At 41.3% G+C, this 276,540-nt stretch overlaps 4 protein-coding genes and 1 long non-coding RNA gene across 7 annotated transcripts; 3 read left to right on the top strand and 2 right to left on the bottom strand.

The window, feature by feature from the left end:
• Positions 1–24,822: 24,822 nt before the first annotated feature.
• Positions 24,823–44,191, top strand: PLK3 (polo like kinase 3). Its single transcript, XM_089515039.1, has 15 exons — positions 24,823–25,097; positions 32,603–32,710; positions 32,914–33,030; positions 34,795–34,924; positions 35,223–35,310; positions 35,860–35,955; positions 37,571–37,769; positions 38,304–38,430; positions 38,895–39,004; positions 39,146–39,263; positions 39,869–39,952; positions 40,779–40,941; positions 41,399–41,528; positions 42,044–42,154; positions 42,656–44,191. Exons 1-15 carry the CDS (start codon positions 24,906–24,908, stop codon positions 42,848–42,850), a joined length of 1,968 nt encoding a protein of 655 aa, XP_089371165.1. The 5' UTR covers positions 24,823–24,905; the 3' UTR covers positions 42,851–44,191.
• Positions 44,192–44,299: 108 nt separating this feature from the next.
• Positions 44,300–66,029, bottom strand: DYNLT4 (dynein light chain Tctex-type 4). Of its 3 annotated transcripts, none has more exons than XM_089515040.1 (2): positions 65,873–66,029; positions 44,300–45,706 (listed from the first exon to the last, which is right to left on the bottom strand). In XM_089515040.1, the coding sequence occupies exon 2, from the start codon at positions 45,702–45,704 to the stop codon at positions 44,997–44,999; it is 708 nt and encodes a 235-aa protein (XP_089371166.1). In that variant the 5' UTR covers positions 45,705–45,706; positions 65,873–66,029; the 3' UTR covers positions 44,300–44,996. The 3 variants fall into 3 exon arrangements, 2 of the variants coding, with proteins under 2 accessions (XP_089371166.1, XP_089371167.1); XM_089515041.1 differs by lacking the exon at positions 65,873–66,029 and adding an exon at positions 50,187–50,201; XR_016280446.1 differs by lacking the exon at positions 44,300–45,706 and adding an exon at positions 62,851–62,906.
• Positions 66,030–76,667: 10,638 nt separating this feature from the next.
• Positions 76,668–83,935, bottom strand: LOC149316210 (uncharacterized). Its single transcript, XR_016280447.1, has 3 exons — positions 83,918–83,935; positions 81,666–81,724; positions 76,668–76,712 (listed from the first exon to the last, which is right to left on the bottom strand). It is a non-coding gene; the product is annotated as an uncharacterized LOC149316210 (long non-coding RNA).
• An 18,328-nt stretch (positions 83,936–102,263) lies between these two features.
• BTBD19 (BTB domain containing 19) lies at positions 102,264–125,115 on the top strand. Its single transcript, XM_089518296.1, has 7 exons — positions 102,264–102,297; positions 103,325–103,416; positions 107,231–107,290; positions 118,380–118,448; positions 121,315–121,446; positions 121,768–121,893; positions 123,436–125,115. Exons 1-7 carry the CDS (start codon positions 102,264–102,266, stop codon positions 123,568–123,570), a joined length of 648 nt encoding a protein of 215 aa, XP_089374422.1. The 3' UTR covers positions 123,571–125,115.
• A 36,738-nt stretch (positions 125,116–161,853) lies between these two features.
• On the top strand, positions 161,854–270,163 carry EIF2B3 (eukaryotic translation initiation factor 2B subunit gamma). Its single transcript, XM_089518637.1, has 12 exons — positions 161,854–161,966; positions 170,888–171,044; positions 174,827–174,966; positions 189,469–189,628; positions 190,767–190,878; positions 208,100–208,189; positions 229,909–230,039; positions 231,121–231,311; positions 233,883–233,960; positions 236,302–236,450; positions 263,252–263,355; positions 269,966–270,163. The coding sequence occupies exons 2-12, from the start codon at positions 170,897–170,899 to the stop codon at positions 270,016–270,018; spliced, it is 1,356 nt and encodes a 451-aa protein (XP_089374763.1). The 5' UTR covers positions 161,854–161,966; positions 170,888–170,896; the 3' UTR covers positions 270,019–270,163.
• The last annotated feature ends 6,377 nt before the right edge of the window (positions 270,164–276,540 follow it).

Here is a 276,540-nt window from a genome sequence, read left to right as displayed (position 1 = left end):
GCCCAGATGTCCTTTATTAACTGCAAATGAGAATTTCTCTTGCACTTTGGCCATGCAGATCTTTGGATTAAACAAACCTTTAAATAAAATCAGGTTATTACAAGGGCAACCTGACAGCCCAGATGAAGCTGGAAGAGGTAAGGCATGCCAGCTTGGGGTCACAACCCCAAGGAGCATGCAATTTATTCCTTATGCAAAGCGATCTTGCAGCACTTTTGAGATTAAGACAGAAGCTAGTAGAATAATAGAATCATGACTCGGAAGAGACCCCAAGGGCCATCCAGTTCAACCCTATTCTGCCATGCAGGAACTCTGAATCAAAGCTCATGCTACTAGCTTCTTTATTAATCTCATAGATACTACAAGATTCCTTTGCATATGGAATAAATTGCATGCTCCTTGTGGTTGTGAACTGTAGCTGACCAGCCTCAGCTCTTTCAGCTTCTTGGCTGTTAGGTTACCCTTGTAATAAACTCCTGGTGACTTTATTACAAGGTCTGTATAATCCAAAAATCTGTATAGCCATATTCCAAGAGAAACTAATCTAAACATTCAACAGACGAATTCAATAATTCATGTTCTCCCATTTTGGGTCCATGCCCAGTGCTTCAGCTAATATATGCAGCATCTTCCTGTTTAAAACTTCTATTGTCGAGACATAGTTCTTATGTGTGTGGGTGCCATCTTCAGCCTTAGTAATTACAGTACATTTGCATCCCCACTATCCAGTTCTCCCCTTGCTGAGATGGCATTTTCTCCAACTCTAGTGCATTGCCTCCACCTTCAGCAGCCATTAATACAAAGCTAGTTATGTACAAATGCTCATGTCATTCAGCAAGTAGGGAACATTGCGAAGCAAAGTTACCGTGCACAGACCCCACTGGAATAAATGAAGCACAATAGGAGCATTAATTCCAGAACTTCCTGTTAGATCCTTTGTCTCTAGAAGGAGCCTGAAGGTGTGGAACAGAACACCTCCATAGAGGAATTTCTGCAGATTATTACAAGGGTCCTTGCTCAGTTAAAAAAAAAAAAAAATCTTAGCTGGTTACTTAAGTGAGTTTTACAAGTGAGTGATTAAAAAGCAAACCAATATCACTTCTCCCAAGTTTGTTCTGGATCCCAGAAGGATGCAGTTAATTATTAATATATATGCCATTGCTGTGTACCTTAAAATCGTTTCCAACTTATGGTGACCCTAAGATGAACCTATCATGCGATTTTCTGGGCCTGGAGTGTGTGACTTATTCAACATCACCCAGTGGGTTTCCATGTCTGAGCAGGAAACTGAATCAAGGTTCTCACGGTTGTAGTCCAACACTCAGCACTATGTGTATGTAATCTGTCCATGGATGCTCAAATCCCACTAAATATGATGGCACAGTAAAATGGTGTGCTTTATATAAAATGTTAAAATCAAAGTTTACTTTGTGTTTTATATTTATAAACAATTATATTTTTTGGAATATTTTCAAGCCATGGAACTACAGACCTTTTGGAATCAGTTCACCAACACAGAGTGAAGACGAATCACAAACCAGTTTAAATGTAAGTGGGAATGGGGCCTTGTATTCCTGAAGCATATATGTAGGTCTGTGATTATTTTCTTCACATACTGCAGATGACATGTTGTATGCATTTGATCATATAATAAGATTGCAGGAATGGTAGGTGACATGTTATTTAACATAGTAGGCCCTGCTAGTCACTGTGCTCCTTTGGAGACTGGTGAGAGCATGAGCAGAGGGCGGGAAGAGGCCTGACTCAGTGGCTGCAGAGGCTGTATACTTGCTCAGATGCCACACCTTACTGCAAGGGGAACAGAGTTTATGATTCTGGAGGGGTGTGCCATACAAATCCATCTGGAGTTACTAATGTTGTACTTAGCTTGCCTTTAGAATCTCATTAGTTTCTGAATCCTCTGTTAATCTAGGAGAAGCATTTGTGTTCCAGTTTAGTTTCTTGGTTTAAACCTATCCTATGTCCTGTACCTCTTGCACATGATCTTAGGACCTTATCACACTTGTGGAATCCTGAACAGAAATGGGATTTAATAATAATAATAACTTTATTACAGCCATTTGGCCAGCACAAAAAATGGGATTTAAATTAGAATTAAATTAGAAAAAACCCACAACCTGGGTAGTTTATCACACAACGTTACTGCCAAAGTGAAATAATGCGAAGATAAAGCAAAGGCAAAAGAGACAAAAATTGCAGCTTTTTATTTTCGGGAAGTTCTGAAAGTAAAACCCATCCTATGTCCTGTCCCTTTTGCCTTCGCTTCATCTTCACATTATTTTTGGTCGTGTGAAATGTCATGTGATAAACTTCCTGCATTTGCAGCTTTTTTTCCAATTTAATTCTAATTTAAATCCTGTTTCTTGCTAGCGTGATAAGGTCCCCATCTAGTCTCTGTGTTAGCCCTCCATCATTTTCACTTTACAGTTCTAGCATATACACACAACCACCTTCTCTCTCTTCACCCAAGATCCCAGGCACTCTTTTTGTGCTGCCACAGATCCATGTTTCTGTCCCAGTATTTATCTATCTCCCCCATCCACAAATCTTACTCCACCCTATTTCTCACCTGCTTCTTCTCTCTCTTTCTTTTTTCACCCCATAATGTACTCCCTGCCCACTTCTCTGTGCCCAATAACACAACAGCAGACAATCCCACCTTGGTTATGCCATGTTCCTTTTTTCCCATCCAAGAAATTTGTCTATACTACAGCTGAAGCTTGGAAAATTATGTTTGTAGACAATAGTTACAAGAATCTCATGGGCACTCTGGAAACTTTACAGCAGTTCAAAAAGTGATTTCTCCATGCTTTCACATAAAAGATAGATAAGTAGCTGAGAACCAGTACCAATTTCAAATTTTTTCACCTCTTTTTCCTGTTTCTCTCACTTTCTGGCCCTCTCTTTGTCATCAAAGATTCCTCCATCCCTTATCTAAATCCTAGAAGCAGGCACGTGAGCACAGTTTAATATATGAACTTCCAAAGTGTTGCTTTCCAGTGAGTAACTGTTTTGGGAACAGGGCTCTTGCTGGCTGCAGAATGATTCTCCCACACTTTCCTCTGCTGTATATATTTCATGAAACATGTTTCTCCTTTCTATGGTTTCTCCAGCAATTTTTCCTGTTGGGACTTGTTTTTGATACTGCAGAAATGATCAGCTTCAGTGTCTTCTTCCACTGCAGTTTATTCACACTCTTCTTAAAGTATTGCACCCAGAAACTGGATGCAGTATACTGGATAAGGTCCCATTACTGTAAAATAAAGGTGATTTGTGTCATCCATCAATTTGATAAAGATTTCCTCCAGCCCTTTCAATTAGCTGAGCTCTGTTTTGCAAATGGGGAGAGCTCAATTTTATGAAACAATTTTCTGGCCTTTAAATATCCTTGAATCATTTATTTTGACCCATGATTCCTTTACTCTGTTGTCATCCTTCTTGATCTGTCTGCAGCCTTTGACACTGTTGATCACTCTCTTCTAGTTGATATACTTTCTGACCTTGGGTTCTCAGACTCTGTTCTCGACTGGTTTAGATCTTACTTGTCTGGCAGATCTTTTGCAGTAGTTGCAGGTGGTCAGACTTCATCTCCTGTTCCCTTATCTGTTGGAGTTCCCCAGGGCTCTGTTCTGGGTCCCCTTCTGTTTTCTCTCTACACACTGTCCTTAGGAAAACTCATTAGCTCTTTTGGTTTTTCCTACCATCTGTATGCCGATGACACCCAGTTGTATCTTTCCACCCCTGACCTTTCTCCAAGGCTTGAACAGCAAGTCTCGTCTTGCCTCACAGCTGTCTCGCAGTGGATGCACCATCGGCGTTTGAAGCTCAACATGTCCAAGATGGAGCTTCTTGTCTTTCCTCCTAAGCCCACCCTTCAACACTCCTTTTCTGTCTCTGTGGACAACATTTCTGTTCAACCAGTCCAGCAAGCCCGCAGTCTTGGTTTCATCTTTGATTCTTCTCTGTCGTGTATCCCTCAGATCCAGACCACAGCCAAGGCTTGTTGATGCTTTTTGTACAATATTGCTAAAATCCGACCATATCTCTCCGCCTCTACTGCCAAGATCCTAGTTCATGCCCTAGTGATCTCACGACTTGATTACTGTAACGTCCTCCTGGCTGGGCTTCCTCTTTCTCACCTCCGTCCTTTAATCTCTATTCAGCATTCAGCTGCACGCATGATCACTTCCACCCACCGCTCTGACCACATCTCTCCTGTGTTGGCATCCCTTCACTGGTTCCCCCTCCCTTTCCGTATTCAGTACAAGCTCCTGCTGTCAATGTTTAAAGCCCTCCATGGACTGGCCCCTCCTTACTTATCAGACCTTCTTTCTCCTTACCTTCCCACTAGGGCCGTCCATTCTGGTAGTCAAGGTCTGCTGTCCCAGCCCAGGATTTCCTCTGCCGCATCTCGGATTCGCCCCTTTTCACTTGCTGCCCCTCACTCCTGGAACCTTCTTCCCTCGCGAGCAAGGGCCATCACTTCTTTAACCAGCTTCAAAACAGAGTTGAAGACCATCCTGTTCAGAGAAGCGTTCCCAGGCATTGCATAATTGTCGCTTGCTATTTGATGTTCTTTTGATGCCTGTTTTATCGAACCATTTCCTGTATTGCTATGTACTTTATATGTATTAGCCTACTAGCCCCATCACCTTTCCCTTCTCCTTTTATGTCATGTCTTTTTAGATTGTAAGCCTGAGGGCAGAGAACTGTCTAATTAAAAAGATTGTATGTACAGCGCTGTGTAAATTTACAGTGCTTTATAAATAAAGGTTAATAATAATAATAATAATAATAATAATAATGATTCCCCATCCATGATCTGATCTAATTGACTGAAATTTTGAAAAGTACTGGAAATGTAAAATGTCCCTACAGTTTCATGATGAGCTACTGATTAATACTCTGAGCTTGTTTTCCAACCAGTTGTAAATCTATCTGATAAAGATTTACCTTTATTGTGGCTTAAATGTGTTGTGCAGGCTAAACTGAGGCCATAATAAAGGTAAATCTATATCAGGTAGACCTACAGCTGGTTATGTAGTTTAAATTTAGAGAGCCAGAGTGGTGTAATGGTTTGAGTGTTGGACTATGACTCTGGAGACCAGGGTTCAAGTACTCGCTTGGCCATGAAACTCAATGGGTGACCTTGGACATGTCACATGCTCTCAGCCTCAGAGGAAGGTAATGGTAAACCGCCTCTGAACAAATCTTGCCAAGAAAACCCCATGATAGGGTTTCCATAAATTGGAAATTACTTGAAGGCACATAACAACAACAAAGTTAAATTTAACCAGTTTGTAAATGAAAATACAGTCATCCCTCCATATTTGCGGATTTGATATTTGCAGCTTTGTTTTTTCACGGATTTCATTAATATGTTCTCTCTAGGACTGTCTGGGTCCTCCAGTGCAACTCTGTGGTCAGCTTTAACTAAAAGTTGCACTGAAAGACCATTTATAGCTACTCCAGTGCTATTCTATGGTCAGTGTATGTTGGACATTGACCACAGAGTTGCACTGGAGGACCTAGAGATTCCTAGAGAGGTGTCCTCTCAGGTAAAAACAGTGTTTTTGTTATTTGCGGTTTTTCCATATTCACGGGGGTCTTGTTCCCCTAACCCTAGAGAATATGGAGGGACAACTGTATAGTAGGGAACTTTGCCCAATGCCTCTCTGAAATCGTGATATCCATAGCTTTCCCAGGATCCACTAAACTTGTAATCTCCTTTTAAAGAAAATTTAAAAGTTAATTTTTTCTTCAGGATATATATTAATAAAGAAGCAACTCTTCTGTTTTCTCTAACATTGGCCATTTGGTTGGTTTGATCCCACAATGAGCAATAGCCAATATTAAACTACTGTATATACTCGACTATAAGTTGACCTCCTGTATAAGTCGAGGGCAGGTTTTGGGACCAAAATTATGGATTTTGATATGACTCATGGATAAGTCAAGGATAAAACTTAGGCACATGTAACAAAGGATTTTAAGGATAAAGCATAGGAAAACAATGGCAAAGAATTCCAACAGGCATAACTGCTCCAGTTAAAAGCTGGATGGATGAGAGAGCAGAAGGGGGGGGGGGTTCAGTGGTTCCATGACAAATTACACTCTTGCCTTTCACCAGGGAATGGTCCCTTTTTGATAAGTCAAAATACAGTACTTACATTGACCTGTGGATAGATCGACTAGGTTTTTTGAGTAAATTTTTTTACTAAACTTTCTAGACATATCATGAGTATATACAGCATATAAGAATATACAGCATCAAGTAACACATGTCAGAGTGGATGAAATGTGGTCTTCTAGATTTTGTTAGACAGCAACTTCCACCTTTTCTCACCACTGGCTATCTTGGCGAGAGCTGATTGGAACTACTGTATAATCCAACATCTGGAAGCATATATTTTGCCCGCACCTGGTATAAACAAACTAACACTGGAGTGTTATACTCTTGCTCATCCAACAGAGGTGGAAATGATCCTCTGTGGACACACTGATGTTGGGCAACTAGTAGTACCTAAGGACAAACCTTTGTTAGTGGATTACTGTGAAACATCCAGGTACCAAGGGAACACTAATGTAGACTGTTTAATTGGCCACTTGGGCATACTAGGAGCTCTACCTATGCATCACTATGAAGGTCAGAATGCTTATGCTTTTCTAATGAAACCTTTGCTATAAAATAACAAAAGCAATGTCTGACTATCCTCCCCCTTCCCACCTTATATTGGTGTACTTGCCCCACTCACAAGATTCTAGCTGGTTTCACTGTGGCTGAATAGCTCTTTGTTGTTTCAGTGTGGCTGAGAAGCTTTCTTGTGCAGGGGCTTTCACACAGGAGTGAGAATAGGAAATTATGATTTATTGTGAGGTTATAAAGCCTCAGTAGAATCTGGGTGAAAGCTGTTAGGGGGACAGAGTAGCAACAGTACCTGAAAATAGTCTGTCTCTATTCTGAGGAACTTTGCTTACTTTTTGATGAGATTGTATCCTTTGCAAGAAATAGACAGACTTCACTTAACAAAGCTTCCAGTAGTGAAGCTCCTTTTTACAAAACCTTTGTATACTCTCACAGCCCCCACTTTTCTTCCTCATTCTTTATCCATCTGAAAGATTTTTAGTAGCATCAGTGCTAGGTAGATGAGAAGGAGGGTGGGAGAAACACAGGCTTCTGGTGCTGAGTAACAGCAACATGTTTGGCATAAACTATACAATAAAGCTTGAGCTAGGAAAGCATTGGAGTCTGTTGTAGCTGATCCTACTGTACATTTATGTGCCTACCTACAAGCATCCCTTTCTGAGCACGTTTGAACAGCAAAACATTAAAGGGGAGAGCAGAAAAGCCTGCCTCACCAGCTGTGCCAACATGTTAAAAAAAAGTATACAGTCCTCCCTCCAAATTTGTGGGGGATCCGTTCTGAACACCCTCCCCCCCCCCCGGTGAATTCGGAAATTCACATATATTCAAGCCCCGTAGCTTTGAATGGCTGTGTGCTCCTGCGTGTGGCCGTGTACATATGTCATTGGCATGTGCACCATTAACTTTAATGGAGGTCGCCCCTCCGTAAATAATCAAAACGCAGATCTCAAGTCCATGAAAATGGAGGGGTGACTGTACTTCTTTAAGTTTGGCCATCAAAATTGAAATCATAAGAAAAATGGAGGCTGGTGAAACAAAGACATCATCCCTGGATGCATTTTGGAAGAAGCATACAAGTGATCTCTGAAAGAATCAAAATGTTTTCGTTCATTTACACAAACCTGACTTGACCTGATTGTTTTACAGATGCATATTGTTAAGTGTTGAATAAAATTTTGCTAAAACATATTGATCTGCTCTTTTTTTCTGGTGCAGAAACCTATCCCTATTCTTTCTGTGTATTTCTGCCTCTGGTACCAAATTTTATGTTAAAGAAGTAGAGCCCAGGAATACATCTACTTCATCAACTAAATTATATCTGTAGTTTTCATCCAGTAAATCTCTTGCTTTTGGATTTATGACCAGGAAATTGATCAGATGGGTCAATTATAATGAGAATTGTAGTCCATCGTATCTGAGCAGGGAGAACCAGGATGGAGAACACCGAATGGTTCCCACTCATCCTAGCCAGCTGAATTGGAAATGGAGGTGGAGATTCTGCAGCTGTTCAGGCATTATTGAGCTGTAAGCATGAGAAGGACTAGCCAGCATTGTCAATAGTGAGGAGTGCTGGAAAACTGGATGATTCTTACTCCTGGTATAGAGCAGTTATCATGCAGTTTCAATAAAACCAGCCAAATCTAAAAGTCTCTCGTTCCATCAATCAGTTTTAAGTAAGCTACTTAGTAGATCATAATTGTTTCTTCCACCACATACAACACTGGCCACAGGAAGGTGTATGGATTGAGTAATGGGATCCGCCTATGATTCATGAGGAAGACTTAATAGCCTCCTGGTTCCTCAGCAACCAGTGGACAAACAAAGCCTCATAGCAACTTATACAGCAGATCTGTTCTGGTCTCAGGGGCTTTTCAAACAAAGGTGTGTGTGGGCAATAAAAAAAAAGAGAATCTAGAATTTGGATTCTAGATGGAAGAATTGTTGCATTCTAAGGGGTTATTTGTACACAGAGCATCATTCTTATCTTCTGGCAATTGAGCAGATTATTATTATTATTATTATTATTATTATTATTATTAACCTTTATTTATGAAGCGCTGTAAATTTACACAGCGCTGTACATGCAATCTTTTTAGTTAGACGGTTCCCTGCCCTCAGGCTTACAATCTAAAAAGACATGACACAGAAGGAGAAGGGAGTGGTGGAGGGAAAGGGTAAGAGGTCCAGCAGTTCCTCTCAACCTCCGAGGCCTGGACCAAGGCAGATGGACTGGAGGGAGGGCTTAGCTTCATAATGGATGGTTAATCATTTTCCAGGGAAAATACATACTCACAAGTAGGATAATACATATACAGTACATAGCAATACAGGAAATGGATCGATAAACAGTCAACAACAGAACATCAGATAGTAAGCGACAATTATGCGATGCCTGGGAAGGCTTCTCTGAACAGGATGGTTTCTTCAGGCTTTCTTCAGCCTTGTTTCCTGACATCAACCATATTTTTTCATGCCACAGTAAACACAACAATTTATAACAATATGGGTTGATGAAATACTACTCAGACTTTTTACCCCTGCCCCCACCTTTAAGTCTTGGACCCCCTTTTACATCTACATGTGGATGTCATCCCCCCTCCACTCAATGTAGTATATTAATAAAAACATTTCATTTAGTATATATATTTTCATTCACACATTCATGTATAGTCCTATTTTAACATTTTATAAGGAAACAACATTGTTCAAATTAGAACAATTTAAGTGAATTCAATATTTAACTCCATGCATGTGTATAATTTACACACAAAAAAGTTTGGGAAGGGGATGTGGAGGAGGATCAGGGCTTCCAAGTCTTGCACCCCCACCCCTTTGAGCAATGCTCACTCCCCCAGGGGTCCCAGTGTTTGAGAACTACTTGGTTGATGTGATGCTATTCATCAGAGTGTTTTTCTGTACTTGTGAATATAACTTTCAGGGTATGTGTGGGATGCCATGTGAGGTGATGAGGTAACTATGGTTGTCTCCTTCATCATTCTTTTTCCTCCACCCCATTATATGTCCAGTTCAAGGCATCACAATTCAAAAAGGACATTGAGAAACTGGAGCGTGTCCAAAAGAGGGCGACTAAAACGGTGAAGGGTCTGGAAACCATGCCCTATGAGGAACACCTAAGGGAGCTGGGGATGTTTAACCTGGAGAAGAGAAGGTTAAGAGGTGATATGATAGCCCTGTTTAAATATTTGAAGGGATGTCATATTGAGGAGGGAGCTAAGTTGTTTTTTGCTGTTCCAGAGAACAGAACCCAGAAAAATGGATGTAAGCTCCAGGAAAAGAGATTCCAGCTCAACATTAGGAGGAACTTCCTGACAGTAAGGGCTGATCGACTGTGGAACACACTCCCTCAGAGTGCAGTGGAGTCTCCTTCCTTGGAGGTCTTTAAACAGAGGCTGGATGGCCATCTGTTGGGGATGCTTTGATGCATGGCAGGGGGTTGGACTGGAAGACCCTTGTGGTATCTTCCAACTGTATGATTCTATGAGTCTATGATTTGTGCTTCTTTGTGTTTATCCTTCTAGCATGAATCAGGACCAGGGGCTTTTTCATACTACATAATTGTAGCACTATGAATCCACTCTATCTGCTATGACAACATGTTGTGGAATCCTGGGGTTTGTAGTCTAGTGAAGCATGAGAACTCTCTGCCTGAGAATGTTAATTGCCCCTTAAACTGCAAATCTCGGGATATTGCCATGGCTTTTAAAGTAGAGTTGTACTGTTATAACTGTATAGTGTAGAAGGGCCCAAGATTTCTCACTTTGGAAATAAGTACAGTTGAGCCTCCTTATCCATGGACTTTCTATCCATGGGTCCATGCATCTGTGGCTTGAAAATATTTTTTAAAAGTATACACTCCAATGAGCAAACCTTGATTTTTCCATTTTATATAGGGGACACCATTTTGCTATGTCATTGTATGTATGTATGTATGTATGTATGTATGTATTTATTTATTTATTTATTTTGTAAAAAAAATATTATGTTAAAATTTGATAGTTACAGAAAATAAAGAAAGCACACAAAAGAAAACAGACAAAATACAAAACATTCCACAATACTGTACATACATTTCTAAACATCTATACTAACCTTTCCTAATTAAACTACTTACTAGTTCCATCTAAACTCCCCCCCCCCCCCCTCTATTATCTCCTTCTCTTCTCTTCTAAACCTCTTCTGGCACTGAAAAACATAAAACATAGAACAAAAGTAAAGAATAAAAATAAAAATAACCTTCCTTTCCTTTGAACTGAAGAAATTAAGTATTTTTAAATGACTTTCCTTTAAATATCTTTAAACATAGTCTCATCATCTTTCAAATAAATTCCTATATATTTCTAAATTTTGAACTAAATTACATGAATACTAGTATATCAGTTCATTGTTTCAATTTTCTTCTATTTTACATACTTTTACATATTTCTCGTTGTATTCCTTTATATATGTATTCACCATTATATTGATAACATTATTATTTCTTAGATCTTTATTTGACCTTATCTAAACTATGCAGTAGATTCTTTTTTAATCTCCCTTCTTCTTTTTCTCAATATATTTCATAACCAAAATCCACTGTATTTCAGACTCATTGTTGTCTCCATCTTTTAACAAACATGTCAACTTATCAGCATTCATGGATTTTGTTATCCATGGGGGGTGGGTGGGAGTGGAGCCAAAGCCCAGTGGATAAGAAGGACCCACTTTAATGGTGCAGGTTAGGAGGTCTCATCCTGTAAGTGAGTTTGCTAGCTTCTAATAGAAACCTGCTCTTTCCATCCTGTGTCTCCCCCTAGCTGTCCTAGAGGTTATTCAGACAGTGGAAATAATCGAGGTAGAATGGGAGGGGTGTGTGAATCTTTGTTGTTTACATGCTTTTTGAATGCACCCAAGTAAGTGGGGAAGGGCTGCCAAAAAAACCATGTAACCCAATCATGTTTTGTCCTGGGTTTTTCTACAAGTTTTGCATTATTGACTGAATAACTGATGCGAATAGGCCCAGGATAAACTGGGATAAAACTCTGCATGCCTTGAATGTGTTTTGAATACATCCGCATCATCGACATCATCTTTATTTGAGTGCTGACATGTGTGAGCAACACAACTCGCAGAGATGCACAGAGATCCATTAAAAAAATAGTGTGAACAACTAAGGGGCCATTCACACTATCTTTTGTACTGAATTGTAACCCGGATTAAAAGTTGGAAGTTCCCATTGACACCAGTTTAAGCACATCAGAATTAGGGTCTTGCACACCCGATCCAGGGCAAATCCCCCTTAGAACAGTTTTTCCTAAAGTGGATTATTTCCTGTGTCTTTTAGGAAAACCCGTTTCTTCCCTGCTGCCAGCAAATGTGAACTTGGCCCCGGTTATGATCGGGTCAAGTTCAGGGGAGGGATTTAGGTCAGAGGGAGGGCAGAGGGTGGAACACACAACACACACACACACACACCTGGAGGTTTTAAAATTTGACAAGTTGACAGAATATGCACACACTGCCACCAGGGTTTTTTTTAAAAAGGAGGGGGGAAAGAACCAATTCTGTTGGCCAATGGTTGTAGGATATGTCACCTTTGACAAAAGTGGAAGTGAATTTCATTGACAACAAAGGAGGCTCCATTTTAAAGCGGTACTGCAAATGTGAACTTCAGAGGGGCAAACTGCATTGATCGAGGTAAAAGGTAGTACAAACTTCTTTCTGGGCAGATTCAGTATGGGGGCAACCGGATCTGCCCAGTTCTATCCAGAGTAAATGGGCTAGTGAGATTGGGGCCTAAATCGGAATGTGTGAGTGACATTATTCAAATAATAGACTAACAAAAACAACATCTGAATAACCCCTTAATTACTCTGGCCTCTTCTCACAGCCCAGCTGATGTGCTAAGATGGAGGTTGAGAGATTTTCTGTATTCTTTGTATTGTATTGTATTGTATTGCTTGACCAAAAGGGAACTTTTACGGCAAACCGTGATTGTGAAAGAGTCTTAGAGTAGGTGGATAGGGACATGTGATTTAGAAACTAACAAGGGGAACAAGAGTCTAGTCAGTTTATGAAACAGGTCTTTCCAGGCAGGCAGAGGCAAAGTCCAGTTTCTGATCGTAACTGGTATCTCCCATGAAGAAGTTGTCTATGTGTCATTATTGCTGGGTCTCTCATAAAGGTCAGGGCAACCCCATTGCCTCCTGCAGATTTGTCTCTTTATGCCTCTTCAGTTGATCCTAGAGAGCTGTGCTCATTTGGATATAGAAGCCATCCATATCAAGCCCTATTCTTGAGCTTTCCAGAGGTGTCAGACCTCACCTAGCAGCTTCAAGGTGGGGAATGGGAAGCCAAAAGCCCTGTTTTCACCCACTGTACTATTTCACTAAAAGATCTCACTATTATCAAAATCCAATTTGTGTATTCAAGCAAGGGTTGCCCAGAGTGATCTAACTTCACATAGCATAGCTTTTAATAGGCAGCATCTGTCTATAGTCCCTTCCTCAGAGGTACCTTTTCCAGGAATTTTGCCATGATCTGCTACTGGATTAGCTGCAATTCTATTTTCAGTTTGGTGAGGAAGACAGAGGTGGCATGCAGCCATCTGAGACTCTCCATTTATTATAACGTTTTTGATTACCATATATACCCAACTACAAGTCGACCTCATGTATAAGTGGAGAGCAGGTTTTGGGATCAAAATTATAGATTTTGATTACCTGTGGATAACTTGAGGGTAAAACTTAGGGGCGTGTAAAAAAACCTCTAAGGGATGAAGCAAAGAAAAACAATGCCAAATAAGTTACAAAATTATAGCAGGCATAACTGTTCTCACACTAAAGGCTGGATGAATGAGAGAGTAGCGGAGGGTCAGATCACACTCTTGCCTTTCGTCAAGGGATGGTTCCTTTTTTAATAAGAGTTAAAGTACAGAACTTACATTGACCCACGGATAAGTCGATTCAGGTTTTTTGGGCCACATTTTAAACTAAAATTTCTACACTTATACATGAGTGTGTGTGTATACACACACACACACTCTCTCTCTCTCTCTCTCTCTCTCTCTCTCTCTCTCTCTCTCTCTCTCTCTATGTTGATTTTGTAGTCACACCAGAAAAAGGACTCATGTGGGTCCTTAGTGAGCAAATTTTCTCATTTATCCCCTTCATTCCCATACTGTCTCAAATATAACAATCTCAGCTTAGTTATTTTAGCTTCCATTAACTGCAATATACCTTGATTTTACCTGTCAACGTAAAACAACTCTTGGTATAGCTGAAGAAGTAGACTGCCTTCCATTAACATTTTTCCAGTAATAAATTTGTTTGTCTTTTAAGATGCCACATGAACAAAATGGAGGGAACTGCTATTGCTCTGGACATCAAGTCACTATTAAAAGTAAAGCTATAAATGTCTGTTGAAAAGCTGGCAACCCTAATCAAATGTGAGATATCATCGCAGAGAAGCTAACACCCTCCACCCCCATTCCCACCCAGCTTTATTTGCTTTAAAAACAAAGATCCAAGGAACTTCATCCATTCCCAGGATATCAAAAGACAGGGAACCCAGTTGAGCACCATTTGTCTTCTACATCCTGATTCCTTCCCATCATGTAATATCTGTGGTCAGCTGTGGCACAGATTTCATGGAAGTGTGATTTTACTTTGTTGTTGTTGTTGTTGTGTGTGCCGACTTATGGCACCCTAAGGCGAACCTATCATAAGGTTTTCTTGGCAAGATTTATTGGCTCTTATTACTTTACTAGCTTTGTTCAAAATGCTATCTTGCTGTTAAGATAGCATGGCCATGCAAAGTTATTGTTTTAAAAAATCATATGCTACATATATATTTTTAAAATAAAAATAAAAATTCATTGTCATTGCCTTACTTGTTATGTGGGGACAAACGTAATTACCAGTCATATTTGGCCTTGAGGTATACAATTTGAGGTATAAGATATTGTCAGTTTTTGTTATACTGTAGATCTGGGGTAGAGAGTAAAGAACAACAACAGCCAAAATCCACCAAATAGTGACATCTTTATTGGCCAACCAAATACACAAAATACATGTATTTTGTGCATTTTGGTTGTTACAGGTTATGTAACAATCTAGTAAATTTATACTTCTTAGCACTGTGGTATCCATGTTGTTCTCTGTACTATTCGCATACTCAGATGAGACCAACCTGCATCAAATCTGTTGTCTTTTCTTTTTGTTTGCTTGTTTAATTTGATAACTCCTCTACTAGAGCTGAATTCCAAACTTGGTTAATACCAGTTATTTAAACGTCTAGAATTTCCTTTCCAATTGCTGGCAATAAACTGGATGATGAGAAAACTGGCTTTGGAAGCTAAGTGTGCAACCCTTTGTTTGGTCAATAGAGGGCAGCACCTTCATACTATGAAAACTTCAATTGCAGAATGGAAATTTTATATGTGTGAATGGGAAGGTTGATCTTTGCAACTTCTACTTCTGTAAAACGTAGTTCATTAGGAGTGTTTTAGGGGGAAATTTGTCATCAATGGAACCTCCCGAATTTATTTACTTATTTTATTTATGTATTTATGGACTGTATTTATTTATTTATTTATTTATTTTTGCATGCATTTATTGACATAATGGCAATAAACATGAAATATCCCTCCAGGTGACATTTAAAACTATTTTTAGATACCTATATCATGGCAAGTTCTCAAACACTGTTTTTTTTTAAAAAAACTGTAAGAACACACTTCCAAACTTGATAGTTCTCAAATGTTGATCAATGAAAGGTATTTTCACATGTCTTGGAGGAAAAACCAAACCATAGCAAACCTATGGAAACCTCCTGGTAGCTGTAGTTTGAAATTCTGGAGCCACAACCCAAAAAGGCCAACCCCTTGCAGAACTTAATTTCAGCTCCGGAAAAGGAAGCATTGGAGCAATAGAAATCATGAAGCCTTCTCCATGGAGTTCAAACAGGGGTGGGTTTTTTTGGGGGGGGTGGGGGGGACGACATTGCTGCAAAAAGCCTTAACTCCTGCAAATGATGTGTGGCAGGATCACATTCTGCTCAAATGAAATTAGGAGTATTTTAAATATGTACACCAGAATGGCTGTCATCGTGCTGACTGGGTGGATTTGGAAGTTGTAGTCCAAAAAATAACTTCCAAGCACTAATAAAGCTACATTTGTAAACAGCACACTAAGACTTTATCTCCTAAATCGTGGGTGGGGGCCTACTGTCCCTGCTATGCGAGGATTCAGTCAGAATTACTGCTTAGAGATAAATGACTCTACCATGGGACTGGGTTCTTTGGGAAATTATCTAACTGCAAGCAGCTAAGGCTAAGGTCAGGTAGTGGTCTTTAGACAGCCTTCCTTCTGTTTACACCAAACACAGGATCAAATGGCTGACAAAAATTTGCTTTCCTAAGGGGATGGTTTGTTCTGGCCTGGCAAGGGTGGCACAGACAGTGACTTTTCAGATTTTTCCTTGCTCTTTCTAGCTGGTGCAGTGTTACATAAAGCGCAAGCAAAGCCAAACCTGTTCTCTTGAAGGCAAGACAGTGGCACCCTGAGGGTGACTAGAGGCAAAGGAGGCCAGGGTTTCTGTACTTAATTGTGGTGTAGACGGAGGGATGCTGGCAAATGCAATCCGTAAAGCCTGAGTCTTAATGTGCCTACTGACGTGCCCTTTTCATTTGCTGTCTTCTCATCAGATTACTGTGACATTATTGGTGGCACTTTGGAGTTAGGGTTTTTCATGAATGACTGGAAATGCAGGAAGAATCCCTAGAAGATACAAATCTGTTTTCTCCTGGGATACCTCCCTCTGCTGCACTGATACTGAGAAGCTGGTTGTGCAGACAGAACAACCCACACTACTTCCAGCCATCTAGGTGGGATAAGTGAGTGGAGACCCAGCCAGAGCTTGGAAAAGTTACTTTTTTATACTAAAGTTCCCAGAATCTCCTGTCCGGCATCACCAATGGCCAGTTTTCTGAGATTTTCCCACCATACACTTAAGATCTAGTTATCATTTGTAACACAAAATACCTTGATCATAGCAAGTCTTCTACTCCATGACATGACTTCACAATATATTGCTGGACAGTAGTACCATCAACTTGGTTCAGCTGTAAGGTTTATCTTTCTTATGATTCAGGCATGCTACCCAATAAAGTGACTTGTGTAGGTTCATTTATTTTATATGTTAAGCCTTCATATTATTTTAAGAAGCTGAAAAATTGCATTGGTGACTGGAGCGTGTTGATGAGATCACAGAAAGCTACCCAATTGACACACCTCACAACCTGGTTTGAGTGTTGGACCACAACTGTGGAGATCAGGGTTCGAGTCCCTGCTCAGGGGATAATCTCTGGATAATCTTAGGTAAGTCATGTTCTCTCAGCCTCAGAGGAAGGCAACAGCAAACATTCTCTGAACAAATCTTGCAGAGAAAACCTTTTGATGGGTTCACCTTAGGAGCGCCATAAGTCAGAAATGACTTGAAAGCATGACAGTCACCTGATCTTCCAAGTTCTGACTCAGTTCATACTGCAAATATGCAGAAGTAGGTTTTCAGAGTTAGCCTCGGAGAAGGAAAGTTGTATTTCTATGGAATATGGTAAATTGGCCCCATTGCCTTAAATATTGTCTGTTTTCATTACCAGAAACCTGATGACAATATATGCAATTTGTATCTTTCCGTCTCCCTTTACATTCTGATCCCACTCCTACAGCTATGTAACTGTATTTAAATACCTAGGCTAAAATATTATTCTTATCAATGCATCTGAAGAAGTGGATTAATACAAATGAAAGCTTATGTTGAAATGAACCAATTTAGTCTCAAGGATACTACTAGATTCCTTCTTCCCAGCCTCCCATTTCAATTTTTCTGCTGTGACTAACACAGCTATTTCTTTGGAATGTAACCATACCTAACCTCATCCCATCGGTGTCCTTGGTAACAGAGACTGGTGCTGCATAAAAGCTGTTTGCATTTTAAATAAACCTGCAAAACCTTTCTTAAACCATTTCTAGTTTTCTAAAAATATGATTGCCTGCTCCCATCCTACAATGAACATCTAAGGACAAGTGATTTCATGTAGTATAGGAGACCACAAAAATGTAGTATATGAGACCATGAAGGCAAATATATATAACTTGTATGAATATGGGAAGTAGGCCCTGAAGACATAACTGTTTATTTAAAAGCCTGAGAGCACAGGTTACATTATTATCTGGCATCCTTTCACACTACGCAGTTATAGCTCCGTGATTCCACTTTAATTGCAATGACTTCATCTTATAAAATCCTGGTATTTGTAGTTTGGCAAGGAACCAGAGCTCTTTGAGAATTCTAAATAACCCCTCCCTAAGTGTAAAACCCACAAGATGTTGCCATTGTAGTTAAAGAAATAATGTGTGTGCGTGTGCCCCCAGGTCGCCTGTCAACTTATGGTGACTCCATCAATTTCATAGGGTTTTCTTAGGCAAGGAATACCCAACAGGTTGTTGTGCCAGTTCCTTCCTGTGTAATACAGCTAACAGTACCTGGTCTTTATTGGTGGTCTCCAATCCAAGTATTAACCTGGTTTGACCCTACTTAGCTTTCTAGATCAGTTGCGATCTGTTGCTTTTAGAGTATTTGGGCCCCTATAAGAGGAATGAATGGTAGTGCTATAAATGAATAGTGAGAATGTTCATTCCAATCTCCTATTCTCCACTGTGTAAAATAACCCCAGGAAGGTTAATAAATCCAGCAGGTTTAAAATTATATACACACATAGGTATACTTATGGTCCTTCATCTATGGGACAACCATCTCCAATAGGGTGTGTGTGGTTGCTCCTTGGCTGGCTTAGTTTGCTTTCGGTTTATGAATTGATTTCCCCTAAAACTGAAAAAAAAAAAAGTTTAAAAAATACATATTTTAATACATACTTTTAAAACTGATTTTAGCTGTCCTGTTTTAACTTGTCAAATTGTTTAATAAGCTTTTAGCCTATTTAAATTATTTCTTACTGTTTATAAACTGCTGAAATTGTTTATAATATAAACTGGTGAAACTGATTTTATTGAATGCCACCCTCATATTGTATACCACCCACATGCAATAGGAGGGTGGCATGCATCTTTCCCTGTATGAGGGTGGCATATACAGGGAAAGATGTAAATATTTTTGAAATGAATATTAATAATAGCATTATTCCTCTTGAAATGATTTTATCATTTGCAGAGTGAAACAAACAGAAGACAAGGAGTTACTGGGACCACTCTGCCTCATGTTGTATGTTAGTATTTAATTTTTGCACTGCATCTTGTTCAGTATACTTTAGGATATGTTTCCTCAGTGTGTGGTTTTGCTCTGGAGAGCCAGATGCCACAAAAGAATCTTGGACCTCCACAGACCACCATTATTGTTGTTGTCATTTTTGTGTACCTTCAAGTCGTTTCCAACTAATGGAGACCTTATGCAGAACCTATCATGGGGTTTTCTTGGCAAGATTTGTTCAGAGGAGGTTTGCCATTGCCTTTCCTTGAGGCTGAGAGCGTGTGACTTGCCCAAGGTCACCCAGTGGGTTTCATGGCCAAGCTGGGAATTGAACCCTGGTCTTCAGAATTATAGTCCAAAACTCAAACCACTACACAACACTGTCTCACTACCACTGGTAGTAGCACTGTTAGACCTTACAGGTTGAGTCTCCCTTTTACAGAATTCCAAAATCCAAAACTGTCCACATGGGTGGCTGAGACAGTGACACCTTTGCTTTCTGATGGTTCAGTGTACACAGACTTGTTCCGCGTACAAAATTATTAAAAATACTGTGTATTGAATTACCTTCAGGCTATGTGTATATAAGGTGGGCATGAAATACAGGGGCTCCCCACATTCACTGGGATTAGGTGTGCAGGACCCCTATGAATGTGGGAAAACCCCAAATAAAAACAACCACTACTTTTTTCCCCTAAGAGAAACCTCTCTAGGAATCTTCATGTCCTCCAACGCTTATCTATGGTTAACATCTGGCAGAAGCTGACCATAGAATCGCATTGGAGGACCTACAAATATCTAGAGAAGTGGTTTATCTAGGAATCTCTAGGTCCTCCGTTGTGATTTTATGGTCAACCTCTGGCAGAATAGGGCTGGAGGACCTAGAGATTCTTAGAGATAATATATTAATCAAATCCATGAATAATCAAATCTGCAAAAGTCAAAGCCACAAATGTGGGGGGTTAACTGTATAAATGCATCTCGTGTTTAGACTTTGTTCCCATCTCTAAGATATCTCGTTATGTAGAGGCAAGTATTCCAAAATCCAAAATCCAAAACCATTCTGGTCCCAAACATTTTGGATAAGGGAGACCCAACCTATTAGCATTGAGAGCCAATGTGGTGTGGTGATTGAGACCAGCATTCGAACCCTGCTCAGCCATGAAACCCACTGGTGACCTCGGGCAAGTCAGATGCTCTCAGCTTCTGAGGATGGAAAAAGCAAACCTCCTCTGAACAAATCTTGCCAAGAAAGCCCCATGATAGGGTTGCCATAAGTCAGAAATGACTTGTAGGCATGCAACACACGCACACACATCCTACTGGCCTGTGTTTAAAAGCTTTCCCTCACAATGAGGAACCTCCTCCCTTTCTTTCTTTTTGTGCCACAGTTCTGCTGTCATAGCAACTTGTGTTGTTGCTGCTTTATGAAAGGCACACCAAGGAATGGAAAAATGGGGGTGGGGGAATACCATGAAAATCTGGAAACTCCTCCAACAGCCCCACCTGAATTCCTAAGTAACTCATACTGAAAATAACCCTGGGACAATGAAGACACAGGAGGAGAAACAGCAACTACATTTTCCTTTCAAAAATAAAAATGAACTAAACCCACACAGATTTGTTTTGTTTTTTTTTAAATCCAAGTAGTGGATGGCGGGTTAGTTTGATGTGGAAAGAACAGCAATCTTCAGTAAATGCTTTCCAAATGGGGTTGGAGGGGACAATTCCAGATGAATGAAAACACCTTGCAGCCCTAGTCACCATAGTGGATATTCAGGGGATCATGGGCGATGCAGTGCGGAAACAGTGACTCACCCCTGGCCTAGCACAAGACTAGGAACGGTGTGTTAAATGTATGTTCTGCCTTCCCTCCAAGGATCTCAAAGGGATGCACATTTTATCTTCACAACAAATCTGAACAAATCTTGCCAAGAAAACCCCATGATAGCTTTGCTTTAGGCCCCGGATCATTGAATGAGCTTCTTGGATACATAGAATTCAAACTGTGGTCTCTTGTACTCCACTATAGTTTTGGGTCTAAAACTCACATCATTCCTAACAACGCAGCTTAACTTTCAGGCTTTTAAAAACAGAGTTGCCCACTAATGAGTCTTTAAAATAAAATAAAAAACTCTGACCTGATCCTGTGTTTTACCAGCAACTTGCTTTACAGCAATGATCAGGTGAAACTTTTCACAGCAAGAGAAATGAACATAATGACCAACAGGCATATCTCCCTATAAACCTGTCTTAAAGACATTGTGTATGTATGTACCTTCAAGTTGCCTGTCAATTTGTGGCAACCCCATGAATTTCATAAGGGTTTTCTTAAGCAAAGGACACTCAGAGTGGTTTTGCCAGTTCCTTCCTCTGAAACATGGTATTCATTGGCAACCTCCCATCCAAGTCCTAACCAGGGCTGACCCTGCTTAGCTTCCAACATCAGACAGGTTCTGGTGCCTTTAGGGTTACTGCTGGGTTATTCTAAAAGTTAAACCCTATTTAAAAGTAGTAGTTGTACTGACAATGATACCACTTTTGGATTTGAAACAGGCATCTATCTGTCAGTTTGTTGCCTACAGATATTCCATAAATTTAGCTTCTTATTAGGGTCACTAGCTTTTTAACCAGTCACTGCAAATGTGATTTTTATGGAAACTCAGTATGCAGATCATAGCAGGTAATAATGTTTTTCTTCATGATGCAAAGATAATTCCCCCCCCCAATTTTTTTTTAAACCCAATTAGATTTCAGTTCTTTGCTTTTGATATCCATAAGGAGAAAACACTGAGATCAGCCTACATGGCTTCTGTGTTCCTGAATTCACTGTGGTCTGCTTTAATTTTTGGACTGTCAATGATCATGATGGTTGAAGGATTTTGCACTCCAAAAAAGCAACCTTTCTTACATCGTGTCAAATCTCTTCTCAGTCATGATTCATCATGGAACTTTAGATCAGTATCTGCCTCTCAGCGCAACTAAGAGTACATCCGTGTCACACAATTATTCCATTGTGATACCACTTTAACTATAATGGCTCCATCCTGTGGAACCCTGGAATGTGGAGTTTGGTGAAGTACTGAGAATTTTCTACTAGAAAGCACTAGTGCTATACAGGAATCCTAAGTACCTCACCAAATTACAAATCCCAGAATTCCATAGTGATGAAGGTGCTGCCAAACTACTTGTACAGTGCGGATACACCCCAGTGTATGAAAAGATGATAGGTTTCTTCAGTCCAAAACACACTGCAGAAATAATCCAGTCTGAGACTGCTATAAATGCCCTGGCTCAGTACTAGGGAATCCTGGGAATTGTAGTTTGTTGTGGCACTAGATCTTTCTTAGAGAGTAGGCTAAATGTCTAATAAAACTACAGTTCCCAGAATTCCCTAGCATTGAGCCAGGGCAGTTAAAGCAGTCTCAGACTGGATTATTTCTGCAGTGTGTTTTGGACCTTCCTCTTCAGTGCCAGGTGAAAGGAGCCCTTTAATCTGCAGCAGTAACTGCAACTACAGATTGGAAGCAGTGTGTGATATTTAATCCTGGTTAACCTGTAACATGAAAGTCCATAGTGCTGTTTATGAGGCTGCTTCCAAATAAAGATTTAAGTTGCGATTGTCATGATTCAGTCACATACTTTTTACATAGCATCATCCAGGTCTAATCCTCTCTGTTTTCTCAGGGCTGCTCCTGTTTCCTTCCAGAGAAAAGTGACTAGGGAATAAACCAGGGTAGACGGAGGCTGCATCTACACTGGAGAAATAATCTGGTTTGACCCCGCTTTCACTGTCCTGGCTCCATGTGATGGGATTTTGGGAATTGTAGCTCCGCTCTGGTGCCACAACAAACTACAATTCCCAGACTTCCATCACATGGAGCCTGGGCAGTGAAAGCGGGGTCAAACCGGATTATTTTTCCAGTGTGGATGGGGACTGAAAATTGTAATTTAGAGGAGTGGCTTTAAAGCCATGCTTCTGATGTGGGGACCAGCAATCCTGCCTCCATCCACTGATCCATGGGCCACCATTTTGGGTAGCACAGCCTTAGAGCTTTCTAGCAGACAATTTTAAATAGTTCATGAAACTACAGTGGTAGAATTCAAAGATATAGCCGTGTTAACCTGTAAAATCAGTATGTAGAGAGATTTTGGAGCACCTTTGAGACTCACCGGAAGAAAGAAGTTGGCAGCATGCCCTTTCGTAGACTTAAGCCAACTTCCTCAGATGGATTTCTGAAGACGTATACTTAAGTCTAGGAAAGCGCATGCTGCCAACTTCATTCTTTCAGTGAGTCTCAAAGGTGCTCCAAGATCTCTTCACATACTCATGAACTACAAATATCAGGAATGCATAGGGCAGACAGTTAAACTATGAATCCCAGGAATCCTTAGGACAGGCAGTTAAAGTGTATTGAGCTGCATAACACATATGCAGCAAGCGCTCAAATTCGAAAAGAGGGATGATCACCTCCATATTATTGGATTGCAGCTAGCCAGCATAGCTAATGATGATGATCCTTAAGAGCTGCATGTTAACAATCTCTAGAGGCCCACAAGTTGTTTGCATTTATTAATGTAAACCACAATATGAATCCACTGAGGTGACAAATCAATGTCAATGACTTTTATTATTTATTATACACATCCTAACCACCCAGAAATTGCTCCCATGCTGTCTTAAAGGAGTAGCTGTCTTTTGCACATTGAAGTATGGGAATCATCTTGGACAATTATCAAACAGTAGGAACTAGCTCCTGAATTCAAAACCAAGGCAGGCTGGGCTGGAGTTTTCTTGGCAGGTTTCTTCAGTGTGTTGGGTGGGTTGTCATGGCCTACTTCTGAGGCTGAGAGAGTGTGACTCACCCAAGGTCACCCAGTGGGTTTCATGGCTCGGGATTCGAACCCTCGTCTCTGGTGTCATAGGTCAAGGCTCAAATCACTACACCTTGCTGTCTCCTCTGTATGTGCATCCTTCAGATAGAGAGCGTTTATATGTGTGTGTGTTCCCTTATAATATATATACATATATATCTTAATTTGATATGTAATTACATATATTATATTATATAGTATATATAATATATATGTAATGTATATGTTCCCTTACAATATATATGTACATATATCTTAATTATATATATATATATATGTTACATAATATTATATTATACATTATATATGTAATATATATGCAATATAAATGAATATATGTGTTTGTATTTAAACATATATATATATTTCCCTTATATCTTAATGACACACACATATATATATATACACACACACTGTATATTACATATTATATTATATATATGTAATATAAATGAATATATATATATATACACACATATTCCCTTATAATATATATATATCTTAATTTTATATATATTATATATTATATAATACATTATATATATATATATATATATATATAATATACATGTTAATTTTATATATATATTACATATTATATTATACATTATATATAGAATATATATGTAATATATATAAAGATGTGTATGTGTATATATGTATATATATGCTCCCTTATAATATATATATATATATATATATATATATATATACACATATATATTAATTTATATATTACATATTATATTATAAACTGGAGGACTATTTTGAGCAGGACTAAGAAGCACGAATTTATATTTATTATTATTATTATATGTCTAGCTATCCATCCATCCATTCCCAGAGTCAGTCTGTCTATTTCGGAGCCGGGTCCCCTTTAAGAAGTAGCCCCGCCCCCAAGGTGTAGGGCGGGGGCTTCCCCCTCCGGTGACGTCAGGTACCCCCATTGATAAAACCACCGGGATTCCCTCGCCGCCGGTCGAGGAAGAGAGCGCGCGCTGGAGGAGAGGAGGCTCCTTGGCTGCTGGGCGCCACGTGTCTCCGGCAGCAGGGAAGGAGAAAGGCGGCAGCGGCAGCGGCAGCGTGGGAAGGCGAGAGCATGGAGCCGGCTTGCTTCCTCTCGGCCCATCCCTTCCAGGAGCCCGGCATCATGGCTCCGGACCTCTACCGCCAGCCTCCTCCTCCTCCGCCTTCGCCCCAGGGCCAGCCAGCCAAAGCCCCCGAAGGAGCCCGCATCATCCGAGACCCTGTCTCTGGCCGGACCTACAGCAAAGGCCGCCTCCTGGGGAAGGTGCGTGGGGTGCCTCTCTCTCTCTCTCTCTCTCTCTCTCTGTGGTTGTGATGGTGTGTCTTCCAGCCGTTCCTGGGGCTGAGAGGGTGTGACTCCCCCAAGGTCACCCAGTAGGCTTCAGGATTCGAACCCAGGACTCTATAGGCTTTTAGAGCCTGCAGGGCTGGCCAGATGCCTTTCACCGTGAAGGAGGAGGGCAAGACAACACAAAATGGAGGGCGTCACCAAATAAGCGCCAGGAGAAGGGTGACCAGGCGTCCTCCTTTTCCAGCCCGTGTCCTCTATTTCAGCCTCCTGTCCAGGAAGAGCGGGGGTTCCAAAGTGTTCTCCATTTTGAGCAAGACTGATTATATAGACAGTATAGACTCTGGGATGGATAGGAAGGAAGGAAGGAAGGAAGGAAGGAAGGATAGCTAGATAGCTAGAAAGGAAAGATAGACTCTGGAATAGATAGATAGATAGATAGATAGGAAGGATAGACTCTGGGACAGATAGATAAGATAGATTCTGGGATGGACTGATAGCCAGCCATATAAATATAAATTTGTGCTTCTTAGTTCTGCTCAAAATGGAGGACATTTTGAAAAAGTTAGGTTTCTATTAGCGTTTTTGAGCTTTTTTGTTTGGTGGTGTCCTACATTTGTTCTTCACCGTCCTACATTTTGCGGGGCTTCCTCCTCCTCTGCTGTTATGGCAACTGTCACCCTGCCCCTAAAGTTACCCTATCACACGGCTTTTGGGGGCTGAGAGGATGTGACTTCACCCCCCCTCAAGGTCACCCAGAGGATGTCCATGGCTGGGCAGAGGGATTCGAACCCAGGTCTCCAAGCTCAAAGTCCAACAGCACCTTGTTGTGGATCCTGGCTAGAGTAGACCCATTCAGTCACTGGGATTTACACATGCTTTGATCAGATGTCCTTACGGCAAGGGAGGAAGAGGCACCGCAAAATGGAGGACTGTCAAGAAAAAGGGAGGACCGAAGAACAGCTCAAGACACTACTATGAATACAAATGAATGCTTCATAGTGATGCTGCAAATGGAGGACATTTTGGAAACACCTCCTGGACAGAAGATGGAAATGGAGGACGTGTCATGGAAAAGGAGGATGCCTAATCACTCTGATGAAAATGGGTAGCCAAATAGTAGGTAGCCCAGGTCTTCATTGTAATGGGAGATGGGACAGTGTGTTGTGGATACTGGCCAGAGTAGACCCATTCACTCACCAAGATTTACCTTGGCTCTGCATTCAACCATGGACTGAATAGGTTTGCCTTGGATGATGCCAACTAAGAGGATGCCAAGCTGTAGGTTTGAAGGACAAGGTTTACTCCCATCAACAAAGAAGATGGCTTTGGGTCACAGTAGGTAACCTCAAGAGGTGCCACAAAAAACTACAGTTCCCGGGAATCCATAACATGGAGCCATGGCAGTTAAAGTGGTGTCAATCTGGATTATTTCTGCAGTGCGGATGCAGCCAATGGCTCTCCCCATAAGGGCTTCTCCTCTCAGTCAGTGTGCCTCCTTTCCTCGTCCTCCTCTTCCTCAGAATGCGTGCCCAGAATAGCCGCAGACCTAACCGGGAGGACAGTGGATCTGTTGCCATCTCTTCCTGGTGTCTGACTTCAGGGTGAACGGGTGTCCTCGTCGCAAAGGAGGACAAGGCACTGCAAAATGGAGGACATGCCTGAAGAATATGCATTACAAAAGAAAAAGCTCAAAACACTCCCTAGAAATGTGAATCCCTGCTGCAGAAAAAGGACATTTTGGAATTCCTCCTGGACAGAAGGTGGAAATGAAGGACCTGTCCTGGAAAAGGAGGACCTGTGGTCACCCTGGCTAACAGGGGCCCTGAAGGGATCGCCATACTTGTGTCTGTGTCTTCCTATCAAGTTAGGGCGACCCCATGCATGTCATAGGTTTTTCTTAGGCAAGGGATCCTGAGAGGTGGTTTGCCACTTTCTTCCTCTGAGATACAGCCTGCAGCAACTGGGATTCCTTCTTGTTAATGATGATGTTGATGTTGTGAGCTTTCAAAGCCTTTCTGACTTGGCAGCCCGAAGGTGAACCTAGCATGGGGTTGTCTTTGCAAGTTTCTTCCAAGGCAGGGTGAGCAGAGGTCCTCTGTTTCCAGGACCTGTCCTCCTTTTCAACCTTCTGTCTGGGAGTCATTCCAAAACACCCTCCTAAGAAGTATGGATTGATCTTTATATGAGAGGGGTTTTTTTTAGCATTTATTAGGTCATGTCCTAATTTTTTTTTCTTGAACGCTTGTTGCCTTGTCCTCCTTTGTGGTTATGACATCTGATCTCCCTGTTCAGAGGGGGCTTGCCATTGCCATCCTCTCAGGCTGAGAGAGTATGAGTTCCCCAAGGTCACCAGCGGGTTTCCATGGCTGAGTGGGGATTAGAACTGATCTTCAGGATCATAGTCCAATGCTCAAACCATTGCACTGCACTGGCTCCCTAGGCAAGCCAAAAACATGTTATTGTCCCTGTGAAATTTCTTTCCAAGCAGCTTCTTCCCTTTCCCTGTCCTTATCTGATGGCTGCCTCAATGGTACTTGTCCTTCCCCGCTCCTCCAGTTTCGATCCACCCGAGGCAGGAGGCATGTCTGGACACGATTCTTTCCCTCCCAGTGTATATGGGACCAGTTACAGATGTGACACTAAAACACCATTGCCCAGAAGCTATTCCATCTTTTCGGTTCTCACTGATTTGCTTAAACATTGCACCTGATTCCTTTCTTCCTGCACCAGTCCTTCTTTAAATTAGGAGCCCCTTTCACTTGGTATGATTTCCATCTTACTTAATCAGGTTTTTCTTTACTTAAAGGAGAGGAGAGTCTTTAAAATAAGATGGAAATGCTGGCAAGATAAGAGTGATGCTACTCAGTGGTGTGGGCAATGGCTGGGGTTGCAAGTGTGAAATAAAATTTTCTGTCTTTTCAAAGTACCAGTACCACAAACTAGGTTCTGTTTCCCAATATTTTCCCAAGTCGGTTGTTGCTCCATGGAACATAGCACTGAAATACTGGCAGTATTAATCAACCAAATATTGATGATATTAATTAATATCATAAATAATACGTTCCCCATGGTTGTGTAACAGGATGCTTAAGTCCTTGTCTTTCATGCTCTTTCGTTGTCATTGCTAAGCTTATAGCACAATTTTACTCCAAGAACTCAAGACAGTTTCCATGGTTCTTTTTCTCAATATATCATCACAAATAACCTTTAAGGGAGGTCAGACGGCTCAAGTTCATGGGGTAAATTTTACAGCCCAGTGTGAACTAGAATCTAGGTTTCCCAGGCCCAAATCCAACACAGTAACTATCCTACAGTGTTCAGTGTATGACGGCTATCCTTCAGGGAAGATTTCACTTTTTTACCATTGTCCAGGTTTTGGTAGATTAACTTGGAGCCAAGCTGCTTGTGTATGTTCAATGGAATGGGCCTTAGACTTGTGTAATAATGCATTGACCTTCAGGAATGCCTTATTGTGCATATAACTTATGCCTTAGCTGGCATAAGATCATTCATGCCCACTCTTGCTTTGACAACATGAAACACAGTCTGTGAGTCAGAGATTTTTGGAGAGTGAGGTGGCAAACCTATAAAATTGGAAACTTGTCTGCTTCATATAGAACCGTAGGCTCAATCCAAATTTGTTTAGATCCCTTTGTTGCAGGGATGGGCAAAATGCAGCCTTCCAGATGTTGGACTGCAACTCCCATTCCTCACCTTTAGTCTTGCAGGCTAAAGCAATTAGGACTGCCTTTGTGTAGTCCTAATACCAAAGTAGGTTTTGGCGCAAGAAGAAAAACCAAGTGACTATTCCTCAAAATTTCCATCTGTTTGCAAAGAACTAGTATAATGCAACTGTTGGACTTGGATCTGCATGGCTGTGTTTTACGTCCAGCTTGGATGAAGCTTTTTGAGCAATCTTATTGAATGGCCACAAATTCAGCCAGACTTTCTTCACAGGGTTGTAAGGACAGGGGTATCCTTGCATATGATGATACTAAGATGAGACACATAAAGGAAACAGAAGTTTAACAATGTTCATTCAGAAGTGGCAAATTACTTGTTTAATCATGGTCTGAGTCCTTTGTATTTGTAGTATTTATTTATGGTGTAAAACTTTTGGTTTTGAAACTGACATACATCATATGCCTTGAGAAGCATATTTAGAAGGAGCTTGAAGCCCCATGAATTTGCTAGAACTGGAGAACTGGAAGGGGATCATGGCCTTTTTCTAGTGAGTAGCAAAGGAGCCTTCTGTATTCTTTCCCCTTCAGCGGCCAAGTGCTTCAGTAATCATTCCATGGAATCTGTATTACATTTTACAGCATTGTTCTTGGGCAAATGCGAATTTTGAAAACATAAACAAACCCTGCAAAGGCCTGCTTGGGTTTGTTTTATTTTAATAACCCTGGTTTTGTTTTTTTGGGAAGGTCATAACTGCACATCCAAAAAAGCCAACATATGTTGGATTATATATTGCATGAAATGCTGATCATATGTGAGTTCTAGTTTCCCAGAATGTTCATGTGCATTGTTGCCTTGGGGGCCTCTCCTAATTCAAATGCCCGTTTTTTGACTTCTAAAACATCCATGCTCATTGAGCAATCTGTATAATCAGATTTCAGAATGGGTGGGAAAAACCATGGTATCATTTCCCCTGGAAGCCTCTGTATTCTCCATGAGCAAAGCTGGCATTGTTCCAGATATCATGCCTCGAGGGAGGGAAGGAGTGCGTCCCTTGGTTGCTTTTGCCCTACATCAAACAATGTGATGTGTCATATGGAAAATCTGCTCATTGTGTTTGGCAATATGTTGGCACTTCTAAACCCAGTTGTGTTAATGTCAAGTTTACAATAAATTTGGCAGTATCTGGAGTTCTTACAGTACTTACTGCTTTTTTACAAGACCTTTTTGAAATAAATAGTCAGAACTGTTTCTATGATGATGTCCAAACAAAGTAGGATTCTCTGCTGTAGAGAAACTGGTTCTTCTGTGTTAAAAATGTGGTATAGGTGTCAGGCTTGTTTCGAGTAAGGTGTATCCTGCAACCAAGGATATACTTTCTTCTTGGCTAGAAAAACCTGTATCTACAGTCATTTCATTATTGGTTGTCCTACAGTATTTGTAGGGCTTAACTACACGCTGCTGAAAACACCTGGGTGTGGGGAAGTCCAAAGATGGAAGTACAAATTCTAGGACTATGGGAAGTGTGGTGTGAAATGAAATTACACTTTGGCTACATTTTAAAAACTGGATGCAAAAAAAAAAATGATCTCAGAGGAAAGGCTAAATATATATTTCTGTATGAAATGTTCTTCAGATGTGTGGCCAGATGGCATGATCCACATTTTGATTTGTGTGACTTTTCTTTTAGACTTATGAGCAAGAGTTGGAAGGTGCTTCAGAGGTCAACTCTCTGCTCAGATGGTTCTCCTACTTTTATTTGAATAAGTTCATCAAAGAAGAGCCCATTGCAGCTGTCAAAAAGCTTGTCCTTGTGAAGTTTTCCTAATGTTCAATTGAAATGGGCTGCCTTACAAATTCTACACAACAGTTCTAATTTTTCTGTAATAGAATAATTCTGAAATATTAACTTTCTATCTATCTGGTCAGTCATTTGGATATTTCATGGCTGCTGTCATGTCCCCTTAATCTTCTCCAAACTATGTATGGGCTAAACACATACAACTTTAAATAATTTCTTGTAGGATACCAGACTTCTTACTATCCTAATTTCCCTAAATTAGTTATGGAAGGCTGCATCCACACTACAGATGCAATGCAGTTTGACACTGCTTTAACTGCTGTGGTTCCATGTTACAGAATTCTGGGATTTGTAGTTCTGTGAGACTTTTAGCCTTTTTTCAGATCTAGTGCCACAACAAACTACAACACCCAGGAGTCCATAGTATAAAGCCATGTGAGTTAAAGCAGTGTCAGACTGCAATATTGTTGCAGTGTAGATCTTGACTACCCAGGTGGACAGGAAGCAATGAACTCCTCACTATCCATATAGCTTACATTTTCTCAGATTGGATAGAATTTTAATTCTATTTAGTTATGCTGTTGGCTGAGGTTGTGTGTCTTCAAGTCATCTGTTGACTTATGGTGACCCTGTGAATTTTATAATGTTTTCTTAAGCAAGGAATACACTCAGAGGTAGTTTGCCATTTCCTTCCAGGGTTGCAACTCAAATATAATACAATGCTGAAAGACTGAAATGAGATGAAAGTACTACTCATGTTTGTAAAAGTTGACCTTGTGTGGATATTTATTGTGATTGTAAACCGCCTCAATCCTATGGGAAGAGGTGGAATATAAATTAAAATTTATTATTGTACACCACACTCTTCTTTCCTCTGACAACAGAGTGCTGAAAAGGGGCATGGTGTTATAACCAATGTCTGTTCTTTATGACTTGTAGTAAAAGCAGTAGTTGTGCTGAAGCTGTCTTCCTGCCCGCCCTCCCCTACAAAAGGACTAAGGGTGAACTCATGATTAGTTATGAATAGTCTTGGCTCCCATTTTGTTATACTTTGCCTTAGGCAATGAGCCTGTAATTTCAGGCATATGCTAGATGTTTCCCACACTCAAAATACAGGATGATATCAGTCATGGGGCAGTTATATTCATGTGAACTCATCCTTCCTGAGGCTGAATTCCATCGAATCCTAATTGTGTTTGCTTGGTGTTTGTGGGCTACAGCTTTTTGACAAACGTACCTATTTCTGGTTTTCATCTCTGCTTCCTGGCATTCATTTGTTGTGACGAAAAATATATGGACTGAGAAAATGCAGATTAGCAGGCATATGTTTGACAAATTATGAGTCTTTGTTCATCTAGGCTGGTGGTTCTCATCCTTTGCTCCTTCAGCTGCTTAGGACTTCATTTCTCTGAAACACTAGCCAGCATAGGCCATAAGGGATTCTAGGATCAGGAATCCAAAACATCTGGAGAATCAAGTTGAAAATCCCTAGTAGACCAGTGTTGTCTGCACAACATTGTACCATCAGTTCTCCAGGCAAATGACCATTCCCACCACTCTTAGTAATCAGACTTGGAATTGCCTGCATACTAAGCATCTGCTCTATAACCAAGTTAGCCCTTCCAAATCGGGGAGTTCCTATTTTGTTACCTATTAAACTTTCAATGAATCATTCCGTCTCTACAGTAACTTGTTGAAAGTTTTCTCATGTTTTGTTCAATCATTAGTTCTAACATCTGTCATTAAAAGTTTGAAGCTTCTTCATTAATACTTGTAAGTTAGGATATGATATGTGGAGGAACAATACTTGAGTTAAATTTCCTCAGGATTGCCATGGCTACTATGTTGTATTCAAAATGTCCAATGAATGATGAAGGTGCCTAGGAAAAAAATGAGTTATTCTAAGACACCCTTCACAGGAGTGGCTGTGTCTCAAGGGACAATAAACAGCACATTTCTGTGATTGTCTTCTAATGGTTGCTTCCTTTGTTTATAGGGTGGATTTGCAAGGTGTTATGAAGTGACAGACCTCTCAAGCAACAAGACCTATGCAGTGAAGGTCATTCCTCACAGTAGAGTGGCCAAGCCACACCAACGGGAGAAGGTAAGTGACCTTAAGGCTTGAATATAGAGTAAATAATTAAAGTGATGGACTAAACCAGCTTCATCTGACTTGATGTATTGGACTGTGAGTTTCATAATTCCCCAGTATAGCTGGTTGGGAGGTAGGTGCTGTAAGTTGCAGTACAACACATCTGGAGGTCCCTGAATGGAACAAACTTGTTGATTTTTTATTGCTTCTTCCAGATCATAAATGAAATTGAGCTGCACAGAGAGCTGCATCATAAACACATTGTGAAGTTCTCACATCACTTTGAAGATTCCGAGAACATTTATATCTTCCTCGAACATTGCAGTAGAAAAGTGAGTCCCAATATGACACACACAATCTCTGTCTCTCTATGAGGACTCTGTGTCTCCCTGAAGCACATTTGATCTCACTTGTATCTGGTTGGTTCGATGCTGTGCCCAGTGGCCTTTAACACAACCTTAGCTTCACCCAAGTCATAGGATTATGTGGTCCTTTAACCACCTTACTCAGTAGGGCTGTGACCCATGGGTAGTTGTGGCAAAAAAGTGGTCGACATGCAGCAACAGAAATGAAACTTGTGGTACAGTTGCATTTAATTATTACTCCAGGTTGGGCTCAGTGTGTTATTTTATAATTGTGTATTTTATATTCCACTGAAGATATCTTCCACTCCATATGAGAGTTTAAAGGACACTTTTCTATTATGTCTAGAAATATTAGGAAAAGGTGGTATTGATTACTGCAGTATGGGCAACTGTGGGTCTAGGTTGTTTTTCATGGAGTCAAAGCAGCATAGTCGACACTGCTGCTGGCAAGCATTGTCCAGAAGCACTCAGAAATATGTAGGTCAGCCTTACCCTTCACTGCACCCTTACAAACTGATGTAGAAATGTTTACTTCCAAGTTCCTTATGGATACTTGATTTGCTTATTAGTAGTTGATATTCTGCCTTCTTGTTTGTCTTGCTCACTTATTTCTTTGTTGCATACGTGGGATGGTGGCAAAATTCTGTACACACAACCCATATATAATAATCTGTCACACATGCCCTCTTGGTATGGGAGTTGAGGTTGTCCTGCCTAACAGTTAGGTTGTTTTAGGTATTGCTTCAATATTTGTAGTTCAACACTTTGTAAACAATAAGTCAGGCACTGGCATTTTAATAGTTTTAGCTACTCTGGGGTAGATCAAAGCTGGTATTAAACTGTCCAGCAAGGATTTGGTTGTTGGAACAGTGCTTATATAGATAACATCAAGGATCATTTCCAGTACTTAGCATGGCAACTGCTTTTGTTAAAGGGAGTTTAGACGTTAAAGGGAGCTTAGACAGTTGAGATCTGACAAGATTCTCAGTGCATCTCAACATTTAACTTCAGCTTGCTTCCTTCCTTTCCCTGCCATGTGCTTATCAATTTTGCATATCTAATCCCATATGCAGGCCTCTCACCAGGTTTGTGTGATAACTTGATTCCCTTTCATTGTGGTGTAACTGGTCTAATATGGTTTCAGAAATTGCCTTGAACTTCTGAACACCCACATGTGTAAAGGGCATATTGATGAAAATCAGTGGTATGCACAATTAGAACTGGAAAAGACTTATTTTGGTAAAAGCAGCAAAACAGGGTGACATATTCATAACTCAGTTTAGAAGTTCTATGTACATGTGGAAAGATGCCAGTTGCGGACAAAGACCGAGAGAGATAAAATTCCCCTCCACTTATCCGAGCTACCATTATGAATGGGAGCATCTTTTGCATCAGTTCTGAATAGGAGCTTGACTAAATGGCTTCATGTTAAATGCTAAAGAGAAGCCATTTATACTTGATCTTCTCTTTGGTTTTAGTTATATCTGCTCTTTACTCTGAGCAGTTGAAACTGGTATACATGGTTCTTCCATCAACTATCCTCACTACAATACTGAGCAAATCCAGTGGCTGTCTGGAGCTCTGAACCTGAATTTCTCCACCTGTTAACAGTTTTACTCACTAGACTTCACTGCTCTTGCATGTAATTCACTAGGACAATTAGCCACCCCTGAATAAGAAGTTGGCTGCAAAATAACTTCTCAGTAATAAAATCTTTCTTTCCCTTTCTAGTCTTTGGCACATATTTGGAAATCCCGCCATACCCTTCTGGAACCAGAGGTTCGTTATTACCTCAAACAAATAATCTCTGCCTTGAAATATCTCCACCTCAAAGGAATCCTTCACAGGGATCTTAAACTGGGTAAGTAAAACATGGCTGAATTAATGCTCAAGTAGTGGAGTAAAATTCACCCAAACTCTCTCATGTAATGTAATTTTTGTCCCTGTAGAAGTTTTGAGACCTGAGCAGCTGCCACTAATCTCTTGTATCTGGGTTCCTAGATGTTAGGACTTGAATTTCTGAATTCAACTGAATTGAAATTCTGGAATGCACAGAACGTTGGTGGCTTCTGGGTGTAGAAGCAGGAAAGGAAGTGTATTAGAGATTGTTTTATAATCAAGTTTAATCAACAGGACTGTGATATTTTTTCTGTTGGCAGGTAATTTTTTCATCAATGAAAACATGGAACTGAAAGTTGGAGACTTTGGGTTGGCTGCCCGGCAAGAACCTGCAGACCAAAGAAAAAAGTAGGTGGATCAGTATTCTTTGCATTCTCTAAAAAGATTAGAGGAGTAGTAGTAGTGAAGAACATTCTCTTACAGTGCTTCCTTGTCCTGTTGCTCCATTTCTTTGCAGCTGTGTGATTTGTTCTCCCCTCCCCCACTATCGGACTGCATCAGGGACAGTGGGACTTGCAATAGACTCCATTGCTTCAGCTTAGAATTTGGTGTCCAGATAAACAATGTAGTTACTGTATGAGCAGTTGTGTCTAAACCAGAGGCTTTATGTTTGCACAGGGCAGGGAAACAAAGGCAAATTTATCTTGGGTTGTGTTTCATGCAAACATTAGCTGCTGTAGTTGCTGGAATAGGCAACCATACTGTGTGGAAAGGAGCTGGGGAATGGGGCAGGGAAGGCAAGTTTTGCTTTGGTTTGCTGTTTCTGCAGTGTGGCAGTAGGACTGTGAACCTCTTGTTCTGATATATTAAAGTTGGAGGTGGGAGGGAAAGTCTGAGAAAAACCCTAGTGCAACCAAGGTAACTCACAATGTGTATTTGTTTTGCTTTGCACCCCAGGACTATTTGTGGTACCCCCAACTACCTTGCCCCAGAAGTGCTACTGCGACAAGGACATGGGCCAGAGTCAGATGTGTGGTCTTTGGGCTGTGTCATGTAAGTCCAAAAGTCAAACTTCACAGGAATGGATATTTGTCTCTACAGTAGGCTTGCAAGTAGTCTTTAAGTCTGTTTCTCTTGGAAAGCTCCTTTTTTTTTTTTGTACTGTTAAAAGAAGTTACTGTATTCTGTGACAGTGTAACAGCAAACTTAAGTTCTGGCATTTGAAATACTGGATCTACACTACATCAAAAACTTAGGGTGGGCAAGATGTTCAAGAAGCTAAATTCAGGCTCAATTGAAATTAAATTAGTGAAAGTCCAAGAGTCCAAATTCCAGCCACAAAATCCAGTTCCAAACAAAGGCTTTCAGTGTTGCCAAATAAGATAATCAGCATTTGCAGTTTCATGGGGGTGTTGTCAGGTAGACACAGACTAGTACTGTATGGGACTGTTGACGGGTGGAGAGTAACTGAGTAATGTCTGCTAGCCTCGAATTTCTGAAAAGGATATAGAAAGAGGAAGGCATCTTTCTCAAGTACTTTGGGCTGCAGAGGATCTTGCACAACCTTATATTAACTCCCTGTTGCTTTCTTTGAATGTTGGAGCTACATTGACAGTGTGGCAGGAGCATGGCTTGAATATAGCCTGCACCAGATTTTTAACCAGAACAGTTTATCAAAAATCCTTATAGAAGGCAGTGTGTGTTGGCGGGAGATAGCCGTTACCTGATGGAAAAACTGATGAGTGTCTCCAGTTGATCCCATGATGGCCTTTAGTCACCATGGATAATTCTGGAATTCAAAGTTATGAACCTGTTTGAATAGGCAAGACTGGAGCCTGGGAGAAGCAGGTGTCCTGATCTGCAAAATGGATGCAAACTATTTGTGTCCTAGACATACATTGCTAGCATGACTTACTTGTCCTTGGAGGTCCAAACTAACCTTTGAAAATAGCTTGGTTGTCTTTCTGGGACTTATATAGGCAGATAGATTAAGAACAAAGCAGTATACCTACTGGAACTCAAAACATTGCATGGTTACTATGGGTTTTTCATAATCTATTTGTAATTTCTTCAGAACAAATGGAAAAGGAGGTTGGCTCTGTGGCGTGCGAGTGATTACTAAATGCAGGTGTTTCTTAGCAGCTTTTCAGAGCATCTCTTTAAAAAATAAAAATGATTTAAGCTGTCAGTTCTCTCTACCTTGGTTAGCCACAGCTTCCTGCTAGCTTTCACAAGGCAGGAAATGGAAAATTTGTCTCGAAGGCAAGAGTTGGGGAGGAGATTGAGAGTGGTTTTGAATGAGGATCTGCTTAACGAGAGATGTTGCTATCCTCACCTTTCCAATCCTTGAGAAGACCCAGAACCTTTCCAGAAAGTGGTTCCTAAAAAAGACATTTAACACTGATCATATTGGAAAGGCAATCACTTGCTCGCTGGACATGCCCCTAGTCTGCAGTACATGCAGCAGCAGCATTGCTTCATAAAGTCTAGTACAGGGAACACTTAATGCAGGGTGTTGCCTCACATCAGCTTCCACTATAGTTGCTGCTGAGTCATGTGCCAATAAAGAGCTAGTCAGTGTTGACAGCTGGGAACTGGTATCCTTGATTCTCCTCGTGGTATCACTCACAACCTCCTCTTCCCCCACCCCACCCCTGCTTCTTCATAGGTATACCTTGCTATGTGGAAATCCCCCTTTCGAAACTTCTGATCTCAAGGAGACCTATAAGTGTATCAAGCATGTCACATATACACTCCCAGCATTCCTTTCCATGCCAGCCAAGAACCTGCTTATGGGCATCTTGAAACGGAACCCCCAAGAACGTTTCACCCTGGAGGAAATCTTGGACCATGACTTTTTCACTAAGGTAAACAACTGTCTTCCTTTTACATTTTGGGGCACTTTAGCTTCTGATCTGGCCAGGGTCTGACTAGAAACATGAGTTGCTACAAAACATGGCCTGCCATGGGGTGTGCCTACATCCTTTATTTGGTATGCTGTCCTTCTAGAGGCAAAGTCATCAGGTGAAGCCTATTGTTGGGCTCCAGCAGGATAGAGATGGCAGCATTCCTCCTAACAAGGAGGTTGGTTGCTGGATTGCAATTTAGATAATTACATCCTGTTTCTAATTAATACTTATCCACATATATCATTATTCTTTGCTCTGGCCTGTGTTGCTGGGCAGTTTAACTGTTAGGGCTTTGTCAGAAGTGCTTCTCATTTAGAGAATTTCTTCAGCGTCTCTTGTAAAACACCCCAGTGTTGAAACCTGGGTGAAAATGACCCAATCTTGTCAAGCTGTAGCAGGGATGTGAAAGAATTGCTGGTGGGCTGTCCAAAAGTTTATGTACAATCTGTTCTGTTTTTAATCTGAATGTTGCTATCTGTTTACACTTTCTAGGGTTACACACCTGATAAGCTCCCACCCAGCAGCTGTGTGATGGTGCCAGAACTGAACCCTCCCAATCCTGCCAAGAGCTTGTTTGTAAAGGTCACAAAGACACTCTTTGGGAAAAGGAAATCCAAAGGTAGGTTGTGTACTGTGCTCCTGCTCTAGAGGCCAGCTGATGTTCCTAACAATACTTTCTAGTATCTGCTTGCCTTCCATTTATTTAGATCTAGGGTAGTAATCATGCAATCCTCCAGATTTTGGACTGCAGTTCCCACTAGCCCTAGCCAGCATGAAGAATGCTGGGAGATACAGTCCAATAATGATTCCCACATTTGGTTTAGATGTGGCCTGGGGATTGAGGGCTTGGCAACAGAGTAGACATTGCCAGATCTTTTGTCACCAGAACTTCAAAAGGTGAAGGAAGGAGGATGTAAAAGAGATCCCTAAATGGACTATGGCCAAGTCAGAGCTCCTTGCTACAGCTTTTCTGTTTGACCCAGCATAGCTGTCATTGCTACATAAGACCTTTGATTTACTTAATAGGATAGCATAAAGAGGTTTCACTGTAAAAAAGATTAAGTCCCTCTTTTCCTTTTCTAGTTAAGAAAACTCCTTCTGAAGAAAGAGATGACATCTCCAGGTTGGTCACAGGCCTTGTGAAGACCTCTATCTGTAGGCAACTGAGCCACAAAACGGTGGAAGGGAATGAGGTAAAATCAACTGCAGGAATTTGACTGGGTTGTTGGTCTCTTTTGGGGGTGGAAAGAATGCCAAGGGAATTTAGCAATTTGACAGTTGCTAAAACTGTCAGTCAATAGGATGCCACAAGACATCTTTTCGTTTCACCTTAGGTTACTCCACTGAGCGGTCAGGGCCCCAGCTCTAGCCCAGTAGACACCTTAGCTGAGGAGGGCTCACAGAAGTCCATCTCCCGGTCCATTCGTGGGACAATGGCCAGCAGCTGTGAAGGTAAGGAGCAGCAATGTCTCAAATAAAAGCACACCCTTATATTGGTATCTGTGGTCTGAAATAATTATTCTTTTGGAAATTGATGTAGGGTGGGAAATTGGCTTAAAGAAGAAAAGCAAAAAGAAGCATGTCTGTGTGGAAAATAGGGGTCTGTGGCCAGTATGCTTTCTAGAATTGTAGCTCAAGCAAACTATTTGGGAATGACTGGAGGAGCATAGCTTCTTCCTCTTAGTGGGTACTATTAGCCAGGATGTACCTACCATTCTTAGAGGCAAGGACACCAGTTGGTGCAGACAAGCAGGAATGGCTTTGTAGCTTACACCTGGCTCAGTAATTATGGACTAAATGGACTTTTGGCTTGATCCAGCAGGTCTTACGGCTAGGCTAGGCTAGAAGCAGCTTAGCTGCTCAGCATGGCAGATTTGGGTAAGCCAAATCCAGCAAACCAATTTTGATGGCAATTTTCCATTAGTAAGGGTCTATCTTCCTGCTGCTGTTAAGTGACCCTTGGCAAGAAAGGATTGTGTTGTAATATAAATAAATCATATTATTGAAACCCTGAGTAATTGGATCTTTTGTCAAATATGTTTCTGCTTCCTTTTTAGTATTTGAAGACTGTGCAACAGCATCAGGTGTCATTGAATCTGCGATTGGGCTCCTGAAGAATTGTCTCTCTGTCATGCCACCAGGTAATTTCTCGGGGTTCACAAGCCTTGGGGGTGGGGATGGAAGAGAGGCTGCCATATCACTTAATATTATGAAGAGATGGGCCAGAAGAAGGAACTCACAGCTTATCTCACTTGCTTACGAAGTTTTAAGTTAAGCTTCAATGCCTTGAGATACAATACTACAAGAGATAATGGAAACAAGAACATAAATTGGGCAGTTAGCTTTGGCCTGTACACTCTTATTGACTGGCTAAAATGGTCATTTGCATCAGTGTTTGAATTGTAAAGGGTCAGAGAACATTTCATCCCCACCCCTGAGCCTACTGTTTTTAGAAAGTGACAGGTTTGTGTGTGTCAAGATTTTGCTAAAATAGGAGTGTCAGGTGGGGCTTCTGGGTTTAACTTAACTAGTGATCTGCAGTAAGGTCTTAGAAGAGGCAGAAGACTTGTCATGTCATAAAATTTGTGATGTCAAAGCAAACTTGACACTTATTCTAATCTATCATAAAAGAAACAACTGCTTTTACAGAGCACCCGGAAAGGGAGGAGCATATAAAATCAAAAAATGACCAAAAGACACACATTTTTGTCCTTGAATTTACCACTAGAATGTTTGCTTCTTACCATGTAGATTTAGGATCCTAGAATGAGAGCAACCTGCAGCCCTGGATATGGTGCTGCAAGAGACAAGATGGGCCAGGTTCATATTCCAAGTATGACCTCTTCCCTCTCATCCCCATATTAGTAATATTTTAGGAATAACCTGTAGTACTTCAGTCTCAAATACAAGCATATTAAATCTTTCCCCCCTACCTTCACTTAAACAGTATCTTTGTTCACTATCCAGCTGAGAGGAATCCTGCCTCCCTAGCCTGCCATGAACATTTCGTCTGGGTGAGCAAGTGGGTGGACTATTCAAACAAATATGGCTTCGGCTACCAGCTCTCCGATCGTAGCATTGGTGTCCTCTTCAATGATGGAACTCACATGACACTCTCTGCCAGTTGGAAGTGAGTGAAAGAACCATATTGCTTGGCAGGGGTTTGGTGGACTTGGGGGTTTGAGACAGTGGACACATGACACCCAGTCAATGCAGCTCCAGGCCTACTAGTCATCTTCTGGTGTGGTGAAGCAAAGAGTGAGATAGGAAAAACAGAACAGATCCATGTGGCTGAAACAAACTCAGGTTTTTCTGCATTTGGTTTTTTGCCTTGGGCAAAGGCAGAACTTAAGAACCCTCCCATCAGAGGATAGCTCTCTTCCATGAGCTTCAGCTCCAGATTTGTTCAGGCTGCTTAGTACAGCAGGTGACTTGTTGCTGCCAATCATGATTGTGACTAGAAGGTGTTATTTTCAGGTTCTCCAAAATGAATTGTGTTCACCTATCCATCTGATGTTGCCAGATAGCATGAGATGTCTGTCTAGTACAGTCATGGCTGTGTAGCTAACTGAATTCTTGCCTTTCAGGAAAGTACGTTACAACCTGACAAACAGTAAACATTTCTCCTTCCTGGCTTCAGCAGTTCCTGAACAGCTGCAGGGACAGATGAGTGTCCTGCAGTACTTTGTGTCTTACATGGAACAGCATCTAATGAAGGTGAATAGCTTGGCATAGTGTATATTTAGTTACAAATATATATTTGTTTACTGATAGCAAACCTGGATGTAAATTGACTGGCTGGCTCTTTAAACTGCCTCCTAAAGTATTTTAGATCTTGCATTAAGTGATGCAGCTAGAAACATTTAGATCATTATTCTTGGTTTGCCAGGCAGTGGTTAGAGTCTGTCCAAATATTAATCATGCATGCAGTAACTATGTTGCCTGTTCCTATTTGCTCTCAGATGCTTTGCTGTGCTCATATAAAAAAGCTGTGGCTTTTTCATACAGTTAAGGAAGTCTCATCTGTGGGATAAGCATGCTAATCCTCATGACAGGCAGTTGGCCTGTATCACCTGCCCCTTGTCTCCTAGTGCAAGAAAAAGAGTTGTTTGTTCCTTGCATTCACTGAGTGCTGAGAATGGTCTTTATTTACAACTGCCTTGAACTGCTGAGGCTGGTTCAGACCAGTCATTTGTTGACAGGTGTTCTAACTTCACTGTCTCTCATTAAAGGGAGGAGACTTGCCTAGCATAGATGAAACTGGACAGGTGCCACTTCTACTTTTACAGTGGGTGAAGACTAACCAGGCCTTATTGATGTTGTTCAGCAATGGAACCTTGCAGGTAAGTAAAGTCCCCAAGTCCTTCATGCCAACAACTGGACCTGCATCCTGCCTTCTAATCCAGCTCTCTTTAGAGAATCTGTATAAACTAGCTTCTCAACTTCAGCACCTCTAAACCTGGTACTGCTTCACCACAGAGAGGCCTACTTACAGTTTTTGAGTGTGTTCTGTTCTCTTCCTGTCTTTGTTCAAGTTCTGAAAGATGCTTTCTGTGGAACGCTTCCGAACTTGGCTTCATGCCTGGCAGTATGCCTTGGCTTCCTCTGCAGTTCTAAGTGGAAGCTGGAGATTCAAATTAAAATCCATGCTTAGCCATCAAGATCACTGGGTGACCTTGGGGGCAGTCACTTTCTCTGAGCTTAAACTCTGAAGAGAGAGTGAGCATGAGCTAGCAACTGATAGTAAAATCAATTGTGATTTCCAATGGGTACGGCTTGCCTGCTAGGTGCTAATAGACATTAGCAGTGAGCATTAAAGAGTGTGTCTTATGCATTTTTTCTAGGTGAACTTCTACAATGATCATACCAAGGTGATATTCAGCAAACCTGACCACTCCTGCCTCCTTACCTACATAAACCGTGACAGGAATTCCTACACCTACAAGCTTAGCAGCATCGCAGAATTTGGATGCTCACCAGAGCTTCAGCATCGGCTCAAGTATATCCTCAGACTGCTACAACAGCGAACAGATGCTTAAAGCTATAGAGAAAGACTCTCGGTCTCCTTGGAACTTTTTAGTTCTTCCAGAAACTGTTAATGGTTTAAGAGAGGGCAAGTCTAGATCCCAGTGGATTCTTCTTCAGTGGATGCTTAACTCCTCTGGAAGAGAAAACTGTCAAAACCAAAACTGCACATGTGCAGCTCTGAGCCACTCTTTTGGACCCATCAACTTCTAGATGCCTACCACCAACTGCCTCTTCTTTTGTTTCCCCCTCTTTTATGAAGTCGGGGTGTGTGTGTGTTTCCCACTTACTTTGATGTGACTGCTCCAGTCCACAGTGGAGAGAAGGTATAGCAGCAGATGCCTTAAGCTTTATTCCTGTGTAGTCAGTGCACAGTTGGTTGTACACATAGTGTTACAGGGTGAAAAAGGGAGAGGGGCAGATAACTGTGCTCCATACACGATATGGGGAATGACATAGGGTAAATAGGGAGGGAAATGACAAGTGTTCATTTAAAATGGCTTCTAGGGTTTCTGTGTGGTGCCTAATGCCAAATATCTGGTGTGGAATATGGCATCTTTTCAGAGCCTGATGGGTAGAAAGGCTTGAATTCCAGATTGAGTGACTGTTCAATTGTGAGCTGTTCCAGGCCCTGGCAACACTACCACTATGTCCTCTGGACTACATTGTGCTGCTTGGAGTTGCATCACTTGCCAGTTCTCACTTGGCTATGACTCATGGACCAAACAAGAAGGCTGTGAATTTGGGAGTGGCTACCAGGGGAGGAAGTATAGCCTGTGCTACAGGGTGGCTGTAACGGGTGATGTTTTCTTACCAGGGAGCCAGGCAAATGGCTTCCTTGCTCTAGCTGTAATGAAGTTACAAACTTCAGGTGTTAGTTGGCTATTGTGCCAACTCTCTGCAGGAATTGGCAGGGAGGAGCTGCTACAACTCAAAATTTGGGAAGATGGAGTGTGGTTAAATCGGGAAGTTCAGGCTTCTAGTGCTTCCTTGAAACATTTGAGGCTGTGATGGTAATAGAATAGTAATTGCTGTTAGGTAATGAAACTGTTACACTAATTAGGCAAATGGGACTCCCTTTTTTGCTGAAACTGTGAATGCCCTATTTGCCTCAGTTTCTCAGCTGCTTTCATCCCAAGATACAGCAGAGGGATACCGTTAATTGCCATGGTGCAAACTTGAACAGCTTCAGTAAAAGCTGCTCACTTGGTGTTTTGAACTTGACAAGACTGTTGAGCTGTGGAACCTAAATGACTTAAGATTTATTTATGTATTTATAAACTATTTATTTTGCACCTGTTTCCTGTCAATCATGCATACCAGATCTCCTGAAACCCAGCAGTTTTGATGACAATAAAACTCATTTTTATTAAAAAGCAAAGAGAAAGTACTATTCCAAGTTGTGATGGTATTTTGTTGGTGAACAGCTGCCTAAATGAAGCTTGTGTGAACCTCAGAAAGCCCTTAGAGCTGTGAAGGGCATGTTACTGCTCCACAAAGAACTACACAGTATCCTGCTCTGAAAAGACATCCATCCATGTTAGCATAGTAAAGATGGGGAGATATGTTTACGTATGCAATGAATATACAGCATATCTTTTTTCCAGGTGCAATTAACATCTATATGTTCTCCATAAAGACTACAGATATACTGTTCATGTAAGCAGTTGTGTAACCTCTTGCACAAATGGAAGTGTAAAAACTATAATTTACCTATTTTAGTATGAGGTGAACTCATGTTTGGATAACAGTGTAGGTGGGTTATTTATCTTTTACATGTTTCTTGCATCCAAACCATAGCCTTTTGGGAATTAGTTGGTATGGCACTAAAAAAAATATGACTTAAACATAATAAATACATATTATTTAGATGCCAATAAATGAATATAAGCTATTGGAAGGAGAGGAAGATGTCTAATGGGTTATTACAGCTAACAAATCAGTGGGGTAGTCTTCCTCATATCATCTGTGTGCTATTCAACCATTCTGTTAATACAGTATAAAATATTTTGTCTGGAAAGTAGTGGAGGTGATATGTATTTCTTGCACCACTTAGTGGCAGTTTAAATTAGATATGGGCAAAAATTGAAGTCAAATTGAAATTATTTCAGTTTAGATAGCAGTAAGGGAATGGGCATCTTCAGATCTGTACAATATGGTTCATTCAAAATATAGCCCATGCACTGTGGCCACAGCAAATATTGATGAGTTGGTGAAAGTGGCAGAGGCAAAGTTGTCATTTTCCACATCCCAGAGAGACCGACTGGCAATGTGCAGACCTTGGTTAGCCTGCTGGCCCAGAAAAACATTACATACCAGCTTGTAGCGAGGTGGGGTAACGTCTTTGACTTTGCTTCGGATGAGATCTGACATGTTCTGGGCCAATTGCCCACCCTTTGCTGGGTTGAACTTGGCATCCCCAAAGTAGCTGACCAGAACAGATTCAAGAATCCGCTGCGTTTGAGAGGAATTAAACTTGCAGCCTTCATCTGGCTGGATCTTGTAGGTGTTTTCATAAAGGGTCTCCCGAACAGGTTCAAAGAGGGGTAGCCCAGAGAAGCTCACTCTGCCACAGTGCATCCAGGGCCCAATGGACAGACGCCTTCCCCCAGCAGCCAGTGAGTTCCTCCTGCTGGCAAAGGGGGCATTGAAGACACTCATGATGGAGCTTCTTCGAGACAATGGGAAGTGGGCTTTCCCTTCTTCAATACTTTGCAGCCTTAGGAGTGTCCTAGGTATCATATCTGTAGACTGAGAGTTCTGACGAAGAAATAATGAGCCTGCCTTTGGACAGGTGGAATTTTTATCTTCTGAGGCCATCGGCTGATTGGGAGTCTGCTGGAATGGGGCCAGAGACCAATCTGCCATGCCTAAATAGTCAGATAATGGAAAAAGATAAACAAAATCATATTGATCCACTATTACTGGCTGAGATTGCTATTCTCCCAAAAGCCCACCTTGAAACTTCCTTTAGCAGCTGTGGCATTTGTTGAGGCATTGTATTTCTGATCTAGACATTTTTGCCTTACCAATCATCACAAGAGGGAATCAGTTAAATGACTGTATTGGCTAGCTGAGAGCTCATGTGGTATAGTGGTTTCAGTATTGGACTATGACTCTGGAGATCAGGGTTCGATTCCCCGTTTGACCATAAAAGCCCACTGGGTGTCTTTGGGTGAGTTGCATTCTCAGCCCCAAAAAACTTTGTGATTGGTTTCCTTTAGGGTCACCATAAGTTGGAAATGACTTGAAGACATACAATAACAAGAATGGCTAGCTTGGTCTCTGCAGTGTATTTCCTTTTTTCAAGGGATTTTAAAGGGTGCCATCTTGTACTGAATTATGTAGCCTCTGGAAACTGGGAGAAGGAAAGAACAAAAGAGACAAAACACAAATATCCCTAATTATCTCAAATGCAGCAGACTTCTTTCTGCAGAATTGTTTGCTGAATGTTAATTGTTTATTAAGTGAATCAAAGGGCCCATTATAGTCACCTGTAAAAGCTTTAATTGAGGCATACATTTTTAAAACAGTGTCCAAGAGCTGTGAATATCCAGGCCATTAGAACAAAAAATCCTATTGATTTCAGTGTGTCCCATCTATCAATAACATAGCTTGAGTTTGAATTGATTAACCTCATTCCACATCAATTTGTTCACGTGCTTTTGTCTTCTGCAATGTAAATTAATATAAATTCTTCTCTGAGACAGGTCTGATAGTTTTCAGACAAAATGACAATCTGACTGATCAAATGTCATTTTAAAGGTTGTTCCACTCTATCTTATGTTGCTTTCCAAGCTTTAAAGCTAATGCTTGTTACTTGTTAATGTCCATGTTTCTCGGTGTCTGGGCATTAATTTTTATCCTGCTCCATCTCAGTTTCCTTTCTACTTTATGACTTTTTCTTTCGTATTTACCTTCTACAACAGCCTTTTGCATTCCAGAGGGTTGCAAAGGTCTCTGGAGAAATGGCTGCAAAAACCTGGGCCAAGAGTATTTCACAGCTGTTCCACCTAACTTTAAAGGCATTTTCAGTTCCTTTTTTTAAAAAAGACTGTCTCTATTCCTGTCCTGTTTTTAGAGGACCCTTTACCAATATACCCACCCGCCATTCATCAAGATGGTGTGGGAACTTGAGCAGCACAGTTTCATACGGTGCCCAGAGCATGAACACAGTCATTGGGGATAAGAAGGTTCTATTAATACCAAATCTCTGAACCATTTAGAGCTTCAAATGTCAGAAGACAGAACACCAGTTCTCTTTTCTTTTGTTTAAGGTCAAGGGATGTTAAATACTTTTTATACTATGAACACAGTACATACAGAAATTGAAAACATTATTACCAGGTTCTTGTGTTTGAAATCACGTTATAAAATACTAAAATATGTGTGTTTGCCGGCTTTCCTTTAGGAAAGGAAACCACAGGTTATCTTTCTTTTCCAGCTACCATAGGATTTTACATTTTACCTAAGAGTTGTCTGGACTTTATGTTATAGCAGTGTTATTGTATGTTAGAACATGAATCCCACTGAAATGCTGGCTTGAATCCAGCATTTGTTAGTTCTGACTAGAATAGAGGCATTGAATCAATTGGAATTTGGATTGTTGATTCATCATTCAACAACTGATTAAATTAGTCTGTTTTAGCTGGTCCTAAGTAATAGGATTCCAGCTACAAAGAGAAGTTAATCTGACATCTACTTTAAAATGTACATGTGTGTATGTGTGTACCTAGTGACTCTAAATTTGTTTCTGAACACAGTTCAAAATGATGATTCTAACATTTGAAGCCCTAAATGGTTCAGAGCTTTGGTTTTAATGGAACTTATCTCAAATGACTCTGCTTTCATGTACTGGGCATATTACAAGACTGTGCTGCCAATAAAATCCCATGATAGGGCTGTTTTAGGGTTGCCATAAGTCAGAAACAAAGCCATGTAGCACTCTGCTTTATGTCCCAACACCATCTTGAGGTGGGAGGGGTTATAGGTAAGAGCCTTCTCAGTAGCAATGCCCTTGCTAATATGTTTGTTGTTGCTGCTGTGTACCTTCAAGTCATTTTCAATTTATGTTAACCCTAAGTAGCACCTGCCAAACTTTTTTTCAGAGTTTTCCCGTTGCCTTTCTCTTAGGCTTAAATGGCATGGCTTGTCCAAGGTCAACCAGTGGGTTTCCATGACTGAGCAGACATTCAAGCCCTGGTTTTCCAGAAACCAAGTCCAATACTCTAACCCCTACATCAACTGGCTCTTTATAATCAGTTTCTTATCCTGACTAAATATCTGGAACATCTGGGGCTGCTTATTCAAGTAGCTGCATGATTTTATCTGTCTACTGTATTGCAGTTGTGACGCATGCATTTTCAGATGGACTTGCTTTGGTGTTTTCAAGTTTCTGTGCATTTACTAAAATGTATTTAAATATTTTGTTAGCTCCCTTGGGAAGCACATTATGGGAAATAAGATAAACTATTTTAAAGAAAAGAAAGGAAATGTCTTTACTCACTGATTCTAATTCTCCTGCCCCAAGCATCTATTAGTTGACTTTTTCCCAGTCAGTCTCTGACATCCATAAAGGTGGCGGGGGGAATGCAGATGGATGAAGAATTTGTGGGAGATGGTGAGGGATGAAGTAGTAGGTTGTGATCACTTGCTGTCTTGTAAAAATTATGCCCCCCACATCTGTGTGCTTTATAGCAGTGCTTCTTAAGCTATGTGATGTGGGTGCCCAGCAATCTTTTCTCTCTGATGTGCTAGCAACTGGTACTATACCTTTGTCCATTGGGTATAATGATTCTTTCTTTCCTGTAAACATTTCAGGGACTAGTAGCTGATGGCATCAGACTGGCATTAGTTCACACAAACCACCATGTTGAGTAACAATGTTTTATAGTATTTCAGTATCATCCAAGTTCAAGTTTGTTACTATGGTGTGTATACGTGCAGGGGTAGCTGTGTTGGCCATTTAACAAATCCAAACAAAAACCCATCAGTGATATCTTTATTGGCCAACTGAAATGGACAATATATTTGTTGCAAGCTTTCGAAGCTCCACGGAGCTTCGAAAACTTGCAACAAGTATATTGTCCATTTCAGTTGGCCAATAAAGGTATCACTGATGGACTATGATGTGTAGTTAGACAGTTATCCCAAAAGACTCAGAGGTAATTTTACTATTTTTAAAAAAATTATGCATGAAATGTGAGAATCTACCATGAGGCCACAACTGCAGGTGCTAAGAGGAGAAAAATTAAGATAGGAAAAAGTAGAACAAATGGGTTATAACCAAAGACATTAAGCCAGTGAGAGAGAAGAGCTGAAAATTTATTTCTGAACCTGCTTTAATTCTTTTCAACTGAGATTTTGAACAACAGAAACAAACTACATGAGAGGGGGAAAGTGCACCCCAGAGATTACTTCTGTGATAATAAAATCCCACTGCTGGGTGTGTGTATATGTGTTTGTGTATGTATTTGAGCCTTCTAGTCTCCTGTTGACTTATGATGACCTCATGGATTTCATAGGGTTTTCATAGGCAAGGAAATACTCAGAGATGGTTTGCCTTTTTGGCTTCCTCTGAAATATAGCCCACACCACCTGGTATTCCTCAGCAATCTCCCATCCAAGTACTAACCAGGACTGATCCTGCTTAGTTTCCAAGATCGAATGGGCTATAGTGCCTTCAGTGTATTTAGTGATATCTTAATAGTTAATTTTTAGTAATATTTTAAAACTTCAATTGTAATAATTATTTAATGTGTGTAAATTACCTCAGTCATTTCAAATATTTGAAAATAAAGTTTTTAGGTACCTTGAACTGTTGCAGACAAAGCATTTTAGGATCATAAATAAATATTATTGTCAATTGAGATGCAAGCAGGTATTCTACATTTTAGAGCACTCTATGTCACCTAATCAGTTATCTTTGATTTCAGCTCCCTCATATTCAAACAATCATGATTGACAATATATAGCAAAGAGATTATTTATTCCCTTGTCTTGCAATCCAAATTTACAGTAGCATTTTCACACACCTGCATTCTCTTGTGTGTTTTAGTCCAGATTTAATTAAATTGGACTTTCTTTTCTTATTCTCAACATGGAACATGTATCTCCCACCATCATTTCCCAACACCCTTTGAATTCACTCCTTAATAGGTGAGCGCAAGGATGACTAAAACATGTTCAGAGGTAATGCATGCATGTGTAGTAATCTTGTAGGTATGCACTGTCTGAGTTCCAGAGCAAGTAAGAAAACCAACTAAAAGCAACAAGAAGATGCTGTGCAGTGTTCAGTCAGCAAGAGGTGTACTTGAAATCTCAGTGGCATTGCACCCCGGCCCTCCTTACCTGAAACCCTCAAACAGAGGCCAGTGGGCTTGCTGGAAGCTGAGCTCTGTCAGATCTGTGGGCTTGAAATAAGTGGTGGAAGCACTTTAATATCCATTATCTTTATCCAACTCAAGCTTGCTTGGACTTGTTGCGAGGGCCAATCAAGGGCCTTCTTTCCCCTACCTCTGAGCCTTAATAAGCTTCCTCCCTTGCCATAGTAAATCATTGGCTGTTTGACGTGACAGTTCAATGGGAGAGCTATCAAAGGCACTGCAGCAGCAGGAGGACTGGGCAGCCTGCCACCTGAAATATATGGTCTCCATGGAGACTGTCATCACTCACATTATTTTTTGCACTGCCTGGAGTTTGTGTGTCTCTCTTGTCTTTCAGTCTGTCTTATAACTCTGGCACAGCTTAAGAAAGTTAACTCTTTTCATGATATATCCCAGAATCAGTGGCACCACTAGGGTTGGCATCAACTGGGGTGGGAACTCATGGTGTCACCTGCACCCCACTGACCTCCTTCCATACCAGATCCTCTCGAACCTGCAATGTTTTTGTACTAATGTTATTCAGAAATCCCATATCTTGCTGAATGTACAGTTGTCCTCTACATTTGTGGCTTTGACTTTTGTGGATTGATTATTTACAGTTTTGACTAATATGTCCTTTCTAGGTCCTCCAGCACAACTCTGCCAGAAGTTGACCATAGAGTTGTGCTGGAGAACAGTTCCTAGAGAAAACATTTCTCTAGCCATTTGTAGGTCCTCCAGTGTGATTCTATGATCCGCTTCTGGCAGATGCTGCCCATAGAGTTGCACTGGAGAACTTGGAGATTCCCAGAGTGGTATTCTGCTAGGTAAAAAGAATAATGTTCTTTTGTTTGCAGTTTTCCCACATTCACAGGGGTCCTTTATCCCTAACTCCAGCAAATGTGGAGGGACCACTGTAGTGGCAATAGCTGTGACATCAAAATTATACCTTTAAATTACAATTACAAAAGGTAGATGTTCAGGGAGTAGTAGTATCATCTCCCCCTTACAGTGTCACCTGGTACAACATGCCCCTCTGCACCCCCTAGTGAAGCCCCAGCCAGTGCCCATGCTGACTGGAAGGTCCTGGGAATTGTACTTCCCAAATTAACTTTCCCCAGCTCTTGTCTATGCCTTATATTAGATTTGGGGATACAGGAATGTTTGGGTTTTGGACAAATGACTCTTGAAGCCATTAAAGCTCTAGGGCAACCTAACAGAGCCCTGCTCTCAACCAGGGGATTGTCTTGATTTCGTATCCTTTGCTCTCAAAACTTGCTTTCCTAATTTATGTATGTGGTTGGTATCTGAAAAACTGTTTATGGGCTAAGCTAAATTATGTGATTACTATGTAAATAAGATTCATATGCACATTTTAAAACACAGGTAAATAGATGGGGGGAAACCCTGAAGCAATCTTGGAACAGTGAAGGGTGATGAGGGAGAATTAAACTTTTTAATTTGCACTTCAAGGGAAGACTCTGTTGCCATCTACCCTTGAAATGAAACCAGCAGCTTCCCAGAAGGGCCTTTTGTGAGGCCTGTGACAGAAAGAAAAAGCATCTAACTGTAAATTCCACCTCAGTTCTGAATTTTGCTCAGATTTCCTTTCAGCTGCCATTTGATATTCTGAAAACTGTATGCATTAATTGGGTTTCAGTTAATTACAGTTACCATCCTGGCCTGTTTGATCCTCAGTCTGACTGCAGGTCCCAATCCTGCTAAGTAAGCGCTATCCCCACACAGTTGGAGCCATCATGAGTTTACCACAAAGCTTAGAAAGTTACTTTTAAAAAGTAAAGTATTTCATTATTTTTTGCAGTGTTTATAAAATTAACCAGCCACTGCCATACATTAGGGCCATGAAAAAAGTAGCTTGTTGCGTTACTTGTTCCACTGCTTGTTGCATTACTTTCTGCTATTTTTTGAGGAAAAAGAGCTTTGGTATAGATATGAAAACGGCATAAAACTTGGGGAGAAAAAACCAAGTCAACCTGCCTTTAAAACCCTTAAAAGTGACTTTTGAAAATAATTAGAAGCTGTTATGGGTTATGCTAGTACAATAATGTAACATTGTTTTTAGTTGCTGGATTGTTTTTAAAATGTAACTTTGTTGCAGGCTCTTCATCAAAAAAGTAACTAGTAAGAGGCTCACAATTTTAGTTGTTACTCTTTAGCTTCCAAATAGTAGTTTATCTCTGACAACTAAAACTATAGTTTATATACTTTCCAACATTTCATGGATGAAAACCAGGGCAGATGCAGCCAATGTGTGTCGTCCTGGCAAAAATTATCAATAAGAAAGAACACATAGTCTAGAAGGAGCAGCAGCAGTTTGCTTTTGCCCACATCTACAAGGAAGAACAAGATTCTTCCCTTTCCTATCTTCTTACTCTGCTGAGCTGCTTGCATGCAGACTACTTTTGCACTTCGAATTCAGTTTGCAGCAACTAAGGTCAACTGAGGACAAAGGAGGGAAATGGGGGAGAAGAGAGAAACTGAGACATTTTAAAAGCAGCTTAAAAATGGACCAGCATGGTGTAGTGGTCTGAGCGTTGAACTATGACTCTGGAGACCACGGTTCAAATCCCAGCTCAGCTGTGGAAACCCATTGGGTCACCTTAGGTGAGTCATATTCTTTCAGATTCAGAGGATGGCAATGGCAAACCCCCTCTGATGAAACTTGCCAAGAAAACCCCATGACAGGTTTGCCTTAGGGACACCATAAATTGGAAACTATTTGAAGGCACACAACAACTACAGCTACAAAGAAGTGGAACAGAGGATTGATCAGGACTGTCCCAGCCAAATTAGAACACTTGGGAAGGTCAGGGAGTTCAATTTATAACAACCAAATTAGAACAGCCTTTTCATGGCCAGAAGGCTGCTAGTGACATACATGTGTGCAATGCAGGTGCAGGCCGTTTTTTTGAATGGGGAGCAAGAGGTTATTCTCTAGCCTCTGCATCTCATCCAAAACATCCTCTCCCCTTGCAGCTGTCAAACCCCATGGGGACTGTGGCCTTTTAATAACAGCAGCAGTGGTCCTACAGGGTTTGGCTGCCGTGGTGGGGAGTAGAGTCGGAGGAGGCCTGAAATAGTTATCCTCCATGCAGAATCTTGGCCAATTTCTTTCTACAGCTAATAAAGAGAGCTAAGGAACAAGCCTACTGGGTGGTTCCTTATGTTTCAAGGCTTGTCACTGGTTCCAGAACATTATAGACCTACAGAACTTTGTAGATACCTCATGACCCATGAATGTTATGAAGCAAATTCAGAAATGCCTTTTTTATCTTTAAAATATGTTCTAGTAAATTGATTGGGAAAAGGTATGCAATGTTTCTTGCGGGTTTTTCAGGCTATGTGGCCATGTTTGAGAAGAGTTTATTCCTGACGTTTTGCCAGCATCTGTGGCTGGCATCTTCAGAGAATGCTTTCCTGGAAGAGAGTGTACTCTCTTCCACCCTCTTCCAGGTTAGCATTCTCTGAAGATGCCAGCCACAGATGCTAGTGAAACATCAGGAAGAAACTCTTCTCCAACGTGGCCACATAGCCCGACACCCCCCCCCCCAAAAAAAAAAAAAAACCTATTGATGCCGGCCATGAAAGCCTTTGACTTCATGGTATGCAATGTGTTCAGTTGGGTTAAGGGTGCCACTACTCCCCAAATTTGGATCCTTCTTATCTATCTAATGGCTGCATAATTTAGTGTAATTTAGTAAGGCTTGGCCACAGAACCCCACTAGATGAGTTGGACAAGTCATACTCTCTCAGCCTCAGGCAAAAGCAAACCCCATCTGAATGAATCTTGACAAGATAACTCTATGATAGTTCTGCCTTCGGGTCACCATAGATTAGAAATGACTTGAAGGCACACAGCAACAACCATTATAATATCTCTTTTTAAAGTTGAGGGCTCCTGTTGCAGGTATAGGTTTACATGCCTTGCAAACTGAGGAAGTAGAGGAGCCTGACTCTTTGCAGTGCTTGGAAGAGTTACTTTTAGGATGACCACTTCTAGAATCAAGTTAAGATGTTGTAAATTTGCTGGCTGAAGGATTCTTGGAATTGTTGTTAACAAAAAAAGTAAAATTACCAAGCTCTACCAGTGTGTAGATTAATTTGTGTGAAGAGCTTTTTTTCGGTACCAGGACTTTCCTCTGAGGAAGTGTTGCTGATTGACTACAACACACTGAAGACTGTGGATAAGGTTTTCTAGGAGAGTTTCAGTCACAGCATTTCTCTTTTTCCCCACAAAAGAGATATTTTGTTGTGTACCTCCAGATGCATTCCCAGGTCTGTCAGTCACCTGATAATGACACCTCACCTCAATCTTACTCATTGAGTCATATCCTTCCTATGGTTTTAATCATTTACTCCTTGGTTACCCTGATTCCTTTTATGGCCTTTTTGGTATGCCAAAGCTAACTTAATGGATTTACATACTTCAGTTTGTCTTTCCTTTTGACATCTGAATCCAGTTCCAAGCTGCCTGCCACACTGTCAAAACCTCTGATGAGCAAAACACTGTCTTTCTTGTCTTGACATGTACTTCTTAATCTCACTCCTCTCTTCATTCCCTTGCATTGTCAAAATAACTTCCCTCCACTCTTGTTTCTGGTGAACTTTCACTCCTTGTCCTTGATTATCCTCATATGTAAATTCTCCTACTAATCTGGCAAACTTGATAACTTATACTTAGTATTTCCTGACTATATATATATCTCACTCATCAGTAACCTAAACTTCTTGTTGCATCCCCCACCTGACTAATATCGCCCCCCCCCCCAAACCTACAAACTTTGCCAAGAAAACCCCATGATAAAGGTTCGCCTTAGGGTTGTCAAACGTCAGAAATGACTTAAAGGCACACAACAACACACACAACTTCTTTACTCTTCCGTTTAAAGTTATTTTTACTATTTCAGCCATATATTTCTTTGGATCGTTTGACTTCACTGCATTTTACTATAAGTTTGGAAACCACCCACGCAAGAGGCGAAAGTGCTGAAGGCATTGTGTGTTTCTTTTGTATGAAATCTTTTTGTTGCTATGTATCACAGATGTTAGTCAAGCAAGGCATTCTCCTTTAACTCTTTGAAGTCATTACTTATTACATTAGTGGACAAATGGTATCTAAGATCTTTTGACAAGGCTAAAGATCTGATAATTTTGATTGACATCTGTTTCATAAATGATAAGCCTCCAGCCTTATCTGGGGTGGACATGTGTGCTGCAAGAGCAGGTGGAAGTGAAGCTGCCATTTTATTTGACACAGCATCTTCTTCCCATGTTCACCTGTGGCATTTTGTAGTGCTGGAAAGAAACAGTTACATTGGGGAGGGTGCTCCTCAGATACTAGATTTTGAAGCCAAAGTCAGATCTACCTGGGAAGTATACATTTAGGAGAGCTCTGCTATGCAAGGTATGCCTGCTTGAGCAGTTTTCACTTCCATACACCCTATCACTTTTGGTTTTGTTGGTATTTAGTTTTTTTGGTTGCAGTCTTGTTTTTCATTAATGTCATCATCACTTGTCATGAGTCAAGATCGAGTCAAGGATTCAACAGGCCTTGAATCCTTCCTTCCCCACTGGAGGAAGTCCCTTTGGGGGGATTTGGTGGGGGGAAGGACAGAGGGTAATGCCCAGCTTGGGTGTGTGACCACCTTCACCCAAATGACAAGGAACTACACAGCAGCAGTGTTCTTGAGTTGCTTCCTCTGTTGCTGTTCCCTTGACTGCCTCCTGTTTTGGGCAGGAGACTGGGTTGCATCAAATACTTTTGGTCATGCAATCTTTAGGTTCAGTCTTAGGATCTACATCTCATGCTGTGCCAGGCTAAACAGCTGTAATGACAATAAAGTTGCGGACAGTTTGCCTCCAAGCAAGTTAAATGTTTATGTGCTTAGTTCCTTCCCAAACTACTGCTGCTAGTCTTGCAACAAATTCCCATAGAATAGACTCCGTTGGTTGTTGCTGCCCCCAGCTCAACCTTGATCTAAAATAGCAAGGGGCACAAGACTTAGTCTGGCTGATATGGGAAAAAATATTACCCCTACCTTAGTTCTGTCTGTAATTAGACAAATCTAAGTGAGAGAGCTTCTGTTTGGTGCATCTTTGGTCTGAAAGAGCCAAGCTAAAGACACTGTAGATTTGCACCACAATCTAGGCAATGCTTGGCCACCTTTTCACATATACCTGTGGTGGTGTGGAAACAATTTCCTGGAATATGTGTGAATAAAGTAAATACAGGTTGAGCATTCCCATCACACAATACTTTTATAGCACTATTATTCCTGTTTAACTGCTAGGGTTGCCTCCTGTGGAATCCTGGGATTTACAGTTTAGGAAGGGGCACTTAGCATTCTCAGCCAGAGAGCTCTTAGGCCTCACTAAGCTCTTAGGCCTCACAAACCCCAGTATTCCACAGGAAGCTGCCATAGCAGTTAAAGTGGAATAATAGTGCTATAACTGTGTACTGTGATATTGTCCTGAAAATCCAAAACCTGAAATACTCCAAAATCCCAAATTGTCCACATGGGTGACTGAGATAGTGACACCTGATAGTTCAAGGTACATAAACTTTGTTTCATGTACAAAATTATTCAAACTATTGTCTAAAATTACCTCCAGGCTATGAAGTGTATATAAAATATAAATGAATTTTGTGTTTGGACTTAGGTCCTATCTTCAAGATATCTCATTATTTATATGCAGATATTAGAATAAATAAATAACAAATAAAAATAAAATCCCAAACGGTTCTGGTCCCAAGCCTGCATGTCAATTGTGTGGCTCTCCCATAATTTTGGATTGTTCTGGTTTTCCTTAGGTACAACACAGCTGAATGGTAATTACCATGTTAGTTTTGATGAAAGTATTGGAGTGACAAAAACAAAATGTTGACTTTCCAGGGAGATATAAGAGGATTTAGTGAAATAGCATTTGTTAGATAATAATAATTATAGGTGCACAAACATCCTTTCAAAATGAAACAAAAGTATTTTTGCCAAACAAATGTGCTGAAAACTGGATGAGATTTGGCAAAAAGCCATCACCTTCAGATCTAGCTACCAGTTACATATGAATGCATGTAATGAAAACCCAGTGGCTGCTTCCTTGTTGCAAAGTGACACTGGAAGGGGGTGATTTGAAACAAAAAGAAATGCTGTGTAGTGCCCAAGACCTGGTTGCTATTTTATTGCTGCAGCTTTCAGACTACTTTCCAGCTTGCAGAGTCCTTGACGTTTGTTGCCTCTGCAAATATCCATCCAGCACTTGTCAGGGAGGATAGCTGTAGGCCACAAAAGGATTAAGCACCTGATCCACATATAAGTTCTCTGCTCCAAAGTTCATCTTCCCAGTGCTGTTTTGCAGCAAGAAGGAGACCATGCTCATTAGAAATGTACGTATGTATGAACATGTAGGGATGTAAAATGTAAAATGTGGGGCCTGTTTCTATATTACCAGGTAGCTACTCCTCTATGGTTCCCCCTGTTTTGGTATTAGCTGTGGATTCCTCCCCTGCCCCCAGCACTATCCATTTGGAACAAAAAGCTAAGTGTCCTTTCACACTATGGTTTCACGTACGCTGCATCCAGACTGCAGAAATAATCCATTTTGACACTTTTAACTACCCTGGTTCAATGCTATGGAATTCTGGTTTTGTGAGACATTCAGCCTTCTCTGTCAGAGAGTTCTGGTACCACAACAAACTATAATTCCCAGGATTCCATAGCATTGAGCCATGGGAGTTAAAGTGGTGTCAAACTGGATTATTTCTGCAGTCTGGATGCAGCCTTTATCTTCCATAGTTCCATCCTATGGATTCCTGGGATTTGCAGTTTAGGGTGGGCTACAGTATTTAGAATTCTCAGCCAGAGAGCTGAGAATTTCATAGCACATAGCCATGGCAGATAAACATCATAATTCTATAATTGTATACTGTAAAAAAGCCCCAGGCTTGACCTGTTCTCTTGTCAGCTGTTTTCAGAGATCCAGGATCAAGTTTGACATTGAAAAATAAAACAAAAACTATTTCCTTCATATCATTTTGTGGGTGTAGGCGAGAGGGAAGGAAGGAGAAAGGGGAAGGTCTGTCTGTGGTCAGGCAATTCTTGACTAATCTGGGTTTGGTTTTTTTTTTAACAGATATAATAATCCCTTCTTGCCAAGAACAGTGCTTAATTACCAGGTAGAAAGTTACACAAATGGAAGTGCATCATAGGCTTTGTTTCTGGGGAGAATTGGCCTTTACTTGGGCTTTCATTAGTTGTCAGCAAGATGGGCTGGAATGTTCATGGTGTTTGATTAAGGAGGTGCTTGTATGGAGACAGAGAGTCTCCCCAGGTGGAGAGCCTTACAGTTTTATGGAGCCCACGTGTGAGTATGACAGCTTCTCAATTATAAGTAAGTATTTCCTTCTAAGTAAGGAGCGGTTTTGTATACTTTGAAGCAAACTATCTGTGTGGTAGCAAAGTAGTAATATATATTTTGTCCTCATAAGACATCCATCCAGATATGGGATGTTCTCAGAAAATCAACTTAGCTCTGTAAGTGGGGCAACAGAAGATACTTTCTAGTAGCCCAGCAGGGATGGAAAGAGACTGACGGTCTTCTGGCACTTCAGAACATTATATATGGGTCAGTTACATAAACTGGAGCATTTGGCTTTCAATAGAAGCCTGAGGCAAATACCAAATGTGGGATAACCCTGGAGATGGCAGGTGCAGTTCTTTGGGCCTCAGAAATCAAAAGGAGGCACTTTCTGTCTGCAAATGGACAAGAAAATTTTAATTTACTTCTTTTGTTCCCTGTCATCCCATGGTCACAGTGGGTACGTTTTAACATTTTTTGTCTGCGTGAACCCTCTATTACAATGGTTCTCAAAGTTTTTACCCCTGTGACCCCCTTTATATCTACATGTGGCTGTTGTGCCCCCCTGCTTGACTTAATATATGAATAAATAACCCCCAACTTTAATAAAGCATTGAAACATAGGGACGAAACAGACTGCCCACTTGGAGTGATGTCCCGCTGCCCCTTTCAGCACTGGATCAGGGCTTCAGCAACTACACACCACGGCCCCAATCTGGCAGTTTGCCAGTGCTAAATAGAATGGCAAAATGCTGCTCCTTTTAGTAGTGGCAAAAAGGTACTCTTGCTGTGGATGGCTTTTCAGCGCTCCTTTAGTGCAGCACATTTAAACACTGCACCAAAGACAAGCCATGATATTCCCTGCCATGCAGTCGGGTGAACAGTGTGATGCCAGCATCAGGGCAGCATTGGGGCATGCGACATGTGGATGCCACACCCCCACTCTGCCCTGAGACCAACGTTAAATGCTGTTCAGCCCCTAATCTCCAATTGTATTTGTGTTGCTAAGCAGTTCCAAAATACTATTATAGCTTTTCTCCAAGGACAAAACCACCCAATTTGCCAAGATAAATTCAGGGAGGCTGAGCAAGAAACCCAGAGTTCAGAAGAAGTATGCTCAGCTCCCCCATTCACTCCCTCCCCAGCAACTCACTGTTCTTGGGTGCCAGGCCCCGGGTCCAGTAGGGGTGTGCAGAGGATGAGGAGGAGAAGGAGAAGGAGCAGGGCCTGGGCTGACCCTACAGCCAAGGGAGTGGTTGTGAAGACAGTGGTGTCCCTCTCACAGCCCCCTCCAAGCTTGGCTCCAGTTTCCAGTCTCCTCATTTTCCTCTTCCTCCTAACTGTGGCATCGGCAACCATCTCCTCCACCTAGCAAGAGGAGCTTCCTTCCTTCCGTTTTTATGATTGGGGGGAGGGTTGGGGTATTAGGGGTTTTAAATTGTAATTTTAAATTGTTTGTTTTAATTATACTATTGGAATCCGCTTTGATTCCTTTGTGAAAAAGCGGAATACAAATACATATTATTATTATTCCTTCCTTCCTTCCTTCCTTCCTTCCTTCCTTCCTTCCTTCCTTGCTTCCAAGAGCAAGTGAGCAGTGAGGCCTTGCTAGGCAACAGCACTGCAGCAGAGATAAATGCAGTAATGTCAGGCTGCATTGAAGTGATGCAGGATGCTCTTGTACGCCTGGGGCTGCTTTGAATGACGGTTGGGGGGAAAATCTGAATGAGGATCCAAAAAAGCTAGGCTCCACTTTGCAATCCGAAAAATGAGGGTCCAAAATAAATTCTTGTGCACCACGCCATCTTGAGCAATTATTGCACCACCCTGAGGGTCATGCCTCATACTGTGAGAATGACTGCTCTATTAGTTTTTCTTCTTGTTGTTAACAGCTATTAGGTTGACTTTGATTTATGACAACCCTATGAATGAGAGACTTTCAAGTCACCTTGTTATCAACAGCCCCACTCAGTCTTACAAATTCTGGGCTGTGGCTCCTTTGAAAGAGTCTATCCACCTGTAATGCGGTCTTCCTTTTTTCCTGCAGCCTTCTACCTTGTTAAATACCATTGTCTTTTCTAGTGAGTTCTGTCTTATCATGTTTTGTCCAAAGCAAGACCAGCTTATCTTGACTTCTAGAGAGTTCATAGAATCATAGAATCGTAGAGTTGGAAGAGACCACAAGGACCATCCAGTCCAACTCCCTGCCATGCAGGAACTCCCAGTCAAAGCATCCCTGACAGATGGCCATCCAGCCTCTGTTTAAAGACTTCCAAGGAGGGAGACTCCACCACACTCTGAGGAAGTGTGTTCCACTGTTGAACAGCCCTTACTGTCAGAAAGTTCCTGCTAATGTTAGGGTGGAATCTCTTTTCCTGTAGCTTGCATCCATTGTTCCGGGTCCTATTCTCTGGAGCAGCAGAAAACAAGCTTGCTCCCTCCTCAATATGACATCCTTTCAAATATTTTAACAGGGCTATCATATCACCTCTTAACCTTCTTTTCTCCAGGCTAAACATCCCCAGCTCCCTAAGTCGTTCCTCATAGGACATGTTTTCCAGACCCTTCACCATTTTAGTCACCCTCCTTTGGACATGCTCCAGTTCAGGTTTGATTTTCTCTAAGACACGTTTATTTATCCTTCTGGAAATGTATGGTATCCACAGAACTTTCCTCCAGAACCATGGCGGGTTATAGACCGCCCATTTGGGACGGTCTGCACCCGCCCCTTTCCCCGGAGTATCGGGGCCTCAACGACCAGAACGACAGCTGCTGAGGCCCCGATCCGCCGCTTTTCAGGCTGCGGGGAAGCAGCAAAACGCCGCTTCCCCGCAGCCTGAAAAGGGGTGTCCCTGGGGCTTCAAGCCCCAAGGACACCCCGCAGTGGCGGGGAGAAGAGAAAGGGGCCGCTTGGCCCCTTTCTCTTTTAGTCCGCTGGGCGCAGCCGTCTGCAGGCTGCGCCCAGCGGATTAAACCAGGAAGGAGCTCCGAAACGGAGCTCCTTCCTGCTCCGTGTTCAGGGTGCACTAAGTCTAGAGGCGGCGCGGCCGTGACGTCCTCACGGCGGCAGCCGTATGGAAGGGCCGCCGCCGTTTAGTGCATGACGAGAACGCACTAGGGTTAGGGCGGTGCGGAAGCACCACCCTTTTGTAACCCTAGTGCGTGCTCGTCACGCACTAAAGTGCCGGTTTGTAACCGGCCCAAGTTTCTAATTATTTGAGTCTCTCCCTATTTACTTTCTTCGCTATCCAGTTTTCACAACCATTCATAGAAATTGGAAACACAATGACATGGACAACCCTAACTTTGGTATGTACTTATATATCTTTACATTTGAAGATCTTGTCTAGTTCCTTCATAGCTGCCTTTCCTAGGGCTTTATCACATGAAGCTAAAAAGCATAATTTTAACAAGATAAAATTGACATTGGCTGGTACTTATTGCATGATGTTGTATACATCCTACTGCTGCTTTGCATTCAGTTCCTTATTGTGGTGCACTTTTTCATTAATGGACAAAACCCATCAATAGCTCTCAGTCTCACTGTTATTCCATTATTGCCTTAGTGTGATAGGTCCCTTCCACTGCAGTTCCACTTCTCATACAGTTATGTGGTGTAGGTGGCTATGATCTTGTTCCTCTCCCCACTCCCCCTTGCAGCAATTATGGCAGCCAACAGCTTCCCAAACCTTGTAGCTATATGCACATTCACCCAGCAGTTGGCTTTGGGAGGTTGTTGGCAGTCACAATCATTCATTCTTCCCTTCTTCCTGGAAGGCGACATTTGGCAGTGTGAAAAACAGATGACACAGCTATGGATGACTGTGGGGAAAGTGTAATAAGAAATGATGCCAAACTGGTATGTTTCCATTTTTAAACTAGTACAATTGTGGTGGAACAGCAGGCTGATGTGATATAGTCCTTTGTGGTTCCATCTTATGGAATTCTGGGGTTTATAGTTTTATGAGGCACTGGAGCTCTCTGGCCAAGAATCCTAATGTCCCTCCCTAAACTGTCAACCCCAGGATTTCATAGGATGGAACCATAGCAGTTAAAGTACAATCACAGCTTGGAACTAAAGAGTATGAAGAATCCTGTGATGGCACAGTGTGGAGCATGATGAAACAGAGGCAGGAATCATGCTGATTAGGTAGCACAAGAATTTGATCTTAGAGAAACAGAGTGTATGATAGATGCCAAGGAGCTTTGGGCTATCAGAATGTCTGGCCAGCTATCTGTTCAGAAGATATTCTGATGACGAAAGACATGTCCCCCTCTGATCTCACTTTATTATCTTTCCTCATCTGCATCAATTCTGTATTGGCAGGAGCTAGTATAGATGGAAAGGTGGTGACAGAGTCTGTTATATATGAATGCCATGTGACCTCATCATTCTACAGGCTGTCTGTCTGTATCTGGTCCCCTTCTCTCACACACGTTAATTCATATTCTCCTGCTTGCTCACTACACACACACACACACACACACACACACACACAGAGTGACACACATACAGACTGTGACACTGAAGTAATTGTTTATATATGGCTTCAGGAAATTATGCAAAAGGCCATGGCAACTCTGTCCCAGGCAAAGCAGAAGCCCAGGGGATACCAGGCACAGTGATGTGTCATTTTAATTTTGCTGACATGGGAGCTGGCAATCAGATGACCTCTGAATGCCAGGGCTGAGCTCTTTCTTGCTCACCAAGTACTGAGGTCGTTCTGAAACCCCTGCACAGGGAAGTTTCTTATCTAGGGGTTTTGCATGCCTGCCACATTATGTCAACTCTCTGAATGTCCTATTCCCCCCTTTTTAATCTTGTTTCACCTCCCCCACTACCTGATCTAGCCCTGTCTTTGGTCTGTTAGGCAAGCTTGCTTCTTGCATTTGCAAAAGCCCTCTTCCCTTCACCATTTCTTATGATCCCTCCCACAGCATCTGGATTTTAGGGCCTGGGCAGCTGCCTGTTGCTTGGCAATAAGCGGTGTTGCTTCCCCCTTCCTTGGCTTTTCTTTGCATTCCTGCCTTGCAGCTGAACTTCTAGCCAGCCGTGACTTCTCTCAAATATATCTTTATTGCAGACAGGCAGCTCTTGCTCAGCTGCGTGAACTTGGCTGAATCCCAATAGAGAGCCCATTCTCAGCCTATGGCCTCCTCCTGTTCAGCCCTTTTGCTAGGTGATTCTGCTACTTTTGCTGCTGCTCTCAGGACTCTCATCAACAGCGCACAGTTCAGGTGAGCCAGCTGGGAAAGCCAGCTAAGAAAGACTGGGGATCATTGTGTGGCTATGGGAGAAGGCCGTGGGAGGAAATCTGAGAAGAAACTTTCCAAATTGGCTCCACTGATTTGCTGAGCTGGAAGTATTTTTAGTGCGAGGAAAGGAGGAACGAACCATGCCTTATCCTAATGCTACTACAGTACTTTAAGTAGGAAGATAGAGGCCCCATACAGACAGGCCAAAATAAAACTGCTTTGGGTCACTTTGGAGGTATGCTGTTTCAACAATCCATGTGTATTAAGAGGCCAGAAGCTGTGCCAAAGCTGCGCTCTAGTCCTTAGCACTGGATTGTGGCTTTGTCACGGCTTCTGGACTCTTAGTACGCATGCATCATTGAAACAGCATGCCTCCAAAGTGACCTTAAGCAGCTTTATTTTGGCCTGTCTGTATGGGGCCAGAGATACCCAACTCAGCCCTGTGTACATATTATAGGTGACTTTTTGAACCTTACCCACTGCTGTTTTATATGACTCTACCTGGTAGATACATGGCTCCAGTTTATTAGAAAACTGTTAGGTTGGGGTGGGAATCATGTGCTTCCTCCAATGTTTATGGAGTGAAACTCCCAGCAGCCCTAGCCAGCTTAGGTAGTGGTGAGTTGCTGGAAACTGCAATCCTAAAAAATCATCAGGAGGGTCACATGATTCCCATCCCTGTTTTATAGGTTCGTACCATTCATTACCTAAGAAAATCTTATGAAATTCACAGATTCACCATAAGTAAACAGGTAGCCTGAAGGAACATGCCCCCCCCCACACACACACACTAACACACAAATTCATGTGATTGCTGACTGATTCCAAACAGAGTGGTTTTACCTTTTAGCCATCTGAAAAAGCTGTAAAATTAGGAAAGAAAGGCCAGTTCTCTCTCCCCAGTGTTTTGTTTAAGTTGTCAAGTCAAAAGGAGCCTAACAGATAGTAACATTGAACACAGCTGCTTTCTGTCCCCCTCCCCCCACATCAAATTTTTGGCTTGTCTGTAGATCCCACGCTATCACATCCATTGAGTACATGACATGTTTAGATTGGAACCAAGTTTCGATCAAAGGAGCTTGAGCCCTGTTTCCTGTTTGCCAATTTGGTAACGCTTACAACATGAGACATGCATACAAGCTGTGCAATCCAGCAGAAGGGTGGAGTTCCAGCCTCTGTCAACATCAAAGCCCTATTCCTGTGAATATGGGATGACTAAACGCTTGGTGATCAAGGCATCTGTTTACTTCAAATATCCCCAAGAAAGATGATTAATTTTGCCTTTAACCAATTAAACATTTGATTCAGTTAAGAGCGCAACAGAGTCTTTAGTGCAGATCTTGCCCTTAACCATCCACTCCTTTACCCACTGAGGATTTTCTTCCTTTCTTGAGGTATATAGATGTGTTTTCCTTTTTTGGTGATGGTCACTGAAGAAAACATGTATTACATGCTTCTGCTCCAGGTGTGAAATGTTACTTTTTGCATTGCATCTCCCAGAATCCCCAAGCCGGCCAAGCCACTGGGAATTCGAGTGCCAAAACACCCCAAACAAAAGTGCACTTTCTTTGAAAAAATCTTCATTGGTAATATTTTCTGACTTCATATAATTGGGAAATTTGGCAAGTGAACAAACAAGCTATCATGACATGAACAATTCCAGGTTCTCTTCCTGTGGAGAACTAGCACTGGGCACATATTACTGGAGGGGCTGGGGGCTGCATGTTACTTACTCCTGTTATAGAGGACTAGCCCTATAATGCTTGTGTAGTAAGCATTACAAAACTGGAAAATAGGAAATAATTATTCACTTGTGGTCAAGAGACTATCTGAAGGCTCACTTAGGTCCCTTTCAAACTGATGGGAGTTTTTCACATTGTTGCTCATTTGTTCTAGGAGGATATACATGCATTTACTGAAGAGGTATTTACTTAAGAGTGGTCAAATTGAAGTGTATTTTCAGTTATTTAGCAAATGAGCTTTTCTCTCCCAGATAGTAACTCCAAACAAGAGCAGGGCTGTAGTGCCATGGTTCCCAACCTGTGGATTCCCAGATATTGTTGGACTGCAGCTTTCAGAATCCTTTACCACTGGGCAGGTTGCTGGAGCTTCTGGTAGTCAAAATCCTACTTCATCTGGGGGTCCAAGTTTTAAAACACTGCTGAATATAATGTGCTTATGTGAGCATAATAATAATAATAATAATAATAATAATAATAATAATAATAATATTTCCCGCCTCTCCCTTCGGATCGAGGCGGAATTACATCAGTTAAAACAACAATACAAATTATAGTTATTCAGTAAAATCACAACAGTTATTACATTATTACTAAAATAGTGACTTGCCACCTGTTTACCATTCTGTTTTCATCTAGAGTAGGGGTCATTCTGGGATTATTCATAGGAGGTCGGGTGGGTAGGCCTGCTGGAAGAGTTCCATCTTAAGTGCTTTCTTAAAAGCATCTAAGGTGGTAATAAAACGGATCTCTTCTGGAAGGTTGTTCCATAAATTGGGGGCCGCGGCAGTGAATGCCTTATGGGAAGTTGTTGAGTACTCTAATAAATTCTTCCCTGATGTGTAGGTTGTTGTCTATCGGGGCGGATTGTGTAGGGAGAGGTGTTTCTTTAAGTAACTCGGGCCCAAGCCATGTAGGGCTTTAAAGGTAATAACCAACACTTTGTATTGCGCCCAGAAGCTAATAGGCAGCCTGTATGCCATGGCATCCTTAGTAGCAAGTGACCACCTAGAAGATAATATTTAATATTAAATTAACAACTGGGCGCTCCTCACTGTAAAAAAGTGACAGTTAGTAAAGTTACCTCTTTCGTTGCATGGTAGTGTGCCCTTTTACAATACTTCAGTTTTTCTATATTTAGTGTACTCTTCATATTGAATATTGAATCACTTATGTCCCCTATTTCAGTTACAATTATAATTAACAACTATTTTAAAGTAACAAAAAAGCTCAGCTGTCCTTCCTCATTACTTCTGCTAAAAAAACTTCCCCCTCTTATAAACAGCGACATAATATTATATCATTGCTATTTTGGAAAGGCCCTGAAAAAGTGCAGGTATTTGGTGACTGATAAGCTCTACTTAAGTTATTATGGCTATATGCATTGATGTAACTAGCAGCTGTGATAATTATTTTGTTTCAGAGCAAGTGACATTTCACTGTGAAATCTGAATAAAAGAGACAGATCAATTTTCTGGCCTGTAGAAGCAAGGAAGTCATTTTTACAATGGAAAATGAAGTGCTGAATCAGTTACTGAACAGGAACTGATGTGGGTATCTAGGTTTATACACCTATACAAGCTGTTAGTGTGGTAGGAAAATCCTCCCACCTCTCCTCTTTAACCCAGTGCAACTCTAGTGGGTCTTTCTAATAAGTCTGATAACCTTGCAAATATATAATTGGGCAATCTAGGACACAGTTTGAAATGCTGAAGTGAGCATAATGAGGTTATGCTCATGACTACTTAAACCCATGCTGGTTTCCCAATAATCTATGCTCAGTGATCACATGGATCCTGTGCCATGTGATGAATTTATCTTTTGGCATGCTGTTGCAGAGTTTGGAAAAGTTACATTCTGAATTACCACTCCTATAATCCAGCAGTGATGTAGGGAGCCCTGGTGGCAGTGGTTAAATGCCGGTACTTCAGCCACAACGTTGTGAATTCGATCCCTGCAGGGCTCCAAGTTGATTCAGCCTTCCATCCTTTTGTAAGTAGGTAAAATGAGTATCCAGCTTGTTGGGGGCAATTAGCTTACATACTGTAAACTGCTTAGACAATGCTTAGTTTACTATGAAACGGTATAGATATGTAAAGTGCTATTGCTATAATCCACCCCCTCGCTAGTGGCCATAGTCTCTCTCATACATACATACATACATATCACACACACACACACACACACACACACACACACACACACACACACACGAGAGACTAACAATTAGTTTCTCCCAACTTTCCTGGAAACACTACCAGACTTCACCAACCAGGGACTGCACCATTGCCATACAATCAATGGGGCACATGCAACCAACAACCCTTGCATTTCCATAAACACAACATAGTGGCCCAGCTAGCAGTGGCCCAACAAGCAGTCACTTCTCTGCTGCCATGCCCCAGGCATTCCTACAGGGGTTTGATTTTCCCTTAAAATCTTCACAATCACAATTTTGGAGCAGAACAGAAAAATGTAAAGAAGGAGAACCCAAAAGCCCTAGCATTCTTCTTCCTCCCTAGGTAAAGGCCCTGTAGATAGTGAGCCATAGCCTTCCTGGGACAAAGATTCAATAGTCATCCTGGGGAATATTTTGCCAAGCTGCCAAAGCTGAGGCTCCAGGAAATACAACAGGGAAACACTTACAGCAGCAGTTTTGAGTGACTCAATGCACACTGCATGCCTGGTGGTGCGAGGCCAGTCATGTAGAGGGCAAAAATGAATGTGCTGCTTGGTCTTGAACCCTGACTATTCAGTTGCACCAATAGACTTTTAGCACAGATGTCATCATGACCTTTGCTTTCCTGAAGTCGCAAAACCCAGCCATAGATGCTAGCAGCAAGGTGTTACAGAAGGATCTGAGTTCAGTGGAATTTCAGTTTGTGTTTTACATGTTGGAGGTTCAGAGCCAGATTAGGAATAGAGGAAAGGGCATAAGCCTTCCCATAGGCACACCTGAACCAGTCAGTTGGAGCACAGCACGTGGCCCAACTGTAGTTCATTCCTTAGAAATCCCATATGACCTCCTCCCTGTAGATTGATATAAGCTCCTTAACAGGTGGCAACCCACTGGGTCTGATTGCCCTTGCCCGTCACAACTGACTCCCTCATACAGACTGGTAGCAGTACTCATCCTTCTTGTAGACCCTGTAATAAAGTACATAATCCAGAGAACCCATAGGATCAGAAAGAGATGCAGAGATGTGTCTGACTCCCCCAGTTTTCCTGCTTCCATAAACCTCTTCCTGAAGCCAGCTCATACTAGGCTGAGGAAATTGGTTCCTAACTGCTGCTCACACCCACATATTAACAAGTCAAAGGCCTGTTACAGACTGCCAAAATGAAGCTGCTTCGGGTATCTTTGGAAGTATGCTGTTTAAATGATGCATGGGTCCTAAGAGTCTGGTGGTCGCGCCAAAGCCACACTCCATTCCTAAGCACTGGAGTGCAGCTTTGGTGCAGCTTCCGGATTCTTAGAACCCATGCATCATTTAAACAGCATACCTCCAAAGAGACCCAAAGCAGCTTTATTTTGGCAGTCTGTAACAGGCCAATGATTTTCTTATACAATGTTTGGCATAGAGGAGATTGTGAAAAGGAGAGACATAGGCAGAGATGTCAACCATTCACTACAGTAGGGTTTCTGTTCCTTGGTTCAATAGTCAACAAGGCCTTAGGTGCAGTGTTTCTTTCAGAATCAGCTCTATGCTTAGATTACTCCTATCTGTTGCATAGCAATTGGGCATGTAGTTTGCAAGAAGCCTAGCTAGACTAAGTAGAACAGCTACTATGGGCAAACAGGACCTGCTGAAATTCCATTTTCCACATAACTGTTGAAAGCAGAATTGTATTCCAACTGTTGCTACTGGGATGCATTTTATATGGTGGATTTAAGGATCTGATGCTCTCTGAACAGGTATGCTTTCTCACTTAACCTCCATTTCCCATAAGACAACAGAACATTTCAGGAGATACATTCTTCCTAGATTAGAACACAGTTTTCAGTTTGAGCTGTACATTGGTGATATTTCTTTTTGCCGGGTGGGGGGCATTTAAACACACTTCAAAAATTCTCACACTAGCTTGGGTAGCACCTTAATCTCCAGAAGACAAAACAGCACATGTCTAAAAACAAACTCTTTAGGGATATCATATATCCATGCACCTGAGGAAGCAAGCTCAAGGCCATGAAAGCTCATAATACCAACTCCTTTCTTTCATTTAGTCTCAAATGTGCTACCAGATCCTTTTGCATACTGATTTTCCAGACTAACATGGCTATGTCTTTGAATATATCAATGTGTGAGCACATGGACTTGTAGTCCTTAGTGTGAAAATGAGTGGGGGATAGGGTTACAGAATGTGTTGACATAAGTTATTTCAAGCATTTTAATTTTTAAAGCACTCTATAGAGAATTAAAGCATAAGCACTTTAGATACTAGCATGCCTCTGTTATAATTTGCATTAGAACACCTGCCAAGTTTATCCCAAGTTGAAATAATGAATGATATACATGACTGAGTATTTAGTGAGTCGTTCAGCAATGGAAGCAGCCTTAGACTGAGTCAGCCCATTGGTCCCATTAGCTCAGTATTCCTGACATTGATTGGCAGAGACATTTTGAATTTCAGGCAAATTTTTCTCCTAGTCTTATCTGAAGATTGAACCCAGGACTTTCTGCCACACAAAGCATGCACTCTACTACTGCACTTATAGCCTCAAACTCTGTAGTGAATCCATTGTTTTTCTTCAGGTTCTGCATTATTTTAAATTCTAAACATTTTTTGATTCTGATGTTAAAGGCTTCCACTTATAGCAGGAGTGCAGAACCTTTGGTCTTCCAGATATTTTGGCCACTGGCCATGCTGAATGGGGCTTATGAGAGTTGTATGCCAAGCCATTTGGAAAACCAAAAGTTCTCCACTTCTGTTTTAGGATGTAAAATCAAATGTCAAAAACAAAGCGGTAAGCCACACTACTACAATAAATTGTTCTCTACAAAATAGTCACAGTTCATCACAGAATCAAACACAAGTCTATGACAGAGGCTTCTCTAACTGCCTCTGTTGGAATATTTTAATGGTAGCAGACCCATGCCTTAGAATGCAGGTCAGTGCTCAACAGCTGGAATACAGTGATTGCCAACACAAATGTGATGTCCCAGGCTCATGTAGAAAAAACAACTTTGGAACCTTTTTTTAGAAAGAAAGGAGGAGGTAGGGCCAGTCCTTCCTTCCTCTTTCTAATGATTAGAAAGGGTGAGACAGTATAATAGTAATAATAATAATAATAATAATAATAATAATAATTTACTTATTTCTTACCCACCTCTTCCCATGACTTGAGATGGGGAACAACAACAATTAACAAATACATGAGTTAAAAACACATCAGATAAAATACACATAAATTTAAATGAACAAATAAGATATACACATATTAAAACAATCCACATTTTAAATTCATCACTTAAAATTCACAAGCTCAAGGGTCATATAACTGTGTTGCTGTGGGACAGTAGTTACAATGTCCTGGTTGTTTTTCCAGGACTCCATAGATGTTCCCTCCGCCACACAAATTATTGTAGGCTCCCTAATTTAGCCTAATACTTCATCTGTATTTAAGACACTCTTGCCATTGTTGAAATAAAGCTGAATTGCCAGTCTGAATGGCTTCTGTAATGGGATGGGGAGGAGGCATTCATCTTGTCTTGGGTCAGCCCTGAGGTAGGAGAGGCTTGTGACAGAAAAGTGTTATACCAAGGGGGTTTCAGTACCCTCCCTACTGTCCACAGTTGATGAAAGACAACCCATATGCTAAGTAAACAGAGGGCCACTGAACTTGTAGTTTGGGCCATTGTAAATTTGCTGGCCTTCAAAATAGCTGAATTCTACCAGACACTCAGAACATAAGAATGAGGCCCTGCTGGATCAGACTGAATGCCTCTCTAGTCCAGCATTCTGATATCACAGTTTCCTAACATCTGCCTATGGGAAGCTCATAAGCAGGACACATGTACAACAACATGGTCCCCTCCTAAAGCTGTTGAGGTTGGCAGCCATCACTGCATTTTATGGGAGCATATTCCACACTTTAGCTGTGTGAAGATGTATTTCATTTTATCTGTCCGGAATCTGTCTTGCTTCTCTATGGAAGGAAGATGGTAGGGCAGGGGATTAAAAATATGTCTGGTAATCCCTGATAAAGGTAAAGGTTTTTCCTTTGATATGATTGTCTAGTTGTGTCCAAGTATATGGGGTGGTGCTAATCTCCATTACTAAGCTGAGGGAGCCAGCTTTGTCAAAGATGACACTGTGATCATGTGGTCAGCATGACTGCACGTAATGCTGTTACCTTTTTACTAAAGTGGTACCTATTTATCTACTTGCATTTTTACATGCTTTCAAACTGCTAGGTTAGCAGAAGCTGGGACTAGTGGGACTAGTAACAGAAGCTCGCTCCAGCACTTTGGTCTTGAACTGCTGACCTTGCAGTCTTCAGAGTCAGTGTCTTAACCACTGAGCCACCATGTCTTGATAACTATACTGAAATCTCAATTGCCTCTCTTTCTACAGCGATGTGACATTTCTGGTTGGCAGAGAGCAGCAGGAAGTCTTTGCCCATCGCTGCCTCCTGTCCTCCCGCTGCCAGGCATTCCATGCAATGCTGAGCCAGCCCCAGGAGGTACAAGCCCCATTGATCCTGAGCCAGGTGCAGCCAGAAGTGTTCCTTGCGGTCATTGAGTACTTGTACACCAATTGTGTTACTCTCAACAATCTCATCGTAAGTATGACTTCTGTCATTAATGCTTGGCCATTCAAGGAAGTGGCTATTGGTACAAAAACTTTATGAGACCTACCAAATATTTTTAGAGATGGGTCAAAATCTAGATTTTCTCCCATCCTTTGTATTTTAGTTGATTTTAAAACTGCTGCTACTGTCCTGAGTTGGTTTTGCTATTTTTTATTGCATCTTATCTGTATTTCTATTGCGAGTCACCTTGAGCAGCTTTTTATAGGAAAACAACCTCTTCCTCTTCCTCCCTCTTGTTCCTCCAATTATTTCCCCTATTAAATGCTTTGGGAGGACTAGTGAAATTCTTATGATGATACTGCTGGTACTCCCTGATCTCCTCCTCCTCCTGCCCATTTACTATGGCAGTGATGTACCTAGAAGGAATCATTAAGCATCATGGCTGAGTCACATGACTGAATGACCATGAATCACAAAACCACAAAAATGCCAGCAACTTGTTACCAGAATTGTAGTGTAGCTGCTGCTTAGCTGAATGTACTAAGATTCTGTTCAAATAGCTTAGTAGTGATATTTGTAAGCTAAATAACACTAATGTTTTTGTATCAGCTTTCATAGAATCATAGAATAATAGAGTTGGAAGAGACCACAAGGGCCATCCAGTCCAACCTCCTGCCATGCAGGAAATCTAAATCAAAGCGTCCCCGTCAGATGGCCATCCAGCCTCTGTTTAAAGACCTCCAAGGAAGGAGATTCCACTACACTCCGAGAGAGTGTGTTTGACTGTTGAACAGCCCTTACTGTCAGGAAGTTCCTCCTAATGTTGAGGCGGAATCTCCTTTCCTTTACCCATTGCTCTGGGTCCTAGTCTCTGGAGCAGCAGAAAACAAGCTAGCTCCTTCCTCAATATGACATCCCTTCATATAGCCCTGTTTAAATATTTGAAGGGATGTCATATTGAGGAGGATTTGTTGCACAAATCCTCACATTTGAATTTGCTTTTCTGTGAGCCTTGTATCATGAACTCTCTGCTCTGAGTTTTGAAATCCTGCCTCTTTTCATAGCAGCAGAGTTAGACATGAGAGTAGGAGGATGGGAAGGAAGGGGACTGGGCATTTGTGCAAGAATATTAAGCAACTGCCATCACCAGCTTCTAGATAATAAGACAGCTGCTTAGCTTTTTGCTTTTTGCTAATTTAAAGCACTTGGCTGCAATTCCTAAATGACTGGCACCGGCCTGATTCAAAAACGGCAATGAAATTACTTGTGAGTCAGTGGTTTTAAGATCATGCTCAGCACACAAAATTTCAAGCCCTTTTTAATTGTAGGGAAGGAAAAATTCTAATATAGAAACCTGAGATTTATAAAGCAAATTAACTTCAGTCTGATGGCACATGTTGCTTCCCTATTTTATATTTTATTTTAGATTACTGTTGAGATTGAGGAGATTATCGTACACACTTTCTCTCATCTCTTTTCCAACAGGATAAATATGCATTTGTCAATAATGGATCTTACCACATTCTCCTATGTCTGGGCATATGCAGCCCATATGCAACCTGGGCTTATCCCATGGTTTTTCAAGCCACGGAATAAGCCCAGGTTGAATATGGGCTATATACAGTCTGCATATGCCTGGCCACAGAAGAATGTGGTAAAAGCTGTTATTGACAGTTAAACGTGTGGTGTACTGCATTGGGGAAAAGATGGGATAAAGTATGCACGATAATCTCTTATGAAATCTCCACTTCGCTTGTGGAGTGTGAATGGAGAACAGAGACTATTGCATCTTCTCTACCCTATGTTAGGGGTCATTCCCACTGGCCTATAACGCGGGCCTGGATGCAAAACATGGGTGCATCGTTTCCATTTGAGCACGAATCCGAACCACATTGCTCTGATATCGTTCCCATTGAGATTCGAATCTGATTCGATTTATCTTGGAAAACCCGAATTATAGGTCGATAAATCGGTTTTAAAAAACAGTGGTTTTAAAGCGAGTTTTCTTGTGCCTCCTGAGTCTGATTTGGGGCAAATGAATGGGAACGAAAGGGTGTCTGGGAACTTGGAGATGGGAGGAGCAGCACTCAAGGGGCTGGCCTTGGGGTGTCACCCTCTTTGTTCTATTTCTGCATCGCCGCCGGCGCCATTTTCTTCCGTTCGCATAACCTTTCCCCCAGTGGATTGGGAAGCAGGGTAAGGCGATCGTGCTACATTGAGCTCCAGATGCAGTAAACACATTATTCCCACCGCAGCCTCCCCTCTGCTCCACATTCATAGACTGATGTGTGAGGAGAGCCATTGAATACCATTTTTAACTATTATTATTATTTCTTTTTTTTGCCTCTGCCTGAGCGCCTGAGCAGCAGATGGGCTTTGCAGTACATGCCTGTGTGATCGCCCCCCAGACAGCCCAGGGAGCGATGGAGGAGGCAAAGGGATTTGGGGGGGGGGGGAATTAGAGGCTCCTTCTCTCTTCCAGAGGAATTATGGGAAGACAGAATAGCTTTGGATGCAAAGGGGTTTAGGACGAATAGTGGCTCTTTCTCTCTTCCAGAGAGAGTCTGGGGAGACACAGAATAGCCTTGGATGCAGAGGGCTTTAGGAGGAATAGTGGCTACTTCTCTCTTTCAGAGAGAGTCTGGGGAGACACAGAATAGCCTTGGATGCAGAGGGCTTTAGGAGGAATAGTGGCTACTTCTCTCTTCCAGAGAATAGATTTGAGGGGAATAGAGGCTCCTTCTTCCTTTCCCAGAGAGGAAAAACGCCTCAGCGACTGATTGGCTTGACGTCAAGCACTTAAGCGCTTGATTGACAGCTGCTTTTAACAAAAAGAGGTTCCGGAAGGGTAATGGGAACGGGGAGCAAAATAACCCACTTCAAATTACCACAGGGAAAATACCAATGGGAACAAAAACAGGAATCTGTACTTTGTTGCTTTTGCTGTTGTTAATTGCCCTTGAGTGGAGCCCAACTTATGGCAACCCTGTGGATGAAATATCTCCAATACTTCTACTGCTCTGCTTAGGTACTGTAAATTCAGGCTTGTGACCTCCCTGTAAATCTGTCCATATGCCATGGGATCTTCCTCTCTTTCTACTGATATGCTTTATTGGTGGGAAATAATGCAGCAAATGGTCTAAAACAGGGGCAACAGTAGAGTCCTTGAGCTAATGGGTTACAATAACCCCTCTCAGCAAGTCGTAGAACAGAGTCCCTAAGCAACCAATTTTATCGAAACTGTCCCATGGCTGAGACACCAATTCCACTTGTGCAAGGCTAATGGCAGATGTACTCCCAAAGTTTATACTGTGCAAAAGCAAACAAAGAAATCAAAGTGTGCAGGCATGAGACATCTCCCATCCTAATATGAGAACTGTGTAAGCAGGTTGGTTACAGGAAATTTACGCACCTGGTTCATTCTCAGCTACTGAACTTTAGCCAACCTTGAAATGCCAGCCTAAAGTGAAAATAAGGCCTATTAAATACAAATTATCATTTTCAGAGCCACTGAATAATTGTTTACATTTGATCATGATGCTTATAAGGACTCTAAAAACCATCTTTCTGGTGCCAGAAGGAACACTCACTGCAAGACATAAACATGTGAATTCCCTCCAGGTTTTACATCTAATATAACATCAAGGAAACCATTATCTCTATGTGCTGTTTATAAGAAAAGTAGTGTAAATGTTGGTAAACATTGAAAACTGAACAAAATCACATAGACGCAATCATGGCGGAGTCACGTACAATGGCCTTGGGTAAGTATTATCTCTCACTGACCAAAGAGCACCAACTATAATCTAATGATACATCCTTTCTTCTTTCCCATGTAGGCCTTAGACGTTCTGACATCATCCATGGAGTATGGGCTGGATGACCTGAGAAGGGTAAGGACTGTGGCATTTTTGTTCAGGGTCCCTCTCAAAATGATGTCTGGAAGTGACATTATGTCATGCCCTATCATAATTTTGAGATAGGCTCAGAGGGAAACAGAGGTATTTTGGAGTTGTGAGGTGTTTTGAGTATTGTGGATATTTCCATGTATTTTTACATGTTTGGATGGGTAGGTGGCTTTCTACATGGTTTTTAAGCAAAAATTACCTGAAAATCATGCCAGAGTTGGGCTTTGGTGGACTGGTGGGAGCCTCAGGGACAGAAAAAGTGGGATCCAGAACTGTATGCAACTGTTCTTTCTCCATCCCTAGACTATGTTCTGTTGCCAACATTGATTGTTCATGGGATGTACAATATATTTATTCCACATTTATGTATGTACAGCAAAAGATATGCAAAGTGGATAGTTTGATGTGATGGTTGTAGATGTTCCTATTTGTTTGTACAGTCTTGGAGCATAGTAGATGAAGGACCAATGTCCTGACAACTTAAATCAGAATTTGGGAAAGTTACTTTTTGGGTGATGCTCAACCACCACACTTATGCAGTAATCCACCAGCCAGCAATGGAAGATTCAAAAATTGATTAGAGAATAAGATAATTCAAGCTACTATTCTTCCCTTCACTACTTGGCACTAGCCAGCAAAGTGCCTGGAGCAATTGTACTGATTGAAATATTGATAATCCAGCCCTGACTGCTGTAAACTGGCCTGCTGGTAATTGGACACAGACACCTTGTTTCAGCAGATCTAACACAAGCATGCCCTCTGTTGTGAGTTTTCTGTACAGTGAAAGGAAAACCCTGCAAGTGTTGATATTGAGAGGACAGATCCATACATTGACCTATGTCCTTGTCAAAATTTGGCAAAGTTAAAAAGGAGACATATTCTACCGTCCCTATTCCCCACTGCCTCTGAGATTTGGTAAGTAAATGGTGGTTTTGTAAATGAGTGATAGAAAGATAAATACTATGTACAGTTTATCAGTTAGCAAGTTGGGCCTGTGCTGATTTGACTGAATAGGAGTGCCTGCCACAAAACAAAGGTCATCTTTTGTTAGAATTCATTTTTTAAAGCTCAACCTCCAGTTTCAGAATTGTTAGAAATCAGTTAACCTGGGCCTGCATTATATATTTATTTTCCATTGGTTAAAACTTAACCACCCACTTACAGAAACTTGGGAGGCATCTGTCCTTGTTACATGAATAACTAATTTCACTTTTATGGGTAGGAAAAAATTCTGTCTTTTCAAACAGTTGGCCTTTACAAGCTGCCAGTTTCGAACAGCTTAAGGAAATTACCAGGGGAACAAAGGTAGGGAAGCTCTGTGACATAGTTCCATGACAGTCACTCCCTGCTTTTGGGAACTAAGATCTAACAATAACTATACCGGGGTTTTCAGGTTAATACTCATTATAGAAAACATGTACTACTATGATACAAAAAGAGACTTGGAATGACAGAGTGTTGTTAACACAGGGATTGTTGACAGGGTGAAACTCTGTTGTAATGATTCTGATAAAAGTCACCCTTTTCTGACAAATTTGATCTGGATAACTGCCTATTTCTGGGTGGACTTTGTGCCTCTGTTTAGGCTGCTTCTTTGGGAAAAATTCCATGTTCTGTCTAGGTGTTTTATGGAATTTTTTCCCTTCAGTCCTTATCTCACAAAGGTTTTTTTTTTTTTTTTTTTTTTGTCAAACTGACAAGACAGCTGAATCTTCCTTTTGCTCATTCAGGGGTGTATCCATGTTTCAACAATTGTTCATAATAGTGCATATGGGCTGGAGGTTTTTTTTTGTGCAAATAGTGGTTTTTGTGTAAAGGTTAGATACAGTCCAGAGTGCATTGCATCACTGCATTGTATCTTTAGTTTTCTATGTGTTACTTTTGCCATAGTAAACCTTAAAGGTACCAGATCCTGTCAGATCTTGGAAGCAAACAGGGTCAGCCCAGTTTAGTACTTGGATGGCAGACCACCAATGAATACCAGGTGCTGTAGGCTATATTTCAGAAATGAAAACAACCAGGTCAAGTAAACCATCAATAAACATAAACATTTTTAACTTTCTAGAGGTCACCTGAAGGCTTCTTCCAAAATGCATCCAGGGATGATTTTTTTCTGTCACCAACTTTTTTTATGATTTCTATTTTGGAAATCTTACAGATCCATACTTAAAAATAATAATGCTGAGGGTAGCTAGTGAGACTGGCTGATCTATTATACCCTCTCCTGTTTTATTCATCATGTATGCTCAGTAAGAGATTCTGGGAGGTAGCAGCTGTTTACATTGTGTGTTTGTAGGCAGGCAGGTATGTGTATGTGTGTGCCTGCCTTCAAGTCACTTGTTGACTTAAGGCAACTCCATTAATTTTATAAGTTTTTTTTTAGGCAAGGAATATTCAGAAGTGATTTTGTCTGTTCTCTGAAATACAGCCTACAGCACCTGTTACTTAATGGTAGTCTTCCGTCCAACTGCTGACCAGAGCTGACCCTGCTTAGTTTCTAAGATCATATAGGAACTGGTGCCTTTAGGATATTATACACATAGATATAATAACATCAGTTGGAGCAAAATACCATTCTTCCCTAGCTCCAGTTTTATTGTATTGTTGGCTCCAGATACAAACTGGTCATCTGTGTTTCTCCATTAATGCAGAAAGTAATAAACACACAAGGCATATGTTATATATCGGAAGTTTGTCACCTAAATCTGAAAATACAATAATTTTTATGCAATAATTGTATGATGAAGACACAGGAAGCTACTGAACAGTTTATGTTAAATTTTTTGAACTGTGTATAATATGTATTTTAATCAATAAAAACATTTAAAAAAAAACAATCTGTGTTTCTCCTTCACCATCCTCCCTGTGCCAATGGTACTAAAAAAAAAACTCCAGCAAGAGAGAGGACAAGTAAGAAAAGTGGGGTTGGACAAATGTAAAAAGACTTTGTAAAAAGAAGATCCTCAATCAGAGGATTTGTTAACTCAGGCATGCCTGTACATAGACAGGATGAGAAAAGATGCTGCACATAGGAAAGGATCAAGAGGTCATTTAAATATAAATTTGTGACCAACACTGTTTTGGCTTGCAGTGTTAGCATTCCTTTCTTGAGCAAGTTTTTTCATGTGTATATTACTCAATATTTCTCTCTCTCTCTCTCTCTCTCTAGCCCCTCTCCCTCTATTGGTGTGCATGTGTTCTTCTATTATATAATACATCTTCTCAAGAGAGGCATGTTTTCCCAGATCTTTAGCAACATGGGATTATCCAGAATTGATCTCTGTCTGGACTACCTTTCCAGAAACAACATAGCCACAGAGACTCATAAAACAATGAGAAAGCAAGCACAGCTTCATGAGAGGGAGTTAGGGTCTGGATGTTAGTGAGTGAACTGGTGGCTTGCTTTGAGTTAGGAAGAAGATCTAAGGGGAGAAGTAAACAAAGGACAAGCAAGAGCTACCCAGGAATAGAAGCTTTCCCAGCTGCTTTTGGAAGACTTGAAAGCATGATGGGGCAGCATGTTTACTGGGGAATTTAATGATCTGTCACTCCCAGTTGGGCCAGGGAAGTGAGAGTAAGCCTTATGAGACTATCAGGAGATTCCCTTCCAGGGAACATCATCCAGATCAGGAAGCTGTTAAGAAGCTGAGAAACAACTAATGTCATTGTTTTGGCACCCCAGGGAGGAAATCTTGGTTCTGACCTGTGGGGAATTCTAAGGTATTCAGCAGAAGAGAAGGGACTTTTAGAAAATGAGACAGAATAGCTAGTTGGGTTGGATTTGGTTTGCCATTTTCACATGTTAAGTAAGAATGCAGCACAAATAATAGAAACAGCAAGGGTGGGGGAGGAGAACCTTAGGAGTAATTTGTGGTGGGAGGAAGAACTAGAATGAACTAACTGTGCAGGACTGAAGGGAAACAGCAGTGAATAAGCAACAACTGAGAGACACAATTTAGGTTGGGTTCTTTGACCTGACTGGTGATACTTTATGCTTTCTTTATGGTTTTTCAGCATCATCAAAGGCAAGGGTGTGGAATAGGCAGTGGATAGAGTTGTTTCTTTCTTTCCTTGCAATTCGCCAGGGACTGGCAGTTTATGGCTTGTGGATTATCATTGGTACACAGATTACCATTTTGTGTAGCACTGCCCTAGATACTGACAGATTTGAAAATATATATATTTTTAAAAAGTCCCAGCTTTCAAAGCCAGAGTTCAGGTTTGATGGTAACTGAAATACAACAATGTCTGGAGAGTGACAGTCTCCCCACTCATGCTCTTTGGCTCCTCATATGTATGTTTAGCATTTCAAACTATCAATTAGTTAGGATTCACCATCACAAAAGATTGCAGAAATCAGCCTTTTACTGCTGTCATCCATGGGAGAATCTTAAAACTAATACAGGACAAATTTAGCACTTCTTTCTGGTTTGGAGAATATGTTATTGAACCATTCTGTGGTTACTCTTCCCTGTTTTATGTGAAAAAGCCAGCCCTACCACTTGACTTAATGAGGCAACAAATTTTGGCTATCATGAAAAGGCCTCACGTTGCTAGTTGTTTAATGTACAGTGGGCCCTTGTTATCTGCTGGGGTTTGGTTCCAGGAACCCCCTCCCCCCATGGATAACAAAATCTGTTGATGCTCAAGTCCCATTAAATACAATGGAAAAGGAAAATGGGGTCTCATATATAAAATGGAAAATCAAGGTTTGCTATTTGGAATTTATACTTTTTAAAAAATATTGTCAAGCCATAGATGCTTGAATCTGTGCATTAAAAATCCATAGATAAAGAGGGCTGGCTGTATTAGCAGTATATTTTTATTGCCAGGAAGGGGAAGAGATGTTTGTGAGGTGTTCTGCCTTAGTTATGAAAATTACATTACTGGCCTTTCTATTAGAAAATCAAGGTACTAGGCATTATGACTTTGGGAAAAGGAGACATCATTTGTTCCTCTGCCTCAGACAGCAAAATGTCTTACGCCAATAATCAGTTACAAAAGCTATATTTCAGTAGTAGAACATGTGGCTTGCAGGTAGAAAATCTTGAGCAAGTTCCTTGGAATCTGTATAGGGCTCAACAAATTTTGCTTGAAATTCTGTAAAGATACTGCCACAGTATTGTACTGGTAGGAACAATAATCCATAAGGCAGCTTGGTGTGTTCTTTTGCAAATTTTTTGAGCCCAATACAGAATCAAGCCTTTCAATGTTTGCACAGTTTTTTTAATTTCACAGTGAAGGGAGGTGACAGGCCCCCATATGTCTCAATTCTTTCTCATTCTTCACAGGTTAAAAGGTTTTGTAAATGCATATATATGCTAAATCTCCACCTTATTCAAAGGTATGGATAGGATAATATCATGTTGCCAAAGTATAAAGAGAAACATGAAGGATAAACTGATTTTGCATTAACAAAAATTGGATGGCACCTTAGCAACAGCTGGAACTATTACTGGATCATCAATGAATGGTCTGGCGAAGGATCCAGCTGAAAGAAAAAGAAAATCAAAGACTTTAACTGCACTTCACTAGAAAGAAAGCAAAGTACTGTAGTAAAAAAAACCAGTGATCTAAATCACAAATAATAATAATAATAATTTGTTTTATTTATATACCGCTATTCCAACAATCATAGAGGTGAACAGCAAGTAAGCTAATTAGCAAGTAAGCTAATTTGCCCCCCAACAGTCTGGGTACTCATTTTAGTGACCTCGGAAGGATGCAAGCCTGAGTCGAGCTTGGGCCCTTTTGCTGGTCTTGAACTCGCAACCTTGTGGTTTTGAGTGAATGGATGCAGTACAGGCATTTAACCACTGCACCACCAGGGCTCCAAAGCTCAATATTCAGCTCAGATCCAATTATTACCCACTCATATAAATAATTTCCTGAACAGAAAGATCGACTAGCTGATTTAGGGTCGTTTCTCAGTTTTCTGAAGTCCAGCAGGATGATCACTGTGGTTTGGGTGTCTATTTATTTGAAAGGAAAATTACTACATGTAATTTGTTTTATCAGTATAGTGTGCTGTTATTTGAGATATTTGTATTCAGTTTCCCCAGAGATAACAGAACATCTAAGATGTGATCCAATGCTTATCTCCTTGGCTTCAACTACACTCATCGCTCCACATTCACTGGGGTTATGGGCACAGGACCCCGTGAATGTGGAAGAACTGCAAATAACAAAAACACTATGTTATTACCTGAGAGAACACAAATCTAGGAATCTCTAGGTCTTCCAGTGCAACTCTGTGGTCAACATCTGCCAGACATTGACCATAGAATAGCACTGGAGGAGCTACAAATGCCTAGTGGAGTGTTCTCTCTAGGAATCTCTAGGTCCTTCAGTGCGACTATTGGTTAAAGTTGACCATAGAGGTGTGCTGGAGGATCTAGATATTTATAGAGAGAACATATTAATAAAAGCTGTGAAAAATCAAATCCGCAAAAGTGAAAGCTGCGAATGTGGAGGGATGAGTGTATAGTGTGAAATTGTGTTTCTTCAGATCAAGATATGTGGAAACAGTTAGGCTCTTCATGTCCCCAGGGGACATGGAAAGAAGCCTCAGAAAGAGAGAGAATGAGACTCCTGGGAATCAGTTCTTCTTGCTCTGTGATTTTAGCACCAGAGTGTTGGCATTTTGGTTTTGATTTACAATCTAACCTGCTGGGAATTCATGGGAATGTTAGCAGCTTCCATTCCCCACACCTCTGAGATGTTTCCTCAGTGATATGTTTCCTAGAGACGTGAGAATATGACCTTGAGAATGGGGAAAGATTCTTAATAGCTTCTAGTGGGACTGATAGTGGATGGTTACTCCCCTGCTGGGAGATCCGAGTCCTTATAGATGTGTAAATGTTTATACAAAAGGACTGTTTGCTGAACTTTCCACATTGCTTTGCTTAGGCATTCCTTCATATGTTTGAGCTTTAGGTGCCCTTGAGTTCTTTGTAAAGCAAAACTTTGCATGCTGAGTTTTGAACTTGACTTGGAATTAATAGCATGTATTTCAAATTATGTAGATACATTTTAAATCTGAGACTTGACAACAGACTTTAAAACCATAGGTGTTCACTTCGCACTCTCAGTCTTTTCTCCATAGCTGCAAGGACTAAAGATAAATCCTTTGTTTTAATGGAGAACAGAAATTCCTTTGTTTTCTGCATCAGTTGTGATGTGATAGTATTCTTTTGCTCATCTCCAGATGAGAGTACAACCCTATCTGCAAAGTATTACTGTATTCATACCTAGTTTTATCCTTAAAATCCAAAACACCTTAAAGAAGAACACCCCAAAGAAGAACAACCTAAAGAAGAAATATACATATACATTAGATATATGTATATTTAGCCATGGCTGTTAGAGCTGTCCAATTATGCCCAATAATGTCCAGTGTCCAATTATTGTTGTTGTGTGCCTTCAAGTCATTTCTGGCCTATGATGAACCTATCACAAGATTTTCTGGGGCTGAGAGTGTGTGATTCACCCAAGGTGAGTGAGTCTAGGGTAGTGAGTTACCGTGGCTGAGTGTCATAGTCTAAAAAAACTACACTATGCTGGCTCATATATATGTTGGGAAAAAAAGCAACTGAACTGTTTTAAGGTACAACATGGACCCCAGATGGATCCTATAAAACTGATTTAATAAAATGATTGAAAACAAGTGTTTATAAAAAAGTACCAGATGTTTCAGTTTCTGCCTTCGCTGGTGATGTGATGAGAGTGATAAACAGCTTCCAGTGGCAATTATACAATTCCCAAGCTCTAGGCATGGAATTGAAAGGATGATGCTAAAAGCAAGAGTGCTATTGTCCACTGATTAAGGCCGTGATGAATCAAGATGTGTGGATCCTCAGGTTTTCACAGGGTTTCTCTGTTGGAAATATAATCATGTTGGAAAAGCTGTGTCCCTCAGAATTAAAATGTTTTGCAGCAGGTTGTTCTGACTTTTGGGTGGTAATTGCTTATTTATGGTTCCCAACATATTGCATGTTGTATCTGGGCTCCAGACATTCAATTACATGTATGACATTTGGTAGAACTAGAAATCATGTTCTGCTTTCTGTGAGAGATTTCATAGTGCTTCTGTTTTTAAAAGTTGGTTTTTCATGCAGACATGTGCAAGTGATGCAAAGTTTGGGTGCACAATTATGTTAGCCAGGATCTTCAACTGATATTTTTATTTCACCTCTCTTCAACACTTTCTTTAGAATAGGTGGGTGACAGGTAGGTGCTTTATTAACAGCTGTAGCATGATGTGGTCAATTAGCCATCATAAAATCATAGAGTTGGAAGAGACCACAAGGGTCATCTAATCCAACCCCCTGCCATGCAGGAACTTACAATCAAAGCCCTCCTGACAGATGGCCATCCTGCTTCTGTTTAAAAACCTCCTAAGAAGGAGACTCCACCACTCTCCAACAGAGTGTTTCCACTGTCAAACAGCTCTTATTGTCAAGAAGTTCCTCCTTATGTTGAGGTGGAATCTCTTTTCCTCTAGTTTGAATCCATTGCTCATGTTGTATTTTCTGGAGCAGCAGAAAACAAGCTTGCTCTATCCTCAATATGACACCCCTTCAAATTCTTAAACAGGACTATCATATCACTTCTTAACCTTCTCTTCTCAAGCATACCTAGCAAGTCTCTCCTCTTAAGGCATGGTTTCCAGAACTTTCACCATTGCCCAAAACTGAATGCAGTATTCCAGGCGAGTCATGACCAAAGTAGAATAGAGTGGAACTGTTACTTACCTTGATCTAGACACTATACTTTTACTGATGCAGCCTAGAATCGCATTGGCCTTTTTAGCTGCCACATCACACTGTTGACTCATGTTCAACTTGTGGTCTTCTAGGACTCCTAGATCCCTTTCACATGTAGTTGTGTTAAGGGGTAGTTTGCTTTGATTGTTAAATGGTAATGAGCAGACGACGGGTAGAAATAAATCACAACTGGTATACAACTTTCTCCATTTTTTTTACTATCTCTTTTTCATTTTCTAGTGCAGGGTTCCCTAGAAACCTAGAGAGTCAGTGTGGAGTAGTGGTTTGAGCATTGGACTATGACTCTGGAGACCAGGGTTCAAATGCCAGTTTGGCTATGTAAACCCACTGAATGACCTTGGGCAAATCACATTCTCTCACCCTCAGAGGATGGCAATGGAAAACCCTCTCTGAAGAAACATACCAAGAAAACCCCATAATAGGGACACCTTAGGGTCATCATAAGTCAGAAATTATTTGAAGGGACACCGTAACTACAATAACAAACCTTCAAGTTGGCCAACTTATGGCAACCCTCTCTTAGCTTTTCTTGGCAAGATTTTTTCAAAGGAGGTTAGCCATTGCCTTCCTCTTAGGCTGAGAAAGTGTTGCTTGCTCAAACTCAGCCTAAGAGATGGGTATCCTCTTCAAAGCAGATAGTATTTTGGTTCTTGGATTTTTTGTTAGTAGATAGTATTATTATTGCATATATGTTTAATCCTGAGTATCAACATTATATTGTTACATTTGGGTTGGCAGGAATTCCAATTCAAATGCATATGAACACCAGTTGGTTTACAAAACAGATCTATAGCAATCTTGTTATCCCTTGTGGTAACAGGAGCATCCAGGAAAGGGGGTTGTGGAACTTCAAGTGTGCATAGTTGTAAGATTTTCCAAACTTTCTCTACTCCTGGTCCATATTGTGAATGTCATTAATGTTATTTCCACAATAAAAGTGGAGTGGCCCACCATATCTATAAAATTAAAAGTTTGGACAGAGACCTGCTAAAGATGTTCTAGATATAAGATTTCAGGATTCAAGGCACTGACGTTGAAATATGTTATTTGAATCCCTACCTAACATGTAGGGTTAGTCAGTTAGGGAGAGAGGAGAAGTATTGCATGTCACAGCATCGCTGTTACTGTGATGCTGGGGAAATTTTAGAAAGTTTTCTATTCCTACTGTGTGGTCTCCATGTGGTTTCAGTTGTGCTCTTTAACTTCCCTGCATGCGTTGGCTGAAACACCTACCATGCCTTTGGTTTCTGACTTCCCAATGAAACTCATGACTCTCTCCGCAGTTAAAGCCAAACTAGATAACTGCATACAAATCCATATATCATACTCTCAGTCACCCCCTTTCTCTCCTCATCTCCCAAAAAACAATATTGGGAGGGGCTGATGTGAAGCAGAAAAGTTGTATTTTAGCATTTTTTCAGCTGCCATTTCTCCACTTGAAATTAACCCCCAAGCTACTTCCAACACCCACATCTACAATTCAAACATGGGCTTGTCCTCCCAACAGATGTTTGGAAATGCTATGTGAAAAATCTAGTTCACTTCTTAGATGCTCGTTTAGGCAAATAAATAGTCAATGAGTGAATGCTAAACCAATACATGCACTACCTTCCAGGAGATGATCTACAATGTATTCATCTATTTGATATATTAATATCGTAAAACTGATCACTGCAGTGTACTAAATATTGAAAACAAGGATTGGTTTCATATTGACCATTCTAGCTTGATTTCCCCCCTCTCTGTCCAGCACAGATCATAGCTTGGGAAAGTTAGCTTTTTGAAATAAATAGTTTGCAGAACATACAGCATGGCCAATCACCATTCTAACCTGATTTCCTTCTCTGCAGGCACAGACCAGAGTTTGGGTCAAGAACTCTTCCAAGTCAGGCCTGGAAGGGGCTATTTCTTTTGTACTATACTTCCTAGAATCCCCAAGCCAGCATGGCTAGTGGCTGAGGGATTATTGGTGTTGCTATTCAATAACAATAATTTTTGCAAGCTCTGGCACAGGTATTGGGTGCACTGAACAGATAAGCCATCTGGCCAGGTGCATTTCTACTCCTGTTTGGGCTCTGTTTCTTTCTACTGTCTAGGTACTCCTCCCCCTCCCCACACACACTGCAGGCATGTCAAGACCTGCCCTGTATTCCCTCTTCTACTCTGCTGGGGATCATTAGGCTCTCTTGCTTACAGACCTCCCAGGTGGGGACATGTTGCTTTCTTAAGTTAAGATGGTGGTGATCATCGTGCTTCATTGGGCACTGACATCAAAAGCAGAACAAGAGAACTATTAATCACAAAGTGCATGGAAATTTAATATTATATCCTTATCTAGAAAAAACTGTTTTAAGGATGCTCCATAACACGTTTCATATAGTTATCCATTCAGTAGAATACTGACCTCACTTTCTGGAAGGAAATGTTTCAGTGGTTACTACAGAGAAAAGATGAGAAAAATATTTTTGGAGACCACAGTTCCCAGAAGCTGTCAGCCACTGGGGCCACCAGTCAGAGTGGCTGGAGAATTTGGGATGCTGTAGTTCTAAGTGTAGCTTTTCTACACTCTCAAGCCAGTTAGTGGATGCCATTTCCCCCAAATCTACCAGGTTCTCCCTCCAAAAGCTCTAATTCAAACATTATCTCTGGAAAACTTAAGAAGTGGCTCCCAGATAATTCTAACATTCTAAGAATAGATTAAGCAATTAATCAAACAAAAACTCTGCTTGCCTTCTGTAATGGGGATTGTTGAGCTCATCTGTTGAGTCTGTAGAATTGTGCAAAGCTTATTCCTATCAAACTCCCCATTGAACTGGTGGGAGTCATCTAAGGAGGTTTTGTCATCCATGATTACCAGCTATGACTTCTAATGACAGAGAATGGCTTCTAATTTTAGAGATTTCTGCCCACATATATTAATTAGTGCTTTGTGCATTGGTATAGTGAAGCAGATACATTTTCTCACACTTCACACCAAAGCAATCTTAGCATGCAGTCATGTACCACCATATGGAAAAGGAAGAGTCCCATAGAGAGGGGGATAGAAGAGAAAATGCATGCCCCCCACATCAGGTGCAACCTACAAGGTACCTCAAATTGGCCTTGACTCACCATCTGTGATTTAAAAAAATACCTCTATTTTATTTTTAAACTGAAAAGCAGATATATGAGGGTGGAGAGAATCGGGAGCGTGATGTTGTGGGAGGAAGGTTTAATCCTTTCTCCTCATACTGGTTTTTTCAATATAAATGTCTCCTTTCCAAAATTGGTATTTGCCCCATGGGAGGAAATTGGTAACGGGAGGATTTAGGGACAGGCAGCAGCTGACTCTTGTTTCAGAAGATGAACTGAAACAACAACAACAACAAAAACCTTCAATCACTTCTGTAAGGATACAGCTGATTATCCAGAATCAAAGCACATCTTTGGAAGAAGAAACAGAGATGGCATTAATTCATCCAACCCAGAGCCCCGGAGCAAATCTTTGTTATGCCTATTCCGGAGAACAGCTTTTGGAAACACAACCCCTTGGTGTGGCCCCATGAATCCAAGCTGTTCATTGTCTGTAGGTCAGCAGCTGCACAATGCTGGCTGGGGCCCATGTGTTCTGTGATGTCTTCCTGACAACCATCCCCCCTCCTCTTCCCAGACCTTTTCTTTCACTAGAACAACTTCCTATTCCAGAGCCAGAATAGAGTGATAGTAGTGGTAGAAGTGCACAGTTTGCTATTCCCTAAAGCCCCATAAGGTTATCTGCCTGTTATTTTTAGGAAATATCAGCAGCATAACCAGCCTGCAGAAATAGAAGCTAAATCAACAAGCTACATTCCTAGGCTACAAGGGTAAACCCATTAGAGTGCATGCAGCTGATACACTGAGGATTTACAAGCCAGCTATAGCCTTTACTTGCAAACTCTAAAGAGATTCACACCTTTCGCTCTGAATGGTTGTTTCAGCCTTCGGGTGTAATAGTTTCCAGCCTCTGTACTTGATTACATCCTGAGATTGCAACTCTCAATGATGTAAAAGTGAAAGATTAATTATGAGAATACCCCCAAATGTTTATAGTAAGGGGAATGTTATTATTTACATGATGTTGAAGATTTTTTTTAAAAGTCTGGTAGCCCTTTCATCTAATTCCAGATGTACACAGTGTTGAAACTATTCAGTGTTCAGGGAAATCTCTCCATGTAACCTCAAAAGCAATCTATATTATTTCAACTGTTCCAGGACTGTTTTTTGATGGCCAGTTGCTTAGGATACGTCTTGAAGCAGAGCATTCTTTGTGTACATTGGGGTGGGGTGGTTTTTATGTGGAATGTAATCAGTTTTTAATAAAAGGGATGACTTGATGAGATAAGAAATAAGAGGCTGAAATCATGTTTCTCAGAGTTATATTATGCAGTGAAGGACAGGCAGTACATAGAATAAGTGAGCCCCCTTTAAAACTAAGGGACATCCTTTGTATCTATGTAATGTTGTTGCTGTGTGCCTTCAAGCTGTTTCTGACTAAAGCAATTCTATCATTTGGGGGGGGGGGGCAAGTTTTGATCAGAGGCTGAGAGAGTGTGACTTCCCCAAGGTCACCCAGTGGGTTTCCATGGCCAAATGTGGCCACCAGCATGACTGCACCAAACGCTATCACCATATGATACCTCATCACAAATATGCTTAGATAAACTGGCTTTGTAGGTCGTTATAACATGGTAATCTTATTATGTATGTTATATATCAACGTTTAAAACAAGAGTGCAAAAACATTTTCAGCTCAAGAGCTATATCCTCCTCTGAGAAACCTTTCAGGGGCCACATGCCAGCAGCAGATGGGACAAACCCAGCCTCCCACATCCATACATCTGTACACTCCCCTCCATCCACACATATTTATGCAGCCACATCCTCCCCTAATCCATGTGCATCCATACATTCCCTGATTCACTAGCAATAATTCAAAATGAGATAAGAAGTTGAAACAACCCCTGCTAGGTCCATCTGACCCAGCCAAATATCCCTGGGAAGTGTGCAGATTGAGGCATACTTCGCCTGCTCTTTGCTAAGAACATCTCTGCTATTCAGGTGAGAGATCTGCAACAAAATGTTGCAGCATAAAGTGTCCTGAGCCTTACAAAATTATAGTTCCCAGATTCTCAAATTCTAGTGGATGCTGTCCAAAAGTAACTTTTCCAAAGGCTGGAGTGCTCTTGTTTAGTGTTCCAACCAGTCGGAGAGCCAAATGGTCATACCTACTGTATCTAATGATACTGCATTGTGTTCCACTTCTTCTCCACTTGTCATTCTATTCCCTCCTCTTCAACCTACTCAATACTCAGCATTCTGTACTTATTCAACATGTTCAGTCCTCACTGGTCTGTTTAAGGGTGGGTTATCCCCTTAGGGCTTCAATTACTGTGCTAATATTCCCCTCTTGTTTCTCAGGAATCAAATATATAATCTTGTTTTGGTTTCATACATCTTAGTTTGCTGTTACTATATATGAATTATTCTCCATAAAGATTGTGGAAATCTGATTTCTGTTCCTGAGGTATTGTGAGAGCCAGCCAATGTTCCTCTCTATGATCCAGTTTCACATGGCATTGGAAAACTCAGATTCCAACTGCATGATTTCCCAGGATCATGACTTTGCTCCTGCAGAGAATGCCATCTAGGTATTGGAATCATGCATGTTGCAGGAAGAAATGGATCTGAGTAACTGATGTAGACTGCAGTTCCCATATGATACCAAGGTGACACAGAACTGGACCATTAGGAGGTGGTTTTTTTAGTGGCTACTACATTGCTCTGATAACTACTGAATTACAAATAGATCACATTTCTTGGGAAAGCATCCAAGGAAGACAGCCACTCCAAGAATCCAGTTCACAGCCAGGAAGAGAGAACAGATGGGATGAGCATTAACAGAAACATGCTGTTGAGGCATTTGTTATGGGAAAAGAATGTAGGTGTGAAGGAGGAAAAGAAGTGTAGCTGGTAGTAGAAGAGATTACAAGTTCAGAGTTTGGGAAAAGTTACTTATTTTGACTCCCATATCTGCTGGGGAATTCTAGGAACTGTAGGCTAATTTCTGAAGTAGACCTGGCTGAGAATGCTACCTGCTGGAGAAGCAATATTCTTGAAAAGTTAAGACTGATTAAGGATCTGGAATTGGGTAGCTAGAGTTATTTGGGTTCATGCCAGCTCTTCCTCTGGAATTTGGCTGAGTCCCAGACCACAAGAAGTGGGAAAAGAAGGTGAGATCATCCAGGTTCTGCTGCCATGTGCCAGGCTGGGTAATCCCCCTGCACTTCATTCCTGAGTGCTGACTAGTCTAACATGACTTCAGATAATATACACACCACTTATTTATTTATTTATTTATTTGGCTTATAGTCTCCCTTTCCCAAAACTGCAATCCATGTTGCTTCACAGTATCTATAAAGGAAAAAAGAAAATCACAGTAATTGCAATATTAACACACAATTAAAGAAGATACATTAAAATGCTACAAAATTAAAAGCAATTTAATCTTCACATGCCAAAATGGAACATCTTAGTTCCCTGAAGTCAAATTTACTACAAAATCAACACTAAACTCAGTCTACAGTGTAGTCATATTCTATCAGTGTAGATCCCCATGTCAACATTTTACAACAACTGAAGATTTGTAAACAGTGCTCTGGATTCTATTGGTTGGGCCCAACTGGAGTAGCCCAATTAAATAATTTTTTAAGTAATGAGTCAACGCATAGGTAAATCTCATTGAATTGTGACTTTCTGGCTTATTTTTGTAGTTGTGTGCCTTCAAGTGATTTTCAACTTTTGGTGACCCTACGATAACCCTCTAAAGGAGCTTTCTGGGGCTGAGACTGTGTAACTCACCCAAAGTCACCCAGTGGGTTTCCACGGCTGAGCGAGGAATCACACCCTGGTCTTCAGAGTCATAGTCCAATGCTCAAACTATTCCACCATGCTGGCTCTCCTACTTAACTTACAGAATGCTCCTCTTCTAATAAACCTATCTCTTGATGACATTTGTAGAGCCTGAAGTCTTTCTGTCTAGTTTAACAGAAAAGACTTTGGTTAAAGAGAGTAGGGAACTGATTTTCAGTGGCAACTGGTGGCTCCTGTCTCAGTGAGGTGACAAATCCACTCTGAGTTTGAATCTGAACTTTGAAGGCAGTAGGCATCCAGGATACTGAACCTATTTAGAAAAGATTGTTTAGCACCTTGGATATCTTTTTAAACATTCGGATAAAATCTCAGAGAGTATTCACCAGTTCACTGTTAGGGCAGGCATTAGATGCTACCTTTGATTGTCAAAAGTGCTTATGAGTTCAAAGGTGGGCACTTGCTGCCATCTCTGAACCATGTATAGCTTGCATAAGACATAGAACAGCCCCTTCTTATAATCCCTCTTCCACACAATTGATAATAGTCCAGGAGCCCTGCTCTATCTCAAGTGCTTCTGATTTCAGGCCCAATCATAGAAAATTGATGCTTGTTAATATTACCATATTGTTTTACAATGCTACACTTTGTATACTGTCTGCATGGAGACAGTGGACAAAATCCATTCTGATTTCCTGAATTGCTTTACATGTTAAATAGCCATGAACTGAATTATTTTCTCTTGCATTATTAACTGAACTTTATGAACAAAATATTAACTGTGGCAAAAGTAGTATTATTTACCATCCAACTGTCCCTAAAGGTTTTGTTGCTATGTGCCTTTAAGTCATTTCCAACTTATGGCGACCCTAAGGTGAACCTATCATGGGGGTTTCTTGGCAAGATTTGTTCAGAACAGGGGTAGGCAACCCTTTTGAGCCAGGGGCCGGGTTGCTGGCCCTCAGACAACTGGGGGGCCGAAGCCAAAAAATAAATAATTAAATAATTTTAAAAAAAATTAAATAAATAAATAAAGTGGGACAAATGTAGGACAAAATTTTCAAATGGAGTGCACTTTTTAAATAAAAAATAGAGGACACGCAAAAAAAATTGCTGATTTTTTAAAAAATGTTAAGATAAATGCATGTTTCTGAGGCTTCTATAGACAATTGCCCCACCATGCCCCTCGCGTGAGACGCCAAAGGCCCCGGCGGCAATCGGCAGCAGGACCGGGCTGGGGCCGGTTCCAAGGCCTCGCTGGGCCGCAGGTTGCCTACCCCTGGTTCAGAAGATCATTGTAGCAAAAACATCCTATGTATAGTGCTGCTCTGTGCCATGACCCCTTCCACACCATTAATCCTTCTGAATGCACTTTTTGGACACTCCTTGACCATCTTTATACCTCACTGTTAATTATTAGCCATTGCTTATGTCTTTTGGTTACAGCAGCAGTTCATGTGACAATGTTTTGATGAGGACCTATTTGAACAAGAGTTAATAAGTTGGCTAAAACTAAAGCACATGCTTCACATAAAGTTGAGAGTCTACTTTAACATAAAAACAAGATTGTGTTCACAATTGTACCTTGTTTTAAAGTAAAAATGTGATGCTTTTTTTTTTTTGCTGCCACTGCTCCAGTATACTAACAAATGGAAACTATGACTATTTGCGAGCCAGTGTGGTGCAATGGTTTGGGTGTTGGACTAGGACTTTGGAGATCAGGGTTTGAATCCCTGCTTAAACATTAAAACCCACTGGGTTACTGTGGGCAAGTCATATTGTCTCAGCCTCAGAGGAAGGCAAGGGCAAACCCCCTCTCAACAACTCTTGCCAAGAAACCCCTGCCTTAGGGTCTCCCTACGTCAGAACAACTTTAAGTCACACAAAACGTACATATGCTGTTTTGCTCCCATGCCACTGAATTTGGGTAACATAAAAGCGGCAGCAGTAGAGATGTATAAGCAAAAGCAGGCAGGGGTTATATGTGACTGATTGGCCCTGGATTACCATGAGCCACTATTGATTCTCCTCCCTGATGAGTAAACAGTTCATGGTGCCTATAACTTCTGTAATTGCCCAGTATTTGGTTACCTGTATACCAGCCAGAAAAGAAGAATCTGGATTTAGGTTAATAATTCGTTGGTTTTGGGGTTTGTTTTGTTTTGTTTTTAGTAAGAAAGCCTTATGATTTTAGACTTCATCTCATTTTATTGGGACATCTCATGTCCGTTTGTCTGGAAATCTATTTAGAAATAAAATTTAGGAACTCCTGCAGCAGTTTTCCCACACTTTTCCCCATCAGTTATTTAAACACCCAAGGGATTGAGGGTGTGATGAGCTTCCAAGATGTTTTTTAAAAAATATGTTTTGCCTTCATGCTCCTTCTATTTTTTTAAAATTATCCCCATGATTCCTTTCTATCACATCCAAGCATCTACTATGATGTGACTCTAAGTCACCGCTTTGATCTGGAGGAAAATAAAATATATTATTATTATTATTAAGTCAAGAGCAAATTAAGATGTTGCCTACAAGACAGAAGATAATTTGACCTGTAATGAAGTAATGACGATGCTAGAGAAAGAAACAACATAATGATCTAGATCAGGAGTGGGAGTAATCTGGCCCTCCAGATACTGATGGACTGGAACTTCCAGCAATCCTCATCTTTGGCCATGCTAGCAAGGGCTGAGGGGAGCTGCAGTCTGATAACATCTGGAGGGCAGCACACTTTCTACCCCTGATTCATATTGTGTTAAATTCTGTCACAGGTTAGCTCAGAACATATGCCAGCCATATGTTTCCAAGGACCTTATCGCACACACAATTTTAAACGTTCTGGGGACCGAAGGAGGACGTTCGTGTGTGCGCGCATGCTGCAGAAAACGGAGTTTATCGCACACAAATACGTTCTCCAAGAGGCCCTGTTCCGTCCCCCGGTGCACACCCATTCGCGTCCAGTCCTGATAGGCGTGATATTTTGCTGATGGAAGGTAATCCGTTAGGCAAAAATCACACCCGTCAGAACTGGACGCGAACGGGTGTGCGCCGGGGGACGGGTGTGCGCCGGGGGCCTCCTGGAGGACGTATTCGTGTGCGATAAACTCCGTTTTATGCAGCACACGCGCGCACACGAGCATCCTTCTTCGGTCCCCAGAATGTGTGTGCGATAAAGTCCCTAGATTTCCCTAATCTTCCACAACCTGTTATCTTCCAGATGCAATGTATTAAATTCCTCACATCCTCAGCCATCATGCTAGTTAAGGTAATGGGAATTGTAGTTTATCATACCTGGAAGGCAGCTGGTGTGGGAGGATGCAGAATGTATATCTTAAACCCAGGATCTGAGTACAGATGGAGCAAGAAAATATGAATTTCTGCACTAGTAAACTGGTTCCTATGGGATGCAGACACAATCTTTCAGTACCAGAGCACAGCCTATGATTTAAAAGAATCCATAGTGGATTTTAAAAATTTTCAGTACCAGAGCACAACCTATGACTTAAAAGAATCCATAGTGGATTTTAAAATATTTTTATTCGTGACTGTCCATGCTTCTTATAAATGTATTTAGAATATCAAGCTACAAGAACAACTCCTAGAATTGTCCCATTTGCTTTTTTTACCGTCTGTCTCTTTAGGTTTTACCTTAACTACTTTGCAAAGATAAATTTTTAAGTGTATGGTATGAAGTAAGTTAGCATATATTATTAAAGCATGGATTCCCCTTGAAAGACAGAAACCTTAATAAGGGGGAAGGAGTGTAAATTAGGCATAAGAACCCTAGCTGAAGTGAACTCCTAGTTCAGTGTGCCAGCCATTCTGTGTACTGGCTCTATGATGGGCACTCTACTCTGTCTTTGGGTTCACAGCAGAATGACTGTAGAAAAATGATATAAACCTACGTGAGCTAGGGATGTGTTACTCCAAGATCAGGCTTCTGATTGCCCCTCATATTTCATATCAGATTAATATTAAAAGGAAAGTGTGTGTGTGTGTGTGTGTGTGTGTGTGAGAGAGAGAGAGAGAGACACCTAGCAATGACCCTGCTGTGGACACCTGACCTCTTTACACTTGGTTAAGCTGGTTTCTGCTAGCATGGGAGTTAGAGTGCACCCACCCTGATGGGATTTACTGAGTTCCTAGTTTCAACCCTTTGGCAATAGAGGGAGGTAAAGGGATCCTAGCCAAAGGAGGTGGTTATTTGAGACTACCTGGGACAAGGACACTCCAGCCAGGAATGTTAATTCCTTTGTCCAGTGCATTCTCACCCATCACCCAGCTATCTGATTCTATCTTGGACTATTCTTTCCTCCCTGGAAAACCGTTTAGCAGAGCTTCTAATCTTTTCAAGCCTTGGTTTCGGCCCCCAAGACACAATTCTCGATATATATATATATATATATATATATATATATATATATAGCTATTTATGTATATAAACAGCCATTTTTCGGTCTACCTTGCAAGCAAACACTCTGTTGGTTTGACTAGACTAGCCTCTTCAATATGCCTGCTACCCTCCCTGCCGTGGTGGCTATTGAGTCTTCTCCAGTCTGAATTCTCATTGACTGGAATCAAAATTTGCATTGGTAAAGTATCAGTGTTACCAAGGCCTCAGATCTATTCCACCTCTCCCACATTGCTTTCTAGCTCTTGTGTGCATGCGTGAGTGATCATGGTGTGTGTGTGTGTGTGTGTTGATTATTCCCCTAATAAAAATATAAAACCTATTTGAATTTGCCTCTGGAGTTCTGTGTGATTTGGACCTGGTATACATCTGTGTTGCTAATCCAGGCTGCCTCTTACCCCATCCATACTGTTACTCTCATTTGAACTAATATTAATTTTCCTAAAATATATTAATTTGTGGACATCCTCCCTGAACCCCAGCAATTTGGGTAACAGATGTTTATTGGAGTCTGTTTCTAGTAACAGATAGACCATTAAAAGCTGCTTCCATGCTGGGCTCCTCAGCACTTCTTCCTGAAATCTACAGGATGTCTAGCATTTAAATGAAGTGATTTCCCCCCCCCCCCCCCCAGGCTGCTACTAAGTCTTGAGTAATGCCTAATGTCTTCAGAATATCAAGGCTGGTTCTATTTTGGGTGCTGCACTCTCTTGCAATTTCCTTATGCTACTGTAGAGATTACAGAGAAACCGGAAGGGTGAGACATTTACAAATTTGTGTCTTTCCCTTCTCAGTCTCTGCATATCTAAAGGCACTCTTTAATTTAAGCATAACAATTTTGCATGACATAAAATTACCTTTTGACTGGCATTATATAGAAGATTCTGGAGCAAGGAGCTTTTTTTTTTTTTAAAAGAATCTGCAAATGCTGAGAAAGATGGGAATTCTCACAGCAATGGGCTTCTATGATCTCCTGCAGTTTGGCTACAGACAGTTTCAAAGGCTGGCAGACATTTCCATTGTCTATACATCCCACTATCCTTTGCTCCTGTTCAAGCAGAAGTTGTAGTGAAGAGGGCTTCTTAGACATTTGTAACACATTCCCCTCCTATCTGTGTATCATAATCCCAGTCAAAGATAGTAATAGCTCCTAGGGTTGGTGGGATTTATCTCGTTTTAATTCTGGGAGCACATTTTCTACATTTCTGAAATTACACTTTGACCCCTGTTGGAGGATTATCTAAAATAAAGAGTTACAAGTCACAGTTACCTACAATGAGTTACTTTTGGGATGAAATGAGAATACAACGAAGTTTCATTTGAAAAGGAATGCAACAAGCAAGAGTCAAGCCACTTCACTTGTGTAACAAGGGAAGTTTGTAGTTATTTCTTTCTTTATTATTTATGTTATTTATGGAATTGATGTCTCACCTTTCTCCCAAGATGGGATTCAAGCCTATGATTGTGTAGATCCTGAAAAACTATGGATCACTCTTAAAGAAATGGGTGTGCCACCACATTTGATTTTCCTGATGCATAACCTACACTCAGGATAAGATGCTACTGTCAGGGAAGAAAATGGAGTAACAGAATGGTTTCTATTTGGTAAGGGGTTCACACAAGGCTGCATTTTATCACTCTATTTGTTTGACTTGTACGCTGAACATATTATATGTAAAGCAGAATTAGACTTGTAGAAAGGAGGTGTGAAAATTGGCAAAAGGAACCTCAACAGTTTAAAATATGGAAATTACACCATACTACTACCAGAAAATAGCAAAGACTTGGAACAATTACTAAAGAAAGTCAAGGAAGAAAATGCAAAGGCATGTTTGACCATTCAACATTAAGAAAACAAAAATAATGAGCAGCAATGATTTACATAACTTTAAAATAGGTTATGGAGATATAGAAATATTTTAGGATTTGCCACACTTTGATTCAGAGCCTTGTTGCATTACAAAAGTAAGCTGAGATAGAGTGACAAATAAGTGGCTTTCTACTTATCTCTCCACATACACTTGAAGCATTTCCATTCTCTTCCTGAGGGAGACGGTTGTAAAAGCATGTCTTTTGTCACTCTGGGAAAATCCCTTTGGCAAAAGGCACTCTTTTACCATTATTTTCCTCTGGAAGGAGAACAAAAGTGTTTTGAGGGAAAGATAATCTGCTTCTCTGCCACTCTGTCTCAGCTTACTTTTGTAATGTAATAAACCTCAAAGTTATTAATTGGAATGGATGCTTCAATCAAGAAATCAGAAGACTAGGACTTGGGAAGGCAGCTATGAAGGAACTATACACGATCCTGAAGTGTAAAGATATATAATTTAATATTAAAGTTAGGATTGTCCATGCTATCATATTTGCCATTTTTATGTATGGTTGTGAAAGTTGAAGAAAGCTGATAGAAAGAAAATCAACTCATTAGAAATGTGGTGCAGAAGAAGAGGTCTATTGATACCATGGACTACCAAAAAGAGAAATAAATGGTTCTAGAGCAAATCAAGACCAAGTTATTTATAGACGTTACTGCCATACATTGGACATACAATGAGAAGAAATGATTCCCTAGAAAAGACAATAATGTTTGACAGACAGTAGAAGACAGTAAGGAAAGAGGAAGACTGCATTACAGATGAATAGAATCCATCAAAGAAGCCAAGGCCTTGAGTCTGCAAGACCTGAGCAGGGCTGTTGATGATAGGGTGACTTGGAGGTCTCTCATGCATGGGGTCACTATAAGTCTAAGTCAAGTTGACGGCAGTTAAGAACAAAACAAGGCAATCACTCCTCTCTTCCTATGGCATAAGAATGGGCCTGTTTATATGGAGGAGATATTTGAAATACAGTGGTACCCCGGGTTACGAAATTAATTCGTTCCGCCGCCGCTTTCGTAACCCGGAAACTTTCGCTAGCCGAAAAGCCCATAGGCGCTAATAGCGAAAGCTGCGATTTCGTGCGAAATCGCGCCGAAAAGCACCAAAAATTTTCTTCGTAACCCGGAATAACCTTCGTAACCCGGAACTATTTAATTGAATGGATTTTTTTCGTAACCCGGAAATTTCGTAAGGCGGCGCATTCGTATCCCGGGGTACCACTGTAATTAGGTTCTAAGTTGTTGTAAGGATAAGACTGGGAGAGAACTATGTATGCTTCCTGATATATAATAAATGTACGGTTGGCTCTCTGTTTTTGCAGGGGATCAGTTCCAGACCTCCCCACGAAAACAGAGGCTCACACATATTGAAGCCCCATAGGCTTGAATGGGGCGTGTACCCATGCGCGCACCTTCCTTCCTTCCTTCCTTCCTTCCTTCCTTCCTTCCTTCTCATATCTTCACAATATCTATAGCCTGTATACCATTTCCCCCCATAAAATATGCAATTCCTTAGCCTTTGGAGGAGCAAAGTTATTGTTTAAGATTAGGATTTAGGCCTTTGTCATTTGGCTACAGATTAACATGGCTTCCTCTTTCAAACCTGTTTCTTTACAGTATTGTTGTAATGCTTACAACTGGACAATGCATGCAAAGTACTTTGAAATATTTTGTGATCACAATTAGCATGAGCATTACTTCCATCATAAGCATTTAGTGTCAGTGTGTTTACACAAAAGTCATCTTCCTGATTTCAGGAGACTCTGTGGCTGCAGTTTGTCAACACTTTAAGTGCTGTGGCTCCATCCTATGGAATTCTGGGATCTGTAGTTTTACATGGTTTTTAGCCTGCTCTGCCAAAGAGTCTGGGTACCTCACAAAACTACAATTCCCAGGATTCTGTAGGAGAGCCATAGCCATTAAAATTCTGCCAAACTGCATTATTTCTACAGTGCAGATGCACTTAAGAGGCATAAATTATGAGATATATTAAATATTATGTATTTCCAATTTCTTATTGCTCTTATAGCTGGGCATAGATAAAAGGCAAATATGATCGGTTTCCAGTGAACTGTTCTCCAGAAGATAACACTTAACTCAGCCCCTCTTGAATGCCTACGTTTGGCTGGAAAAAACCTATGCCAAACTCTAAACATATTGTTGTGATTTGGATAGGAAGTGATTCATGTTATTAGATCATAGATTGCAATGCATCAAAATTAAAATATGTCTGTTTATTCTATTTTGAAAACAAACTGACTGTGCCTGCTCCCTAATTTCATCTTGTAATGTTTTATTGAAAGGTTGTTTTAAGTTCATGATAAAATTTATCACGAGCATCAGTTAAACCAGGAAGTAGCTGCCATGGTGACCAGATGGGACATGAACACAGTTCAAGCCAAGATTCTACATGTTTCTTGGTCTTAAGCTAGAGAACAGCTTTTAGGCCACTGTCAGGAAGATCTTATTTTCTGGGTTCTGCCCAACTAAGTGGAAGCTCAGGATCTGCAGTGTACTATGATAATTTATGGAACAAATGACACAATAATTTGGAGTTCTGGCAATGTCTGCACATGAGACAAGCAGAGCAGATCTCTGGACACTGTAAACAAGCATCCACAGAGAAGAATGTGACTTCTTTTAAGACATACTATTTTCTTCACATGGTCTCCAGTAATAATGTTTACTAATTCATGTATTGTTATTCGCTATCTCAAATCTATTACAATTGCCACTTGCCTCCATTTGACAGATAGTACAACTCAGGCTGAGGGGAGGGGAAGCTTTTGCAAGGCCACCCTGGATGTTAATGACTGAGAATGGATTGGGAGTCAGATTTCTTTCATACCAGACCAACAGATTTTTCTTCTACTGCAACTTAATTTCTTATTCTCCTACCTGTGTGGTCTCTATTATCTGCCACTGATTATTCATAATTCTTCTCCCATTCTGTTATAGACAAGCAATGTTGTGATATATGCCAGAACAGAACGGGCAGTATGTGGCCCTCTTGCAGTTGCTGGATGGCACCTCCTTGTCATCTCTTGTTGACTGGGGCTGCTGGGGATTGCAGTCCAACAATATCTATAATAGATTTTTTTTTGAAGGGGGGGGGTGTTTTAGGCTATGTGGCCATGTTCTCTTCTAGCCTGAAAAACCCACAAAAAACTATGGATGCCGGCCATGAAAACGTTCAACTTCACAATATCTATAAAGCCACAACTTGATCACCTCTACGTCAGAGGCTGGCATTAGGATAGAGTTTGCAAATGACGTAGCATGGAACAAATGATGAAACGTGAAAATATTTTATGATTTTCGTAAGCATACATGCACAAAATTCACACACAGATATGAACTTTCTGCTTGTATCATCCTGAGCCTCTTTAGGCTGAAGGAGTGGATGAGAAAGTGGTGGAAGCTGCCATGATAAAATACATCATCTCTTATTAGTTCTCCACTGCAAACTGAATTTTGCTGTAATGAATAATTTGGTTTTAAATTCATACCTACAAAATATACAGTACTGTATGTCACTTATATCAGACATTACAATACCCTCTTGTCACACATGGCTGCATTTCTTTTTAAATTTTTAGGGTTAAATCATTTAAAAACTTAAATATTTTTGTGGCATTCCTGTTACCAGTCATCTATGGTTTTTTTATTTTTTATTTTTAGTCACACTTGCCAGTCCCCTTCCTTGGCTGAGGCAGCAACATGTGGGCAGGCGAGTTGGCGAAGAGAGTTTGTTGGAAGAACTGCCTTCTTTTTCCACTTGCACTGTATGATGAATCAGAAGCAGGGTGATTCAACAAAGGCTAATTTTGGCTCATTCCTCTCCCTGAAAAGGGAGAGGACCCAACCTCTTCAGCAATAATGTGTCATGTTTAGTTAGCCATGCTAATTGATGGGGTATCTTATATCCTTCACAATTCACTGCACTTTTTGCTCACAATCTGATGGCATTCTGATCTTTGACCTAGACAATGAGGAAATTGAAATAGTAAAAGAGTTCCCATACATTGATCAGAATGGGGACTGCAGTCAAGAAATAAGAAGACAAGTAGGAATGGGGAGAGCAGAATTTAAAAAGATCCTAAGATGTAAAGATTTACAAGTAAGCACACATGTAAGAATTGTACAAGCCATTGTATTCCCTATTACCATGTATGGATGCAAAAGCTGGACAGTGAGGAAAGGGGATAGGAGGAAAAATTAATTAATACAAGATGTGCTGGAGGAGAATGCTGAGGATACCATGGACAGTCAAACTGCCCCCCCCCAACAATCTGATCTTTGTGAGCACTTATGTATCCTCAGCGAGAGCCAGCGTGGCATAGTGATTTGAATGTTGAACTATAACTCTGGAAACCAGGGTTCGAATTCTAGCTCAGTCAGGAAACCCACTGGATGACCTTGAGCAAGTCACATGCTCTCTGCCTCAGGGAAAGGGCAAGAACAAACCTCCACTGATCAAATCTTGCCTTAGGGTCACAAGATGTTGGAAATGACTTGAAGGCACAGAATACACATACACACATATAATCTTAGGGAGCCAGTGTGTTCTAGTGGTTTGAGAGCAGGGTTTGAATTCCTGCTCAGCCATGGTGACATTAGTTCTTATGCAGCACTATAACTCTATAATGCTTCAGGTGTCATAGTGAGGAGAGCAGTCCTGATGTATGGTGCTTTTGAAAAACAACAACAACACTATTTTAATGCTAGAGAGCTTGTGCAATAAGGCTGCTAGTTCATTATTTGTAAAACTTAACTTCGTATAGAAATCGATCCTCTTTGCTAATAATTCTTGCACCTCTTTCTCCTATATGGATTTTGTATTATTCATTGACTGGATTTTTCCATTTAACAGCAACAATTAAAAAGATTTTTTTTTTAAAAAAGCAAATGCATTGCTTTAGATCTCAAGATCCTGTGAAAATTAATGACAGAAAGGCAGTGGAATTTATATTTCTACAATTAGTTGTCCATCTGTGAAAGCACAGTCCATTATTCTGGCCTAAATCCAATTGTTACTCCCAACTATTGTAGAACCACTAAATCATTTGGGAGAACTCAGTATGTCAACACTTGTGTAATGTCTATTTTGATCTAATTAAAATTGTCATCCAGATTATAAGGAGCAAGAGAAGAGGAAATGGAAGGACAAAGAGATGGTTTGGATGTTGGGAGTTATGTGTAAACTGGACAAGCAGCCAGGCAAGGTACTTTATTACAATGGCTGTAGATTAGGGGCAATAGCATTGCAATATAAGCACTCTCTGCAAATATATATAAAGTGTTACTGCTTAACATAAAGATCACATTGTTCCTGGGGTGCCACTTGTAGATGTACTGCTTACCTAGTCTTCAGTACTAGACAGAGAGCTGGCTTTCTCTGCTTGTGAAATCAGCAACCAGTTTTGACACCACAGTTGCCTCCCTCCTCATGGCCCAGTGTTATGGAATTCTGCTATTTGTAGTTCTGTGAGCTACTTAACATTCTCTGTCAGAGATCTCAGGTGCCACAAAAATTACTGGGCTCCTGCGGCATTGCAGATGGTCCGAGCAGGCATCCTCCAGGCTGCGCAACTGCGCAGGGTCGATGACACAAACCATTGGGCCATGGAAGTTAAAGCGGTGTCAAACGGCTTTAATTTTGCAGTGCAGATAAAATCCTATTCATCCAAGTGCAAGGCTCAGTTCTGGAGCTGAATTTAAGATGCTTTATGAAAAGCATGCCCAGAGCAGCTGTGCCTCCAAAGAGCATATTTCCTGTTTCTTCTCCTTCTTTCTCTCTTGAAATTTTGCAACAGGAAGAATTAAGAATCTATATAGGACAAGTCAAAACATGCTTAGACAGAGCCAAACAAAATGGGAGAGCATCTGCATCTCATAAATTTGAGGAGTGCATGTGTACATTTTTTGATATCCCAAACTTCTCTGTTATGGTAGTTCCTTCTTTATTAGAAAACCTTCCTGCTGGGGAGGTTGGTTCCTGCGAGTAGCTGTGTTTTCCTAGTTGGCTGTACCTTGTACTAGTACCATCAGCCCTGAGGCTCTGAGCAGGAATTCCTCAGGGGAGGGATTGGGAATCTATGACCCTCTGAATGTTGTTGAACTGCAACTCCCAGCGTTATTCAGTATTGACTACCTGGCAGCTGGAAATCGCAGCCCAACAACATCTGAAGATTAGAACCCCTGTCTCAGAGCAAATTATTCCCCCCCACCCACCCTTCTGGATGCTTTTCTGTCATGGCAAATGCTGCAGCACGAAAGTACTCTAAGTAGTGCAGTGCTCTGGAGAAGCCAGTGGGCTTAGCAACTCAACCTAAGGAATCCTTTCTCAGAAACCTGCTAACAAGAGCAATACTAGCCATGTTACCACTGCTAATATACTAGCAAGACACTCTTACACACAAAATGTGGGTAGGGGAATGCCTTACATCTTGCATTGACAATGCATTAAAGAAACTGTTTTTCAGTTTTGCAGCTTCTGAAAGATGGTAAGCAGACTTGGCTTGTATTTCTTTGGACGTTATCAGACAAAGGAAATTGGAAGTATAATCCAATGGCAATCTGAACACAATCATGGGGTTTAACGTTATTGCGTGATAGACTACCACACGCAATTTCGGGCAATGGGAAGTCAGTCCGAATGCAATCATGGGGTTTCATGTTATTGCGTGAGAGGTGATCACATGCAATTTCGGGCAATGGCAAGCTATTTTCAGGCAATGGGAAGTCAGTTCGAACGCAATTCAAATTCATGTAAATTCACTGAACTAGCGAATTCACGTGAATGCATTCTGGCCCCACTTTCTTTTAATTCAAAATTAAGAAAAATTCCTCCCGTGTGATAAAGTCCTTTGTGTGTAAATCACTTGTTGTTGTTGCTGGTAACTGCCCCTCAAGTCAACTTCAGCTCATGGTGACCCTATGAATGAGACATCTCCAAGACTCCCTGCCCTTAATCACTCTGCTCTGGTTCTGAGGCTTAGGACCAGGTCTCCCTGATTGAGTCTAGCCATCTTTCTTTTTCTACTCCCTTCCACTTTTCCTAGCATCATTGCCTTTCCTAATGAACAGACAACATATCTTTCATAGAACAGGCATTAGGATACTGGGATTATCAGGGTTTGGAAAAGTTTAGGAATACAACTTCAAGATTCCCTGGCCAGCATGGCTCTAGCTTAGTCCATCTCCTAGATGGGGGATTCAGGAAACTATAGTTTGAAACTAAGGACTTTATCACATGGGGGGGGGGAATGGAAGATTCAAAAGGCATTATGGAAAGTTGCATGATTGTGGCAAAGATTATCACACACATCACAGTTAGAGAGGGCTTATCCCAGGAATAACCAGCAACAAATCATTCACAGGATTTGCATGTGAATGATTTGTTGCTGGTTATTCCCTGATTATTCCTGGGATAAGTCCTCTCTAATTGCAATTAGCTGCGACCGCATGACTTTGCTTGGATAATGTCTTTTGAATCCCCTGATTTCCCCATGTGATAAAGTCCCAACATGTCCAAGTCTTAGCAATAATATAGAATGGAGTGGGAATCATGTGACCTTCCAGGCATTGATGGACAACAACTCCCAAAATTCCTTACCATCAGCTATGGCTATGTTAATTAAGACTGCTCAAACAGTCCAAGAACATCTGGAGGTCACATGATTCCCACTCCTGATGTAAAATTAAAGGATGCTATTTTTGGTTGTTTTTAATTTAGAAACAAGAGACATTTGCCCTTTTTACCATGCAGTGTACAGACCTTTAGCATCCACACTGACATAATTCTGGTGTGGGTGTGACTGTGTGAGACTGATGTAGCTGGTAGGTCAGAAAACAGAAATGACATTTACCAGAGAGCATCATGTGTGACTAAATTTATTAGCACTTGTAAATCACTATTCAGTTGCAAGCGGAGGAGCAGTTATTTTGATCTAAATGGCTGTATTCTAGACAAAGTGACCTTTTTTCCTTTTGTCAAATGGATGTCATCACTCCCCTTTGTCTAACCCCCATATTTTCCTCTTTTCTTAACTTTACTCACTAATTAAATTCAAAGGCTTTGACTGATTTTTTAAGTCCAGCAATGTCTGCCCCAATATGTTCTTGTATTTATCACTGTCAAGGAGGCTCTATCTTTTGATGTCACCTGTGATCGAAAGCCTGGTTAGCTGTCATCTAAACTTCCATCTTTTGGACTCCTTTAGGAGTAATATGATGCTTTTGTAGCAACTGCCAAGGTAAAGGGTGAGACGTGCCAGCCAAACATCCAGTTCCTTAAGTAAGATGTTGTTTGAACTCCACAATTGAACGTTGGAGTCTTTCTTTGCAAAAACAGAAGAAAATATAGCTCTGAGACAAGAGGAAGCACAAATGTGGTATAACTGTTTTCCCACAACCCCTGTTTTTATTATTCAGTCTGCTAATTTTTCTTGTGGTTCCAAGGAGCTTCCACTCTCTTCCTCCCCACCTTCCCCTTCCCAAAATAAGCTTCTAGCTCCAGACAGTAAACCAAACATCCCACCTTGTGTAAGACCTGAGTTACTGCCATTGTTTAGATTGTACACCGCTTGGCAAGTTTTTATCCCCCCCGCCCCTATTTTATTTGACCTTTACTATGTAAATCGCTGTGCAAACTTTACAGCACTCTGTAAATAAATGTTAATAATAATAATAATAATAATAATAATAATAATAATAATACTGAAGTGGGTTAGTGAGATGGATTTTGCAAGTCACATAGAGGCTGCTGTTTTGGTCAGTTCTCTTTTTTGCAATAACATGTGAAGCAGTCCTCAGTTAACAACAGTGAAGGTCAAACCAGAACAGAGGCAAAGTTCAGAGATTAGATTTCAAGGAAGGAATTTGAGTCTCCCATTCCAGATTGGAGAAGTTGTCACTCTAGAACTCTTGCAGACCCCAGGTTTTGAATAAGAAGCCGTTCTGCTGTGTTATCAGTGGTGCAAATGTGTTCTGAAGTCAGCTTCCTACATTCTTATTCTCAATTTCAATTATTTTCAGATATGTATTGAATTCATCAAAGGCACACTGAATGTCGAGCAGGCCTGTGAAGCCTTTCAGGTGAGTTTCATTGTTCCCTATTCAGCTTGCTATGTTATCTGCCAGCTCTAGAGTCCTTGATCAATTTAAGCGTACAGTAGAAGAATAGAAAACCTTCCTTCCTTAAAGCAGCCAGTTTTGTAAGCCTTCTTGAATCCCAGTGTTGGGGAAAAGGTGGGATGTAACTACTGTATAAAATCATCATCATTTCATTGTCATCACCACCACCACCATCAATCTAGTCAATTCCCCCAGACATACAGGTCTTTGCAGATTTTCCATCTGTTCATTTGACTGGTTCCACTTACAATGTCAAAGGCCCTGTACACTTCATTGGCTGCCTATCTGTTTCCGGATGCAGTACAAGGTGTTGGTCATCACCTTTAAAGCCCCAAATGGCTTGGGTCCAATCTATCTTTGGGACCACCTCTTTCCGTATAATCCACCCAATGCACTCAGGTCCTCTGAAAGGAATTTGTTGCAACCTATAACAATTAAATTGTCTGCAACTGCCCAGAGGACCTTCTTGGCTACTGCTCCCAGATTATGGAATGGCCTACCGCAAGAGATCCGTCACATTACCACCTTAAACAGCTTTAAAAAAGCTGTTAAAACAGATCTCTTTTCCTGATTTTTTTCCTGAATAGACAACTGGCTACCGAAAAAGTCGAACCTGTTATACCCCTGACCTCTGCCACAGCCACTCTTGATCTGTTTGTTATTTTAAAGTATGTTTTAAATTTTTGAATTGTTTAATTGTATTTTAGGGGTGGGTGGATACGGGATTGTATGTTTTAATATGTAAGCCGCCCCGGTTGTGTTACACAAAGAAGCGAGATACAAATACATTTATTATTATTATTATTATTATTATTATTATTATTATGTAAATATATTCTAGTGTAGTTATACTGGATCCCACAGTTACACGACTGATTGTGCAAGTGATGCCAAGGTCTTAAGCTCACCCATTGTGCAACAGCTAATGAGCTCCCCACCCACTAGTTCAACAGGAAGAGAGAGAAAGGGTTGTATGTACCATATGTACATGCACAATGAACACATCTGTACAACTCTGACAAAGCACAGCCTCTTATGCAACAGTTTTATATTAGTGTACTGCTCCAACAGGGTTCTAATCAATAGGGTACCTAAAACATTGGCACGTTTGCACTGAAGCTTGGGAAGTAGCTCTAAAGTCAAGCTGGAGGAAGAAAGAATACTTGGTACTAGAATATGGACAGGCATAGAAAGACTGAAATTAGCAGGCTTGTACACAACCACTCTCCTGACTGGTTGTGGTCAGTGGGAGTTATCTCCGTGTGTGTGGCCAAGTGGGTGAATGGAGAAGTATTAATATTGAAACATGTGGGCACATTTGCCTTAGGGTCACCATAAGTTGGAAACAACTTGAAGGCACACAACAATAAACGTACATATAAGAATACAACTATAGCAATATAAGAGTTATATAAAAATATAATTTCAGTTAACAGTCTAGTACCAATACATTACAAAATGTAACAGAGCAATCCAAATAAACCTTTAATTACAACAAGACTAAGGGTGCATCTATACTGTGGAAACAGAGCTAGTTGGCAAAACTTTAAGGACTGTAGCTCCATCCTATGGAATCCTGGGATTTATTGTTTTACATGGTGTTCAGCCTTCTCTGCCAAGGAGTACTGGTGCTTCATCAATCTACAAATCCCAGGATTCTGTAGGATGGAGCTGTGGCCATTAAAGTGATGTCAAACTGCATTATTTCTACAGTGTAGATACAATCTAACACCATTTAAAATTAATTATAGCTGACAATATCAATAATTCAAACTCAGAATACTGGTAAATTGATATCATTTAGCAGTTATTAGAATACATAAGCATGAATGAAATACAATAAAACTTTCCAGTACAATCAGGTCTTAACAGATGGTACAAGCAGCAGCCAGTTTCCAAAAGTGCCAAATGCAGGAAACAGCACTTAGAGTGTCAAATTAAAATGTGTGAGACATGGAGGTGTCAGAACAGTCTTATTTAAATAAAAAGAGCTGTATACATTAGCGTCCCAGAGCTTCCAAAACGAACATTATTTAGGTCAATCAGGCTTTATAAATAACCTGGTTCCCAATTAATGAAAATTAGTCTTCTCCTTCCACTGGAATAGTCACTTCCCTTCTCCTTTTGGTGAAAATACTCATTTTCCTGAAGTTCCTGTAAAACTGGAGGTTTAAATATTCTGTCTGTCTGCAGACCCATGGAATTTACTGCTACTGGAATTTACTGCTACTGACTATGCTATACAACAGGAAGGAGCTGGAGAATTTGCTGGAATAGGAAACCATGAAGCTCTGGCTCTGTGAAAGGGGAATGCTGGCATAGGAACTCACTGCAGTCCATCACTCCATCTGCTGCTGCATTGCTGTAATTTGCCAGCAAACCACAGCACCAGATTTCTGCAGCAAAATGAGGGAACCCTCTTTAAATCTAGCAGGAAATGCTCATTTTGAAGCTCTTCTCCCAGTTTGCTGTGAAAATGAGTGGTATGATTTGCTGCTGAATCCTTTTAATTCCAATGGCAATTCTGTGAGGGCCTGAGAGCCACAAAAATAATCAGGGTGGCTGCATGCAGGCTTTAGGTTGTCCACCTCTCCAGTAGTCCAATGTGATCCTGGCCCTCAGGAATTCCCAGAACAGAACCCCATGTTGTTCTGTGCCTTCAAGTAGTTTCCAACTTATTGCAGCCCTAAGGCAAACCTATCACAGGGTTTTCTTGGCAAGATTAGTTCAGAGAGGGTTTGCCTTTGCCTTCTCTGAGGCTGAGAGAGTGTAAGTTGCTCTAGTCTAGGTCATCCAGTGGGCTTCCATGGCTGCATGTGGATTTGAACTCTGATCTCCAGAGTCTTAGTCAAACCACTACACCACACTGGGTCACAAAGTATGATTACTAGTTCTGTTTTTAAAAACTCTAATCTCTTGGTATATCTCTTAGTATATTAGCTTACTCCCCTGATAAAAATACCCTTGTACAGAGTCTGCATGTTCATTTTGCATGTTTTATTTTCTACTTATAAAAATAAAAAGCAGTACATCAAGACAATTGCTATTATAATGTCCATTTTCATCTGTCTTTAACCACATTAGAAAGTTCCTACCATTAATTTCAGTTCGTGATGCATTTCAGTCCTCCATTACTGGAGATGGAGAGCTAAATGTCTTTAATATCCCTTTCTGGGATCAACTGATTTTTGTAGGACTTTAGGGGTTCATGTCTCAGAGTTAACATAAAATCCCTCCACCTAGATTCTTACTGTTTTTTTAAAATTACAACTATTATAATTTTAGACTTTTGAAATTGGAAAACTGATGTGTTGGTGGGGAGAGAAATCCAACTCTGCCTTTAATTCTTGGTTCTATTCTTTTCTTTAAAAAAAAAAAAGGGTTTTCCAGCTGTCTAGTTTAGGAGCAAGGCACACTCAAAGCAGACTCAGTCACATCTGTGATTCCTGCCCTACCTTATTGGCATCCCCATAGGTTATGTTATCCCTTACAGCAGGGTAATAGAGAAACTACACTTTCTTTGAACCGTGAACCTTCTACCTTTGTCCTCCATCTGAGCTTTCACCATGGGACCTGACCAAGGCCTCCCATCGTGCCCCACAGTCTTTGTTCGGCAGACACCTGCCCTCTTCAAGACTGACAAGGGAGCCCCACTGGGTGATTTCATGCCAGCTGACACACACAAGCCAAATCCAGCAGCTGAAATTCAGGAGTAGGCAGCCGGTATATGGGACTTTGGCAGCTACCAAAATCCACACTAAGCTGGGGAGCAAGTGTGTAAAACAAGGAACCCCTGTTGTGTTTGGTTCTATTGGCTTTACTTTGTTTCTGCTTGAATTGTTTTGTGTTGCAGAAAGGATAGTTGTGTGGTAGCTGCCTCTTCATGGGTTCTTTGTATGCATCTCATCCCCCACACCCATATCCGCCAATATGCCAAATAGGGGGCTGGAGGGTGAGGAGCATTTGCAGTAACAAAAGACCTGTGCTGACTTTGTCTCGGGGAGCAGCCAGTCTTTTGTGTTGTGCAGCTGCAGTTACACTGAAGACGAAGGAAATTACTGCGCTGTCTGGAGAGGACTGGGAGCAGTGCTGGATAGTCAGATCCATGACACAATAGGTCTGATATAATCACCCAGGGATTTCTGTGTTATTAAAACACTCTTGACTACAGCCCTTCTTGTTTATATTAGCTTGCCTTGAGGGTCACATAGTCATTGTCCGTGCACCCTCTTTACAACTTGTAAAATAAGTGAATAAAAGACAGGATGTCATAAAAGATCCACTTCTAGGCTCAGTAGCTGGAAGAGTTGATTAAATTGACATGCACACCTTTGGCCCACATCTCCTGGAGTCATCTGGCTCACAGACGACTGTGAGGTAATCTGCCTTCATCCACTCACACAACCAACAAATTGTGGTTTCCCACCATTTTGATCTTGTTAGCTTCCATTGAGAGCTGATCTCACAAACTGAGAGCTCTGTGAGATCCACGTTCCATTGTGATAATACCAGATGACATGCTCATGATGCCCATGTGATCCTGTGATGTGATAGGCTATAAGCAAGCCTCAACCACAAGTGGGTGCGGATGATGACCTGAATGCACATGCAATGCCCTCTAAACTCTGTTCTCCAAATCCACCCACATTTCCCCCTGCTTATCTCTTGCAACATTCCACATTGCAAGTGATGGTGACTGTAGGACTATCAACTGGCTGTAAAATTTGTCCTTAGAATTATCAGCTCATGCCACAAACCACAAAAACTATTAACTGTCTTTATTAAGTCCTGTACACACTTTGTCTACTTCTCATATTTCTGATCTAGTGTGTATACAACCAATGTAAAAATACAGGAAGTTGCAGTTTGGATATGAATATATAATGTTGGCGAGCCGGGGTAGTGTAGTTTCAGCACCTGGTTATGATTCTGGAGACCAGAGTTTGATTCCCTGCTCAGCGATGAAAACCTACTGGATGACCTTTGGAAAGTCACATTCTCTCAGCCTCAGAGGAAGGCAAAGATAAACAGTGTCTGAACAAATCTTACCAAGTAAACGCTTTGATAGGTTCATCTTAGCATCACCATAAGCTGGAAACGACTTGAAGGCATGTAACCACAATATAATGTTGAGGTAGCGCAACTCTCGACTTCGTTTCACAGAAAGAGTTTTAGTTCAAATTCTGCCTGTTACTGTTCTCAAAGGGTAACTTACTTTTACCTGACAGATTTGCCACTAAATTTCAAATTCCCATGGTGGCTGTTCCATATAGTTGTTGTTTCTTGTTCACTTGAACCACACAGGATTGTTACTTTAGATTTGTTTTGAACAGATCCAGCACAATTGGTTGCTTTGTCAGCCCATCGCTATGAATGTTTGTACATATACTTGGAACTATATTAGAGATTTATATCCTGTCTTTCAGTAAAATTCCCAAGCGAGGTTAGTTTTTTTCAAACTTAAAAAAAAGAATATGCAAATATATATGTATTTTAGAGTCTGCCCTTCTTATATGGATACTGATTTCACATTTCTGGCTTAGGCATGTGATCAGGCACATCCTGTTCCCTTGATTATTTAGTGTCCCCCATGTCCCCTGCTTCAGTCATTATTTTGTACCTGGTGTTGGTTTGTGAATCCTAGAGCTCATTTTGCAAATGTCAAGTCTCCTCACCCTTGATGTAGATGGTGTTTGCTATGAAACCTCTTCCACACATGGGTTCAAGTTTACTTTCTCACTTGTTTCCACTCTCAGGCATAAAGGTACCCCGGGCCAAAGAGTGAAAGCAGTTGTTATACAAACAGAGTTTGTGAGTTCACAGATCTCTCTTCCTGTTTTTCTCGAAACAAGATAAGACAAAAGGGGAAAGCCACTTTGTGCATTGATGATGAACGTTGTGGCCAAGGCCAACCTAATTTTCCAGAGTGTCATCAACATTATGATCTGAGCCAAGTGTCCCATATCTGTCTCTCGGGATAACCTTCTCCCACACACAGGAGAATGGAATCCCCTTTATATTCTCCCTGCCTCCCATCCCCATTTACAGACCAGGTCAGCATTCTCTTAAGATGCCAGTCACAGATGCTGTCGAAATGTCAGGAAGAAACTCTTCTAGAACATGGCCACATAGCCCAAAAAACCCACAAAAAATAAGTAATCATCAGTTTGCCCAAACATACATGTGTCCATTCTGTCCAGGTACATGTGATCTGTATTGTAGATGTAACGGGATTCCTGTGCCTTGGTTCATACCAGAAATGAAAACAGGTATACAGCTTCTCACATATAGTATAAACACATATTCTGTGATATATGCTATCGCCCCTTGAGAAGCAACCTGAAGCACCTAAGATGGAAAGTGAAGTGCTGCACCATATTGCACCAGCATCAATAATACAAATGGTCCCTCACCTGCTAGATTCAGCAGTAGTGCATCACCGGTGCCCAGATCCAAAATTAGATCTCTATTATATTATTCAAATTTTAGTATATGTGCTGCTGAATTAGATGTGGCTGCACCTCTCCCTCCCACCCATGAACTCCAACTCTAGAAAGATGTAGTGTTGCCTCTGCCCACCACCCTCTCATTCACCCAAGAAGAGCACAGTCACTCACCAGAAAAACTAGGTGGAGATGGAAGTGACATCAAACATAGTTCCTGCTCCTATCAGTGACAGGCTACTTACTGAATGCCTTGGCTCACCAGAAGGTGCATGAGAGATATTGTAAATCATCTGTGTTGCAACACAGGCAGTTTTCCCAGTGAGTTGTTTCACAGGGACCGATTCCAAGGACTCACAGAACCAGAGCCTCCAGAGAGCCACAGGCTCTCTATTCAGCAAAGCTGGTCACTAGCAGTAGAAATTGCAGCTGTCATAGCATCCACTCTGTTCTTTGGGCACACTGTGTGAGTGTGTGTGTCTGCATGCGCATGCTCCAAATCAGGACTTCCCTAGCTCTAGAATGCTGCATAAAGCAGGGGCAGTTCTCCAGAGGAGAAAGGACCCTGCTGGAAATGAAAGGGAAAAACTGCTCCCTGCTGCCTTAACTGACCACCTCAAGGGGCTTCTGCACCTCTTAATCCTGCTCACAGTGGAAACCTGCATTGTCCTTCTCAGAAAGATTTATTTATTTTATTTATTTACATTATTTATACCCCACCCTTCAGCCCTAATGGCTCTCAGAGCAGCTTAAAATTATTATTTTTAATAAGACAGTTCCCTGCCCTCAGGCTTACAATCTAAAAGACACAATACAAAAGGAGACGGGAATGGTGGTAGGAAAGGGGATGAGGTCCAGTGGTTCTTCTCTCCCTCTAATGCCTGGATCAAGGCAGATGGACTAGAGGGAGGGCTCTTCTTCTTCAGGCTAGCCCTGGTGGAGCTGGGCCTGCCTGGTCAATTCCCTCACAGGCTGGAAGATGACAGTTATGGAGGGAGGAGTCTCTTTTTCCAGGCTAGCCCTAATGGAGCTGGGCCTGCCTGGTCAACTCCCTCATAGGCCGGAAGATGATAGTTATGGAGGGAGGAGTCTCTTCTTCCAGGCTAGCCCTGATGGAACTGGGCCAGCCTATTCACTCCCTCCCAGGCTGAAGGATGACAGTTATGGAGGGAGGAGCCTCTAACTTCAGGCTAGCCCTGATGGAGCTGGGCCAGTCTATTCACTCCCTCCCAGGCCGAAGGATGACAGTTATGGAGGGAGGAGCCTCTATCTTCAGGCTAGCCCTGATGGAGCTGGGCCAGCCTATTCACTCCCTCCCAGGCTGAAGGATGACAGTTATGGAGGGAGGAGCCTCTAACTTCAGGCTAGCCCTGATGGAGCTGGGCCAGCCTATTCACTCCCTCCCAGGCTGAAGGATGACAGTTATGGAGGAAGAAGCCTCTATGTTCAGGCTAGCCCTGATGGAGCTGGGCCAGCCTATTCACTTCCTCCCAGGCCGAAGGATGACAGTTATGGAAGGAGGAGCCTCTATCTTCAGGCTAGCCCTGATGGAGCTGGGCCAGCCTATTCCCTCCCTCCCAGGCTGAAGGATGACAGTTATGGAGGGAGGAGCCTCTAACTTCAGACTAGCCCTGATGGAGCTGGGCCAGCCTATTCACTCCCTCCCAGGCCGAAGGATGACAGTTATGGAGGAAGAAGCCTCTATCTTCAGGCTAGCCCTGATGGAGCTGGGCCAGCCTATTCACTCCCTCCCAGGCCGAAGGCTGTTGTGGGTAGCTGTTTGTTTGTAACTCAGAAAATCTGCTGTTTTCCATCATTCCTTTAATGGTCATCACAGAAGCCCCTAAATCTTATATACCCCATCCTTACTGTTGCATGTTTGCAGCTACAGCTATCTTGGCCAACCTGTCATGGGACAGGCTGAACAATCTCCCCTACTTCATACCTCTATAAGTTAAATTATGCCCACAGTATGTAGAAATATCTTGTAACACCTTTGAGACTAACTGAAGGAAAGAAGTTAGCAGCATGAGCTTTCGTAGACTTAAGTCTACTTCCTCAGATGCATCTGAGGAAGCAAACTTAAATCTATGAAAGCTCATGCTGCCAACTTCTTTCTTTCAGTTAGTCTCAAAGGTACTACAAGATCTCTCTACAAACTGATTCTAAAGACGAAGACAACTACGGTATATCTTTGAATTATACCCACAGTGTTCACAGAGGACACCTAAGACTTGGAAAATAATGGTTACAGACTTTTGATATATTGGCTGAACACTCTTAAGGACAATTGATTCCACCTCATTCAAGTTTTCAGTCAAATGTGCAGCTGTTCCTGTAAGGCATAAGATTCATAGAGGTAGTATATGCTCATTTAACCCTATGTCAAGATTCTCCCATAATAAAAGCCAAACTGGGCCGTCTGGAAGCAATGGCTGTTACTGTCTCTCTTATTCAAGTCTTGGTAATTATGCAAAAACAATGATACTACTGTGGTCACATGTGATTTAACTGATGTTTGCTGTTTACTGTGGACATTAGGTGCCGTTATTGGAATAATTATTTTAAGCTGCACTTTTGGCCATATGGTTGGGGCTGGTTTGTCCTGAAAGCAATGTGTAGGCTAATGTGGTTTGCCGCAGTTATGTTGTTTTCACACATATGCACCAACAGAAATTGTTTATTTCTTGTTGGCTGCACAGTTAGCTCTTTTTAGCTCCCACCTGTGACTTGTACCCGTTAAGCCTAGGATATTAGCATCTGATAAAAACAGTTAGTGATTCTGTCCCCATGGGAAGCAATAGAATAAGTCATCATAGCATGATACAGAAACATAGCTCAGTTGACAGAGAGCCTGTACAGATAGGCCAAAATAAAGCTGCTTCGGGTCAATTTGGAGGTATGCTGTTTAAATGATGCATGCATCCTAAGAGGCCAGAAGCCGTACCAAAGCCACATTCCAGTCCTAAGGACTGGAGGGCAGCTTTGGTGCAGCTTCTGGCCTCTTAAGATGCATGTGCCATTTAAACAGCATACCTCCAAAGTGACCCGAAGCAGTTTTATTTTGACCTGTCTGTACAGGCCCAGAGCCACTAACCATGAAGCTCCTTTATACATTTACATTTGCCCAGACTCCTTTTCTTCCTTATCTTCTGACTGACAGGATATATTTTTAGAGACATCACCATTGGGAGGATGGTGAAGGAGGGCTGGAGAAACACAGACTTTCAGTGTTGGGTTGAACTTGCAGCAGAAAGTTTTCAATAAACCATACAATGAAGCTATGGGTGGGAAAGAGGAGAATTCTGCTCTAGCAGATTCTGCTGTAGCTGTCTACCTACAACAGCTGTGCGAAGGCTAATTCTGTGCATGGTCAGCCCAATTTTTGGTAGTCTGACTATTGTCTGGATAATTCATTAATTCAAAATTGCCAGTTTGAACTGTTTTTCTTAAGTCACTATATAGGCAGGCTTGTGATGAAAGACAAAATGGTGTTTTGTATTTGTAATGATGATTTCAGATTATTTGCAGGAATCTTGATGCAGTCCAGAGCGGAATTAAAAAACTACATCTTAGGGTCATCAACCTTATATAGAAGGGCATATGTTTGGTGGGGCAGATTTTTTTCCTTTCCACTTTGTTGTTGTTAGTATTGTGTGCCTTAAAGTCATTTCCAATTCATGGTGACTCTAAGGTGTTATCATGGGGTTTTCCTGGCAAGTTTCTTCAGAGGGAGCTTGCCATTGCCATCTTCTGAGGCTGAGAGAGTGTGACTTACCCAAGTACACCCAATGGGCTTACATGGCCAAGCCAGGATTCGAGTCCTGGTCTCCAGAGTATTAGTCCAACACTCAAATCACTACACCACACTGGCTTTGCTGTTATGTGTGATGAAGTCATTTTTGACATGTGATGACTGTAAGACAACCCTATAATGTGGATTTCTTGGCAAGATTTGTTCCACAGATATTTGTCATTGCCTTCTTCTGAGGTTAAGAGAGTGTGACTTGCCCAAGACCACCCAGTGGGTTTTATTGGGAATTCAAATCCCTACTAAACCATTACACCATGCTGGTTCACTTGTTACACACTAGCTTGTAACTGATCATGGGAAAAGATTCACTGTTCTGTAAAAGTCCCCTCTTCCCCAGGCCTTCACTTTAGGCACAAATACAAATACAGGATTTTTTTGTGAGGTTGTTTGGCTTGAAGAGTGAAATGCAAAGCATGTGGGGACATTCTGGGATGCAGTACCCAGAGGCTTCCTGGTCACTCTTTTCCCAACCAAAAAAGGATAAATTGCTTCTCCTGGACACCTCCATGAGAACCACATTACCTTTGAAATAAGTTGTAGGGACTCCTGGCACTGTTAAATATTATAATTAAATAAAACCTAGAAATGGCAAAAATTTCTTTCTTTCTTTCTTTCTTTCTTTCTTTCAGGAGATTATTTGTGTATCCACTGAAACATTCAAGATAATTGCTCCCCTAGTTTGTTTCGGATCTTATATCCAGGCTGTAGCAGCTTCATCTCAGCTTTATTGATGCCCCTCCAATCAATCAGTCCTCTCGTTAATCAATTTTTGTTCTTTCTCTCTTTATGGCAGGCAGCTGTGGCATATGAGCTAGTAGATTTGCAGAAGTATTGTCTGACTTTCATTGAGAACTGTACTCAGGTAAGCCTGGGAATAAGTAAGGGGTTGTTTTAGGTGAAGAGAATGCTAATTCACAGAGAAGACCAGGCCTCATGTTAAACCTGTGTGGGCCTTCTTGTTTTTCAGTCTGTGTACTTGCTGTATTTATGCCCCACCTTTCTTCTGTTCTGGAACTCAAGGTAGAATATATAGGGTTTTCAGGCAGTCTCACCTAGCATTGGTCAGACCAGCTTAACTGCAGCTAGTTTTTTATATCAGTTGCTTTCAGACCATATCCTGGAACATTACTGGCAGAAAGATGGTTTCATTGTAATGGGGGCAGGATACTACCAGCCAGGGATGGCAGAGGGTGCCACAGAGAGGGCAAAATGAGAGTATCAAGAATTCTCCCACGTCCAATGAAATCCTTTTTCAGTCCCCAAACTTCTAAAATTGCAGTAATTTAAACCTTCAGTGAGCATTTGGAAATACAGTTTAAGCATCCCCTCCTCCAAAAAAGGGAAGGGCAGACACAGGGGGTGTTCCCACTTGGCAGATAAAACGGATTATATTGGCACAATTCTGATTCGGATTATGTTCGATTTTTTTCCATCGTTCCCATTACGAAAAGGGGCAAATTACTTCGATTCATTTAGGCCCTGTTTTCGTTTTCATTTATTTTAAATCGCTTTATTTTAAAGCGGATTAACTTGCTCCCTGTTCCCATTTGTGTCTGCAAGCTGTCAATCAAGCGCCTAGGCTTCAGACATCACAAGTCTTGGGGTTTTTTGGGGGGGGGGCAGCCAATGAAAATTGGCTGCATCCGAGGCTCTTCTGTTGTGTCTCTCCAGACTAGAAGGAGCCTCTATTCATCCTCTTCTGTGTCTCCCCATATTAACTGCCATAACTCAGTGCTAGGGAATCCTGGGAATGGTAGTTTATTATGGCACCAGCACTCTCTGGTAGAGGAGGATAAATGTCTCACAAACACAACAGTTCCCATAATTCCTTAGTACTGAGCCAGGGAAGGTTAAGGGGTCTCAAACTGTATTATTTCTACAGTGGGCTTGGAACTACAGATGAGTTTTTTTCGTAAATTAAAAAAGTTGTTACTTTATAATTTACTTTAGGTATATATATATATATATATATATACACACACACACACACAAATATACATTCATATGTGTATATATATGTGCGTTCACACACACACACACAAATATGTATGTGTGTATATATCTATGTTTGTGTTTATATATATATATATATATATATGCATGTGTGTGTGTGAGTATTCATATATAAACATATGTGTGTGTATAAAGAGATCTGTCTGTCTGTCTGTCTGTCTGTCTGTCTGTCTGTCTGTCCGTCCGTCCGTCCGTCCGTCCGTCCATCCATCCATCTATCTATCTATCTATCTATCTAGTGTGTGTGCGTGTGTGTTTGCCAAATCGGATCAAGGAGGAGAAGGCAGCAGGCTTCAGTGGGGAGAGACTCTTTGGGGAAGAGAGAAGAGAAGACGATCCCCCCCTCAGATCCCTGGAGATTTTATATATATATATATATATATATATATATATATATATATATAATCTTTATACACACACATATGTTTATATATGAATACTCACACACACATGCATACACACACACACACACACACACACACACACACACACATATATATAGGTATCTATCTATCTATCTATCTATCTATCTATCTATCTACCTACCTATCTATCAATAATCTATCTATCTATCTATCTATCTATCTATCTATCTATCTATCTATATAGTGTGCATGCATGTGTGTTTGCCAAATCGGATCAAGGAGAAGAAGCCAGTGGGGTTCAGTGGGTAGAGACTCTTTGGGGAAGAGAGAAGAGAAAGCTTGATTCCCCCCCCCCCCTCAGATCCCTGGGCAGCCAGGCGTCCAGGCTCTCCTGTGTCTTCCCATAGTTCCTCTGGAAGGAGCCTCCATTCCCCCAAATCCTTTTGCCTCCCCCATTGCTCCCTGGGCTGTCTGGGGGGCGATCAAGTAGGCATGTCCTGCAAAGCTCATCTGCTGCTCAGGCGCTCAGGCAGAGGTGAAAAAAGAAAAAAGAATAGTTTAAAATGGTGTTCAATGGCTCTCCTCACACATCGGTCTATGAATGAGGAGCAGAGGGGAGGTTGCAATCCACCAGGGGAAAGGCTATGCAAATTGAAGAAAATGGCGCTGGCGATGCAGAAAGAGAACAAAGAGGGTGACACCCCCAGGCCAGCCCCTTGAGCGCTGCTCCTCCCATCTCCAGGTTTCCAAATCAGACACCCTTTCGTTCCCATTCGGATACTGCGAATCGGACCCCAGGAGCAAAATTAAAACCTACTGTTTTTTAAACCAGTTTATAGGCATATAATTCGAATTATTCGAGATAATCCGATTCAGATTCGAATCTCTATGGGAATGATTCAGGGGCAATGCAGGTCGAATTTGGGCTTGAGTGGAAACAATACCCCCTAAATTCGCATCATGATCCGCTTTATAGGCGAATGGGAACACCCCCAGTGTCTCACTCTCTTTAATGCTTGAAATGTGGGGATTGAATGAAAATCACATTTCAAGCATTATAGGGAAGCAGAATTCATATTTAGTAAGGAAACACACTTCTGTCAGCATCCCTTTAGATTTTGCCATCCATTTCACCTGAAGAAGTTCATGATCCTATGGTGCGCTAGGAGGCCTTCAATGCAGCTTTCCAGAAACTGAACACACTACCTTAATCCCAAACTCCCTATGGACATATCATGGCCCTCTTATTCCCCAGTGGTTGCTCTTTCTTTTCTCACAGCCAGCAACTTTTGATGCTATAAGGGAGCTGCCCATCCTACAGATAATCACCATTTTTTCACACATATCCAGGAGGTGGTTCAAACACGTGGTTTCCTGGAGCTATCAGAAGTGGCAATGCAAACTCTCTTACGGAGCAACTGCTTAACTATTGATGAGGTGAAGCTGATCCACGCTGTTCGCGAGTGGGCCCACGTTGGATCAGTGAGTGTTCATTACATGGGGTGAGAGTTGGGAAAGGAAAGAGGCAGGGGTTTAAGATTCGATCCCTGGGGTTATGTTGTGAAGTTCACGATGTATGGTTGTCATTTTAAAAGAAAAGTTATTTTCTTTTATTACATAGAGTCAGGAGAGCTCATCATCAGGTCTTGAAATGAGAGGCATGTGCTGACCTCTGTGTTCACTTTTTGCAGACTATGCTGGTCTATGGCTGTAATAAAGATTCTATTCTGAGTTCACTGTTTGCAGTCTGTGCTGGTCTATGACTGCAATAAAGATTTTTTTTTCTGGGTTCACTTCTTGCAGGCTGTGCTGGCTAGGCCTGTGCATGATGTGGCAGAAGCTGTTGTGCCGGGGCTGCGTCTGGCTCTCCTGTCACCAAATGAGCTGACCACCCTGGAGGAAGAGAACAGGAAGGACCAACTGATACCGGTGAGAGAGAAAGAAAGAGGACACCAGCTTCACTAACGGCTATAAAGTTTTTGTCTGTGTTTGTGACTTTGTGTGTTCCATATTGTTTGCATAGCTTGCAGGAACCACATGTTCTCAGGAACTCCACAAAAGGCGTTCCTTACTTCACAATGGTATTTCCCTCTGAACACCAGCCAGAAACAACATGAGGCTTTCAAAGTGGCAGGAGTTACGCTGCTTTTCCCATACTTTGGCGGAGATATATCTCCTTAATCCCCATAATGTCTTGAAAAGGAAACAAACTATGCCTGAAAGCCTTAACTGGCTAATTTATAGCATTGTAAAAAATACAGTGGTACCCCGGGATACGAATGCGCCGCCTTACGAAATTTCCGGGTTACGAAAAAAATCCATGTAATTAAATGTTTCCGGGTTACGAAGGTTATTCCGGGTTACGAAGAAAATTTTTGGTGCTTTTCGGCGCGATTTCACACGAAATCGCGGCTTTCGCTATTAGCGCCTATGGGCTTTTCGGCTAGCGAAAGTTTCCGGGTTACGAAAGCGGCGGCGGAACGAATTAATTTCGTAACCCGGGGTACCACTGTATAACAAAAACAGATAGATTGATGGGGACAAGAAGGAATATAAACCTTAGAATCCTTGTCTACCAGTCATGAAAATGGCAGTGATCTAACCAATAATCATCACCACTCAACACTGAACCAAGAGGCACTGAAGTGGTCCTGATCTGAAAAACACAGGATACATGGAGTCCTCTAGGTCAGAAAATCATGGCAGTGATAAATTTCTGGGTTTTCAGGTACTCCATGGAGAACAATCCTTGCTTTGGGGCTTACCAGAACAGAACATGAGCACAGGGTGGACCAGAACAGCCCAGTAGCTTAATATCATCTCACCCATCTGTAATAAAACTCACTTCCTATTTTTTCTCTCTCCCTAGTATCTATTTTTTTTTTGAAGTTGTGATGGAGTAAAGCCCATATGGCTGCTTTTCAAAAGTCAACTATTGTAGTATTCCTTTTTGAATGCCCTCAATGTTCTTGCTCTCCTTTGGGTTGACATGGGAATCATGTGGCCTGTGATTTGCATCATGTTCCTTGCAAGGCTGTTTTTGTGAGAATCTAGATAAGATTCTAAGCTCAGGAATCTGTATCACTAATGAATTGAGTAAGGCTGCCCCTAATAGGAAAAGGCTGACAGGGCTTCTGACATCCTTCCCTCCCTTTCATCTTCTATGCAAGGTAATAATTCAAACAAAGAATGCTCTTTGTGAAACTCCTAGAACAGAAATTCATGGTAAGAAAACATATTTGTTTTCTTCTTTATCCTTGGGTGTATGATTATGCAGGTGTGTTTCATGTCCTCCTATTTAATGAGGTTCTCCCACCTAATGTAACTATGGTGGCACCCATTTTATGGAATGCTGACTGTCATCTGTTTCCCCCATTCCTCTTGTGCTTACCTGGGTTTGTTTCCTTTCTCAGATTGACTCTTGCCAAGCTGTGGCTGGAAAATAATGTATTTGTTTCTGCCCCTGCCTAGGTTGAGAGTCTGGTTGAGGCGTGGAAGACACATGCCCTGTGCAAGGGACGTGGCACACGATCGTCCTTGTGCCGCCGTCGGCGTGGCACACTGCCCCGAGAACACCATCGCCGCCTTGACCCCCAGCACAAGTGACATAATACCCATGAATTGAAAAAAGTACTTCTCTGCCCAAACCAATCAACTTTGGTATTGGAACAGGCAGCTGTCGTTTGAATACCTTGCATGTGAGGGTGAACGAGGGCCTTGTTCCTTCCAAGCTGGGGCTGTATGTCACATAGAGTTTTTGACCCATCTCTGTTATTGTTTCTTCTAACTCATTTCTGTCCCTGGTGGCAAGTGGCTCTTTCTTCCACAGTCAGGCCTGCTTCAGGATAAAATTCTTTCTCTGTGAAATCTGCTTATGTTTGGAACATTGGAGCAGAAAGTTTGGACTGGTTGTATTAATAACCCAGAGTTCAAAGCCATGTGATACCTGCCCTCATCCACCCTGCAGTAATTCTCCATCAAAAGGATTTCATAAAATCATAGATTTTGGAGGGGCCATTAGGTTCAGCCACCTGCTCAGTGCAGGATCTCCAGCTAGAGAGCAACCCCAGCAGGCAGCTGTCCAGCCTCATTTTGAAGACATCCAGAGAAGGAGACCCCTGCTATCTCTCTAGGCAATTGGTTCTGCTGCTGAATCACTCTCACTGTCAAGAAGGTCCATCAAAATCTACCTTCCTATAACTTAAAACTATTAGACCTCATAATAGAACTGTCTGAGGCAACAGAGAATAAGCCTGCAACCTCCTCTTTGTGGCAGCCCTTGAAGTATTTAAAGAGTGCAGTCATGTCATCCTTTCGTCTTATTTTTACCAATATTTCAGCTCCTTCAACCTCTCCCCATATATTTTGTTCTCTCTGCCTCTTATCATCTTCATTGCCCTTTTCTGAACCTGCTCCAACTTGTCCTTCTTAAAATGAGGTGCCCAGAACTGACACAGATGAGGTCTGACCAGCAAAGGATATAGTAGGACAATTACTTCCTTTGACTTGGAAACTATGGGGCTTGACAGACCACCCCAAAGGGGCAGCGGGACATCACCTTTTTCCTAACTAGATCAGGGCCATAGCAACCTCACGCCACGGCCCTGATCTGACCTTTCAAGGGTGAAAAAGGAGCCGCAAAAAGTGGCTCCTTTTTGCACCCTCAGAAGGGCGCCATAGCTGTGGTGGTGCAGCTATATGGTGCTTCATCATATGGGCACAGTGCATCATGACATTGTGCGCCGTGTGGAGTGGCGCGTGGCATCATGGCACCCTGGGGGCAGTCAGGATATGTGTCATCTGGATGCGATGCCCTGACTCAGCCCCCAGGCTGGCCTTTCAAGCTGGTCTGTATAGGGGGTGTACTTCTATTAATGCAGGATAATATAGCATTTGCCTTTTTTTGCTGCAGCATTACATTGCTGGCTTATGCTCAATTTATGATCAACAATAATCCCAAGGTACATTCCATATATATTTCTACTGAGCCAAGTATCTCCCATCCTATAGCTGTGCATTTGGTTTTTGTGGCCTGAATGGATAATTTTGCACTTGTCTATGTTGAATGTCATTTTGTCAGTTTCATCCCAATTTTCTGCTTTATCATTGTCCTTTTCAAATCTGTTTCTGTCTTTCAATGTGTTAGCTATCCCTCCCAGTTTTGTGTCATCTGCAAATTTAATAAGTTTTTAATAAAGTTTTGTATCATCTGCAAATTTAATTCCCTTCCACCTCATTTAAATAATTGATATAGAACAATTTTGGAGATATATCAATACTAGCAAGGCACCTACTTATTAAAACCAATGAATGCATTAGACCTTGGCTATGGGCTGTTCACAGAAGGACCTGGGGTAGGTATGATGTATAGATTTGGGATGCTAACAGTCTCATGTTTTGAAGTGTCTGGGTTAGATGAAAATCTGGAAATAGAAGCTTAATCAGAGCTCATGTGCTAAAGCTTGCACTGCCACTGTAAAGAAAAGAATTTGTCATAGAAAGTGCAGCAGCTATCAATAAATTAGCTATTATAGAAAGGCAGGGAGTTAAATGTCTAGATGTAGTATCTGTCAGGCAATCACTTTAGGACTGCCACTCAAATGATTCTTCCAAATTACTCCCTAGTGCCACCAATATCAGAAGCTCTGAATACTCATTTATGCAGCATAAAAAGGAATGGAAAAATGAGAGGGGAAAGGGGCATGTGTGGAAGAGGAAAAATAATCTAGCAGCACCTTTGAGACTTGTATTTTAACATGAGCTTTGATCGATATCAGTCTACTTCTTCAGATACACTGATGGAGTGAGATTAAAGCCATGGGTATTTAAGCACAGTAATGTAGTTGTAGGAGTGGAGTGGAATGCAATAGGATACAAAATGATGCAAATTGTCACATGTGTGTCTTTAATATAATTGCATAATTGCATCTGAAAAAGTGGACTGACACAAATGTTCAAGCAAAAATAAAACAGTCTCAAAGGTGCTGCTAGATTTCGCCCTCTTCCCATTCTCCCCTTATTATGCTGAAGCAGACTAAATTGGTTATCTCTTTGAAAATTCCTTTATATGGGTTTCTCAAAGTGCAGGAACCAGGCTAGCCTTGGCACTTCCTTTGAAGAATAATGCTAACTGTTGCTCAGAAGCATATACTAATTTATTCAGATATTATAGTGAGTCTTGTGGTGGTCAGATTAGGGTAAAATTATTTTCTAATGGCCTGAGCCCTGTCTGAACTGTCTGATCTATTGGCAGGACCCTTGTACATTTTTTACATCACATTTTGATTCATTCATTATAAATGGAAACCCAGTCTCCTCTTGGAACAACAATAATGACAATAATGTAATTATGAAATTTTCAGAACAAATTAAACCAGTTAAAAGTGACCAATATGACTTGTTATGACCTTGAGTGTTTGTCAAATAAACACTTGTCTTGGACAATGTAGAGGAAACAGACCAAAGAACATATTTAATGTAAATAAATTCTCAGATGGATAGGGGGATGTGGATTTTGCCATACCAAATATGTAGCCTTCTCTTTATGCAGTCCAAGCGACAGTTTGGCTCCCTCAGTGATGAAAAGCTATTTCCCTCCAAAACCACCTATTTTCTGGCAGATTCAGTCAATAGATTGTCTCAGTAGATCTCAGTAGATTGTTTCTAACCTTCAGGGACTTAAAAAAAGAACAGCAAGCCAAACATCCAGCTGCCCACAATATTCTTGGAATAGTATATATGGAGAGAACGTCTATCAATTTGGAGCCCAGTGACTCACCTATGTAAAATTGACAATAGTTCCATTGATTTAAGGTATCTCTCAGTAGCTTTTTTCAGGTAGAGGGATGTACTGACCAGATTTGAACAAAAATAGCCTAGAAGTGACTCTGTTAGAACCATGCTGGTTTGGAGATTCTGGGAATGATAGTTCAAAAAAGTAACTTCTCTAACCTCTGTTCTTAACACATTAATTCCATTGAATACCTCTGTACCACACTAATTTTACTGAACACCTCTGTGTGGTTTGGGTGAGTCAGTTTAATGTTAGTCAAGGATTGACCGATCCTGTCAATGTGTAACCAGAACACATGACGATTTGACTGTATTCTAGCTACTGACATAGCCTGTCCTGGACTCCTACTGATTAAGTATCAGTTATCTATTCTGCTGTAGGCTCAAATGCAGACAGGTCCTGCCCAGCACCATTTGTTTGGATACCTGGTTGCTAGGGAGACAGATGCTTTGGGGAGTAAACCTAACTGGAATGTCCTGAGTCATCTGCATCCAGGCATTGCAAGTATCTGCATCTCCAATGAGGGAAAAGAAAGAGAATGAGACAGACTAGCCACCCTAATGTGAGCCCTTTGGCCAATTGTGTACTAGAAATATGATCTGTGAGGTCAAACAGTTTCAGTACTGAAATAGATTAAGGGCCACACCTGAGATAAGGAAGTTTGGGCTTAGCAAATCCAGAAGGCACCAAGTTAGCAAAAGCTTATCTAAATTCACACCTGTTCTCCAACAGCTGCTCTTTTTCCTACTGATGAAAACATGGAGCTCCCCTATAGCTTTAGTTTTACACAGATGCATAACTATGATTACCCTGTATACTCATGTACAAGTCAACATCATGTATAAGTTGAGGGAAGGTTTCAGGGTCAAAATCATGGATTTTGATATGACCTGAGGAAAAGTCAAGAGTAAAACTTAGAGGGCTATAATGAAGGGGGAAATAGCACTTCCGTCCTTCCTTCTCTTTCTCTGGACCTCTCCTGACTACCTAACACTGATTCCCAGGTGCTGGAGGAGAGGTTTTAACACTGGATTGAGAAGGGAAGCAAATGGGGAGAATTCATGGGAAGAGAAGGCTTGCAGATCAGACTGGGAAACTTTTTCACAGAGAGAGAGAAAGAGAGAGAAAGAGGGGCATCAGGCTTGCTTGTTTTAGGACCTTTCTAAGCAGTACTAGTGTATTGACCGATATGTAAGTTGACCCAGGATTTTAGGTTCAATTTTGGGGTACAAGTTTCTCAACTTACAGTCGAGTATATACAGTATGTCTGGAAAAGGTGTGCTTTTTTTCTTCTTTTGTTCACAAAATATTTAGTGCACACTAAAAAGAGCTGACTACAGAAGACTGGAATTAATGTGTGTAATAGACCTGTGCTTGTGTGAGTGTGCAGGAGAGACAATGAGAAAGAAAAATGCTATTGGGTAATTTTAATTGGGAATGTAAAGTCATTGGGATTTTTACATTCCACACATTCGGCAACATCAAAATATGTGCATCTTGACTAGCAGGTACTCCTGTGTCGAATAAGAGATTGCCTCTGTGAAACATATGTGTTTGTGGATCCATATGATTTTTTCCTGATGCTGCACCTGCATCTCAAGGCAAAAGGCTGGGTGGATTGGTCCTGGCATTGTTTTGGCCTCACAGTGACTGGGAGAGGTTTCAGGATGTGGATGTGAAGAATGTGGCTTGTAAGCATGTTGTTGTCTTGATCCTCAGGAATATGGTAAGGCTCAGCAGTACCTTCCTTCAGAGTTCAATTGAGCTCATGTTGTTCAAATATCATTCGTGTGTGCCTTGGTTTTGCTGTGTAATCAGTTTCCTTGTCTCACTGTGGGGGGAAGATGTCTGTTTTTCCACAGCCATTTCCCACTAGCAGTTCTGTATCTGACTGTAGCAGCTTCTGTGTGGACGTACCCAAGATACAAAGCAGATAGAGGGGTGATTTTTGTTTTTACTGGCTGAACCTCTGCTCAAGCATGTAAACTTCTTTCTTTTCTTTTTACTTCAGGGCTTCTCATGCTATCTGATGTGGCAGAGTGACAATCCCCCCCCCTTCATGTTGCAGGGACCTGTTTTGTGCCATATTTTATCATATTTGCATAGTTTCCATAAAATTCACCATGGACTGGCAGCCAGTGACTCACAGTGACACCAGTCTCCACCACTTTTTTAATGAGACAGATTGGAAAAGTAATTTTCAGTTGTATGCAGAGAAATGTTACTTGATTTAATGAGAGGGGGATGCAGCTCCTTCCAGATGTTGCTAGACTATAACATCCAACATTTCTCACCATTGGCTATGTTTTCTAAGACAGTAATTTTACTCATTAAAATCAAATAAGAGAGGTGAAGAGTACCAAAGCCATCTATATTGTGGAGAAGGACATATAGGTGGCCTCTATTGTCTTTTTCAAGAAAGTCACTTTATGCAGTAAAAACCATTCCAACAAACAAACAAAATGCTGTGAAAACAAAGGAGGATTTCAAATGGATAACAATTACATGTGAACATATCCAGTAAGGCCCCATTCCAACTGGTGGTTTTGCTCCTGAAGGAACTGGGCAGATTCGGGGGGGCCCCTCCCAAATCTCTCCATAAGCGAGTGCCCACTACAAAATGAGGGACATTTTAACCCAAATGCCTTCTTCAGAAATCGGGTTTAACATGAAGGCGCCTGTTGTCATAGGTGACGTTTGCAGCACTCATTGGGGCATTGGAAGTGTGCTTCCCCCCTCCTTTTTATTTTTAAAGAGCCAGGCACAAAATGCACAAAAATGCACACATTTTGTCTTGTCAAATTTAAAAACCTCTTTTGTGTATATGTGTGTGTGTTGTGGGCATTTGGGTCAGTGCAGGTTATGATCTGCCCTTGGCCCCATTTTCAACCCTAAAATGCAAGCTAATGCAACATGTATCCCCCCTCCTTGCCACCCCAGAATGCCTCTTACACATGTAATAATAATAATAATAATAATAATAATAATAATAATAAATTCCTCACCTCAGAAATGCCAGAAAAGGATGCGATTGCCATGCATTCATTTAGTTTTTAAAAGCAATTCAGGGCTACCACTGAATTCCTTATAGACAGTTGCAAAAGCATGTATCATTTTGCCAATTTGCCAAATTGACAAGAGCAACAAATGTAACATTCGAATTGTAGCATTCCATTCGCAAGTCTTGCCCTTTGCAACATTTCCCCTTTGCTGGAAGCCAGTAAATGAAAGGGAAAGTGAACAAGCAGCTAGCCACGTTCTATCTATCTATATATATCTGCCTCAAGAAAAATAAACATGCACATATTTGTCAAAAATAATTTTAAAAAATAAAAAAGAGAGGGAAGGTGCCTGATGGGAGCTCCGTTTGTGCCCTGCCTTTGACCTGACCTGAACTGACCCCTTTCCTCCTGCTACATTCTCTTCAGAGGAGCTTTGCCATTGCCTTCCACTGAGGCTGAGAGAGAGTGACCTGTCAGTTACAACTGACCCATGGAATCAATTGGGAATAAAAGGGAAATGCAGCACAGGCATTCTGACTGTAGCATCCTCATATAACACTAATAATAATAATCCAGGAGCAAGAGGAAATGAAAGTAGCACAAGCAAGCACACTGACATGTCACCCAAAAAATCATGCGCATAAATTGTCAACATTTCCCTACATCCCCCAGCTTAGCCCCGCAGCCCAATTTTCCTTGGCAATCCTCCTCCTCCTCTTTCCTTCCGACCCTCCCCTCCCTCTGACTTGCCCTGGCTCCTTCATCCTCCTCCTCCTGCTCTGTTATAGAATGCCCTCCATGGCTCCCTTCTTCCCATGGCTCCTCCCTCCTCCTCCTCCTCCTCCATCACTTTCTCCCCCCACCCTCCTTCTGACAGCCCTTTGCAGCCCCCCTCAGTCACCCTGATTTCCCCTTTTAGCCTCCTGTCACCCTTTGCCTCCAGATTCCCCTTTTTCTTTCAGCTCCCCTCCCTCTGACTTGCCCTGGCTCCTTCATCCTCCTCCTCCTGCTCTGTTATAGAATGCCCTCCATGGCTCCCTTCTTCCCATGGCTCCTCCCTCCTCCTCCTCCTCCTCCATCACTTTCTCCCCCCACCCTCCTTCTGACAGCCCTTTGCAGCCCCCCTCAGTCACCCTGATTTCCCCTTTTAGCCTCCTGTCACCCTTTGCCTCCAGATTCCCCTTTTTCTTTCAGCTCTTTCCTCCTCCTCTTCCCCTCCAATGAGGGGAGGGAATTCTCTGACCTCTGCCCACCCTCTGACCTTAATCCCTCCCTGAATTTGCCCCGATCATGATCGGGGGCAAGTTCATATTTCGCGGAAGCTGGGTCTTTTCAGAAAAGACGGATTTTAGCCCGAATCTCGATACCCCGCGCTAAGGGGCATTTCCTTGTGCAAGCCTTGACATGGATTGTGACAGAATCGGGCCCAATATAAGCTTCACGTGGAAGAATCTATTTCAAAACTGGGTTAAAAGGTAATGTGAATGGGCCCTAAGAGGACAAGTCCCAGGAGCCATTCGCACTGCACTGTTATAGCCCATTTCCATATTCTGCAAAAGGGTGATGCATACATATTTACTCCTGCCCATTGGCGCTTACTGTAGCAAGATCAGGGCTGCACATTTATGAAGTTACCACTGCTTGATCAAACACTGTGAAGCTTTGATAGTTCCAGTCAGATGTTTTGTGATAACTAAAGGCTGTTGCATCCCCTTGTCAGCACCAGAATCTCTTATCTGACCAAAGTCGCGAGATTTGGTCAAAACTGAGTATGCCCTGGGTCAGATGGAAGAAAATTTTTGAGAGTATTCATATGGGTCAGAGAGAACGAGCAAACCCTTGGCCCTTCTAATTCACAGTTACATAAAATGTTTCAGTCTGGGTTTTCAATTAAGAGGTCCAACAACAATAAATGAAAGAAAAGCCACAAATTAAACACAGCATTAAAGGAACACCTGTTTCATCACTGATTTATAGCATTTTCACATTTCTCTCTTCCAGATGAGCTGCAGATACAGAATGAAGCTAGAGCACTATCGAAAGCATTCCACAGAGAGGGAAATATGTTTCAATAAAGTGTACTCTAAGGAAAATACATTTTTGAAAGACACAATCCATACCTGATTGACTGTCAGCCTCTTTATTATTCCACCATAACTCTTTACTTCAAAGAACTTTGATAGTTCTTTTTTTCCTCTGACAGTAAGTCTGTGAGGCACCTTAGGTTGAGCATGTAGTGCCTTACTTGAGAACACCCACTGAGCTTCATGGCAATGATCCTAAATATAGAAGAGGGTGTAAAGAAAGGAGAGAATGGTGTGAAAACCCAAGGAAACATGTTGTACTGTTTGTCAGATTACACATAATCTAGAATATAATGACATTCTCAGACGCTCAGACAGATCTGTGAACTGTTGTCCAGTCCAGAATGGAATGTGTTACCTGCTTAAGACAAGAAGGAGAAATACCAGTTTGTAAAGAATAGTTTTAGGTGCTAACATTTTTTAATATTTGTTTACTGCCCTCTGGTGGTGGAAGCCAAATTTGGTATTTTGATATTTGTATTACTTTTCACAAAGACAGGCTTACTGCTGAACATACAGAAAACAAAAATAATTACCACAGAGGATCCACATAACTTCAGTCTAAATAACAAGGAAATCGAAAGAGTTAAAGATTCAACATACTTCAGATCAAATACTGATTAAAACAGAGACTGCAGTCAAGAAATCAGAAGGAGACTTGGAATGGGAAGGGCAGCTATGAAAAAAGAGGTAAGATCCTAAAGAGTAAAGATATTCAACTGAACACTAAAGTTACAATTGCCCAAACCATTGTATCCCCCCATCACCATGTAGGGATGTGAGAGTTGGACAGTGAAGAAAGCAGATAGGAAGAAGATCAACTCATTTCAGAAGTGATGCTGGAGAAGAGTGCCAGGAATACTGTGGACAGTCAAAAGGCAAACAAATGGGTCCTAGAAAAGATCAAGCCTGAACTCTCCCTAAAAGGCAGGATGATGAAACTGAGGTTGTTGTACTTTGGCCACATTATGAGAAGGCATGACTCATTAGAAAAGACAATAAGGTAGGTAGATGGTAGCAGAAAGAGAGGAAGACTACATGCCAGATGGCTAGACTCAATCAGGGAAGCCATGGGCCTTGGTCTGCAGGACCTAAGCAGAACAGTAAAGGACAGAAGATCCTGAAGATATCTCATATACAAGGTTACCACAGGTCAGGGTTGACTTGAAGGCAGTTAACAACAGCAATTACTTTTTACAGCAAAGTATCAGTTTTGGTATAAAAAATAAAATAAGCATGATGGAAAGTATTGCAAAAAGTATTGCATGAATTAAAAGCCACTTCCTCAAATGCACTGATAGAGTACAGTATTCTAAGCACAAACACCACTACAATATAGAAAAGACAAGTTGCAAACAAATGGGTCTTAGATCAGTTCAAGCCAGAAATATCCCTAGAAGCCAAGATGACAAGACTAGACTGTCATACTTTGGACACATCATGAGAAGGAATAAATCATTGGAAAAAACAACAATGTTGGGGAAGATGGAGGGAAGTAGAAAAAGAGGAAGGCCACATGCTAGATGGATGGGCTTTATTAAAGACACCACAAATATGGGTTTGCAGGAGCTGGGCAGGGCAGTAGAGGACAGGGGAACCTGGAGATATCTCATCCATAGGATTGCCCTGGGTTGAGATCAAGGCAAAGGCAGTTAACAACAAAAAACACTGGTTTAAAAAACCCACTGAAGATCTTTCAGCATCTGTTAAGCCAATGCGGAGACTTTTTCTAGGCTGTTATTGTCACTGATGTGTGAAAGCGATATACATTCTGTCTTCAAGCAAGTTAGTTCTCTTGTTTGTATTAAAAGTACTGAGACCAGCAAGACCAAAGGTAATGCTGCCAACTATACAACATTGTGCAGGTACTCTTTTCTTACCTTAATGGATTTTCCCAGGACTCAATTTCAAGCAATTTCTTTGTCCCTTCTTTGATTATTTATTTATTCTATTTGCATCAAATGTGAGAAAAAGCTTCAGGAATTGACTATGTAATCAACTGACTATGAGAAAGAATTAGATGAAAGGAAGATGGAATGGCTGCAGTTTTTATTAGGTTACCATTAGGCTGGAGAATTGCTGTTTATTAAAACGAGTGGGGAAAGAACAAGAAGGAGCAAGATCAAATTGCAGCGAAGCAGATTTAGGCAGGATGTCATGAAGCTCTTCCTATTATTAGAAAGCATAGAAATGCTTTTTCCCAGGGAGTCTATTGGTCACGTCTGACAACACTGGGAAAACTTTATGTCTAATAAAATATTAGTCATTTCATCAGGTTAGACTAGATTGCCCTTGTTTTTCATACATGCATGGACATGTGTGAGTTTGTATGAGAAACCACACTGTGATTGCATCAAAGTGTATGCTCTCTCCAACGCTAAGCAATAGCAAAGCAGAGAATTCTGCTAGGAACTTGGGTATAGATTTAACATATTTACTTCTTCTTAGCATAGTCTGTTTGTCTTTGCTTTATAAAACATGCAGTTGGAGTCAGGTTACAATCTGCAATCATCTAAAATTGAGAGTAAGGGGCAATACAGAGCGGCACTTTGTGCTGGCCTGTAGTTGGAGCCACAGTGCAGCGTCCGCACGCTGGATGCTGTGGCTCTGCCCTGATGCCACGCACCCTTCTAGACGATGCAGTGCCAAATGGGCATCAAAAAGCCGTGCTGCCGTGGCTATGACACCTTTTCCAGAGCAGAGAAAGAACCCGCCGTTTGCAGGTTCTTTTTGCGCTGGGTTGGGGGCATGGCATGCAGTTGCTGTGTTCCCAACCCAGCACTTCTAGGGGCAGCTGCCCCTTACGAGCTGTCTGTACAGCCCCACAGTTCCACTAAATTGAAGGGCATTCTTTTGGGTCAACTAGACTGCACTAAGACAAAGTAAAGACTTTTGTTATAGAGATTATTATGACGAATCTTAAAGCACTACTTACTCAAAAGGAAGCCCCACTCAGTTAAATGTAACTTTAGCTTTCACAAGTAAGTTTATAACCATAGCAAAAATGTGGGTTTTTTTAAAAAAAAGATTTAATATTGGCTTAAACCTACAATCAACCCTCTGTATCCACTGGGTTTTTTTATCCATGGATTCAATTATCCATGGCTTGAAAATATGCAAAAATAATACACATTCCAAAAAGCAAACCTTGATTTTGTCATTTTATATGTGGGACACCCTTTCACTCTGCCACTGTATTTAATGGAACTTGAACATCCATAGATTTTGATATCCACGGGGGATCCTGGAATGAAACCCAGCAGATACCAAGCGCCCACTGTATATTCTGTATACTTATCATTCTGGAGGTTTTTAAACAGAGGCTGGGTAGCCATCTGTTGGAGGTGCTTTAGCTGTATATTCTTGCATGTCAGGGGGTTGGACTGGATGGCCCTTGAGCTCTCTCCAAGTCTATGATTCTATAAGTTAGAAACATGATTTCTGCACCCATTTTCAGGGCAGATGGAGGATTTAGATATAAAGCACACTGCATATAATATGTATCTGATTTGAAGACTGTTTATATATGTTAATGACAGAATTCTGTATTTAAAATGTCAAAATCTGCCCATCCTCCACAAATGCTGCCAAGAGTAGCAAGAATGTAGAACTCAATATGTATTACTAGTGTAATTCTTTAAAGAAATAATCTAAATATATTGGACTCAAATGTGATTCTTATGCAGGGGAATCTTCTTTCCCACAAAACATACATTGCAAATATCCCCACTTAATGGCAACACTGGTCTATGATTCTGCACTAGATCATGGAATACAGTTGTTGCCACAATGCACACTTGTACATATGAGTTAAGATTGTGCCTAGAAACTTCCTGAGGAATTTGCTTTTGGCTTTTAACACTTTGGCTCAAACTTTATCTTCTGATCTTTAGGTCTGTATGGATTATTACTTTCCTTCTTCAGCTATGTTTGAGTTTAGTTCAGGATGTATCAGATTTGTGGCATAGAATCATGTGAAAGGAACCCCAGAAAATTTTCAGAAGATAGTGCTGGGGTGGGTGGGTGGGGAGATGGGAGCCATTTGCCACATTAAGAGAAATGTTATAAGGCTGCTGTCTATACAGACATAACTGGGAGTAAGACTCACTGAACTCTACAGTACCTCAGAATAAATCTTTATAGGACTGTAATTTAAGAACATTTCCTTAGAATGTCTTGGTTTCTCCTGAGCACATGACATTGCAAACAAATCTACATGGGATACATTTTTGTGAGTTTGAGATTTTAACCACATGTTTTGAGAGCATAAATACATAGGTCTGGAAATTGGTAGCTCATTCTATAGGACTAAAGTAGGGATGTCAGTCCAACCCACATGTCATTCCCTATGATTTATCTTCTGCCCATGAGCCAGTCTGTAACTTGTCTGGATATAAACCACATTTTCAGCAAACAGAAAAAGCTGAGAATATATTATAGTTATATCCTGTCTCCGACACTTTCCAGGAGGAATGAAGATAAGATTGGGTGGATAGAAGAAGGGCTGAGGGGATGCAGTCAAGATAGCAAGGTTTGGCAAGGGTAAGATAAAATAAAGGAGCCACACAGCATACCATCATCTCTGCCAAGAGGTACGCAGGTATCACCTCTTAGAGCTGGGCATGCATCTGATATTGCCTGCCTAATGAACCTGTAAAATATTTGCATTAGAGTCTAGTTCACACAACCTGGAATCAACTCTCAACTCTAAGGGGTCATTCCCACTACAAAAAGCTCTGAATCCTGATTTGAGCTATATGCCCCTAGTTCCCACTGGAAATCGATCCCAATCCTCATTTGATTGATTCCAGTGGGAAAAATATGGAGCAAGTGCAAAAAGCCCAGAGTTTTTTGATAGTACTTTTTTTGAGGTTTTCCCCCGAAGAATCGATTCAGATGTGTGTCCCATGAGTGGGAATGCCAGATCGGAATTGATTCTTTCAGAGGGGAGGGGCAAATGGAGATGGGTGTGTGTGTGTGTGTCCCATCCCTCCCCATAGATGACACACACACACCCAGAGCTGCCTTCTTGGGTTCTTCCCCCCCCCCCCCCAAAAAAGAATAAATCGAAAAATCAATGGATTGGTCAAGCAAGTACTTGCAAAACCAACTAGCTGCTAAACCATTCTATTGATTTTATTTTATTTTAAAAAATGTGTTCCCTGTCCTCCTCCTCTTCTCCTGGGTCCCCCGGCCTTTCCTCAATCCTCCTCCTCCTCCTCCTCCTCCTCCCCCGGCCCCAGCCTTCTTACCCCTCTGCCTCCATTTGCCTTGCCACCCCAGAGCCTTCTTGCCCCCCTTCCTTCTCCTGCAGGGTCCTCCGTTTGCCTTTCCCTCCCAGAGTCTTCCTCTCCCTCCCTCTGTTTCTTCCTTTGCAGGGTCCCTGACCCTTCCTCCTTCCTCCTCATCCTCTTCCTGCCTTCTTCTTCCTCTTCCTCCCCCTCACACTCTCTCAGCCTCCAACCCCCCCCCCCCCCTCAATTTCCAGGCCAGGCTGCCCAGGCTGCCTCTTACATCAGATGATTGACAGGGGATTCTGAAGTGGAGCTGCCAGTGAGAATGACAATCATGGCAAAAAAAAGCAATCAGCCTGGGGTACGGGGAAAAAAACCTTTCAATAGTGAGAACTAAATACTTTTTTGAATCACTTTCCAAAACGGAGCAAAGGCGAATCAAGAAGTGATTCAAACTGCCAATGGGAATGACCCCTAAGATAAGGGCCTTGCTCTCATATGCCATTTAGAGAGGAGTTGCACAAGCTATTGCTTCTTTCCCTTAAAAATGTTATACTGTGTATAGGAAGGCAAATCATTAGCACTAGAAGGTCTCATCCCTAATAAATCATGACAGGCTGGCTTTTATATGGGGTAGGTGTTTTAGATGATGTTTTTAAACTTTTGTATGTTTGTAATCTTAATTTTATACTGTTTTAACTGGGTTAGTTTAATTGTTTTTAAAACTGTTTTTATCTTGTGAGCTGCCTTGGGTCCCTTTTTGGGAGAAAGGAAGCATAAAAATGAAATAAATAAAGTATAAGAACTGGCAGTAGTTGGTGTGTTAATGCTATGTTTTCTCAGGGACAACTTTTCATTAATAATCTACATATCCTGGGCATGAGCCCAGATACGTTTGCTCATCCTGTTTGCACAGGTGGAGGTAGAGCTGAACCTCAGGGCTGAGGTCCATGCCCCACCTTTTGGGCAGTGGGGACGACCCCGACAGTATCAGGTGGCTGGTCCAGTAGCAAGCAGACATAGGACAATATCACGCTACACTGTTGTAGAGCTATTATTATCATGCTAATATCATGCTATACTGTTGTAGAACTATTATTATCATGCTAATATCATGCTACACTGTTGTAGAGCTATTATTATCATGCTAATATCACGCTACACTGTTGTAGAGCTATTATTATCATGCTAATATCACGCTACACTGTTGTAGAGCTATTTAACTGCTATGGCTGCCTTCTGTGGAGTGCTGGGATTTGCACTTTAGGGAGGGGCATTTAGAATTCTTGACCAGAGAGCTCCAGTATCTCCCCAAACCACAATCCCCAGAATTCCATAGGAGGCAGCCACAGCAGTTACAGTGGAATAATAGTGCTATAACAGTGCAGTGTGATATTATCCTTACCATCAGCAGCTAAACAACTGCTTGTTTGTACTCATTCAACATAGGTACCATATACGGTCAGCCCTCCTTATCCACAGATTTTTAATCCATAGATTCAAGCATCTACGGCTTGGAAACTTAAAAAAAATAATCCAAAAAGCAAACTTTAATTTTGCCACTTTATATTATGAACACCATTTTACAGTTTTAGCATATACAATGCACAAGAAAAAAAGGGGAGAGGAAAGAAAAGAGAAACAAGCACATTCTTTATTAGGTTATATAAATTAGTCTCACAGTTCCACCTTTGGTTTTATAACCTGTAAATTTTATTGTAGAGTCTTGAGGGGAAAGAATAAATGTTGCCATCTTGCAAAAAGTAAACCACAGGAAACTCTCACTTGGACATCTGTTGTTCTACAGATTGACCTGAAGGTGGTGCTGCCTGGCCAGGCTTGAAATGCATTTTCTGTGATCAACAGTTACCCAGCAAAGAAGCAACACAAGTTTACCTAACCCCTCAGACCTCTGTGAAAGAACTTTAAATCAGCACTGCATGTAATTATTTTAGGCTACTTGTATGTGTGGCATTTTAGAACAGGTAAGTCTGCATTGCTAGTGCATATCTGTATGGCCCTGTTATTTATTGAATACATTTTTATTCTGCTGCTCCATCAAAATCTCAGATTGGCATACATGACTCTTCCTCCATCTCTTCATCATCACTTTATATATATCCACATTTCCCCCACTATGGGACTCAAGGTGGCTCACAAAAAGCAGAAAATTACAGTATAGTGTTCATAATCCAAAAATATACAAAAATATGCAAAAGTAGAGATTGAAACAGTATTAAACTAACAGCATAGAATTAAAACCATGTAAAATATTACTTTAAAGCAAAGATTTAAAAAAGCAAACATCATAAAACCCCATCTCTTGTTAACAAAGGTTTGCTGGAATAAAAAGGTTTTAATCTGTGACTAAAAAGACAGCAAGGACAGTTAGGAACCATTCGAACTTCCCTAGGGAGAGAGTTCCCAAGCATGGGAGCAGCCACCGAGAAGGCCCTCTCCCAAGTTCCCACCAACTATACCCATGAAGGTGGTAGGATAGGGAGAAGAGGATCTTTGGGTACAGGCAGGATCATATAGAAACAATTCTTCTGTCACAACTCATCTGCTTCTTGTTGTTGCTGTTAACTGCTGTTAACTGTTTGGTCCTCCAATTTTCATGCCTCCTTTCTCTGAGTCTAATCCTGCTTTTCATATGATGCTCTTGGCATACAAGTTAAATAAAAAGGATGATAGAATCAGCCTTACCTGATCCCATTTCAACTGGAAACCATTCTATTTCTCTGTATTCTGTCCTAACAGTAGCTCCTCTTGTCCTGAGTACAAGTTATGCATCAGGGCAATCAAATGTCTGATACGCCCATTCTTTAAGAGCGATCCATAGTTTTTCATGAACTATACAATCAAATTATTTGTTACAGTCTATAAAGCACAAGCTGATCTTGTTTTGAAACTTCTTAGTACAGTTGTCCCTCCTAACTTTGGGGGATCCATTCCCCCACGAGTTAGAAGATCCCCAGATAATCAAGCCCCATTGAAATGAATGGGGCACACTCCTGCGCGTGAGCATAGGGTGTGCACCATGGGAGTGTGCCCCATTCACCTCAATGGTGGGTCACACCTCTGCGGATCATCAACTTTGCCGATTTCAAGTCTGTGGACTTAAGAGTGGTGACTGTACTTTCTATTGTCCCACACATGTTTACCATTTGATCCCTAATGCTTCTTCCTTTCCTGAACCTTGCTTGGACATCTGGCAATTCTTGCTCCATATACGGTAAGAGACTTTGTTGTAGAATTTTAACTATCACCTTGCTTGCATGAGAATTCAGTGCAGTGGTTCTGTGATTACTGCATTTCCTGGTGTCTCCTTTCTTGAGGATTGGAATGTATATTGAGCATTTCCAGTCTGTGGGCCATTATTTGGTTTTCCAAATTTGTTGATGTATCTTAGTTAAAACTATAGTAGATTCTGTCTCTATAGGCTGAAGCAACTCTATTGGTATGCCATCAGGTAAATTAACATAGTGAGGAGGAGGCAGATTATGGGGAATCTTCTGCACCTGATAATGATGTTGTGACTAAGGAACTGGGGGTTGAGGCAGAGGAACTAGGAGGCTGCAGGTGCTGTTTCACTTCTTGCTGATTTCGTTTATTTGAACTACCGACTTGCTGAACAACTGCTGGACCTACTGGCAACCACCCTCTTGCTTCTTTCTTCATCCTGCTGGATACTCTATAACTACCTGAACTGCTCAACGCTCTTGTATTCTAACCACCTGATTCCTAGGACACTTGCTGAGTGGAGCATAGAATAACTTGAAATGACCTGTATTTCACAATAACCCGTAGGACCAACAGAAAGAGTTATTTTCTATTAGCACTCAGTGAGCTTCATGGTAATCTCATTTCCTACTCCTTCCTGGACCATTTTGCTTAAGGCAAAATATAGGGCTGTCCTTATCCCATACCACATACTGAAGTAAAGTGAGCCAGCTTTTGGATATTGCTCCAAACATGATGATAAGACAATGTCCTCTAATGTATCTGTGGGCAGCAGGCTAGGTGCAGGGCAGGCTGTGTGATGCACATACAAAACAGTCCTCCAGTCGAGAAAAATAGCAGGGGTGGGGGTTATTGAGAAAGAACACCCATGGGGATGCTGCAGTAAAATAAATACTGCTGCTCCCCACATTGGCCAGAATGGTTGCCTCATTCTGGGCCCAGTCTTGAGTCGATTTTCTTCTCACCAACCACAAGGAAACTGTTTCACCTGCAAAAATAGAACAAAAGCTGATACAGCAAGAATTCTGGGACAGTTAAGATCAGGACTGAACACTAGATTAAATGCTTAGCTGGAGGAATATGTTGGGCACCTGAATATTTTTAAAAAGATAAATACCAGTTCATAACACTTGTGGTGGGAAGTTAACAAAACTCTATGCTGTATTTTGAGCTAGGTATAGCACTATGTGAGAGCCAGCTTGGTGTAGTGGTTTGAGAATTGGACTACAAATCTGGAGAGAAGGTTTCAATTTGACCATGGAAACTCACGGGAGCAAGTCATACACTCTCAGCCCCAGAAAAATCCATTATACTTTCGCCTATCCCCAGAAAAGATTTCATCCTTCATTGTCCATCTCCTACTCAAAAATGTTCTAAAGCTATGCTTATTTCCCACCATTGTTTTCTACCCTGCAAATAAAAATGCCAAGTTGGCACACTGGATATCACACTCCTGGTGAGCCTGCATGGGAGTAGTGTTTTAGTGCAGGGTGTATGGGGCTTTGGCATTCATATTTTAAATGCACACTGCCCTTTTATTCCCCTCCTCCTTGCACTGCTGTTTGCATAGTGACCAATGGGCTCTGGAATTAATGTTTGCTTTCAGTCCTAAGAGACACGTATTACACTTCTGGAAGCACTTTACTGTAACTTGTCTTCACTAATTTTGTCCAACTTGGTGTCCTACACATGTTTATGACTACATTTCCCCAAATTTTCCCAGGCAGCTGGCTGGGGATTGTGGGAGCTGTAGTCCAAAATATTCATGGGGCATTTGGTTGAAGGATGTTGAGCTGCACAGACAAAGGGATCCCCCTTTGTCCCAACCACCACTCCCCCTGTAAATATCTTCACATCTTTGGTGAGATCTTTAGCCTTCTGCTTTCATGGATGCACTTACTGTGGCCACTGTTGCTGTGTCATTTGCTCATAAGCCATTGTGGCTTACTGTAATGCTGTTATTGTTGTTGTATGCCTTCAAGTTTCCAACTTATGGCAACCCTAAGACTTTATATGGATGTCTATGATGCATGTGGACAGTTTTGCACCAAAACTGTAATGCTAGCTCATCCTAAATCTTTCTCAGCTGTCATTTATTTTCATAGAATCATAGAATCATAGAATCGTAGAGTTGGAAGAGACCATTAGGGCCATCCAGTCCAACCCCCTGCCATGCAGGAAATCCAAATCAAAGCATCCTTGACAGATGACCATCCAGCTTCTGTTTAAAGACCTCCAAGGAAGGAGACTCTATCACCCTCTGAGGGAGTGCATTCCACTGTCGAACAGCCCTTACTGTCAGGAAGTTCCTCCTAATGTTCAGGTGGAATCTCTTTTCCTGTAGCTTGCATCCATTGTTCCGGGTCCTGTTCTCTGGAGCAGCAGAAAACAAGCTTGCTCCCTCTTCAACATGACATCCTTTCAAATATTTAAACAGGGCTATCATATCACCTCTTAACCTTCTTTTCTCCAGGCTAAACATCCCCAGCTCCCTAAGTCGTTCCTCATAGGGCATGGTTTCCAGACCCTTCACCATTTTTGTCGCCCTCCTTTGGACACGCTCCAGTTTCTCAATGTCCTTTCTGAATTGTGGCGCCCAGAACTGGACACAATATTCTAGGTGGGGCCTGACCAAAGCAGAATACAGTGGCACTATTACTTCTCTTGATCTAGACACTATACTTTTATTGATGCAGCCTAAAATTGCATTGGCCTTTTTAGCTGCTGCATCACACTGTTCACTCATGTTCAACTTGTGGTCTACTTGGACTCCTAGATCCCTTTCACACGTAGTTTCATTCAGCCAGGTGTCCCCCATCCTATATCTGTGCATTTTATTTTTCCGCCCTAAGTGCAATACCTTACATTTCTCCGTGTTGAATTTCATTTTGTTAGCTTTGGCCCAGCTTTCTAGTCTATTCAGGTCATTTTGAATCTTGATCCTGTCCTCTGGGGTATTAGCTATTCCTCCTAATTTGGTGTCATCTGCAAATTTGATAAGTATGCCCCCAATTCTGTCATCCAGGTCATTGATAAAGATGTTGAATAGCACTGGGCCCAGGACAGAGCCCTGTGGGACCCCACTGGTCACTTCTCTCCAGGATGAAAAGGAGCCATTGTTGAGCACCCTTTGGGTTCGTCCGGTTTTTCTTTTACTTCTTATATGTTTTATGCTTTCCTTCAGTATCAGTGTCCTCCTGACTGATTCTATGCAATAGATTTCAAAATATTCTAGTGTTAAATCTCTACCTGGATACTAAAATTGTTGTCAAACAACTAGATTAAAGCCTACTTTCAATGACTGACAAATGTATCACTAGGATGTTTCTTTGCCTTTCTGTAAGATGCACTTCATCTTCTTCTGTTATTGTGGCAAAGTGAAAACTGTGGTCCTAGAGAAATTTGTGATAAACATCCGCACATTTAGTACAGGCCTCCCAGGTTGGTAGCAAACAGTTAAGTACCATTTTCAAACAACAATCTGTCAATTGGTTTTGCACCCACCTTAAAGTAATTTGGTCCAGTAGTAGGGCCACACAGGGAGGCAGAGCAGCCCTTCCCGGATCCCCCATAGAGATCAAACAGCTGGCTCAGCCAAAGGATGGCCTGGAAAGACTTAGGGTGGAGTGGAGTGGGTGAGGGGAGTGCCCTTTTCATAGAAGAAGAGAGAGAAAGAGACAGCCAAACAGCATTGTGGAAATCTTCCTTCAGATGGGCAATCCAAAGTAGTGCACTATGCTCTTGGTTCAGCTGCAGCACACAAATGTATATGTGTAGGAAGTGTCCTGGGAAAAGGGAGATTCTGTTTTCCCGGCAATGCTCTGCGAAGGAAGCTGGCTGTGAATTCCCTTTTTGAGCTACATGGGCTGATGGAAGGAATTGAAAAGACAGGAAGGTTTTGCAAGAGGATTAAAACAGATAGGAGCCCTGAAGCCAGTAATCAAAAGGTGGCAAACATATGGCTCTCAGGACACTCTCCAGATATTCTTGCAAAAGGGTGAACTTTTCTGAGGCAACTGCACCAAGGGACAGATGCTGGGGGCAATGACAGTGCAGCAATGCTATACCCATTCTTTCTTAGTCCCTTCAACCCCTTCCCTCTGTTGAAGCACTGAGCTCTGTACACCACATGCACTGCCCTGCACCCCTTAGCCTGCTGTCCTCAGATATGGTAGAAGACATTGTCCTATTGCTATCCATGGCCCATATTGAATTAAAATTAAGTTGCTTGACAGTCTGTAGATTGATTGGTAGCAGTGGTAGTAAGGAGGAGGGTTCGTCTTGTCCTTTTTCCGAGTCAGCAAAACATCTTTCAGCAAAACATCTTCGGTTAGCTCTGAACTGTACCTTCCATCAGCCCTAGCCACCGTTGTTCATAGTGAGGGATGGTAAGAGTTACAGTCCAACAATGTTTGGAAGGCTACCTACTCCCTTTCCAAGTACTAATCAATTTCTGTAAGTAGGTATGTTTCACACATGCTCACATTCATCCTTTCTAATTCTTCCCCTTCTTCTCCTTCCTTTGTAGTGTCTCTCTTCACTACTTTATACTTTGTAAATGTGGCTTGTAATTTCATTGGACCAGGGTCCTTATAGTCATCTTCTTTTCTATCCGCATTTAATATTGATTATAAATTCCCTTGATACAGAATCTCTGCTCCAGAATTTGTTCCAGGGAAACTCCTTTGCAGGAATTCTCAGTCAGACTTAAGAAACTGCAAGGTGCATACAATCTGATCTACTATATCTGACAGGGACAGCCCACCATGGTGGGTTACAGAAGCTATAACCAACAATGCTGACTAGTAAGTGCTTCTCATCTCAAGCCCAGGAAACAGTCTTACCCATCAGGAGATTTTTAAAACATCTCTCCTCAACTTGGCTCAGTAAATTGTAAAAGCCCCTATAGTCTGTCATCAAGCTAATAAAAGAGTAAGGAGTCCCTATCTCATCCAAATTTCTACTGGAATATTATATTTCATATCATTGCATGTTGAGAGGATGACAAACTTTCTTTACAGTATTAGGAACTTTTTCTTTTGATACATCTCTCTCTTTCACTGTCTCTCCTTGTCTTTCTTTCTCTGATCTTCCAACACAGTTTACATTATAGAGTACTTAGATGTATTAGTATATACACAAATGAGGTCCTCTAGGTTCCCCTATGTTTTTCTCTGTACCTGTTGCCAGTATCCAGATATTGTGAATTTCTTTAGTTTTTTTCCCCATTGCACATATCCTGGAGCAATGAGTTCCAAAGGCTGATTGTTTTTATTGTGAAACATGACACCTATCTTGAACTTATCCACATTGCAAAAATAATCCAGTTGGCATCACTCTAACTGCCATGGCTCAGTGCTATGGAATTTTGGGAATTATAGCTTGTTGTGGCACCAGAGAAGGCTAAATCTCTTGCAAAACTACAGTTCCCAAAATTCCATAGCATTGAGCCATGGCAATTAAAGTAGTATCAATTTGGATTATTTCTGCCATGCAGATGCAGCCTTAAATTGTGTAAACAGTAATCCCTGTTCAATACAATTAATTTTTGATAAAAATGATATCTTTCATTAGTCACCTCTCATGCAAAAATGGAGTTGAGGAAAGTTTATTTTCTTCTCCTTGCTTCAGTCTGTCTCTTCCTTCTAAACATTGGGAGCATTCAACTAAATAGAATCTACTTCCAAATATGTGTGCCTAAAACACACTGCCTCATTCTCAATCTTTCGCTCTCTCTTCTCCCCAAGCCATTTTTGGTGTTAATTATGTTTTTCATGTGAATCCAATAATCTGCTTGGCACGCAGCATGGTGGGGGCGGGGGTTACACATTAAAGGATCTGCACATCTTGCCAAGACGGGCAAGATTTATAGAAAGCACGATTATGATTTCTGCATGTTGGGACAGTACCCTGATTTGGGCTGCCTGAGCAGTGAAATACAGTGGTGGGCATCTCTGTTTCTCTGGCGGGATACAGACGGGCAAAAAGGGGTGTATTCATGACGTCATGAAGGTAGAGCCTTCAGACGGCCCTTACCTGAATGCCGTCATGAACGCGCCGCCCGCACGCCCCAAGCGGGAAGAAGCGGCATTAAAAAGGTGCTGCTTTTTTCCGCTTCTTTTTGATTTGCGGCATACTGCGCAGCTCCGTATGTAAGCTGCTGCACCGATACGTCAGAATTGCTACGCCGCTAATTTAAGTTGCCCATTTAAAAGCTCCGTGTCTGCTGCGTCGCATAATGAGTTGGGGTCTTGGAACATGCGCAGTTTGCAGTCAGGCTTTAATTGCAGCGTCCGCTGCCATGCAGGTGTGGAAGCTGCAGCACAGCTGCAGCGCATTTTAAGACTCGTAACCCTAACCCTAACCCTAACCCTAACCCTAGAGCAACATGTACGCATGCGCTGCTTGGAAAGTTTGGACTTTAAAGTGCACCCCTACACACATTCCTGTGCCATTTTCACCTAACAATAAAAAACGCTAAAACTGTAAATATTTACATATATACAAGGGAGGTGATGGGGGATGGCAGGGGGACAGCGGTGGCAGCGGCGACAGCTGTGGCTGCGCATTGCAGATTCAGCAGGCGCGCGGGGACCAAAGGAGAGGAGGCATCTATGATGCTGCTGACAGTGGCAAAGTGCAAGCGGACAAGGATGCCAACACCAGCTGATCACCAGCTGGCAGGAGACCACCTTTGTTCTTGGGCAGAGCGGGGGGGAAAAGTTTTAAAGGGGCTTGGGCACTTTAAATGTGCCCATAGGCTTTCTGCCGCTGCTGCTTAGCGCTGCAGCTGCGCAGCTGCGCATCCGCCAGCCGGCAAAGGAAAAAAAAAGCCGCGGTTTGGGCCGCCCGTGAGGAAGCTGCCTCTCTCTTTGCGGCGTCCTCCAAGGCGGCGGTTTGGAAACTCCGGGTCTGAAACGGCCCCAGGTGAGGCGTCTTCACTGCCCCCCATGTGGAAGCCCCAACACCTGAAGCATGTCCCCGGGGCGGGCGGTCTGGAGGCTCCGTATTCAGCAGAATACACCTCCAAGACGTCTTCCCCTGCCCGTCTGTAGCCCGCCTCTCATACTTCCAACTCAGCATGAGGTCTCACCCAGGAAAAGGGCAAGAAAACTATTGTTATTATGTTTCCAGACAAGCACACAGGACAGAAGAAAACCACTCCTTCATGTGCTACTTGGCACAACCAGGCATGTTGGCTACTGATGACTGATTGATTGGTGCAGAAGCTGGTACCAACCAGCTGAATGAGTCGCTAAATGATGGGAACTGTGTTCTTTCTCTCCCCCTCCATGTCATTCAGAAGCTGCGTAAGAAAAATTGTGATTTTGAGTCTCTTTGGAATAGATTCTACATCTTGTAAGGCCCCCCTCTGCCCCACACCCCCACTCCTTGTCTGTAGCCATGAGGCATTCCCATGATAACCATCTGGCAGACTGAAGCGCTGCTGAGGAAGTCAGCTGGTTTGTGGGTGAGGCACCCCAGTGACTCTAGCTTTAGCTAAATGCTTCCAGTTCCTCTGCACAGACAGGGAGTGGTGAGTAAGCAACTCTGGAGTAAAATGTTTGAGACGAGGGGTGCGTGCATGTGTGTGAGAGTGGGGGAGATGTGCTCTCCCTTTCCAGGATGAAGCCACCCACTGCGTAGCCCCAAGGCAATGTCTCTGTGTAATTGCATGCCTCTTTGTTTATGTATATGCTCAGATACACACACACACACACACACACACACACACACACACACACACACACACACCTATCCAGTTTAGCCTGTAGGAAGCGTACGCCAGGGTGCATTTGTAATTATTCTACAGTATGTGTTGCAAAAAGTAAGCCTTTGCCCAAAGTTGTTCTCTGGAGTCATTACATTGAAGTTATAATGTTCACATCACATAAATCAAGTTGGAAAACAGCAGCAGCAACATTGTGCCTCAACTACTCTTTTCATTCGGGTGTCTTAGCTTCGCTCCCTCCCTCTCTCCAATAATAGTTTTTTCTTCTCACCTTCATTCTACTACATGATTAAGAGGGTATGAGACCCAAAAGACCCTATCTGACAGTCTTTGCAAGACGTTATCAACGTTAGGTGGTACAACAATCTTATATGTGTGTGTGCAGCTGTGCATGTGCATGCGTGCTAGGTTGCAGAAACTGAAGTAAGGCATTTTAAATGGTCATATTAAAATGCTGAGGCAAATATTATTTTGAAGCTGGGGGCAAGAACTAGAAGGAATGCTCTTTCCCCCAGCTTCAAAATAATATTTGGCTCAGCATTTTAATATGACCATTTAAAATACATTCAGTTTCTGCAGCCTAGCATGCACGCACATGCACAAACAGACCTGTACACGCATATATAGGATCCAGATGCCCGCTAAGCCTTTTCCTCACAAGCAGGTGAGTAAAGGAAGTGGGTGGGTGGGTTTGGTGGGTTCAGAGCTATTCATGCCCCTAATTAGCAACCACTTTTCTTTAGAATAAGGGAAATAGGAATGTTTCCCTCCAGCCTACTGGGCCTCAGGAATGAATTGGAGGCAAACAAGCCAGGGGATAAAGGGGTAGGCGGGTGTTTTCCTGCCTCAGTTGGCAACTGTTTCCCTAATAAAAAGAGAAACATACTTGAGGAGGGGGCTGAAGACCCCAATTAGGAGGAAGGGGATTAGAATAGTGAAAAGGGGGCTTCTTTCTCTCTTTGGCATGTATACAGGATCCCTGAGTTAAAAGGAAGAAAGGGCTTTTGGGGAGGGGATGCAATCAGCATAGGAGGGTGCTGTCCCCCTCATTGATCTAGCTCAGCACCATTTAGAAAGATAGGTTGATTTAGAGGGATTGTCTGGATAGCTGCAGTCTTGGTTTTTGATCCAGCAAAGCAAGACCCAAACATCAATATGCTTGTGCCCTGAGAAGGGAGTCCACCAGAACCTTAGTCCCCACCACCACCTTAGTAGTTTGTTTTATATAATTTTCATCTGTCAAAACAGAAATATATACTATTTGGAGTCCTGGAAGTTATTATATACAAGTTTCTGACTAAGGATAGGATGACTGAGAGCTACCCTGCTTCCACACTAGACCTTTAATGCTGAGCTTGGAGATGACAATGCCATCATCATCATCACTATCATCACTGCTGGCTGAAGGATTCTGGTAGTGGTAGTCTTTAAAAAAGTGTGTGTATATTCCAAGCTCCAGTTAGTGGGGAATCTCCATGCCACATTCGCTCACTTTAGTATCACCATGTTATTGACCTCCCTTTGACATTCTTCTGTGTTCTCCCAGTGTTTCATTTTCCCCATCACAAAAATTACTTATTTGAGAAGGACAAAAGAATAGTGCATTCTCCACAGGTGTAGATACCCATAGCACTGCTTCCCTACCTTTTCGGTGTGATTTTGATATGGAAAGTGACTTAGTGGGTACATATTCACTACGGCCTCTTTGGCGAGTACCATTTTATAACCCCATTCATTTTTTAAAAAAAAGATATTTAAAATTAATAAAATTATGAAATACTTCCAATCTACAATTTCAAACCAAAGCAAATGTTAAATGCTTCATCTTGTTAACATTTCAAGGGCAGCAATAGGCAACCCTTTTAAAGCAAGTTAGTTAAATAAAATAAAAATATTATTTTTGAAGGATTGCTTGTGTGTATGTGTGTGTTCTAAATGGTTACTCACTTGAACTGGATCTTTGGCTTCCCTGCCCATGCCAGTTATGTCATGCCCATTCGTATGTATGGAACATATATTTCTCATAGTAAGGAAAATCTGCCGCAATTCCTTTTGATGCTTAGAGAGGGAAAACAGTTGTTTATTGGTGCAGAAATGTAATGGTGGGTGCAAACATACTATTTCACACACCCCATGAGAATTCTTCCACATGAAATTGTCCTTCACCTGCTGAATTTAACTTAAAACTTCCTTTGAGTAATTAGAATACAGTTTAGGCATCCAAACAAAAGAGGGATGTGAATTGACTAAGGCCCTTATCAGATGAGTGTGGAATTGGGGGTCTTGCGCACTGGGTGGTTCGAATTCGCGTTATTTCGCAAAGAACCATCATACCTGCATTTGAATGGCCCAATCCGCACTCACGTGAATGCGCGAGCTGCCGAACTGAATGCGTACTGCCTCCTCTTTTTGGAGCGTGTTGGCCAGTGCGCTGAGTAAGGGGATTGGCGGATATCCGGATTGGGGCTCTGTTCGATCTCAGTGCGAATGGGTCTGGTATGAATGCCCAGTCCTGAACTCCGTCGCAAGACCTCCAGATTCCAATTTTTACTTCCGGTGGGTCTTTCCTCTTGTCGGTTCCAGGGAAGCGGGGGGGGGGGGGGGGCGGTTCCAGCGGCCTCCTCCTCCTCCTCCCGGCTTGAGAGGCATCCCTGGCTGCATCCCAGGCAGGGAAGAGGCGCGGGGCCCGCTGGAATCGCGGTTCCAGCAGCCTCCTCCTCCTCCTCCCGGCTTGGGAGCCAGCCTAGGCTGCCTCTCAAGCCGGGAGGAGAAGGAGGAGGCCACTGGAACGGCGGCGATCGCCGCGATTCTAGCGGCCCCGTGCCTGTTCCCTGCCTGGGATGCAGCCAGGGATGCCTCTCAAGCCGGGAGGAGAAGGAGGAGGCCGCTGGAACCACGATTCCAGCGGGCCCCGCGCCTCTTCCCTGCCTGGGATGCAGCCAGGGATGCCTCTCAAGCCGGGAGGAGGAGGAGGAGGCCGCTGGAACGGCGGCGATCGCCGCAATTCTAGCGGTCCCGCGCCTGTTCCCTGCCTGGGATGCAGCCAGGGATGCCTCTCAAGCCGGGAGGAGGAGGAGGAGGCCACTGGAACGGCGGCGATCACCGCGATTATAGAGGCCCCGCGCCTGTTCCCTGCCTGGGATGCAGCCCAGGCTGGATCCGAAGCCGGGAGGAGGAGGAGGAAGCCGCTGGAATCACGGCGACCCCAAGAAAGGCCATCCAGTCCAACCTCCTTCTGCCATGCAGGAACTCTTAATCAAAGCATCCCCATTGACAGATGGCCATCCAGCCTCTTTGACAGCCGCTGGAACTGCTCCTCCCCCCCCCAGAATACATACACACACACTCACACACACACACGCAGAACCGGGCATTGCTAATTTGTTGCAAGGAAAGGTCACGTTAAAACCAAGCAGGAATGTACAGAGGGAACAGTAACGGGCACGTTGTATCGCGATTGTTAATGTGCATGAGCTGGCTCTATAGCTGTTTACCGGGCTGTCATGACGTGACCTCCCCTTTCACCCCGGAAGCGTTTAAGGTCGCAACCCATGCAGGGCACCACTGAGCATGTGCGAGGCGGCCGATACGAATCGGCCAATCCGCATGTTGAGCTCCGGTGTGACGAAACATTCTGCACTGAATGCACTTCGCGCGAATGCAGATTGGCCAATTTGAATCCTGCCAATGCGGAAGGACTCCCAGGTATGATGGTTCTTTGCAAAATAACGCAAATTCGAACCACCCAGTGCGCAAGACCCCCAGTTCCACACTCATCTGATAAGGGCCTAAGGTAATGTGAGCACAGCAAATATGAGTTCTAGGTATGAATCACTGCTAATGTCTCATTCCCTGCAATGCTAAACATTTGAAACTTAAGGAAAATTTAATTAGATGGGTCAGATGCTTATGTGAGTGTGGAGTGCCATCATTGAGTCATACCTAACCATCGCAACACCTCTGCATTGGTGCTAGGAGTCCCCTGTGTCAAAGCAGCATTAGTGTAAGAAAACAGCAGAATGCGCTGAATCTAAAAAGGGAGAAATACAGTCACAAGATATGTCTGGTAACCTAGACACAAATATTTCCAATGGGGTTGCACAGCAGTGTGTTGCAGCAAAAACAACAAAGAGTGCTGTGGTACCTTACAGACTACCATTTTTAATTATGTCATAAACTGGTCTGTAGTCCATGATAACTTACACTGCAATAAAATGTGTTAGTCTTCAGAGCAGGTGTGAGCATGCATTAAGGGTCAAAGGGCCATTTTCAGCACTGGCCCTCAGAGTTGAATGGCCATAGTTTCCAATCAGCTGCTGCTAGTCAGAGTAGATCAGAAAGCCTTGGAGACTTCAAGAGTGCTTATTTGAGAGGTGAGCTCTTAAAACATGTTAAAATACAAGTTTTATTTGCTCTTTGTGGATATACTAAATACAAGTATATCCCAGTTAATGAGTAAATCTGTTCCTGGGCGTTACTTCTTTGATGAAAACTTTGGTACCAGAGTCAGATATAAAATGTAATGAATAGAGATAGGTTCCTACACTACAAAAAAAGAGGAGCAGTTCAATATATTTCAGCAAACCTTTTATTCAAAACTAACAATATGCACATATGAAAGATTTGGTAAGGCAGCAGGAACATTTTGAACCTTCTAGAGACCATTTGAAAGCCTCCAAAAATTCATTCCCAGATGTATTTTCTGTTTCTTTCACCAATCTTCAATTCCCTTATGATTTTAATGTTGGTGGCCAAGCTTACAAATTTATGATTTTTAAAAATATATATACTTGGCGTAGCTGGTGAGGCAGGCTTATCTTTACCTTTTCTCTCTGTATTGCTGTTCAGGGCCAGGCATGCTCAGTAATGCTTGAGATGACTGCTGTATATCCTGCCTGTTGTAGGGAAACACACAGGATTGCAGTTGGATTCCCCCCCCCCCCCCCAGCTCAAGCTTTATTGCAGTTTTTTGCAGACATGCTGTGACACCTGACACTGAAAGTCTGTATTTCATCTCCCTCTTTCACCATCCTACCAAGGCAGATGTTACTGAAAAAATCATCTAGACCAAGGATGGGAAGGAAGAGGGAGTTGAGCAGGCATAAAAATACAGTACTTTGTAAAAAGGAGCTTGTTTGTCAGATGTTTTGTTAACTGATGTATGCCTGTATGTGCAGCAAAATACAGGGGTTTTTTTCTTCATGGGTTGCTAATCCCTTCCCTTCTATTTGTTGTTGTTGTTGTTGTTGTTGTGAGCCTTCAAGTCATTTCTGATGTATGGTGATGCTAAGGCAAACCGATCATGGGATTTTCAGAGGCTGAAAGTGTGTGAGTTACCCAAAGTTGCCCAGTGGGTTTTTATGGCCAAGCAGGGAATCAAACCCTGATCTCCAGAGACATAGTCCAACGTTCAAACAGTGCACCACTGTAACAGCAAAATAGGTGCACTTGTTAGATCACCACTACACAGTTAAAACACAGCTGGTGATGTAATGTTTTCATGACAATGAAATGCTCTGTTTATCTATTTCAAAATTAACTCATAATTCTAGGCAGAGGAAAATCCCATTTGTCTCTTCATAGATTCATTTTATGGTTCTGTTGTTTTAAAATCCACAAGAAGTCCAAGTCTCTATTACGAGCCTGAAGGTTTTCTCTCCATGGTCTCCAAGTTCTCTTCAATCAGGTTTTCTTGACAAGATTTGTTCAAAGTGGGTTTGCCTTCACCTTCTTCTGAGGCTGAGAGAGTGTGACGTGCTTAGGGTCAACATGATAATAAACATATTTGATTTAAGAATTCAACATTATGCTCTTGGCACATCACAAATCAGATTAATAACTGCCACTGTGAGTGACCCATTCACTTTGGAAATGTCTCTGGCTTATGAAAATAAACAAATGTGACTATGGACAACGGCTGACGGGAACAACCTGTTGTTTTAGGTTGATGAAGACACACACACACTGTGGTTCTGGTAGTGTGCCTTCAAGTTGTTTCCAACTTATGTTGACCCTAAGGCAGACTTCTGGGGTTTTGTGGGGCTGAGAGTGTGTGACTTATCCAATGTCACCCAGTGGGATTCTATGGCCAAGCAGGGAATCGAATCCTTGTCTCCAGAGTTGTAGTACAAAATTCAAAACACTACATCACACTGGCTGTACTCTACACACACACACACACACACACACACCTTTTTGTCTTCATGTACTGTTTCCCTGAATATTACAGTGTTAATATGTCAATGCCTCATACACAATAGCAAAGTAGTGAGATTTATTTCTTGTTAGGGTTGGCACCACTGCAACAGCTAAATAGGTGCACTTGTCAGATTATCACTACACAGTTAAAACACAGCCTACAGCAAGAGCCACTTATATACTGTTCAGGAAAACAGATACCACATCTATGAATAACATTGTCATCTGGCCAGCTTTAGAACTTTATTTTGACCTGCATACTGCATAAGCACTATTTATTTTAAATAAAGGTTCTTTAAAAAAGAGGTGGTGGCAACTTACCAATATTAAAAGGGGAAAAAAATCTGCTGGAAGATATGCTTTAGCCACCTATGTACTATATCAAAGTAATATTGTAGAATTTTTGTGTGTGGAGTGTAAGCTTTAATAAGTGTAAGTACATGAATTCTTATTAACAAAAGTTAAAAAAAATAACATATGGAATTCTACGGTGTATATAAATAATCATTGTACAGAGCTGATTTTTTTAAAATGAGCTAATAAGATTAACAACAAATATCTGTACTAGTAATGGCAGACAGTTATCCTTAAGTTTTGATGGGAAAAAGTTCATAATTTATAAGCACAAGGGTCTAAAACACAATGCAGAAATAATCCAGTTTGAGACCGTTTTAATTGTCCTAACCCTGGCTCAGTGCTAGGCAATCTTGGGAATTGTAGGCCTGTTACAGACTGCCAAGACAAAGCTGCTTCATGTCTCTTTGGAGGTATGCTATTTAAATGATGCATGGGTCCTAAGAGTTCGGAGGTCGCGCCAAAGCCACAATCCATTCCTAAGCACTGGAGTGCAGCTTTGGTGAAGCTTCCGGATTCTTAGGAGGCATGCATCATTTAAATAGCATACCTCCAAAGAGACCCGAAGCAGCTTTATTTTGGCAGTCTGTAACAGGCCGTAGTTTGTTGAGCTACCAGAGCTGACAGAGAAAGCTAAATGTCTTACTAAACTACAGTCCCAGGATTCCCTAGCAATGGAGCCAGAGCAGTTAAAGATGGATTATTTCTGCAGTGTGTTTTGGACCTTTGTCTCAGATTAAATTCTTGGCATCTTTAGGTAGGGCTAGAATAGAAACCCTACAGACCTTCTGTCATGTAAGGTCACTAGTATTGGGGTAGATGAACCATTGGCCTGATTCAGTATAAGAAACCTTCCTGTGTTCCTGTGTTTCTTCAAAAAGAACTCAATTTAGCACATATTGAACTTTTGCCAAATGTAAGATCTCAGAGAAGTCCATCCCAAAATGTTGTAATACTAAAATGTGGAAATTCGGGGGGGGGGGGGGGGAGCAAAAGAGACCATATTTTGTTTTCATTCCACAAAAGAAATAACCCTGCAAGACAGTCCTATGAGATTTGGGTTTTGTTTTGTTTTTTGCTCTGGTTTGGTAGAATATACAAACCCACACAGTTGATAGATTTAGAAGGAAAACTGGGGCCATTGTGAGCAGGAGCTTACAAACATTGAGATGACATAGGAAAACCAAATGTTGGAAACAGAGCAACCCTATACTTACATTACACTTGGGCAGAAGGAGTTAAACCACCACGATGCAAGGAAAACAGTTACCATATTGAATGCATGCTCAGCCTGGGAGGAAAGTGGAAAAACACACAATTAGAAAATACAAAAACAGTATAAAAAGTATCAGTGGAAATTGGAATCATGTTTTAGGCCACCAGCAAAAGACTAGTAATAGTGCCGATCTATTTTGCTTTGATCAGACGTCACCTGGAATACTGTGTCCAGTTCTGGGCACCACAATTCAAGGATGTTGAGAGGAGGACAACCAAAATGGTGAAAGATCTGGAAATCATGCCCTGTGAGGAGCAGCTTAGAGGGCTGGGCATGTTTACCTTGGAGAACAGAAGGTTAAGGGGCAATATGATGGACATGTTTAAATATTTGAAGGGCTGTCATATTGAGGATTGAACAATCTTGTTTTCTGCTGCTCCAGAGACCAGGAAATGGCACAATGGATTCAAGCTACTGGAAAAGAGATTATACTTAAACAGAACTTCCTGACAGTAAGAGCTGTTCAACAGTGGGATATGCTCCCTTAGGGTTGCCATAGGTCAGGACCTCCAAACTGGGACAAATGTAGGACAAATGTAGAACAAAATTTTCAAATTTTTGAAAAAATGGAGGACGCTCAAAAATTGATGGTTTTTTTAAAAAAATTCATATAAATGCATGTTTCTTAGGCATGATAAAAATGGAGGACATTTGGCATTATTCCTAGACAGATGGCAGAAATGTGCTTCCCTTTCTGGCCAAAAACCAGAAGAGGAGGAAGAGTGGAAGAAGCAGAGGAGGAGGAAGCAGAGAAGAAGAAAAGGAGGAACAAGAGGAGGAGGAGGAGGGATAGAGGAGGAGGAGGAAGAAGAGGAAGTAGAGGAAGAAAAAGGGGAGGAAGAGGGGAAGGATGAGGTGGAGAAGAAGAGGTGGAGAAGAAGAGGAGGAGGAGGAAGAAGAGGAAAAAGAGGAGGAAGAAGAGGAAAAAGAGGAGGAAGAAGAGGAGGAGGAGAGGAGACAGAAGAAGAGGAGGAGGAGAAAGAAGAAGAAAGGCTCTTTCTCCTGCCTTGAAGCCTCCCTTGCAGGCGGAGGAAGCTTCAAGGCAGGGAGAAAAGGGTCTCCCCTCGGGGAGAGACCCTTCCTCCCCGCCTTCAAGCTTCCCTGGCCGGCGGAGGAAGCTTCAAGGCAGGGAGAAAAGCTTCTCCCCGAGGCGAGACCCTTCGTCCCTGCCTTGAAGCCTCCGTGGCCGGCGGGGGAAAGCGGCAAGGGAGGGGAAAAGGGCCTTGCCGAGGCGAGACCCTTTCCCCTGGCCCTCCCAGGCCGCCTCCCTGGCCGGTGGAAGAGGCCAAGCAGGGAACGAGCCTTGCTGAGGCGAGGCTCTTTTCCCTGCCTGGCGTCGGTGGGGGGGGGGTCCCGGGGGCAGGGCAAAACCGGGGTGGGACCGTGTGGCCACACCCCAAACCGGGAAAGTCCCGCCCCCAGGCGGGATATGGCAACCCTACCTTGGAGTGTGGTGGAGTCTCCTCCTTTGGAGGCTTTAAAGAGAGGCTGGATGTCTATCTGTTGGGAGTGCTTTGATTGTATATTCCTGCATGGTAGGGGGTTGGACTGGATGACCCTTGTGGTCTCCTCCAACTCTATGATTCTATTAATAAAAACATATGCTACAGATACAGAGATTCTGCTATATTGTAGGCCAAACTGGGGACATGTCTGTCATGCCATGGGCAAGTGGGTTAGAGAGGGCCTGCTAAATATACCATGGTTAGACATTCATTAATGAATACTCATAGTTACAATGCATGCTTCATTGTGTCTTTAAAATCTTTTGCAGATGTGGTAGTTGAATCTTTGTACTGTATTTGATTTTATCTCCATTAAATTGCCTTGAGTGCCATTTATTGGCAGAAAGGTGGGGTACAGTTTTAATAAATAAATCATTATGAGGCTAGAGTGCACCTCATAACAGTAGCTGTTGCTGCAAGGGAGAAAGCCCCACCTCTTCAGCATTCCCTGTGCTCCTGGTTGCCAACAACTCCACAGCCTATATGGCATATCACCACCTGAGCTGGGAAGGGACAGCCTGGACAGAGGGCTGCCAAAGCAGCAGTGACACCTCATGTCATCACCACTGACCCTGCTTCCACCAGAATCACCAGAATGTCAGCAGCTCCTCATACGACACATGGATATTCTGGGTGAACACTGAGTCCACATCAGGTCACAATGCTAATCCTGGTACCACAACCCTTCATCCAATACCAAGAGAAAGGCAACTAGTTCTCCACATAGACTCTTTGATGTACAGACTCCCCCTTTCTCTTTTATCCCTTTGAAAGATTACTGTTTTACTTAATCTCTTTCTGTGGTGGCTTCCCACACAGAGTGGACCTTCCCCATCCGGGGTTCTCAGAGCTTGGAAAAGTTATCTATTTTGGCTGCTGTAATGTTTTGCCATCAACAAATGTGCATGTATGGATTGAAGCAGAATAATGAGCAGCGTAAATGCACTCCTCCCCTGGGCAGTCTACATCTCACCCATGACTCTGTTCTCTGTATTGCTGCTGGCACATGATCACAAGTGGAGCATCACCACTGGTGCATTCCTATGACATATTTCAGACATTTCCCTGTCATAATAAATCTACAGTGCAGGGACTAGGAATGTGAACTCTGATGCTGTCAGGTTGCAGCTCCCATGATCCCTCACCATTGTTTGTGCTGGCTAGGGCTGATGGGAGTTGAAGCCTGACAACATTGACAAGGCCACACATTCTCCACACCTGCTATAGCTCTTTAGCCAGCAGACCTTCAATATAGGATTGCACCCTAAGATACTGAAATTCCAAGAGACAATTTTTAAGTATATGTGTATCCAAACATCCCTGGATGCTTTACTGTTTCAATAGTTTCCCATCCCATATGGAAATGGAAATGAATTTTGAAATGTCAGACTCTCATGTGGGATGGAGATTCCATTTTTGGCTGTACTCTAGCACAGACGTGCTCAGGAGACATACATTTTCCAGAAAGCTTCCAGATGTGGAGCTGCAGGAGGAGCCTTGAAGAAATTAAGTATTCAACAATAACATTTGAGAACACACTCAGGAGAAATATTGGAGATGTGCTGCCCTGATTAACTGTCATGAATTCATCACGTTTGTACAACTGCTAACTAAAATGTTCTTTGGTCCTGCTTTCTGCCCAGAATTACCTCCCTCTCCATATATATATATATATATAGAGAGAGAGAGAGAGAGAGAGAGAGTCAAATACAAAGGGGGAAAAGGTGAAGGTCTTCAGAGTTGCCAGATTACAGTAAATGCATATCTTACCATATAGGAAAACATGTTGGTGAATGGGTTTCTTTGTTTTAAATATGTATGGCAGAAGTATATCAAAAGAGTTCTGCTCTCTGTTAGTTCACACAGCATAGCCAGATTCTTCTTTTAGATAATTAATTTTTTGTAATGTCAATACCTATTGCAGAACATATGTAGGCGTTTATTCCCATAGGCAAATGGGGATCACTGCCCCAAACCTTTACTAATTAGAAGTTCTCAAGGATTGGTTCAAACTACAGTGTGCCCTTGCCTTACGCAGGGGACCTCTTCTGGACCCCCCCCCCCCGGCGTAAGGCAAATAGCACGTATGCTCAAGCCCCATTGGATAGAATGGGGCTCGTGCATGACTCGTGAGCCATTCATTCTCCCGGCGTGCAGCTTTCAGCGTAATCTGAAAGCTGTGTAAAAAGCGCCTGCATGTGACGCGGGCGCACTTGTCAAAATACTTAATGGGCCCCTTCAGAGTGCTGCAACTTGCTGCATAAAACCTGTAAAATATATTTTACATGCACATCTCCCACAAATTTAGTTCCATCACAAATTTCAACATTAATATAAAGCATATATCATTTTTGCAGTTAATGAAGAAGGAAGAAAGAACAAGAGACCCCTTCCACAAGATCCATGAAATCAAAGGAAAATCTAAATCAAGGATGGGGATGCTCTGCAATTAGTAAAGGAACATATTACATGACCAAGGCGGGATATAAACTGCCATATAGTACGTATTGTATACGTACTAGGGTTAGGAAGGGGCGGTGCTTCCGCACCCCCCTAACCCTAGTACATATACAATACGTACAAGATGGCGGCGCCCCTTCCACATGGGCGCCGCCATCTTTACGTACTGGACGCATAGCGTCCAGATGTGTTGCAGCGCCTATGATGTCGCGAATGCGCCAGCGGCGCCTCGCGACATCATCAGTGCGCCACAAAAAGAAGCTCCGAAATGGAGCTTCTTTTTTGCTCCGCACGGGAGCCACGCGGTTTGGCTGCTGCAGCTCCCGCGTGGAGCAAATGGCGCCGGCGGGGGAACGCCGCAAAGCGGCGGTTTGTATCCCGCCCAAGAAGTATTAAAAAGATGATGGAAGCAATACACAGAAGAACTATGTAAAAGAGATGATCAGATGAAACACGGAAGAATTAATCCCAAATTTTGGAATGTGAGGTGAAAGCTGAAGTGAAGTGAAATTTTGGAATGTGAAGTGAAGGAGACACAAAGGGGTGCAGAACCATGCACTGATCTCCCATACAATCCAAGTAATGCTCAAAATTCTGCAACAAAGACTCCTACTATATATGGAGCAGGAAATTCCAGAGGTGCAAGCTGGGTTCAGGAAAGGAAAAGGCACACATCGCAAACATATGCTGGATAATGGAAGGCATCGGGGAATTACAGAAGAAAATCAGAATGTGCTTTATAGACTACAGCAAAGCCAGTTGATTACATAGACCACAAAAACAAAACAAAACAAAACAAAACAAAACAAAACAAACTATGGCTTGCTCTTAAATGTTTGTCTGATTGTCCTGATGTGTAGCTTGTACTTAGGACAAGTGGCTACTGTTAGAACCGAATAAGGAGAAACAGAATGGGGGTCAGACAACGCTGCATTCCATCACCCTATTTGAGCCAAGGCAATTAAAGCGGTCTCAAACTGGATTATTTCTGCAGTGTGTTTTGGACGTATGTCTTGCTTCTGTGTAAACCTGCTTAGGGAAGCACTTTGAGTGGCACACAGCATAATAGTGTCCAAGCTGCAGAAGAACCCATTTTTTTGAAATGAAGATAATACTGACAGGAGTTTATATGGCTGCATCCACACTAGAAATAATCTGCCTTGACCCCACTTGAACTGCTACAGCTCTGCACTGGGGCCAGAACTACAATTCCCAGAATTCCATAGCATGGAGACATGGGAACTCTGCGATTTGTAGTTTTGTGAGACAGAACCTTCTCTGTCAGAAAGAGCTCTGGTGCCACAATAAACTATAATTCACATGATTCCCTAGCACTGAGCCAGGGCAGCTAAAGCAGTCTCAAACAGGATTGTTCCTGCAGTGTGTTTTGGACCTAACACAACTATGGCTGCACCCACACTGCAGAAATAATCCAGTTTGACACCACTTTAACTGCCATGGCTCAGTGGTATGGAATTCTGGGAACTGCAGCTTGCTGTGGCACCCAGAGCTCTCTGACAGAGGCCGCTAAATGTCACACAAAACTACAGTTCCCAGAATTCCATAGCACTGAGCCATGACAGTTACAGTGGTGTCAAACTGCATTATCTCTGCAGTGTGGGTGCAGCCCTAGTCTTTGAATTCTGGTTTATGATGTGGTCTCCCCCAAACTGTGCTCTTTAAGGGATTTTGGACTTCAGCTCCCAGAATCCCAGACTATGGACCAACATAGCTGAGGCTTCTGGGACATGAAGTCCATAATCTTTTAAAGGGCACAGTTTGGAGGACAGTAAAAGGATTTTAAAAAATAAATCCCACAAGGAAGTCTGGGGATCGGTAGCTCTGTGATCTTCTAAGTGGCCTGCGGGAATCGATAGCTCGGTACTCTTGCGCCGGCTTTTTCCATCCACGGAAAGAGAAGGAGGAGGAGGAGGAGGAGAAGGATCGGTTGCTCGGTGCTCTGCTTCAGGGCTGCTCATCGATTCGCTCCACGGGGGAACACGTTCCTGTAAGTCTAGGCACCTCTCGCCATTGGCGCATGCGCAGAAGAGCGTCAGAGAGGAGTTTGTGGCTATTGGTCCCTTTTATCAGTAAGAGAGAAGGGCAGTCTGGGGGCTTCAGGTAAGCTAGAAGAAGGTGGGAGAGGCTGGGAAGAGAAGCCTAAGAGGCAGAGGAGGTCCTCCTTTTCCAGGACATGTCATACCTTCCAGCATTCTGTCCAAGAGGAAATCCCCAGCAGCCTCCATTTTGAGCCTTGTCTTAGAAAGGTGGCTCCCAAAGTTTGGTCCCCAGATGTTTTGGACTCCAACTCCCAGAATCCCTGACTGTTGGTCAAGGTGGCTGGGGCTTCTGGGAACTGAAGTCCAAAAACCTGGAAGTTTGGGATTCACTGAGTCTTTTAAGCATGACGTTACATTTCTGTGAGTGTTTTGAGCTTTCATTTAGTCATGTCCTGTATTTTTCTTGAATGCCTTCCATTTTTAGCATGGCTTAGAAGCATGCATTTTTCATTTGGCCATATCCTACATTTTTCTTGAATGTCCTCCATTTTGAGAATGACTTAGAAGCATGAATTTATATTTATTTGAGCGTTTTGAGCTTTTTATTTGGTCATATCCTACATTTTGTGGTGCCTTGCCCTCCTTTGTGGTTATGACATCTGGTCACCCTGTCTGTCATAATTTACGGGGCTGAAGTTCTCAAGGGACCTAAAAGGAGGGGGGGGGGGCTTTGAAGTAGAGAGTTGAAGTCTTTGGGCTGTCATCACCAAAATGGTCCACATCTGACCCAGGACTTGGTAGAATTCAAAGATATAGCCATGTTAGTCTGTAAAGTCAGTATGTGAGGAGATCTTGTAGCACCTTTGAGACTAACTGAAAGAAAGAAGTTGGCAGCATGAGCTTTCCTAGACTAAACTCTACTTCTTCAGGTGCATTTGGTGCAAATCTTGGTGCTAGATGTTAGAGTGATCATGACCAAAGAAAATCTAAAAACACTGCTAGAAATGTAAATTCATGCTTCTTAGTCAAGCTCAAAATGGAGGACATTTGGGAATCCCTCCTGGACAGAAGGTTGAACTGTAGGACATGCCCTAGAAAAGGAGGATGTTTGGTCACTCTGACCCAAAGAACTCTTATCGTTATGCACCTCCAAGTCGTATATCGACCATATGAATCAGACACTCCAAGAGCTGTAGTTGTTGTGTGTTTCTCCAAGCTGGTTTTGACTTATGGCAACGCTATGAAGGAGCAACTCCCCCTCTTCCAAGAGCACTGGCCATCAACTGCCCTGCTCAGGTCTTGCAAACTCAGTGCCTTCCTTGGCTGAGGCTGCATCCACGCTGCAGAAATAATCCAGTTTGACATCACTTTAACTGCCATGGCTCAATGCTATGGAATTCTGGGAACTTCAGTTGTTGAGACACCAGAGCTCTCTGCCAGAAAAGGCCAAATGTCTCACAAAACTACAATTCCTAGAACCCTGTAGCATTGAGTCATGGCAGTTAAAGTGGTGTCAAACAGGATTGTTTCTGCAGTGCAGATGCAGCTCAAGTCTGTTCACCGAGTGTGTTCAAGTGGTATCTGCTGGGGTTTGAAACCAGGATACTCCCTGTGGATATCAAAATCTGTGGCTACTCAAGTCCCATTAAACACAGTGGTGTAGTATAATGATATTGTATATAAAACGACAAAATCAAGGTTTGCTTTTTGGAATTTATATTTTTAAACATATTTTCAACCTATGGATAGTTGAATCTGTGGATAAAGAATCTCTAGATACAAAGGGCCAACTGTATTCAATTATTTTTCCTCATCTTCCTACTGTATTCCACTTTCCTGAGCATTATAGTCTTTTCCAATGACTCATGTCATTTTGTGATGTGGCCTCTCTTCAGTCATTTTGGCATCTTGGGAGAATTCAGTCTTCATTTGCTCTTCCTTATTTATTTTTTTAAAGCAGCCTATGGTTTTTGTAGAACTCTCCTCCAGCATCTTGATCAGCTTTTTCCCAGCAGACAGGGTCCTAACCTCCTGTATTCTGGGTTAAGCTCCTCCTATTCGCTCCTGTAGGCAGGGACAATAAACAAAAGTCCGGCCCCTATATAGGGAGGAGCTAGCCCCCCTGGGCTTCAGTCTTGTTCCTGCCTACGCTCCCCTAGCAGGATGTGTCTCTTCGAGCCAGCAGCGGTTTGAGAGTTTTCTTGGCCTTCCCTTCTTCTCCTCTCTCCTGCTTTTCCCCCCTTCCTTGGTGGTGGCTATGGCAGAGGACCCCAAGAGCACTGGCTAAGGGTCATCCTTAGCTCAGGCTTCCCTAGCTCAGGGTCTGCCAGCTCAACAGAGGGAGCTGGCTTCAGAGGGAGACCCATTGGGATGTGTTTGCTGTTGCTCTGCAGCTTCTTCACTACTGCCACTCCAGTCCTTTTCTTCTCTTCGCTTCTCTTGCTGCCTTGGAAGCATGAAGAAAGACTTAATATGGCAAGGGCTCCCAGGAGTGGAGAAAGATCTTGGCTTTGCCAATGACTCTCCCTCTCCTCCAAAGCTGCCCCCCTTTCATGGTGGGAGAACAGGAGATTTCTGCAAACAGCATTGCAGCATATGGGAGCCTTGGGAACAGATGGTGAGGCGTATCCCCTCCATGTCTCTGTTTCTCCACATCACCTCTGCCCAGCCTGTTTAAGGCCAGGGATCAGTGAGGAAACTGGCCAGAAGTCATGGAGACTTCCCTTCTCAGCATCTCTGCTCAGCCCATTTGGGCCAGAGTTCAGAGGACAGGCAAGCCAAAAGCCATGGCAAAGGATTTCTTTGCATCACCTCTGCACAGCCTGAAACAGGGCCAAGGTCAGAGAGGCAAGCCAGCCAGAAGACACAGGAGAAGAGGTGAGTACCAGGGGCCCTCTCTCTCTAGCCAGCAAGGAACCTTTGCCAGATCTAATGCCCTTGCTCAGGGCAGGCATTGCCATGAGGCCTCTGCTGTGGCCATTGCAGGCACTATGCCTAGCATAAGGTTTGGTACTCTGCCAGGAGGGCAGATGGGGACATAAACACTTGGTTTTCCCCTTCCTTCCCATCTCTGGCCTTAGTGGCACCCAGGACCCCAACAGGTGTGGGGGATCCTTTTGCAGACTGGGAAACACATGGTGGTGTTGCCAGGGCTCCTGCACATTCCTTTTGAATTCTTATAATGAGATGGTGTGTAAGGAAGCAGAGGACTCCTCCTCTATGTTGCACAGCCACATGGGTGTAAAGGAAGCTGCACTTCGCCCAGCAGGAGCTGAAGCTTCCAACTCTAAAATGGTCTTTTTTGGCTGCCACAAAGCATCCCACAAAAAAGCACAAAGTGGCTTCATGTCCTCCCCAGAGAGAGCATGGCTTCTGCCACCCACTTCTAAACAGGGGTTGGAGGGCCATCTATCGGGTATGCTTTGATTGAGAGTTCCTGCATGACAGAATGGGGTTGGACTGGATGGCCCTTGGGTCTCTTCCAACCCAAGGATTCTATGAGAGAGCACATGGATACAAATCCTCCTGTGTTCCCTCCCCAAAAATTACAACAACAAAAAGGAGGAAACCACTTGTGGATATCATGGGTGGAGAGTTCCCTTCACCCCCAATTGTGTTTGGCTGCCCCAAACTATGGCACTCTTGAGAGAACAGCTTGAGCGCTTGGCCTCTCCTTTCCATCAGAGATTATCCTTTCTCAGGACACAGACATACCTCAGGTAAATGTAGAGCCATGTCCCACAGTAGCCCCTCTGCCCTTCCCAGCTACCTATGCAAGTGGGAAGGGAGTTGAGGACCAAGCTAGCTTCTATTATGCAGCCAGGTTACTATAAAGCCTGCCTGAGATTAAAAGGGCTAAGCTGTAAACCCCAGCTTGAAGTTGGGGCTATCTCAAACATAAATAAAACAAAGTGCCCTGGGAGTATCAGGGCTACACTACAGGCCATAGGCAGCTACCCATGATTACAAATGGTCTTCAGTCACTGCTAACCTAAGAGCAGTTTCCTTAGTGCTTAGAAGAAGCTACTGCCCAGGCAGCCTCCCTTGATGGGGCAAATAAAGGAGGGGAGAGCCCCTACAGCAACAGGTCTGGGGGCTCAGATTTACAAGAGATACTGGTTAACTTTTTCTGTTGTTCATTTTATTACTGTTAGCCCATGAGGTTTGAGTTATGCTGTTTCTGCTCACCCCCCTCTCTTTTTTCCAGGCCAGAGAAGATGCCTGGAAACTAATTCAACAAGTGAAGGGGCTAGACATAAGCCAACATGATGACTTTTCTTCCTTCCTCATGGGCCTCCATCCCTGTCTCCATTAGGACCAGAGCCTTTTGGCCTTAGCTGGAACAGCCTAAGACATAAGATGAGCACATGGTTCTACCTCCTTTGTGCAAAATGTTATCAGCCATAGCACTTCTCATTAAGAGCATAAGCTTTAACAATACAGATTCATTTAAATGCTAATAAACAGGGTGACTCAAGCAAGGAGAAGGCCTCTAGTCACTCAGCAGACCTCTAATGCTTACATGCATTGTGGATCTTTGGTAATAACATCTCATATGAGGTGATAGATATATTGGATTAAGGTGACCAACAAAGCTTTAGGGGCAAAGGGTTATGTTCCTGTTATAAAACACAGGGAACCTCAGTCAGCTAGCCTCAGGAGAGGTGGCTCTCCTCTCCTTCCCTTTTTTCATAGGAGAGATGTCTGCAAAAGGGAAGAAACTAAACAAATACAGCTTCTTCCATGAGATGGTTCTCACTAATACAGGGGGGTTAAGAAAAATTCTTATCAAAAACAAACAAACAGCCTCCTCTCCATGAATGTTTTAAAACAATATAATCAGGTTTTTCTGCTAAGAGGTTGCTTTAAATCCCATTCAGACATCCTACAGAGCCCTGAGGAGTCTGCCACAAAGATCACAATTACCTCTTACCTTGTCTAGATAGTTACATTTTAAATAAGAATGCCTGCTGATGGGCTTGCCATTCAACTGCTCCCTGCCCTGGATAGGCCTATTGTAACAGGGTCTATCATGCATATGATAAGTTGGGCTCAAGGCCATGAAGGTTCATGCTGCCAATCTTTCTTTTAGTGGTCTCAGGGTGCTACAAGATTCCTTTGCATTCTGTTGGGCATGCTTTGATTGTGATTTCCTGCATGGCAGAGGGTTAGACTTGATGGCCCTTGTGGTCTCATCCAGCTCCATGATTCTATGATTTTATTGTTATAAGGTTAGCTGCTGTGTGGGTGAGTGTCTTATCCCTGACTAGGTTTTCATGCCAAGGTTTGGTCCAAAAAACACCATTGTCCACTGCCTTCTGAGGCTGGGAAAATGGACTTCCTAGTGCCTATGCCTTGTTTTCTGCTAGCACATGTGCTCAGATTTTAATATACCATACAACTCCATATAGAGACTTAGACCAGCCACCTATATGCCCATAGCTTGTGTGTGTGTGTGTGTGTGTGTATAAACCCCAAGAAAACCAAACTGTGATTTTACTATTTTATACAAGAGACTCCCATTTTACTATGCCACTATATTTTAAGTGACTTGAGCTTCCATGAATTTGGTATCCATGCAAAGTCCTGAATCCAACTCCAGTACATATCGAGGGCCCACTATATTATTTAAAATTTAGGTTTGTTTTCCTTTGACAGATCCTTTTTGTGGAGAAAATCCTCTCCTCGAAATTAGATACCAGAGGGCTATCCTTGCCAAGCCCTCTGTTCCCATTTCATGACTCCTTAATCAGCAGTTCATTGAGCCAGGAGACCTCTCAGCCTTCATAAAGGTTGATGATAGTCTGCTACATGGAGTTGGGGTGATTTTTGAAGCCTCAGATGAAATCAGACTTAATTCTGACCACAGGCCCTGTTAACACAGAGTGCATCCACGCTTCTGCATGGACTCACCAATGTCTGCGAGGTAAAGGTTAATCCAGTGTCTCCCTTGCCTAATCATGGAATTAGTCTTATTTTACACAGGTTCGCAGATGTTCCAGTAAAGAACTGCACATTGTTTTGAAATATTAGTTGGAGGTCAGACATTAACATTCTTTCAGAGCGGTAAGTCTTAATTGCTAGACGTGAAATCACCTTAATATCACCTTCATTGCTATAACCAGTTGACAGGGTGATCAGTGATCGGGTGGAAGCTGCCATAGGTCCAGATTAGATCAGGTTCTATTCTGATTGATCACATCATCCACCATAATCCACTTTTTAGACAAGTTCTCATCGACTGCTTCAGGTTTTCAGTGGCTGATCTGCTATAGTCCATCCAAGATGGCATTAAAAATGGACTAAGACCCAACATGGTTATAAGGCAGGTGTCTGCCATCACGTCAGTTCTGTTCCATATGAGAGCAGCTAGAATGGCAGCCATCCTCACATTAAGAGGCTGTTGAGGGGAGTTTCCTGTCAGGGATGATTGGAGTTGTAGCTCTTCACCTTCTGGCTCAAACTCACCACCTTGTTATGCACCGGCGCTGACCAGTTTTGGCCAGTGGTTAAAGCTTTGCTCTAAAGCAGCAGAGTTTCAGAGAATAGGCTGAAGACCCTGACAAACTCTCCAAGCCTTCTCACTCTTGCTTCCACAGAAGTCTTCACACTTCTTCAGGATCCTGCTGGCTCTTGTATCTTCACTCAAGACACCAGACAACTCAGTAGTCTTATATAAAAGATCTACTTTATTCTACTATATACAGCTCCAAAACTCCACCAATACTCCTCACTACTACCCACAAAATACATTGGGATTCATAGCCATTATTATAGCCCTTGGAAAACACCACCCACTCTTGTCAGTTTCCACCCAGTGGGCGTGTACATCCACTTTCATTGGTTCTCTTGGTTCATCCCACAATTAATGATTTCATCATCTCACCTTGTCCACTTAACAATTCTCAGGTGTGTTCAATTATCTACTTTGCATTTCTGTCCTTGGCATTTAGGACTTGCTAATTACATTACCTTTTACACCTGTGTAGCTTCTAATTGCTTTTGCTGAGTCATCCTGACTCTCACATACATGTTTTATTTCTTTCACTGTATGTCCCATGTTGCATTTTCCTTAACATTTCCAACAGATCCAGCCCACCAGACATCGTTTTCCATCTTGGGACATGAACACAGTCTTAAAGGTGCTGACGGTTGGGCTGATCAAGTCCCTTTGGGAGGCCTCCCTCAAACACCTCTCCCTCAAGGCCATCTTCCTCATGGCCATTACCTCCACCAGATGGGTGTCAGAGCTGGGGCCTTGTCAGTACCTAAAGACTTGTGTATTTTTAGGCCAGTCTCTGTGTGCCTTCGTCCAGACCCTGCCTTCATGCCTAAGGTCAACTCAGCCTTTCAGGTATCACAGGACATTCTCCTGCCTTCATTCTGCCCCGATCCTAAGAAGGACTTGGAAAAGACCTGGCACACATTGGATGTGCACAGAGCCCTCAAAATCTACATCAAGAGGGCTTCAACCTTAAGGTCATCTGAAATGTTGTTCATTTCCTTTCTCCCGGGCTCTTTGGGGTGCAAGGTATCTGCCTTGACTCTGTTTATGTGGATGAGGTCTTGTATTCAAGAGAGCTACTGAACTCTTGATCTCACTCTGCCCGAGGGGGTGATGGCGCACTCAACCAGGAGTGCATCTACCTCTGCGGCCCTGGCCACTAGCGCCTCCCTGTCAGACATTTGCAGGGCGGCCACATGGAAGTCGCCTTCAACCTTCATAAGACATTACAAACTGGATGTGTCTCAGTCTGCTGAGGCGTCATCTGTAAGGAGGGTCCTCCAACAGATTGTGTCGGGGGCCACAGTCTTCTAGCAGCACTTCCCTCCCAGTTTGAGAGGGCTTTTGTAAATCCCAGAATAAAGAAGGTTAGGACCCTGTCTGCTGGGAAAACGAATGTTGGTACTTACCCGTGATATGTTCATTTCCAGCAGACGAGGGTCCTAGCATCCTGCCCACCCAGGTGCTGCCTGCGGCCTCTGACCCTGCTTGCCTGTTGGTGGACCTGCCTTGTTTTTCTTGTTGCTGGATTGGTTTTTCTGAGTTCTTGTTTGTTCTTGGACTAGTTTTTTCTAAGATGTTCCAGTTAACCCTTAGCTGGTGTTACTAAAGTTCAGTTCCTTGATTTACCTTACTAGTCGCTTGGCTTGTTATTTACTGAGGCCCAGGGGGGTTAGCTCCTCCCTATATAGGGGCCGGTCTTTTGTTTATTGTCCCTGCCTACAGGAGCGAATAGGAGGAGCTTAACCCAGAATACAGGATGCTAGGACACTTGTCTGCTGGAAATGAACGTATCACGGATAAGTACCAACGTTCGTTTTTGTTATTGTTGGGTGCCTTCAGGTTATTTCTGACTTATGGTAACCCTAAGGCGACCCTAAAATTGAGTTTTCTGGGGCTGAGAGTGTGTGACTCCACCAAGGTCACCAAGTGGGTTTCCATGAATGAGTGGGGAATCAGTCTCTGGTCTCCAGGGTCGACATCCAATGCACAGAACACTACACCACATTGTAGTTTCCCTCCCAAGTCTAGTGCTGAAAAGCAGTAGGAAGAGAATTTTTAAAATCAGCATAACAAAAGTTTGCACTTTGTGAAGAGTGTGAAGCATGTTTTTCCCCTCAAGTCTACCCTGGCACAGGTTGGAGGCCCCCTTTCCCTGTTGTTTTTTTAATGGAAGCACTATGTTTCAGATTTTGGGTGGATGTGTAAAATTGGTATTCTTTCACAAAGCTTGGTTGTGAGGGGGAATTGAGAGCAAAGCCATCCAGGAGCCTATTGGTAAGTTGCTTCTAGGAGTGATTTCATTGTTTCTGGATGTAGGGCATGTGTAGGAATCATGTGGCCTTCCAGTTGTTGTTGGACTGCAGTTTCTAGTAGTCTTAACCATCATAGCTAATGATGAGGGAAGATGGGAGCTGCAGCCCAATAGCATTTGGGTGGTCATATGGTTGACTGCTAGCTCTGTGCTTTTTTCCTGTGGAGTGAGTGTATACTGCCTGTTTGACAACTCTTGATTATAAATTATTTAATCTCTTTAGGTCTTTATCATGGAGTTTCAAGCAGTGGTGATGGCAGTTGGTGGTGGATCCCGCATGATGGATCTGACTTCAAGCATCCCTAAAGCTCTCCTCCCTGTTGGAAATAAACCCTTGATATGGTATCCACTCAACCTGCTGGAACAGGTTGGTTTTGAAGGTGAGCAACAAATGTTATTAGAAAAGCTTATACAGGTAGTATGATTTGCAGTGTGGAGAAATGATACAATCATATCAGAGAGAAAAGAGAATTGGCATCATGATGTATTGTTAGCATGTTTAGGAAGTAACCACAAAGAATAATAAAAAAAAACTGAATTTGGCTCCACAAGTAGTGGTGTAGTCAGTCCCAACTGTGATGCTTGTCTTTGGAAAAGCTTGGGAGGGAGGGAATAATATGGGATGTGTAGTGTATCATTCCTCTCTACTTAAATATAGTGTTACAGTGATTCTGTGATGGCAGATTTTGAAAAGAATTTTCAGAAAAGATGTATATGTGCACTTTTCTAGGTTACTACCATTTTTTTTTAAAAAATGTAGTGGCTACATAAGTCCCATTTCTTTTTTACTTGAAGCAGTATGCCATATAGTAAGCGGAAGGCCTATATGTGGTCCATGGAGGGATCATTATTTGGATAAAGTTGCCAGCTTTTCAGTAAGCCTACTGATTTCAGCCTACTGATCCATTTTTTCACTCTGAGTTGGACTGCTTAACACTTGATGTCAACAATTACTCTGATGTAATTCAACCTTGGACTGACTGTGTTGAGAACAGCAGTTGTTTAATATTATTTTTCAGCCTAAACAACTATTCAGAATTCCTACATCTAGCTATAATATACACTATAGAGGTACTTCATCATGCTGGTTGGGCCTGCTGGGAGTTGTAGTTGTAGTCCAATATATCTGGAAGGTACAAACTTGGAGAAGGCTGGTTCTTTATTTTGATTTGTGTCATATATGTCCCTAAACACTGGCACCACTGGTTGGTGTTTGATTGTTTTTTCCAGTGTAGTCAGTTTTCAATTTGTCTGTCTGTATCTGGAACATTCCTAAGAGCAGGTTTGGACAAGAACATTGTACTCATTTTAATGTACATGAAGTTTAGAACATAGATTATTCTGACTCTCCCATTTTTAAATACTTCATTCTCTGATGGTCTTACTGGTGGCAGAATCATTGGTTGGAGGTGAACTTATCTCCCTACATGCAACATGTTTGTATCCAAAAATACAATACAATTGCTTTAAGACTTTGAAAGCAAGTGAAATACAGAATAAAAGTCTAATAGAAATCCAATAGTTTTGGCCATAAATCTAGCATGTTTGTTTGGAATTGATTAACGATGTAACTGCAGTTCATGACATAAATACAAACATGTTCATTATGAATTATGGGGTAAATAATATTCTAGTTCCTCTGTAAACATGGGGTCTAATTATATTAATTGTATATGAACCAAACTATGTATGCTGGATATTCCCCCCCCCCCCCCCCGCAGATATGTTTTTAGAATGATTAAGGACTGTTGAATGTGTTCCTGTCCTAAATCCAATGTTGCATGAGTGTTATAGAACCAGTAAAAAAAGTACAGTATTTCCTTCTTTTCTCACTTGCTCCTACCTGTAGTCCTCAGAACCACAGAAAACCAGCTCAAGAAAGTTTTTCAGGAAGATTTTTAGGATGCTGGAGTGTTGCAAGAAGATTAGTCGATGGCTTCTTGAATGTTCTGCTGGATTTTCTTGTTCCATTAGTGGAAGTCTAGAGTTGGATGCTGCCCACTGGCTGTGACTCAGGCGGGATACATACCGCCATTTAGTACGTATAGGATACGTACTAGGGTTAGGAAGGGGCGGTGCTTCCGCACCCCCCTAACCCTAGTACGTATTCAATACGTACAAGATGGCGGCGCCCCTTCTACATGGGCGCCTCCATCTTGACGTATCGGACGCTGAGCGTCCGTACGCGTCGCGGGCGTTGTGACATAGCGAGTGCGCCCCTGGCGCCTCGCTACGTCGCAAACGCGACTCAAGAAGAAGCTCCATTTTGGAGCTTCTTTTTCAGTCTGCACGGGAGCCGCGCCGTGTGGAGGCTCCGGCTCCCGTGCAGACTAACCGGCGGCGGCGGCAGACCGCCGCAAAGCAGCGGTTTGTATCCCGCCTCAGTGTTAAACAGGTTTCTGCTTTGGTTGGATTTCCCCCCACATTGTAGAACTGCTTCATTATAGTACCTGGGTGCTGTGTTTTGACTATTACATGGTTAATAAATCTTTCCAGAATCATGCTGGTAAGCAGCCTTGCAAATAAATATTGGGATGTGTGTATGTGTGTGTGTGTGTGTGTTTATGCACTGCTCCACTTGTCCACAAACAACATATGTTTTCCATGAGTTCAGTGTGGAAACTGGGATAAGCCTCTCTGGTGTTGTGTTTCTTTAGCCTGGCATGAATAGTTAATTATTTTCTTTGTTACAAAAGGCTGTATTATGGAGAATGCTCATTTCTTAATTCAATAATATTTTGAGACTAGAAAGGAGAAAGAGCCAAGTATGCAGTTGTAATACTTTAGTTCTATGTAAATTCCAGAAGAAGTTGAACCACAACTCCCATCATCCTTTACCAGTTAATCATACTGGGACCTATAGGAGTTGTAGTCCAACAACAGTGAGAGATCCATACATTCCTCACCCCAGTATGCATAATAAGAAGTCATCTCTGCCAGCCTTGTATGTCTCTATCCTTGAGACAGTGGCTATCACCTAGGATGGCTCAAGACAATACATACTAGCCAGTAAAAAATTACAAACCTGTGTCAAAAATAGCTTAGGATTTCTATTTTTCCCATATTTTATTTCCATAGTAGAAACTGATCAAGCTGCATGCTGATCAACAAAAAGTAGCCTTATTCTTGTGAGTTAAATTACTTTGTTATTGGCATTCTTTCCTCAGAAAAGATTTAAGAGACATTTTAGTCCTGCAGAGAGGCTAGACAAGATAAAATATTCATGCAAGACATTAAGGTTTATTAAGTAGAATGTTCACTGTCTAACTTACAATATTTGTTTCCTGATTTTCAACTGTAATTGCTCAAAGAGCAGTTTACAATACCAACATTGGATTTATATTCAGATCACATTACTCTCATAATAACAGATACCCCAGTATTGTGTGTGTTATTGAACAACAGTATTATATGTCTTCTGCTCTGCTTTCTTGAAACCTTGTGGCAGCAAAGTGGGAATGGCTGGGAGACAGATATTCTTCAGAGGCCTCCCCCTTGTCTGTCAGGAGTACCAGCTGACACAGCTATTCCCCATACTGTCATAAGTATGTACACAAGTTAATACATGAGTGTAACAAGTTAATACATGAGTGTAACAAGCCCCCATTTGTAGGTTTACATATTATACAGCTACACATGCCGGGGAGCTAGTGTTGATTGCAGCTCCCAACAATTTTTCCATCACATAAAAGCATGCAGTAGCCTTTCAGAAATGATAGCTTGTCCAAGATGTGAACTTCAATGCCCGATGACAGATCTGAAATGGGTTTTCTCACATTTGTAGTCAGCATTCTAAATACTCTTTTCAGAGGGCAGCATTGGGAGGTTTCCACGTGCCTTTATGTATCAGAGAATATTTAGGTTAACAGTCCTATCTTTTCAAGTTCTCATGTCACAAATATAAACTGCTAAATTGAAAAAATATTAAAATGCAGGGAATTATACTCATTCACATCTTGTATTGTTTTTTTTTAAAGTCAGTAATAGTATTCAGTGTTTAATGAGAATTCTGGAGGAACTTGATCAGATTACTAAATCACTTACAAGAACCCTTTGGTAGTTTTGAGACCCTGAAGGGAGGCATATTCAGTTCAGCAGACAGACAGGATGATGTATGAATTTTCATAGCTCTGTTCACCTTGCCTTTTCTTCTGCACTTTAGAGGTCATTGTGGTTACAACAAAAGACATTCAGAAAGTGCTAAACTTGGAGACAAAGTTGAAGCTTGATATTGTGTGTATTGCTGATGATGCAGATATGGGGACTGCAGACTCCTTACGACATATTCATGAGAAAATAAAGGTATCACTGTCTTTTTATTGCTTTAGTAATATATATTTTCACAGTATTTTGGTTGTAATAAACATGAGTAATGTACATATATGTAGTAGGAAGAAGGAATCATATACTACAGAAGTGCTGAGCAAAAAATCCAACTGTAAGAATTTGAATGATAATGATACTGAATAAAAAGAATGAAGAAATGAGTGCATTTCTAGATTTGCAGTACCAAATAAATATATGTCTTCCAACCTGAAACTTATTCAGAGTTTTCCTGTGCTTTATACCTTTAGAGAATATGTCAGATTTGTCATTTTGCTTTGATTGTGTATTTTGCGTGCCAAAGGGGTTGGACTGGATGGCCCCTGTGGTCTCTTCCAACTCTATGATTCTTTGATTTTATTTACCTGTCAAAGTTTACTAAGGGGCGAAAGACCACCTCATAGGGGTGGCTTGAAGCCGCCCCTGAGAAGGCTGGATTGGGGTTGTGGCAACTGCATGCCGCGGCCCTAATCTGCCTTTTTGCACAGGCAGAAAGCCAGCTTTTCCTGCCCCACTGAGACTTTACAGCATCCCTACGGCATACAGTATCTAAACGCCATGCTGCAAGAGTGCCCAGAAGTCAGCTCAGGTGTGGGCAACCAGGCAGTATGAATCCAGCTTCCAGGCAGCTTCAGAGTGTGCAGTGTCAAAAGGCGGCGCTCTGAAGTCACCCGGATGGTGGTGCAAAGGGGCGGATTGTTTCACCCTTTAGTTGAAAAAAGAGTGGGTTATAAATGTAGTCCATCAATAAATGAGAGAGAGAAATCTCCCACTGTCTGTTAAAAAAAAAAATCTTCCTCCTCAAATCTAGTAATACAAGTTACTGCAGATGTCAAATATCTTTTGTAAGAAACTTTCAGGGCACTCCTATATATGCATCTACAAATCAGATTACTTACTGTCTTCCCAGGTAAATAATAAAGATTTTCAGTCTCAATTGTCTTGCAAAGGTTTGCTTTCTTATAAACCTGTGTGCATTACCCATTGTGTAAGGTACCTGTGAAACCATACTGTCAAGCGTATTTCAAGCTTAAGGTCAAAAAAGGAGAGAGTAAACCAATGTTTATCAGACTATTTCATCCTTTGACTCCCTTTTTCATTTCGCGTAGATGTTTTGTTATACAGTGGGGTCTGCAGATGGCAAGCCCCATTATCCCCAATGGCGGCATGTGTGTGTGGCTGCGATAGCAGACATGCCTACATCACGTCACCATTAGGGACAGTGAGACTTGGGGTCTTGCATTTTTCATATCTGTGGGGTGATGTGGGTCTGGAACAGATCCCCGACAAACATGAAGGCCCAATTGTAATTTTATAATTCAGCCTGTACAGATTTTTGTCATCCTATAGTCAGTATTTTCTCTGATATTTTGATTCAAACTACATTGAGTCTGCTACATCAGTGAGCTAGCGATTCACCAATTCCACTGCCCGCAGATTGCTATAACCCATATTATTCAGTGATGGTGCATGCAAACAGATGTGCTAATGTGGATGCACGCACATCACTGCTCGCTGAATAATATGGGGATGTGAGTGTCTATATTTTTCTCATGTGCAAGGGACAGGGTAGAAGAAAACCCCCGTGGATGGAAAGGGTCTACACTACTGAATTTATTTTTTCCCCATTTTGTTTATTTATTTTAAGAACTTAAAAACCATGCGTTCATCCAAAAAATGGATCTCAGGATGATATATATTAAAAATAAAAATGTTTTAAAAAGCCAGATGATAAGCATGGTAATACAATAATGAGGAATAGTTATTCAATCATCTGAAAATATAATAGTTAAAAAAAGGGTAAATAAAAAGATGTTAATGTTGTGTCAAAAAAGAGTACAATATGAGCGCCAGGGAAAAGCATTCCAAAGTTGGGGTGTCCCTACAGAGAAGGCCCTCTGTTTTGCACATGACCACTTAAAAATGCAACATGTCTGTTCTGTTTTCTTTATATTTTTGTGGTTCTAGAACAGGATTGGCAATTGTGGTAGGTGTGGCTACTTTTCTGCCCCCCCCCCCCAAACCCTCTGGGAGCCACACAGATAGTTTAATGCTAGAAAACAAAACAAAAAGCACTGAAGGGCTATTTCTTGTTTTGGTCAATAATTTTTAAAAAGATGTTCAACAGTGCAGGGGGCCCCAAAAGTCTATTTAAAAAGTGAAATGCTAGGAGGTTTCCAAGACAGGCAGTCACTTTTTTTTCTGGCTAGAAGGAAGACAGTCCAGGGAGTCTGGGAGAGCCAAGGAGCACAAAAATAGCTTTGGAGGAGCACACCTGGTTAAAAGGCCACACTTCTGTCTACCTCTGTTCTAAAAAAAAAAAAAATCCCTGTAACTTATTATGCGCTTGTTTATCAAGGTGAGTCAAAGGCAATACTACCGCCTTCTCATTAATTAACATGGTACTCAGTCCACTGAAATGTCTCTTTGAAGAAGCTCCATTTGAGATGATGAAGCAGAACTGCAAGAGTGTTGTGTTGCACTGGTTCAGATCTGTCTTCCATTCAGCTGAAGTTAATGGCTCACCATATCAGTAAACTGAGGTCACTATCTCATTCTGCCTCATGGCTGATCCCACTCTCTTCTTTAGTCACACATCAGCCCTTTCCAGGACAAAATCTCGTTCAGGTGCGTGGACCTGGAAATTTTGTAAGACTTAAGCATTCTCTGTTTCATACCAGATAACTACAACAAAAGTCAGAACATTCATGTAAATTTGAATATGTTGGGTATATTCAGCTGATTTTAGATGACAGATAAAACAGTTCTTCTGGGATCATCCTGTTTTAGCTGTCATCTAACAGAACCTGATATGTGCATATCCATACAAGAACAAACAAGCATTTGATATGACACCATTATACAGCACAGCCCAGGATATGGAAGCAATTAAACATAGTCCCTGGTTTGGATACAACAGAAAACTACTCCTGGTTTGTTTACTGGCTCATGTACTGGCACAGTACCTAGCACACATCATGGTTTATTAAGCCAGGATTGATTGCTTATTGTGATATATAAACGTGGCCACAAACCAACTTATTTTCTGCTAATATATCATAAGACTGATGCCATCTGAATTAATCACTGAAGACTCCCTACTTCTTTGTCCTCTCTGCAATAATTCGTCATAGGCTTAGAATGGGAAGAACAATTTAAAAGATGGAGAAAGCAAAGGGAGAAGAGTTCAGAAATGTAGTGTGGCTTTTTGCTAATGAGGTGATAATAACAACCTAGTAAGATTATTCTGTTCACATCTTGTCCAAAATGTCAATGACTTACTTGGTGATATGCTTGCTGCTTTATTGTCACAACTTTAGTAGTAGAGTGTATCGGACCTGATCCAGTTTGGGGGAAGACCTTAAGAAAATTTAGAGTGTAGGCTAATGGGATCAGGCTTATGGGCTTACAGGCTGTTGGACCTGCCTGAGTCCTAGTTGGAAGGGAAATCCCACACCAGATGGTGTGCACATGGGTTCTACAATGTTTTTGCAGGATTGTCCCCTCAGCAAGTGAGGTGGGGGGGGATGAATTGGTTATATTGGGTGACAAGTAGATATCCAGTCTGTTGCCTTGTGTCTAGCCAAATCTATGCACCTTTAATTATTAAAGCTGTAGCCTGTGTACTGTTGCAAATTATGTGCAATACCTAGAGGTTTGTTTTTTTTAAATGACATATAGGCATACTTAACAATGACAAAGAAGCTTCTTTTTACATAGTCTTTTAAGGTCTGTTCTGTCCTCTCCCCCTCCTTGTCCTTTGTTTAGCTGAAACTTTTTTAGTATTGACATTGGGAGGATGGTGGAGGAGAGCTTGAGAATCACAGACATTTGGCTACTGTGACATATCTGCAGTAAACAATAGCAAGCAATAGCAAGTATATTTCAATACCACTTATCAGTGCTCTAAGCAGTTTACTATGTGTAAGCTGATTGCCCCCAACAAGCTGGGTACTCATTTTAGCGACCTCGGAAGGATGCCAGGCTTAGTCAGCTATGAGCCCCTGGCTGGTATTGGACTCATAACCTTGTGGTTTATGAGTGAGTGGCTGCAGGACAGGCATCCACTGTGTCTCCAGGACAATAAATGTCGAGCTGGGATAGAATGGGATTCTAATGTAGCTGCGTGATTGTCTCCAGCAGGCAAAGAAAACAGCAGCTGCCACCAGAACACATATAAACAGTAAAACAAACATTAGATCAAAACATATAAGCCTGCCTCACCAACTACTATAAAATGAATTGATTTTTTTCTTTTACAAAAATTATCCTATAGTTCAGACCTATCTCCCTCCTTAACATTGATTATAAAATTTTAGCATCCATTCTGGCCGATAGATTTAAGGAGGTCCTCCAAGAATACATTAATTTGGACCAGACAGGATTTCTACCCTCTCGATATCTAAAAGATAACATCAGAACCATAGTCAACATCTTTGAATATTATGAAAAAATTAGCCCTAGTATTCGCAGACGCTGAGAAAGCTTTTGACAACGTCAATTGGATGTTTATGATTGAACTTCTTAAAAGAATGAATGTAGGGACAAACTTTATAAATTGGATTCAAAAAATTTACACACATCAAAAAGCTCAATTTATAATAAATGGAAAGAAGACAAAAACATTGATATATATATAAACAAATGAGACAAGGATGTCCCTTGTCACTGCTCCTTTTTTATAACAGTGATGGAAGTCCTAGCCAATAAAATTAGACCAAATAAAGAAATTGTTGGAACAAAAATAAAAGGAACCAAATACAAATTAAAGGCTTTCGCTGATGACTTTGTAGTAGTTTTGGAAGATCCATTGAATCAAATAGAAAAATTGTTTAAAACATTTGAAGAATTCGGAAGAGTTTCCGGTTTTAGAATAAACAAAGGCAAAATTACGATACTTACAAAGAATATTCCTAAAGAAGAAGAACAAGAAATTGAACAGATAACAAAATGTCAAATAAGGAAAAAGACAAAATATTTAGGAATCTGGATAACAAATAAAAATACCAAACTATTTGATAATAATTATAAGAAACTATAGGCAGAGATCAAAAAAGATTTACATAGGTGTGCAAAACTGGAACTATCGATAATGGGAAGGATTGAAACAATAAAAATGATGGTGCTGTCAAAAATCACTTATCTATTTCAAACAATCCCAGTTTATATTACTAGCAAGACATTCAAACAGTGGCAAAGTGATATCCAAAATTTTATATGGAACAATTAAAAGGCCAAAATTGGATGGAAGACAATGACACAACAAAAAGAAGAAGGAGGGGGAAGGGTCCCCAATCTAGAACGTTACTACCAAGCCAACATTTTGAACTGGTTGACGGAATGGATAAAACTTGGAAAACAGGACTTACTAAATCTGGAAGGTTTCAACAACAGATATGGTTGGCATGCTTACCTATATTATGTGAAAACAAAGGTGCATGAAGAATGTCAGCAACATGTAATCAGGAAATCCTTAATAAAAACGTGGGAGAAAATCAGAAAGAAAATATACAGAAAAATACCTCTGTGGATTTCAACACATGAAGCTTTCTTTGGCAGATGGAAAACTTTAGATAAATGGTTGAATTATGGAGACTTGATTACCAAAACTCAATATGGACAATATCTAATGAAATCAATAGAGGAACTAAAACAGCTGGATATAAAAATGCACAGGTTTCTCTACACACAATTGAAAGAGCATTATAAAATGGATTTCAAACTGATAAGAAGAAAATGAAGAATTCGACAAAATACTCTTAGGAAAAGAATACAAAAGAACATCCAAACTGTATACATTTCTACAAAAATTGGATCAGGAACACGATATAATATCAGAAGTAATGACAAATTACTTCTCAGATTGTGAAAATATTATTGATTTAGAAAGTTGGAAATATGCCAGAGAAAAACCCAAGAAGTTTACACTATCACAAAATATGAGAGAGAACTATTGGAAAATGGAAAACTGATGGTACTTAACTCCGAATAGATTGGCCAAAATTGTAGGAAAGAAGCTAAATTTATGTTGGAAATGTCAAGCAGCACAAGGCACGTGGTTTCATTGAACATTTATTGGAAACAAATACACATAACTATTGAAAGAATGTTGAACATAAAATTTGAACTAAGACCCAAAATATATTTACTAAATATGTTAAACAAAATATCACCAGAAATTGAAAGGAAATATTAGCGAATTCTGCTTTATTTGGTAACAACAGCAAGACTCCTAATCGCTCAATTCTGGAAGAGTAACGAAGTACCGAACCTAGATATATGGCTACAAAAATTAATGGACACAATAGAGATGGATAAGCTTACAGCTTATGTGAAACAAAAGGACACTGATAAAGTTGAAAGAGATTGGTATCCGATAGTATCATATTGTAAATCAAGATGGTTGTAAGGAAGCCGGAAAGGTGAAAATTGAATGTTCTAAAAAAATATTTTTTTTCTTTTCTTTCATTACTTCTATCCAAATAATTAGCACATTTAAGGACACATGGGATTTCAGATGTTCTTAGAAATTAGATTACTGATTTATGTATGCAAACAGACAATAATGGAACAATAATCATAAGGCGGGGGAGGAAAGGAAGTTTTTTTTGGGGGGAAATATTACTGTATGGGATTACATATGTTGTGAAGTATGTAACCCAGACAACAATTTCAAGAATCGAGATTTTATGTTGTAAAATAACCAAATAAAATTAAAATAAAATATCCTATAGTTCATGGGGCTCATGATAATACGTTCTCAGTAAAGAAGATATTAATCACTACCAGCCTAGATATGGCCCCTCAAGTTCTACGTGGTGCATTGTTTATAATATTTAACATGATTTTCATATCCGTTTACCATGTGATGCAATAGAAACGTTTATTGCAACAGCTGCCATGAACAGAATTAGGACTGTAAAAGTGAAGTGTTAAGATTTGAATTCGTGTTACAGGTAAGCCTGTTGAGATCTGTTTTAATGTGTGTGAGTATGTCAGGGAGTGGGGATGTCCCACTTCTGTTTTGGGGACATTGCATCCAGCTCATTCCATGTCTCTTTTTCTGGCAGGAAGTAGTGTCTGAAAGCGGACAAAGTTTTTTCAGTTCAATATTTGACATTTGGCAGACATTTTGTCAGTAATGTCAGAAGAACCAGGTCGTGGTGGAGGAGTCCACTGCAATATTGCTTCCCATTCTATTACTGTATATATAACAGGATTCAACAACAAAATAAAGCTGTTTTTGACTTCAATTCACAACTTGCTGTAATTGCATGGATCTTTTGACAGGAGTTTGAAATATGTAGCTAGTACTTTGGAGTGTATGTATGTGTGCTCATATGCTCTGTCGACATTTTGTTTTCCCTAAGTATTTTGCATGCTGTTAAGGTCTTCTCCACCTTCTGTCACCAAGTGTATTCTGGAAAGCTATTTAAGTGTAGTGTTCCTGCAGTTAACAGCTATGGAACAATTTCACATTTTCCTTCTGTGCTGAGTATTGGAAGCCTTGACTAACACACAGTGCACCAGTCATCACACTGTAAGCTACCATTGTTGGTAAGACTTTGATTATGAAATCAGATGTATCAGGTGTTCCACCTGATTTCTCCTAGTTTCGTCAAAGCAAAATTTGGGGAAAATACATATCTAGGCTGCTTCCATACATAAGGGAAAGAGAGACAAGTAATTCCTCAGAACAACTAAACTAGGACTGAGAGTCCAGATTTGTTTGGTATGTACATCTTTTGGAATTGCACTGTGGAAAGTGTGATGTCACAGCAGTGGCCTATATGCTGCTGACTGTCACTGATCCGTGTAGTTTTGGATGGAGCAGCTTAGTGCTTCACTTCCTCTCTTGAAAAATCCCCTGTCCAAACACATGATGTAAGAAGGCTCACTGTAACGCCTGGGAGGTGGAATCCAAATCTTTCTCCTACAGTTGATGAGAACTTGGGGACCATGGAAAGAAAAACTTTAAGCTTGTAATAGAGATTTTTTTTTTACTGCTTGTGGATTAAAAAAGAAGAGAACCATGAAATTCATGTATGAAGAGACAAATGGGACTTTCTCCTCACTAGTTTACAAGTTAATTTTGGAATAGATAAACAGAGCATTTCATTTTCTTGAAATCATTTCACCAGACTCTTTATTGAAGAGATATTCCTTGTACTTTAAGTATGTAGTGTTGTACTTTAAGTATGTACTTTGGCTCTCTAAAATACAAATAAAAATTCTTTGCCTCACTTACCACTGTTGATAGCCCCATGGAGATGCCTCTGCTTTTCCCGTGATGTTAACACATTGTACAGCAAAAAGTAAAGGTTCAAGGGGACTGGCAATGGAATATGTAACAAAAAAAATCATGGCAACAGCCCAATTTAGAGCCCAATTCTGACAGTAAAACACATGTGAAAGTTATTAGTTCACAATGCAAAACTTGCCTTGTTTAGGAAAGAAGTGTAAGCAGAAATGAATAGGAGTCTAGGTAGGTCTTTCGTGATCCTACTTAGGAATTCATTCTCTACCACTATGGTTTATTTCACTAGGAGGGAGAATGTCATACAAGAAGGAGTGCTGTATAGAGGTCCAGTTCAAGTGATGTTATATTAATCAGTTTCTTGCATAAAATAATTCAGAAATGATGCAGAAATTCCCAGCACACATATGATGGGGTACACAGTTGCTTGTTCAGCTAGAGGCTTTGGCCTAAATCCAATTTGAGAGTCCATTGATGCAATGAACTTACAACAGTATTGTCTTACCAGGTTCCCACTGATTTGATAGATGTACTCGAGCAGGATTAGCACCAGAATTAGCCCTTTATTTCATCTACCGTGTTTAATTATTAAATTATTTAGAAAGGTTGCAATGGAAGTCACCATCAGAGATTAAATCTTTTCTCTGTGTTTGTTGTTCTTTTCACCATGCTATACCGTGTTATGCTTACCCTCATATGTACAGAATTAGATTCCCATAACAACTTGAACCATGTTAATTAATGCTGTAAAGAAACTGAAAGAGTTGTGTTCCTTACTGAATTATGAAGTTTATTTATGGGAAAGAAAATTTAACATCAATTGCTTACACTAGTGCACAAACTAAATATTAAAGTATATTTTCCTTTGTGGCTATTGAGGATAGATATGTGGGATTTTTTGGACACTCTACAAATGGAAAGGTTGCTCATGTGCATAACTCCCTTCACTTGTTTATCAGAAATCTACCTACCGTATATTCTTGCCTATAAGTCAACCTCATGTATAAGTTGAGGGCAGGTTTTGGGGCCTGAATTATGGATTGAAATGTGACCCTTGGATAAGTCGAAGGTAAAACTTAGCAACATGTAACAAAGAATGTAAAAGATGAAGCAAAGGAAAACGATGCTAAAGAACTTACAATTTTTTGCAAGCATAACTGTTTGTGCTCACCCTAAAAGCTGGATGGATGAGATAGTAGAGGCGGTTGATGCTTCTTTTAGGTGTGCCAAGAAGGGATTAAGCTGTCATCTTTCACTAGGGGATGGCTCCTTTGTGGATAAGAATTAAAAGTACAGTGCTTACATTGACCCGTGTATAAGTCGACCCAAGTTCTTTGGGTCATTTTTTGACTAAAATTTCTAGGCTTATACATGGGTATATACAGTAACTTGATTTCTTCAAAAGGATGCTATTCCTGTGAATTTTGGCAAGGAGCAAAAGGTTACTTGCATTTCTGCTTAAAAACAAAAGCCAAAGTTTTAAAAGTTTATAGTGCACAATCCTCTACATCTTTTGGTCTGCAATTTGGCAAGTATAAATCTTTATAAGGAGCAGTTATGCGTGTACTATTTATCAAAATCTAACAAAGAGAAAAAAGTTATGTCAGTTGTTGGATTCCTAAAGAGGCCCAGTGGTATGAATCTCTGGGGTTCCACATCTTGGTGTAAATTTAGGACCCAAGTCAAAGTCAACTAGTTCTGAATTATTGGGAAGTAAGACATTTTCTAAAGTGTGAAGCTGGTGTTGAAACTCAATCTTGTGCTAAACATGCTTATTAATAAGCATAGCAGACCCTTTACCAGGAGCATCACTAGTGGGGTGTGGGGAGTGTGGACTGCACCACATGACACCCTGAAGTGGGGATAGAATTCCAAGATGTAATCATGTTAGTATAGAAAATCAGTATGTTAAGTGATCTTTTCACACCTTTGACATTAACTGAAAGAAGCTGGTAGCATGAGCTTTTGTAGACCTGAGCCTACTTCCTCAGATGCATGAAGTGCATAATGGGAGGGGTAATGGCACTGCTCCCCAAACATCTTCTCGTTGGCAAAAGCTGGCTGTGGCATTTGCCTCTCTTCTTTTAAAACACTGAAGAGATGGGATGAGTGGATTGAGTTTCAGTGGGAGGAGAAAAGAGAGGCCTCAGTTTTTAATTTTTTGAAATAAATAAATAAAATTAATATAAATATTTAAATATTATTTTTCGATTTTCTTTAAAAACACCCTATCTTAAAAATATTACCTTTCATCACAGGAAACAATGTACATTTAAATATATTTAGGCTGTGTATGATAGTGCAATGTAAAGGTATAATTTTAAATTTTCTAGTTATTTATGTTACAACAACATCCAGTAATATATGGGAATTACGAGTAACATTAGTACAAAAAAAATAACTAAGGACTCTTTATGGTGTGGTATGGAAGGAGGTGGATGTTGGGGGTGACACCATGAGTTACCACACCCGGTGATGCCAACCTAGTGATGTCACTTCCCTTTACCTTGTTGTTGTGTTCCTTCAAGACATTTCTGACTTATGGTGACCCTAAGGTGACTCTGTCACGGGATTTTCTTGGCAGATTTCTTCAGAGGGGATTTGCCATTGCCACCCTCTGAGGCTGAGAGAGTGGTGACCTGCCCAAGGTCACCCACCTGGTTTCCATGGTCAAGCAGAGATTTGAACTCTGGTCTTCAGAGTCATAGTCCAATGCTCAAACCTCTCTATCACAGCAGCCCTTTACATTAGTTCATATTAATTATAATTTGCTTTCTTTTAAGTAACTGAGTGTTGATGTATCTAATATGCCAAATGTATTTTTTTATGGTTGCAGCAATCATGAAATCAAACAGGGATGGCAACTCCATTCTGTCTTAAAAAATGGCTGCCTGCTCTCTCTGTTATTGTCAGTGGCTTATCGTGAAGGTGTGCTAGATTTTTATATTATGTATAGTGTGGACTATGCCATTTATTTTCTTTCTGCTGCACCAACCACATAGAGTATAGGAAAATACAATCCTCTACTAGGGTGCTGGCTTGGTTTATTTTTTCATTCAGCCACTAGTTTACTCTTTCAGGGGTTCCAAACTGGAAAGGGGGCATCCATCAGACAGTAAGGGCTTTATTTATGAGGGTGTTGGCCGTTTCAAAGGGGAGACTGTTGAATCCCAAAAGAGCCTTTCATGGTGTACTCTCAGCGTGCATCTGAGGCCACTGCTCTGCTCATCAGGAGGAGAGGCAGAAATGTGGGCTTTCCTTAGCAACCGTATGTTTCACAGGTCCCTCTGCTCTCTGACGTTTATTTACATATTGAGGGAGTAAATGGGTAGAACAGATGGCAACCAGACATTTGGTGGTTCTGTTCCCTTGCGCTCCTCAGGGGTCTTGCATTCAGTCTTTGCCAAAGTTCATCCTAAAACGAGAAGCCTGTTCACAATTATGAAAGCCTTGTTGGCAGTTTACTAGGGTGACAGATTAAAGTATATTAGTTAAATAATTACAAGATCGAGTTAACAAGTCCAGATAGCTGTTTCTAACAGCTTGCCTGTGAGCCCAACAGGCTTGCATCATTGCTGAGAATCCTTCTCAGTTTTGAAATAAAGAGATACCCTCTTGGGAAATGTATAATATAATGTAGCTAAAGGGTCACCATATTTGCAAAATGTATTTGGAACAAATTTAGAACTGTCAGAATGATTCTGGAAGGTTTGACATTCACCACTTTAAAGATTTTGCCCTATCAAGATTAGTTTACAACTATGTACAATTGTCTGAATGGGAAGATTTTTTTTCACTTTACAGTTTTGCTGAGGTGGAGTTGCTCTGAAGTAAGCAAATGAAATGTGGTTATTATTTTTAAGACATGCCTCTGAATATTAAAGCAAGCTTCAGGGCTTGGAAAGCCTGCTTAGATTGTAATTCCCAGAATCCTCAAGCTAACTCAGCACTGGAATTCTAAAAACTTTTCCAAGCTCTTTGAGGCATAATTAGTGATATTTTCACCTTTGATTTGCAGTTCAATAGAAACTACTGCATTTGTATCAGAATTCCTGTGACCCAGTTACTGCTGGATATCTTCTGACTTTATCAGTATACATCTAATGTTAAATTTGTCTACGAAAGCAATCAACTTTGTTTCCCTGTGTTATTTGAAAGAGACATGCGAAAGGGTCTCTTGTGCTGGAGAGAAATAGTTGGGATAAAGTTTCCATTTCACTAGTAGCATCTTCCATAATCCCTTACAGGGAAATATAAGAATAGTCTGGAGGAAAGTGAAGGAACTGTTATTGGGTTGTTCTAAATGAAGAAGCTCTGTGAGCAGTACAAAATTGCTTTAGTGCTAAAATTAATGTAGAATCCATTCCTGCTTTTTGAAACAGGTACGTGAGAACTAATACCTTAAGAAAAGGCTTTATTTTGGTTAAAACAAAAAATAGTAATGGTGGAATCACCTGTTGATCACATCAGTAATTTGGTCTGCTTACTTCTGCTCTTCCACATTTCCATCAAGCTCCAAATTCATCATGTTATCTTGTTAAAAGCAGTTTTGCCTATGAAAATGTTTATATAATTTGAAAAACAAATCTTGCTATCTGAGAACCTACATAAAAGCATAAATGATGCAGACAGAAGATGAACTAGGTGGCTAGTTCTAGGGAGAAAATTTTGTCATGTTCAACAAAATTATTAAATGTTACCATAGCTCATTTCTCTTTAACCATTTCAGAGACAGAAAATTTGTAAAAGGGAGAAAAATATTGGTAACAGGTACTAATCTTTAAAACCTTGAACAGCTTAGGACCACTCTACCAAAATGTGCACCTGCTCCCGTATGTTCCTACCCAGTTACCATATTTGGAGGGTCTTCTCTGGGTCCTATCAACCCACATTTGTACATTGGCTAAGAGCCTTCTCAGTAATGGCACCTGTCTGGAATGCTCTCCTACGAGAACTACCTAGAATCTTCATTGGTGGCCTATAGGCATCAGACTAAAAAATTTCCCCCCCAGTAGTATTCAGCCCCAGATACATGTTTCTGTCTTTGTTTTTATTGTTATGTTTTCCTGCTGGCTTAACATTCTAATGTCTTAACATTTGATACTGTTTTGGCTACTTTATTTGTATCTGTTGTAAAATTTGATTTTGCACAATTCTTTTTATGTATGGAAAATACACATAACCAGCTGAACAATGTCTAAACTTTATAATTAAATGAAGAACAGCAAAGGTTATCGCAGATTTTGCTAAGCAGCATCCTGAGAGATTTTGCTAAGCAGCATCCTGAGAGAACCTGCATTGACTATACATTTTACCTGTTCTTTTTATTGCTGTGTCTCAGAGTAAGTGAATTTGGGATAAAGAGCCTTTGAGATGTTTGTACAATAGGTGAGCACATGCTTCTTCTGCCACTTTCTTCCAGTAGCTGCTGCACAGTGATATTTCAGGGTTGCACTGCTTGCCAGTGTGATTTTATAAATCTCTTTTAACAGGAACTCTTTAAAAATGTCACTGAGACTGTAAACTTATATACTCCTAGTTTTCCTTTCTTTGGAATTGAATAATACTTTGTGGTCATGACTGAGATGGTAAGGAGGAGGGAACAAGCTCAACACTTTTCTCTTTTACTGTGTCATAAGAAGTAGATGGCCTTTCAGTAAAGTTAAGCTGCACCATACTTCTAGGCCCATTGTTTCTTGTGATTGTTTTTTTTTCTTGTTTCAATTTATGTTACACCAACTGTGTCTTTCTACTGCAACATGAGCCTTGCATCTAAATACCACCTCAATGAAGGTAGTGGTGGGTGGTGGGTGGGGGAGTTAAGCTGAAGAAGAATTAAAAGGTTGAAATTGTTGTACTTTTCCGTACCTGACCTTCTACACTTATTGCTCTGGAATATAGTTATGGTAAATGAGTGCCAGAACTTCAACATTGGAGGGCTGTAAACATTTGGTAGTGTTGTATCTCTTGATATGAAGTGGTTTGGACATGATTAACAGATATTAATTAGATAACAAAAATATTTAAATTTTATATGGTGAAATTGTACATATCATAGGCAAAAGTCTTAATTAGTATTGATGCTTTATAAGGTATTATGCAACAGTGATGTTAGTATTATATTAATGGACCATATAGCTGGTTTGCTTTTTATTTTTTAATATTGACATTTCAGGTAGGGGTGTATGTGCATGTGTTTTACATAATTTCATCTGTTTTGACAGACAGATGTGTTGGTGCTGAGCTGCGATTTGATTACTGATGTTGCTCTTCATGAAGTAGTTGACTTGTTTCGAGCCCATGATGCTACACTGTCCATGCTGATGAAGAAAGCCTGTGAGTCCACAGAACTTGTACCTGGACAAAAAGGGAAGAAAAAGCTAGGTAAATGGACTTGTTTTTTCAGAATTCTAATTGCTGACATTTTTCAGGGGCTGGCAGTTGTTGCAGAATATGATAGTTATTACACAGTTCAAAGCAAATTCTTCAGAATCTCTGCTTCTATCTGCCAGAATCTGTTAAAGCCATTGTGTTGTTATGATGTTATCCTAACAGCAGTATCCTCGTACTAAAAAATGTTTGTGTCCAGGCATCAGCTGTGGTAAATCCTGCAGTCAGTTATGCACAGTTCTCTTCTCTTGTACCATTTTCTAGCAGCAGAATCTATTGATTCTACTCCATTCTTTGTAGCAAGAAAGTTAATTAATTTGTGATCAAATTTGAATTGGCCTGAATACAAAACCAGGAGAAATAAATGATCAAATATCAAGTGTAAATTGTGTAGTGGACAGCTATTTTCAAAAAACAAACACAATATACAATCATTATAAGCTTGTAGTGACAATTATACAAAAACACCTTCCTCTTCTGCTTGACAGAGCAAACATGGTTCCTGAATGAAATTGTTCCTACCATTTTGCTTGTGCTGTCCTGTCCCCTGCCCCCCAACCTTGATGCTGTCACTTTTAAAGGGAGATTACTTGGTTCTAGAATTTCTTCTGGAAAAGCCTATACATTTCCCCTGGCTGGCCAAGATTGTAGCAGTTTATGAATATTTTTGGATGAAACAATAAACCTTACCAACAGTAACCATCTATGCAAAAACTGATCTGAGTTTTGGTGAAGAGAGGAAGTATTTTGCAGTGAATCTGCATTATCACTGGTGTCTTTTTTAATACTGCAGTTGTTGAAGCAGTAATACTGATACAGTGCAAAACTGACATGAACTCTGAAATTTTCCCAGCATTTTGGAACTTCTTTGCTCTGCACGTCTTTCTCTCAAATTACCGATGCAGGTAACTGCAGGGCAACATCAGATACTTTTTGATCTTTCTTTGATGTCTTCCCCAAATGGCATGTGTGTGCTAGAAGTTTCAGGAATATTCTCAGCTTTCATGAAAAACAAAACTGCTGACTTCTTATGTACGCTGTGTTTCAGGTGTAATGTGTAACCATCTCTTCTGTCATTAGATTGCATTAAAGCACAACTGTAAGATGGTTCTGTTCTGATTTTTTACTTCAGTGGAGCAACGTGACTTCATTGGAGTGGACGATTCAGGAAAGCGGTTGCTCTTCATGGCCAATGAAGCAGATCTAGATGAAGAAATTGTCATTAAGAGATCCATCCTTCAAAAGTAAGCTTTGGGAATCTGAATAGCTATATAGCCCGTATACTGTATAGCCAGTGTGGTGTAGTGGTTTGAGTGTTGGACAAGAACACTAGGAGACCAAAGTTTGAATCCCTGTTCAGCCATGGAAACCCACTGGGTGACCTTAAGTGAGTCATGGTCTCTCAGCCTTAGAGGATGGCGATGGCAAACTCTCTCTGAAGAAACTTGCCAAGAAAACCCTGTGATAGGTTCACCTTGTGGTTATCATAAGTCAGAAAAACAACACACACACAGGCCCAGTCCAGACGGGCCGAAAAAGATGCCCTCGTCACATGTGAGGGGTGCCTCAGGGTGGCGCTTCTAGATGCCCCTCACCCCTACCACATGATGAGGGCATCAAGATGGCAACGCCATAGCGTCCTCATGTCATGGCGCCATTACGATACCGCGAGTGCACCATTGGCACACTGCGATGCCGTAATGGTGTCGCAAGAAGAACCTGCTTTTCATGTGTTCTTTTTGGTCCGCGGGGAAGCCCCGCTGTCTGGAGGCTGCTACTTCCCCACAGACCAAAACTAGGTGCAGGGAGACTGTCCTTTTTGTGCGGTCTGTACCCCGCCATAGCTAATCTACTTGATTTGGGACAGTATAATCAAAGATACTAGAAAACAAGAAGTATTCCTAAAGAAAGTGGAAGGTAAAGAACCAACTGTGGATATGATAGGTAGCTGCTATGTGTAATATGCAGAACTTGACTGCTTACACTGTGCTAAAACATGATTTTATTTTGTGTCCAAATATTAAAAAAATCTACTCCCATCTAAATTCTGTGTCACCTGCATAAATTATGTAAATTGATATTCGTTTCTGTATTTATAAGAACCTTTTTAGGATAACCCCTCCCAAGGAAACTAAAAACATATTAAATCAGTCCGTGAAATACGTACATACAATTTTAATCTAAAACATTTAAATATACTATAGAAGCAGCAGATATCTAGTTATACATTTATTTTATAAATTAATGCCAGCAATGTATGCATCTCGCATCCTTTCCTTCCAACTTTTATACTTTATTTGGCTTTCTCTAGTCATGGGAAGGGCAAGAATGCTGAAACAATACGATGTCTCTAGTTCCCACCTTATTCAGCCAATCTAGAAGAATAACATGATTGACAGGACTGAAAGGTTAGACCACTTGTATGACTATATGGGAACTTCAGACTAAATGGGAGGATGCTGCCATGTAAAAAAATCTCATGTCTATCAAAATATTTCTACATTTAATAAAAGAACATATGCATTTATTTTATTTATTAAATATAATTAATAGATTTCTTTTTAAAAATTTAGTGCTTATGTAGTTCAGAACTCACATTGACTGGGTTCACACAATCAGCAGTGCTCCAGCATTAGATAAATGCAGAAGAGTGAATCTGTGTGTGTGTGTTTATGAGAGAGAGAGAATGAATATGGCTGACAGTGGGAATCCACATGCAAATATATACTTCTCTTTTTAGTGAATGCGCCTGTATTTTTAAAAATTTGGGCTGCACTATTTCGTTCTAAACTTTTATAGCAATCACATTTAGTTGTACGAAGGTTATCTTACCTTTATGATATATTGCCTCTTCAGCTGCACACAAAGATGCTCTTCTCTCAAAGTGTGAGTGGTTAAGAACACAAATAATCCTGTGTTATGACCCTATAGGTGTGTCACTATCTGTTTGCCCACCTTTTGCTTCTTGAATTATCATGACATCCAAGTTGTATGATACATTACTTGCCTGATGTATCCTGGTTTAGAACTTACTTTCCTCTGTTTTATTTTTATATCCTTATTTTTCAATAACCCCAGGCCTTTTAAAGTTTAACAAAGTACAGTAATAGTAGGATTTATTTATTTGCCGCTCAATCACTGGGAATCCAGGCGGCTTACAACAGAGGGGATAATAGACGGTTCCCTGCCCTCAGGCTTACAATCTAAAAATACATGACACAAAAGGAGAAGGGAATAGGGGGGAGGGGATCAGGTCCAGCAATTCTTCTCTCCCTTTGAGGCCTAGACCAAGGCAGATGGACTGGAGGGAGGGTTCTTCTTCTTCAGTCTGTTAAGCAGTAAGTCCTACTGACTTCATTGTGACTTATGGTTATGTTTAGCCTGGGAAAGAGGAGGTTAAAAGGTGGCGTGATGGCCATGTTTAAATATTTGAAGGGATGTCATATTGAAGATGGATAAGACTTGTTTTCTGTTGCTCCAGAGACTAGAAAACGGAGCAATGGATTCAAGATACAGGAACAGAGATTCCACATAAATATTTGAAAGAACGTCCTGATAGAAAGAGCTGTCCGACAGTGGAATATGCTGCCTCAAAGTGTGGTGGTGTCTCCTTCCCTGGAAGATTTTAGACAGAGGTTGGATGACCATCTGTTGAGAGTGCTTTGTGAATTCCTGCATGGCACAACTGGTTGGCACTTGTGATCTCTTCCAACTCTATGACTCTACTCCCAAATAAATGGACATGGGACTGAAATTTCAATCTTAATCTTGGTGGGAGGTTGAGAAAGAAAGTTACTCATCTTGGGATGGTTGATGTGAATTGCAAAAAGAATTCCTGTTTAAGGGCAAAAAAAGTATCTCCTTTTCTCCATCTCATTTTTTAAAAATGTTTCTTGAGGCACAATCCAATGAGTGTCTTCTCAGAAGTAAGCCCCAATGACTTTAATGGAACAAACACCCTCCTGTACTCAGAAAGTATCTCCCCCCCCCTTACCACACTGGAATAAAAGTGCAAAGGGCAAAAAACTGAGAGGGCTCTTGTATATACACACACCAATTTCACAGAGAGAAGGGTAATCCCAACAGTGGATCTTTTCCAGAATCAATTCCAATTCCCTTGTCTGTAATACCTGCTGCCCCATTTTCCTTTTTTTCAGAAATGGAAGATATCTTACCCAGTATTATCCACTCTTCTGTCCCCTATTGCAAAACAGTTCACACTTTAAGTTATGCTCCTCCTTCTAGTTTTGATTTATTTATCTCATATTCTTAAATTTCAATTATGTAAGTATTTGTTACAAACTTCTTGCAAAAAAAACCCCAGTTTCGATTGGTCTCTTTTCTTCACTCCTTTCTAATTTGGGATTGGAGATGGCCTTTAAATATCTCAAAAGCAGAGACTGTGGGACATAGCTTTTTGCGATCTGTGTTATTGCTCCTACAGTTTGTAAGCTGCTTGCCTAGTGCATTGAATGTACATTACATTGGGCCTTTCCAATCAGATGACTATATTTTAAATCTGACAGTGCCAAAATGCCACAGATGTTCTCAGGCCAGATACAACTTTTTTCCACTGCTCCAAGGCAGATTTGGTGGGGTCCCTTACTCAGAGAGATGGTGCCCTTGTAATAATATGGAAATGGAGTCAATGAAGCATGTTTTTTGTCCTGTAGCTTTTACAGTGAGGCACACCATGGTTTGATTATTCCACTATTGAGGAAATTTATTGGATGTTCTGCCCAATTTCATATCAGGTTCTTGGTGGAGGATAAGTCCCCAAATGTAATGTTGGTTGTTCTTAAATTTCTTTCAGAGGCAAAGTGGATTAGAGCTCTCTGCGTGTTATAGATAAACCTGATAGCAATCATTTTATTGTGTTTACTGTACTATTTAGTCCTTTTGGATGTTGTTTTTAATTTCATGTTTATCTCAGCTAACTGGTATACATCTAAAACCTGTTTGAGTTTTCTATTGGATCTGTTGATCGTAATAAATGAAAAAAATCCTTCTTATATAGGTGAGGAATCACTTAAATTTAGCAGCCATAAGTAGATGAGAAAAAAAACTTTGTTCCCTAAGGTATCCCATTTGACTCCAGTTGTCTGCAAGAGAGAACAGCCAGTATTAGAAAAGAACACTGTAAGACTCCATATTTACACAGACCCTATTTGCCAGGTTTTAGATGTATACCACTTAGCTGAGATAAAGAATCCTTATCTGTAAAGTGACCTAAGTGTTGGGTAAACATGTTCTTTGTGCCAAAGGAAGAAGTGTTAACATTATCCTAACTTGGAACTCTGGAGATATATGTAAAATGGATGTTTGGGTCAGAGCATCAGATATGTGCTTTGAAGCCTCTGTTCCTCACACTCAGTCTTCCTAAGCAATTTCGCAAGCCATGAGGTTGAGAAAAGAATAGGAATTTCATTGGTCTCCCTTCACCCCTCCTCTTTCAAAGTGGTGACGGAGCTGTTCTCAAAGAATGATTACTACAGGCAGGGAATTGTCTGCCTCACCTTAGACATTTATAGTTGCACAAAGAAAGACAGTAAAAGACACCTGTTGGAGCAGGTCTAAATTTGGAGCACTTCCTTTTAAAATGCTGTGGGTGATTGGAGGATGAGCCATCCCTAATAAACCATCCGCCTTCGTGGGTGTTCCATCTGTGCAAATGCAGGTGCAGGGCTGCTTTGAGAGGATGTGCTAATAAATCACAGTGACAATCTGGACTACTCATTACCTCATACAGAAAGGAATACCTCCTATATAAATGCATGGGATAAATGCAAGAATGACTTTGAAGTTACACTACAGCCTTGTTTGTAAAGGTTTTATTCTTAAAGATGGAAAGTTTGTTGTGTTTTCATTCTTCTTCCTTCTCACTTTGAGATGCGAATAAAAATTAGCCCTCTTGGAGCTTTTACTATGGAAAAAATATAAGTGCAATGAAGATTAGTTTTCTAAAAAGTTAAACACCTGTAGTTCTAATTTGGACAACTCTGAAATGTTAGGAAAATACTGTTTGTATAACTTAAAATAGTTTTTTTAAAAACAAATTTTGATGGCTTCTGTGTAAATTCATCTGCAACTTTATGTTTGTTTAGGTTTCCCTCTAAAATCTAGCTTGAGTCCTATTATATCTTTAGACTATTGGTCCATAACATAGCACAGTTCTTGTTCCCCACAGATTTCAAATTAATTTGAAGTTTTATGTCAATATTGATGTTTTCATATCTTCCTCTGAGGTACTGTAAATCACTATGATTAGAAAAGGCACATTTGGCAAGATGAGCTTGTAAAGTAGCTAAGAGAATTTTTTCTTTGGGCAGTTCAGATCCCTACCCCAGCGTTCATACACACATTCTAATAGTTTGTCATAAATGTCTCAGTGGAACTTATCTGTTTTGCTACTTGACTGTATAGGATTTCATATGTGCACAGCTTGATTTTTTATATGTCTCATTTGATTTAGGACAGCCACTAGTTCACTATATATATCCTGAAGAAGTTGTCCTTAAAAGTTCCCATTTCAGGGAAATGTTTAAAAATCAATTCAGCTTGACATTGCTGATGTCTGTGGGTGGCACTAAATCTGAAAAGGCATGCTACAGAGTGCCTATATGCAGTAAAATGGCCAGGACATGGTTTGAATGTGCCAGGGAATATGCAGTGCTTGCCTGCCTTTCCTCTAGTGGTGTTGAGCATGACTGGAGGAAAGGAAAACAAGGAGGAAGCTCCATTTGGCAGAGCAGTATTTGGGGATCTCATGCATTCAGTGTTTCAGACCAAGGCTGAGAGCAGATTTCACCCACCTGTTGCCTTCCTTATTTTTAACTACACTTTCTGTAGTTGAGGTGGACGGGAGTGATGTCAAGTTGTAGAAGGCTGATTTGGGGTTACTCACATGGTTGCATTCCTACTTGCCATCATGGAAGGGAAGGGTTTCCAGTTTTAGTTGCTTTATCATCTCTTGTTCATCTCAGTCTACTGTATACCCAGACTTCATGTGTTTGACCTCTTCCTAATATGGGGCTTGTTATTTATTTAGTAATTTATGCTGTTATATAAAATTGTCAGGCTAAGGCCTGACGGATAATGTCCATCATGGAATTTTAAATTCCTTTTCCACATGTGTGCCAATTAAATTTGGCTACTTTGATCCAAAACACATTTCAGAAATAATCCAGGTTGAGACCATTTAAACTTCCCTGGCTCAGTGCAGGGGAATTCTGGGAACTGTAGTTTTGTGTGATATTTAGACTTCTTTGTTAGCTGTGGTGCCACAATAAACTATAATCCCCGTGATTCCCTAGTACTGAGCCAGAGAAGTTAAAGCAGTCTCAAACTGGATTATTTTTGCAGTGTGTTTTGGACCTTATAGTAAAAGGCCTGTACATGCCTTGGGGACCTTATTTATTATCTTATATGTCCCTGGATTATCCTTGAAAGGGGCACATCTTCTAAACTGAAAGGTACCTGAGCTCAAGCTTACCTGAAAATTATTAAAAGTAATAACTTGTTTTCTCTGACTGGTTTTACTCAGCTACTCAATTTAATTTATATTGTTCTTTATGGTTAAATAGAATGATGGAAATATTCAGCACATGTCCTGTTGCAATTTCTTCTTTATTATTTTGGGCTGGACTAAGCAAAATGAATGAAATAATGCTGTATGGATTTGTGATGAATGACCGGGTGAACTGTGTGTGTGTGTGTGTGTGTGTGTGTGGAGGAGGGTAATTTGAACATGGTTATAGCTATGTTCACTCTGATAGGGAGGAAGGCATTTTATTCTAGCTCAGATGATTGCATGTTACTTGGCTTACTTGCTGATCTCATTTTGACAAGCCCTGATTGCCAGATGTTTGCCCTTTCAATCATTCTGTACAGAAAGAATTGTAAGAAATCTTAAGTGACTAGCATGATGTGGATGGTGGAAAACTTGAATTCTTTCTTCTACTGTCAAATGTCTTTGAACTGGTTGTGGTGAGCATTGCAAGGGAAGACAATTTGTATGCAATCTAGAACATATTCTTCTTTATTAATTATTCTGTATATTACTGTGGTGTTGAAAGATCTATTACTCTGTCTCTGGTGTTGAAAGAGACTCCTTGGCTAGAGCTTGAAATGAAACTCTTACTGTTAATCTACTGGCCACCTCCCTTTATGTGCCTCCAGCCCAAATAGAACTTAGTTCTATTCTTTTTCAGTCTGCTTGGACTTCAGCTTCCCTAGAAGGTGTTTTGTTGTTGTGTGCCTTCAAGTCATTTCCGATTTATGGTAACCCTAAGGCAACTCGCTCATGGGGCTTTCTTGGCATGATTTGTTCAGAGAAGGTTTGCCATTGCTTTCCCCTGAATCTAAGAGCATAAAAGATGTACCTCCTGATAAAACTACCTTCCCATAGTCTGTGTGTGTATAAGCAGTATATGGGAGATTGTTTTTGTGGATGGAAAAAGTACACTGCATGAGTTCATTTTCATGTATCAGTTTATTTATTTGTGATCATTTTTATATTTTCATTTTTTCTCATCAAAAAGAGAGTGAAGGTTGCAGTAGTATTAGATAAAAGAATACAAACAAAACACAATATGAGACCAAGTCTTTGAATTAAGAGTGCAATATTAAAAAAATTAAAAGCACAATTATAGATCAGACACCTGCTAATGAGCACCTGTCTACAGCAAACAATCCATTGCCAAAATCTGATTTGAATAAAAAGGCACCTATAGAGGGAAAATGAAATCAATATTCTTAAAATTCAGTCAGTAAGGGAGCCAGCTTGGCATACTGGTTTGAGTGTTGGACTATGACTCTGGAAACCAGGGTTTGATTCCCATCTCAGTCCTGAAACCCACTGGGTGACCTTAGGCAAGTCACACACTCTCAGCCTTAGGAGAAGGCCATGGCAAACCTCCTCTGAAGAAATCCTGCCAAGAACCCCATGATAGGTTCACCTTAGGGTTGCCATAAGTCAGAAATAACTTGAAGGCACACAACACACACACACATTCACCCTTGGAAGATTTGGTCATGAATATGTAGTTAGGTAGTTTAGAAGTTAAGAATACTTCAAGATTTAAAAGATTGTGTTGTGTTTTTCTCTTGCCTTTCTGTATCAAGCTGATTTAAGGCACTTTGCAAACTGAAAAACAAAGTGCCAAAAAATTAGGTGCAATCCACATTTCATGGGTACAGCTGTGCCTGCAAAATAATTGCAATAAAGGCAAATGGGTTTCTGTTCCCAGCATGTGTATATGACAGTTTAATGGCCATCACATTGCACCAGATGCTGTGCATGCTATCTCAAATTTCTGTGTACCTGGAGATGGGTAAGGGAGAGTTCTGAGCTGTCTGTCAGTCTGTTCTGTAGAGATGTTCCTGTGCTCAGAAAAGAGTGGATTGTTAATAAATACTCAAACCAGTTTTGCTCAAGTGCCAACTCTGGGTGCACAAAAGCCCAGCAATATTCTCAAAGCTAGAAATTTGTTTCAGTAAATTCAACTAAACTATATAAAGTCAAAAGCTCATTAATAGCTTAAAGTAGTTCTGTGCTCCTAAGGAAAATGAAGGCCAGGTGGAGCAGATGTCCCTTCACTGTTGCATGTAGTTATGATGCTAGGATCAATGGGGATTTGTTCCAAAATTTAGTAATTTATGCTGTTATATATTTATTTTTACCCTGCTTTTCAGCCACAAAGGCTCTCAGAACAGTTCCCTGCCCTCAGGCTTATTCTCTAAAAAGACATGACACAAAAGAAGGAAATGTCAGTGGGGAAGGAGATCAGGTCTAGCAGTTCTTCTCTGTCTCTGGCATGGCAGTTGGACTGGAAGAAGAGCTCTCTTTCTTAACCTAGGCTAGGCCTGATGGAGCTGGCCTGCCTCTCTCCCTCTGAGGCTGAGTAGGTAATTGCAGGTAACAGACCCTTGTCTCTGTCCAGCAAAAGGACAAAATTTTGCCCTCTGTACCCAGTATACCCTCTGGTTGTTGTTTTGTTTGTTTGTTTTTTGCTCTGCCTACAGGAAGTAAAACTTTATTATAGAATTGGATAAGAATTCCTCCCAGGCCTGATTAGTTGTCAGATTGTTAATCTTCTTCTTCTCTGTTGTATGTCATATGACTTGGTTGTTTGAATGATTTGTGAGGTTTACTCAACATCTTGTTTTATAAGGCCGCTGTGCTAATGTATCTTGGTTTCTCTCTCTTATTGTAATCAAATATTCATAAATTTCAATATGATGTAATATTTGGAAGATGAAGAATCCTGGCTTAGTGTGGAGTAGTTGGACTGGATGTCCTCTAGGTCCATCCATCCAAAGAAGCATGTGATTCTGTACCTTGTATTATAAATAATATGTTTTATATGGAGAGTCCTAAAAAGCACCATTTAATTGTTGGCGAGAACTTCAGCACTAGTGCTTCTGACTCTCCCTTTAGATTACTTTTTAAAGAGTTTGTGTGTGTGTGCATGCACGCGTGTGTAGTTCTTTATTGCTTTGTATAAATACTGTAGTCACCTTTTGAATTTGTGTAGTCTTTTTCTTGATACACTGTTCCTAAATTGTCTAGCTACAGAGAATAATTTTACTATGCTGTTGGGATGGCACAGAAGGCTGAGTCAGAGGTCAGAAGAGTTATCCATGCCTATTTGAACACGGTCTGACTCTTTTCGGCCACATGCTAGACATATGTTACTCATCAGTGGGCTGTGGAACTCCATGACGCATAGCAGACTGGAATGCAGAGTGAGTTAACACCCTTGCCCTGGTCGGAAATGTATTGACAAATGTAAGGAAGTAGAATAGGGAAGAAAATGCCATAAAGCACAGTAAGAATACTGTATGAGGTATGTCACTATTTTCCCCAAAACATTAAGTATCATCACCTGAAATCTGTAGTAGGAAGCTCATCCTGAGCTATTTCTACTACTTGTGATTTTCAAGCATTCTCCAGCTGACTACAAGGAAATTACTTGTGGGACTTTTTATTCAAGCTACTAGTGATTTGCATTATTCAAAAAAAAAAAAAAATTGGCCTTAAAGAGCTTTTCTTTAATTCCATCACATAATTCACAGATACATTGCAATTTAAAAGAATACATGAAAGTGACCTCATTGTTTTCAAAATTAGCTACATTTGGTATTGATTAAAATAATTGAATGTTTATAATGTTGATTTGATACACTTACTGCATTGGCTGCCATGGGAATAGTGTATGGCCAACATTTTCACAGTGGTGCAGCTCAGAATACCAAACTATGAGGTGAAACAGACAGGCATGAAAGGCTGGCTTCCAGCCACCTTGGGGGCATGGCATACAGATGCCACACGCCCCCAAGATGCCCAGAAGTCACACCAGGGCTCGGATGTGGGCTGGCTTCCAGGCACTCTGGTGGCGCGGTGTTTGCACGCCGCCAGAGCGGCTTAAAGCTGCCCATGGGCCACATTGGGTGGGAAAAGCCACCTTTTTGCTAGCCCAAAAAGGAGCAACTCTTTGCTGTTCCTTTTTTGAGCAGCTGAAGGTGGATTGGGGCCATGATGTGTGTTTGCCATGGCCCCAATCTGTCTTTGAAAGCGGTGGCTTCAAGACACCCCTTCAGAACCGTCTGTTTTGGCCCTAGATATCATCAGGACATGAGTCTGGATCTTTTTGGCAATCTCAGTTAGAGTAGAACACTGAATCAATCGCTTAGTGATGAGTTGACAATTGTGTAAACCCCACTGATTCAATGAGTTTACTCTAGCTGGATTACCAGTAGGATTTACTCTATATACAGATGTATAAGTCTAGAAATTTTAGTCAAAAAGGTGACCCAAAAACACTGAATTGACTTATCCATGGGTCAGTGTAAGTATTGTACTTTAACTCATATATATCGGGGTGTGTGTGTGTGTGTAGGAACCATCCCCTGGTGAAAAGCAAGAGAATAATCTATGCTGGAAGCACTGATTTCCGTCTGTTCTCTCATCGATCCAGCTTTTAACATGAGCACAAACAGTTATGCCCCCTGGAATTTTGTATGTTTCTGACATTGTTTTCCTTTGCTTCATCCTTTGTTTACATCCTTTGCTACATGGCCCTAACTTACCCTCGACTTATCCAGGGGTCATATCAAAATCCACAATTTTGGCTCCAAATCCTGCCCTCGATTTATACATAAAGTCGATTTATAGTCAAGTATAGTCTAATTCTGGACTAGTCAAGTGGAATTCAGAAATCAAAATTTCTTTTATTGTTCTACATCTTAATAAGTCATGTGGTTTTTAAAAAAATATTTTTATTAATATGACACCATCTATGTATATTATGCTTTACAATAGAGACATTTGACAGGTCTGTATTAAAGGGGCTGACAGTCTAAAATAGACACAAAGGAAATCGCAGAGGAAGGAGAACGAAATAGAGGTAGGGGAAATAAAGGAAAAAGTATGTGTAACATATACTTAACGTAGTCCCAATGGGCTATTGGGACTGTTTGCAAAATGCTCCATGTACAGTAGATATGTTCGTGAGGGCAATCTGATGGGTGTTGAAATAGTTTGATGGCTTGTAACCACTGTCTACAGCTTTCAGCATCAACTCCTTGTTTTGCACAATAAGAATATTTGCCTCCCCCCCAGGCAAAGAAAAGGAATGTCAGCACAGAAAGTTAGGAGACCAAGCAAAATTAAAGAGGCAAGACCTGAAGCAGATGCTTAAAAACTAGGAGTTTATTGTAATATTTAATGTGCTTGGTCTATTCTAAATAGTTTACAGTAAATCAGGTGGAATAAACATTGTGTAAAATTTGTTGAATAATAATTGAAAGCTATCGAGTGTATTGTGGTATGAGAATAACTGAGAGAAAGGTGGCAAAACTGCATACTTTCTTTAAAATATCATAGAAAATACTGATATAACAGCCCAGAGACCATCAGTTGTCTTGCATATCCTCTGCTGCAGGTGTCACTGATTTGTAAAGTGTTAGAACTTGAACACCACACTCATTGGAGAAGCTGAGGGTCACCCCCCCCCACCGCTTTTTATGGCCAAATAAACTGAACTTTGTTTAAAAACCTTTGAACTTCCTACTTGGAATGTTGAGTCTCAACCAGGTATAACAGGAATAATACAATTCAAGCCAGTAGTGCTGTAAGTTTCAACTAAAAATCAAGGTGGAAAAAATGGTAATTGCTGTTTGCACTATTATTAAATCTATTTGTTCACAGAAAGTCTTTCAGCAACCTTAATTATTTTCAGAGGGGCCCCATTTTTCAATTCTTGCAATAGAATGGGCTAGGTCTGAGGTTGGAGAATTGCACCCAAAGTGCAGCCATCAGATAGAATGGCCTTTTAAAAAGCCTCTGAGAACTGGGCCCCTTCAGACTCCTTTCTTCCTTCAGCCTTTGCTTCTAAGGGTACTTGAAAATATTGTTCCTCAGGTACTGTAGTGCTTCTGTGGTTAGCCCGTGTTAGCATTTCAGTGGGTACCTCTTTCCCAGGCCCAAGCAACTACAGAATTTTAAAAATCTTTTCAGGAAGGAGAGTATGTGAGCACCTATTTAGCTGCACCAGACTTTATTTAAAGAATAATGGATTCTTCCCACATTCAGCTCCATTCTTACCCTAATGGCTGGGCCAATGGAACTGGGGTTGTGTCAAAATTATTTTATTTCTGTGTTTCAGCCATACTTTTGCTTACCCACTCAAGCCCAAGTAGTCTTAATGAGAGTGCTGAAAACTAGAATGTATATTTCTGTTTTCAGCAAAAACCTGCAGCTTGTTTAATAGAGATTGCTTCGTGGGCATGCTCATTATTATTTAGTGTAGTAACTGTCTACGCAGGGAAATAAAGCATCCATTCATTTCTGGTTCTTCTTTCCATTCCATCCAATGCTAGTTATTAAACTACACTGGTATACAAAGGATTCAAAAGAAGTTTGGTAGCTAAGCTTGATTCTTGCAGTTCATCTGCAGCCATTATTATTGTTTTCTTAATATTCATCTGTAACTCTGGCTCTCCCACTGTTAGACAGGTAAATCATTTGAATTATGATGAATGAGGATACTATATATGTATGAATAAAGCCAATCTGTAATAGAAATATTTTTGTAAATCAGTGCTCATTTTAAACACCAGTCTCTATTCTACAACCTCAGTTTTGTTTTTCTCCTCTGTGGATGCCTTCAGATGTTCAGAAATATCAGAAAAAGCCCTAGCTTGATGGCAAATAACAATACTAAACTATTGTTTTATATGTATTTTGTAGACTGTATGCCATTGGCAGGTTTCATTTTTATCAATTTTTTTGTCTGCATGTGCAGTGCTGTGTAAATCTACAGCGCTATATAAATAAGGTATAATAATAATAATAATAATAATATGAAGAAGAAGAATAAATAAGCAAGTTACTTTTGCATTCTCTCTCTCTGAGATTTTGATAGCATCCAGAGAGGTCAGTGGTAGACTTTTCCCTGAAGGAAAATGCTTGGACTAGATGTTGGTAGGGCGATGAAGGTATTTCTCATTTGGTTGAGAGATGGAGGTGTGAGAATGCTTTTTTTCAATGTATTTGCATAATTCTTTGTGACTGGGCTGGCTATAAATAAATAATTTATTATTAATAATTTATTATAATGGCAGAATAAACCAAAAGCGGCACCGTCTAGCTAGAGGACAGACCTGTGAGCTCTTCTAAAGTAAAAACACTCCTCCCTTTTGTTTTACCTATCTGAATAGTGAGTCCTTTTTCCACCTTATTTTAAGTGGTAATTATATAGGGGAAACAACATCTATTATATGGGAGAAACAAGCTCTCCTTCTTCTCTCTGTGCAGGGTCATATTGAGGAGGGAGTAAACTTGTTTTCTGGTGTTCCAGAGACTAGGATATGGAACAATGGATAGAAACTACAGGTAAAGAGATTCCACCTCAACATTAGGAGGAACTTCCTGACAGCAGGAGCTGCTCGAAATCCCTCGGAGTGTGGTAGAGTTTCTTGCATTTGAGGTTTTTAAACAGAGGCTGGATGGCCATCTATCAGGGTGTTGTAATTGTGTATTCCTGCATGGCAAGGGTTGGATTGGATGGCCCTTGTGGTCTCTTCCAATTCTATGATTCTTATAGTATTCTCTGCTCATTCTTCAGTGCTTTTGCAGCTTTTTAAATCTGAGGATTTCAATAATTTATGGGAATATAATATTTAGCAACCAGTGTCACAGGTTCTCACATTAAGTTTCTGTATCAAACATTTATTTTTTTCAAACAGTAGGAAAGTAATAATTTTGGGCAGTAGTTAAATGCCTTGAATGTTGTCCAATTAATATTTATTTGTTAGGTTGTGAGATGTTTCATCCTAGATTTAGCCTCAAACGCTTAGAAGCCATACTTGTTTGAACTCCATGGGGCAATATTCTTTTAATCCTGTTGCTGCCTAGATTTGTTTTAACAGAAAAGGTTGTCCTTATTGCCAGGAATAGAGTTGCATTGCTGCAGGGTTTGTACTTCCAAAAATTCTTTCATGACTTTAATTTATATTTGATTGTTGGCAGGGTTGCAAGATTTGTATGATCTGATTGACTGACTGGGTAATTTTTTTAATTAAATACAGTTTGAAGTCACTTAAAACATGTTGCTTGTACTTGTAAAGAGGTTTGAAATGAGTTTGAAGTATCATCCCCACAGTTGGTCATCTTTTAGTAGTTCAGCAAGTAGTTAACATTTATGACTCCATTTTAATAAATATGTTGGAGGTCTTTTAACACAAACAAAATGTGCTGTGCTGGCTAATTAAAGCAATACTACCATGTAGGAACTTGCAGTTTCTGGAATTGCTCTCTTAAAGCTCAGATATAAACAAAATGTTGCTATTTTTTATTGTATACAACCCTGAATGAGGGAGGTGTTTCCTGTTTTATGCTGTTAGTGGAATGCATGTGATTTTTTTGTTGTTTGTTGAAATGTGGCTTGCAGCTGCATTGTATTTGAACAGACTTTGTGAAATGGTGGTGTATGAGAACTTCAGATACTCCAGCACATCTTGTCTAGTTTACAGGGCAGAGAAGATGCTGTATTTCCAAATGTTACTTTATTGTTCATAGTTGCTATGTTTGCTAGATATTTCTAGTTTAGTCAATAAATTAAACAGGAAGCACACTATAGGTGTCAGCCCTAACAGTTAATTATAAGTAATTCCAAATTCTTTGAGTAGAGGATAAAAATGCACCATTTGGCTACAATCAGAAGTTCCTTGCGTGCTCCACAGTGCCTCTCATCCCCTGGGGAAGCAACATACAGGTTGCCCATGTCATTGAAGTGAACCAAAGAGCCCTTGTTTATGAAAACTTTTAATTTTAAAAGTACCACAGGCCCTTTACAGACTGGCCTGAAAAGCCGGCCTGGGCTCAGAGTTGGGGCGCAGCGCCCTGATGATGCACACCCGATTCTGCCCCCCAGGGCACCCTGATGCCACGCACTGCTCTAGATGGTGCGCGGTGTCATGGCATGCTTTCAGCGCTGGGTCTAGATGACGCAGCACCAAAGGGGCGCCATACAGCCATTCCGCTGTGGCCATGGCACCCTCGAAAGGCCGAATCATGGCCATAACGTGAGGTTGCCATGGCCTCAATCCGGCCAGGAAAGAGGCGGCAGGATGTGGTATGTAGAGCCCCACAGTGGGGTTTGCTGACTGACCATGACTGACACAGAAGTAAGTGTCACTAAGTTCAGAAGGTCATAGTGGGAGTGAGAATTATGTGTTTCTCTAGAGGCTACTGAACCTCAAGTCCTAGCAGTCGTAGACAACACAGTCAGTGGTAAGGAATAGAGGGAGTTGCAGCCCAGCAACACCTAAACAGCCCAATAAAGTAACATTTCTCTGCTTAAAACCCTTGTTCTTAAGTTCTTTTTTTCTGATTATGTTGGTCCATTGTGTTAATACAAAGTCAAGTGTCTCATTCCATGGTTCCATTATCCTTTCCAATGCATTTTTCCATTACGGATGGAAGACTGGATATTAAACCGATGTAGGTGTTATTCTTTTGCTTTATTTCCCTCTGCTTATTATCTATTTCAAAAAACATTAATATATTAGCAATTGGCAAATAAGTCAATATGGGAAATGTCTAATTTAAAATAATGTAAGCCGCTCTGATAGCCTTTTGTCTGAAGAGGGGTATAAAAACTAATAATAATAATAATAATAATAATAATAAGCATATTTAGTTAGTAATCAAGCAGCATTTAAATTTATTTCTTTTACAAAAGGAAAATGTGAGTCTCAATCATTTAAAGCTTAATATCTTACATACAGTTGAGAATACCATGACTGACCTCAGTTGTACAGAAAGATGAGTGTGGTCTCTTTGTGATGATAAAAGAAATGTGAGTTATTTTATATGATTAAAACTAGCAGTTGTCAAGCAGTATTTTAAGTGGTCATTAGCAGGTCATCAACCACAAATAAATCTAGATTTGATTTTTTTTTAACCTTCCTCTAGATCTCATGATATTTAGGCACAGTTGCACCCATAATTATGTGTTACGTAGTTTTAAGTTGATTCTGATTTATTTTGTCTCTGGCAAGATTTATTAAAAAGATATTTGTCATTGCCTTCCTCTTAGGCTGGGAGAATGTGTTTTGCCCAAGAATACTCAGTGGGTTTCTGTGGTTGACTGGAGATCAATCAGCTAAAACAAACTTTGGAACAATGGGCACTCACAATCCTCCATGATTAGGCAGTGTTACTGCTGTTAAATCAGTAGTCCTCAAATTGTACTCTTTAAGAGATTTTGGACATCAGCTTCCAGAAGCCTCAGCCATGTTGGACAATAGTTTGGGATTCTGGGAGCTGAATTCCAAAATCCCTTAAAGAGCACAGGGGATCACTGTGTTAAATCATATTCCATAACATTGGGAGTGAAGCACTCCCAAGTGCAGTACTTAAATTGATTTTTCCTTTTTAGTATTTAGAGAATATTGATTAAAAATGTATTCTTGTAGAGTTATAAGCAAGAAAGTTGGTAGAATTAACAAACCAGGAGATACTGACACCCTTAATTTAAATTACTACTACAATTCATACTCAGTTGGACAACTTTTCTGTTTAATATAAAATATAAACCAAGTGCAAAATCCTCTGAAAGAAGAACTATTGTTACAGATAAAAAACCAAAAAACAAAAGTTTCATTGCATGTTCAAGTCTTTTAAGATTTCTTGTGGCATCAGTTTTAATGGATTTGAGCCTTTGTCAGTTACAGAACAAGGTCAGTGACAAAACTGGATCAGCAGGTGTATGTTTGTTTGACATATTCTAGTCATGGAAGCCATCATGATTCACTTCACTGCTAATTCCATAGCAAGGGTCCGAGAGAACAGATGTCCCTTGTAAAGTTTTTACCATCTAGTGATTTTAAAGTGGAGCTCTTTAAATGACTGTTGAATGCAGAGCAGGGTGACTTCACTCTCTTTTATTCCCCTTCCAGGCATTCTAGAATACACATCAGGACAGGACTGATGGATGCTCATCTGTACTGCTTGAAGAAAAGTGTGGTAGACTTCCTTGTAGAGAACAGGTAAGAAAAGAAGCCTGGGGTCTAAATGTACATTTTTTGCAGTTAAATGCATCCATCTCCATTTTGCAAGGTAGTGGCTTCTAGACCCCTTAACAATTCTTCGCTAATCTCACCACCCCACATTAGCAAAGAACAGGGTATACACAAAGATCGGACAATGCACTACAGGAAGGAACTTTTTAAATAGAAAGAAGGGCTGTAACACCACTGAAATTATATAGGCAGAATCAATTGTGATGTGGGGTTTGTTCCTGTCTTGTTTATTATTATTTCAAGTTATGTGTGCATCATTTGAAAAATTAAGTTAGAAAGGGAATATGTGGGTAAGGGCATCAATGACAGAAGCACACTTAGGAAAATAGGATGGCACCTTCCACTTTTTCCTGCCTCCAAAGCAGCCATATATCTTTCAATAATAGAAGACTTTTAAAAGAAGTACCTTTGTTATCGCCTGCAGGTTGCTTTCCACAGTTCCTTCAGCTACAACTGATCTTGCTGGGTACAAGCAGAAAGTCAAACAAACTTATCTTCGTGCCTACCAGGCAGCTCCATCCCTATTGTTCAGGTCCTGTCCTTTGCCAACTCTGAGCAGGGGAGGGACATTGGAGGCCAGAGACTCAGTGCTTCTCTGCCTGACTGCTGAGTAACTAGAAACGGAGCTTGTAAAATTATATTTATGATGACAACTCTTCAAATTCCCCATGCTAGGTGGTAGATTTTGGGAGTTGTAGTCCAAAAATATTCCCAAGGCTTGCCTCACTTAGAAATGCAGCATAAGGTCAGGAATTTCCTGAGGCTGACAAATTTCACATTTTTCACCAGCCACATTTATCTGTCCTGGCTGACATAAGCAAAATTGGCCTTAGAAGGGAGGTTACAGTACTCGTTTGGTTTTAACTGTGAAATATCTACAGGATTTTTACTGTCTGGAATATATCAAATGTGAGCCGAGTTTATTCAACATGAATGTGAGGCAATGAATGCTAATTGAGAAGACCAAAACAAGTTGGTTAGAGACTTGAAATTAAAGCCAAAGCCCTAAGACTACGTTTTTATATCACTGGTACCTTTCTACTCAAAAGCAGTAGCAATAGATGGTAACAGATTCCAATACTCAACCAGTAATCTTTCTGCCTTGTGAGAGCGACCTAATAGGTCTTTAATTTCTCTTTAATCATATGTGTTGGGGCTTCCTTGATCACTAATAACATGAATACATTTCCATTCCATTTGTCTGTGTATTGCTTTGTCCATCTGCGTATCCTACCCCTCCCTAGATAACCTTGCATATCATTGATACATCCTGAAAACATACCCTGTGTTCTTAACTTGTGGTGTTTCAGCTGAAGTGGAGACCACCCACTGAGAGAAAGACAAATATCCATTTATATCAATTTATGGAAGAAGACAGTGATCCTGGCTAAGATGGTTTTCAAGGAAAAATTCAATGTATTTGCCTGAAATCAGAGCAGTATAAAGCTGAGACCAAGGACTTAACTATCAGTGCCACCTGCAGTAGTTACTACTGTAATTGAAGCAGGTTGTCTTCTTCACCACTAGTGCCCATTTGAAATAGAATCCAAAGGTGACAACTGGATTTAGAAACCTTAAAGGATACTCATGTATACTTTCAATCAAAATAGTTGATATTATAGGGATAGAAGTGAAATCAGTTAACCATTGGGCCAAGGGACAAACCTGAGATGTTAGTTGGCTAGATATTGCATTTTCCTTTAATAGCCAGTAAAGAAAGAGAGGCCATTGTCCAAAACACCATCTTACACCTACATGCAAGACGTTCCTTTCAGAGCTACACACTGAAATGGTAAAAGAAATTGGTCTCCAGTTCTTCTGAACTGCTTTATTAGTCTTCTTTGCTATATTGTATGCTAGTCAGTTGGACCACTCACAGCTGTGGGAAGGACAGGAATGCAAAAGGGCATAGTGCAGAGTACTTTGCAGAGCTTTCTGTTGTTTATCTGAGACAGCTTAATTTGTATGTGTGTGAAGATAAATTAATAGCTCATGAGAGAGAAATCAGAAGAGAACACTGTTTTTTCAGTCTTCTACTCTTACCAGTAACGTGACTGTGTGACCAACTTGACTTCCCCTTTTTATTATATGTTTTTCACAACAGCAACAACAATCTGATTATCAAAATTTGCAAAATAAACATTCTTCTAGTTTTAAAAGGCTTTCTGGAGATCTTTTGACTAGGAAGGAAGCAACTGAAGGATATTCTCAGAACTTCCAAATGCAACTGTATTTTAGTGAATTTATAATTGGGAGGTTTTAAATTATCCTGCTGTTTAATTTCTTTTTATGGTTTTTGATTACTACTCTTATGATCAAGGGGAGGGTTGGGATATGGGTGTTTTTTTAATTGTAACTTTTAGCTGTATGATGTTTTATTGTTATACCTGTTCTAATCTGCTTTGATTCATCTGTGAAAAAGTGGAATATAAATAAATCATATTATTATTATTATTATTATTATTATTATTATTATTATTATTATTATTTCCCCCATAGGACCATAAACTACTTTTTAGTCCCAAAAGGCATTTTATATGTATAATGTTTGGTTTCCATAACGTGAGATAGCTTTCAGTATGAAACTGGGCAGGAAGAGCAGTTTGTACCTCTTGAGCTTACAGTTCTTCTTTGCTCTATGCTATATAAAGTTCCTCTTCAGTTTTAGAATAATTTGTATTTACTTTTCAGTATATAGTTTTATCCTTTTATCTGTTGTTAGACTTCAGGCATTCTTTTTCAGGCTCTTATTATCATGATTTGACTTTTCACACATCATGCTGTTTAATGATTTCCAAGAATGTTTAGGAATGTTTAAGATGCCAACCACAAGTTACATTGGATTATACTCATTCTGATTTGTTCTCTTTTCTCCTACCCCACACTGTGGAGAGAGAGCACCAACCAGCATATACAAAGTGGATTGAATACTGGCAGTCTCACTTAGACTGTCCATAATCTCTCCATGTCATTATTTGTCTATTTATGTATATTTATATACCACTTAAATTCAAGAAGTTTAAAGTGGTGCACTTCAATAGTTAAGTGTAAAAATGTACAGATGTACCCTGTATGAAGTCCATGAAAAGGATGTCGGGTTGATTTAAACCAGGAAGATTTGCGTTAGTAAGTATTTTTTTAACATAGATTAAAAATGAAGAATAGATGGAATATGTTGAAGTTCTAATATAATAGCATTCTACGTAGCAGGTACTATCATGCTCTACTCTGAATGACTGCCAGGGAGACATTAAAATCATGCAGATGATCTCAAAGATCAAATAGGTAAACAAGGAAGAAGAGAGTTTCCCAGACAACCAGGTCCCAAATTGTTTACAACCTAACAGTAACTGCTTTACAGGATGAGGTTTGTATGTGAATATTTGTTTTGTGTGTTGCTTTTATATAAGAAGACTTTTTCTCCCAATATTCTTCATGCTTAATTATAATATTTTTATATGGGACACAGGAAATATAATGGGTGTGTGTATGTATGTGTTTACAAAAGCTTTTTTTCCCCAGTCTAATAAAGGCATTAATAGCTCTTACTGAATTTCTGTGACTAGACAGAATAGGATCTGTTACTTATTTCAAGCCTAATTAAGGGGCAAAACAGACTACTCTTTTGCAGTGGCTTCCCAGCGGCTTAGGGGCGTGTCGTTTTGACGATGCATGCCCCCAAGCTGGTGTAAAGTCACCCACCCAACCACATGGCAGACAGTTTTGCTGTGGTCTAGTGCTGTGGCATTTAGATGCCGCCCACCACAGGAGTCCTGCAAAGCTGCAGCAGTAGTGGAAAAGCAGACTTTTTCCCAGCTCAAAAAGGAGTGGCTTTCTGCTGCGTCTTTTTGAACCGGCAAACAGCCAGGATGGGAGTGTGAGTTGTGTTTGCTGTGACCCCATGTTGGGAAAATATGCATAGATAAATGCAGAGTAATCTTGGAAGCTTGTGGGTAGATAGACGAACTGACAGACACTGGAGTGTTGCCAGAAAAACAGTTGCTAGTTTAAAGCACCGTAGGTTGGCTTTTCTCCAAAGAGGCACTGTTTATTCTTGTTGTAAACACACATGCGCAAACAAAGCTACACAGACAAACTCCTCTTACTACAAACCCACACTGTACAAAGATGATTTGAGCTTATATACACTTTTGCCATGTGGCAATCTAGCTCAATCCCTTCCTGTACAATTTCCTGTGTTACCTGGATTACTGTCCACCATTACAAATGACACAGCATATTTACATAAGTGCTATGTGCTTCTCTCTGGTATACTCTGCGACCTTGGACAATCACCTGCTGTCTAAATCCACAGCTGCGACCAATTCCTGGTTAAGGACAGTGAGTGTCCATTAGCTTCTCTGCCACATCTGAACATTTTCAATGTTGCTCCATACCTCAAGACCCCAACCCAGTGCTCAAAGGAGTGGCATCAAGACACCCCTTTAGGGCTGTCAGTTTCCGCTCCGATACTGATAGAGCTGACAAAGGAATGGTTATGTTGGGCTTTGAAGTAGCATCTGTTTTCTTTTTGAAATAATTGTGTGTAACACATTTAAAACTACAGGTTGAATGACAAAAATAGCATATCCACTTTACACACTTATAACTTCCTGTGGAATAATGGCATTTTTAGTTTGGGGAAGGGATTTCCATAGAATCTCGAATTAATCCTGAATACCTGTTCTCAAGGTACTTTGGGAAGTGTAGTTCAGGGAAGTTGCTTAGAGCTCTCTAGCAGGGAATTTTGAGTACTTCAGCAAGCTACAAAAGCCAGGGTTCCATCAGATGTAGCTATGAGTGATAACGTGTTATCAAGCTACTGTACTATAATTGTTCATTGTGGATGCACTCAGAATACATTTTATTTTCACTATGTGGAGATCTTTGTTGGAATCTTTATGTTCATTAATACAAAAAAGCAGAAAAGCACATGGCATCTTGTAAGAAGAAGCACTTGCTTTGTATAGTTAGCTACTTCAGTCATTTGGAGTATTGGTATAATAAGTTCTTGTCAGTTAGGCAAAATGGGAACCAAATGAAAGCTAAAGAACAATCCACACAGGTGGTGTTTCTACAGTTCTGACTTTTGTGGCCCCTAACAGTACATTATCAGAGTGGCTAGATGTTTCACATCTCCTTATATACCAAACTAACACACTTCCATATATCTCATTTCACCTGTTTTTGGATAATTTTTATGTGTTGGTTTATATCCCATCCTTCCTTTAAGGAATTTAGATTGAGGTACATAGTTCTTTGCTTCCCAGTTTTATCTTCATAACATCCCTTTGAAGTAAGCTAGGCAAAGAGACAGTGAAGGACTCCAAGGTCACTGTGTGAACTATATGACCCTGTGATCATATGGCTAAGTGGAGATTTCAGACTGGCTCTCTCAAATCTTAGGGCAAGATTTGTAACCATTAAACCACATCTTCTCATATCTACTGAACTAAGACAGGTACAGATTCAGTAGTACATTGGGACCTTAGTATCTGCAGGGGATCCATTCTTGAAATACCCCCCATGGATACCAAAATTCACAGATGCTCGAGTCCATGTTGTCCCCAGTAGCGGCGACGTGCATGCGCCGCTATTGGAGACAATGTGAGTTTGCCATCTGCGGATACTGAGGTGCCACTATATGACTGTTCATTGTAAGGGAAAAGGTATACCTTAACTAAGCAAGAGGGAAGACAGAAATAGGCACTCCAAAAGGCACCTCATAGGAAGGATCTTTGCATAAATTCTGAAGTAAACTGGATTAGGTTTGAAATGGGTGAGTTAGTTTTGTCTTCTTTGGCCCTTAGCAGCCAGATTCAACAGCCATGGATGGAACATTTGTTGAGCAAAGAAGTTAATCTACTTTGCAGAAAAGCTTGTAACACTTAAGCTGAGTTGTTGGCTCGCTTATATTGAGAACAGCTAAGTGTCATTTTTAGAATTGCTGAAAATACAAGAATAAAAATCTGTGTGGGTGGTTGAAGAACTTTGCCTTTTGATAAGCCTCTTCCCCTGCTGTTCCCTTTCCCCTTCCATCAGCCATCCTCTGAAGGTCTCCAAGTTCAACCTTTTCTGGATAGCTGTTCCAAAAAAGATAATTTCTCCCACCTGAGCAACAGTCTAAAATGCTTCCCATGAAGAAAAAGCTGATATGTGTCCTGTTACCTCCTATGAAGAATACCAAATTACTGGAGGGTGGGAAGCTCTGCTTCAGTTGAGGGGGTGTATTTTGTCCACAGGCTTCTGCTTGATTTGCTTTGTGGTATGTTGTACACATAGGCCCCTGCAGGTTTACATTAAGATGCTGCCCAGACTAAACCAGTCCATCGTTTCGCTTTTCCCCTCTCAATGCCTTTTTATCATTCACAGTGTCACCTGTGTTTCCTGGCAGAGCCTGCAGACTGTGAGGGAGGTCTGGCAGAGCCAAACTTCTGGCTTAGTGCATGCTTTTTCTCTCTTTTCTTGCCTGCCGAAAAGATGGCTGCAAAACAGAGCTTTCTCTGTGGACACTTAAGAGAGAACACGTCAGCTGTATGGCTGGAATGTATTTTTCTGCCCTGTAAATATCAGGTTGTATAATGAATACTTTCCTTGTGATTAAAATGCATAGGGAAACAAATTTGCTCAAGAGAAACAAATTTGTTCAGGAAAAACTAAGCAAACTGTAATATTTCAAGCACTCAAAAGGTTAGCAGCATATGACCAAATAAATTAACTGAGAAATATGAACTGTCTGTTAGGGAAATATGTGGCTATGGATAGGTTATTTCCCCACCCTTATTTCTTATTGATAGATCACAGTGCTAAAACAGTGGCATTTGTTTTATCTGAACAAATATTAAAAGGAGAGGTTTAGGCCTGATTTGCATTTCTACAAGTATCACTTCTGACTGTATCAACAGTCTCAAAGCCATGCTGTCATCAGCTATGACATATTTTTTTTATGTACACACTATTTCTGTAAGGTAGTGAACATACTGAGCAATTAAATTCTCCTGTCATTTATTATTTCAGCCTGTCTATGTATATATTCTTATCAGTTCAACTTAGGAGTTGGGAGTTATATATTTTATCATTCCTGAGCAGCTACAATTTACCTTTTGGCTTAGATATTAGATACAGCATTGCAGTTGAAGAACTATAGTAACAAGCTGTGACAAAATATGAAGTTCTAGTTTTTAATAGTTGCAGAATGTGTCCATCTGAGAGTTCTTTTAAAAAATCCTGATCTTGTGAAATTGCTGATCTTCTGTTTGCTTGTTTGCTTGTTTGTTTTTTATGCTCCCTTTCTTCCAGAGTGGGACTTGCCAATACAAAACCTTACCAATACAATTTTAAAAATCATTTCATTTAAACAATATAAAATTAGGTTAAAAATTGGTAAAAGTAAAGATATTCCCCATTGACAAGATTGTGTCCAACCATAGGGGGCGGTGCTCATCTCTGTTACTAAGCCGAAGAACCAGCATTGTCAGACTACTCTGTGATCATGTAGCCAATAAAACATAATAAAACTGGACACATCCCAATAAGAAGTCTGATTGTCTTACATATTAAAAGCCTGCTTGAACAAAAATGTCTTTGTTGGTGAAAGGAAACCCGGGGGGGGGGGGCAGCCTAACCTTCTGTGGAAGGGCATTTCAAAGGGTGGGAGCAGCCACCAAGAAGGCTGTCTCTCATGTCTTCACTAGATGAGCCTGTGATGGTGGTGGGACCAAGAGAAATCCTTTCTGTGTTCATCTTAAACCTTTGGAGGGTTCGTATGAGGAGATACAGTCTTTCAGATAGTCTGGGCCCAAGCCGTATAAGGTTTTATAGGTCATGACTAGAACTTTGAATTGTGGCCGGAAATGGCAGGTAGGCAGTTTAACCAGGAGGGAGGGGAGTTATATGCACTATATAACTGGCCCCAGTCAGTATTCTGGCAGCAGCATTATGAAGCTGCTGAAATTTTTGAACATTTTCCAAAGACAGATTTACAAAGTATGCACTACAGTAGACCAGATGGAATGTAATCGAAACATGTGTCACCATAGGCAGATCTTGGATAGAAAAAAATTCTTGCCTTTCTCATAATACTAGAGCCCAAGGTCATCCATTGACATTACATGATAGGAGAATGAGGGTGGACATAAGGACATACTTCTGCAAAGAACATCTATTCAATGTAATGAATTCACTTCCGAGAGATACAGTTTTGGCCATCAGCTTTGATAGTTTTTAAAGGCAAATTCATGGCAGCTAAAATGGTCACTGTTGTTGGTTATTGTGGCTATATGCTACTGGGATGAACAACAGCAGTGCGCTTCTGACTATGTTTTGATGCTTTAAAATAACAGGACAACACTGTTGCCCACATCTCCTGCTCATGGATTTCCTAAAGGAATATTTTTGGTCTCTGTGTAAACCAGGATGCTAGATTAGTTCTTGTTGTATAGACTTGCCTTTCATTCTCTAGGAAGCTGCAGTTGCTGTTTGGGATTTTTGAATTCCAGCCTGTTAAAAATTTAAAAGGTACCAATTTTGGTAGATTTTCTCCTTCACTTCATGCCTGTACAGTTAATTTTTAGTGGCCATCCACAGCTATGATGGATTCTGTTGCACGTATAAACTGTGAGTGCTTAGGGCACATACCTGTGGGTGAACAAAACATGGTCAAATGGCCCAAGGCATTTTGCTGCCTGAGCGGTGAAACAGATGGGTGTATAGTAGGGGCCTTTGGCTGCTCCAACCACAATCAGGCCCCAGTTGGCCCGAGACCACATGATCCCCTCTCAAAGTGGGCCACCACAGTCTGAAATGAGCCACCGGCAGGAGCAGTTTTTTTACCATTACTTTTTTGGGCTGGATCTTACGACTTCTGGCCGCTCCAGGGGCATGCGTCATCTGCACGTCATGCCATGCCCCCAAAGAGGCCAGAAACTACTCCTTTTGGCCCTTCTGATTCAAGCCTGAGGTAGAGCAGTAAATGGTACGCTTCATGCAATTAATTCAAGCTGTATTGTACCTGAAGTCAGCCAAAGAATTTTGGCACATGAGGTAGAAAATTTCACAAACTCTTCTCCACATCCTTAAATTGATAAAATTTACAAATCAAGCTCATCTTTTCTGATAGTCTAAAGGTGCTACTGCACTATCTGTGATGCCTTGGTCCCAACTCAGCGTTGCTTAGTAATTGCCCATATTTAGGTGGCAAGTCGCACTCTCTCAGCTAAAGGGAAGGCAATAGCAAACCACAGCTGAATAAATCTTGCCAAGAAAGCCTGATGATAGGGTTATTACAGTTGGCCCTCCATTTCCACAGATTCTTTATTCATGGATTCAACCATCCACTGCTTGAAAATATTGAAAAAAATATAAATTGCAAACAGCAAAGCTTGGTTTTGCCATTTTATATGAAGAACACCATTTTACTATGCAATTATATTTAATGGGACTTAATGGGATTTTGGTATCCATGGTGGATCCTGAAACCAAACCCCAGCCAATACCAAGAGCCCACTGTATAAAGTCAGTCTGCTTGAAGGCATGTAACAATTTATTCACAGTGTTTCCTTAGTTTTTCCATAAGTCATGAGTGTATAAAAACGTAATTGCACAAACTACATTTGTAGTCTGAAAGAAGAGGCATTATTGCTGGCAAGCAGTTGTATTTTGTCTAATTGAAGTTAAGTGGCTTGTAACTAGTTTAAATTCATATTCATGTTATAACATTAGATCTTTTGAACACTGAGAGTGTATTAATATTATTAGAATTGCTTTATAAGTAATTGTATTGCTAAAATGCAAACAGGAATATTTTTTAAGGAAAGCCCTTGATAAATGAGGATGGTTGCACAGTGGAACATAGCAGGACAGCAATGAGTAGCTGAGGGAGACTGAATCATGGAGAGCATGAAAGCTGCCACCAGTTTTTCAGGTAGCCTTGTTTTGTTCAAAAGCATTCTGATGTCTTTATGTTTTCAGACTGGTCTCAGTTGTACTTCTGTCTCTCAGATTTTTTCCCTCCAAATTTTAGCCTTTTTGGTAATACAGTAGAGTCTCGATTATCCGACATAAACAAGCGGGCTGATAGTTGGATAACCGAAAATGTTGGATAATCTGGAGAGTCCAAGAAAAGCTTTGAAATAACTATGAATTGCAAACGTATTGAAGTTTTATTGCAGTAACAGTAAAAGTAACATTGCAGTAACGTTGTAGGTATAACACTGTAATGTATAAACAGTCCTCTAAAAATGTAAAGAAATCACTGATCAACATTGTGATGTACAATATGTACTGTATAAACAGTTCAGTCCTCTGAAAATGTAAAGAAATCACTGAGCAGTGACGTTGGATAATCCGGAATGTTGGATAATTGAAAGTTGGATAATCGAGACTCTACTGTAGTCAGTAATTTTAAAGATGTGACAATATATTTTTTTGGCAGTTATATTTGTGCTGTTTGTTTTCTTGATATATTGACATACATGTAGTCCCATTTCTATATAGCACATCAGTTTTTAAGAGAGGTATTTGACACTCATTAGGCATGGTTGCTAAAATGTCTTTATGTAATTTGCAAAAGAAAGCATGCCCCCACAGGTACTTCTCAAAATGTTTACAACTCAAATATGCATTCAGGCAGATGGCAAGCTTTTGCAGAGAGCCTTGTTTGGTGATCAATCTGAAAGGGCAAAATCTAGCCCTCAGGAGGAAAGGGGGACAGAAGAGGGAAGTTGCCTTATGGGAAAGTAGACTGCTGTGTGCAAAGGGCTGAGATTAATTCTTGAAACTTTAACAAGGTCTGCAAAATTTCCTGGGTAGCCCTTGAGATTTGTGGTGACTGACTCCTGTCACTGAGGCAGTTCTTTAACTGTTCATATTCCCAAACCAAAACAGTTTTAATTGTAAGCCCATTTCATTTTGCTTTATAGCAGAGTAGCTTGGTGTAAGCACAGTAATGACATTCTGGATGGCTCAAGCTATGTTCTTGGACATTTTTGTGCAAGTTAAAATATATAAGAAGACACAGTTAACTGTTTCTGTTGAGGGGGAAATTGACCGATAAGAGAAATAATTGCTTTTTCTTAGTGACAAAATTTTGCTGCTAGACTGCTGAGAGGTATTCATAACAAATATCTTAAATGGAGAAAGGACTACTGGATGTCTAGCAACAAATCTCGACTGCATACTTACCAGTAATGTACAATCTTTAAAAAAGAAATAAAACGCTAACTCAGAATACTGGATACTAGAGGTTATTGCTCCTCAGTAGATAAAAATCCACCAGCAGAATTGCAGTTGCAAATAATTTTTTCATAACCTGGTTACCAAGAAGACATGACAAGAAAGCAAACAGATTTGATAAGCATTGTGCCCTGCTGTTTAACTATTCCTCATTTTCATGTTGAACAGTGGCTAGCTGGAGCATGGAACCAAGAGGTCACAAAAACAGGACCAAGTGTATCTAATTTTCAGTTTCTGTTCACCCTTCAATCTCATCTTGAGCCCTGACACATCTTTTTCTACCAAATGAACAGTTTCCATTAGAATGTTTCCTTGATTATGAAGAATAAATTCAGCTAACGGGCAATGTGATCAAGAAGTAGCCTTCTGTTTGCTATGTATTTTTTTCACGTGGCTAGAGAGAAAGATAACAGCAATGCTATGTCATGAACTGGTTATAAACAATGAGTTAGGCAGGAGTGGGCTGTTTGGAAGTAGCCTGAGCCTTTAGTGGGGAACAGTGCCCCACTGCTTATGAACCAGCCTCCACAGATGTTTTAGAAGCATATACTTTCAATATTAGATAACTAATGGATGGCATAGGCAATGAGTATAGTTAGTAAAGCAAGTATCATCTGGAGACAAACATATATGAATTTCTAACGAGATCTAAGTACTGTCAATATTTTATTTATTGACCTATATATTGCATTAGTATTCTGCCAAGGTGTATTAGGTGGTTTATAATGTAACATACTAAAACAAAATAAAATTTACAAAAGTGAAATAACAAAACAGATTTGTCTTGGGCTACAGGTTTCATTATAACCTTTTTAAAAAAATACAAAAATAATGACTGCAGAAAAATCTGTAACCAGAGAGCAGTTGAAAACTTGTTCGTCTTACACTGTCAACCTCCACAGCCAAATGGGAAGAAGGCAAGCAGATGGTTAACTTGAATCATGATTATCATAAATTGAGTTTTGCAGATCAGAGTTTAATATGTTGGTTCACCTAGCCACTTCAGGTCTTTTCCTTCCTTCCTCTCCTCCTCCTCCTCTTTCTGTTGTAGGTCAGAATTAGGTGTGTGCTTGTGTAGTAGCTTATTTCCAGAAAAACAAAAAAGTAAGAGGAATATGGACCAAATGTATGTACACTACATTCAATTCAATCAGTTTTTGTTTGTCTGTCTTCACATGCTGCCTATATGCACATCTGTCAACATCACAGATATAAAATTTGAAAGTGAATTAGTAAAGACTAGGTTGATAAAAGCTCATAATGGCATCATAGGCTAAGTTCACTAAAGCCATATTGTGGGAAATTGATCCAAATACCAATTTAAGGAGTGTTGAGGCTGAGGCAGGTGGCATTAACTGGGGGCAGCATTTGCTTTTTTGAAATCTCTTTTTCCGTTTCCTTGAAGAGACATGCTTAGTGTGTATATATAGTAGGGGCTGTTTGCTCGCGTTTTGCATTGACATTTTAATTTGATTCATGATATAACTACCATTTCCCTAATCCCCCTGTTCTTGGCATTGCTTTGTCTTTTTCTTCAAAGTGAGTTGAATTTTCCCCTTTGTAAGCAGTGGGGTTGGGTGGCTGAGTGGAGAGGGAATGGTGACTAGTTGCTCTCATTGGGGCACTAGAGAGCTGGGGGGGGGGGACTCCTAGTAACTGTTGTTTCATTATTTGTATTCACATGGAAATTTTTAATCTCCATCAAAGGATCAGGAGAAAATAATGTTGAGATCCAACAGGAGTGCATCAGGCTTACATGCCATTTTAAAATGTTATGAGGCTTTATCTTTTTAAATGATGAGAACCATGAACATGGCTCATAATTAACTTTTCTTTTTCTTCTGTTCCTTTTCCTGTTCCTTCCTTCCTTTCTCCCTTCCTTCCATTCTCCATCCCATCACTATTATATTGTGTGAAAGTGTGAAACTCATCAGGAATGAACCTGTAGAACTGATTTTGTTATGTAATTAAGAAGAAACTTGTTATTGATGATCCTTGCTTCAATAGGTGTTACTCGCTGCTTTTCCTGATGCAGTTAATATGAATTGCCTGATCATAATGGGAGATATGAGATGCTGAATCACAGGTCTCTAACCTGTCAGATCAAATTTTAAAACGAAGTGCAGCTAGCTGACAGAAGGAGTACAGGCAAGGACAGAGATCATAGTAAAAAAACATTTTGTTGTTGTCATCATTTCTGCCTTGTGGTGATCCTAAAGCCCTATCACAGGCTTTTGTTCAATGGAGGTTTGCCTTTGTCATTCTGAAGCTGAGAGAGTGTGATTTGACTAAGGTCATATTAGTGGGTTTCCATGGCCAAGCCAGGATTCAAACCCTAGCTCTCAAGAGTCATAGTCCAGTGTTCAAACCACTACATTAGATTGGCTTAGAAAGATACTAGGAAGACAAAATTCCAAAGTGGACAGGAGAAGGAGACAGAATTAGAGAGTCTAGACAGACACACTGAAGAGCCATTTTCAAAAGATCCAGCCAAGTAGTATAATTGTTCAGGATTAATCCCCCAGGATGCTAAGGATTTCTGCCTACAGACTCATGAGCTTTCAAATAAAGCAATTTAAGATTTTGAGAAAGATTCTGCTCTGTTCTTCTGGTCCATAACTAATACCGGAAGAAATAAATGGTGGGGTTGCTGTTAATTGGGAGGTTGACCCTCTTGCCCTGTAACTTGCTCTTAAGAAAGGATAGCAGATTTCACAGGTGGGGGTGGCAACAATAGAAGATTTTGTGCTTCATCAAAGATCAGTAAAAACAGGGAAGCTATTAAGATGTGAGTACTCATTAAAAAGTTTTCTGGTGTTTAAATACAGAAAATAAAGGTGAGGGACAGCCAGTCAAATGGGAGTGACACTTGCAGTAAAAACATCTCAGGCAAACAAGGAACAGTGCAAGGAGGTGTAAGCAATTGCTGCATCCATCCCTGCTGGGGGTCAGGCCAAAGAGGAAGATACTATCAGCTCTCTTAATGCATTTTGAGAGCTGGAGGCAAAGGAGACCATCCAAGAATGATCATTGTGACTTGTGATTTTGGAGTAGCTAGGCTATATTTCAGAGGATGCAACTGGCAAAACCACTTCTGAATATTCTTTGCTTAAGAAAACCTTACAAAATTCATGGGGTTGCCATAAGTAAACAGCCAGCGTGAAAACATAGACACACACACAGAGTTAATATGGCATTTTTGTAGTGACAGAAACAGATTTTCAGTGTCTTAATTTTGTAAGGTTTAAGATGTTTTTGGTAAGCTTCATTCTTGGGTAACTTGTAACTTGAGGTAGCCATCTTGTTCTGTAAATATACTGTAAGCTGCAGGCCTAAATTTAATATTACATATTTCGTGAAGTTGAAGGCTTTCATGACCGACATCCATAGTTTTTTGTGGGTTTTTCGGGCTATGTGGCCATGTTCTAGAAGAGTATCTTCCTGACATTTCACCAGCATCTGTTGTTACATATTTTGTTTGGATAATGAACATTTCATCCATTTAACTAAAAAATATTAATGAAGCTTCATCTATGTTGAAGTTGGTGGGCAAGCTTGCATTATTCCTGTTAGAGTTTGATAGAATTTTGAAGCTTGTAATGAAGCCAGCCTTGCCAGACCCATATTATATTTGGATTAGATTTCAGGTATGTTAATTTTTGTGTTTATTAATTGTTCTTAGTCTTTGAAAATAAGACCTCCCCCATAATGTGTGTTAAATTAATTCACCATAAATTACAATTATATAATAAATATAATAGATATAATACATTGCAGTAAAAATGATGAGACCCAGAGTGGTGTAATGGTTTGAATGTTGGACAAGGACACAGGAAAACCAGAGTTCGAATCATTGTTCAGTTTTGGAAACCCACTGGATGATCTTGGGTAAGTCACATCCTCTTAAGCCCAAAGGAAGGCAAGGGCAGATGTCCTTTGAATAAACTCTGCCCAGAAAACCCTGTGATAGGTTGGCCTTACAGTTGCCATAAGTCAGAAATGATTTGAAGGCACACAGCAACAACAAAGATGCATCAGGAGCAGCCATGGTAAGTCTGTTGTACCAAAAATAATAAAAGGGGGAAGAATTAAAATGTACTCCTATTAATTTTATTTCAAATACATTTGGGCCTGTTTCTGGCCAGGGGTGAAAAGCCTTTTTCATAAGCAGGAAGTGACCAAATAGCCATTTCTGATGTTTTAGAAAGGATATTTGGGCCAGGGAAGGCTGGGCCTGCAGGAAATCTTTAAACTATGAATTGACCCAACCTACAGCTTTGCAGGGATGCTGTTTGCCATTTTGGGGTGATATTCTTGGCAATATTTTTATGGGCTTAGGAGAAAGCAGAGCCAATGCCATGTGCATCTGGCAAGCCACATTTCGTCCACCCCTGTTGTAATCGAAGCATTTTTAATCTTGGGGAAAATAAGGAATATCAGAGCATTACTGGATCCTCATCTGTAGTGATTATCTATCATTCAGTGCCAGAATCTGTAAATTCTTCGGCAATGTTTTTCTTTGCTTCATCCTTTACATCCTTTGTTATATGTCCTTATGTTGTACCCTCAACTTTTCACCAGGTCATATCAAAATCTATAATTTTGGTCCCTAAACTTGACCTCGATTTATACATGAATACATACGGTAGATGATTTAGCATGAAGCAGTGGTCTGAATGTTGGACTAGGAACCTGGGAGAGTTTGAATCCCTATATACATCAATGGAAACCCACTGGGTGACCTTGGGAAAGTTACATTCTCTCAGCCTTAAGAAGGCATTGGCAAACCTTCTCAAAATAAATTCAATTAAATTATTTTCCTCACAAAGCCTGATGTTTCCTAACAAAACCTAATCATCTAATTCTTTCTAGGGGATTTCTTTCTATTGGATTTTGTAGTTTCGGTATGTTTTTATTACTGTTGTAAACCGCTGTGATCATGGGAATAGCGGTATACAAATAAAGATTCATTCATTCATTCATTCATTATGAGCACAGAAAGTTCTGAAGTCAGCTAGATTGTGTACAAATGTTTTACTGTAATTAAATTCCAAGTATAAGGATTCATTTAAATACTATTAAAATCTTTTTTATTACAATACCAAAGTATGTTTTAAAGATTTTTGGATGACTTTTGCTATTCTAAAAGGATGGCTTTATCAGGTTTAAGTTAGGCTTTTAATTGAGATAGCATGACAGCTGTGTACTATGTATTATGTAATAATTGCTCCAGCGTAAACAAATATCCTGTCCTCATGCTCAGACCACAACAACTGGACTTTATTTATTTGTTTGATTTATATTATTTATTTCCTGCATTTCTCCCTAAAGTGGAGTTCATTTCATTCTAGTATTACTGGGCTTGCAGGAATATTGCATAAAAATATAATTATAATACAAAACAAGACCAAATATTTGGGGAGGGGTTGCTTTTGTATGTTTTTTAAAAACTTTTATTTTAAGAAGAAGAGCCCTCCCTCCATGCCATCTGACATCATCCAGCCTGGGAGAGAGTGAAAAGGCAGACCCTACTCCATCAGGCCTAGCCAGAGCAAGAAGAAAGGCCCTCCCTCCAGTTCATCTGCCATGGTCCAGGCCTCAGAGGGAGAGAAGAACCACTGGAATTGATCCCCTTCCCCGCCACCATTCCCTTCTCCTTTTGTGTCATATCTTTTTAGATTGTAAGCCTGAGGGCAGGGAACTGGTTGAATAACTATCTGTAAGCCACTCTGAGAGCCTTTAGGGCTAAAGAGTGGCGTATAAATACCGTAAATAAATAAATAAAATTCAGTTGCACAAAGAATGCTAAATCAAGAATAACAACAAAATGTTTAAACAAGCATAGGTTATGAGCTAATAGAAAAACACATATAAGGGACATTTAATAGGCAGTTGCATTAGGGTAGTGATCTGTGTGGCATTGTATGATTAGGATGCACAAAAAAGTTAACTGAGGGATCTTTTCTTGATGGGATCAGGTTGAAGTAGAAAGTCTGGCATCTTCAGAGAATGCCTTGCCTGGAAAAATTGGGTGTGTGTGTATATATATATATATATGTGTGTGTGTGTGTGTGTGTGTGTGTGTGTGTGTATTGTTCTGTGTTGATGGCTGGCCTCAGACTGGAAGGCTAATGCAGTGTAGGTTGCATGTTAAATACAGTACAATACACATGCATTATCCTACTTGAGAGTATGTATTTTCCCTGGAAAATGATTAACCATCCATTATGAAGCCAAGCCCTCCCTCCAGTCCATCTGCCTTGGTCCAGGCCTTGGAGGTAGAGAGGAACTGCTGGACCTCTTACCCTTTCCCTCCACCACTCTCTTCTCCTTCTGTGTCATGTCTTTTTAGATTATAAGCCTGAGGGCAGGGAACCGTCTAATTAAAAAGATTGTATGTACAGCGCTGTGTAAATTTACAGCGCTTCATAAATAAAGGTTAATAATAATAATAATAAAAAATCACTCCCGCATTCCCAGGCTCACACAGTATATATACACCCAATTTTTCCAGGCATTCTCTGAAGATGCCAGCCATAGATGCTGGAGAAACGCTAGAAAGAAACTCTTCTAGAACATGGCCACATAGCCCGAAAAACCCACAAAAAACTATGGATGCCGGCCATGAAAGCCTTCGACTTTACATATAAAACAATTTTTTAAAAAATGGAAGACAATTTTTTAAAAAATGGAAGACAGGTTTAGAATTGATTAAATGCATTCTAAAACTGAGATACAATCAGGAAAAAATGTAGGTCAGGATTTAGCAAGATTTTAGGAAGAACAGTTCTAGATTCTGAGAAACTGATCAGGAATATGTCATAGATATATAAGAAGCTTTTAGAGATTTTTACGCCAGAATTTGTTTGAAGAAGAAACATGACGCTAAAAGAAAAAAGTTGTGCTGGCTGCAACTATGGAATTTCCTAGCTTTTACCTCCTCTTTTCTTTGCAGATCTCCACATCAAACACAAGCAGCCTGGAAGGTTTTTGAGCTCTCCAGAGCTAGGCCTGGGAACACAAGGGGAGCTGTAGCAGTGAGGAGAGATCATCTACTTCCTAATTCCATTGGATTCTACCATCTATTCTTTTGCCACCTGCTTGGCAGTGAAAGGAGAAAGGCCATGTCCACAATGAGTCACTATGTGCTGACAATCACCCACAAAGTATAGGAGAGGATGCAATTATATACAGTGCGCCCGCGTTATATGTGGGCGTGACTTACACAGCTTTCAGTATACGCTGAAAGCCACACCGGTAGAAGGTTCAGCACACCCCGGAAGGGGTAATCTTTTGAATGGGGCTTGAGCATATGCAGAGTTCCCCTTATGTGGGGGGATCCGGAACAGATCCCCCACGTAAGGGAAGGGCCCACTGTAGAATATTAGTGGAGACGTCATATAGGAAAGACTTCTTTCCCAGAGTAATTTGGCAACTGGACCTTGACAACTGGACATCACTGACTCCAACTGGTTCCATATTTGGTCCTCCCCCCCCCCTTATAAGGCCAGATCATTCAACACAAGAGAAGGTATACTTAAAATAATTCACAAATGGTACTTAACTTCCATCCAATTATCACAAATAGTTAAAAATGTCATGCTGCAGGAGTTGCAAACAGATTGGCTCCTATCTTCATACATAGATAGAATAAGCTAAAATTAAAACTTTTTGGACAACAGTCATAAACCAGATCTCATTTATCACCAGACATTTATTGTCCTGCACTTTTGTTACTCCATTTGTATACAAAATAAAACAGTGCTCTGAAACATAGAAACCTTATCACAAGTTGGAAATGACTTGGAGGCACACAACAACAAGAGTTTGGAATACATGGTTACTTGAAAAACTTTCCTACACAATCGGTTCTTGTAATGGACAAAAGAAATCACGCTCCTTGTAACTGGTCAACTCTTATTATGTTACTGCTACCTCACATTTGCCCAGACCATCATCAGGAACTGCTAACTTATGGATGCTGGCGAAATGTCAGAAAGAAACGCTGCTAGAACATGGCCCGAAAAACCCACAAAAAACTATGTTTTATATGTACCTTGTATTAGGCTTACAGTATTAGGTATACAGCCAGAAATTATTTCTAACACCTTGACTATCTCCTGGGAACTAGACAACTGGCTTTTTATGAGCTATGGAATGTTGGTTACCTATTGGTATTGCTGTTCTTCTATTGTTCTTGGTACAGCTGAATTTTTTTCTTCACGTAGATCAAATATTAGCAGTTCAGCTGGTTGGAGGGCCACTTTTACTGTTAGCATTTTACTTCTGATTAACCCCTGTCACTGGAGCTCCTTCTATCTTTCCTTTCCTTCTTGCTGAAGCTCCATATTGATTGGTCACATGAGTGAGAATGTATCCATGTTTCTTTCTCATGCCAAGGTTGGTAAAAGCATTACATTTCAGAAGCTCTATCACCCATTACCTTTCTACTAAAACACAAAATCTTCGAAAAGTAGCCATCTGAGTCCCAGTCTAGGATAAAAGGTTGGGCATAAATAAAGTTAGTAATTGTGATGCTGATATAGACCTTGGGACTGTCCCAAATCTGCCTCGTTGGACAGCATATATATGAATGACTAGTATACACATGTGATTAGTTTTTTTCTTACAAATTGGGTGGTAGTTAGGAAAGAGGTAGACAGTGCAATTTTACAATGGATGTTGAGGTATTGTACTAGGACAAATGAGTCTTTTGCAAGAGCAACCTACATCAATCACAACTAAGCACAAGTTTGCCATGTGTTCCATTCTTTCCACTGCTCAGCAGTGTTGTGTGTATTGCATCAGATCATATTGGGCTCTGCAAAGTAGTGAGACTTGAAATGTAATGAATCTCATAAATGCCATGAAAAGCCTCTGAGGAAAACACAGGACTGTCAATTTTGGATGCAGCATAAAACCAAAGCAGGAAATAATTTTGAATGTCACAGCTGCATGCAACATTTTAAGCTAGTAAACTGCCCATCTGCACACCCACATGTATGGCAGAAGGCAAGACTGTGGAGGAGGAATCATGGTGTATTCAGACTGTGAACAGCAGGGAAAATTTTTGTCATTCAAGAATGGAGAATTATTCATTAGGTCTTGATTACCGTTAACTTCAGCTCTGAAATTATTGCAGACATTAAGGACAGAGTGCAAAATATAATGCACAAAGGAAGCCAAGATGTTGAGAAATTATGATGACATATTTGGGATATTTCAGATTGCTTCACAAGTAATTATTAAACATTTCTAAAATATGGTTATGAAACTTGTGTTAAAACCCTCTCTTATGCCAGTGCCAGGAAAATGCTAGGTTTCATCTTTACAGAAAGTCTGGGGTAAATATTATGCTGAATGAATATCTCAGGAAAATCAGAAATCGGCTCTTAGATCTGAATCTTCCCAACTTGCTATGTTTCAGTTCTGTTTTTCATACCATGTTTTCATACCATTCCTGAGTAGGAAAAGGTTTGTGCCCTGAAATACAGGTTGACTATCCCTTTTCAGAAATTCGAAAATCTGAAGTACGTACTCCAAAATCCAAAACTTTTTGAACTACAACACAAGTAGCATAATATGTACTTGTACTGTATTTGTAAAGTTGGAGTGAGACATGGCTGCTGTGAAATGGTGGGAAACCACACTTGCTGCCATTTTGCAGATCCTCAATCTCTCTCTCCAGTCTAATTATGCCTCATTATGTATACAGTCGGCCGTCTGTTTTTGCGGGGGATCCGTTCTGGACCCCCCCTTGAAAATGGAGACTCACCTATATTCAAGCCCCATAGGCTTGAATGGGGTGCGTGCCTGCAAGCGTGGGGGGGCCGTGCGTGCTTCATTGAAAATAACAGAAGTCGCCCCTCCATGAATATTCAAGACCGCGAACCTCAAGTCCGTGAGAAAGAAGGGGTGACTGTATATATATATATATATATATATATATATACACACACACACACACACACACACACACACAGGTATTTCCAAATCCAAAATACAGAGATGTTCTGGTCCCACGTATTTTGGATAAAGGATACTCAACCTCTATATGATAGGTGGTGCGTACACTTCAGGAAGTGATTACCACGCTATGTCTTCCTGATGTATGAACCTGAGAGGTTAAAGTCATTTTGCCACACTTTTGCTTTGAGATCATTTAGAGCAATCTCAAGGTCATCTCTGCTTCAGGCAAGGAACAAGAGCTCCTTGGCTGTCCTCATTGTTATTTATTAAGTGAATTCTATGTGCTGAGTGCTGTATAATTTTTTTTACAGAGTCTTTGCAGGAGCTTTCACAGCCTGAAGTTTCAGAAAGTTCTAGAAATGTTCTTATCAGATGCAGAATGTAGTTGCATGAATCTATAGACAACTGTGTGATCATCATTTACATAGAAGCAACTTGCTTTCTCAGGTTCCCAGATTTGTTATGTTTTGTTTTTATTTCCGTAGGTCATTTACCTCAATCAGAAGTGAGCTGATTCCATATTTGGTTAGAAAGCAGTTTTCTTCTCCTGCACAGTTGCAAAAAGGACAAAGCATGAATGAGCATGACCAAAAGAAAAAGGACCAGAAATTGTTAGGTTAGTACAAAAACAATGGCTAGAAGGTCTGCCTCAGCGCCTAGAGAAGAGGCTGAATGTTACTCTGAGCATATGTAGTATATTAATTGCTTGATATAATAAGTAAATATTAAAAACAATTGTTTTATTATATTTTCAGGCAAAGTTTTCCCAAACCATCCTGTATCAGTTTTTGAAAAGTTCATGTACATAAATGGAAATGCACTGTACATAAATGGAACACAGGCTCTTCCCTCGGGCTTATAGCTTATTAACAGAAAACACAAAAGTGGAAGAGCAGGTGGAAAGGTAGAGAAGGGCCATCAGTTTGACAATGCCAAAAACAAACCACAATCCTCTATTATGTCCACATTTACACAACTATGGTTTGTTACAATAAACCAAGATCAAAATATTCTTTCAGATCCAGGCTTGTTTGAAACACTCAGTTTAAAGGAACCACCATTCCCCAAGTTCAAATTTCACTAGTAATTATGGCTTGTGTCAAAGCAGAAACTTCCTGTTTTCTTGCAGCTGAACAAGAGGCTGAGACGTGTACAGGATCATAAATGCAATGGGAAAATGTGGTGTCCCCCTACAACTGAGCTCACCTGTGGTTTTCTTCTGGAAGGAAGGAAGGATAGCACATTTTCATTAATTTCTGTTCCTCCTCCTTCTTACTTCTGTAGTTCCAGGGCAACTTTCAGTTAGATCAGAGAGCTTTCTGGTATTTGGGAATGGGTAGACTCCCTACAGCTGCTCATTCTCTGTCCTTTAGATTAAGCCAAGTTGTACTACATTTTGCCTTGATGTTTACCTATGACAGAGGGAGTATTCATGTTCTTTGTTTCTCTGGCTGGTGACAGAGATGAGGAGGTCCATTAGTATAACATAAGCTCACCGGAGTCTTTATAGAGAGAGGTGAACAGCCTCCTTCCTGACTATTCCTGTACTTTTCAGCCTGTTTCATACAGCTCAAGGAGGTATGCATGTGAAAATATGTTATATCCTTTCTTCAAGAAAACATTCTGAATACAGCACTTTAAAAAATTACTATGTGACATTCTCTGATCTCATTTTTATGTCTGCTTATATTCTACAGACATCTATAGCTTCTTGAAGGATGATAGCCTGTTTGAATTGGGTGCAGACAAAGCTTGCTGGAATAATCACAGAGGAGACATGGATCAGGCATTCCATAGCGGGAAAGTTCGTTGCTATGTTCACATAATGAAAGATGGGTTGTGCTCCAGAGTAAACACGCTTGGGCTGTACATTGAAGCTAACAGACAGGTGAATAAAACAAGCAAACGAGCAGCATTCGGCATAGGACAGGAATGTCTAATGTTTGTCTAGCACAGTCTTTAATACACTCATAGAAATGTTTCTTCTCACTGAGACGTGGGGGTGGGGGTAGATTATTTATGCCACAAATTGATGGAATCCTGTGAAGGAGCATCTTGGGGAGGTGCTTTGAATGCAGTTACTAAAAGGTTTTAGTAGTTGAATCATTGGGGATTAGTATTAAAAATTATGTTTGCACCAGAGTATTAATGCCAGCTAACATGTAAATCCTCACTAGAGGCTCAGTAGTCAAAGATGATTTTCCTTGAATGATTAACTCTAGGATGTTAACATTATTAGGCATAGCTGTTTAGGTAAAACTTCACAAGAAAAATCAATGAGAAGTCCTTTAAAAAGAGTGCTCATTTCTGATGTTCTGATATGGGTCTTTTCTTCGATATCTTCCAGTTCTGGTACAAAGGACCCATTGTGTTTTTATCTCTCTTTTCTTTTTTCTTTTCCTGTCACATCTCTTTTGCTCTTTTAATGTAATTTTTAAAAAATTCTCTCTCTCTCATGTAGTTAGATTCATCCATTCTAGTTGATTATGAGCTACAGTTACATAACTGTGTCCTAAAGAAAAGTTGTCGTTGGCGCTTTACAGAGCGCCCAAAAAGGGCACTCTGCCGGTGCCCGTGGTTGCTGCACCAGGGAACCGCAGTGGACAAACCACGCGATTCCCTGGTGCAGGAAAAAGAACCTGCAAAAAGCGGGTCCTTTTTACGGCGCGGAAATGATGTCGTAAGGCGCCAATGGCACACTTGCGGCGTCATTGCTGATGTGCGGATGCTAAGCGTCCGCCACATCAAAATGGCAGCGCCCATGTGTATAGAGTGCCGCCATTTTGTACGTGCTCGGCATGTACTAGGTTTAGGGGCGTCCGCAAAGGACGCCCCTTTCTAACCCTAGTACGTGCCAAGCACATACTTTTTGGTGGTGTGGAACCCGCCAAAGTGAGGGATTCCTTTACAAAGCAGAACCCATATCTGTAGGATCATTCTTTTAAGTCTATTTTGCCTATTTCAGCATGAGTGTACACCATTTGTTTGCAGAATGTAAGAAAGTGATTGGAATAGCTGTTCCATCATTTATAAAAATTGGTCATGATTGGTTGTAGCTTCACCATGTGTGCATACATTGTTTGATAGTAGATGCTGATACAAATGTGGCTCTGTCAACATAATACACACTTTTCACTTGCAATTTGTGGAGCAACTGTTAATGCTTCAGGAGCAAAAACAGAACAGCAGTTTACCTTCCTGCTCTTGTAGTCAGGAAATGTCTTACTTGTTTCAGCTGACCTCTAAAGTTTGGCACTGCCTTTGTGTGGGCAGGTGGTAGCTTCTCTCAGAACAGGATGTAGGTTTCTTCAGAAAAAAAAGTTTCCTAAAAGCTAACCTAAACCTCCCGTTGACCTTAGCACTCCCTGAAAATCTTGCTCTCTTTCATCTCTCCTTTCCCCCCCCTGTATAGCAACTACTTCTCCATGCTCATTCATGTTGTAGTAGTCTCAAATAATTTAACCGAGGGTTATGCCCTTGATATATCTGGAAATCATGTTAATGCATCTCTCTAGTTTCACTCAAGATTGATGATCTTTAAAAAAACAACTCACCTCTACCATTGTACATTTTCTCAAGCATCTAGAACTGAACTGCATCCACCATTAGTCTGACTTGGTTGAAATACTCCTTTATCTACATTCCTTCTGATTGTTGCCTATTCTTTAAGTCTTGGAATAGCCTAACTGGTAGCTAGATGAAGCCCAGGGCCGTGTATTTTAGCTGACAAAAAAAAAAATCCTTCAGAATATGTCAAAAATAACAAATACAGTAATGAACCTCTAGCTTAAAACTTTGGGTAGTTGCCAGTAGTGTGTTTGAACTGTATTTTTTTCTGTCTAACTTGCATTGTTTTTGTGTACAACTGATTGCTATGATCTAGGTAGCTAAACTTACATAGAGAAATTTTACCTTGGATGGATCTGTTGGAATGTTTTCACTCATGGGTGTGTTATTGATGTTAGTCTTTTCCATTGTTGCTTTATTTTTCTCCTGAAAATACAAATTAGGAAAAGTATAGTGTCTTGAGTTGCGTTAAATTTTTAAAGCTTCACAGAATTTCCCTCCATGTGGAAAGTAGCTTATTGTGGAACAGTTTTGGTCAGACAAATTTCAAGAAAGGGTGAAGCAGCCCCTTCTTCTTTTCACACCATGATCTTCTGCTTCAAATGTAAACTTCTGTGATTGCTATTCATTTTGTTTTTTTAAACTAGCAGGGGGTAAATCTCAGAACCATAGGTTGCATGTGGTTAGATCCCAAATTAAAGTTTGAATTTAGCTTTATGAGTTCTAAGTGAGAGCACCCTATTTATGTAGGATTGTTTATACATCTCTTTTTAGTCACCTGATTATAATAATCTGTAAATTTCTTGTAAATTGAGGATGGGTGTAATCATATGAAAGTAGTTAGCACGTTATCTTTGCCTGTTAACTTGTGACTTTGGGCACCATCTTCCAGGTTCCTAAGATGCTGGCTTCACTTTGTGCAGAAGAATCTCTGATTCACAGTACTGCTCAAATCATTGACAGATCCCTGGTAAGTAGCAATATCTGCAAATATGGAAGGTGAACAGATTGAGCAGGTCAATTTGTATTTGTACCTAGGGTTACTCTTCTCAAATACAGGGAAATAGACAAACCACTTTAGTAGGAATAAACAGAGAGCTATAGTGAATTCCAGTGTGCTTTATAAATTGATAAGTTATAACCACCCTACAAGTGTATTCCCTATCTTAAAAGTATACAAAGCTAAAATCTTGCCCATTTTATCAAATGGTGCTGAATTATGGGGTCACTTGAAAGTTCCCACTTTGGAACAGGCTCAGAGCTGCTTCTTAAGGAGAATCCTTGGAACAGACAAGGACACTCCAGCCCAAGCAGTAAGAGCAGAACTTGGGACCTATTCCATTCAGGGCCAGGTGTTGATAAAAGCATTTGATTACTGGCTTAAGATCTCCAAAATGGACTCAAGAAGACTCCCTAAACACTGCATAGAAGAACAACTAGCTATTGGGCATTCTAATTTTTGGGTTAGTCAGCTATCCCGAATTTTGTTCCAACTAGGTTTTTAACCTGCCCATTTTCTTTCTTTCAGCTGGGCACACAATTCAGGAATCTTTAAAACAAAGGATCTGAGATATCAGTGCGTAGTCAGACATAGATAGCATCGTTGGCTGGTTGCAAATCCTTAAATTGATTAGCCAAAAATAAAACTGTATTTGGCCTTGAAAAATATCTTAGGTTATATCTAACACAGAGCCATAGAAGAGCCTTCAGCAGAACTAGATTTGAGCAATTAAACTCAATGGTAAGAACAGAACGGTTCCCAAAAATACCTTATCAAGAAAGAACAAGCATTTGTGGTGCTCCTGCCATCGAGGACATTACACACATCCTGTTTGACTGCTGCTTTTATGATAACGAGAGAGCCCACCTTTTACAACCATTTTTGGTTAGATTTGACCTATTGGGATCCTACTGTCAAACTGTCCTATTTCCTTTCCAGTGAGAATTTACATCTAGTGCGCTGTGTAGCAAAATTTATTGTAAAAGCTGCTCGACTGAGAGATCAATTTATCATGCAAAACAGGGTTCCATGCCACGGTGATGAGTTCATTTAAACATTTCCAACTATCCCTTCCCTCCTCCCCACTCTGTTTTAGATTGTTGTAGACTGTAGCTTGTTTTATATACTTTGTTTTTATTTAACTTTTACTTGTATTTGTTTTAACTTTTTAGCTAATTTTATACGAGTTTTGAGGTGTGATCAATTTTTTTATCCTTGTATGTATTTGGACATTCTAACCTTTAGATTTTTTATTATGTATTTTGTACTTTGTCTTCTATTGATAATGGTCAGCTGACTAATCAATGAAATTTGTTGTTGTTGCAAATGTGGGCTGGCAGGATGAAGAAGGGTTGGACACTCTTGGTTCTTTGTTTGCATACTTGCCTTCCATGTTAAATGTCTGTATAATACATTGGGAGAATTCAGAGGCCCCATTCAAGTTGTTTTAAGATGATGCACGCTATGTGTAAGCCTTGTTTCCCTTTTTGTCAGAATCAGGTAGTTCTAAAATAGGTAGCTATAATTTCTTAGACACATTTGCACTGGATGCAGGCATGCTGAGAAGGAAAGCGACTGCTTTTGTAGGAGCAAGGTTCACTGTAATTGCCTGAACCAGAGCAGTGTGTGTCTACTTTCCAGAAGATTTTGGTCTAGCCAGTTTCTCTCCAAAACTGGGTGTATCCATTTGGCAGATACGATTAATATAGAACATGAGTTGAGCAAACACATTCTGCTGTATCTGACATCTGTCATCTCAATGCAACAAATTACCATTTGCAGCAGGGTAAAATAGGAAGGCATTGCTTTTATGAGAGAGAATTGGATGACAATACTTTTCTGTCTCATTTTCCTATTCATTTATAGTTTTCAAGCAAAAGCCTTAACCAGAACATGCACAAATTTTGTGAAGAAAGATTTCCTTGGTCTTATCATCAAATCTTTTTAAGGTGTGGTGTTTTCTCTACTGCTGAAAAGAGAAACAAATCTTGATCATGTAGAAAAGACATATGGAGGCTTGCATTACAGCAATACCAATATGCTTGTGGAAGACCTATGGGACATGAACATTTTTCAGAGGTCAAAGCTCTTTCTGAGCCTGCACAGAAGGTGCAAGGAGAGAAGAGAGTTGCCTTTCTTTCTTGGGTTTTGCTTAAGATTACCTGGCCATATTTGTCTGCTGATTGGCCCACAAAAAGCCTATGACTATGAGAAGGCCATGCAAAAACTGCTTAATGCTTTGCTACATTAACTGTGGGGAGAGGGGAGGTTTGCTCATTTATTTAACATTTTCCTCCCTGTTCCTCTCCAGGTCGGATCTGACAGCATTGTTGGTGCAGCTACACAAGTAGAAGAAAAGACTGCAATTAAACATTCTGTTGTTGGTACTGAATGTATTATCAAAGACAAAGTTAGAATTACAAACTGCATCATCATGAACTTTGTCAAAATTGAGGAAGGGTAAGTGATCTTCTCAAAATGTTTGAATTTGTTATTCACTAGCTACTGATGTAAAAACAACTCATGCATGGTTGGTCTTGGATGAAAACTGCTTCTTCATCCCTAGGATGGAAAGCAGAATGACAAGTGAGAAATAGTACTAAGTTGGGGTTATATTGATTTTAATACATTAGTTGGATAAAACTAATAGTGGGAAGATTTTCATATAGAAATAATATTGGTAAGGTAAAAGAAAGTTATTTAATACTACAGCATTGGAAAGTGGCCAATATAAAGCCAATTGTTTCAAAGGAATCCAAGAAATTATAGGCCAGTTAAAGTAAAATCTGGTCTGGGTGGAAAGTATTATTAAAGATAAAAATTTTCAAGCATATGGAAGATGGATCTTACTGAAGAACAATCAAATGTGGCTTCTGAAAAGGTAAGTTTTGTAAGAATGCGTTTGTTAAGAACATCAACAAGAACGTGGATCACAGTAGTCTTAGTTACTTGGACTTTCAGTAGGCTTTCTTGGCTTAGTTTACTTGGACTTTCAATAGACTTTTGTCCCTCATCTAAGACTCCTGAGCAAAGTTTAGCAATATTGGGATTAAAACATGTGTACTGTATATACTCGTGTATAAGTCTAGAAATTTTAGTCAAAAAATTGACCCAAAAACCTGAATTGACTTATCCATGTGTCAATGCAAGTTTTGCACTTTAATTCTTATTTAAAAAGGTGCCATCCCCTGATGAAAGGCTAGAACATAATCAGTCCTGGAGGCACTGGCCCGCCTCTACTCTCTCATCCATCCAGCGTTTCATGTGAGCACAGTTATGCCTGCTGGAATTTTGTAAGTTCTCTGGCGTTATTTTCCTTTGCTTCATCCTTTAAATCTTTTGCCCCTAAGTTTTACCCTTGACTTATCCACAGGTTGTATCAAAATCCATAATTTTACCCCCCCCCCACCTGCCCTCAATTTATACATGAGGTCGACTTATAGTTGAGTATATACAGTATTCTCCTTTGCAGCAGTAAGTTGTTAGAGAACAGAAAGCACAGAATATGAATAAATGGTGAGTGCTCACAGTGGAAAGATGTATGTAAGATCCTGCAAGAATCTGTATTTAGTCAGGTGCCTTTTAACTGGTGAATAGTGTTGTCATACTTGCTGACGATGCTTAATTATTGGAGGTGATAAAATGAAAAGGAACAGTAAAGAACTCCAAAAAAATATCTCTCAAATAGGGGTATGGGTTTTTAAATGACAAATGCAGTTCACTGTAATCAAGAGTAAAATGAGGTACATGGGGTCAAAAACTTCCCAATACGCCAGAGTTCCTAATACAGTGGTGCCTCGGGTTACGAAAGTAATTCGTTCCGCGGCCGCTTTCGTAACCCGAAAAGCCTTCGTAAGCCGAATTGCCATAGGCGCTAATGGGGAAAAGCCGCGATTCCGTGCGAAAAAGCCGAAAAAAGCACCAAAAGTTTTTTCGTAACCCGAAAAAACATTCGTAACCCGGAACAATAATTCCCTATGGGATTTTTTCGTATCCTGAAAATTTCGTAACCTGGGTATTTCGTATCCCGAGGTAACACTGTACGTCAGAATTGGCAGTTATTGATCAGAAGAGCCATTGCTCATGAAAACACTGAATATTTTGCTACTGCTGTGGAAAAAACAGGTCCCATGTGTGTGTCTTTTTAATTCCATTTTATTAATTTCCCACCTGTGTTGTGAACACTCTACAATATATGTATGTAGACTGCTTTGGACACTTGTTGCACTGTACAAATGTTAAGTGGGAATATTTATTGGTTTCAGTGTAACTCACATAGCAAATGTTCTCAGACAACTGTGGTTTCTGAAGTTTACAGTGGATTTTTTCAGTAGTTATTGTTCCAGTCCTAAAGCATCGTTCTACCTATAGTTGCTCTTTGAAGGTTCCATTTACATGGCAGCATCCTATGAGTGTTACTGAATAAGAACCTTTTATTGACCTCCTCCCTCATCAAGGCTTGAAGTTGGCTAATTGCCCTTAAGGGAGTAGTGAGTCTCTTGAAAAATGCACACTTGGCTCTTACAGTCACATGCTTTGATAGAGGGGAGGAAGCAAAATATGTCAGATCTCTGGAAGATGCTGCAGTTGCAAAATTAAATTACAGGTGAGTTTGATGCCCAGATGCCAAACTTTGAGTCGTTGTGAACACATCATAAATCAGAATCCCTCAGCCAAGAGTTAATAGCTAATCTCAAGTTCATTTGTAAATTGATCCCATACAATTTTGCTGTCATTATGAAAATGAATTATACTTGATTAATAGTATTCCTATCCTATTGTGAGTTTTACCTTGAAGTGGAATAGCTTTGGTAAAAATGAAAAGCATACAAGCTGAGGATGTTCAACACAAAAGGAAAGTGGATTTTCAATTAATATCTATAAACTTTCAATCTATTTAATTCAGTATCTTCCCTGTGACAGAGAACAGTTCCTATTGCTTTTAAGTAACTATATGTCAGGACTGCTGAAGTATTCAATTTACCATCTCTGTGCTCCTTCCTGAGGTTAAGATTAAGATGGTCTCCACTTCTTTCATGTATAGAACCTGATCAAACTGGCAGCTGAATCTAATCTCAGTATAGTAATGGCAAAAGGACAGCAGTTTTTGCTAGACCTGAGGGCCTAGCTAGAGAGCACAAAGAGGTCCTATGACACACAGGATAGTTCTGCCCTTCAGCATCATGTAAACCACTCTCCAATCCCAAAGACTTTTCAGTGTAAGTCAGCTGCATCACTCTTTTTTCATGATAGGGCTAACCGTTTCCTTTACAAGATTCTTGCTAGCTGTTAGTCTTCTTATTGTCATCTGCCCATACCTTGTTTAACAGTCCATTCCAAGAGCTGATTATTCACTGAGTGGCAAAACATTGATGATAGTGTGTGTATGATGATCCATGTTCATGCAGTGAATTCTGACAGATATACAGCTAGAGATGGGAAGATTACCAGAGGAATGCTGACTCCCATGAGACGTGTAACATCTTTGTTGTTGTATACCTCCAAGTTATTTCTAACATATGACAACCCTAAGGCAACCCCTATCAAATGTGGGGTTTTTTTGGGGGGGGGGGAATCTATTCAGAGGAGGGTTTGCTCTTGCCTTCCTCTGAGGCTGAGAGAGTATGACTTACCCAAGGTCAACCAGTAGGTATCCATGGACCAAGCAGAAATTCAAACTTTGGTCTCCTAGAGTCCTAGTTTAACATTCAAACCACTACATCACACTGACTCTCCTATAACATATTTATTAGATCTCTTTTAATGTCTATTTGTCCTCTGACAGTAGATTGACAAGGAACTATGGTATAACACCTTAGGAGCAAAGTTGTGCGAGACTGTCTGGGTTTTAGTGAGTGAACTATGTTTCCAAGTTGATTAAATTTAGGCAGTATGCTAAAATTACTAGACACCTCCAGAATTAATCATGTATAATCTTCCCAGTAGTACTTAATTCTGTGTGTGTTTGGGGGGTTTTGAGCTGAAAGTTGAAATGAAACAAACATGTTCTTACCCAACTTTCTGGCTTTGACATCTAAATGAAATGTAGGGGGGAAACCTTTGGGGTACTCAATTGACAGATCAATGCATTGTTGATAGGAGTAACTAGGTGTCTAATCATATGCTCAGTCAACTCTTTGAAAAGGCATGCTGTTATTGCTTGCCATTGTGCCCCACAATTTATAATTATTGCCTGTTTCAAAATCTCCATGTTGAAGTATTCAGTCTGCTATGATAAAATCAGCAGAAAAATAAGGCATTTTTAGCATGTCCAGTCCACTTCTCACAGCAGTGAGCTGGCTTAGTATGTACAGCATATCTGTGGAATTAGCTTGCCAGATGAGAAGTTTTCAAGTAGTAATGTATGTCATCAGAGTAAAACTGATGTCATTTGTAATAGTAACATCTTTCGTAAGATCCCTTCTATTATTGTATGATTCAGTCATCTTTATTTTTGAGCATATTGCTTAAATGCTAGATGTGATCAACTACATTCCCATTCCCAGAAGCCATAATTTTAAGCCGGTTCTGTTTGCACACAGAGTGTTTGCCTCTGGGTCCATATGGCTAATCCAGTACTAAAAGACAAAATTTAACAAAGTGCTTTCTGAGCCAGGTTTTGACAAGTGCAGACATGGAGTGCTTGCATATGAATATGGTAATGAATCACTCTGGAAAATCTAGGAATGAATGACAGCTTCTCTTTATGTAATTTTCTTGTGTTTAGAACTAGCCTAAGGAATTCACAGTGGACCCCTTTTTAGTGTGTAGAAGTACATCTGAAGTCTCATATTGGACTAAATAACCTTTAGCAGCTACTTAAACACATTCATTCCCTATCAGGGGATTAGGTGGAATTTCTGCTCTGGTTAATACTTTTATGGCAGTGAGGGAATCTCCAGTATGAGTACTGTCTTTCTCTAACACACACCCCTCTTACAGAATGGACATATTCGAATATCATGAGTCAACATGTACTAGTATGCTGGTCATAAATAATAAACTAGGGCGGGTTACAGACCGCCCATTTCCCCAGAGTATCAGGGCCTCAGTGGCTAGAATGGCAGCCGCTGAGGCCCCGATCCGCCGCTTTCCAGGCTGCGGGGAAGCGGCAAAAGGCCGCTTCCCCGCAGCCTGGAAAGGGGTGTCCCTGGGGCTTCAAGCCCCAAGGACACCCCGCGGTGGCGGGGAAGAGGAGAAAGGGGCTGCTTGGCCCCTTTCTCCTTTGGTCCGCTGAGCGCAGCCGTCGGAAGGCTGCGCCCAGCGGACCAAACCAGGAAGGAGCTCCAAAATGGAGCTCCTTCCTGCTCTGCGGAAAGGGCGCATTATGCGCCCTGGCGCGGAGCGAGGACGTCACGTCCGCGCTGCCCCGTATAGAGGCGGCGCGGTCGTGACGTCCTCATGGCGGCGGCCGTGTGGAACGGCCGCCGCCATTTTGTGCGTGCAGAGTGCGCACTAGGGTTAGGGGGGTGCAGAAGCACTGCCCCTTTCTAACCCTAGTGCGCGCTCCGCACACACAAAACGGCCCATTTGTAACAGGCCTATGATTCCTTTAGAACCTTAGCTTATTGTGGTGTGCAACTCAAGCAGATGTATGAGCCAGATTCTCTATGCCAAATCCTGTTCACACAGAGATCTGTCATGCAATTTCCTCCTTCACCTGACTGCACATACAAGCATCACAAGGCAAGAGATTGCATGACTGGAGCCTCTATTGTGCAAGATCGCTTTGCTTATCTATTCTTGAAGAGGTTAGTGAGTGACAATAGTGTTTATTCTCTATTCTCTCCCCCCCGCCCCCAGCTGCCCTTCTGTCTTGTCTCTTTCCTCTTTCTCCATTATAATGCATGGCACCATGAATCAGGATTTGTAATAAGATTTCACAAGCATACTACAAAATAAAATGGTTGTAAAGTGGTTTTCATTTGTAGCACTAAACTGTTTTCTATACTTCAGACCAGCCTTCCCCAGCCTCATTGGAAATATGTTAGATGATGGCAGAGTGAGAACGGTTTAGGGGAAATTCTACCAAAAAATATATGGGAGGGGTGCATTTTAGCCCCAGAAGAGTTTTTTTTTTCCTAACAGGAAGTGAACCAGAGGCTGACTTCTGGTCCCAGGGATGCCAGGCGACGCTACGAGGGAGCCAATAAATAATCAGATCCCTCCGAAGATGTCCAATGGTTTCGGTCCTTCTTGGCCCAGGAGGGCCCTGCCCTTACGCGGGCTCCTCAGGGAGAGGGAGGCCTGTCTGGCCCTCGGCCCACTGAGACCTATGGAGGCCCAGGGACCCCGAGACGGCACCATACAGCCACGATCACCGGCCCCTTTCCAGGGGTAAGTCCGCTTGCGGCCATGGGCCCTACCCCAGGTGACTCCTTCCTCTCCCCCCCCCCGCCGCTAATGCCCGGGAAAGTGTTCCACCCTTCTACTGGGGAAACCCCTGGCCAGTCATGGGCTTCATCCCTAATAACACTCTCCCACCTGCCTTTTATGGGAGCAGCCATTTTTTCCATGTGGAGGCCACTGGGGGCGGACATCTTGCCCATGAGGCCGCCATCTTGCCTCCGACCGCTCTGGAGGCAAAAGCAGCGTCAATGACGGCCATCGATGGCGCATCCATAGCGAGGGCGGCCCGCACCCCCCCACACCAGCACAGCAGTCCAGAGCCCAGCAGACAACAGCTCAAGGAACCTGAGCAGGTCTGCCCGGGCTAGAGACAGGGGGCCTATCGCTTCCCTGGGGGGGGGGGGGTGCCGGCAACAAACACATTCCTCAGGGCCAGGCTTCATTTCCCCAGAGCCAATCCACTGTTAGTTCGGAGTCAAGGGGGGATAGGGGAGAGGCCTCTGTCTCTGACTCTGAGACTGATATCCCTTACCAGCCCCCACCCAAGCGCTGCAAGTGGGCCAGAAGCGCCTTAAAGCACAAACGCTCCATTTCTTTCCATTCCTCTGATGGGGATTATACAGAAGGGAGTTATGAAACTATAGATACGGAGTATGAAGAGGGTGAATTGTCCAAGGAGGGGAGGGTGAGGATGACAGGGATACCCCATCCTCTTCACATTTGTTTTGAGTGGAGAACTTCCCTTTACTTCTAAAAAAGACAACTAAAACCCTAGGCATTAGCCTCCCTACAGGCCAAACGCCAATAGAGAACTCTGACCTTCCCAGAGTGGGAGAAGAATTGTTTCTTGTCACAGCCCCTTCAGTACATGAGATCTCGCGTCCCTACAATTTAATGTAGATTATCAGGGAGGAGTGGAGCAGACCTGGAGCTGGTCGCCCTAACCATAATGCTATTAGGAAGTTATATAATTTCCAACAGGCTGTTATGGATAAACTCAGCCTTGGTTTCGTCAGTGGTGTTCAGCAGAGATGGCGAGGATACACTGAGGAACCCAGAGGATAGGAGAGCCGAGGCAGCTCTCAAGTGTTCACACAAAGCGGTTTCTATGGGAATCAGGGCTACGGCAGCAGTCTCTATGGTCACACGCACCGCTCTTCACTGGACCAGAGATTTGCTAGAGACAATCCCAGCCAATGACACCAAAACAAGACTGACACTAAACAAAATTATCAAAGGCAATGCCTTTGCAGCCGATGGCACACTTGTCGCAGTACAGTTCTGTGCAAAGGGCCAGGCATTAGCGGTAGCAGTTAGGCGACAATTCTGGTTGAAAAACTGGAATGTCGACACTAAATCAAAACAAAATTCGGCTTTCACTCCCTTCCTAGGCACCAAATTGTTTGGTGAGTCCCTCGAACCAGTCCTTGTCGAGGGCAAGGACAAAAAGAAGGCCCTGCCTTCGGGAAAAAAGAGACAAGACAAGAAGCAGTTCAAGCAGGGACGCTCTTTCTTTCGTCACCCTAGATCCTTTTCTTCCTCTAACTCCTTTCAAGCCAGAGAGGCAAAGCCCGGCAAGTCTCGCTGGGGAGACTCCAAATACCGTCTAAAACTTATCCTCTACTACCCTAAGGAGAGAGGTAACTCCAAACCAACAAGAAAAGGCCAAGAACAATGATGGGATGTCTCCAGTGGGGGGCAAGCTCCAAAACTTTGGGGACATCTGGGAAAAGTTTACCTCCGACCGGTAGGTCCTGGACACTATTCAACAGGGCTACAGAATAGAGTTCTCTCACCCACCCCACAACATGTTCCAGCCCTCCCCCAAATCAAACGACCCCGACAAACATTGCCTCTTGCTGGAAGCAATACAATGGCTCCTAGAAATCCAGGCCATTGAACCTGTACCACCAGTCCAAAGGCATCAGGGCTGCTACTCGATCTTTTTCCTAGTGCCCAAGAAGAATGGATCATGGAGAGCAATACTCAATCTGAGGGGCCTAAATCGATTCGTTCACAAGAGAAGGTTTCAGATGGAGATGCTGCAGACCATCCTCAACATTCTACAACCACGAGACTTCCGTTCAACTTTGGACCTACGGGATGCTTATTTACATATACCTATTCAACCCTCCCACCATCGTTTCCTTCGCTTCAGATACGACTCCAAACATTTTCAATAGAAGGTGCTTCCTTTCGGGCTTGCCTCTGCCCCCAGAGTCTTTAGCAAGATAATGGTGGCAATGGTAGCACATTGCAGGGCTCAAAGACTTCATGACTATCCATACTTTAGACGACCTTCTGGTGCGGGCGGGGTCCAAACAATAGGCGATCCACAACACTTCCAAGGTCCTCAAGTCTCTGGAATGGGCTCCTAGTCAACATCGGCAAGAGTACCCTCGATCCATCCCAGCAGATACAGGGAACGATCTCCTTGCCTCACAGTCGAGTCGCAGTCATAACCAAGGTGGTCCACAGAATACTCAACTCTCATCGGACCAGTCTGTCGTTAGTAGCCCACCTCCAAGGCCTCATGATTGCATCAGTCGATTGCCTGCCGTGGGCACACTTCCACACCAGATCCCTTCAGTGGCTTCTTTTACCTCATCAACGGGCCATCGCTCTCAAACTTCACAAGACGATTCCGGTTCCCAGCCAAGTACGACCGTCTCTCCGGTGGTGGATATCCCCTGCAGTCCTGACAGTTTGACCCATTTGGAAACTCGAGACCATCCAGATCACCGCAGATGCCAGCCTCAGGGGCTGGGGAGCACACTGCAGAACCCACCTGGCACAGGACTGCTGGAACCTTGAAGAACAGTCCCACAGCATCAACTGGCTGGAGTCCATCTGGCTCTGGTGTCATTCAAAGATCTGATTCAGTCAAAGGCTGTCCTGATACGAACAGACAACATTACCACCAAGGCCCACATAAACCATTGGGAGAGGGGGGACCAGGTCTTGTGCCTTGATGGACGAGGCACAGAGGTTGCTCAACTGGGCAGAATCAAACTTACTGTCACTGGAGGCCAAACTCCTCCAAGGACAACTAAACTCCAAGGCGGACTGGCTGAGTCGAACTGACCTCGACCAGGGAGAATGGAGCCTTCACCCGGAGGTATTCCAGGAGATCACCAAGGCCCACTGATAGATCTGTTCGCCTCCCCAGCGAATGCCAAGAGTCCATGATTCATGTCAAGATTCCAGACTAAGGGGGCCGAGCACATAGATGCCTTAAACTGCACATGACCTCAGGGGATCCTCTATGCATTCCCTCCCATGCCTCTTCTGACGAAGGTGCTAGCAAAAAATCAAGAGGACAAGATTGGAGGTCTTCGTCATTGCGCCAGCATGGCCCAGAAGACCCTGGTTCTTGGACATATTGGAGATGTCAACCAGATCCATGCCACTCCCTCTCAGGCCGGGCCTTCTCTCTCGGGGCCAGGTTCACCATCCCGATCCAGGCTGGCTTCAGCTATACACCTGGAGATTGAACGGGACATGCTGATGGGATACGGATACTCCCCAGAGGTGGTGGAGTCAATACTGGCTTCCAGGTGACCGTCTACCATCAAAATATACGAATACACTTACAGGACTTTTCGAAGAGGGTGCAAGCGGAAGAACAAAGGCATCATCCACGTGTCAGTTTGGACTCTGCTTCAATTCATTCAAGATGGTGTTCACCAAGGACTCCGTCCCAACACAGTCAGAAAACAGATGGCGGCCATCACTTCCATCTTGCCCCACAATGAGGCAGCCAAGATATCCCATCATCCACACATACGGCAACAGATCACCACCCATAGTCTACCACTTCCCGTTGTAGTACCTACACACATTGCTCAAGGCATTGATGATACATCCATTCGAACTGCTGAGAGAGGCGTCTCTCAAATTTCTCACCTGGAAGGTGCTATTTCTTACTGCTGTCACCTCGGTGCGCCGCGTCTCGGAGATAGGGACTCTGTGAGCAAAGAACTGTGTACCATCAGACTCGACTCTGTCCTCCTGCGCCCAGATCCGACGTTCATCCCAGAGGTAAACTTGGTGTTCCATTCTGCACAGGACATCATACTTCCTTCCTTCTGTCCTAGACCGGTGAAGGATCTAGAAAAAAATCTGACACACCCTAGAAGTGTGCAGGGCCATCAAGATTGATCTTAAGAGAACTGCAAGCTTCAGGAGATCCGAGTCGCTCTTCGTCTCCTTTCAACCTAAGTCCAAGAGCAAGAAGGTGCCACTCTCCACTCTCAGCAGGTGGATCAAGACCTGCATCTCTGCCTGCTACAAAGCCTTGGGATTGCAGCCTCCAGCGGGCATCACTGCCCACTCAACCAGAAGTACAACCACTTTGGCAGCCTTGACAACCAACGCCCTCCCGGGGCGAAATCTGTTGAGCAGCCACATGGAAGTCCTACAAGCTGGACATAACTCAGTCGACCGAAGCGGTCTTTGGTAGACGGGTCCTTCAGCAGATAGTACCATGGTCATCCATCTCTGTACCAGCAGTTCCGCCCTAGCTCTCAGGGCTTTGGTAAATCCCATTGTTAGGATGTTCAGGCCCTTCTCTGCTCAGAAATGGGACATTAGTACTTACCTGAGATACGTCCCTTTCCAGCAGAGACGGTCCAAACATCCTCCCCACCCTTGGGTGCTAGCGCGGGATGAGTAGGGGACTATTCATGGCAGTTTTCTGTCTCCTACAGTAAAAAAGAAATCCTTTCCTTAGAGTGGGAGTTACCTTCAGGCTCCTTTATTTTTTCAAAAAGAAGAAAAAGAAATTGATAGTACTAATGCTAATCAGCTATTGTTGATATCTCCCAAACGTTTGTCAGAGCTTGGGCTGATCATCGACTGAGTACCTGAGGGGGTTGCTCCTCCCACTGGGGCCAAGGGCCCTCTCTTTGTTTATATTCTCCCTGCCTATCAGGAGCTGAGCAGGCAGAGGTACCCACTGTTAGGATGTTTTGAGCTTTTCTGCTGAAAAGGGACGTATCTCAGGTAAGTACTAACGTTCCATCTTTGACATAGGGAAGTTCACTTAGGTACGTTCTTCCACAGGAGATTTTCCTGCTCAACCTTCATTGAGCAGGACTGAGAATGTCAGAAGAAAGTACCAAATGTTTTATGAAGCTCAATTTTTGTGGAGCTTTTTAAGATAATTTCCAGTAGATCACATCTCAGAATTCAGATGTGCCTGTCACTCTGCTACCCAAATACACTGGATTGAATTTGCTGCTTTCTATGGGATGGGATTCTGCCATTGAGCATGAATTCTAAGTCATCAGTGAAACAGGAAACAAGAGCAGTCATGTAGGAAGCTTGAGGATGGAAACCCTAGAAGGAAAGTTTTGAAGATGTTGGGGAGGTAAAAGCATTAAGATTTGTACACTGCCTAGATGAGGTGCTTGGCTTTCAGAATCTAGAACAGTCTCCCAAGGATAGTGCACCTGGCCCAGTTGCCTCTCATTTCTTAATGAGTAATACAGACGGCTCAGTTTCAGCAGGACTTTCTGTGGTATGGCCTAAGGAAACTCCTGTTGTGAATTGTTTTATATGTTTCATGTTATTTTGTTGTTTGTGATTCACTTTGCCTGTATTTTAGACAGAAGGGCAGGAAAGGTTAGAAATGTATAAGGGAGCCATTGGAGAGTCTGGGAACTTTACAAGCACTCGTATGTGAATGCTGCTCCAGAGGTATTGTATACATACTAGGTAACCTGTTTCAGTAGAAGATGCAAATACATTCATTGGTGTTCAAGCAGCAAGTATGTAGGCGGCGGGGGTGGGGAGAGCACACATATGTGTCTATTTAAGCCCTGCTGCTGCCTACCACATGGCTCCAATTTAATGCTACTTTCTATGAGAATATGTACAAGGGAAAGAAAAAAAGAAAAAAAACCAGTAAGGCAAGAGGAACTGGCTGCTAACTGCAGATTGATTGTGAAGTTTATAGGTTGTTTCATTGATAGTGCCAAATCAGCACCTTATGTACAAAGTTGTGAGTGATCTGAAGAAAGTCCTAATTAAACCCAGGATGATATTGTGGATTTATAGGGGTACAGGACACACACACAACCCAGCTTGTAGAACACATACAAGAGAAGAAGCTTGCTGCCAAGGCGATGTTGTGTGGCATCATAAAGTATCTTTTACAATCCAATCCTGCATGAAAAAGAATGAGAAAATGAAGTTGTTTTCCAACCTCATAGTTTGCAAAGCTGCAACTAATGTGGAGCTCATGTTGTGATTATCAAACATTTTCTATTGTGTTGGTTTGCTTCTTAGGTGGTAGCTGTCACATGGGTGCCACACCTCCAAATGTTATTTTAGCATATTCCTTCTCTTGCTCTCTAAACAGTGTGACCCTGTTGGTGCTTCTAGACCTCTCAGCGACATTCGATACAATAGATCATGGCATCCTCTTGGAGCGCCTGAGAGAGCTAGGAATTGGAGGCACTGCTTTGCAGTAGTTCCATTCCTTCCTCTTGGGCAGATTCCAGAGGGTGATGCTCGGGGACAGTTGCTCTTCTAAAACAGAGCTTAATTGTGGTGTCCCTCAAGGCGCCATCCTGTCCTCGATGCTATTTAACATTTATATGAAGCCGCTGGGAGAAATCATCCATGGATATGGGGCCGGGTGTTATCAGTACGCTGATGACACCCAAATATATTTCTCCATGTCGCAGTCATCAGCGACAACAACAGATGGCATCTCTCCCCTCAACCAGTGTCTTCAGGCAGTAATGGATTGGATGAGGGAAAACAAGCTCAAGTTGAATCCAGACAAAACGGAGGTACTTATATTAGGGGCCCCCAAATCAGGTATTGGCTGCAACCTCCAGTCCTAGAGGAGCTCACGCTCTCCTCGAAGGACTGTGTTCACAGTCTGGCTGTGCTTCTTGACCCATCGCTTCAAATGAGGAATGAGTTGAATGCGACAGTCAAGAGTGCCTGTCATCAGCTTCAGCTGATACGCCAGTTGCGCCCTTTCCTGGAACGGGTTGACCTCGAAACTGTAGTACACGCGCTGGTAACCTCAAGACTTGATTTTTGCAACGCACTCTACATGGGGCTACCCTTGTGCCTAGTCCGGAAACTCCAGTTGGTACAGAATATGGCAGCCAGATTGGTCACAGGAACAGCAATGACTGACTATATAACACCAATATTGAAGTCACTCCACTGGCTGCCTATCAGTTTCCAGGCACAGTAAAAGGTGTTGGTTATCACCTTTAAAGCCCTACATGGCTTGGGCCCAACCTATCTAAGGAATCGCCTCCTTCCATATAATCTGCCCCATACACTCACGTCCTCTAGGAGGAATTTACTAGAGCCCTTAAAGAGCAGAATGATGGCGACCTCCCAGAGGACATTTTGTGCAGCCACTTCCAACTTACTACAGCCCTTAAAGAGCAGATTGACGGCGACCTCCCAGAGGACATTTTGTGCAGCCATTCCCAATTTATGGAATGGCCTGCTGGACGAGATCTGTCAAATTACCAATCTAGAGAGTTTCAAAAAAGCCATTAAGATGGATCTCTTCTGGCAGGCCTTCCCGGAAAAAAATATTTGGCCACGAATAAGACTTCCCTATTAATCAAACTCTGCCCATGGTTACTGTTCGGATTTCAAAATGTTAATTTTAGTTTTATACTGTTTAATCTTGTTTATGGGGGGTACTATGTATATATGGGTATATTTTAGTTTGTTGTACGCCGCTTTGATTGCTTGGCAAAAAGTGGGATAAAAATATTATTTTTATTTATTTTATTAAATAGTGCTCCTCCTCTCACATTGGACACACTAGTGCAATCTATTTTTGTTCAAAGCTGAGTGGTGGATCCTATAAGAAGGATATTTTGCTGTCAGTCAAGCAGCATGAACTAGTGCTGAGGTACCAATGTGAAACAGAATTTGCTGGTTTTCTGGAGAAATGTTTTTTCTTACAAAACTAGAGGAACATATTTGTTTTCTATGGGTTGTTTGTATTCTGTGGACTTTGTGGACGATGTCCACCATTTTAAAAAGGAGCAAAAATCCAGAAAATATTCTTCATGTAAGATTATAATTAAATCTAAAGCAGCTCTTGCCAGAGACAGACAAAAACCAGCCAAGAAGATGCTTGCTTTGGCATAGGGCCTGGTCAGCTATGCCTCTGGAGCTCCAAGATGAGCTCTGCACTGCATTACCCTAATAGAGAATGTCGCTTGTTGACACCTTATGTGTTATTAGCCATTATGGGCAACAGACCACCCAAGACTAACCCATAGTGCTTCATGACCTCATGGGAATGCCCACTGGGTAAAATATGTTGTTTTAGTGCTATTGTCTCCTTCAGTAGTTCTGCCAGAAGGCCTAGTCCCAGCATGAAGGACTGAGTCATTACCAAACCACCACCACCCGCATGCCCATCTCATTTTGCGTAATGCATTTTACACTGAGGAGTGCTACAGAACTGCTCCCTGCATTTCAGTACATGCAGTAATAAAGTCATAGAAACGTACTGCAAATAAGCAACAATAAACTTAAGACCAAACATACATGATTTTCCCTCCCACTCCACAGTCACAAGGTTTAAGTGTACTTCAGTTTATTTTGAAGAGGTAGAATAACACCTGAATGTTAAAAGATGTACAAAAAACCCAAAGTCAAAGATACTTACATGGGAGTGGAAAGTGATAGCTATCTGCTGTTGCTACGTTAATTAAGGTATCTCAAGTGTAGTTGTCATTTCGTTACCACAGTTTTGTTTCGTTAGATATAAGCAGTCTCTGTATTCTTGTATTCAGCAAGAGGCCAGCCCCCAAAATTCTCATGTTGCTTTTAACCTTCATATTATAGAAGGAATAAAAGTCTTCTTTGATTTTCTAAATCAGTGAATATTCATTTCTGTTGTGTACTTCTTTTAAGGAAAAATTAATGCATGAATCGAGGAAATAGTGTCTTCTGTTATATGTAATCTAGAGATCAGTGGGAAATATTCTAAAAAGTAATCTGACTACACTAGGAGATATAAAATTCCTTGTTGCCATACTCAGAGATCAAAAGTAAGGACAGGAATACAAACTTTGTGGTAGATATTTGTCTACATATACTTGTTAGTGGCAAATGGGCAGGGCTTTGACAAGTGTGCCAATGTCTCATAAATATAAACATGCCTAAGCAATAACAGAAATAGAGCCAAGTGTTGATGGCAAGCACATATTTCAGACATCTCTCTCAGATTCTGCTTCAGTGATGGTTTGTTGTTGTTGTAAACTTTCAGATAGTTTCTGACTTATGGCAACGCTAAGGTGAAATATCAAGGGGTTTTCTTGGCAAGAGTTGTTCAGAAGAGACAATGATTTGTCAGTGACCTGGATGACAGAATTGGGGGCATACTTATCAATTTTGCAGATGACACCAAATTAGGAGAATAGCTAATACCCCAGAGGACAGGACCAAGATTCAAAATGACCTGAATAGACTAGAAAGCTGGGCCACAGCTAACAAAATGAAATTCAACACGGAGAAATGTAAGGTATTGCACTTAGGGCGGAAAAATAAAATGCACAAATATAGGATGGGGGACACCTGGCTGAATGAAACTACGTGTGAAAGGGATCTAGGAGTCCAAGTAGACCACAAGTTGAACATGAGTCAACAGTGTGATGCAGCAGCTAAAAAGGCCAATGCAATTTTAGGCTGCATCAATAAAAGTATAGTGTCTAGATCAAGAGAAGTAATAGTGCCACTGTATTCTGCTTTGGTCAGGCCCCACCTAGAATATTGTGTCCAGTTCTGGGCGCCACAATTCAGAAAGGACATTGAGAAACTGGAGCGTGTCCAAAGGAGGGCGACAAAAATGGTGAAGGGTCTGGAAACTATGTCCTATGAGGAACGACTTAGGGAGCTGGGGATGTTTAGCCTGGAGAAAAGAAGATTAAGAGGTGATATGATAGCGCTATTTAAATATTTGAAGGGATGGCATATTGAGGAGGGAACAAGCTTGTTTTCTTCTGCTCCAGAGAACAGAACCCGGAACAATGGAAGCTACAGGAAAAGAGATTCCACCTCAACATTAGGAGGAACTTCCTGACAGTAAGGACTGTTCGACAGTGGAATGCACTCCCTCGGAGGGTGATAGAGTCTCCTTCCTTGGAGGTCTTTAAACAGAGGCTGGATGGCCATCTGTCAGGGATGCTTTGATTTGGATTTCCTGCATGGCAGGGGGTTGGACTGGATGGCCCTAGTGGTCTCTTCCAACTCTATGATTCTATGATTCTATGACTTGTAACTGCAGCTATCAGAGACTAAGAGAATGTGACTTGATCAGGAGTACTCAGCGGGTTTCCATGGCTGAACAGGGATTCAAACCCTGGTTTCTAGTGCCATATTCCAGCACTCAAACCTCTGTACCACACTGGTGCTCAGTAGTGGTGGCCCAGTCAAAATAAATGCATATTACTTTCTTTGCAAACTTGCCTTCCAAAAGTCGAGATACTAAACAAGACAAAAGGTTTGCTACTAGGCTGCTGCCACACTGCAGAATTAATGCAGTCATGGTTCCATCCTGTGTAATCCTGGGATTTGTAGTGTGTAATGGCACTAGAGCTCTCTGACAAAAAAGGCTAAATATCAAACAAACTACAACTCCCAGAATTTCATAGCACTGAGCCATGGCAGTTAAAGTGGTGTAAGACTGCATTAATTCTGCAGTGTAGATGCAGCCCTAGATCCAGATGCCTAGGAATAACTGTTGGCATAATGTATTTTATATACTATTGCAGAAGCTGACTAGATCATTGGCAGGAAAAGATAACAGGTCAATGAGCAATTGTGACTTCAGGAAACAAATCAGCTTCATGAGTCTCCAAGAGTGGATCATTTTAATCATTGCTCTTTTGTCCAAAAGTTCAGCACTCCTGAGAAATGTGCCCAAGTAACGGAAGGTAACATCCTACTAGTCCCAGATCCTGACATATAGGTCAGCAGTTTCTACATAGAATCTCTGTATGTCTTGCCATACATTTTGGGCTTCCAGTACATTTGGTGAGTTCCATGGCTGTCATGAACTGTGAAGCCAGAGCTGACAAGGTGTACTTGGTGTAGGGTGTCTTTCAGATCTAAGGGATCACCAACTCTGAGACAGATCAGCCAGGATTCTGTTAAGCAACAATGGCCCGTTCCGCACGGGCATAAAGTACGTGTTCTGCACCCCTAACCCCAGTACACACAGCGCGCGTACAAAATGGCGGCACCCTATATAGATGGGTGCCACCATTTTGACGTTGCGGACGCTTAGCATCTGCACGTCACGCTGTGAAAATGATGCAGCAAGTGTGCCACTGGTGCCTTGCCACATCATTTCGGCGGCGCAAAAAGAAGCTGCTTTTTGCTGCTTCTTTTTGCTCCGCGAGGGAGCCACGCGGTACAGAAGCTGCGGTTCCCTCGCAGAGCAAGTGGAGGCGCCGGCAGACTGCCGCTTTCAGGCGGTCTGTAACAGGCCAATGTATTCTGCATTATTGCAAGTTTCCTAGAGCAAGTCTCAAATATGAAATATATTCTATTTAGACTATTTTGGGGCAACATCTACCACCAATAGAGTCAAGACAGGACCAGTTAGTGTTTTCCTGGTGTGACAACATCACCCAATGCCAAGTCATACATGGTTGCTTCTCCATCAGCTGTTGACATGTCATTTAAAATCACCAGATTGGATGTGTTGTGTTTCATCATGTTTACAGACTGGATGCAAGGCAAGTATTTGTCATCCAAATCTCTGGCAGGCAAATCCAGGTCCAAAGCTCCACTTGAGGTCTTGACCTCACTTATCTAAGCTCCTTTTCCTCCATTACTTTAATCATTGAGTCCTAAATAATTAGTGGGTAGGCTGTAATTATTGGCTATACTTTAGATTCCTTCAGAATAGTCCTTGGGTGCTGAACACTGCAAATTTTGGTCTCCCTCCCTTGTCATTCCCCACTCCTCCACAGTACGTTTGATTTCACTCAATTTGCGTTTTCTGGGGCTAAAAAGAATAGAAGACCACAATTTCTTGGCACTCTCACTACTTTAGGTGATGGAGACTTTGCCTTTTTTTTTCTGGCTCTCTCTCTCTCTCTCTCTCTCTCTCTCTCTCTCTCTCTCTAAGTATAGGGTTAACTTCCCTCAACATGCTTGATTTATAGACAGATAGCAAGCTTTGAAAGTCAGCAGTGCTGGCACTGTGTAAATCAACCTTCCTTATTTATAGTTTCAACAGGAAAAGGAATTATTTCCCAATTCTTTACATTTCTTTCCGAAGCAATCGACCACCCTGTCCTTTGGTTTAAAGCTGTGTAGCTTTACCACAAAAAAAAAAAAAAAAAAAGGGGGGGGGGAGGCCTGGGATTGCTCTGCTATAAAAACTCCAGATTGTATGTTCTTGGACATCGACTTTAGAACAGCTTCCTCGTCTAAGCCCACACAAGAGATGGCCTATGTCTTTGGCTTCCTTCCCCCCACCCTTCAAACAATCTCTGACCTCTTAGGAAAATAAATAAAAGATAAAGCAGGGCCTGGAATGCTGCAGAATGAGTATACATTTTACTCTCCGTTGTTTTCTGCTGGGATTAGTTGTTTACAATGGAGGAATGGGGGTGGCGGAGGGGAGGGTTACAGCCTTACTGAAATTAGAAGCATTTTGGAGTCATCTTGTTAGGTGGTCTCTGCTTTAAAGACCTAAATCCTTGTAATCTACCCCCTCCCCTTATGCCTTCTTGGTCATCACTCCCCCATGGGCCTTTTCTCTTTCTTTTTTAAAGTCAGTCTCTCAGCCCTTCTTTCTTTTTACCACACCTGGACAATACATTAACATATCTGAGCATCTGATGGCTATGCCTGTGTTAGGCTACAGTACTGAGCTAAATCCCCCTCTTACGAATGCAAGAGAAGACCAGCTCAGCTGTTTGGCTTTTTGCTGAGTTTCAAACACATTCAGATTGTAATTTTAGTGCTAAATCAAACCTGTTGGCAGTGCTCATCAATTTTGTGATTTCTGATTTTCATTATTAAAAACTTAAAATACAGAGGGGGAGAGGGATGCAGTGGTTATTCCTGACTGTAAAGAACTTGTACAAATATTTATGTCAGTATTTATGTTTACAATTTCAAAATTCAGTAAACGGATGCTGGTTTTTTGCAAAAAAAATTATTTGTTGACTTCCTTCTCTTTTACAATTTAAGTTTTACGGGCTGAAAGATTAAAAAGTAATGATAATCTCTTATCATTTCACCTAATAAAGTGAATAGCTCATTTCTTTTCTGCTCTTTGCATGCCACTAATCCTTCCCAAGTCTGCTGTAGATAGTCACCCCCTCAGCTCTCTGGATTTCAGTGTGCACTAGTGGTGTCAATTCTAATGGCAGACAGATCTTGTTGGAAGGACAATATGTTTATTACCAATACTTATACAAAACAGAGTGGGATACAGTTCCAGCCTATGTGAATAATATTATTGCATATTCTGATTGTTGCATTTCAAATACCTAGCAGTTATATATCATCTTGGTTAAAGCCGTAGTAAGTTTGACAATGAGATCATATCTCAGGGTTCGTGCAGACTGGTGGTTTGTGCCAATTTATATCACACTAGTTAATCTTGCTTCTTCGTGCTTTGCTGTCCAAATACTCTTCTGACCTTTGTTTATTTTTTAAACCTGCAGTAGAAAGGTGACACATTTCATTTCATTTGTGGGCATCTTATGGTTTGTACTGTTAGATGTGGTGTGCCCCGCCCCTTCAGAGCCCCCAAATGTGATTTTAGATTGCTACAGTCCTTATGCAGTCTCCTTCTGTTTCTCTCTCAGTGCCTCCTTATTGAGTGAACTTTAATGGGGCTGCTCCTGGGTTTGTTTCCTGTGAAAACCCCTCCCCAGTATATACACACACTCCAGTAGACAGTCTCCAGTGCCTCAGTTCATATAGTAGGTGAATGTGTACAGGCAGGTGATCTTCCTCAAAGGAAACAAATACAGGAATAGGACCATTACAATTTATCATTTTAGCACTATAACTTCATAGAGATTTAAAAAAAGAAGAAGCAGATCCCTGTGCTTGGAAAGATCAAACTCAAATACTCAAATAGTCAGCCTGAGAACTTAAGTGGAGGAATGTTTCCAATGACCTTCCCTTGCTGTTCTAATGCATGCTGAAATTGACTAGTATGTGGAGGTTGTGATCTTTGTGAGCAGAGAAGTCTACTGCTAAAGCTGTAGAGAGGTTTTGGGGAGGGGGAGAAGGGAAACAGGAAAGTGTGTGAGAGGAATTTGAAGCATACATCTTCAGTTGTCACAATTCATTTGATGACCAAATTTGTTTTGTTTTGTTTTTAAAGCCTCACCTTAGAGTAGGAATAAGACACTTCATAAGAAGGAAGGAGAAGCAGTTAAAACCATCACTGTTGGCAACCTGTCATTTGGATCATGTTAAAAAGGGGAATGTGTTGCAACAAATACTGTCTCTTCCTGACACATTAGCACCTTAAGGAAGAGCCCACTAGGTTGTTTTCTACCATACCACCAGATTTCTCCAATTTAGTTGAGGCTTGTATATCTGTCATAGCAAAACATATTGTACCTTTCTCTTGGATTCTGTGAATAAACTTCTTGTTGTTTACCCACTAAAACTGGATAATCATTTTTTGCCAAGCTGATAGTATATCCACAGAAAAAGAAGTGGAACGCCAGGAATATGTCCATTTTAAGTTGCAAAGGCAGTTCTCTCAGTCATTGACACTTTCAAGTTGATCCATTCCCTGGATGTTTCAGAATATCTTTCTATCTTGTAATTTCTTAGTTCCTGATAGTTTCCTAACAGCTCTATGCTTTTATTTCCTTACTGTTTTTGCATCCTGAGACTTAACTGGACTTCCGAAACAAAGCTTAATGTGCTGGATTTTAAAAACAAATCAACAAACATAATATGCAATATATAATATAAACATAATAAAGTGAGCATATAGCAACATCCCCCAGTTATGATGTTGGCCCAGTACAGGCCTCCCCAAAGAGGCGATCTGCACCCACCCCTTTGCAGCTGCAATCCAGCATTTTCCGGGCCATGGACAAGCGGCAAAATGCTGCTTCTCCATGGCCCGGAAAATAGGTGTCCATGGGCTTCATGCCCCCTGACACCTAGGTCCTACAGAGGAGAAAGGGGCGGCCCCTTTCTCCTCAGGATTGTTCCCGTGTGGTTGCCACGGGAACAATCCGCTCTAGGAAGTGTGGACACTGCACGTCGCACACCTCATCATGGCGGCCCCGTGTGGATGGGAGGCCGCCATGATGACGTTCTAGGGTTCCAGACATTGCAGTTGCCATGTGGTCTGGAACCCTAGAATCGGCAGCAGTACACCACTTTGTGCCTGTCTGTATTAGGCCATTATTTGTTTTTTTCTGCCCCATCTCTTCCTCAGAGTTGGGAACCAAAGCATCTTACAAAAATGAAAACAGATACAGACAAAATCGCATATCAGTAAAAAATTAGTAATCATACTAAAACATCATACAATTAGTAAAATGATCACAAAACGATTCATAGAATTAAAACTTTTAAAAACACATTCACTAATAAGCAAGAAATAAGACTAGTACATTACACTGATACGCCCTTAGTTCCCAAAGGTTTAGGAGTCTACACTTGCCAACAGAAGAGCACCATGCATGGAGGGATTCCTATCTCATACCCACCAGATGTGTTGGCTCACAACTGTCCTCCTGCACAGCCATGGCTATTTTAGTCCCACATGTCTGTGGGCATCGGGTTGAGGAAGACTGGCACAGAGGCTGATTTCATGTTCACATTGGCCAGCCTGTATCCTTTTAATCTCTTGCAGCTATCTGTTACTATCAGCTCCTCAAATTTTTAAAGTCTAAAGACATCCATTTCTACTGTGCTGAAAAAGTATTTTTCTGACTAATAATCTATTTCCCATTGTAGCCCCCTCTTTACAATGTATACTTGCATAGGTGGAGTCTATCAAAGCTCTGTTATAAAGGCTAGTAGAATTCAGTATATGTGGTTATAGATGCAGCACTCAGAATTAGAAATCAGGCTATCGTTAAATGAAATGTTTATCCTAAAAGAAAAGCATCTCATTTCTAGCTCTGTAAACTTGATTGTGGGGAGGGGAGAGAAAGTAGACTTAAAATATATAAACTCTAAATTCTTCTCTTTGCAACCTTTATGATCTGATTTTTAAAATGCACACAAAAAGCATTTGCAAGTAATTTCCACATGGCTGTATTACATCTGTCAATGCGTGGAGGAACACCCACAAGATGTGTTTTACTTCTTCAATTTGTTTTCCACTCCTGTGGTAAAGCTAGCCAAGCTTCTCTATTGTGTGGCAGGGCCATAGTGGGAGCTAAGAATTATCAATGTGTGCTTGAAATCCAACATATATTGATTGAATTTTTAAATGTTTCCAGCCCTGGGATGCTTTTGTCATTCTGGAGCCAGAAAATACATTTCCCTAGTTCTGTTGGCATCCAAACTTAGATTTCTGCTCTTTCAACCCAACACATGTTGTGTGCAGTACAATGTCTTATCCGAATCATTAGAAACAGGAGCAGAAAGGGCATTTCTATACACATGGTGCATGAAGTCCTGGCTCTGATCTGTTCCCCAGAACTTGGTCTATTGGTGCCAACAGGAAGATATTTTTTAGATCTTATGTGGGGATGATTTCCTAGAAAGTGAAGCTGGGAAGGTAAGCATTAACCCCCCTCTCAATGCTGTAGTACTCCCCCAAACTCCCCAAACACATAGCAGTTGTTAAGCTCATCCATTTAAACTTTCTTTCTAATCGTGATCGCATGGAGTAGAGTAGTCTTCCTCCAGAAGTGAGAGGAAATGAGATGCAAGGGTGTGGGGGGATGAGTAGGGAAGGAACAGAGCAGAACTTGGAAAAGTTAAATATAGGACCACAACTTCTGGACTGCCACCACTGGTGTGGGGGAAGACATGGGACACAGCAACATGAGTGATAAAGACATAAGGAAAGCATGTAAACTTCCCAGTGTTCATGTGACTCCTTTTGCCCTGCCCTGTGCTGTGGGGTATGTGTACTGCAAATGTCTCTCTAAGGGTTTGGACCTCTTTTAAGTGCTAAGCAACTTCCCTGAGAACTAAAAGTCCCAAAACACGGATCTAACGTTTGAGTTTAATCCTTTGATGCAGAATTTTAAAAGGAAAAAAAACTGAAATTTTTTTTAAAGGACACCTCACAAGTGTTGTCTTAGCACATTAATTAGATCAGTTGTGGCCCAGTGTGAAAGACTGTATGCGTGAATGTGTATGTGCCTTCATGTCTCCTGTTGACTTAAGGCAACCTCACAAATTTCAGAGGGTTTTCTTAGACAAGAGGTGGTTTTGCCCATTCCTTCCTCTGAAATATAACCTACAGCACCTGATATTCCTTGGCAGTCCCCCATCCAAGTACTAACCAGGGCTGACCCTGCTTACCTTCCAAGATCAATGCCTTTAGGGTATTTAAGTCTGTGTAAAAGATTAGGTTGCAGTAAAAAATACTAGCATAAAGAACTTAGCCTGTGAAGATAATAAAAGACAGCAGTTACTTTATGTCTACAGAATGCAGGTACTATATGAACTTCAGAACTGTAGTATCACTGATAGAAGCTTGTGACAAATTTCTTATCACAGTGAGTGAAAGAAAGATAAAGGAAAATTCTATATTTACTTTCTGTGTATTTGAGTCACTTGACGCCAAAATGCAGAGAAATTTTCAAGATACATTTCTCACTCTATAAGGTTTGGAAAGTTAAAACTTTGCAGTTCATGATTATGGGAACGCTGGGCATCCTAAAGAGGCTGTTCCCCTAGGAGAAGTTATTATTTATTTGTAACATTCATGTGAGCCAGTGGAGGGAAAGTTCAACTGTATGTAAACCAATGGATTCTAGATACTTTTAAAAAAATCCCACGTGGGAGGGTGGCCAGTCTTTATACTGCCATTGCTATGCAGCAAATGGAGCTGTTGGAAAGGAAGCAGCTGTGTCAGTGCCCCAGGAACAGGGAGCAAAGGGAGAGAGCTGTCTATAGAGCCTTCCCCCCTATTAACATCTCAATAAGAGGCCTTGCCAAGGCAGCCTGAGCTAGATGACTCCATCATGCATAACTGCAGCCTTCCTATGCAAGAAAGGAAAGCAGTTGAGCTTGGAGCAAGGAAAGTCTTGCCTGCTCAAAATGTCCCCCTTTTCATAATGCAGGCCTGCTCCTTTCTGAACCCTATGATGTCTTAGAGGGAGATAGATTCTTTTCAAGAAGAGGATTGTCAACTCAGCTTTGACTGCAGAAGCTGGGTTTCTGATTGTGTGGTTGAGATGGGAGCTGATCTCCCTGGCAACCCAAGGCATTATGATTGTATCCCTGCGAATTTTCATTAAGTCCAGTCAGGGTCTCTGTCTTCTATGTGTCATTAGCTTTACAGAAGGTGACCTGCCTGCCTTGACCGCCCTGTTCCACTGGAACAATGACTGTGGCAACCAATAGGGGGAGGACTTTCCCAGGGTCTAAATCTACCCTGGGTACACTTTTAAAGAGGGGGGGGGGGGGGAGAGAGAGAGAGAGACTTTAGTGTGGAAGGTCGAGATCTAATTTGTGTGAATTTTATAGTTCAAACAATCTTGGTAGTTTTCATAACCAGAAAGCACACACTTCCTAAATGTGCAACAATAGTAGTAATGGTGGGTCGGGAGGAGAAACAAAATAAAAAGTTTTATCAGATTCATTCCAGTTGTAAAAATTTTTTCTTTTCTTTTTTTCTCTTTATCTGTGCATGTGTGGTAGGGACAAAATTTTGAAATTTGATGCCAGAAGTTAAGTAATGAAAATAAATATAGCATTGTGGCTTATTGTGCTGCTGGAAAAGGCTGGTGAGCTGGACAGAAATCCAAACCATTGCAAACTACCCTTAAACATTTTATGGTTTCCTAACTGGTGTGCACACTCAATGCTTCCTCAATTTTCAGAAAAGAAAAAGTTTATTCTCCACTTCCATGTGGACTAGGAACTCAACATCATGCCTTACTCATACAACATGATGAAATCCTGTCTGCAAATTGTTAGTTACCTGAGACTTGGTTTATTAAGCTCAGCTTGACTGACCTTAATAACTATACCAGTTTATGCTCAAGCAAAAAGCTATCATCTTGATATGTATTGGATATGTATGTAAGAAGTACAGTATACCAAATTTAATTCTAGTGAATATTTGTAGTGTATAATGCATTGATTCTCTTAATCCTTATTTGGTTTGATGATGGATTTTCATGAGACAGACAAAGGAATAATGCTACTTATGTAAAGGATTTGGATAACGTAGCATTGGCAACTTTAGCTTTCTTTCTTCATCCTCTTGGACTTGTAAACTGTTACTTTACAAACCACCCTTTTGCAAAAGCTGTTGGCAGAAGAATCTACCTTTCACTGTTTGGGCTATATCCTTGTTATTTTAGCAAACTGTGTGCAAGGTTGCACCAATTGGGAATCCCTGAACCAGAGAGCATTCCAGGCTTTATTTCCTGGGCTTTTGTTGGTTTAACATAGCAGGGTATTTGTGTGTGCATGAATACAAAGTCAGTGGTAATATTTACCCTAATACAAAAGGGTGGGGGGAGCTCTATAAGGCAGTAGAAACTGCAAACAGAAAAGCATCCTGGATGTGAAAGGTGGCAACTGTCTTGTCTTTGTCCTTTTGTGTGCCTCCTTTGTGACATCTGGCAGTAGAGCTCTGTCATAGCAACTGAGCACCCAGACTGGGGGAAAGGGGGCTAGGATTTTCAGAAAGGCAGGTTGTATGCCCCAGGTCTGCTCAGAGAAAACTACCTTTTACCAGGCCAGGTTGTTAATCCATTGAATCCAATATTATCCAATCTGACTGGCAGCAGCTCTCAAGAGACTCTAGCACAGTTTTTCTGATTGGCAAAAATTTACCCTAAAACCTCAGACTCCTGCTGGAAATGTTACAAGACACAAGGGACGTGGATCCATGTATGGTGGAGATGTTCGAAGTTGGTTAAATATTGGAAACAAGTTCATATTTTAATAGAAAAGATGTTACAGATTAAGTATGAAATGCAGCCAGAAATATATTTGTTGAATATGTTAAATGAAATACCCCCTAATATTGAAAGAAAGTATTGGAGAGTTCTTTTATATTTAATAACTGCTGCAAGATTAACAATAGCTCAATACTGGAAAAGTTCAGAAACACCACAAATAGATGAATGGTTATTTAAATTAACCAATATGATAGAAATAGACAAATTGACGGCGTGCTTAAGACATAAGGACGTGGAGAAGATTACAAATGAATGGTCAAAAATAGTTGAATTCTGTAAAGAAAGATGGAAATAAGAGCAGGAATCTATTTTTACTGTGTTAAAGTACTTATAAGTAAAATGACTATGTAGAATAAGCTTATTAAGGATAAATCCTAGGAAATGATATTATTGTACATGAAGAATCAATGTTGAAATTTTATCATTTCATGTAGGTCACTCAAGGGGAGGAGGAAATTACATGTACTAAAACTTTAAAGGGGGAATTCTTTTTCCAACATGTGGATTGAAATCCCCTGTAAAGTGTTTGTTTCTTTAACTGTATTTTTTATTTTATAAAAACTTTTAATTTTTTTTAAAAAAGAGAGACTAACACAGTTTTTAAAATCACCTACTAGTCATTCTATTTTTAAAAGAGAGATTACACTTTCTCTATACAAATTATGTGCTCTAGCACTGAACTATGGCTTCTTCTGCCCCATCATTCCCAGATATCCTTGGCTGCAGTGGTGACATCTCACTACTGCCCTTGATCTAATTTCCAGCTACATTTTGAATCCACATTTCTATTGTATGTTCTAGGTGCAGCCTACAGAACTGTGTTGTATGCCATAATGCAGTAATTGAGAAAGGAGCTGACATCAAGGACTGTTTGATCGGAAACGGTCAACACCTGGAATCCAAGTGTAAGTGGAAGATTTTCTTGTAAACCAATAGTAGCTAAAATTCTTAATCCATCATAACTTCCAGGGTTTATCTTTTCCTAAACTGAGGAACTTGTATGTGTACAAAAACTTTTATTAAAAAAATCAGTAAACTTAGTTGAACACAATTTTTGTTAAAATAATTGTTTGAAATAAAGGTTGTTTAGGATCCTGCCCCAAATTAAGGGATTAGCAAAACTTCCATTGGGCTTGTTGTAGATAAAAACTGTCCTTAAAAGGATGACAATTCCATCATGCATAAAGTATTAGGTAGTACAAGGAGTTTTTAGACTACTGCTTTCTGTCATATGTTGTTCCTGTTCCAAATTAGCACTGCCCCAACTAAAACAGGTATGATGTAGTAGGATGAATATTCAAAAACATGCAGCAAAGCTGCAGGGAGGCACACACTATAGAGTGAAGCTGACGTTGGGAGAGTGATTAACTGCGTATCTATTCCCTAATCCCTGTTTATTTTCTCTTATTTTGGGTTCTTAATTGCCTGGCCCACCAGTCTAAAACTATAATGTGAATTATGTAAAAGAAAGAGAAGATGTAGTCTTCATCAGCCTTATTTTAAACACAGGGTCCATTAGAAACTGTTCACTGCAGTTGAAGGGGTTAGTGATAGTTTCAATAACTGTCCCTTCTGGATTGATGATTCCCATCTTGATGAAGGACAACGTGTCTAAACTATCTGCTCAACGCTTTAAAATGAATCAAGAAGATTTGGCAACTTCTTGGTTTTGGGTGTGGGGCTCTGACGAAAGCATTCCATTAAGTGGTTCATTTGTGGTGGAAATGGATGGCCTGCCTTTTTCATCTTCTCAAGCTGTGTGATTTTTAGGTCTTAACTGTCTGTAATGGAAAGGTTGGCTTGGTTTGTGTATACACAGTTTATGACCCCAGTTGCAGAAGTGTTTACACTGTTTTTTGTCATTTGATGTGTATACAAATGCAATCAGTTCTCATGGGTGTGCACAGACACCATACAGGGTTTCTGATAATTATTTATCATGTTGTTTGGATATTAAAACTACCACATCCACAACAGTTTGGAGTGGACAATGCTTTAAAACGATAAGAAATGTATTCCTTATTAAAAGAACCTTATTATGATTTTTCCTAGCCACATATGGTGTGCTAAGCTCAGACGTTGAGCTCTTTCACACTGCAGTATTACAGTACCTCAAGACCCCTTTAATGTCCATGGCTGCATCTTACAAAACCCTGGGATTTATAGTCTGATGAGGTGGTTCCTCTCTAGAAGCAAATTCTATATACCCCATAAATCTATAAATCCCAGGGCGGGAGTGAACTGATTTTGTGGTTCCCAGGACCCACAAAAGTAAAAAAAAAAAAAGGGGGGGGGTAAGGCGCACTGTATTTCTATTTGTTTACATTCTTAAAAATGGAGAGCAAGCCTTCCAGGACGCTGACCTTCCTCCTCTCCCACCCCCACTCCATTGGGACTCACGAAGCAGCAGCAACACCAGCAGCAAGGCAATGAGTTGGGCGTGGCCTGGAGCCTTCCCCTTAAAGGGCATTGCTCCACCCTTTCGCCCCCTTTGTGAAGACCAGGCTGCCCATGGCTCCTCATATCTCTCCCAACCTGATCCCCATCCGTCCCCTCCCTATCTCCCAGGTTCCCTTCTTCTGCTCACTTTGGAACTGTCGCTCCGCTGCTTCAAAAGCGGCAGTACTTCATGGTTTTTTTCTTTCTCACTCTCTCAATCTTCTTGCTCTGACTGAAACTTGGCTCCCGGCCCATGATACTGTCACCTCCGCTGCCCTTTCTTATGGCGGTCTTTCTTTTACTCATTCAAGCCGTCCTGAAGGCAGAGGAGGAGGGGTCGGCATCTTATTGTCCAACGCCTGCCAGTTTCAACTCCTTTCTCCCCCCACTAGCTACTGTTTTTCTTCCTTCGAATCTCACTCTATCCGACTCTTCTTTCCTTTACAGCTCCATGTTGCTGTCATTTATCGCCCCCCTGGTTCTGCCAACCAATTTCTTTCTGATTTTGAGTCTTGGCTCACATTTTTTCTTTCATATTCTGTTCCCTCTCTGATTCTCGGTGACTTCAATATTCATATTGATGATCCTACAAATTCTTCAACCTCTCGCTTCAGTTCCCTCTTAGCTTCCTTCGATCTTCTACTTCACTCCATTTTCGATTAGATTACTGTAACCTTCTCTTGGCAGGGCTTCCTCTCTCTCACCGCCACACATTGATTTCTGCTCAGCACTCAGCTTCTCGTATTATCTCACTCGCTCGCCGGTATGGCCATGTCTCCCCCCTTCACTGGCTCCCCTTTTCCTTCTGCATTCAGTACAAGCTTCTCCTGCTCACTTTTAAAGCCCTGCATGGGCTGGCCCCTCCCTATCTCTCTGAACTTCTTTCTCCCTACATCCCCACTTGTTCCCTCCATTCTGGTAGCCAAGGTCTCCTGTCCCAGCCCAGGATTTCCACGCCCCAGTCCCGGATTCGTCCCTTCTCGCTTGCTTCCCCCCACTCCTGGAACCTCCTCCCCTTACAAGCACGACTCAACACATCTCTAACCAGCTTTAGAGCCGAGTTGAAGACCATATTGTTTAGGGAAGCGTTCCCAGGGAGTCTGTGATTGTGACCTGGTTGTTTTGATGCTTGACTCAATGTTGGATATTTGCTGTTTTAAGGTGTTTTCTTATGATGTTTTTAATTTGTTGTTTTAACTTCTAGAATGTACGCCATAGGCAGGCTTTTTATATATTCTTGATTTTATTTGGTTTTGTACAGCACTGTATACATTTACGGCGCTTTATAAATAAAGCTAATAATAATAATAAATAATAATGGCCAAAACTAGACAGAGTGCTCCTTTTCTAAGTCAGGCTTCTGGTTGCACTATATTGTTGTTTTTGTGCCTTGTGTACAGTGCATCATTAAATTCAGTTCAACCTGACATTATGTGACCTTCACACTACAAATATTGAGTCCCACGTTTCTGGCCTTTCAGATTATTTTCTGTGATACAGCAGTACCCAGTTCCTTGAGAAAGCCATGTTGGGTTCAGGGTTAGGAATTTGAACATACCTTTTGCTTATTAATAATATTGGAAATTGAAGAACTGGAGTCTGTCAAGAACAGCCAAATATATAGTTTCCTACTTTCCATGTTGACAAGATTTTTGCTATTGTTTTGTATTTGTAAATAATTTGTAATGGTCAAGATTATTAGGTAATTCATATCCAGGAGTTGAAAATTATCTCTTTTCCTGTGCTTCTAGAACATATAGGCAAATTTACTCAATCCCTATCAGATTTTCTGTAGTCAGTAGCTGGAAGTAGCCCCTTCATCATCCAGTGTTATTTACTTTTTTCCAACAGAAACCATGCCTAGGTTAGGAGGAAGCTTGTCACCTAGAGATTTAAACTGTGCTGCTATTTTGCTCTAATAATTAACCCTATGTATACAGAGGATTTGAAAGAGAACAGATTTTGAACATGGAGGTCTATCCCAAACTAGAATATACCACAACAGGAAACTGCTCAGTGAGGCTTGAGGTTCTCTGTAAACAGCCCATGTGAGTCAGAGACCTTGTTGTTAATTGTCCAGTTCACCACTTGACATTTGTATAATAGCAACTGCACATCTGGAAGCCCTTGGAAATTTAACTCTAGGGAATTGGCTGTGTATATGCAGCCTACAGTGGCATCTGCACAGGGATAGCTCTGTAATAACATAAGAAAAACCAATTTTGAGAGTTTCCATTCGCATTCATCCTTCTCCCTCCTCAGAAGTAGGCACAGAAGCTCTTAATCGACCCATAACATGCATTTGAAGATCCTAACAAACTTGTGTTTTCCAAAACAATGACATTTTGCTGTTGAGATTGTAGAGCTGTGCTTTACAAGCATGTCTTGACTTAATTTAGGGACTTGTCTGCAAACAGTAACTGGCCAGCCTGTCTTGCTCAAATAATAATTTAGCATTCCTTCCCCCTTCCATTTGACCCAGCTTGCAGTTACTGCTGTATCCTGGAATTTACTGAACTTTATTCCTTCCCAACAAGAGAAGAGCAAGCACTTCTTCTCACTGCTTGCATCCCAGACTTCCTTCTCTTCCATTCATCTGAGTGCATAGGAGGAACAGGCCTGACTAAGCTTGGCCAAGAAGGCTGCTCACAGTTGGGGCTGCTGCCATTTTTCCTTTCTTCCCTGATCATCTTACAATATGGCTGTTTTGTCAGAGGCATAGAAAGATGTAAGTTCAGGTTCCTGAGGCAAAGCTATGAGCTAGTTGTTTTTGCCGTTTGAGTCATGAATATTTAATTCCTGTGGATATCTGTTCTGCTCCCATTGTTGTGTTTTTTTTTCATATTTCTTTGTAAAACATTTGCTTTTCCACCAAAGCCTCCAACATTTATGCAAAGAGACACCAATAAAAAAAAAGTCTAGCAATGAGATATAATTTAATTTTGGCGCAGCAAACCTCTCTTCTGAATATCTTTCTAGTGCTTGTCCACAAGAGAGTGGTGGTTGGCCAAGTCGGATTCTCAGAAAATTCTGTATTTAAGACGTTTTGTATTAAAACATTAAGATATTTTGCTGGTCGTATGGCTGTTTACCAAACTGGCGGACAGGACAATGTGGCTGAACTGAAGAGATGCATTAAGTATCTCTTTCCCCATTGATCATACCTGGGATCATTCAGAGCCACTCAGACAACTGACACACTCCTTCTTTGCAATTTCTGTCTGTCAATTAATAACGTATATCTAAGTGAACATTTAATTCTAGGAGCTGCAGTTGCTCCTAAGAAGTGGCTGTACAACTCCATTAGCTACATCAGACCTCTGGGCCTTCAGTGGGGCCACCCCTGAATTGTCCAAATAAACCCTGAAAGCCAGTGTGGGTGTGTACGTGTGTACACAACCTTTCTGTAACTTTATTCACATCCTCTCCCTTCTGTTCCTTTTTGTTTTTAATATACTAATTCTTATTGTTGTTAAACCATATCTGTCTTTTAAGGAGCGCTCATATGCAGCAGAGTCTTTCAGCACTGGTGTATAATAGAGCAGTAATTCCGTGCCAGGAACTGTTTTCTATTTTATTTTAAAGGATTTATAAAACAGTGTATGTAATTGAGTGAGTAAACTGAACATTTTCTCGAGCCCTTGAGGGATGGAACTTCGTGGTGGTCCTGGATTTTGGCCCTAACCCCATCTCTCTTCTCTTCTCTTCCCACATACACACCCTCTTTCTCCTTCTCCTCTTCCTCCTCCATTACAGCTTAGCTTTGCCACCACCAGCAGCAATCTGTCTGGGTCTAATTGAGCAAACAACAAGGCGATGCTTTCATATTCCCTGTGAAGGCAGGCTCTCTAGGAGAGATGCTGCCAGCAAATATCAATTGTCCAGTAGAAGAAATAACTGTTATTACTGTATAGTACTATGATGGAAAGTCACCGTATTTATTCAGATTACAGTTTTTTTGCTATGAAAGGTGAACAGTCTTCTAGATCCCAAGCTTTCTGTGAGGCATTCACAGCCTGTCTTTTCAAAGCCATTTGCTTGTTGCAGTGCTCTTCTGTTCCCAGCAGAGATTCCTGTGTAACATGTGACTCATTCTCCAAGCCATTCAGGTTGGAGCACCCAGAACAAATGGGCCAGGCAGTGCTCCCTCACCGGGTGCTAATCAGACATTTTGATGTTGCTCTGGATCTGCTTGGCACAGATGCTCTCAGTCTGAAACAGTTTGTGCCAAGCAGAGTCCAAATTCTGGGACCCTTTTGAAAAGTACCTTATTTAATCCCCCTCTTTTCTTTGCGGCTTGAATGCAGCTGTAGCCCTGCCAATGTCAAATAAAAGACAGCCTGGTAAGAAATTTCTGAGAAGGTGGAGAATATGTAAACGCCTATCTGGGCTTGAGAATAGGGTGATGCCAGCTGAAAAGTAATGCCTCTCGACCTAGGACTAAAAACTCCTATATAGCCCTTTTCTTCCTGTTAATTCAGGGTCCACTTCTGTATAGGGCTAACAGAAGGGAGTTCAACTCCTTACCAGTGGGAGGTTTGCTTGGTTGGGGCTGAGCTGTACTTCAATTTCTACTTCATTCTCTTTTTTTAGGCTGGTATATTTTCAAGCTGATATGTGGATATTCATCTGTCAGGCAAGCTGTTGGCTCGCCTCTGCCTTTGTTGCTGAGTAGCAGTAATTTTTTTGTTTCTGTGTGGCTTTGAGTTATTTGTAACTTGTGGTGACCCTAAGGCAACCCTGTCACTGGGTTTCTGGGGCTGGGAGCAAGTGACATGCCCAAGGTCACCCAATGTGTTTCCATAGCTGAGCCTGGTCTCCAGAGTCACAGCCCAATACTCAAACCACTATACCACACTGGTTCATGGAAATAACACATACTTGTACATTCTTTCATTAGCCACCATCTGTAGCTTGATCAGTTTTCTTTCTTGAACTAAAACAAATAGTTTAAGCACAATAATCCATTTCGTAGTTTTCTATTTCCTCTCTTAGGTTTCCTCTTGAACAAAGTATAAGTATTAAAGTCTTTCCTTTCCCTCAATACAACAGATTTTTTTTCTTTCTTTCTTACAGCTAAACACATTAATGAAGTTATAATGGGTACTGATCAGCTAATGGAAATCTGAAACAAAACTCAAGGATGGTTTTCTGACTGCCTGAACCTGCAGCTCAGCTCTGGAATCTGTTTCCTGTGATTACTCCTGTCATCACTGGTATCCACCCCAATGTCATCATTCAATTTACACCTTAATAAAGAAATATTTACAGTGACATCTGTCTATTTGTCTCCTCTGTTTGGCTTTTTCCTACTCCTCCCCTCATTAACATGCATGCAGCTTTGCAGAGGGTGATATTGGTTCCTGTAAATCCAGTGAATGCACTGTGTTGCCAGCCAAGCTAAGAGCAGGGACCACACAGATTGTGCTCAGTCAAAAGAAAAGCTTAGCTGATCTCATTCTGATGAAGGTGCCAGCTTTCTGAGTTCTAGTACCTTAGAAAAGCAAGATAGTACAGGATGACTCAGTCTTAAGACTGACTACTCGATGTTACAAAACGATTAGATAATAGTGGGAAGGGAAGCAGTAAGTGCAAGGTGATGTACGGTAAGAAAATTATTCTGAACTAAATATACTTTAGTTCAGAATTAGCTGCTCCAACTCAAGCAAAACATAACATCTGTGTCCATAGTCTTAAAATCACCAGTACAAAGCATTGCAACCCACAAAAAAGAGGAGAAATACTGCAAAAACAATGCATTTATAAGCCAACAATATTTTGAGAACAAGTTTAAACGTCTATGGATCCTACCTGAAAATAATATATATATAAAAAGAATGTTGTACAAAAAAGCAGAAACAATTTGTGAGGGTATGGAATTCCTTCCATTAGCAGGTTAGGAGTATTTCACTCAGTTCATAATATGAAAAACAAATTATTGAAATTCTGTGAGTCAGAGGTTTGTCCCTTCTTAAAATTTCTGATTTGCAAGAATTTGTCTAGCAGGAATTTCAGAAACACATCTGAACCTGGCTATTCAGAGTCAAGATGTACTTCCAGCTATTGGCTCAGAGGTATATTGGTTCATTTTCATTAGGAAATATGTTCTTGATCTTTTCCTCCCTGAGGGATGAAGCATTTTTCTCCTTAATTTTATGCAAGAGAATCAAAATTAGAATCCAGCCCTGCCCAGTCCTTCATAAATGAAAATTAAACCACATTAAAGAACTGGCTCAGAATGGGAAAACGGGAAATAGCTGTCTCAGATGAAAGATTGCTTACTCTCCAGTTGCATCTTCATGCCACTTTTGGGGTACTCTTGTGTGGCCCAAATTAACCCCACAGTAGGTCTAATTTCATACTGTATTAAGTGTGAAAAGAGGGCCCAATCCAATATGGCACTTGCTGTGAAGTGTGAGTGCAATAAAAATCCTTCACTTCCCACAGCAATCTTCAGAACTGCCCTAAAATTGGTTTTTCAGCCCTTCAGATCAGGAACATGAGGTTTTTTGGTTAGTCCAAAGCAGCAGCTGTTACCCTCCAAAATGTTAGATTGTAATTCCCATACTCCCTCTCTATTGGCTACACTAGCTAAGGCTGATGGAAATTACAGTTGAAAACCATCTAGAGAACCCCAGTTATCCTCCCTGCTACATCAGGGGACAGAGGACGCATTGGTGTACAAATTAGAAATATGGTTCTTAATCTGCATTTTCTTCTCCTTGCAATTGTTACTGACTGTTGGAGGAACAGACTTTTTTTTTTTTTTTGCCTTTTATGACCCGCAGGTGCTTGGGGCGAGATAAAAGTAGATTATCAAAGCAAGGATTCGCTCTTGATGTAGTCATCGTGTGTGGCTGTACAGCAGTTATAAAAAATAATTCCAAATAATGGTTCCTCCAGAAATCACAAAATCATTGCTGGAAATTTAACCCTTTAGTAGTCTGAAAGTGAGATTTAGGAATCTGGCCTAAACAACATATGTTTCAGACGTCCTTTGGTAATAGCAGTACTGTTTCTGTGTTCGTGTACCTGTAGTTCTGTCTTCTAAGAAAGGAGTTGATGGATTACAAGCTTGTGTGATCCACATTAGTACTGCAAGGTCAACTGATCAGAGCCACAGCTGGTTTGCAAGACAATCATTCAGGCAAGAGCCACTTATCTATTGTTCCTCATGAACCGTACACTTGGGATGACCTCATGTGCAAGCACATACAATATCTATATGTTTTTCACTATATAGATATTTTATAACACTAACATTTAAAGCTGGCCAGTACAGAAAGATCCAATTGAAAACCTAGAAGCTGAGAGACAAACGAGACACAAGAAAGACACTCCTGGCAGAGATTGGGGGCAGGGGAAGTGCTTCCTATCGTAAAACTATTGGAAGTTGGAAATATTTGGCAATACCCTTTAAATTACCGGTAGAGCCTGACTTTTTATTTTGATTTATATCCTGCCTTTTTTCCAATACAGATGACTCAAGATGGCTCACAGCAAATGTACAATCATGCAAATCAAAAACAACACAGAAACATTAAAATATATAAATGTTTATTGTATGTTTTATATATATTACATTTAATATAGTAACAGAAATAAATATAACCCTTATTTAAAAAGTTAAAACAATTTATAAAGCAAACATTAAAATAGTAAAATATATTTTAAAAACTCTATGCAAACCTTAAAATCTGAATGTAAAGAGATCTTGTAGCACCTTTGAAACTAACTGAAAGAAGGAAGTTAGCAACATGAGCTTTCATAGACTTAAGTCTACTACCTCATATGCATCTGAGGAAGTAGACTTAAAGATTACAAAAGCTTCCGCTGCCACCTTCTTTCAGTTTGTCTTAAAAGTGCTACAAGATCTCTTTAAATACTGATTTTACAGACTAACACAGTTATATCTTTGAAATCTTAAAATCTGAATTGCACAGCATTTAAAAGCCTAACCTTTTTGTTTGGGGGTTTTTCCCCCCTGCTGCAGAAAGAAAAGCAAGGATGGGGCTATTCTGGAGAATTCTGATCTCTCTAGGAAGGACATTCCAAAGTGTGGGAGCAGCCCTCTCCCTTGTTCCCACCAAACAAGCCTGAGGGTGGTGGGACAGTGAAAGGGGCCTTTCCAGATGAACCCAGAGCCCTTCAAATAACCTGGACCCAAGCCATATAGGATTTTATAGGTGAAAAACAGCACTTTGAATTGTGCCCTGACTTGCTTCCTGCCTGCCACTATTGTAGATGGCATCCCCTTATGGGCAGTTTCCCTACCCACATAATTCAACTTTTGCCTACTTTGACCCTATCTAGTGGAGTAGTCTTGTATTCTTGGTGTCTTCTTTTTTTATTATAGTCTTTTCACAGTGTACATCTCTTTCAACATCATGCATCATATGTAGGGTTGCCATATCCCGCCCCCCGGCGGGACAATCCCGGTTTGGGAGGTGCCATCCCGGTCCCGGTCCGGTTTGGCGCCCAAACCGGGACGGCCCCGCCCACCGCGGCCACCTCCGCGGCGGCTCCAAGGCCTTTCTGAGGCCTGGGAGGGCTCTCCGCGGTTGGAGCTCCAGCCGCGGAGACGCTCCCTCCCGGGCCCCAGCGAGGCCAGGGAGGAGGAGGAGGAGGCGGCCGCTTCCCACCGCGGCGATCACCGCGATGAGGGGCGGCCTCCGCCTCCTTCCCGGCCTGGGAGCCGGCCGAGGTTTGCTCCCAGACCGAGAGGAGGAGGAGGCCGCTTGCCACCGCGGCAATCACCGCGATGAGGGGCGGCCTCCGCCTCCTTCCCGGCCTGGGAGCAGGCCGAGGCTTCCTCCCAGGCCAGGAAGGAGGGGGAGGCCGTTTGCCACCACGGCGATTGCCGCGATGACAGGCGGCCCTGGCCCTCCTTCCCGGCCTCTATGGAGGCTTGGGCCTCCACAGAGGCCGGGAAAGGGAGTGGGGGCCGCCCGCGATCGCGGCGATCCCGGGCGCTCTCCTCCCTCCTTCCCGGCCCCTATGGAGGCGCAAGCCTCCACAGAGGCCGGGAAAGGGAGTGGGGGCCGCCCGCGATCGCGGCGATCGCGCCGATCGCGGGCGCTCTCCTCCCTCCTTCCCGGCCTCTATGGAGGCCCAAGCCGCCACAGAGGCCGGGAAAGGGAGTGGGGGCTGCCCGCGATCACGGCGATTGCGCCGATCGCGGGCACTCTCCTCCCTCCTTCCCGGCCCCTATGGAGGCCCAAGCCTTCACAGAGGCCGGGAAAGGGAGTGGGGGCCGCCCGCGATCGCGGCGATCGCGGCGATCGCGGGCGCTCTCCTCCCTCCTTCCCGGCCCCTATGGAGGCCCAAGCCTCCACAGAGGCCGGGAAAGGGAGTGGGGGCCGCCCGCGATCGCGGCGATCGCGGCGATCGCGGGCGCTCTCCTCCCTCCTTCCCGGCCCCTATGGAGGCCCAAGCCTCCACAGAGGCCGGGAAAGGGAGTGGGGGCCGCCCGCGATCGCGGCGATCCGGGCGCTCTCCTCCCTCCTTCCCGGCCCCTATGGAGGCGCAAGCCTCCACAGAGGCCGGGAAAGGGAGTGGGGGCCGCCCACGATCGCGGCGATCGCGCCGATCACGGGCGCTCTCCTCCCTCCTTCCCGGCCTCTATGGAGGCCCAAGCCGCCACAGAGGCCGGGAAAGGGAGTGGGGGCTGCCCGCGATCACGGCGATTGCGCCGATCGCGGGCGCTCTCCTCCCTCCTTCCCGGCCCCTATGGAGGCCCAAGCCTTCACAGAGGCCGGGAAAGGGAGTGGGGGCCGCCCGCGATCGCGGCGATCGCGGCGATCGCGGGCGCTCTCCTCCCTCCTTCCCGGCCCCTATGGAGGCCCAAGCCTCCACAGAGGCCGGGAAAGGGAGTGGGGGCCGCCCGCGATCGCAGCGATCGTGGGCGCTCTCCTCCCTCCTTCCCGGCCTCTATGGAGGCCCAAGCCTTCAGAGAGGCCGGGAAAGGGAGTGGGGGCCGGGAGGAGGCTGCTTCCCACCGCGGTGATCGCCGCGATGAGGAGCAGCCCTTGCATCCTTCCCGGCCTGAGAGGAGGCCGAGGCTTCCTCCCAAGCCAGGAAGGAGGAGGAGGACAAGGTTTTAAAATGTAGGACCTTTAAAAAAAATGGTCCTACATTTTTAAGCCTTGTCCTACATTTGTCCCGGTTCGGAGCTCCTCATTTATGGCAACCCTAATCATATGTTACCATAAGTATTGGTTCACACTGGTCCAAAACACAGTACGGTAATAATCCAGTATGACTGCTTTAATTCCCCTGGGTCAAATTAGGGGATTCTGGGAACTATAGTTTTGAGACATTTAGCCTTCTCTGTCAGAGAGCTCTAGTGTCACAATAAACCACAATCCCCAGGATTCCCTAGCACTGTGCCAGGGCAGTTAAAGTGGTGTCAAACTGGATTATTTCTGCAGTGCTTTGAACAGTGTCTCTTTCACAAAGGCTGACCATCAAGAGGGAATTTACAGTCCTTGCTCCTTTCACTTACAATAAAGTCATGTCTGCTATGGGTATTTGTCACATACCCCAATCCTGAAGTCAGTGGAATTGGAGTGTGAGCAAAAGGTCCAACTCAACAAATGATGTGGCAACGAGCAGATCCCACGTGTCATGGGAAGCTGCACTGTGTTCCCATTACACGCTGGTAGCATGACATTCTCTTTAAAGTGCAGACACATGAGGTTCAGACACAGGTTAACAGCACACAGTTTTTATTCTTTCTAGTTTTTCCATTCTCATCAAAACACATTGACTGTTGTGTTAACCAAAGCCAGAAAATATGGCTATATTAATCCCAATATACTCTTAAAGGAAATGGATTGAAGGCTGTGAGGCAAACAGTGCCAGTAAAAAATCTCTCACTCACACACACACACACACACACACACACACACACACACACAGCCCTCCCTCCATCGGCTGGAGAAAACTTCAGGCATCATCCACTGCACCCCATGTTATTGCTAAAAGTAGTTCAGCCTCAGCTACCACACATGTTTCCCAGATCCTCCCAACATTTCACAGATCAAAACTGGAACATGTGGCCATGCAACATCAGTGTGGTCAAGATGCAAAAAAATGTTATTAAGAGGAAAGACTGCAACAGTTTGCTTTTGCCTGAGCCCAGTAGAAAGGGAAAGGTTCCATCCTTTCGTTCCTCTCTGCATGCTGAGTTAATTGAGTGCAAACTACTTTTGTGCTTCAAACTCGGTTTGCAGCAAATGAAGTAAACTGAGGAGAAAGGGGGGGGGGGGATTGGAACATTTTAAAAGCAGCTGAAAAAGTAAGACAACAGAGAATTAGCTGGGATTGTACCTGCAAAATTAGAACAGTCAGAGGCCATGGTTTCCAGCAATGTCTTAACAAGCTTTGAGGGTAGTCTTTCATATTGACAAATACACAGATCAGATTACTTGTCCATTTAATTTAGTTTCAGACCTTGGGGAAAAAATTTGAACTACAGCACCCATAATCTCTCAGATCTCCAAAATCTCTGGAGTTGTGGTCCAGAAAAGTAATTTTTCCATACTCCATATAGTACAGTATTGTCTGTTCTGATAGGCACGGACTCTCAAGGTGTTTCACATCACCTGCTAGATGATTCGTCTATGTTTCACAGGGACAGGACCAATTGT

The sequence above is a fragment of the Sceloporus occidentalis genome, unplaced genomic scaffold (genome assembly GCF_023333645.1).
Source record: "Sceloporus occidentalis isolate IW3139 unplaced genomic scaffold, rSceOcc1.0.p SCAF_3, whole genome shotgun sequence".
Classification (NCBI taxonomy): Eukaryota; Metazoa; Chordata; class Lepidosauria; order Squamata; family Phrynosomatidae; genus Sceloporus; species Sceloporus occidentalis.
The sequence above is the reverse complement of the archived record's forward strand: the minus strand, read 5'-3'. Positions and strand labels throughout refer to the sequence as shown.

Excerpts from the sequence above, each read along its gene's own strand:
- PLK3 (XM_089515039.1), top strand. The coding sequence starts at position 24,906 with ATGGAGCCGGCTTGCTTCCTCTCGGCCCATCCCTTCCAGGAGCCCGGC. Across the intron at positions 35,956-37,570 it reads TGGTCTTTGGGCTGTGTCAT|GTATACCTTGCTATGTGGAA; the intron begins GTAAGTCCAAAA and ends GCTTCTTCATAG. Across the intron at positions 38,431-38,894 it reads TGGGAAAAGGAAATCCAAAG|TTAAGAAAACTCCTTCTGAA; the intron begins GTAGGTTGTGTA and ends TTCCTTTTCTAG.
- DYNLT4 (XM_089515040.1), bottom strand. The coding sequence starts at position 45,704 with ATGGCAGATTGGTCTCTGGCCCCATTCCAGCAGACTCCCAATCAGCCG.
- BTBD19 (XM_089518296.1), top strand. The coding sequence starts at position 102,264 with ATGGGGAGAGCAGAATTTAAAAAGATCCTAAGAT. Across the intron at positions 103,417-107,230 it reads TGGACAAGCAGCCAGGCAAG|ATATGTATTGAATTCATCAA; the intron begins GTACTTTATTAC and ends AATTATTTTCAG. Across the intron at positions 121,447-121,767 it reads AGTGGGCCCACGTTGGATCA|GCTGTGCTGGCTAGGCCTGT; the intron begins GTGAGTGTTCAT and ends CACTTCTTGCAG.
- EIF2B3 (XM_089518637.1), top strand. The coding sequence starts at position 170,897 with ATGGAGTTTCAAGCAGTGGTGATGGCAGTTGGTGGTGGATCCCGCATG. Across the intron at positions 171,045-174,826 it reads GGAACAGGTTGGTTTTGAAG|AGGTCATTGTGGTTACAACA; the intron begins GTGAGCAACAAA and ends TCTGCACTTTAG. Across the intron at positions 189,629-190,766 it reads AAAAGGGAAGAAAAAGCTAG|TGGAGCAACGTGACTTCATT; the intron begins GTAAATGGACTT and ends TTTTTACTTCAG.